General features: G+C 35.4%; 2 protein-coding genes across 3 annotated transcripts; one reads left to right on the plus strand and one right to left on the minus strand.

Annotated features, from left to right (window-relative positions):
• The first annotated feature begins 5,897 nt into the window (after window positions 1-5,897).
• LOC129001760 (very-long-chain 3-oxoacyl-CoA reductase) lies at window positions 5,898-60,187 on the plus strand. The gene is made up of 7 exons (XM_054429202.1): window positions 5,898-6,266; window positions 19,034-19,080; window positions 22,346-22,421; window positions 23,047-23,222; window positions 47,683-47,844; window positions 57,345-57,560; window positions 59,714-60,187. The coding sequence occupies exons 1-7, from the start codon at window positions 6,116-6,118 to the stop codon at window positions 59,831-59,833; spliced, it is 948 nt and encodes a 315-aa protein (XP_054285177.1). The 5' UTR covers window positions 5,898-6,115; the 3' UTR covers window positions 59,834-60,187.
• A 6,320-nt stretch (window positions 60,188-66,507) lies between these two features.
• Window positions 66,508-233,663, minus strand: LOC129001749 (probable E3 ubiquitin-protein ligase HERC4). 2 transcript variants are annotated; one of them, XM_054429189.1, is made up of 23 exons: window positions 233,436-233,663; window positions 230,699-230,882; window positions 219,805-219,915; window positions 218,172-218,294; window positions 217,154-217,264; window positions 205,344-205,505; window positions 204,635-204,786; window positions 199,631-199,761; window positions 198,117-198,354; window positions 159,411-159,538; window positions 152,688-152,856; window positions 144,176-144,368; window positions 132,732-132,832; window positions 132,290-132,481; window positions 127,557-127,646; window positions 127,090-127,272; window positions 114,746-114,923; window positions 113,448-113,730; window positions 112,006-112,154; window positions 107,052-107,225; window positions 93,184-93,277; window positions 71,884-71,959; window positions 66,508-68,975 (listed from the first exon to the last, which is right to left on the minus strand). In XM_054429189.1, exons 2-22 carry the CDS (start codon window positions 230,880-230,882, stop codon window positions 71,884-71,886), a joined length of 3,222 nt encoding a protein of 1,073 aa, XP_054285164.1. In that variant the 5' UTR covers window positions 233,436-233,663; the 3' UTR covers window positions 66,508-68,975. The 2 variants fall into 2 exon arrangements, with proteins under 2 accessions (XP_054285164.1, XP_054285156.1); XM_054429181.1 differs by lacking the exons at window positions 205,344-205,505; window positions 217,154-217,264; window positions 218,172-218,294; ... (1 more) ...; window positions 230,699-230,882; window positions 233,436-233,663 and adding an exon at window positions 181,964-182,038 and having other exon boundaries at window positions 204,635-204,762.
• Between the last annotated feature and the right edge of the window lie 6,205 nt (window positions 233,664-239,868).

Consider the following 239,868-nt stretch of genomic DNA (forward strand, 5'->3'; position numbering starts at 1 on the left):
GAAACTATAAAAAAACTTGCCATGCAATGGAGAATCCATTTAAAATCATAAATAATAATGTAAACATTTAATTTTGACAGTTTCAGTAGACCTTTGAATACAAATTTAATATTAACAGCTGGTTCATTAAAAGTAGTGTAAAATTATCCATATGGTCGAAATGTAAACAAAATTGCAGAGTGAACTTTAAAGGCCTCTGGGGCAGAGCCCCAAGGAAATTTACATCGTTTCTCTTTTGAGGGCTCACCTACAGACCAATACCTTTCTTTAGACACCCCTACCAAGTTTCTACGCCCAGCCGTTCTCTCAAATTAGCTGTGACAAAAACCCGTTTTTCCTCCATAAGAATAACATGGGAGGGGAATTTAAAGGCCACTGGGGCAGAGCCCCAAGGGAATTTACAACGTTTCTCTTTTGATGGCTCATCTACAGACCAAGACCTTTCTTTAGAGACCCCTACCGAGTTTCTACGCCCAGCCGTTCTCACAAATTAGCTGTCACAAAGAAAAACAGTTTCAAATTAATATATAGAAAAAAAACTTGCCATGCAATGGAGAATCCATTTAAAATCATAAATAATAATGTAAACATTTAATTTTGACAGTTTCAGTAGACCTTTGAATACAAATTTAATATTAACAGCTGGTTCATTAAAAGTAGTGTAAAATTATCCATATGGTCGAAATGTAAACAAAATTGCAGAGTGAACTTTAAAGGCCTCTGGGGCAGAGCCCCAAGGAAATTTACATCGTTTCTCTTTTGAGGGCTCACCTACAGACCAATACCTTTCTTTAGACACCCCTACCAAGTTTCTACGCCCAGCCGTTCTCTCAAATTAGCTGTGACAAAAACCCGTTTTTCCTCCATAAGAATAACATGGGATGGGAATTTAAAGGCCACTGGGGCAGAGCCCCAAGGGAATTTACAACGTTTCTCTTTTGATGGCTCATCTACAGACCAAGACCTTTCTTTAGAGACCCCTACCGAGTTTCTACGCCCAGCCGTTCTCACAAATTAGCTGTCACAAAGAAAAACAGTTTCAAATTAATATATAGATTAAGACAGAGACATTTGGAAAATCTAAGGTTTATTTGAGTTTCTTTTCGTATAATCTCAGAGTAATAAAACAAAATTTTGTTTTATTACTCTGTGGTATAATTATGTATTAGATTGAATGTGTGGCCTACCCCCACCTACTAACTATAAATATATCAATCTATTTAATTTATTATTTACTTTATAGAATACTAAATAAAAAACAAATGCATTTATTAACAAACACCTTTATATCTGCAATCAGATTGTTTATATATATTTTTAATGTTTGTTTGTATAAAGAATCTCTTGGGAGCATAACCTGTACCTCTTAACCTCTGCTCTTCGAACTGTCAAATTTAAGTATTTACAGCTGACTTAAATTAATTGATTTATTTACATTCTTTCAAAATGTAAACATGGAAAATTTGGAAGCCTATGGGGCGTAGCCCAAGGGAAATATGAAAATTAAATGATATAATATTGCATTGTCATCCATTTGTGAGTTATGTTTCAAATTTCAAGTCTCTAGCTCATCGGGAACTTAGTTTAAAATTGATATCAAAATTTGTAGGAGAGCGACTAGCGAGCTAATAAAAACAAGCCCATGGGGCGTAGCCCAAGGGAAATATGAAAATTAAATGATATAATACTGCATTGTCATCCATTTGTGCTCTATGTTTCAAGTTTCAAGTCTCTTTGTTCAGTGGCGTCATTAAATGTTTTTGTATTATTTTTATATGGTAGCCCTTTTGGTTACAAATTTGAACTGATTGACATCAGTTTGGATTATGATTTAAAATAGACTAGCTGTTTTAATTCTTTCTCCATAAGAATAACATAGGAATTTTAAATTTACAGTTTTTTGAATTTTCTCCGTTACCATTAGGCGCATAATAACGCTACAATGTACAAAATTATTTGTTTTTTACGCTCTACAAAATGTTTCAGAAAGAAAATGCTAAGTTTTAGGGTCAAAAAGCAGTCCGATCATGCTGGTTCGCGAACTCAATCGAATAAACGTAGGTTTACACGTTTGTACCGAATTTCATCAAAATCGGATGATTCTTGCTCGAGTTATCGTGCTAATGGACACATATATAAATCTATATATATATATATATATATATATATATATATATATATGAATTTGAACGGATTGTATTTTTGGCCTCTAGGGACCTCAAAACGAAAAAGTAAATCGGTCCCGGGTCCAGGTCTTACCATGAGTACTACGGTAATAGCTTATTCCCTATAGGGGAAATTCGCTAAAAGTAAACACGCTAGTAAGCTAGTGACGTAATTTTTCTATGTGTATTATCTATACCGTTATCCGTTCTTGTATCTGTGATAATTACCCCCACTCTCATTGAATCCATGTACATCCTTATTTCCCATATTCATTTAATCAAATTAAAAGATATTTAGTTGAAATATAAAAGTGACATTTTGTCTACATCAGCGCGCCCGAACGTAACCACACATGAACACATGTTAAACAACGTTTTAGATTTTACAAAAGGATTAAGTCTACTTGCAGTATCCTAGGTCAATGATGAAATCGTGTTTAATCTATGTCATCCATCTGTTTACCACTGAATAAAACCACAGATAATAGACCACCAATGGTAGGCTAATAACTAATGGTCTACTCTCTGTGATGAAACACGTAAAATAATTTGCATAGGCTTTTTGAATTGAAGACTCGGGGGCAGAGCTTCAATTTGTATACGGCAATGGTCTCACTTATAGTATTTATTGTCTATATCTTCTTATCTCTACTAATCCTTATATATAATCTCACTTATTTCCTATAATCTATGACTAAATTAAATAACCTCATAGTTCTATAGAATATTTTTATATCCATCCAGCTGTTAGTTCTAACAATTGCACTAAAACAAACCCAAGATTTTAAAGACTGCTCTAAAAATAAATTAGAATTTTACTAATATTATAAATCTGAAAGTTTGTGAGTTTGTGTGTGTGTTGCTCAATCACGCATTAACTACTGGACGGATTGGGTTGAAATTTGGCATGATGATAGCTCACATTCCAGATTAACATATAGGCATATTCTTATCTCAAAAGTCCTTCAGGGCTCCGCCCCAGTGGCTCTGTAGTTCCCCATGTTAACCTTATGAGTATTCATATTTAAAGAGAATTAAAGAATTTAGTCAGCTGCTTAAAAAGTTAAAAAGTTAGAAAACAGCTAATTTGAACCAAGCAGCAACAAAAAACTGTGATACGCAATGAGAACTGTCAAATTTGGATTGTTTACATTTATGTTTATGTTTTTAATTTCATGAATAATTTGTGATGTTTTGCGAATTTAATAATTTATTTTTCTCTATTATTTAGGTGAAGTAGCAGAACATTATGGATATGGTAGATGTGTAACACTGGGTAGCGTAAATTTAAAGAAGGAAATTTGATCAAACTGTGCCTCCCTCCATTGCAAACACAAAGCTTGAGTATAACTGCAATAAGCATTTATATTTATATACCAATCCCGTACGAAGGACGGGTACTCTGCTAGTTGTATATACGAGTATATGTGTCCGTAAGCACGATAGCTCGAGCAAAAATGATCCTATTTTGATGAAATTTGCTATAAACGCCGAACCAGCATGATCGGACTATGGGAACAGGGGTTTATGGGGGGTTTTATGTGGTAAAAATGGGGTTTTCTCATTTTTCACCGTGAAAACATAAAATTGTGCAACCATTTTGTAGAGCTCAAAAATATAAATATTTTGTAATTATTTAGTATATTGACGCGTTGTTTTATGCCCTACGGTTACGGAGATAATTAAAATAAATATAAAATTAAATTTTCCAATGTTATTCTTATGGAGAATAAATAAACTGTTGTAGCTTGCTTGTCTATGGACATATATTAATGAAATTTTGTTTACTTCATACTAAGCTATTAATATTTCAATAAAAACCCCTATTTTCTTCCCTGTAGCAGCAAACCTAAGTACTCATTAAAATTAATGATATTTAAATAGGAAATAAATCTGACAATTTTAAGGGAAGAATTTAGTGGAATCCCAGCCAGGTAGATGAAAACGCTTAGTCTACAGGTTTGCTGCGGCGGGGGCATTATTAATGTATATATGATGATGGATGTTTTAACAACTAAGAGATCAATTTAAATATTTTAACATTTAAGTGACTCAACGTTTACTTTATTTTTTGCGTATTTATTCAATTTAGTAACTAATTGTCTTCAATTACTACCACTATTTTTCTGTCCTGAGGTAGCTACTAATTATATTATCTTCTATCATTGACTTAGGATACTAAAACTACTTGCAGTCTATATATATATACATACATATGTATTTATATATGTCCGTTAGCACGATAACTCGAGCAAAAATGATCCGATTTTGATGAAATTTGGTAAAAACGTGTAAACCTACATTTATTCGAACGAGTTCGCGAACCAGCATAATCGGGCTATGGGAACGGAGGTTTATGGGGGGTTTTATGGGGTAAAAATAGGGTTTTCCCATTTTTGACCCTAAAAACACAAAATTTCACAATTTCTTTTCAAACCATTTTGTAGAGCGTTAAAAAACAAATAACTTAGTATATTGAAGCGTTATTGTGCGCCTAATGGTTACGGAGAAAATTCTAAAAAATTGTAATTTAAAAGTCCCATGTTATTCTTATGGAGAATATGTCAGCTGTTGTAGTTTGCTTGTTTATGAGCCTATGTTGATCGAATTTGTAAAATACATTCATTTTTTACTAAACTGTTTACATGTTTTGCAACGAAATAGTATATTTCGTACCTCGGGCCGAAAATGAGGTTTTGCCGGCTCGAGATAGTTTTTAAGTTCGAGACAAAGTCGAGAACTTAAATCGATCGAGAGCTGAAAAACCATTTCGGCCCGTGGTACGAACGCTATTTTTCACCACACTATACCCTATTACCACTATTCACCACTATAATAATGCACACTGATAGTCAACACAACTACAACTTTAAGGTTATGTAAAGAAATAATTTGAGGAATCAGCAAAAATAAAAATAAAATAGTTGCTAGGCAACGGCGACAATAACACAATTCTATTGCAATGCTATGGATTTTGATTGTGTATTTAAAATGCATACATGTTTTAAGTAAGCAAGCGGACAGCTGATTTTGCGGCCCCGGCCTGTAAAAACCTGCTCGGTCCCCAAATTTCGATGACAGCTGGCATGGCCAGCAAAACGTAACTTTCAGCCACCAATTAACGCATGTAATACAGCCAAAAACATCATAGTGTGGTGAAAAACAATTTTTTACTCTCCCTGTTGCAGCAAACCTAAGTACTCGTTAAACTAATTCTATTTAAATAGGGAATAAATGTGTTATTTTTAAGGAGGCATTTTAGTTTAAATCCAATCAGGCAGATGGAAATTTGCTTAGTCTACAGGTTTGCTGTGGCGGGGGTATTTTTTGTTTTATACAGTATTGTGTTTTTGCTTACTGTGATATTTATAATGAGTTGCAGGTTAAGATTCCTGGCAAAATTTAAATTGTGAAAGCAAAACATATAAATTTTATACGAATCTAATATAAACTATTGTTTGCATCATTGTATTGGTATAGTACGGTATTTTCATACACCCATCAGTGCCTCATATAATTCATACTTGACAGCCTTATAAGTTAGTTTATATTTAAAGAAAGATATTTTTCAAACTAAGAGGTCCAATTAAATTTTGTTTCTGAAACCAAATGCGAATGTCTTAACTTCAACAGATTTACTATAAAAAAACTCGCTGAAAGCCCAATACATGTTTACAGTGATACAGTGAGTGTTTCAGGGCCACAAAAAGCGAGACCGGCTGATCCGACTTGAAATCGTAATCGCAAACACAAGAGGAGGGAAAGGCTAGAAAGTGGAGAGTTGTCCTGGATATCGGCTGGAAGATACAGTGGCGCTAGTGTAGAGCCTTGACAGTGACTTTGCGCGCAACGGCACCGCGCACACAACGTCAGCTGATAACAGCGGTATCAGTCAGTGCTGCCAACATAGCGGCGACACACGCTACCAACCAACCACCACACACTCAGTCATGTTCACACCCTTAGAGAAGGTCGGCGTCGTCTGCCTCTCCATCCTCGGCTTCCAGATAGCCCGAGCAGTCATCAAGAGGGTGTACAACGCCTTTCTCGCTCCAGCATTCAGCCTAAATGTCAACTTCAAGGAGATGGGGCAGTGGGCAGGTAAGCTGTTAGGGGTATTGATTTTCTCCACGCTACTTCATGCTGATGATAGGCCTACTCTGTTGGTTGTGCATTAAAACCTGTTGTTGCAATTATGTTGTAAAGGTAGGGAACAAGTTTCATGCAAGCAATGTTCTGTTTATTAAGCACATAATTCGAGATAATTTCTAAAAAAAAAATGTTTTTGTGATGGTTACTCTCCAAACAAGTAACAGGTTAGGTTAGTTAGCAATGCTAACTTGTTTATCAGCATTATCTTGTATAATGGTTAAAAATTGAACTCGTCTAACAAAATGACAGGGCAAATTATAATGCATTTGATGTTTTCTATTATTTCATTATTACAACGCAAGTCATCATGTTCACAAGTTTAGTTGGCGAGTCAATACAATGAATAAGTAACCTGCCCTAGGTATAATATAATATTATAATATATATTTATATATATTAATTTAGGTGTTCAGGTGATATAGGGCTGCTGAAATATTAAATTATAGTAGTAAATGAAGTACAACTGAGCACCCTGAATATTATATATTTTTTAGTAGAAGTTAATAATATACCTTTAATATCAATAGACAAATAAACCATAGTAGGTACTATTTCTTAAAAAAAAATAAAAAAAAGTTTTCTATTTGCAGTATATTAATTAACCTACATATAAACAATGTCCAATATATATAATATAAATCCCCCTAGAACCTGCCCGTTACGTTGGGTAGCATTTTGAAAGTTCACAATCTTTTACTAGTTACATGAATACTGCCGCCGCATGCAAGTTAGACAAGAAGACAGTCAAATTAAAATTCATAAACATTAATATTTATCATGATGAAGTTTACATCAAAATGATCAGCATGATTATATTCATTGAGTCTTTATATGAAAAACATGAAGAATTATAGCGTTTAAAACACAGGTTTATGTAGGTATGCTTTAAAAAGCTTTTAATAAATATTTCGCAATTATAAATACACCATAAATAGTTCCAGTCAAAAAAAAAAAAAAAAAAAATATTATGTATTTTTTAAATTTTATGATTTAAATTAGGTGTGATCCCAAAATAATTTTTAATGCCCAAAATAATCTTGTATGTTCAAATATTGATTCAAATAAATGGCTTACAGTATTATGTTGAAGGTTGATTCATCTCCGATTAAAATAAATCATTCTACATTACGATACATCTGCCTAAAAACAGCAACGCAAAATCGAGCCTCTACAGCACTTATTGCAGTTTTATGCTAAACTGAAATTACAAGTACAGTATGTTCGTTTATATTTTAAACGTAACCAGCGTTATGAGCATTTATTTTTATTGTTTGTGCTAAATGAATTCCCATCTCTCGCTGTGTAGGTAGTAACCAAGTGTGTTGTACTATAATTGCAGCAATATTGTTGAACAGATGTGCACCGATGGCGAGAAATCCGTTAGAAATGTGCTAGCAATGTGTTCTATTTATAAAATTGCTGACCGAAGACAGCCAAAATGGAACGTGCTTTCTGTGCCGTGTACGCCAGCCGTCGTACCTCGAACTCTCTCCATGGAATGAAGGATAACCCGACAAGGAAACCTACTAAACACCTTATTTCATTAATTTTTATGTTGTTAATCGTGAATTTGTTTAATAAAATATATGGATCCTCTTTATGCGGCATAAAACAATTTTATGTTTACGCGTATCACTGTAAATAGACTTGGCGCTTGGCGCAAAACATTAGTGGGGATTGTGCTTAAATTATTGAAGGCTATATTTATACATAAATGATATTGTCCTTAAGTGAGTCAATCTGACTAGAGAAGTATGTGTGAACGCAAATATATTGTGGTTAGCGAATTATATATTACGTGATTTTTCTAGCTTAGTATGTTTTTGTGCTTTTGAACATACAATTTAACAAAGTAAATATTCCTATAAAAGATTCACATTGTAAGCAGTATGTTCAGTTTTCTTTATGAAAGCCTCTGAATGAATCAATCTTCAAACTAAATAACAATACAACGGGCCTAAGCTATGATTATAGGAGTGATGTTGACGTAATAGATACCGCGCAGACAATCATCACGCACGAGTTGCGGATTAGGACAACAGTTACTCCAGCTGCTCGCTGAGTTACTCGTATAGAACATTTATTTATGTTTATTTATGTCAATCATTCCACCTCTTTTTTTAGGTCAATTAATTTTGTAATTGTTAAAATATTTTTAATTATTTCAAACTATTAATCTAGCATAGAAACCCGCGTTGCCCGGGTCAAAATATAAATTAGCTCTTGCATAGAGAGTAGAAATTTCAGTCTGTAGAAAGTAAAAATCAGCTGTAGTAAACACTAACACAGTTGTAAGTTATTGTAAGCAATCCCTTGTAACTAAATTATGTACCGTATCGATTGTTTTAATCGGTTGTTGCTCATTGTTGCCGTATTGCCTTCTTATCAATAGTTCGAAATATAGATAGTATAATATCACTAACACAATTGAAACTAAAATGATCACTAAACATCAGCTGCTTATTTGCATTAGACAAATTAAAAAAAAAAAATAAGTTAGAGTCAATTTGATAGGTTATCTTGACATGAAAAGTATTTTCGTTTTGTAACTTATACCTCGGCTTCGCCTCGATCGTAAAACTTGACCTCGGGTCGAAAAGAGTCATTTTACACCCTAGGGATTTATACACTATTAAACAACATATACAGTAGATCCACACTAATCGACCTCTGCTAGTCCGACTCCTCGCTTAATCCGACCGTATCATCGCCTATCGGCGACAATGTCATCGCGGGTGCATAATACTGTATCGCGGGTGACTATTTGCCATAATCGTGTGGAGATTATCAATGTCTCCCTCAATCGTAGCAAACCACTTGTTTAGCGACCGGAAGTATATGCTCCCAGCGAGCAGGCACTTCCCCCAGGCTAGTCGCCACAATCATATACACTTGGACTTGGACTTGTTTATCTCTAGCGGTCACGGGAACATCATCATCGGTTTCTACGATCATGGAAACATTAATCGTCATTCTCCACGATCGTGGCAAGAAAATTGAACGTCTCCCACTTTCATGGAAACAAACATCATCGTCTTCGTGGATAGTGGTAGAATCCTCCGCGGCACGTAGACATCATTACAGTATAGTCTTCCACGATCGCGGCAAAATATTAGACACCTCCCTATAGAGGACATCACCGGCGTCTCCACCATCACTGAAACAACGTCATATCCGATACGCGAGTATTATAATTCGCATATTTGGTACAGGAGTATCCATTCGAAATAGATCTTTTGATATGTATTTACCGTCTAGTGGGTTAACGGTATAAGTGAAAGTATATGTTACAAGTGTTATTAGATGTAGTTTTATTTCATTTCCGTACGCATATTTGAGCTATTCGGCACAAACTCGAACATTTAAATTATTTTATCACAACATATTAACATTGTTAATTGTGATACAAATTCAATAAATTTAAATAAAACACTAAAAAACAACATACGGAACACCTGGTTAGTATTATTTTTAACCGACTTCCCCACTACCAACAAAAGGAGGAGGTTCTCAATTTGTTTGTGGCGATGTTTTTTTTTCTATGTATGTTCACCAATTTCTCTGTGATTCTTTTACCGATCAGTGTGGTTCCACCACCAAAATAACCAGGAGAGTTTCTATTTGGTACCTTATATATTATGTTTAAGTATAATATTTGTTTCGGTGAAAAATTCTGAAAACCTTAAATATTCAACATTTATTTTGTTTACATTTGTGCAGATTGTTTACATTTAAGCAGAGAAGGCAATAAATAATAATAACATTCCTACAGCTGTTAGTTGAAACCATTTAAATGAAGCTACAGACAATTCTTCATGAAACAGTTGCTTCATATTGATCAATAAACTATTTCTTGCCATGGAGCCTAAATGAATTACATTTAGAAAAATGCATTTCGTTTTGGTTACTATAAAAAAATTATTTTAACGTTTGACCTGATTTGTGTATCCAGTAATTCTGTTTTTAGTATTGAATATTCTGACTTACAAAAACATATATGTTTCAGTGAATAGCTGTATGATATTGACAAATAAAGGTGTATTGTGAAAACCAAAGCATTCGTAAAACAGGTCTAAATATAAATTAAATGCAATTATTCCTTACACGACTTAAGAAGTGTGACAGTGCATAATCGTCAATTGTCTTAAAAGTGTTAAATATTTTAATTACTAAACATGCATTTGCAGATGTGGAATGTTTATTGATATTCTCTATCCAGTTACTATATCATATCAATACTATTATGCCTGCTTCGGAAAGTCCTAGCGGAAGATGATTTGCAATTTCGACTAGGCTTTATCTTGATCAAACAAAACCACCTACATGGCTTGCACCACTTTTAGCTGAACCAATTTTTCATATACATATTTCATTTGCAGATGTTGAATGTTTATTAATATTCTCTACCCAGTTACTATAACATATCAATACTATTATGCCTGCTTCGGAAAGTCCTAGAGGAAGATGATTTGCAATTTCGACTAGGCTATATCTTGAGCAAACAAAACCCCCTGTATGGCTTACACCACTTTTAGCTGAACCAATCTTTCATATAATAGTTTCCAAAGGTACTATCCGTGTTAACGACCAATTTTCCACTTTTGAGAGATTTTTTAGCGCTGGTGGCTGAGGAATAACTTTCATATTGTTCCAAAAGGCTTGAGATGTTACTGTATTTCTTTTTATAATGTAGAAGTACACCGATTGTAGGAAACGATGATGTCTGACATTTCAATGTATCTAGAAAAGACAATTAGTTTTTCATTAGGCCTAATGTAATGAACAACTCTTTCTTTCTTAAGGAATATCTAAAAATGTTTATTTTCATACCCATTGATTAAACCTATGTAACCTGTACAGGTGACTCAAGCAGTTTTAAAATAATGATTGTTCTGTGGAACTTTTGATTGTTTCAAAGAGTTTTGCTTATCAAAAAACCTCAAGTAATTAATATATAAAAAATTATACAGTCACTAAAAATCATGAAATAATTTATTTTTGTAAAAAATACAACCGACTTCAAAACGCTCTAAAAAGAATGAAATAATTTTAATAAAGTAAACTTTTGTATTAGGCAAGCTCACGTATTTCAAGTCGGCGCGGCTCAAACTGCAAATATGATTGAAATTAAATATTGTGTGTGTATTTTGAAAATCAATAAAATGTAGCTGGATAACATAAATATATAAAAAACATACTGAACTGTTTTATTTATATATTAAAGGAAATATTTTCTTGTATTTTATGTTTACTTCAGAATAAATGCATTATGAAAATAACACACACAAATGTTCTATGAATAGGAAAATAATTTAGTTTGATATTATGATAGGGAAAAGAAGCTAGTTTAGTATTAAAACATTACTTTTCCAAGTTAGAAACATTTAAATGCGTTATAATCTTTTTAAAGATACTCGTTAATACCACTATAATGCCGATCTCTGATTACGGTAATAAAATAACACTTATCGCATAACTATGAAAAAGACATGCAGATTAACACCTTTAGTTATAGATAGTCACCTGCAATATGGACACCCTCTTTCAATTTTGTATCAAAAATCATCATAGAGCCGCGCCGACTTAAAATACGTGAGCTTGCCTAATACAAAAGTTTACTTTATTAAAATTATTTCATTCTTTTTAGAGCGTTTTGAAGTCGGTTGTATTTTTTACAAAAATAAATTATATCAGTGAAACATATTAACATTGTTAATTGTGATACAAATTCAATAAATTTAAATAAAACACTAAAAAACAACATACGGAACACCTGGTTAGTACCAATATGTTATTTCAAATATTAAGAGTTCATTTTTTCTACTATAGGCCTAGTACTGGATATTGGTATCCTTACGAGAAGGCGATTTCTACGAAACACTACTCCTCCGTTAATAATGGACGTATTTTTACAAACGACGTGTCAACATTAAGTATTTTTTGTGCAGTCGCCCCCTTTCACCAATTCCTGTAATAAAAGACATCGGGCTTGACTCCCACCCCAGGCCATCAAAATCCCAATGTATTTCATATGAAGAACAGATTTTGTTTCCTTAAACAGATAGAGAAAGAGCCCATGACTGCCACACCTTCGTTATTTTATAAAAGCTGAAAGTTTCTCAGCCCATGCTTCCAATTCAGTTAAGAATGATCAGTAACTAAGAGATTTGGATCTTGGTTACTTTGGCAACACCAGTTAACAAAGGTCTGAAATTTGCAAATAACCATCGTTATAGTATAAAGCTTGGTTCTTTCATATTTTCTTCGGGGGAGGTCAAATTTTAGAAATCATTTCCTCGATTGCCAGACACTTTGTGCGGTTTAAACCCTCTGCCAGACACCCTTAAAACTTAGGTTTGACAAAGATTAATTTTCGTCATTTTATAAAAGCTGAAATTGATATATGTTACTTGGGGAGCTATCAAAAGACGTTTTCTCAAAAGCCAGACACTTTCGTTGGTTTATTCATCTTGTCAGACACTTTAAAGTCTAAACAGTTGCACAACTTAGTTGTGTCATGCAGCGTTCTCTCTGATTAAAAATTTTTATGTCAAAAAGCTTATGTCAAGTGCAAGATAAGTTAATGTTAAGTTACGTTGTGGACCGATTTCACTTAGAAGCGTTTAAATTGACTTAATTATAAAAATTCCACTGGCGTAGACACGAACATAAAAATATCCCTCAAGATTAACTTTTAAAACTTGAAGCACAGCTTGGGTTGTACGTACAGCAATGGTTAATTGCTTTCCATAATTCAGAGGAATGACTCCTCGAATATTCATTATTTGAAGGTCCATGACAGCGACTCAGGTGATTGGTGAACGAAGCTTACTTAGGCTAAGTAATATTTGCTTCACCAATAAACCAACATACTTTTTGTTTATTTGCGACGTCATATCACATGTTCAAAATCATCTCACTAATGCCTTGAAGGTAAACGCATACAGTATAGGCCTAGTGGTGCATACTATAATAGCATAGATAAAAGGAGTATAGATAGCTCTTTAAGGAGTAAATGTTTTGTCTACTCCTTTTATCTATGAGAATATTATGCGGCGCGCGCTAAATAGAACACACAGGCATCGGCAACTTTATCTACAAAAATGCTTTATGCTACAAATTGTAGCATGAGTGTGTGAATCAGTTAGGTAAAAACACACGTTTTCCTACAGTTACCTAACAATGTTCATGTTTTTTTACTGATTTGAGAAAGCAAAGTGGCCAATTCGCTCATCAGTGAGACAATGTTAACATTACCTCACTCTAATTACTTTGTCTCACTCCAGATTTGCAACGTGAAGGCACGAAATAGTGAGCGCGTGCAGGCAACATCGTATGCGCGCGAAATACGTTGGCAGCACTGGCTGTAAATCAGCTGGTCAGCTGTTGTACTGTTGTATTAGTCACTTCACATTAAATGTTATATTAAAAGTTCACTTCTGTGTAAAAATAGGTTATGTTTCTTCACCAATTTATTTGTTTTATGGTAACTGTAGGAAAAGTATAATGTGCAACTCGAGTTCAAAGTACAATTGCCTCACTCGAGAAAACATTCCTCACTCGCCCACGGCTCGTGAGTAAGGATTTCTCTCGAGTGAGTCAATTGCTCACTTTTCTCACTAGTTGCACAAATAACTATTTCCAACCAAAACTTTTTAGATAAATTGACCTGACTGTACGTTAAGTATAACAATTTGTACAATCTTAAACATATATCTCCAGGGTCCAGACCCTTGTATAGGGAGTCACGTTTTTCAACACTATCTTTAGTATATTTTGGTTCCAGAAGTGAAAATAATATACGTTTGTGGTTCATAATACTGTATTACTTTTACTTCAGAAATGTAAGATTTATTAGCAAAACAACTGTTGCGACTGTCCATCGGATTGAAATTGGAAACTCAGTACGAGGAAGTTGTGGACGAGTTGTAGTTTTTGTTGTGTTGGTTTGTCGGTTTTTTGGGAACGGTACAACAAGTTGTATACAGGAAGGCTAGGTTGGCTGGTTACTGTGCTGGTTACCCCACCATGACCTTGGTAGATCTAGTACCGTTCTTATCAAGGTCATTATCAACACCAGATAACATTAGACCTTTTAGCCGAGTTTCGAAATGTCTTCAATTGTGTCTGTGTTTGTCTCTTTGGCTTGAATGTATCTAGTTGCTATTTATAGTTCATTGTGTGTTCCATAAAGCTGGTAGATGATTGAAATAAACAACTTTCGATTTTGACGTTAAATGAAAAGTATTGACTCCTCGTCAAATACACGCCTTACTTGTAGACACCCATATTTAAATGTATCTTGTAATCAATCTAATATGATCTAATCCTATTGTACAGAGTGTTTTCATACCGATTATTTGTATACTAAAATACTTCAGTAATATGCATAGCGATTAGGGACTAATCTATACTGTACATGTTATTAGTAAAATAAAATAAATGGTTCAAGTGTTAATTGTATTTTAATTGTTTCTTCTGTATCTAAACTGTAGGTACAAAATAAAATACAGTAATTTAATCGTTTCAATACGCGATATCGGTATATTTAGAAAATTATATATCTTTTCAGTCAATGTTATTGGGATTTTCAGCTGGTCGCTGGCCTTTTACCAAGGAAATCGACATAACGAGTCTGAGCCTGCCTACCGACTTACGTCAGGGATGATTCGACCAATATGTTTCATCAACCTTCTAATTTTGTTTACGATAACAACAGGCAGGAGATTTCCCTCTATTTCGGTGGTAAACAACAGCCGGGTTTCACAAGCCGAGGTGGCACGACGAAGACACGGCAGTGGTAGACTGACACTGAGTCGCTGGAGAAAGTATTCATCACTATCTCGCGACCTACACACACGTGGCCTTGGTGTCACCGCTGGAAATCGCAAATCCACACTTAATAAACAATCAGTAGCCGATACTATACTATCTGTAGCCCTGTGAACTTTGCAGGAATGGCAATTCATCACTGATGGTGAAATGGAACCAACGTAGTAAAATAAGACCAAGCCCGCATGCATAAAGAGATAAAATAAGACTACCTACATTTATTTTGCAACTTCAACAGATGAAATCAGTTTTACACATTCCTACAAGCACTACACACCTTAATACATTTTACATAGGTAGTCAACTGATTGGATGAGTTTTGTTTACTCATATTATAAGTTTATTAAAACCGGCGCAGTATATGGGTTCTTTACATTCGAAATCATTTGTTTGTCGTCATACTGCAACAAAAACAGCCGTTTTTAGTGCATGCGTTGAGGGTATAGTAGCATATTTACTCTCGCAAGGGAGTAACAATCAGCTGTTGTCAACTCAGTTGTTAATTTCGATTGTAAACAAAATTTCATGACTGTATCGAAAGTATTCATCTATAGTTTAACCGATTGTAGTTAATTGTTTCCGTATTATAAATAGTTCGACATATCGATAGTATAATCGTTGTATAATGTACACTACACAATCGTAATAGACTAAACAATTGAATTACTTGCTAAACAGCTGCTTGTTTCCATTAGCGAATTAAATTGAAAATAAGTTAGAAGTAGGCTAGTTTTGAGAGGTTATCTTTAAATAAAAACTAGTTTAGTTTTGTAACGTAGATTGTTCAAATAATTTTGCAATATGACGAAAAATATATTTCGATCGCACGGGCAAAAAGTGTCTTTCCAACCCTCGCTCATTTTCTGACCTCGGCTTTGATTCGAAAAAAAAAACTTGAGCTCGGGCCGAAAAAGGTCACTTAAGGCCCTAAAGATGAAATACAACATTTCTTCATTCATTTTTGACAAAGTTTCTAAATGATTATACTATTTTGCAAATTTTGGGGAGACACTATATGTGCAATAAATGTATGCATTCGTTAAGTATTATATTCCGATTCTGACCTAATAACAGCTGGATTGGCAAAATTTTCGAATTGAATCATTTTGGTATAAAGTAACTTAGTCTTAAGATATTTAGACCAACAAATTATTATTCATGAAAATATACTACTAAGCCTATCACAATTGGCTTTCCAAACAATATTACAATAGTTTCTAGGCCAATTTATCCTCGCAATTAAAATGTTTTAAATTACAAGCTAAACTGAAAACACCGCGGTTTAAAATTACGGGAAAGAAAGTACAGACATTTATCCGACCAAACATTTCTCTGGTCCAAAACCGCATGAGATAGAAATCGTTTGAGAAGAATCAAGCGAGAATACTTCTACTAGTAAATAAAGTCAAGTGTCGTTTAGTGGCAAGTGGAAGCGTGAGGAAACGTATTCGGCCAGTTAACATATAATAACCGGAAGTCGACTTTGCTGGGGTGGGAGAGGGAGGGAGCCTCAGCCTCAGTCTGTCAATGTGTCAATAATATGCTAACAAAGCGACCCGCATTGCTACCAACTGATAAAAAGGGATAACTTAACACTCTTTATTACCCGTAGGCTTTAATATGTTTTCCCCGTTGATACAATGCAAAAGTTATCAAATCGGTTGATATGTTTACACAATAGAACTTTTACAAGATAAATATGTAAAGTCATAGTACCGGTACTTAATATTTAAAAACGTTAATACATTATTTTTTGATAATTATAACTGTTTGGCCTCTGAAAAATAATAATACCGTGAATCCGTTATAGAAAATTCCAATGGAAATGTAGAACTGTAACTCATAGCATTGAAAAAGTGGTTGTAAATAGATGTTTTGAAACTCATTTAAACAAAAATGAATCATGCTTTTTTGTAGTTTAAAACTATAAGAATAAATGCCATGTTTCAGTTTCTTTTCTTGATCGTGTTTTTCCAATGTCAGTAAAACAAGCTTAAAAGGTTCCTTGAATTAAACTATTTGTTACTTTGCCTACCGACCTTGTGAACCAGTTTCTTTCTAGTCTCTTTATTTTACAACAAAGAACACAGCACACACTCAAGTGGAATGTTTCCCTAATCTTGACCTTCCAGAAGGCCGATCTTGTATAGCAAGTTCTGGTTTGGTTTACATAACAACACACGACACACTAAGCACTTTTTTGGAATCTTCATTGAAGTAGGTATACAGTCAGTGCTGGCCAAACAATTAGCCCAAATGATATATTTTTGTGCAAAACATTTTGTGATTTGCCATACTTGAACAATACTAAACATGTTCACAGGATTTTATAAATAGCCAAATGGGTAATAAAAATTTCGCCGGAATAAGGCTGATAGTTGTTTATATCGTTGGGCTGATGCACCGTTGACTTTAAATAGGTAATACAAATAGCCATTCCAGTTATGTGAACCAAATATAGGCATACAATTGAGTTTGGATAATGCAAATAGACTTTCCATTGACGTGAACCAGACGTAACATATTGACTTTGGATAGTGCAAATAGGCACTCCATTTATGTGAATCAAATGGACGATTGCATTGGATCCTGCAAGTAGACAATTCATTTACGTTAACCAAATGTACCATTGAGTTTGGATACTGCAAGTAAACAATTCATTTACTTGAACACGACTATATTGACTTTGAAATACTGCCAGAACTTTAAGTAAGCCCACCATTGGATTGGACTTTGGATACTTTATTTATGTGAACCAAATGGACCAGGACCATTGACTTTGGATGCTGCAAGTAGGTTTCTCATTTATGTAAAGTAGGTGTACCATTGATTTAGGATACTGCAATTAGACAATTCATTTGCGTGAACCAGATGTACCATTCGCTTTAGAACATTGGACCATTCACTTTAGCCATTCCATTTATGTGAACCAAATATAGGCCTACAACTGAGTTTGGATGTCCGCAAGTAGACATTCCATTGACGTGAATCAGATGTACCATTGACTTTGGATACTGCAAACAAGCACTCCATCTATGTGAATCAAATGGACCATTGACTTAGGATTCTCAGATACTGCCAGTGCCAGTAGACAATTACGGTAATTTACGTGAACCAAATGTACCATTGAGTTTGGATACTGCAAGTAAACAATTCATTTACTTTAACCAAATGTGCCATTGAGTTTGGATACTGCAAGTAAACAATTTGTTTACGTGAACCAGGCGTTGACTTTAGAACCTGTAAATAGACATTGCATTTACGTGAACCAATAATTGACTTTGGATAATGCAAATAGAGATTCCATTTATGTAACCAAATATACCAACCATTGACATTGGATACCGCAAGTAATATATCTCATTTACGAGAAACAGGTGTAGCATTGACTTTAGAAAATAGCATTGGATTAATCTAGCTCCGCTCAATGTTGCAAGCAGACAACTGTATTGATGTATTGAACACCTAGTGGATAAAAAACTACACTAAGACATTCCTCACGTTAAGCCTTATTGTAAAATTTAGTTGAATTATTTTACAACACCACTCTGACAAAATAAATAAATTCTTGAAGCTATTAGCATTTTTCTATTTTATTTTATGAAGATCATGACCTTCACATGATGATACCTAATGGATTAACATAAGTATTATAGAAAGTAGATATGAGAGGACAGGGATTATTTACTGAAAATACATAATGTAAATATTGGAGTATTCGAACAATATATTGCTCTTTTGTAACCATATGCATATTATTATGCGTATAATAATAATTATTATTTAAAACTGTGTCATATAATGACTAATTGATGTTGTATAATAACTGTAATAACTCTATGTTGTAACACACATTACAGTGCTTATAATACCTTTTGTTTCAGTTGTTACTGGGGCAACAGATGGACTTGGAAAAGCATTTGCTGAAGCGGTAAGTACTGTATTACCTGTATTACAATAAAACAAATAATTACCCACAAATTAAATAGATTTTTATACCACACAGAGAAGGAGCAAGGAGCTTATGGCATTAGGTAAGTGACACATGCTCTCTCCCATCAACTTGACATTAAATTTGAGCCCCTGAAATTCCATAGTGGTACAAGTCACACCAAGCTAATTTTGAGAAACCGAAGGGTTTAGTGGATATCTTTCCATAAATCATAAAATTAATTTAAAGTTTGTTAGTATTCATAACTGCATTATTTAATAGTAAACAACTTTTTATTTCAGATTAAGACGATATTTTCTATATGGGGTAGTTCTGTAGAGGTTGAAATGTTTTGGATATCCTACCATAAATCATAAAATTAATTAAATATTTGTTAGTATTCATGAATGTATTATTTAATAGTGTATATAGCTTTTTATTTCAGATTAGAGGATTTTTTTGTATGGGGTGGTTCTGTAGGTTAAATGACTTATACCACACTGCCTTGACAATATTTTCATGCAATTACTAAGCAAATTAGTAAAATATTTTTATAAATTGATACAAAATTTACGATATTGGACCTCCCATTCAGATTCGGCTAAGTGTTTATCAAAATTCTCTTTCTTAGCTAGTGTTGACGGTGGTCAATCACTAAAACGGTGGTTCAGATTGTAAATTAAATAAAGTTAAAAAATCCATTGGTACCAAATACTTGAGTTTAATAAATTACTTATACCACTATGGATCTCAAGGGCTTATTTTATCCATGTGTATACAAAATGAAAATAAACGGTATCAGCAATCTGACACATACTTTCTCCCGTTAGCTTGTAAACAACCTTTATCATGGGTATGGGGGGTGGGAGTAACTATGATATTTTATAAGGAAAATCACTAGAGTTGCAATAACTTTTGAACCTAATTTTTACACAATGGGGTATTGTATTATTTTGTTTAGAATGATAAGGACCATAACATACTAATTTTAATCAAAACCGGCTTGTTATTTTATAGATTTTATAAAAAATCACCATTAATCATTCCATTGGGGAAGGAATTAATCCGCTACCTGCAGCACCCTCTGGCGGCAATTAATTTTACCGAATTTGTACACTTTTACTCTAACTGCTATAGAAAGAAAACCTTAGGTAATAAATTAATAATTCTTTCACCATTTTGTTCACAGTAAAATTGTCTACAGAAAAGTGTTAATTGGATAGTCAAAGTTGTAAACTAAAAAAAAATATATATATATAAAGATTATAAAAATAAAAATTTTAAAAACAATATTTTGAAAGTAAACTTGATATACAAATTCCAATATTAATCCAGACACCAAATAACACTACTATTATAAAGGTCGATCGATTCCCTACGTAGAAAAATCAAAAGTTGTGTACTTTTATAAGTAACTAGCTGTACCCGCGGGCTTTGCCCCGTTTAACTTCTTAATTTTCAAGATGAGCTCGTTCGCATGGCTCAATCACGTCCTGGTTGAAGTGCGTTCGCTATGCTCACTCACCTTTAGGTTGGAGCTTGTTCGCTGCGCTCACTTGCCTTCAGGTTAGCTCGTTCGCTACGCTAACTCGCCTCCAGGTTGAAGTTCGTTCGCTACGCTCACTCACCTTTTGGTTGCAAATTAGCTGTTGTCATAAATAAAAAAAATAATAATAGTGCTGCACCCTGTTGGCAATCCTTGTAACTTTAAAGCTATTGAACATCATAGAACAGAACCAACTTGTTTAATTGAAACAGCTGATAAGATTCATTAATTCCTTTTAAATATGAAAAATCATAAGGTTAACATGGGAAACTCCAGAGCCACTGGGGCAGAGCCCGAGAGTCCGATCAGAATAAAAACAACTTAGTTTTCCTATTTAATGCCTAAGGAATCGGTGTACCAAATTTCAGCCTCCTAGGTAAATGGGAAGTGGGAGAATTAGTGATGAGTGAGTGAGTGAGTGTGTCAGTGAGGGCTTTGCCTTTTATATATTTAGATAACATTTTAAAGAAATTGTTTGTTTACCTTACCGCAGCTGATTTTTGGTGATATGTGGTTTCCATGGCAACACAAAATTGTTTGTTATTCGCTAAAATAAATGAGTAAATACGCAAATCAAGAAGCACGATATTTATAAACATTATAATAGTAAGAAGAAACAAAAAGGGCGAAAAATAATAATAACTAAATAAAAAATGGCGCTGCCTAGCGGTGACACGAGCGGCTCTCGTAAGTCGGCCTCCGGGCCTGCAGCGGCCGTACGAGTAACGCTCGTAAGTGGGCGCCAATGGGTTAAAAAAATCAAATAAAAAAAAACCTCTTGGAGATACCATGAATTAGTATAGATATACTAAATTTCATTAAAATCAGTCCACAGTTGTAGTCTGTTGCTCTGCACACACACACAATCATGACTTCAAAAAGCTTTTTTTAGTTCAGGGGTATCCAAATGGATATTTCCACCCAAAACTCAAAAAGTATACTTTATCCGAGGGGCGTAATTTCGGGGGGGGGGGAGGGGGGTTGGCAGAAGGGGGCATTTGCCACACACTGGTTCCTGGGTTGGAGAAAAAAATACTGTGCTAGTTGGTTCTTTGCCGTGGGGATTATAAACTGTCAAAACCGTCAGATAGGCCCGAGTGCCGTTTGATTCCCCAGAGCATAAGAGTGATTCAGGGGAGGGATTCAGAGGGGTGTAAGTGGAATGGGGTGTTGTAGGCAGGATGTAACGGAGACCGGGTACAGTTACTTAACTGGTCTTCCCTAATATTGATTGAAAATTAATATCAGTTTGATTAGTAAACCTTCATTCAATTTTTCATAATCAGCAAGTTTGGTTAGGTTATAACAGTTTCATTTTATCCCTAAAAATATTTTTGCTCACCCCACCTGGTCGATCTTTCCACCCCTATACCCGCCGCACCGTGGAACCTGATACCGTAGTCACTGATACCTGGCCAGCACTCGCCCCGCCAAGCCTCAGGCTGTAAAATGACCCTCGTCAAAGTACAAACGGCACTCGGCCCTGCACTCGATATTCCATACCCCCTATCCTATCCCCTGGTGTTTGCCCACCTCCCCTCCGAGGATGTGGTGAAATTACTCACTATGGGAGAAGAAAGTAAGACACACTATAGAAAATCGTTTACTACTTTGGGACTGAAATATCAAAGAAGCAAGGAACAATGAAGGGTTTATTTTCAATTTTTATCAAGTTGTTGAGACAGTTTTGCCTAATGTTGATAAATATTTGATTTTCAGTTGGCGAAGAAAGGACTGGATGTGGTTCTCATTAGTAGGACAAAATCAAAATTGGATGCCGTATCACAGGAAATACGTGAGTTGTATTTCACTTAGGTAACATGTAACAGTACTATTTATATTCCATTTTCTCTCGAGAGATTGAAGAAGGTGATGTGTTACTCAATTTGTCTTGGTAGATTATGCTACATCAATTTGTATATACACGTTGTTAATAGTTTGTTTATATAGGTTCACTTTTGTGATGTGCATTTTTGCTTGATATCCTATAATTTAATAGGCAAGCATGTTTCTTAAAAATTATTTTTCTCAACTTGTTTGCATTGGAGGGAAAATATTTTCAAGAAAGATATTTCCCTGTTGATGTGCAGAATCCCTTTATAAATTAAAATAGGCCTAAGCTCAAAAATAAGCACAAAACATTAATATTAAAATAAAGAAAATAACATGCGCTCTTATGGGTTCCTATGCTGGTAACGAAATAACGACAATATATAAACAGAAAATCAAAACAAATGGAAGACATTCCAATCACATGTTTTATTTACAGTGTAGGGTGAAAATAGAGAAGTTTGTAAAATAACATATATTTGGTCAAGATTTCGACCAAGGGGCGACCTCTAGCACATTTAAATAAATAAGTACATGTAGACTTGTTCAACTTTTTACTGAAAAAGATGTAAATATAGATTGTTGATCAGGTGACAACTATAAAGTGAACGTGAAGGTGATCGAGGCTGATTTCACTGAGGGGAACACTGTCTACCACCACATAGAGAAGGAACTATATGGCATGGACATCGGGGTGTTGGTGAACAATGTGGGTCTTAGCTACCCCCACCCTGACTACTTCCTTTCCCTCAACGAAGGCAGCAAGGTAAACACTAACATAGTCCAACTAAGAGTCCATAATAATATAAGCAGAACCACATTTACATTTATGACTATTCAGATTTTTCTGTTAGTCTCAATTCTCTTTACAGTGACATCCACATTTGGTTTGGACAGCCACCTGCAATGAGACACGTGACTTTGTCCATAGCCACACGAATAAACAAAGATCCATTCAACTAGTGCTTGTTACGTATAAATGTTATTGCCGTTTTCCTTTATTACCTAGAATAGAGTTTAATCTTATTCCGGTAAACTTCAGCGTTTAGCTTCTTCTGGTAGATAAAGACTTTTTCTCTTGTTTGAAGTGTCTCATTCAAAGTTGTCTGAATGAGGGTGAGTTGACTGTGTTGCATTACTGAAGGAAGAAATTATACTGTCAAAGACATAACAACCTCATAATTTTAGCAAATTTCCCTATAGGGAAGCAGCTACTACCGTAGGTGGCATGGTAAGACCTAGGCCCGGGACCGATTTACTTTTTCATTTTGATGTCCCCAGAGGCCAAAAACACCATTCGTTCAAATTTTTATATTTTTATACACGGCCGCGCCCGGGAAGCCAGTCACATAAAATATACACTGGAAGTCAGTCAGTTGCACCCCCCAATATATTTCAAGACTATGATATATATATAATATATATTGGTAAATATCTTAAGCCTAGACATATCTGAACGTATATATCTATTTTTTTCTTAAAAATACTAAAATATAATTACGTAAAAAATGCTATGCTAATGCAGTCACCACCGCATTTGCATGGGAAAGCCAGTCACGTAAAATTTGTGCTGCTAAGCCAGTCACTATATATTTTACCGCATACCACTGGAATCCAGTCACTGAAAATCCACCGGGTATCCTGTCACTTCAGTCACTTTCACCCCTGCCCTTCTACTTTGTGATATTTATTTGTTCTACAAGCTTAAAAATTCGCACCTCAAACAAACGGATCATGCTTCAGGCATTGAGCACTCTCATAACCCATCTTTCGCACTTCATTTTAATTAGTTGTCTTCCAGATTACTTAACAATTACTATTCTACAGATTAAATACCTAAATGTCAATGTAATCTTTGGTCGTCTTAATAGTCGTCCTGGCAACTGTGGATACAAATATGTACCGAACTAATTCGCAAGCGCAAGGTGGGAAGTTATTGCTTTATAGTCGCACAATTAGGCCTATTGTTGAGTCCTTGGAGGCAAGCGGCCATCTTGGATGATTTCAAATAGCTGCAAAATTTATCGTCCAAAAATATTTTTCAAACACCAAAGTGTTCATAATTTAAATAGCTAGTATACTGTGGGATTAGAAATGTTCTTTGTAGTTTTTAATTATTCTCCAAGGGAGTCCATAAAATAAGTTAACGGTCACGGTCATCTTGGAAAAAGGCCAACTAATACGAAAACAATATCCTGTGTTGCGCGGACCGTAGCACACAAATAGTTTTCCTGCCTCAAACAATCAAAGGCGCGTGGAACAAGGCAAAATTCTTGTCTCTCTTGCGGCGAGAGGTAGGGGCGAGCCTAACGGGTTCCATTGATGGGCTACCCGGCTACCGACCGACCTGGGGTAGCGACTAGCGAGCCAGTGGATGGTTAAAGGTTCTGCCGGTTATTTCCATCTTATTGCTGGTTCTCGAGCTTTTTGAGCTCGTTGTACAGTGAAATCTTACTTCCCTATTTTATATAGCCACAATCAAAGCGATTTTTACAAGAAAGAATGAAGATATAGATTCAGTGATGTGTGGTTACTTAATTAAATCATGTTCCTTGATTGTTTACCCTTTTGTAAGAGCCAATAATCAATCAACTTATATTTCTTTATTTTTCGATTTATTATCTATATCAATTCAAGAGGTAGCCCTGTACCTGGTTAACAAATATACCGATTACATTTAACGTGTTTTCTTTGAGTTACGCCCCATGGGATTCCAAAGTTTCACAATGTTTACATTTTTGAAGAATGTAGATACAGAATGTTTAACGAAGTCAGCTGTAAATGCTGTCAATGCAGTGCTTTGATTTTGCGGTCCAAAAGGTAGAAACGATTCGATTTGTGAAACTTTTAACTTTGCTACGGGCCTGTTAATTGGAGATTGTGACTTTCTTAATTTAAGGAAGTAAACGTATTAACATGACGTGTTTGGAGTGGGATTTGAAATATGTGACGTGTATCAAACTTTTTCTCTTCAAAATCCTCTCCGATGTAAAACACAGGTACGGCAGCTAGGTTTATTAGAATTCAAAAGTTTTTTAATTGTCCTCCAATGTTTAGAAATTATTTTTCGATCAAGTTGTTTAATGAATAAATAATTGTTTTGCCAAATTATGTTTCGAAACCAGGAACTAAAAATAGATCAGGAAATAGATATTTTAGTTCAGAAAACAAAGCCAATCAAATAGGCCTACGTACTTTTTAAATAAAAACACTGGTTGGATGGTTTTTAACTTTGCTGTTTATTTACTTCAATAAATTTCTAATAAAAATCACCACAGGTACTAATCTATATAAATAAAATTAGAGTTTTGTCTGTACATTGCTCAGAATCATAAATTTTTAGATTATTTTTACGTTTTAAACATTCAAGAATCCGAAAAAAGTTTCATCTCAATTCCGTTATTATCTCAATCATCAATTATCTCAATTCCGTTGTTGTCTATCTTCCGTCTGTCACGGTCCAAAGGCCATTTTCGCGGCCTTCTCCTGAAAAACAAGAGTACCTATCAAGATCCTCGAATTATTTTAATGTATTCACTGGATTGGCGAAAGTGTCTTTAGCTATCAAAATATGGCCTCACTACTTTGTAAAAAAACTTACGGACGTTTAAAACCCAATTTTGTGCGATTTTTGTCAAGTTTTCTCACAATGTTTATCACATAATCATCATATGAAATAGTGAACAGCTGTTCGGATCAAGATTATTTTCCTCTAGCTGTCACTGATATGTTTACATTGAATATTGTTTACAAATACCGCAATCATTTCAGATCAAGTTTCAAAAGCAAATCCAAACCAAGTTGGATTAAAACCGTTTTTCCTTACATAACGGATTTAATTAATCGCAAGTGCAATAATGTGTAGGGTAACCGTAAATGAAAATAGAGCTTCTTTGTGTATACAATTTCTATTGAGTTTTGGGTTGATAACCGGGGAAAAGACATTGACTCAGTGTTCTATATGCCTGGGAAACTTACATTTTTTACATAAGCGTTACCAATAGCTTACATATAAGTTTTCAACTCGTTGACGGCACTTCAATGGTGGTTGTGTAAAGTGTTTAGAGACAACTGCAGTGGGTGATTGTAACAGAGGTTTACGGATTATGCTCAAATCATATTTCTAATGTGTCTTCTAAACGCTATGTGCTGCTCGCTGGACCATACGTCCAACAGACCAATAATCCATCTCTTGGGTTCGTAGGCGTAAACAATTATTCATAAGTTGGTAGCGCATATTACTCAGTGTTCCGTACGGACAGGACAAGAGCATCTTTGATAGTGAAATTTCCTACCTGAATGTTTAATGGCGAGGTTGAGGAATAGTATTTTAACTATATATCGTTTGGTTAGTTAGGTAAGGTTAACCTAACCTAACTAACCAAACGATATATCGAATTAAACAATCGAATAATCAATATTACTCATTTAGTTGTTTGTGCCAACAGATATGGAAGTGTACCCCTCATAGATCTATTACGCATGTTTTTTTTTTTTTTTTACTTGAAACTGTCAGATACTGTATTTGTTTGTATATAATAGTTTGGCCAGCATATCTGAAAATATGCAAACCAATAGTTTTTCTTTATTTAGGAAGGTTTCAACTGACCACTAGAGGATCCCCGTGTGTAGAACGGACACACAGCTAGTAATTAATATTTAATTAATACATCTTATCTTACTAATATTATAAATGTGAAAGTTTGTGTGTTTGTTTGTTTATTGAAGTTCAATCACGCATTAACTACTGGCACAGAAAATATACTGTTTTTGATTTATAAATAATTTGTCATATTGTGCGAATCTTTGGTGATTTGCTTTTTTCTGCTGTTTAGGTGCAGTGGTAGAACATTATTATGGATATGGTAGATGTTTTATACTATATTATACCGCAAATTAAAGAAAAACCAAATGTTCTCAATACGTTTCCTCCAGCGTTGAATTGTTTTTTTACGATTTGAGGCCGTTTGCTGGTTACAATATTTAATTGTTTTGTCCAATGTCCGAAATGTAAAAACATGACATTGCTATCCCACACGTCAACTTTCCGTGCCCTTTTTTGGACAAATACAAGATATAGAGGGTTAACCATATAAAATTAAGTGTGGTTTGAGATTTAAACAAAACTAGCGGACTCGTGCTGCTACGCAGCTTTAAAATAACATAGCATATCTTAGAAATAATCAAATTTATGATACAACAGGACTGACGATAACATTTTGACGTAGAAACCTAGGTCTCCATTAAAAGATATGCCTTCGATTTATGTCAAATTTAAGATTTTTTATCGAGTAATACAGTATCTTGGACTTAACTGTTTCAAAAGATTAGTAGCTCAAATTGATATAATTCACGGATTATTTTAAATCTAAAACATAAATAATAGTAGAACTAGTGGTTTTTAACCATAGAAAACCCTTATGAAAAATAAGTTTTATTTTAGTTATTCATCTTGCGTTTGCTTGAAACTCGCTTGATTTCAATAACTAATAGCTTAAATTAAAGCCGGTATTTCACTGAAGGTTCTTAGACCAAAATATATAGGATTAGATAAAATTGTAACTGGTGAAATGCATCTTAAATCGAAGTAGAAATTTAAAAAAATCAAATATATATTTTTGGTGGGGTAATACATTAGATAAATATTGCCGATACTGTATGTGAAATCTGTGCGAGCATTCCTTAAACATAAGACCTCAATCATGGAAATCGGTCGGGTAGAAGAGCCAAACGAACTCGGAAAATAAAAACAAATTTTTTAAAATACATATATATATAAGACTAGAGGACCTATGCTGCCCCGCAGTATTGAAATAAATACCATTATTAAATAAATAAATATCAATATGCCGATGCTTGATGTGAAATCTCTGCGTGCATACCTTCAATTTGAGGCTTCAATCATGAAAATCGGTCAGGTGGAAGAGCCAAACGAACTCGGAAAGGAAAAACCAAAACTCCCATAGGCACATGGGAGTAAATTTAGTTTACGTATAAACTGAGTGATACAATTCGCTAAAACATCCTGTAGGCCAAACATATCTTGAAAAATCCTATTTTTGATTATCTACCAACTATAGCAGGCAAGATAAGTTTTAAAATGTGATACTTTTTTATATTAATCACTACCCTACTAACAGTGAAATACCACCGCCGAAGCAAACCAGCTGAATTTGATGATTCGTTATTTTACTTCCAAAGTAGCGAGGCCATATTTTAATAGCCAAACTCACTATAACCAATCCAGTGAATGCAGGAAAAAGATTTGAATCATAATCGGTAATATAGTTTTCTCGGAGTAGGCAGCGTAAATTTACATTTTGTCGGTACAGACAGAATGACAGAAAGACAGACAGACAGAAATTGAGATGAGACTCGTTTGAGCCTTCATAGCCTAGAAACGTAAAAATAACCAAAAACTGCATGATTCTACGCAATGGACAGACAAAACTGTAATTTTATTTCTATAGAAGAAGACTACATTTGCACAGTTTCAAGCACTCGACAGAGTTGCTCGACAAGCTGGTCTGAATCTGACACCATTGAATCACTGCAAGGGATGCGCGCAGAGGTAGAGGAACATTCAGATGACTTCTGAGAATTTCAACTTTCTCGTTTTGCAATGTGCCGTTATAGCCTTACTTGGAAGAGGGGGTTTTTGGACCACGAATGAGTTTGTTATGTTTAGTTTTTAATAAATCCGACCTGAATATAAAATAGCAAATGCAAGTCCGCAGTAACAAAAACGTTTATTTTTACGGAATAATTCTGAGTCAAAAATAAGTTCTAGACCAGTGGTATAGCCAGGAAAATTTTATTTTCGCCATAATTTGAGTACAAACTTTCGAAAATTTAACATGGGTCTTATGAGAAAACATTCCGCCATTATTGCCATTTGTTTACATTTTAAGACATAACTCGGCGTTCTGTACCCACGGGCACCTCAGCTTGCGCATGCGCAGAAAGCTCTTGAAGCACTTTCCGAGGTAACTGTTGTACTTCTGATGTGTATAAGCTTCTGACATACAATTTTGTCAACTAGAGACAGAGAGAAAGAGGACGACTCGACTTTGCTCCACTTCATTAAATAGTTTGATGTATAAGAATTTGTATTACATTATAAAACTTTCCAGAGTAATGAGTTTCTAATCCATTAAAAGACTATTCTTACATTATCCTCAGCTGTATTACTGTTTATTTAATACTTTTGCCAATATAAACGAGCGATACATTTTATTTTTTATTTTTAACGCTTTTTATAATAATTATTATTACTAAATCACTCTTTTCGTCAGTTATCGAGTCGTGTCGTTGTCAATAATGTCGTCTGATTCTGACTGATGTCAGATTTTACACTGAATCGGTCACAGGGATAATAATTAGTTGTAACCTACCAACGCTTTTTATAATAATTATTATCACTAAATTACTCTTTTCGTCAGTTATCGAGTCGTGTCGTTGTAAATAATGTCGTCTGATTCTGACTGATGTCAGATGTTACACTGAATCGGTCACAGGGATAATAATTAGTTGTAACCTACCACTAGCTTACCTAACTAAGTTTGAGTGTTGCTATTTGCAGTGTGGGATGATTGCACTGGACAGTTTAGCTATCTATTTCAGAAAAATCAAGTTTAAAATAAATCAAATTCTAGGATCTGTTCTTAAGTTGTGGCCGTTTTGAGATGGATGCTTTCAGAGCTCAGTTTAGCCTAGCCTGAACAACTGGATTAGTAGCTTGACTTAGTGGTTCATCCATGTTTAGTTTATAAACACTAATCAATGCCTAATCTAGATTATACGTGCCTTATTCTACTCCGTTTCAAAACTAATATACATAGGCATAAGTTTTAATTTTTGTATTAAATACTGGGTGCATCATTAAGGTAACTCCGTTAGGTTGCTTTTTTAAGGCAGATAAGTCCGATTCAAGCTTATATTGCTTACTATAAAGATTGTTGTATTACAATTAACTTTAACTAGTGGTCGTCCAGTGGTCGAAAACTCGACCAAAAATATCTAATGTACAGGTTTCAAATAATTTAGACCTAAAATCTTTTTTTCAGGAACAATGCCGTTCCGGGACACTATATTATATAAATGGACATTAACGTGATTATAAATTTGCATTTTACATAGTCAAAATACAATAGGTATTGCGCAACCGTGATATGTTAAGTCATTAACCTTGGTTAACTAATAAAAACTACACCGTATGCTTACTCAAACAAAACAAAACTTGCTTACTGTACAGCAATAAATCACGTAAAGAACAAAACAAAATAAAATGTAGACTAGAAGACTACTGATACCGTAGTCATCCTAGGCTACTATTACATGATGTTTCAGAACAGAAGTATGGGGATAAAAATATTAAATAACTCATAAAACACCATAAAATCATAGTACTGTACTTGAGTCTTTCTGGTAATAATAACAATGATAAAAATAAGATAAAGATAACAATGATGTAAAACACCTCTTATTATTTCTCTTTGTTCTAGTCTTTCTTTGGTTTCTCTCCATCCACAAGTTGTCATGGTTACTAATCACCCAACGACCCAACCACAAAATATTGTAGTGTTGTGACAGCAGACAGGAGCAGACGATTGTCAGTATGTCAGTGTCAGTGGAAGATTGTCAGTCTGTAGGTGCGAGCGTATAGGTTGACCTTGACGCTACTGATCGATATTTCTCCGTTTTGCTTCCATCTTATTTTTGTCAAATGAACTGTAATATTTCAATAATTGGGAACCTACTGCACATAAAAATTACCGTAAATAGTTAAATATATCGTTCATATCGAAATATTAGACTGAAAAACACAGTTCATAAAACATTTTCTTGGGATTTGTGAGGGTATATAATATATAGGCATCATGATGATGCGACTCCAGTTAAGCGAGGTTCTACTGTATTTGCAAGTTAAAGTTACAAATAGAAAACCCATTATGGTTTGTATTCAATGACCGATGTATTATACAAAATAAATTATAACTTATTTTAATATTAATCAGAAGCATTTATTACAGCTTGCAGCACTTATTGGTATATATAAATATCACAGTTACTATTACTTAAAAAAAAAATAAAACACGAAATTGTGTCCATTCAATTTTTATAAACACAGTGTTAAACATTTGACTCTGCAGAATACCGGATGGTAAAGAGTGTTTGGTTTCAAGAAAATAAAAAAAATAGTTTAACCAGCTTTACTATTTATTTTGAAAAATAATAGATAGGAAACCATAAGGATAGGTATGGGATTGAACTGAAATAATTGCAGGAAAACTTAAATCGTAAAGTCCACAATCTGTACATCGTTAGAGAGCGAGAGAGAGAGAGAGAGAGAGAGAGAGAGAGAGAGAGAGAGAGAGAGAGAGAGAGAGAGAGATATTTGATAAGGAATCTGAAAAGTAAACAAATAATCGTTTCTGGCGTTTGTTATATTGTACCCCCCTCCCCCCCCCCCCCGCATTTGCACTCGTGACCACTTTTTGTTGCTTCCTTATCATACATCCGTCCCAAAATAGAATTCCTGTAATAGTTTGTTTGTAAAATTAAAATTATTATAAAAATCTTTTATCTTTCGAGTGTAGTTTCATGGTTATTCTTATCAGATAGAATAATATCGTTGTCATATGTAATAGTTACTCCTTCACGTTACGCAATTGCGTAAAAAACAGTTCCCGTATCTCGGACAAGATTCACGTATATTTCTCGAGATAAAGAAAATCCGTATAGTTCACGGTCCGTGGAAACACTGTAAATATTGTACTAGGATATAAAATATTGTATAAAGGAGAAGTTGACTAAAATTTTAACTGAAGGTAAAAAAAAATTAAAATAACTTAAAATATGAGATGATGAACGGGTAGGATCAAGATTCAACCAATTATAATTAATTAATATTCGACGATCCTTATTAGAGGTGCATCATATTTATTTGGAGTATGAACATGTTTAAACATTAACACGTAGTTAATCACTATTTCAACACAAATAGTAACAAGGAGTAAACGAAGGTTACAGACCGCTGGGTGTTACCGCTACAAAGTAGGGTAGGGTGCCGTACTTGGCTACACTACTCCACGATAGAACACACGATGAGACAGTCTCCGCATTGGTATTGCAGTTACGCTTATCGACACAGGCAGCAGCACCGGTTTGCTGTTTTCATACGTATAAAGTGCACGGGAAGCCATACCTGACTGGCTTATGGGAGAGCTGACTGGCTTTCGGGCGGGTGACTGCCACACCGAGTAAATTACCAGCGCACTGACTGCCAAACCGGGTGGGCGCAAAAGTATATATATACAGTATATAGATTTATATATATATATATACTAGCTGTACCCGCGGGCTTTGCCCCATTTAACTTCATAAGTGAGCTCGTTCACATGGCTCAATCACGTCCTGGTTGAAGTTCGTTCGCTACGCTCACTCACCTTTTGGTTGCAAATTAGCTGTTGTCATAAATGTAAAAGAAATAATAGTGCTGCACCCTGTTGGTAATCCTTGTAACTTTAAGGCGGTTTCACACTGGCATCCGCGGACGATTAAATCGCTGCCCATGTTATCAGATGGGACCGTTCACACCACCCATTGAAACGTAGTGTCCATCCGCGGATGCAGAAATTCGTCCGTGGACGATTTGGCGGAATCGCTCTGGGAGCGATTTTTCTAAAACGTCCGCGGACGATCACGCCCTCGCGCATGCGCAGACAGAGCACCAAACCACGTGTAGCTCTCAGCGAGGCATGTGTCACTCGCATCACAGTGTTGAGTGTTTAGTAGTTTGTGTTTACAGTCATAGTGTTCATCTAGTTGTTGTTTTGTGTCCACCCTTGTTGTTTGTTATGGCTGAATTAATTGAGGCTGTCCGTGCCTACCCAGTTATCTGGGATACAACTATAGAAATTTATAGAGATCAACAAGAGAAAGATAAAATTTGGTTGGAAATTGCGACTACACTCCAAAGAGATTACAAAGAGAATAAAGTATCCTACCAATAACCATGTATATTTATACGAATTACTGTACAGTAAATCATTATTACAATGATTTGTATTACTATGATTATTTGCATTATTACAATGATTCACCAAATCGCTGCCGCTTACTGTTAATCGGATGAACCCACTTTCTCCTTTTTGATAATGAGTACAAAAGTACAACATCCTCGTCACTATCATCACTACTTGAATCAAGCCACAGAACAGAAAATCCGGGTTGACACCATGGGACAGAAGGCTCAGACATTTTGCACACCTTCACTGAGTTGTAAGAGGAAGTATGTTTAATCTATGATTGTAGTAGGAATTGCCAACTTCCCTATGCGCATGCGCAAATGAGTGGACGATTGAAACGTAGCTCGCAATGTGAAGGGGGCGCGTAGCATCCATCCGAATCATTTCATCCGTCCGCGGACGAAATTATCGTCCGCGGACGCCAGTGTGAAACCGCCTTTAATGCTATTGACCGTCATAGAACAGAACCAACTTGTTTAATTGAAACAGCTGTTAAGATTCATTAATTCCATTTAAATATGAGTACTCATAAGGTTAATATGGGAAACTCCAGAGCCACTGGGGCGGAGCCCGAGAGTCCGATCAGAATAAAAACAGCTTAGTTTTCCTATTTAATGCCTAAAGAATCAGTGTACCAAATTTCAGCCTCCTAGGTAAATGGGAAGTAAGAGAATTATTGATGAGTGAGTGAGTCAGTCAGTGAGGGCTTTGCCTTTTATATATATAGATTTATATATATATATATATACTAGCTGTTGTACCCGTGCTTTGCAACGGGAAGAGGACACAAAATAGAAACATTTCAATATTTACATCTGTTGCATATAATCTGTTGAATTTTTAATCTGGTAAGTAGTGGATACCACCATTTTTGTTTTGATTAATTCTAAATCTTGTGTATGCTGATATATTATAAACTGACCAAATCTTTGAATAAAACTTTTACATATATGATTTATCTTCATCTCCCTTGGTTACATATATTTTTTCTTTACATAGATTGGTTAATACAATTAAAGAAGACCTTGAGAAAAAGAACTATTGTACAGCTGTCTTTATGGATGTAAGTCAAGCCTTTGACAAAGTGTGGCACATAGGCCTACTTTATAAACTCAAACTAAATCTTCCTCATACATTTTATATGACAATCAAATCATACCTAACCGACAGATATTTCAGAGTTAAATTTGGAGATAGCATTACAAAATTGTACCCAATTCAAGCTGGCGTTCCCCAAGGAAGTGTTCTCGGACCTGTACTCTATACGCTGTTTACAGCCGATCTACCTGAAAATGTGAATACTTCTGTGGCCACTTTTGCTGACGATACTGCTATTTTAGCGTCCCATCCTGATCCAGTGGTAGCTTCACTTAATCTTCAAAATTCCCTAGATGACTTAGAAGAATGGTTGCAAACATGGAAAATAAAAGTGAATGAGAGCAAATCTACTCATGTGACCTTCACTACCAGATTAGGTACTTGTCCTCCTGTAACCTTAAATAATGTCCAAATTCCTCAATCCCATGAAGTGAAATATCTCGGCATGACGATTGACAAAAGATTAACATGGAAAATCCACATCTGGAACAAAAGAATCTACCTAAATTTAAAATTTAAAAATCTTTCCTGGCTCCTAAATAGTAAATCAAAATTGACCATTGCAAATAAATTATTACTATACAAAATAATCCTGAAGCCAATTTGGACTTATGGAATCCAACTGTGGGGAACATCTAGTATGTCGAACATAAACATCATCCAACGATTTCAGTCAAAAGTTTTAAGGTTCATCCTGCAAGCCCCGTGGTATGTTAATAACAATATCCTTCACAAGGACAGTGGAATTCCGACGGTTGAAGAGGAAATAACCAAATTTAGTACAAAATATCTAAAGAAGCTTGAAAATCCCCCCAATCACCTGGCTCTAAACCTTTTAGACAACAGTACCAGTATATACAGGCTGAAAAGGATTCATGTCTTGGACCTAAGCTCACGTTTTGTTTGAACAATTTAATTTTCTCCTGTTTATTTACTTATTTATTTTTTCATTGAAATATTTTTAAGTTAGATCTGCCAATGGACAGAGACTAACTAACGTTTTATTAATAATTGTTATTGTATTTGCTGAATGTTAAAAAAATGAACAGATTGTAAATAAAATTGTGAAAAAAATAAAAAAAATTTGACATTTTAAATTTCAATTTTGTAGTTGCAAAAATACTTATTATTAAATTTAAATTAACATCTGTTAAATTTCACTCTTCTTCATATTAAACTAGCTTATGTACCCGTTCATTACACGGGTTGGAAAAGAAGTATTGTAGGGGCAAGCAAAGCAGTAAACTTTCGGGTCTAGTTGACTTTACAAAAACTTGCGAGCTTTGAGCATTTTCTGGCCGAATATTTTATATTGAAGCTGCATGGGTGATTACTTCAAAATATCAAAACAAATTTGAAATAGTTACTTGACTTGGTATGTAAAAACATTTAAAACGATTATAGTAGGCCTATACGCTACTTTGAAATACAAATACTTAATACTTACCATGTACTTTCATATATTGCAAGAATAATACTGCATACCAGGATGTGCTCTTCAGTAGTTGCTGGTATTGCTTTTATTTTTTGTATTTCTGGATAAACTTATTTAGTAACTGTAGATATAACTTAATTTTGTGAATGGGTAATTAAGTAGTATGAAGAAATTAAAGTGATGATATTTCAAAACAGGTAACAACGTTTTTTAATTCATTTCTGTAAAACACTTTTATATACAATATTGACAACTTGGTATCCTTTGGGGGAATATATACAAAGGGTTTTTCCTACAGTCACCCGACAAAGTTGGCTTCCTTGTACTGTTTATAGTACAGAAAGCTGCTAATTGCTGCATATTTATACTTTGCCGTACGGTTTATACTTTGTCGTACCGTTTATACTTTGCCGCACATCAGGATTCCAACGAAACAACACAAAACAGCGTGGTTCTATTATGCACGTAATCCGTGTACGCTTGGAAATAGGTTGGCAACACTTAAAGATAATAATACTATGAGCAGCTAATTGACTATTATAACTACGATTAACCTTTCATTTCGTGTTTATAGTTTCGGTATTTCTGAACTTTCTGGACTTTTCTTTTAATTAAACGTTTTTAAAACATTCCTACGATCTTAATAAACAAGAATATACCTTTAAAGCATTTTTTTAGGCGCGGAAACCGTTTCAAATTACAAAAACATACGGAACTATATTCTCAAAACGCGGAGCACATTTCTTGCTGAGGAAAAATAGCGGAGTGATACGGACCGGGTACTACTTTCTCTTGGGCACCTGTGTTGCCAGCTGAACCTAAAAACGTGTTGTATAGTGTTTGAAAGACTAATTATTTATATGCTTGATAGTGACTGTAGGAAAAATATAATGTGTAACACGAGTGCAATAGGCCTTTGCTGCACTCGAGATCATTCCGCACGAGCCGCACTCGTGTGCAGCAAAGTGCCACTTTGCCCACTTGTTACACAAATAACTATTTCCATTCGAGACTCTTGAACATGTGACATAAAGTTGTCCATGACTGAAACAATCCTTCTACATGTTTATCCCTACAAATTTCATAGTTTGCCCTTGGGCTTTGTTGATAGTGATGGCAAATGCCAGTTTCAAGAGAAACTGAATTCTTTTGAAATTAAACGGAAGATCTGTTGGGATTATTGGTATTCGTGGGATTACAATGTGTTCCCCTTTAGCTCGATTATTTGCTGCTCATTTGTTGGAATCTTACTTTAACCTATTTTCAGCAAGCTTAATGCAAATTCGCCGGCATTGCTGTCATTGTTTAAGATAACCTGCATGTTTTCGGTGAGGTAGAGTTTTGAAACATGATCCCATAGGCGTGAGGACTTTAAACAGACACTTATTTCATCAGCAGGTGTGCCACGCTGGATTACAGGCAGTGTCTGTCTGAAGTCCCCAGCCATCAAAACAACTAAGACTCCCATCAATGTGTTGCTACCCCAAATGTCACGAAGGGATCGATCCAAAGCCTCTAAAGCTCCTTTGTGGGCCATGGTGCACTCATCCCAAACTATTAAATTGCATTGACGCAACAAAGCAGCTCTTTCTGAATCTTTGGGAATATTGCATGTTGGCATTTCAACATTGGTTAAATTTAGTGGTAATACAGAGTGGGCTGTTCTTCCTCCAGGCAAAAGGGTAGCTGCTATACCAGACGATGCTACTGCAATTGCAATTTTATTTTATTGTCTAATTGCAGCAAGTAAAACGTTGATGAGAAAAGTTTTGCCAGTGCCCCCAGGAGCATCCAGGAAGAATACTGCATCCTCTGCGTTTTCTATTTTGTTAGTTATAGTGTCATACATTTTTCTTTGTTGATTTGTAAGCTTTGGTAAGTTTTCTCTAACATATTGTTGAAGATCATTGGTGTTGTATGACAATTCTCTGAATATTTCTGAGTTTGCTTCAACATTAGTTTGAGGATTTGGGAGTCCAAAAAAACTCAGTTTCTTTCCACACATTTCAAAAACCTTCTTTTCAATATCACGAAGTGCCTCATTGTACACAATATCATTCGCCTCTTCCAGTTGAAACCTGTGCACAATATCTTCAGACATTTGCATTATGAATGTTTCCCAGAGTTCTGTTGGATTATACATTCCACATGAACTTATCATTATGGAGAAAAGGTAGCGGACGTGCGAGGATGATCTTGATTGTACTGCTTCTTCCAGTGTGTTCTTCCACATTTGGTCATCTTCTAAAAGACCCAAAGCTTGGCAGGTCTCTTTGTACGTATTAAAGACAGTATTTCCAACAGTTCTCAAATCAATGAAATTTTGGACCACGGATCTTGTGTAAAAGAATACGTAGACAAAAACATTCCACATTATTCGGATGAACAGTGTATAGACGTCCTATAGCAGCTGAGTACTTGACATCAGGAAATTCTTCAACAGGTTGTCCCAAATGTCTTCGTTTGAATTCTCTTGTATATGCATTCCAGGTGTAGTAGTGAGGTACATCTGGGTAAAGGAGACCTTGTGCAAATGGATCTGTTTCACATAGTTTAAAAAAATCAGTCAACGTGGTGTTACGTGGATTTAATAGCTTTTCTTGCATGTTGTCTTCATTGAAATATATCCGCTGACCATTTTCAAGATGAACACTTAAATGTGTGACAGTAGGATATCTTTCATGCACAGGAAAGGAGAATATTCTCCAAAAAGCTCCATTTGTGCTAATGTAGCGGCCGTTCTGGTAAATTTCAATTTCATTTCTTTCTACATTTGCTTGCACATCTTTGTTTTGTAAGTTGAAAACTGCTTGGTCGCTACCCTTGTGAATATACTTACAAACATACTTGATTGACTTTACCGAACTGCAATACTCGACATTTATGTGAACATTAAACATTTTGGAAAGGACAGGGTTGAATGGTACAATCCAAGAATTATCTATAATGATAGGATTGTTTCTATTAGCTGCTATGGTGATCTCTGCTGAATTTCCTCCGTCTTCAGGACCGCGTCTTCTGTAAAGTGGGTAGCCATTCTCACTGGTTTGGGTATGGCTTATTAACGTCCTTGGGTAGCTTTTGGAACATTTCCCATTTTTCATACATTTTGAGTTAATGTTTGTGACACCACATGGGCCATGGACCATGTTTTTGTTAACAATTTCATGCAATAGTGGGTCTACATTACTATCTGGTATCTCTGCACTGATGATTAGATCAATTTGGTTTGGCTGGATTTTTTCTGTACACCATATTAATGCATGGATGTGTGGCAATCCACGTTTTTGCCACTCCACTGTATACAACCAACACTTCACGGATCCAAATATCTCCCCTTTAGTAATAATGGCAACAAACTTTGTAATTTTCAGACGGAATACTCTTGCAACTATGTCATGTCGATCAATGGCTCGTTGTCCAGGTAGTAGTTCTGATATTACTTCATCCCATTTTGGGTTACATGTCATAGTTACAAACAGATCTGGTCTACCATACTTCCGTACATAAGCTAGTGTGTCTTGTGCATGCTCGTGTATATACCTAGGACTGCCAGTGAATGATGAGGGTAGAATCACAAGTTGACCAACATTATTGGGATCAACGTTTCCATCATTAGCTACCGCATCCTGTAAGTGAACGTAGTGGTCCGATCTCAGCTTACTTTGGTTCCTTTTTAAAAAAAGAAGCCTCTCAGATTCAATTTTCACAAACATGTCAACGACAAACTGGTTTAAAAGCTGTCTGAACCGTAGAATTGTATTAAAGTCATTATTACGAACCATAAAATAAAAAGCATAGAACTCCATAGCAGAAATATTTTTGTTTTGTAAAGGTTGATTAGTGACTGGATTGTGTTTTAGGATACAGAAATGGTATCCTTCCTGACCTTGCCAAAAGATCAAAGGATACTGTAAGGCATCGTAAAATCTGTGTGTCTCAGAAACCCTAACCAGTGTTTCGTCTCGTTTACGCAAAACAATGTCTCTAGGTACTTTCAATTTCATCATTGACAACTACAGCAGCTACTTCGTTTGTTGTTGGGGCATTGAACCGCCTCTTGTGTTCACCTGGAGGACGCCTATCAGCTCGAATTACTACCTTGAGGTCCTCCTCTGGCCACTGTTCCATAGCTACTTTAAAGGTGTTGATGAGTTGATTGTGAGTGTGAAGTAAATTTTGTATATCATGTACAATATCATAATTATGATAAACCTGAAATTACTTCTTGACGTCTGGCAGATTCTAAGGTTTCATCTTCTATGAAATAAACTTGTAAAAATGTGTGTTGCTGGTCAGGAGCGAGCTGGCAATAAAGATCCAAAGTTATGGTAAATTTGGCCATGAGCAGTAAAGGTAGTAGGAAAGTTGTGTGAAATTGTCGGACCAGAAGTTCCAAATGACGTAATTTGGAAACAGGAATTATATTGCCGCGTCTTCTTTAAAAATGAAATTGATGGTGTAGTTTCTCCTATCAAAAGGGTTCTTAATGGAGTAGAAGCCACCTAAGCCAAATGGAGCCACCAGAAGGTGGCTCGTCAATAGTTGGAAGTCTTACTTTACCTGAAGCACAGCAGAGTCCAGCACTTTCCCCTTTCCACTTTAAGGCATCACAATGTCTACAACATATATTCATACTCCCAAGTTGAAGCAGACCATGACTTTGATAGGGAATAGGGTCTATCTGTATTATATGAAAAACATATACCTCTAAAGGGATCCCAGTTCATGCGCTTTCTTCCCTTCTGTGTTTCATTTTCATGTTCCACTGGTGTCTGGTTCGCTCTTCGGTTCAAATGTCTTTCATTATCATTAGAAAGACGAACTTCACGCTGAGCAGGCGTTTCGTCAGCACGTGAAGCAGTCATCCTATATGAATTTGCCGCTTGTCGGGCCTCACGCTGAGCAGGCGTTTCGTCAGCACAAAAGTAGTCATCCTATATGCATTTGCCACTTGTCGGGCCTCACGCTGAGCAGGCGTTTCTTCAGCACGCGAAGCAGCTGTCTTATCTGCATCTGCTGTTTGTCGGGCCTCACGCTGAGCAGGCGTTTCAGCAGCACGTGAAGCAGCCGTCCTATATGCATTTGCTGTTTGTCGGGCCTCACGCTGAGCAGGCGTTTCAGCAGCTCGCCGTGAAGCAGTTGTTATTGTGCTCGTCAGCAAGCGTGCTTCTCGTTCTTCTATTGTTTCATTTCGTCGATACTCTGCAACTCTTCTGGCATTTCTAGATTTTTGAGATAAGTTACTTTTTCTCTTTGGCATTATTAGGCATATTTAAGTGTTAAATGCTCCTAATTTTCACCTATTCGAAACTGTACTAATAAATATTTCAATTTAACAGTTAGTTACAATAAAAATAGTAAATGTTAACTCAAAATACAATTTTAAAGCAGAAACACAAACATTCACCATAACAACACTGCAGGATCATAACAACTAAGCTAACAATAATCACATCTAACAGCTGTGATTATTAAAGACAGTTGAAGAGGACAAAATCAACCAAATAAGTCAAATGTATGTATACAATAGTTTTATAAGTTTTATAAAATCCTCTTTAGCTTAGGTTAAATAGGTAGCAAAACACGTCTAAATAAAAACAAATCTTAGTTGTCTAAATGAAAACAAAGTTAATAGCAAGTGCAAGTTAATTAAGTAAGATTAAAATGGGGAAAATAATATGTTCAGGCACTGTAATCAAACATGGATCACCTGCCACACTCACAGATGGTCATCATAAAACGTTCAGATATTACAACAGGATTCTAACTACTTGCAGTATCCAAACTCAACTCAATGGGAAAAGAGAGGTTACCATTGATTATAGAAAATAAAATTAACCCTTTTTCCAATGATTTAAAAGTCAACTGCAGACAGCTTATTTTAAAAATATTGCCGTTGATTTATTTGAAGCAGCTGTGTAGCTAAACGCCACTAAATTAACTACAATGTATAATAAAATATGCCATGATTTAGTAAGAGTAAGTATAAGATAACTTCTTGATCAGCATTGTACGTGTTATTAAATTTACGGAAAGTAAATAAAAGAAACGTCTTATAACACTTAAAACATATATTTACGCTTATACTCCTACTCACAAGACGGTAAATATACAAAAAAGATGGTAAGTGGTGATCGATTTCGATTGGACACTCCAATCATCATCAGACCCAATAGGCGAATGACAAGACGTTTCTTTTATTTACTTTAAGTATAAGAATACATTTTTTAACACAAAAGCATGCATGAAGCAGCACGGAATGGATCATAAACATAAAAAACTACAGTACTGAACGAATCCTATAGGCCTGCTAATAACATTAACATTGTGGTTTAACAGCTCCATGTAATCAATGTTAAATAATGTTTACATTTGGGCTAGTGACATCATTTATTTATGTTTATGATCCATACTGTTTCTGTTCTAATATTCATGCAGTATTTAATATGTTGGAACCAGCTGTGTGGAATTGTGAAATTTGACAGTTAGTTGTGCTTGTTTACATTTGTAAACTTTGCAGGTTTGTTCTTTGTTACCATGGATACCATTAAACAATATTTACTTTTAAATCTCTCACCTCAAATTTTTGAAAGCCCACGGGGCAGAGCCCTAGGACAATATCGAATCGGGAATAGTTCTATATGTATCCTCGGAGCTGTAGCTTCATTTGTGTGCAATTTGAGCCCAGTCGGTTCAGTGGTTTTTGAGATTATCTCATACAAACACACAGACACACACACACACACACAGACACCACCTCTTCTATATAATAGTATAGATACCCCCGTCGCAGCAAACCTGCATACTAAGCGAATTTCCATTTACCCGGCTTGATTTCTTCTAAAATATTCCCTATAAATTTTCAGATTTATTTCCTATTTAAATAACATTAATTTTAGTAAGTAGTTAGGTTTGCTGCTACGGGGAAGATGTTGAGGTGTGTTTTTTTTAATTGAAATATTGATAGCTTAGTATGAAATAAACCAAATTGCCAAATTTGATTAAAATATTTCCATAAACAAGCAAACTAAAACAGTTTATTTATTCTCCATAAGAATAACATGGGAATTTTAAATTTACAATTTTTTAATTTTCTCCGTAGTCAATGAACATTCAAAAACACTTCAATATACTAAATTATTTGTTTTTTTAAGCTCCTCAAAATGGTCTAGAGAGAAATTTAGAAATTTAAAGTTTTTAGGGTCAAAAATGAGAAAAACCCATTTTTACCCCATAAAACCCCCCATAAACCCCTGATCCCATGGTCCGATTATGCTGGTTCGCGAACTCGTTCAAATAAATGTAGGTTTACACGTTTGTACCAAATTTCATCAAAATCGGATCAATTTTGCTCGAGTTATCGCGCTAACGGACACATATATAAATATATATATATATATATATATAAAAATATATATATATATATAAATATATATATATATATATATGAATTTGAACGGATGGTGTTTTTGGCCTCTGGGGACCTCAAAACGAAAAAGTAAATCGGTCCCGGGTCTAGGTCTTACCATGAGACCTACGGTAATAGCTTATTCCCTATATGGGAAATTCGCTAATACAGTAGAACCTCAATTACTCGAACCTCAATATCTCGAATTCCTCAATATCTCGATTTTTTTTAAATCCCCTTGAAATCCACATTAATCATAATGTTAAAAGTACCTTTATAAGTCGAAGTTTCTAAATATTTAACCTCAATAAGTCGAATTTTAACAACTTTTGAACAGTAACATTCTACCTCTATAACTCGAATTTTCCCGTCATCGAGCCTCAGTAACTCGAAGTTTACCTTTATAAGTCGAAGTTCGCATGAATGTGCCTCAATAATTCGAAGTTTTGCCATAACAGTGCAAGTCAGTTGTGATTCCTGTCGAGACGTGAAAATCAAACTTCCTGTGTTTGCTTCCCGTGTCTGTTTGGCTAGGCACTGTAGTCAGTGTAGTTTACCCGTTTTGCCAAAGTAGATTCAGTACTTAACTACATTACGATGCATTTTGTTTATTATTTTAATCACACTAGAATTTTCCCTTTAAATATTACTCTCTACAGTCTACATACTTTTTGTATGTACAGTATTGTACCTATTCAGTATTTTTGTTGTTACAGTACCTAGCTTGTTTTTACAGTACATATAAAGAGGTTGACTAACGTTTGCTTTAATCAAACATTATACACAGTAAATGTAGTTCCGTGTATGGATGATATATACTGTATTATTGTTTTGTACAGTATTTAAACTATTTTTTTTGTCATTTAACATGTTTTTTATGTACTTTATCAAACTTATTGCCAAATAATAAATACAGTACTTTATGTGCATTCAAATTGTTTTATTTTGCTTCCAAAGTTACTCTTCAGTAAGTTACGTATAAATACAGTTTGAGTTTGATTATTAAGGTTTAACATGTATAAGTCGAGTTATAAAGGCCATGACGTAACATCACTGTCAGACCCCAACACCTCAGTATCTCGAACTTTTTCATATGGAACCTTCATAACTCGAACCTCACTAACTTGAAAAACTTGATAACTCGAATTTTTATCATAACCCCTTCAGATTCGAGATATTGAGGTCCTACTGTAGATCACAAATCCTTCCATCTTCAGTTTCTTCACTCACAATAAATCATTAGCTAAACTAAGTCAGTTGTTATAAACTTTAAAAATATATTTGTGCCTTATCAATAATCTTTTGGAATATTAAAGAAACTATATCTATACTATAAAAATTTTTCAAACAAATAATTTTGCATTAAATACAGCAGACAAAACTTATGTGATTATCAAAGCATCAAGGACTAAAAAATTAAATAGCAATTACATTATATGTTTCATTACATCTCTGATTCTACTCTACAATACCCCCGCTGCAGCAAACCTGCCGACTAAGCGAATTTCCATTTGTCTGAATTGATTTTCAGTTAAATATATTTTAATAACATTAGGTTTAACGAGTACCTAGGTTTGCTGCTACAAGGAAACTAATAAAGTGTGTTTTTGAGTAAAATATTGATAGCTTAGTACAAAATAAATAAATTTGCCAAGTTTGATCAAAATATATCCATAAACAAGCAAACTACAACATTTTACAATATTCTCCATAAGAATAACATGGGAATTTTAAATTTACAATTTTTTAAATTTTCTCCGTTACTAATAATCGAACAAAAATACTTTTGTATACTAAATTATTTCTTTTTTTAAGCTCTTTAAAAGGGTCTAAAGAGAAATCGGAAAATTTTGTGTTTTGAGGGTCAAAAGTGAGAAAAACCAATTTTTACCCCATAAAACCCCCCGTAAAGCTCCGTTCCCATGGTCCGATCGTGCTGGTTCGCGAACTCATTCAAGTTTATCCCGCTTTACACCTTTAAACCAAATTTAATCAAAATCGGACAAAAATTACTCAAGTTATCGCGTTCACGGACGTATATATATATAAGTCTATATATATATATATATATACATATATAAAAATTTGAACGAATGGTGTTTTTGGCCTCTGGGGACATCAAAATGAAAAAGTAAATTAGTCCCGGGTCTAGGTCTTACCGTGCCACCTACGGTAATAGCTACTTCCCTATAGGGAAATTCGCTAAAAATATCAACAAACACCTTAATATACAAACCAGTTCTTTTAATCAGTTCCATCGTCCACTGCCTTTACATTTTCACACTTACCATTAAGTAAACGTAGTAATATTTAATTGATTTTAGAAAAAAAGGAACACTGTGTAAGCCTACTACTTATTAGTTTTATGATATTTTCCTTGGTTTAATTTAATCAGTGGTGTGGCAAAACACAAATAATTAATTCATCAAATAAAGTAAATGTGAACTGAAAGCTATGTTAAGATAAAATTAGAGCATTTTGTATTACCATTTGATAGTTAAATATAGTTACACATATACAACAGATTTTATAACACAAAAATCAACGACATACAATTTAGTTATTGATGATATTCTTTAGTTTAATTTAAGCATAGGTATAGGTTTAGCAAAACACAATAACTAAATTCACCTAAATACACATCTAAAAAAAAACAATATGATGTGCAAGTTATGTTAAGTTAATCTAACACATATTAAGCAGTTCGAATTTATTTAAAGTAGCCTCCAAATGCATACAAAACATCTATACTAAATATATCAATTACATTATTTTCATAACACTTAAGACACTTTACAAATCGAAAGCAGATCCTGAGTTGATACAGCATTGCTTTTAGAATATTTTTTTTATTTCTATAATCATTGGCATAGTTTTTGAATAAATTATCTTTGATAAATTTTTATCTATATATATAAAATCCAATGTATGTTTGTTTGTATGTATGTTTGTTTGTTTGTCCTTTATGGACTCCGAAACCTCGACAGATTGTAATGAAACCTTCAGGCATTATTAAGCATTATTCAAGGATGGTTTGTGTGAAGTTTGGTGCAGATCCGTCAAAAGGGCTCCGCCCCAGTGGCTCTGGAGTTTCCCATGTTAACCTTATGAGTACTCATATTTAAATGGAATTAATGAATCTTAACAGCTGTTTCAATTAAACAAGTTGGTTTTGTTCTATGATGTTCAATAGCATTAAAGTTACAAGGATTACCAACAGGGTGCAGCACTATTATTTTTTTTAAATTTATCATAACAGCTAATTTGCAACCAAAAGGTGAGTGAGCGTAGCGAACAAACTTCAACCTGGAGGCGAGTTAGCGTAGCGAACGAGCTAACCTGAAGGCAACCTAAAGGTGAGTGAGCGTAGCGAACGAACTTCAACCAGGACGTGATTGAGCCATGCGAACGAGCTCACTTATGAAGTTAAACGGGGCAAAGCCCGTGGGTACAGCTATTATTAAATAAACCAACCACATAATTGTGTGAAATATTATATTTTAATTTCATTGGATCAGCTGACTTAAATGGTGAAATATGCAATTTGGCAGTTCTTCTGGTTCACATTGAAATGTCAAAGCAAATGTAAACATTGTGAGTATTCTTATTGCAGCCATGGAGACCAATCAATATTTACTTTTAAAATCCTCACATCAGAACTTTTAAAACCAAAGGGGTAAAGCCCACGGTCAGTATCGAATTGTGAATAGTCCTATAATGGTCCTTGGTATGGTAGCTATATTTTTGTAAAGTTTAAGCCCAGTTGGTTCAGTAGTTTTTGTAACTATTAGTAATACACATACAGACAGACACCATTAGATTTTGATATAATAGTATAGATAGATATAGATTTATGGCTTTTTAAACTGGTAAGTAGGGGAAACCGCCATTTTGTTTATGATAACTTTAAATCTTGTGTAGGTTTACATGTGAAATCTTAGCAAATTTTCAAATAACATTTTCACATGCATGATTTACCTTCAACTCACTTATTTACATATCTTTTTCTTTATTTTGACATTTTAAATTTCAATCTTCAAGTTGCAAAACTACTAATTAATTATTAAATTTACATGAACATTTTTTTTAGGTCTATCATCTTTACATTAAATCACAAATCCTTTCATCTTCACTCACAATAAATCATTAGCAACACTAACATCAACTGTTATAAACTTTAGAAAGTTTAGCCTTATAAATAAACCATCAGCAATCTGATGCAGTACATGTCAAACATAAAACTGTTGTCTAGGTGTATCATGACATCATCCAGTGCAACATTGCTGCCATGTTGTCCATGTGTCAGATCGTCATGCCACATATGTGTGAGCAGAAGCGAGGTGTAGTCATCAACATCGGCTCTACTGCCGGGGACATCCCTAGCCCTATGTTGGCTGTGTATGGTGCATCCAAGGTATAACCTTCTATTGTTTATTATTTTTTTAGAATGGTCACTTATTAAATACTTAGGTATCTCTGGAAAGGTCAATTTGTTAGTGAATTTTCTTTAGGCATTTCAACAAGCCCACACAGACAGACTTGTGTTTGGGCCTATCAGGTGCAAGTTTTTAAGATTTTTTGCCCGAGACAATGTTGTTCAGTGTGCACACTTACAATTGTGTGCAACTCCCCTTACTCAAATATCTTGGGAGGGCTTATTAGTAGAAAATGTTATAAAACTCTAAATTCTTTTCGGAAGCTTCTCAATTCAAAATCTGAATTTTTTGTTTAAAAGGTAGGACAACCTACTCTAATAGAAATTGAAGTGTTTAAAATTGTCAGCAAACAGGTTTTACGATTTGCAACAGTGTTTTGCAACATTTTACCAACACCCACTGAGTGAGGTGAAGCATCACTGCCCTTACTGTCTGTTCTCCACAGCCCTTTATAATACACTTGACTTTACATAACACATACTTTAAGGTGACACAGTACTCCCTATCCCGCCCATGTTAAAATGACAGTTTTTAGGTACACATAACTTTTACAAATATTAACCTATCAACTTGAAATTTTTGTTTCCAGTTTAATACATTACTACCAACAATAATATGAAGAAAAAAAGTTTTTGAGCAAAATTAAATTGTTTGTATGATTTTGAAAATTTTATAAAATATTTTGTAATTTTTTAACATAAAATATTTTTTTATTTCAAAGGTTTTTGGTTGTCATGGAAACTGATTCGTATTATTGTTCCTTATCATATGAGGAACACACACACCAATTTTTATTGAAATTGGATTATAATTGAGGAAGAAAAGTGTACCTGACTAAAAACCACTTGACTTTCGGAAAACGACACAAGTACCCCCTGTCACGGGTATTAGTAGGACCCTTGGGCATGCTAAAGTAAGAGTGTATAAAAGTCGCTGTATAGCTTAAAATAATTTTTTCTTCCATAATTTTGGTATGTACGTGTTCAGGAAAATGTGTTATACAAAACTAAATAATAAAAAATGTTTTAAAAAAATTAATATTTGACAGCGTACCCTCTGCGTCTTGATTAGTAGTAGGACCTTGGACATGCTAAATTAGGCTGCAATAGTTTATAAAAGTAGCTGAAATTTTTAAAAATAATTTTTTTCTTCCTTAATTTTTATTATCTACGTGTTCAGAAAAGTCTGTTCTACAAAACTAAATAATAAAAAAAAAAATTAAAAAAAAACTATATTTGAGTACTGAGTTACCTTAATACTTTTTCATTGAAATGGCAACCATACAAAGTAGGTATTTTAAGCCAAGTATGAATGGAGATGAGTGTAGGATGAGTGACGCGATCTTGTAGTCTTGTTAGTGACTAAGGCTGACATATTCCATATATAACAGGTTACGTACCTTGACGTCCACAATTCCTTAGTCGGTATCTGTTGACTATAGTTTCGACTACTACGTAGTCATTATCAAAAACGGAACGTTAAAATATTACATTCGTTGAATGTCGTCAAATCTTAAATACATCGAACACACAAACATAACACGAACACGGTGGACATTTAACATAATTGGCCGGCCGGCACACGTCACTGAACCTTCCTAGACAATATTCCTTAGACATATCTGTTAATTAATAGCCATACAGCTAGTGGCAACTAAGGGACCTACACCTTAAAGTGGAATCCGAACCACATTTTTGCCTTGGTATTAATGAATTGGTCTAATTATCAGGACAGTACTGCATAACATGTAGGCTACCTATTTAACACGTTGAATGCCACAACCGGGCGGGCATAGGTAGGTACTAGGTAGGGAGGAAAAGCAACATGCTGACTTGATCGGGCCGGTGCCCAGGGTTGTGCAGTGTTTCACCAAATCACAGATAGAGGTCAGTGATGGACTACTAGCGACCAATCTAAGAACTAAAGCTAATTACCCTCGAAAACCGAAAAATTACCTGAGGAGCAATGGGGTTGGCCCTACTTTTTTCTAGCAACTTTTTTAATCAGTGCCGACCCGATTGGTCCAATTTTTTATTGGGTTCCAAATACAGTAGACTCTTGATAATTCAAAATTGGTGGGCCAAGCATATCAATTTGAATTATCAAGAGTTTTGAATTATCAAGAGTTTGATTTATCGGGAGAAAAATAAACCATTGGAATTACAGAGAGTTCGTTTGTTTAATACATACAAAGGTACAGCACGTTACAATAAAACATCATACCGTATTTTAGTACACTTTTAGCACAATCAACGGCTTATTTTTCAGTTAATGTACATAGTTGCAACTGTTATTTAGCGCTATATATTTCGCCAATAGCTGAACTATCAGTTGTCGACAACTACGTTTGTGCTCAAGGAGATGTCGCGCAATCTAGAGATCGGATTGCCAACTTAGAAAAACAAGTCAGCGAACTAACTCAGTACTGCTCTAACTAAACAAACATCATAACGTCCAACACTAGCCTACCATGGGAACAGGACAGGATGTACTGTACTGTATAGTTTCCTGTTATAACAGGAAGAGATCACTTCAAATTATAGAGTGTTTTGCAGACTAAACTTCGAATTACTGCGTGACTTTGATTTAGAGAGTGTTTTTTTGACGAAACTTCGAATTACAGCATGACTTCGAATTATAGAGTGCCAACCGACGAAACTTCGAATTACTGAGTTACTTCGAATTATAGAGTGTTTTTCCGACGAAACTTTGAATTACTGCGTGTTACAAATTGACCTGCCCTCTATTTGGACTTTGAAATACCGAGTGTATCAAAATGCATGGTAAAAATTTGAAATATTGAGAGATTCTCTAGGGACTGAGCCTTCATTTTGAATTATCGAAAGTTTTGAATTATCAAGTGTTTGAATTACCAAGAGTGGACTGTATTAACTTTTGTATGGAACATTTATAACTAAGATAAACAAGTATAAAAACATCATGTAGCTGAGAACAGGACTACAATTAATTCTGTTTGGCACTGCGGCAATCAAACCAAAAACTGGCTAAACACCAACGTGTTTAAAGTTAGTTTAAAAAAGACCTAAAGTTATCAATAGATGGGAATGAAATTGCAGCTCGGATGTTTAAACCATAATTATTTCTCAAGATACATTGAAATTAAACTCAATTCTAAAGATACATTGTACTAGCATCAAGTCAGGGCCAGACTTAGTGCTTCAGGGGCCCTGGGCAAATCTGCCAATATGGGGCCCCCAGCATGAATATACGATTATATACACAATGTAATGTGTCTTACATGCACACTGATTTTAACTATTACAGTATAAGCAATGTAATGGTGAAATAATATTTAAACATGTTAGAATATCAGTATGTTTAATTTTGTATAAAGTAATTTTATATAATATTTTAACTGTTAAAATATTTTCAATGTACGATTTTTTGGTTTGTTCTAACTGTATCTATATATTAATACGCAAGCAGTTTTCTTTTCACAGTCATAGCTCGATAACCGCTTGATGGATTTTAACGTTTGAGGTGTCAAATTAAAGGTATTTTCATGTAGATGTGCAAATACGTCTCAGAATATTATGAAAGGGCATCACTTAAGTACAGTTAAGGGCTAAAGTTTGGAAGGCGGCGCCATCTGTTGACATTTGATTAAACTCATTTCCCTTTGTTTACAAATAACATATGGACGTAGTTTGAAATAGTTTTTAAGGTTAACCACAGACTGCAGGACTTAAAACTTCCAGAGCAAAGCTGGAATTTATATTTCATTTCAATCTGTTAACTAAGTCTGGTTCATGATGAAGAGCATCCTATCAATACTAGACAACAAAGTGTTTAGAATAAATATTTAATTATTTTTAGTTTTTAAGTTTGACCTTAGACTGCGGAACTTATTAATTCCAGAGCAAAGCCAGAGTTCTATATTTTTATTTTAACATCTGTTAACTATATCTGTTTCTTAAATAAAGAGTTTCCTATCAAGACTTGACAACAAATTGTTTGTAAATAGTTGAATGTATTTACCTTACATCATATTTTACTGAATGATCGTGTTGTTTTGGTTACAGTTTGGTGTGATGAAATGAATGTTTGAAAGTGATTATTTCCAGTGCAGTTACATCACAATATCATGTAATTTACAATGTGTACAACAATTCCGTTGTAGTGTTTTTGGTTGTTTTGTTAACTTTTGTAATTCATATAAATTTAAAATAATATGCTACCAGTAAGACGAAGACTGTGAGTGGTTGGAGGAAACGCGAACGTGGCCGCTTGCATCAATCTCCCAATGTATCATTTGAAGATTACAGAGTGGCAACCATCGTGTGGGATACATATTCTAACCTTGACAAATGAACGTTAAATGTTTGCATTGTGGTGGCTTACATTTTAAGCAAAAAAAAAAGTCTGGCCGATACAGTTCAATTGTTACTCTTTTTTGCTATAAATGAGAGAACCATTTACCTCATCTGCGGAATTCACCATACTTTAAGGAACTTATTGGAAACTCCCAATCTGAAATCAGGGCTGTGAGGCTTGGATCTAGAAATTATTAGAATAAAATTCGTCAATTCAATTCCGCCTTTGCCATGGCCAGCTCTGAAGCTCATTTAGATGAGAGGATCATACAGGGATCTACAATTTCAAGATCCAAGACACTTGAACTTGAAAGGAAAGTTTCAATGATAAAATATGTAGGAAATAGGGTCACATTGCCAACCCATTTGCCTAATCTTTTAAAACTGTGGCCGAAATTTGTAGGGACGAGAGCTCCGAGGGGTTAAGGCAGATTCTTATGTACATAATAAGAGACAAAATAATTGGCTTTCCTCGCTACAATGATGCGACCAGGGACATATTTCCGAATAGGCGGACTAGGCGCCCGCCTAGGGCGGCAAATTTTAGGGGCGGCAAAATTTTGAGGGTAAAAAAATAAAATAAAAAAGGTTTTAATCTAAAAAAAATGTAGCAAAAAATTCTGGGAACGGCAAAACAGCCATTTTAAATATTTTGATTAAGTATAGAACTATTTCAGAACGCATTAAAGTCAAACAAACGTCAATAGTTTATTACACAGCTGTGTAGAGTTGTCCGTGCTGCCCCCTATTGGTCTGGCGGACACGCTCGCCGGGGGAGCGGGTCGCCGTGCCGGCCGCTATGTAGTGACAAACGAAGAAAACACTCCCCTTTGTTTACTTCATACTGACCACTACGCAGCGGCAGCGCTAGCTGCAAGTTCTTTTTTGCTAGGTTGAAATCAAGAAGGAAAGTGTGAACAAAATACTTACTACTGTACCAAACTTAACTAGTTTAAAACTGTATATTCTTTCTGTAAAAGTACGTAATTTTTTCTTTGCGATTCATGTGTTTTTGTAAATTAAAAAATAATATAAGTAAACATATTTATTTCATTTCAAATCAAAGCCAATAGCACGTCTCTCAAGTGGATCTGACTAAAAGTGTTCAATGAAACGCGTTATAAGAACCATTGCATACAGACAATTTATGTGCCGTTTCAAGCCGCAAAATATAGGAGTGTAAAAATGCTGTTTGGATAAAAAAAAGTTGCATTCCGTGTAGGCCTATCCCAGTCAGAATGTTTTGCATAAGAACGGCACAAAAAACGTCCGTTTAAAGGGGTCGAAATGAAATAGTATATTTCGTACCTAGGGCCGAAAATGAGGTTTCGCTGGCTTGAGATAGTTTTTAAGTTCGAGACGAAGTCGACTTAAAACGATCAAGAGCTGTAAAACCATTTCGGTCCGTGGTACAAACGCTATTTTCACCACACTATACCTTATTAGCACTATTCAGTATTCACCACAATAATGATGCACACTGATAGGCAACACAACTACAACTTTAAGGTTATGTGAAGAAATAATTTGAGGAATCAGCAAAAATTAAAATAAATAGTTGCTAGGCAGCGGTGACAATAAAACAATTCTATTGCAATGCTATGGATACTGATTGTGTATTTAATATGCATTCATGTTTTAAGAAAGTAAGCGATCAGCTGATTTTGCGGCCCTAGTAATAATTTAGCGTAAGAACCCACTCGGTCCCCAAATGACGATGACAGCTAGCATGGCCGGCAAAACGCAACTTTCAGCCACCAATTAAGGCATGTAAAACAGCTAAAAACATCATAGTGTGGTGAAAAAGTTATTAAATTTGTTGAAGCAGCATGCAATATTACCGATTATTTTTCTACAAAATCAGCTGCAAGGGCATGTATTGGCCATTGGGGAGGTCGGGGTGTGCGCTGAAATTTTAAAAGTGGGTTGTGGAGCGGGGAGGGGGGGCGGCAAACTTTGTTGCCTAGAGGCGGCACATACCTAAATACGTCCCTGGATGCAACCTGTATAAATGTCGCCACTATTTTTAAAGCTGAAAACAGAGGACCACCAGACCAAATAAATCTTAGTTTCTTTTTTTTTTCAAAAACTAATAATGTTAAACGCGAATCTAGATCCGTCGTTAGATCCACTTGCTTGCCCTCCAATGTTCCCAACTGGAGACTTTGGTTGGGGCCCCTAATTTAAACACGCCTAAAACAGAAGCTATCGTAGAAATAATTTAACAGTGCTATATTACGGGTCGTACTGGTTTGCGTCAAGAGAGGGATTTGGCTTGCAACATTAGGTCGGAAAAGCTCACTTTACAGTGTGTTGATTGACCTTACATCGTACTTTACTGATTATCATGTAGTTACAGTTCGATTATTCACAGGGCAGTTATCCGTTGCATTACCATATTATCATCTAATTTACAATGTGTATCAAAATTCCAATTCCTTTATAGCGTTTTCTGTTGTTTCATATTTCATTTCAATTTAAAATCAAATGCCGCGAGTACGACGAAGAACTTAAAGAGTGGCTGGAGGGAACGTGGACATGACCGCTTGCATAAACCTCTCAATTGAACATTTGACGGGTACATAGTGGTAGAACCACCGTTGTGATATATACAATCTCGGACAAATGAACGTTAAATGTTTACATTGTAGTGGCTTACATTTTAAGCAAGAAAAGACTGACCGAGACGGTTAAGTTTTTACTCTTTGTTGCCATAAATGAAAGGTTCGTTTACCTCATTTGTACAATTCACCATACCTTCAGGATCTTATTGGAAACTCCCAATCCAAAAAAAAGACTGTGAGACTTATATCCAGAAATTATTTGGATAAAATTCGTCAATTCAGTTCTGTCATGATCAGCTCCAAATCTCATTAAAAATGAGAAAATTCCACAGGGGATCGACAATTTCAAGGTTCATGACACGTTTTACCACCGATTAGGCCCTCTAATTCCTCAAGAAGGTGATGATCCTGAATACTCATTGATATATAAGTAAGTACAACAATGTCACTAGAACCCAAAGGAGAATTAAGCACAATTCAAACAAAAAATGCAATGAAAGAATATGCGGGAATTAGGGTCACAATGCTTATTTGCAAATTTTTGAAAACAGTGGCAGACATTCTGCAGGGACGAGGGCTCCGAGGAGTCAAGTGAGATTCTACATACATAATAAGAGACATAAGAAGTGTCTTCCCTCGCTACAATGGTGTTACCTGTATAGATGTCACAGCAATTTTTAAAGCTGAAAACAAAGCACCACCTGGCCAAATAAATCGTATAGTTTTTTTCAATACTAATAATGTTAAACGCGTATCCATTCTAGATCTGTCGTTAGATCCATTTGCTTACCCTCTTATGTTCCCAACCAGAGATTTGGGTTGGGGCCCTTAATTTAAACACGCCTAAAACAGAACATATCGTAGAAATAATTTAACAATGCTAGAATAAGAGTAGCAATGGTTGGCGTCAAGAGAGGAATTGAGCTACATTAGGTCAAAAGCTCACTTTACAGTGTGTGGTTGACATCTGTGTGTTCATAGAGTGTGTGCCTACTATAAGTAAGAGATAACAAAAGCAGCATGAGAGTGAATGTGAATTTAAATATTGTAGATTACTTTTATATTTTTACATCATAATATTTTTTATATTCTATAATCAGTCATATAAATTATTTTAGAGTGACTCTTTGATTAAGGTCTTGCTGTTTATGTTTTTTGTTTATTCTTTTAATACAAGTTTCAGTTTTGCTCGATTTCGGCCTATTGAAACAGTCCAATTGTTTCAATAGGCCTAAGTCAAAGATTAAAGTGTAATATCCTTTTCAACAAATAATTAAAAAATCCAGTCAAAATAAAATAACTAGCACGAAGAAGGCCTATAAGGATTATTTAAAATTTATTTTTCACTGTAATACCATAGATTAAAGAACTTTTTAAATCTGGTGCAATACATACTTCATTTGTGACTTGAATAAAAACACATGAACAAATAGCCTAACTAAAATTAATTAATTATAATTAATTAAGGTAAATAAAAGAAAATGCAAAAACTTTGAAAGCTTTACTTCATTCTATAACACTTTTGCGGCAACAACCGTGGTGCTTTCCCTGATCGCAGCAACATCCGCAATGATTTCTCGCGATTTTGGATATCTGTACTGGTGCTCTTATATGAAAATCACCCCAAAATATGTGGGGATTTCCTACAATCGTGTCAACATCCCTGATGATTCCCCACGATCACAGCAGTTCCGTAATCATTACTAGATCATGGCCAAATCCGTGAAAATTCCTCTTGATCATGGCAGCAAATGTGATAATGTCTTCTGATAGCAGGAACATTCGTTTATCTTCTAAGCGACCATGTGAACCCCTTTATTTTACTCAACCACGGCAATCGGGACAACACCTGTGATGATTTCACACGATCGTGGCAAAACCTGCAATCGGGTTTTGCCGCAATCGTCTCTGTTTTTCGTGATAAACAGTATACTTTTTAGTTGGTATGTTCAAATCCTGTGACTATTTTTTATAGGATCTCGACGTAGTTTGGGATGATTCCCGTGATCACGGCATTATCCACCATTATCTCAATACTCGTGACAATTAGTTGCGATCCCGACCATTATCTAGGATCATATTTCAACTGCTGCAGAACTCGTTATGATTTCCCGCGATCACGGCTACGGCTGTCATGATTTCTTGCAATCGCGGCAATTTACAGTATTCGTATAAATTTCCCAAGATCATAATTTTCAACTACCCATAACGGCCATTCATTCGGTAAGGGCCTAATTAATTTTTGAACTTATTAAGAAGGGGCCCCCTGGGTCTGGGAGCCTCGGGCGCTCGTCCCGTCCGCCCCTAGGTAAATTCGGCCCTGCATCAAGTGGAAAAAATCATGAATTATTATATATTTGTAGAACAATTGATTTTATAAGTGTATGTAAAATATCTACCTTCATAGCTCAGTCCAACAAGGTAAGCTATTTAAGGCCCTTACATTCTGCAGGGAAAGAACTTAGACAACAGACTGACTTTCATACTTTGTTCCAATAGACTGTGACCATTAAAAATGCCAATCATCTCAAAACATAATTACAACCATATAAATACTTAACTGCTTGTGTGATTGTGCAGGTGTTTGTGTCCAAATTCAGCAGGGATCTGTCGTCGGAGTACAAGCGCTACGGCATCACAGTGCAGTGTCTGACCCCGGGCTACGTAGCCACTAAGATGTCCAAGATCAAGAAGCCCACATGGATGGCCCCTTCCCCTGGCAAGTACGTCAGCTCTGCTCTGCGCACCGTTGGCATTGAGGAACACACTACTGGCTACTTCCCCCACTCCCTGCTGGTTAGTAGTTTATACATTGTTTATATTTCAATAAACAAATTAGATTAGATTTCTACCACACCGACACATTATTGAGTGAAGAATGAGATTTGAATAAACCAGGTGACAGCTTTGTTACTGTGTAAGATCAGATGGTTCTTTAGAGAGGATCATTTGCCAAAAGCTAACTGATCATGGACAGCATAACCATACAAAGTGTAGGCTACAGAGCTAAAACCAAATGTTTCAAAGAATGCATGGTTTAGATTTTTAATACAGTAGAATCTCGCTGATTCAAAAGCCTCTATAGTTAGTTATGTTTTTCTGTTCCCCTCAGAAAACCTCTAAAATTTAAAAAAAATATACCGGTAATTCAAAGTGTTTTTTAACGCTTAATCAACGCTTAAGACTCTACAAGTCGAATTTGCACCTACTTGAGCCTCTACAATTCAAATTTTCTTGCTGTAATTTGAACTGTTTCTTCCAAAATTTGAAGTCAATCTCTACAATTCGAACTGTGTTACCGTAAGCCTCTGCAATTCGAATTAAGGGCAAAATACCCCCGCCGCAGCAAACCTGCAGACTAAGCGAATTTCCATTAACCTGATTGGATTTACACTAAAATGCCTCCATAAAAATAGCACATTTATTTCCTATTTAAACAGAATTAGTTTTACGAGTACTTAGGTTTGCTGCAACAGGGAGGGTAAAAAAGATTTTTTTTATAAAATAGTTTAGTAAGAAATAAAAGTATTTTCCAAAATCGATCAAAATATGTTCATAAACAAGCAAACTACAACAGTTGACTTATTCTCCATAAGAATAACATGGGAATTTTAAAATTACAATTTTTTTGAATTTTCTCTATAATAGGCGCATAATGACGCTTCAATATACTAAATTATTTGTTTTTTTAAGCTCTACAAAATGGTTTAAAGAGAAATTGTGAAATTTTGTGTTTTTAGGGTCAAAAATGGGAAAAACCTATTTTTACCCCATAAAACCCCCTATAAACCCCCGTTCCCATAGTCCGATCATGCTGTTTCGCGAACTCATTCAAGTTTATCCCGCCTTACACCTTCAAACCAAATTTTATCAAAATCGGACAAAAATTACTCAAGTTATCGTGCGGATGGACACACATATATATATAGATATATAAAAATTTGAACGAATGGTGTTTTTGGTCTCTGGGGACATCAAAATGAAAAAGTAAATCGGTCCCGGGCTTAGGTCTTACCATGAGACCCACGGTAATAGCTACTTCCCTATAGGGAAATTCGCTAAAATACGCCTGTTGAAATATGAACGTTGACAGATGACGAGATAGTGGTGGCAGTGATAACATATTTTCAGCCATTTTAACTATTGAGAACACTATTGATATTCAATTCAAAACGAACTACAGACTTTTTTAATACTGAATGAACAATGTTTGTAAAATAAGTACTGGTGAAATCTACATACTGTATAACACAGTAAATACATTTTGTCATTAATTTGTTTTTGCTTCAATGTCATTTTATCTGGTTTAATATGTTATTTTGTTTGTATTCAATATGTCCTGTACCGTAATACATATTTACAGTATTTTGTCCAAGAGATGTGTTTGAACTATGCACAGTATTCTGTTTAGCTTTTTAAAAATAAACTTGGACCTATATTGTTCGAACTTTATTTCTTGACCTCTATAACTCAAACTCGACACTTTAAACTGGGATCTCCATAATTCAAAATTTATTGACTCTGACCTCTATAATTCTAACTCTCTATATTTCAAACATCCAATAGTTCAAAATATATTGTCTTCCCTCTGAAATTCGATTAGCGAGGTTTTACTGTACTATTTGGTTTGAGTTAGACAAAAGTAGTTAACACTCTTTTGTGGTTTTGGGATTGTGCATTTAGGTTCATGGAGTATTATCCATTTTTACAGTAGGAACAACTTAAAAACTAAGAAATATTGTGTAAAAAATATTTTTTTTAATAGATCTAATACCGCAAACTCAGACAGGGCCTTATTTGTAAGGGAAGTGATTGTTTATAGAATCTGGCAGCTACACTAATCAGTTGGGAATAGCATTCTTCTCAAGCAGCTTCCACAATTGTCTTAACTCTTTCATGCAAAATCATTGCCAACCGTTTGAAGTATTTACTATTTGTGTCTACAACAGGTGGGTGTTATCAAAACAATGGAATCTCTCTCTCCCGCCTTCGCCTACTGGATGATAACCAGAACTATGGAAAACATCAAGTCTAGAGCTGTCAGGAAGAGTAATGCTGCTGTGTCCTAAAGAAACTGGATTCAGCATAAACTGTTCACTGGAAGGTTCACACCACCCTCACAAGAACCATTGTATTGATGAGATATTCAGTGAACCTATTATTTATTCATGTTAAACAAACTAACTATAAAAGCCATTCCAAAAGGGCATAATATAGTGCCATAGACATACGCCCACCTTAAATAATTTTTATTTAAAAATTGAAAGTGTTATTTGTTTGTTTGCTAATTTTTGTTCTATAATATAAAAACTGTTTTTTGTAGCTATTTGGTTGGTTGTGTATTGCAAGTTAACTGTAACTTATTATGTACCTATGATTGATTTTGTATATTTTGTATAAATAAATACTTTGGTATTTTAAAACTTTTGTTTGAAACATCATTTCTGATTAACGAAAAGCTCTTTGTCCTCATGTGAAATAACCAATCTACAAGCTTCTCATGTATTTGTGTATGTTATTAAATAATGACAATCCATTCAATCTATCGCATGCAAACCGTCACACCGGAGTCGAGCATAGTGCTACTATCCTCCAACTATAGGTTTGAGGGGGGGGGGGGTTCAAGGTGTTATTTCCCTGGCCAGAAGACAGCACCACAGACCGAGGGTTTAAAACTCGTCTTGGTCAGGTCTGGTGTGCAACTCATGAGAATTTCACCTTTATGAAACAAAAAAAACTTCTAGAACACTTTTATTTAGCCTTATTAATTCCCTATCAAACGACTTTAAGTTCAAAAAGATTGAATAAGAAATAGCTGAAATATTACGATTTTTAGTTGTAAAATGGGTCAAACCTGACAAGCTTCTGTCTTTTTCTACCCCATTTTACAACTAAAAATCTTAATATTTCAGCTATTTCTTATTTGATTTTTCTGAACTTGGTACTGTTTGATAGGGAATTAAAAATGCTAAATAAAAGTGTTGTTGACATGTTTTCATAAAATCAGCTGTTTTTGAGTAATTTAAGTTTAAAAAATTAAAATGACCGCCATTTTGAAATTTTAAATTGATTCAAGATGATTTTTTTATGACATAGGTCTCTTCTACCTTAACATACATGCCAAATTTTATTAACACTTTGCAATCGGAATGAATATTTGCCATCATTCCTCAGCGGTCGTGCGGCCAGCTCTACTGGCCGCCGCCATTAGCACACGGAAGTCGGATTTATTTCCACAGCAGTTGTCCTTTGCGATCGGGCGGCCAGCGGTGCTGCTCAACATGAAATCCAACGAACACTCGAGCGTCCAGGAGGACTGGCCAACAACATTGTTTTCATTTGTAATATTCCAAACTGTGTTATGATGCCTGTATAGTGCTGCAACCTAGTGAGGAATTAATAAACTAACCGATCAGCAGGCTTGCAACATTATATCGCAACATTTGTGGTGGCGACAACAAAAATAAACACCTGTTGTTTTGGCACAAGTGCTGTCATAACAACCGTTGCTTTGGTTCAGTTTTACAATTGAGTTTTTGGTGATTTCCTCGACAGATTTATGTTTATTTGTAGTTTTAATCTAGTTTAAAGTTTTTGTGTAAATATAAGTTGATTAAAAGAACATTTGTACATATACTACGTAAACGCGCTACACTTTTATAATAGTTAGGCCTACAACAAAACTGTTTTATCTCTTATAAACATTTAGAAGTGAGAATTGGGTTATGTTTGTTATTATTCCAAGCCTCTATTTGGTAATTATTATGTTGGTGTGAAGTAAAAAAATTTGGTACAAAAGTTGTATACTAAATACTGTGAATTTTTTTTCTCGCGAAATCGCTAAAATATAAAAACATTATTTTATATATGTATGTTAATAGGTAAAAAATTATTTTTACCATAAACTTTATGACTTGTTTTGATTCCTTACTTCATTAGCTTTACAAACATGTATATATCATTATTAGTATACACATATATTATGTAACTTTTTACAACATAAACTAACACTGTACGGTTTTCAATTTTTTCGGTTCTCCGTTTGTCATTATATTTCGCCCCAAAAACTTATAAAAAAAATATTTTCCTAACATGTTATATATTTCTGTGTAGGGAATTAGATTGTCTACAAAATGTATATAATGAATCTCCCATAAAAAATCCGTCAAAAAAAAAAAAAAATACCGAGGCCGCTTTTGAAATTTCAAAAAAAAAATTCAAATTTTTTTATTTTTTTCACTTTACCGATCAAATACACTGTCTAAATCATTATGATATTACTATTTCTAGATTCTCCTGTTCTTTCCGAACAAAATGAATATGAGGTTGGCTAGGTTTACTTGTACGGTTGAATGTTTACGAATTTTCAAAAAAATGTCTGCAAAATCGCCAAAATGGGTTGGCCGTCCCCACTTCTAGCATTGGCCACTGCTAGGGTTAAGTTAGGTTGGGTTAGGTAAGGTTAGACAACCTAATCTAACCTAATTTAACTTAACCTAACCTAACCTAACCCAACCTAACCTAATATAATCAAGGGTATAAAGAATATATATTCACCAAATAACCTCTAAATCGCTCCCACAGACAGCAGCACCTACGGATCCTCCTGATGTCCGTTGTTCCTGTGACTAATGAACTTTTCGGGCCGCGCTTTTTCGGCCGTATCTCCATTAATATTAATCGGATCTTGAAATTTTTTACATATTCTTGTTCAGCTCGCTTTACCGGTTGATTTGAGTATACACATGACCCATATCTTTTTTTGTTTTTTACGTTTTAGCGAATTTCCCTATAGGGAAGTAGCTATTACCGTAGGTCTCATGGTAAGACCTAAGCCCGGGACCGATTTACTTTTTCATTTTGATGTCCCCAGAGGCCAAAAACACCATTCGTTCAAATTTTTATATATCTATATATAGAGATATATATATATATATATATATATATATATATGTCCATCCGCACGATAACTTGAGTAATTTTTGTCCGATTTTGATAAAATTTGGTTTGAAGGTGTAAGGCGGGATAAACTTGAATGAGTTCGCGAACCAGCATGATCGGACTATGGGAACGGGGGTTTATGGGGGGTTTTATGGGGTAAAAATAGGGTTTTCCCATTTTTGACCCTAAAAACACAAAATTTCACAATTTCTTTTTAAACCATTTAGTAGAGCTTAAAAAAACAAATAATTTAGTATATTGAAGTGTTATTATGCGCCTAATTGTTACGGAGAAAATTTAAAAAATTGTAATTTTAAAATTCCCATGTTATTCTTATGGAGAATAAGTCAACTGTTGTAGTTTGCTTGTTTATGAACATATTTTGATTGATTTTGGAAAATACTTTTATTTCTTACTAAACTATTATCATTTTATAAAAAATTCTTTTTTTACCCCCCCCCCCCCCTGTTGCAGCAAACCTAAGTACTCGTTAAACTAATTCTATTTAAATAGGAAATAAATGTGCTATTTTTATGGAGGCATTTTAGTGTAAATCCAATCAGGTTATTGGAAATTCGCTTAGTCTGCAGGTTTGCTGCGGCGGGGGTATTTCCACTTTTCCGGGAAAACGGTGCTTTTCCGAAAAATGACAAAAAAAAATGACAATCATTTTTGAATCCAGGACGTAATTTAGCATAAGAATAGTGAGAAAAAATATTTTTTAGCGACACGTCCGTGATTGATATAATTACCCTATATTTAAATAAGAAATTATGGACGACCGTTTAAGATCAGGCGAATTGAGAGATCTACTGTTTGCCGACGAAGAAGATGCTGACGATCCCGATATTTATTATGGATCAGACCACGAAAGTGACATTAATTCAACTTATTTAGCTGCAGAGTATGAGGACTTGGTTTTTGAAGAAGTTGATGATGGATATGAAGCTCAAGAAAATTTTGAAGAGGACTGTGGAAGTGATGGAGTTCAAGCAGCCTATGTGGAATTTAATGGACATTTAAGCACGGAAGCAGTTCATGAAAGTGGAAATAATGATGGCATGGAAGTTGAAGAGAACAATGGTGAAGGTGCCCAAGGGACAGATAATGAAGAAGGTATGGGTGTGTCGGGACAGTGGAAGGTATGGTCTGAAGGGGATAATAATTTTAATAAGTTTTTGTGGAAACATGATGGTGGTTATGAGCCACCAAATGACCAAACGCCAACAACACCTTTGGACTTTTTTCAGCTTTTTTTCACAAATGATTTAATGTTAGAGATAGTGAAAGAAACAAACCGGTATGCTGCAGAAAAGATACACCACTTCAGAAGAAATCCATCTGGCTTTTGTGGAAAGACCTTACACTGGAAGAGTTGAAAGCTTTTTTTGGACTCATAATTAACATGGGGATGAATGAGAAACCAGAGATAGGTGACTACTTTTCAAACAATTGGGTTGACTACCAACCATTCTTCAAAGATGTGTTCAGTAAGGAAAGATTTTTACAAATCTTCTGGAATCTGCATGTCTCCCCATCCCCATCTGGCCTAGCTGGGACATTAACTCGATCAGGAAAGGTAAGAAATGTTGCTGCATACCTCGATAAGAAATTTAGAGAGTATTTTATCCCACAGCATGAAGTAAGTGTAGACCAAAGTATGATTGGGTTCAAAGGAAGGATCCTATTTAAATCCTACAACAAGGACAAACCCATTAAATGAGGAATCAAGGTTTTCGTCTTGTCAGATTCGACTACGGGCTATATTTGTGCCATTGAACCATATTTTGGTAAAACAACCACAGAGCGCTTGATTAGGCCTGATTTAGGAGCTACAAGTCGTGTTGTTTTACACCTAGTGGACAAACTTAAGCAAACACTGGGAGATGTTGAAGGGCTTCACGTCTTCACTGACAGATTTTACTCCAATCTTGATTTGGCAGAGGCACTATTAGCATGGAAAGCCCATACAACCGGCACTATCACGCTACACAGGAAAGGATTGCCGGAAGAAGTGAGACCAGCTAGGCCTAAAAAGGACAAAGCAAAAAAACAAACAAACAAGAACCTGCCTAAACCTAAGTTGAAATTAAAAACTGGGGAAACAAAAATCTACAGAAAAAAATATGAAGTGTCTCTTCTGTTGTGGAAAGACAAAAAATTGGTGGCTATTTTAAGTACACTGTTCGGTGATAACTCTACCCAAACGGTTAGGCGCTACAGGAAAGGGGGAGTAGGGGAGTTGGTAAAAAAACCTACTGCAGTTTGTGAATATAATAAGCATATGGGTGGTGTAGACATCGCAGACCAGTACATTTCCTCGTAATCATTTACTAGAAAATCTCTGAAATGGTGGAGGAAAATGTTCTTTTGTCTTTTAGAAACAGCGAATGTAAATTCCTTCATTCTATACAATACCAATCAAGAAAGGAAAAATGTAGTTCGCCAGAGACGTTACAGAAAAATGTTGATTAAAGAACTGGTTGGAGAAGTAAGAAATGTCCGAAAACGAGGAAGACCATCATCTTTAGTCGAGGACGAGCGACTTAATGGAAAACTTCATCTGCCCTATCCGCTTGAGGGAGGTAAAACAAAGGACTGTGCGGTGTGTAGCGATAGAAGACCAGGAAAAGAAAGAAAAAAGTCAAAGTTTTTTTGTAAAACTTGTTCTAACAATCCCGGACTTCACATGGGTTAATGTTTCGAAAAATATCATTCAGTGAAAAAAATCCGAGACGATTAAAGAGAACTTTCAACTCATTGTTTGTATGAGTAGCCTACATACGTTCATTTTACACTTTGAGTAAATACGTAATGTCAAAGAATTTTCATTTTCAAACAAATGTATGTATATATTCAATATCTCTTCTGTTTTTTTTACTTAATAAATCAGTTGTCATTATAACATTACGATTGTTTTATTACAATTTATATCCCCTATGCTAACATTGCAGGTTTTCAGTAAAAACAATTCCGAGCTGCTGGGAGCGAGCCGCCATGATGAATGCCGAGGGGGCGTGTACTAGGACTTGTCCAGTACAGCTGGCCACCCGACCGTTGGAACCAAGTCAGTACGGATTGAATTCCGATTGGCTGCAGACTGCGTTGTGGCCACTCCTGCTGGCCTTCCGATCGCAAAGGGTTAAGATTGGTTGAAAAAGTCTAAAGATAAAAATGTTTATGTAAAAAATAGAAAATGGCGGATATCTGGTTAGCGAAGCGATTTTGGAAAAAATGTTATATGTGATTTTCTTTTTATTTTGGCCCAAGGGATCACTAGGTAAAATATATCCCCACCTTTTTTGAACACCCTGTATATATATATCTGAATAAAAACCATATATGTCTAATAACACTTGTAATAATATATTTACACTTATACTGTTGACTCACAAGACGGTAAATACATATAAAAGTTGGTAAGTGGTGATCGATTTCGATTGGATACTCCAATCATCATCAGACCCAATAGGCGAGTGTTAGGTTCGATAGTGAAAAGCCCTGTGGTCAGATTTGTACCATTTCAGATTTATACCTTCCCATGGTTTTTTACTATGACTGTGCTAAATTTCGTGCAAATCGCTTCTGCCGTTCAGGAGGAGTATTTGTAAAACAAAAGCAGGGGTGTAGTATAAGAGCTTCGCTCCGCTCAATCAATGATCTATAATTTACAGCTGTTGGGGACCTAATATGTTTTTGTCACACATTTAATTAATTTATACTATCTGGACATTACTATTACTATCTCGAGTTAATCACTTAAATTTCATAAAAGCCATTGGGAGGATAAATAATCTTGCAATTACAGCAAAATAAAACAAATGTATTCAACCATTGCAATATTAACAGTAGTTTTCATGAACAATCACTAGTATTTAGATACAAGTCATGTTATTGTCACTAACAGAACTATCGATGTAACATAGCTTAACCGGTAACCACGAGTAGTGAGCGTCAGGTGCTTAAGGCTTAGCTCGGTAGTAGATGAACAACTCAAGAGCAACATACACAAACCTTCTGAGAAAACAAGTTTGTTTTGTAATCCTAAGCCTAAAATATAAGTCATGGAGTTGAATAATCAAAGAACTAAGGCACATATATGGAACATGAACTGTGGGTTGGACAGAAGTGGAGTACATTAGAAAACAAATTTAGTTTTTCAAATGTAGTCAAGGAGGTAGTAATAGTGTTTAACAATCTCCTTGCTCTACAGGCTCAGAAGAAATGTATATTGTTTAGTAAAAAAAAAATAATTAAACATAGGTTTAAAATAGAATATTTTTTAATATGTTAAATTTGTAGCACCGCAAAATATTTGAAATTACCATAACCACATCCAGGGAAAGCAAGAAATGAATGATATAATCTACAATCTACATATATACATGTGGTGAGACCTTCCGTTACAGTAAAAAAATAATATGTAATAAAAGAGAAAAAGAGAAACAGGAAAGTTATACATTATTTCCCATTATTGGGATTACTGCTCAAATGCATGATAAAATGCAAGTAATGTCTTCTTTTATTATAATATCACACTCGATTAATCTAGTGAGCTGTCAACCCTGCTGAATTTTATTTTTGCTTAAACTGCTTAATATCTAAGCTTTATTGCTATATACAAGGGTTATGTACATTAACAGTTCTAGTTACATTGTATTTTTTGCAAGGCTTTTGACAATAAATAATGGAACTGCACCTAGTAGTTATACAAATAAATAAATATTTGAGTGAATTTGTCTTTTTTTATTTGTTTTTTTGCTAGAAAATATTTTAAAGTACTCCAAAATATAGATTCAAATCACCTTTAAACTTGTTTATGGTGTAATAATACAACATGTCTAGAAATTTATGGTTGATTATCCTTATTTTCACAAGGTTCTACAAAGACCAAATTTAACTCAATACATTTTGGTTACAAGATCATTGCTCAGATAATACTACTACAATCTACCACACCATTATAATTTTGATACTTTAAATCAATTAACATTAGTGATGAGTAATGACAAAGATATATTATTGAAATTATTAGACATTTTTTGGGAATATAGCTGCAAAATCATTTCGGTCTTTGGTACGAACGCTATTTTTCACCACACTATACCCTATTAACACTATTCACCAAAATAATAATGCACACTGATAGTCAACACAACTACAACTTTAAGGTTATGTAAAGAAATAATTTGAGGAATCAGCAAAAATAATAATAAATAGTTGTTAGGCAGCAGTGACAAAAGAAATTCTATTGCAATGCTATGGATACTGATTTTGTATGTGTGGTGAAAAACATATTACACATTATGCCACCATAGAATTAAAATATTACTTACTAGCATTAAATTAAATATTATAATAACTATAAAAAACTTTAAAGAAGACAATAGAGACGAAAACTTGGGTATAAATACAAAATAACATTTTAACACTCCTGAAATCTTTGACGGGTTCACAATTCAACACCTTATAACTAAAACCACCACTTACCACATACATGACATTATCTATCAAATACGTTAAATAATACTACAATACAGATATCTTGTAAGTAACATCTATGATGTATTTCTATGAGGTTACGAGGTTTTGAGCTCAGCTAGCTTAAGTGAGAAAATCAATAGTCTCGAGTTTTATAGATGCAAAAAAAGTCACACAACATGTCACTGATATTTTACTCTCTGAAGAAGTTCTCAATGGGACAAAATATTGTTTTACCTCTGCAGGCCTGAAACCCCTTCAACTATTCCTTACCCAAGGTTGAAGAACTGAAATCCAGTCTGTGAATTTGTAGTTCAGTGAGAAGTTTGTAGCTCAAGAAAGTAAATTATTGTCAGGAATCATAAAAATATCATTTTATATTTCTCATTCGACTTTGAAGATGGAAACTCTGATTGGAAGTTTTAAGTACTTAGTAGTCTATATTAACCAAAATAAACCAAAGTGTTGTCAGTAGACTAATAATACATAATTTCAAGTCAATTTTCAGTATCGTGTTTAATCAAAGTCCTATCCTTGGAAAATATGCTCCTAATTCTAAGATAAGTAGTTATGCAAAAATAGTGCAGAATGTCTAGGAGCTGCAAGTCAAGAAATAATGCACACAATATCTTGGACTTGTTAGTTATTACAATAAAATCACAATATTATTTAAAACTGTAGCTTATAATAAAACTGGTCACTAAAACTGTAATTTGTCCTTGTTTAACAAATATACTATTTTCCACAATGGGTTAACCATATTTTCCATGTGTGAGAATGAACAACAGCCTGCAAAAACAAGAGGGGTTGAAAAAACATTTTAAAATTAAAATTGAAGAATTTGTGTGTTTTTGAGTGTAGATAACAAGGTTGATACCGCCAAACATTTAAAGAATAGCAAATAAAACAACAGTTGAGAACACCCAAGAATACTATAGAACTAATGGTAAGCAGTATGTACGGGCTAGCCTCTAATACAAGGCCGCGGCATTGGTGTGTGCTACGTCACAACAGCATGCCTATTGCCTATAATAATAACAGGAATAACTAACCATTAAACCTAAATATTTCACAGACGATTCATTATACAGTATAACCTCTTAAGCGACCTCGCATTAACCGATAATCGGATTATTCGCCCTTGCTCGTAAAATATTACAGTTGTTTGTTTTAACCGACCTTGTTTTGAGAGCAGTTTGGTATAACCAACGCTTTCTAGGAATCTGGGCATCCGCTCCCACACTTGGCCATGGGAACAATACGCATAAGTCCACAGGATGTTATAGGCTCTAAATAAACATCCTGTATCGTAACAAAATGGTTGCTTGCATCTTTAAAAAGTTCTGTACTCTAATGCGATGGACTTGGAAAGCATCAATTAGTATTACTAAAGGTATTAAAATAAAGAATTTTTATTGACTCTTGCTGAACTGCTTTTATTGAACCTCGCTAATACGACCTCGGATGGTCCGACCGTGCCACCAACATAATAGGCTTCCTCTAACCTAACCTCATTGTCCAAGAAAAAAACCTAGAAAGTTTTATAAATTGTGTTTTTTTAGTATAACATGTTGAAATTTGTTGTGTATCTACTTCTGTTTTATATGCAGTAGGCTCATACTTTATTGTTTTTAAAAAATCACAGTTTATTTGAAAAAATAAAATGGAAGAAAAACAAAGAAATGTCGAACAAAGCTATCCGTTTGCACTGACAATCGTCTGCTCCTTAGGCCTACACATCTGTCTGCCGTGCGCTTGCTATGTCACAACATTTTGTGATTGGGTAACCATGAAAATTTTAGTAGCCTGTGATTGGGTGATTAGTAACCATGGTAACTTGTTGACTGGGTGGATGGAGAGAAACTCAAGGAAGTATGGAAGAACAAAGAGAAAGAATAAGCAAAGAAGAATTTTTTTATGTCATTGTTATCTTTATCAGTGTATTTTACGACTGTTATCATCTATAAGTAGGCTACTATTATTTTATACTTTTTATGCGTTTTTAATGTTTTGATCAACATTCTTCTGTCCTGGAACAGTGTAAAAGTATCCTATTACTAACAGTAGCTTACTAGACTTTCTGTTGTTCTGCTCTTTATTTTGCTGTACAGTTTTTAGCAATTTTTTTGTTTGAGTAAATGTTTGAGAAAGTTGTGATTTTAAACGTTACAGTTTTTATTACTGAACCAAGGTTAATGACTTCACATAATTATCATGATTGCGCAATAGCCCAGTAATTGTATTTTGATTATATGCAAATTATCACATTTAAGTCCATTAACACAGTATTAGGCTTGATTATGAGTTAGTAATGACTGTTTTATGTCATGGTGGATTAAGTGGTCTGTTCAAAATACAGTTTTACAATGTTTTTATGTCAATTAACGGGTTCCTCTGATAATCCGACCTTTTTGTTGTTCCAACCATGCTCCTGGTCCTGTAGGTGACAGATTAGCGAGGTTCTACTATACCATAATTTATTCCACTGAAAGTATTTGACATCATCGTGTTTTGAGTTAAATTTGTGACTTTTCCATCATGAATACTTAAGAAAAAAGGAAATTATTTTGTAAATAATACACGTACAACTTCAGAATAAAGATGATATAATTCCAAATTAATATCACTTCATTTTTTAAGTTTTTAGGGATTGCTCTTTAATTTACTGTAAATTAGAGTAATAGCTATTTCAGTATGGAAGGTCTGCGGCGTTGCCACTTTTATCTCTCCACAGCCTTGCTTTAGAGGAGGCTTTAGTAGTTAAGAGTTTGAATCTCTTGTTCTGAATACAAATACCACATATCACCAAAAGCTTTGATTTTGTGATAGTGATTATGATGGTGGTTCTGAACTCACCTTAAGTGTTGGCATTAAGGATAGAAACTAGAGGTGTGCGCAAGCTTTTAAGATTGCCTATCTCCTATAGTCCATCCAACCTTCCTCCTCCTTCCTTAGTCCTTGTTCTCCTCTATCCTAATCTATTGTCTTTTATTAGTTGTCTATGAAGATCACGTGATCAAATTATTCACACTTTTGCGGCGATTGCAGATGATGATGATAATTTCGGGAGACAATGATGATGTTTAAATAGCTACAGTAGATGTATAGGATTTTTCCCCGGTTGCAAAAAATAATGGTGATGTCTACACAACCACAGAGCATGTAGAAGATGATGATGGTGTTTAAACAACCGCAGGAGATGTTCAGCATTTAACCACGATCATGGAAGACAATGATGATGAGTCCGTGATCACGGTGGATGTCATGATTGTGGGAGACGATGTTGATGATGTCTATATAATCGCGAGAGATATTCAAGATTTTACTGCGATTGTGAAAGACGATGATGTTTACACAACCACAGTAGATGCCCACAATTTTGCCGCAACCGCACAAGACTATGATGATGATGTTTAGTAGACTGTGCTAGAAATCCAAGAATTAGCCCCGATCGTGGAGGAGGACAAGGATGATATGCCTGTGACTGAGGGAGATATCTAATATTTGGCTGTGATCGCGGAAGCCAATGATGATGTCCACACGGTTTCACATGGTTCTCTAACTGCAGTGGCGGATCAAGATGACCCTCCCCTTTGGTGTTTTGATAGTTCTACCGGCCGCCCGTTTAAGCCAGATTATCAAGGTACTAATAAGCCTTCCACCAATATGCTACAATAAAGTACATTGTGCATCTCACCTATACAAGGGAGAAGCCCTGTGTTTGCTGGATGGCTTGAAGCAGCTTGTAACGGAGACGCTCCTTGGTTCCATACCTGACAACATTGTCATTTCAAATAGCATCAAATGTAAACTCACCTTCTATAAAAACATATTTTATGCTTTACGCTATTATATGATTAAAACTTCTACTTGTGTAATTTTGAAAGAAGTGTAATTATATGTAAAAAATACCCTTTAGTTTAAATCTGGTGAAAATTTGTCCTTATAGGTGCCTATTACACAACTGAAAACCTCCTTAATAATGTAAGTTCAGTCCTTATATGTACCTTAGGACGTAACAGTACAAGATCAGCATAAGTTTATCATTCTCCTGAACTCACACTTCAACAACAGTTTAGATGGCTACTAGGGGTCTCAATCCCAGGCCTTCAATCCAATCCTGGGATTTCAGGATTCGTCTCAGCCAATCCCGGGATCAATCCCAGAATTATATTATTTTATGATTTTAACTTTTAAGCCAATTTAAATGAGCGTGAAGTCTCCTTGTTTATTTACTTATTTATAAACACTTTACAATAGCTACAGGTATAAACCAAAAACAGCTATAATTAAAAGTAATACAATATTAATAATACAATAAAGTGAAGAACAAAAAGAAAAAAAATTGTGCACATAAATAGGCAATATAAAAACCAGTGATGTTAATAGTAAAAAGGAGTGAATACAAGTTAATAAAACGTTTTAAAAAATGGACATCGTTGTTGAAAATTTTACTTATTTTGGCTGCAAATCTAAAGGGATGGATTACATTACGTAATCAATGCATCAAGTTTAAACTGCTTAATAGTGTCAGAAAAAACATCTATTTTATTATTGTGGACATTTAATAAACGTAAGCATGTAAAAAGTGAAAAACTGTAAAATTGAACAAAGTGTTACGAGAGATACAAAATAAAAAGGTTTTGGAAATCAAACAACTCTCTCAATAAAACAGTTGATGTTGATATATGCCAGTTACATCTCTGATTATACCTTTTTTTAAACAAGAATCGTAGACATTTATTTTGGACAATTTCTATTGCATTTTTGTGGTGTGAGTTGAAAGGAAACCAAAGTAAAACACAATATTCCAGCTTACTTCTAACAAATGAGTAAAACTATCTAATAACGGGGTCAATAGATCTGAAATTCTTGGTATTTCTAATTATAAGACCTAACATTCTATATGACTGATTAATAATCAATTCAACGTGTTTATGAAATACTCCTATTTAAATTCCAAACTCAATCTTGTTATATTTTCAATATTTATTCATGTTCATTGTTAATATTATTAAAACCATATTGTCTCAACATATATATAATTTATAATCAAAATTTATTCATTGGCTTATCCAAAATTATTATTCAAAACAATTCCTCCATTTAAAATACAGTGCATCTGGGTTCAAGATTACAAGTAAATTTCAACCATGTTTTTATTTATGTGAACCCCATAACTTGAAATGATTTACAACAATGAATAGTGACAGTGCACTTAAGGCATCCAAGAAGAACATACAGTTTTTGTCAAAGATGAAAATGACAAAGATAAAGCTGTTAGTTAAAACAAATTATATTGCACTAAAACAAACCGAAGATTACAAAGATTACTTAAAAGAATAATGTGAACATCCTAGTATTTTACCATGTATATTAGTCCAGGACCTGACTAGGGTTCTGTGTGCATGTCGTGTATAGAGAATTTTGCTTTTGCATTTCAATATAGGTGTCTTAGGAAGTGTTTTCCACTCGGGTGTCAAGTTCGCACCTGGTACGTTTTCGAGCGGTGTCGCGAAGTTTGCGTACAGCGAAATTTGCGTACAGCTGGAATTTAGCAAAGATTGCGTACAACTCGCCAGGTTGATGTTTGACGAGGGTGAGACAAGGCCTGACCTATGTGTCAGTTGAATTTGACAGGCGAAGTTTGCGTACACCACCAAGAACCACGGCTAGGTGTTGACTATTAACATTTGACTTAAGCAACAAATTAGTTCTCACTGATTACATAAAACTTACTAACTATATTAAGTGGTGAAACTGACTAACAACTAATAATAACTATATTTATAATACTTAAATAACATATCCCAAATATGTTGTTAAAATAAAATATCGAGCTTTGTTTGAAATTACTATGTTGATAAATGAATTTAGAGGTAACTTGGTCTTATGGGATTTTCGGATGTAACAGCCGCTCATACATTACTAGACGGGTTTGTCTTAGGCCACAAATATAGTCTGGAAATGTATAAAGTGGTCTTTTGGCCTTGTCAGTTTTATCATTTTTATTCCTATTTACAGTTCTGATTATGTAAATACTTAGCGGCTACTATGACAATCAAAGTTGTTACTAATCTATTCTATACTGTATATAATTCAGTTTTTAAAAATATTTGTACAACTAAATCTAGAGTTCTACTGGACCGATTTGATTAATTAATGGGTCGTTGGAAAGCTTAATTCGTGTACATCTATATCTATAAAAGAGGAACTATGTATGTATATATATGTGTATATACGTTATGGACTCCAAAACCGCTCGACAGATTGTAATGAAACTTTCAGGCATTATTAAGCATCTTTCAAGGATGGTTCGAGTGAAGTTTGGTGCAGATCCGTCAAAAGGGCTCTGCCCCAGAGGGTTTTAAGTGGGCCAATGTCAGACTTTTTGATCTAGAATGTTTACAAATAAATATAATTTAAAAGCAGATGTTTACTTTCACCAACTGTTTTGTACGTTTGAATAACTACAACATTCTGTATTAGCATTAGTCATGATTTGAAATAGTGCCACAGTGTTTCTACAGATTGCAGCACAGAAAACTATTTTACTTTTAAATAAGTCCACATGTATTAAACCCCAATCGCAGCACACCTGTGCACTTAACAACGTTTAAATTCTCCAATGTTAAATATTAAAACATAAAAACCTTTATAAAAGTACTGTATTATAAACAATAAAAGGGATGACTTTTTAAAATGTATGACAGCATGTTATGAACAGCTAATTTGCAACCAAAAGGTGAGTGAGCGTAGCGAACGAACATCAACCTGGAGGCGAGTAAGCGTTGCGAACGAGCTAACCTGAAAACAAGTTAGCGCAGCGAACGATTTCCAACCTGAAGGTGAAAGAGCGTAGCGAACGAACTTCAACCGGGACGTGATTGAGCCATGCGAATACTTATGAAGTTAAACGGGGCAAAGCCCGTGGGTACAGCTAGTTTGCAAATAATTATGAACGTTTTGTTTTGTTATAATTTGTGGTGAAAATAAAAAAAATCATGTTTTCCATCAGAAATACATTGAAAACGGTGTTTTTCACACTTTTTATTTGGGTGAGACTTTTTGCGGCCTTTTTTTTAGTGTTTCCAAGAAGTTTATGGTAATTTTTTTTATAGATGGCAATAATTGGTTTACCAGTATGCATAATCTAAACATACAAAACATGTGTTAATAATTTAACAGCTTATTGTTATATTGTTATTTAATTGATACTTCTTTGATTAAATGTTGTTGTTCACAATTTGCATTTGTGTTTAAAGTGAGTTCCTTATGTTAAGTATGCCATTCTAATGGTACGTGCTTAATCTGTACCATTAATATTAGTGAGTAAAGTGGTGTATGTATTTCACAACCATTATTTTACTAGAGACCGTTGTATTTAACCACAACAGGCTGTGTTGCTAGTCTACAATAATACAGTTTCTCAATTAAAACTATTTACATTAGTCAGTTCTACTAGGCTTAACAAACTTGCACATAGTTAAATATAGTTACTACCCAAGTTTGTGGAGGTATAATATCACTTTCAAACATGAAGCTATGTCTCTAGTGTCTTGATATTTTTGCGTATTCTTTCGATCATTTTGTCCAGCATTTAGATAGCGACCACAAATAATAACGTGTACCCAAAATAAAGTGTCTCTTAACTAATAATGTTTAATAGTAGCTCAACGTTGTTATCTGAAGTAACATTGATTGAAACTAAGATTTTTTTATGTTAAAAATAGTATTTATATGTAACTATAACTTTTACAGTTAAAGCACAGTGAATAAAGATATTTAACGGGGGATTGCGACGTTGTATTCATCAGTGGAAGGTTACTATATATTTAGCCATGTACAACAGGTTAGTTAAACCTACAAACCAAACAGAACTCAGCAAAAAATACTTTTAATTAAGAAACTGTAAATATTGTAAATTAAAAATAACTTTGATGTAAATAGTGACCGCTAAGAATGTACATGATAAGAACAGCAAAATAGGATTACAACTGAAAAGACCGAAAGGCCACTTTATACATTTCCAGACTTAAATTTGGCTTGTCAAATTTGTCTAGTACTGTATGAGTGGCTGTTACATCTACACATATTTATTTATTTACATAGTAATTTCAAAACTAGATACTTTTCTTTGTATCGGTTTTATATAATCTGTAATAAGTGATTTTTACTTTGGTCAAATGTTCCATTGTCAATACCTAGCCGTTTCTTGGTGGTGTACGCAAACTTCGCCTGTCAAATTCCATTGCTTCAAGGGTCAGGCCTTGTCTCACCTTCGTCAAACATCAACTTGGCGAGTGTACGCAGTCTTCACTAAATTCCAGCTGTACGCAAATTTCGCTGTACGCAAACTTCGCGTATTCTTTCGAGCTATGACGTCATCAAAATGGCGGCCATTGATTTTTTTAAATCGTATATTTCGCAAACTATTTGTCGGATCAGAATGAACTTTTTTTTATTTGAAAGATAATTTTAAATGCTACCTGTTTTAAATTTACACATTTGTTGTATGTTTAGTACATTCTTCGTAATTTTGCAAAAACCTGTATTTTTAAATATTTTTGTGTTATTTTTGTTTGTAACGTTTTATTGATACAATTTATCAAAAACCACCAATGAAAAAAGTTGTAGAACGTTTAAAAATATTTACAAAAATACCAAATTCGATATGTTTTACTCAAAAGATTACGTCAAGAAACTAGATAAATCTCATAAAAACACAAATTTTGGCGCAAAAACGCCTATTAGTCCGGCATCTAGGGCAGTTCGCAAGTCTTATAAAGACAGTTTTACCATTCAATGTTGATGTATGTGTCTAAATAAGTGTTTTCAACTCGGGTGTCACGTCTGCACCCACTACAGTTTCCGGTTATGACGTCATTAAAATGGCAGAAAGGGCTATATTAAAAATAACTATATTTTACATACCATGTATCGGATCGGAATGAACTTTTGTTTGTTTAAAAGATAAGTTTACATGCTATCTTTCTTACATTTACACTTTTCATGTATGTTTAGTAAATTTTTCATAATTTTGCAAAAACCTATATTTTTAAACATTTTTGTGTTATTTTTGTTGATAACGTTTTATTGATACAATATATCAGAAATAACTTAAAGACAAAGTTGTAGCACGTTAAACGAGCTTTACAAAAATACCAAATTCGATATGCTTTACTCAAAGGATCACGACAAGAAACTAGAAAATCGTACAAAACAACCTAATTTGGCGCAAAAACCCATATAAATAAATCCGACATCGATGGCTGTGTACGAGTCATATATAGACAGTTTTACCATTTAATGTTGATGTATGTGTCTAAAGAAGTGTTTTTAAGTGCCTGGATTGATTTTCAATTAATCTATTAAATTACATTGTTTTGGCCACACGGGCGTTTTTTCACGCAAGAACGCAGCGTGAAAAAACGCAAGAAATATGAGCAGCATTAAATGAAATGAGGTATGCCACACGCAGTGTGTTTTCCCGCAGTAGCGGGCGCCTTTTTGTTTCATTCAATGCTACTCTAATTTTTCGCGTGTTTTCACGCTGCGTTTGTGCATGAAAAAAATGCCCGTGTGGCCGTAGCCTAAGAGTACCTATGTTTTTTGAACGGTAAAAGTGCTTTTAAACGGTTATTGGTTACTGAGAAAATAAAAACATTTTTCATTTAAAACTCCAATGTTATTCTTATGGACAATATTGTAACTGTAGTAGTTGGCTTGTTTATGGATATATTTTGATCAAACTTGGCAGATTTATTTATCCAGTACTAAGCTATTAATATTTTAATAAAAAATCCACTTTATTAGTTTCCCTTAAGCAGCAAACCTAGGTATTCTTAAACTAGGGTTGCTTTCAGAGAGGTGAAAGCTAGTTGAGCGGAACAAACGTGATTTGATATTTGTATAAGTAACTAAATGTAAAAAGGTTAATAGATTTATTTACTAATGCTGGTTTTAAAGATTAAAATTATAATAATTCAAATTTACCTCTTCGAGAAGTGCATTATGGTAGTTTTGACCAGGAAAATATTACAGTAGTTGGAATCTGATATTAACATCCAAAAAGGGCATTAAAGTATAAAAAAGAGAAAGGAAATTTAACATTCAAATTCAACTGTAGCCTACAACAAAACCATTGGACTTCATTTTTCACCCTTACAATTGGTTAAAGTATTTAAGTATAAAAAAACAGTACCTATTAAAAAACGAGTATTGTATAACAACAGGAGAGGAAATGTGACATTTTCAACTGTGCAGCATAAACATCGGTTAAACTCAGCTTTCTTTGCTGGAAATAATTTATGATTGTTAATACCAAGTTTTCTTGATGGAGGATATGATTGTAATGTAACTGGAATGTAGGTCTTCTGCCATTATTGGGACGATTTAGCGACGGCATTTTAATACTGGCCTTAATAATACCATTGGCCATTGAATACAGTAGATTTTGATGAAAATGCTGGCTACAAATTCAAGATGGGGATGGAATGTCTAGTTGTATTGATAGTCAAAGATAAAACATAGGCCTACGAAAAATGTAGGGATATTTTAATGTAAGACTCAAATGTAAAACACCTTTAAAAGACTAAAATAAACTGAATTATCAGTCATGTATTTCAATGTGTAAAAACGTAAAAACTGCAAAAAGACTTATTTATTGAACAATAAAATAAGATGGCTGAAATGTAGGCATAAACATAAGTAATAAGTAAACATCGCATTCAGCTGATTTAAGTAAAAACAGAATAATATAATAAGTAGGGAAGACATGCCTTAAATATACAATGTAGATAATATACATAATTAGAAATTAGTAGCCTACTTCTGGACAGGCCTAGACAATTATCCATACCGTGGTTAAAAGTGTACTTCTATAAGCCCAGGTTTACTTATTACGGTTGTAACTGGACGTATGTATAGTCCGTGGCTTGGCAATCAAATAACAGTATTTATATAGGATAGGCTACTGTTATCAACATTTGAAATGACTGAATTGTTACCAAATTACCGTTTCACAAAATGCAGATTCCATTTTCAGCCGAGCCATTAAAATGAGGATTTGTCGAACAATTATTAATATTACAGAATATTATATAATGATATACAACTTTTCACATTCCATAAGTTATATGTTAGTTTTGCTATGGTCAAAGGTCCAAATCCAAATGTTCTCTTTTCTTTTGGTCAGTATGTAATAATTTGCTAGAATCATTGACTTTATATAAAGTCAAAGCTAGAATACTGCAGATGGTTTGTTAAGTTAAGACCATATGCAAGCATTTTTGAAATCGTTTCCCCGTTTAACCTTAACCAACTATTCCATTCCAAAAGATAAAAATTATGATGGTGCAACACAAATAAACAACCCGATCACCTACCTATAACCTACACTTTACCTTCCTAATCTAACCTTACTTCAAAACACTTAATGCAGTCAGGAATACTCATAAACCCCGACCTACCTCCCCACATGCCTAAATTAGATCAGTGTTCAATCTGCGTTTTTTTGTGTTGGTTAGTCTATGGTTTTATCAATAAGTGTAATAACTTACTGTACCGTCGATGTAATTCAACATAATATAACCTATAACCTATGAGGTATTATCGGACTAAATACCAATTTCGATGCGGTACGATATATCGCTTATTAAATCCTGATTTCTAACATTGGCTGTTTCTAATCAGCTGGCAACACAAATAGGTTCCCAAGAAAGTAGTCACCGGTCCGTATCCCTCCGCTCCTTGTTTATGCTCCGCGCATTGAGAAATAGTTCCGTATATTTTCTCGATTTTCAGTGAATTCCGCGCCTTAAAAAAATGTTTTAACAGCATTTTCTTGTTTATTAAAATCATAGGAATGGTTTAAAAACGTTTAAGAGAAAAGTATAGAAAGTTCAGAAATACCTTATGATTCTCTTGTTTACATTTTTCTTGTAAAGAAAAAAAATGTCATAGCTACTTTAGTCCCATAAGCCTAATGTTAAAAATTTGAAATTTTGAGTTCGTTTTAAATTGCATTAGCATTATCTAATTGAAATTTGTTTGTTTACAAACCACCTCATTATTAGTCTAAGTAGTCTTCTTAAGTTTGGCTGAAATGTGTTCAGCCGTTATTGAGTGATGGTGTTATATTGTTTGCATTGAAGTTGATCCCAAAGAGATTCGCTCGCTTCGCTCCCTCCGCTCAACAATGTTAATTTAATATATTAATTGAAAATCAATCCAGGCAAATGGAAATTCGCTTAGTCGACAGGATTGCTGCACCGGGGGTATTTATATAGTGGAAACATTCTTATGGACTAATTACATTGATTTGTTGTGCTTTTATTTGCATAAAAGAAGGTAATGGTCTTATTTTAAGTAAAATAGTTGGTGAAATTGTAACATGTAGCAATTTTAAAGACATCATAACCGGAAACTGCAGTGGGTCCAGACGTGACACCCGAGTTAAAAACACTTCTTTAGACACATACATCAACATTGAATGGTAAAACTGTCTATATATGACTCGAACACAGCCATCGATGTCGGATTTATATGCGTTTTTGCGCCGAATTAGGTTGTTTTGTACGATTTTTCTAGTTTCTTGACGTGATCCTTTGAGTAAAGCATATCGAATTTGGTATTTTTGTAAAGCTCTTTTAACGTGCTACAACTTTGTCTTTAAGTTATTTCTGATATATTGTATCAATAAAACGTTATCGACAAAAATAACACAAAAATGTTTAAAAATATAGGTTTTTGCAAAATTACAAAAAATGTACTAAACATACAACAAAAGTGTAAATGTAAGAAAGATAGCATGTAAACTTATCTTTCAAACAAAAAAATGTTCATTCCGATCCGATACATGGTATGTAAAATATAGTTATTTTTAATATAGCCCTTTCCGCCATTTTAATGACGTCATAACCGGAAACTGCAGTGGGTGCAGACGTGACACCCGAGTTGAAAACACTTATTTAGACACATACATCAACATTGAATGGTAAAACTGTCTTTATAAGACTTGCGAACTGCCCTAGATGCCGGACTAATAGGCGTTTTTGCGCCAAAATTTGTGTTTTTATGAGATTTATCTAGTTTCTTGACGTAATCTTTTGAGTAAAACATATCAAATTTGGTATTTTTGTAAAGATTTTTAAACGTTCTACAACTTTTTTCATTAATGGTTTTTGATCAATTGTATCAATAAAATGTTACAAACAAAAATAACACAAAAATATTTAAAAATACAGGTTTTTGCAAAATTACGAAGAATGTACTAAACATACAACAAATGTGTAAATTTTAAACAGGTAGCATTTAAAATTATCTTTCAAACAAAAAAAAGTTCATTCCGATCCGACAAATAGTTTGTGAAATATACGATTTAAAAAAATCAATGGCCGCCATTTTGATGACGTCATAGCTCGAAAACGTACCAGGTGCGAACTTGACACCCGAGTGGAAAACACTTCCTAAGACACCTATATTGAAATGCAAAAGCAAAATTCTCTATACACGACATGCACACAGAACCCTAGTCAGGTCCAGGACTATATTTAAATAATCTGTCATCCTCTTATCAAAGGATTGAACGTATCAATGATTAGCATTACACATAGTATAAATAAGTCAACCCTTAGTATGTCTTTTAATCTTATCCAAATGCTGAACTTGTGTTACAAACGCTGAATGTTTTAATGTTTACAGCTGTTATGTTAAGCAAATTATATTATACCAAAAGCTAGTTTAGAATCTTAGCCTCGGCTGCTAGACTTTTCAAAAATTAAAACTTAATTTCTAAATATCTGGGACCCTAAACTAAAATTATGGCTTCGACATTCCCTAGTTCTCAAAATTATCTTTCTTTCAACTCAAAAATCATGAATATCCGTCAAGTGGTTGATTCAGAATCGTGAAATAAAAAAACCCTGTTACGTTTTAATATTATAGATTGGGGATATTAACTGTATTTAACTAAAAACAGTTTTAAAAATAAAAATAATTTAATTTAAAATAAAGGTCCATGACTAATTTTAAATTTGTCAGATTTTATTCAGTGATTAATAAAAATTAAAGTGATTAATAACATTAAAATTTGTCCAATATTGGGAAAATTTACATTTCAAAATTTACATTTTTAAGGGTTTTCTCTTTGACCAATTTTTAACAACTTTTAGTATGTCACACTACACACCCAACAATAAATGTAAAACCATAAAACGTTTCATTGAAATTTTATTTTAGAGGTCATACCCTATGTTTCTCTGACTACTAGTGTAATTGACTATTATGAAAAATTGAATTTTGGAATTTTTCAAAACCCCTAGTTTTTCAGTGTTCCCATGCTCGTGTTTTGTCAGATTTGTTTATACTTTGCCCTATATGTATGAATGTATGATTCCAAAATATGGCTTAAATGTTCTCAAAGCAATTTTTCCCACCTCAAAGTGTATTTTAATCGGACTAGATGTAGTAGTGCAGCACGCGTCATGGCTAGCGTTCCAAGTTGAAGACTAATAACAAATATATCCCATAATATATCTTCAAAGCAATATACAAACTGATTTGATGATGATAATTGTTCAAAATTTAATGCAGATTATTTTAAGAGCCACAAAATGAATGTTCTTATCACCTGAGTTTGTATTTGCAAACATTTAAAGGTTTAAAAAAAATCTTCGAAATTTGGTATTGTTTCTATTTAAAGCTGTCTCTTTTAAAAAAATTATTATTTAAATGGTATAAAAGTTATTATTATCTTAATGTAAACTTGATGAGGAAGCTATTAAGACAAACCGCAGATTTTTAAGACGATTAGTTGTCAAACTATTGAAGTTTTACTAAAAGCTTACATAAATCCAATATGGCGGCTTTTCGCCACTTGGATTTTTCTCGATTTTTAGTATACTATTCTTGACATTTTTGTTGACAAAATACCATATATTTTATTTCTTTTACCTTAAGTTTGATGTTGGACCGTATTTTGACTAGCCTAAAGAACAGTATTTTTTTCCTTATTCAAGAAAACTATAATTTAAAAAGCAGTTGATAAAGTCATTCACAGTTCCTGAAGAAGGATAATGCACTTTTAGTGGAAGAATATTAGGAAAATCGACCTAACAAATTCGGACTAACTGGAAACTTTGCACAGTTGTTTAGTAAGCCTAAATAAATAAAATATCAAAAGTCCACATAAATCCCGGCTGTGCTTCAGCCGCCATCTTGGAAAATGGCGGCCAATTTGCACTTTTTTGACAATATTTCACAAACTGTTGGTATTAGAGAATTTTTGTAAATACAAAAGTTAAAGAACGTCTAAAAATACATCTTTTTTATATTACAAGGTTTGCTCTATCTCTAACGATTATTGAGATAAATAATAAAAGTTAATATTAAATTTAAAATTCCCATGTTATTCTTATGGAGGAAAATAAAATTTTTGCAGTTTGCTTATTTATGGATATATTTTGATCAAACTTGGCAAATATATTTATTTCATACTAAGCTTATGATATTTAACATAAATACATGCTTTATTACTCTCCCCATAGCAGTAAACCTAGTACTCGTTAAATTTAACCGTTTTAAAATAGGGAATCTATCTTACATTTTTAGGAAGTATTTTAGTAATGATCCAGTCAGGCAAATGGAAATTTATTTTTTGACATATTAACAATAGTTTTCCCCTATTAGTATTAAAGTTTAATGTCCACTCACTATCTTTTCACTATGTAACTACTTACATTGTAGGCCTACTTATTACTCCCGGTATAATTATTTTGTCAGTGAATATTAGGAAATTCAACCTTAAAATCCGGACTCAGCCAGAATTTGTAGGGACTTTTGCCATTTTCATCAACTAGGCTTACTGTGCTTAACTGTGCAAAATTTCAATTAGTCCTGATTTTAAGATTAAATTTCCTAATATTTACCGACAAAATAACTATACCGGGAGTAATACCCCCGCCGCAGCAAACCTGCCGACTAAGCGAATTTCCATTTGTCTGAATTGATTTTCAGTTAAATATATTTTAATAACATTAGGTTTAACGAGTACCTAGGTTTGCTGCTACAAGGAAACTAATAAAGTGTGTTTTTGAGTAAAATATTGATAGCTTAGTAAAAAATAAATAAATTTGCCAAGTTTGATCAAAATATATTCATAAACAAGCAAACTACAACATTTGACAATATTCTCCATAAGAATAACATGGGAATTTTAAATTTACAATTTTTTAAATTTTCTCCGTTACTAATAATCGAACAAAAATACTTTTACATACCGTACTAAGTTATTTGTTTTTTTAAGCTCTTTAAAAAGGTCTAAAGAGAAATTGGGAAATTTTGTGTTTTGAGGGTCAAAAGTGAGAAAAACCAATTTTTACCCCATAAAACCCCCCGTAAAGCCCCGTTCCCATGGTCCGATCGTGCTGGTTCGCGAACTCATTCAAGTTTATCCCGCTTTTCACCTTTAAACCAAATTTCATCAATCGCGTTCACGGACGTATATATATATATATATATGTCTATATATATATATATACATATATAAAAATTTGAACGAATAGTGTTTTTGGCCTCTGGGGACATCATAATGAAAAAGTAAATCGGTCCCGGGTCTAGGTCTTACCGTGCCACCTACGGTAATAGCTACTTCCCTATAGGGAAATTCGCTAATACTTCCCTATAGGGAAATTCGCTAATACTTCCCTATAGGGAAATTCGCTAATAACGTACCAAATAAGTTTTGAGTAGTTACATAGTAGTGACAAGATAGTAATTGGGCTTTAAATCATAATACTAATAAGAAAAATCATTGTTAATATGATTAACAAATGAATATCCATTTGCCTGACTGGATTTTTACTAAAAATATATCCTAAAAATGTAAGATATATTCCCTATTTAAATAACTTTAATTTTAACGAGTACTAGGTTTACTGCTATGGGGAGGGTAATAAAGCATGTATTTATGTTAAAAGCTTGGTATGAAATAAATAAATGTTCCAAGTTTGATCAAAATATCCATAAATAAGCAAACTGCAAAAATTTTATTTTCCTCCATAAGAATAACATGGGAATTTTAAATTTATTACTAACTTTTATTATTTATCTCAATAACCGTTAGAGATAGAGCAAACCTTGTAGTATGAAAACAAGGGAAGGGAGGCTATACCATGTATCAATATTTGTTTAATGTCTGGTAATTTTCCAGAATCCCTTAAATTATCTAAAGTTGTGCCTATTTTCAAAAAAGGTGATTTTTTATGTCCTGAGAGCTATCGACCGATCTCTGTTGTACCGATCTTCTCAAAAATTTTGGAAAAGGCTGTGATACACCAGGTAACTAAATTTTTTGAATCCAACAATTTGTTTTCTAAATCCCAATTCGGCTTTCGAGGGGGACTGTCAACTGTGGACGCAGTTGGTAGCCTTGTTGTTGCTGCTTTAAATGGTTTTGAAAAGCATGAAAGCACATTCACCACCACGTGTGACCTTTCAAAGGCTTTCGACTGTGTTCCGCACGACATCCTTCTCACAAAACTTGAACAATACGGCATAAGAGGTGTTGAGCTAAACTTTTTTCGGACCTATTTGGCCAACCGCACACAGAAAGTCTTGTATAACAATAAGCCCCTCTGAGGTGTCGGTAGTGAAGAGTGGCGTGCCCCAGGGATCGGTCCTTGGCCCATTTCTATTCTTAGTTGTAATTAATGACTTGCCTGTTAATGTAAATTGTAATTCTATAATTTTTGCTGATGATTCAACTTTTTTCTGCAGTAGACCTAATCACAGTTTAGATAATCTTAATGTTTATATGTCCAACTGTCTCATTGAATGTAACGATTGGTTCTAAAGTAGCGGTTTTCTATTGAATAATAGTAAGACTCAATCTATTTTATTTAGTTTAAGTAACCATGATTTAAACTTTCCTCAACTCTGTGATAATGTTAAATTATTGGGTATATACCTGGATTCTAAATTAGGCTGGAGTGTGCACATTGACCATGTGTGTAGTAGGCTCTCAAGAGTTATTTACTTACTCCGCAAGCTTAAAAAATTAATCCCTAGACACTACCTACGGATGGCCTACTTTGCCTTCTTTAATAGTATTTTAAGCTACGGTATTTTGCTGTGGGGCTGTGGTCATGATGTTAGCAGAATCTTGCTCCTACAAAAGAAGGCTTTAAGAATCATTACTTTTTTTAAGTACAGAGCCCATTGTAAACCCTTGTTTATTCAGGAAAAAATACTCACTGTTTTTAATTTATTTATTTATGTGTGTCTTGTTTATGTAAAAGTTAATATTAATGCTGTAGCCTTGAGATCACATTCACATAGTTATTTTACTAGACATAGGAATAATTTAGAGTTACCTTTAGTCAGGCTAACAAAGTCACAAGAATCTTTTTCTTATATAGGGTTAAAGATGTTTAATCGTTTGCCAGCTGAGGCACACTGTGTTGATCTTAAGTTATTTAAAAGTAAACTTTTTTGCTGGTTATTAAATCACCCTTTTTATAGTTTAAGTGAATTTTTCATGTCTGACATTGATATTAGTTTTTAGTTTCTGACTGATGTAGGCCTTAAATCTGTGTAACTTACTTTGTTGTTTAAATTATTAAAGTAGCCTAGTTATTGAATGTTATAGGCCCTAATGCTAACCACTGGACATTTTATCCTTGCAGATTACTGAGACTTCTTAGCCTAAGTTACTCTCATATTGACCTTAACTATACAAAATGTTCTTTTTGTAATTTGTTGTAATAAATTCTTGATTCTTGAAAAAGATGTATTTTTAGACGTTCTTTAACTTTTGTATTTACAAAAATTCTCTAATACCAATAGTTTGTGAAATATTGTCAAAAAAGTGCAAATTGGCCGCCATTTTCCAAGATGGCGGCTGAAGCACAGCCGGGATTTATGGGAACTTTTGATATTTTATTTATTTAGGCTTACTAAACAACTGTGCAAAGTTTCAACTTAGTCCGAATTTGTTAGGTCGAATGGCAGTTTTATCCCTAAAATTCTTGGACTATTTCCACAGTACAGCACAAGCATCAATTAGGAGAACTGCTTGTAAGTTAACTAATTTGATGACTGTGTTCTGTTTGAATGTTGCACTCCTCCTCAGAGACCCAGGGCCGCGTTAAGGGTCAGTGGCGCCCTGGGCAAAAACCCAAAAGCAGCGCCCCCCCCTTATATATATATATATATATATATATAAAAAACTATAAAGTTTTGACCGCAGCAGAGTTGGGAAGGGGCGTTGACTCATCAGTTCGCCGAAATTCACAGCAGGTGGGTTGGGGGTTGGGGTGAGTGCAATGAACTTGTGACAGTACTGTAGTTGCTATGCGAATGCCTCTTGCCCTGCGCCAGTAGCTTAATTATATGCACAACGCAGTGATTTCATTATTGTTCAGTATACAGTACAGTGTGCAGTACATTGCATTACACACGTATTGAACGAGACTCTACGAAGGGAGTATGTTTTTTCCATGGTTCTACTATAGGCCTATGCATATATATTTATTAGCATGTTTTTTTACCAGTTTTGTCTCGAGAGTCGAGAGGGAGATTTCAATTCCGTATCAGTGGAAATACTGGTTAATACATTTAACTTACTTCAAAACTGCTTCTTGAGTTTTGTTTTCTTTTAGCCAACCGCTTGTGGCGCTCGGCTCCACTAGGTTTTTTATGCATTTTTTACTGTTTATAGGCCTACTTACTTGTATCAAGACTTCTCTATTTATTTATTACTGGTTCACTAACTGCAGTGTGAGTGTCAACACTGACTAGTGACTGTCACAGTCTAGGTTGTGTTGTGACTGATTTGACGACTGCTGGGCCCTGTTTCATAAAAATTCTAGTCTAGTATTTATGGACTAGTAATACTAGTGTATATTACAAGTCTACGTTTCAAAAACCTACTAGTGTAAAATACTAGTTACTAGTGTAGGGACTAGTATTACTAGTGGTTTTTACTAGTGTAGACAGCAATGTGTTTCATAAAGTTTTACTCTTGTAAATTACACTAGTAAATACTTGCTATTTTCTACCAACCTCTCTTCACCCGTATTATTTGAAGTAGACTAGTATTTTTGGAAAGAGAGCTATTTCATTACTCACATCATTAAAAAAAACGAATTATTAAGTTCTTTTTGCAAGTGCGAATTGGCTCACGAATAGATCTGTGAGTGCTAAAATGATAATTATTATAGATATAAATTACAATCAATAAATGTGGCGTGGTACAAAATGAGTGAAATTCAATTTTATAATGTATGTACAATCGCCCTATTAGAATAATTATGATTAAGTTATCAATTTCTGTGAATTTTTAGTCTAATTTTACTTGAGTTAAATTTCATGGTTATATCAACTATTTAGCTATCACAGAGAAAAAATTTTTAAGCTTTGATAGGAACCAAATTAAAACCGCATATCGTTTTGAATACAAAGATGTACAAAAATGTATTAATCAGATTATTTTACACCCAATTAAGGCTCTCGGTTTTATTTAAAGACATTTTAACAGGAAATAATAGTAAGGCAATTTTAAAAAGGAGTTGCATTGTATTTTTTGAGGTGCTTATTATTTGCTTCCGTAAATAGCTAAAACCCTGTGATGTACTAACAATTTTGTAGACCTATATTTGATTTTTGGGCGTTGAACTTAACTGCTTATCATAAAAACATTACTTTCAATCCATTTTGGTATTCTGGATTTGTTATTCAAAGTAATAAAAAAAATAGATGTTGATTAGAGCTGTTATTTTAATGTAAAAACATGTAAAAGTTTAATTAATGCAATAAAAAGTAGAGTGGCGCAGATTTGGACCAGGGACCGACCACATGACAAGCGAGAACTCTGTCTCTGAGCTAAGCCCTGCCGTAGCGCCTATGCCATGTTTTACTATACTTGAAAACCTACTTCTCTATTGCTTGTAACGGCGTTGCAATTATTTGTTACATCAATAAACGTTTAGGCTTATTATTCATGGTTTGTAGACTCAAAATTAGAATATCACCAAATGGTTTTCAACCCAAATATTCTTATGCATTCGAATATTTGAAAACATAGGTTAGGGTACTTGAAAACGTTCCAAACAAAATGTCCTTAGACGATTTAATTACATTCAAAATTTAAGCCTTCTTTTCTTTAATCATAGCAAGCTAAATTTTATATGTCAGAATAAAACAAAAACCATACAAATTGTGTGAATGCGACAGCAACAGATCAACTTTTTTACCCAACTCTGTTGAGCGCCGCAACTAGGCCTACAACCGGCTACTACAATCACCGTGTTGATTGCAGCGCCGCGACGCCGCGCCGCGCTGTCGGCGGGCTCATTGACGAACATAAATAATAGCGTTTTGATAAATAATATGTGATTGTTTTACTTATGTGTCTATATAGTTATTAATTTAAAGAAAACACTGCGTTTCTACAACTATTTACTTTTTGTATCAAATGAAAACCAAATTAAATCCCTTTATGAATGGTTTGAAAACCCGTGATTGAGGTTAGAAATTTGTTTTGAGAATTTACCTTGTAAAGTTGGTCACGTGACTAGTAGTTTTGGTCACGTGACTAGTAAAATACACTAGTATTTACTAGCGGTATAAAAACGTTTATGAAACACAAATTAGTAGGACGGGTAAATACGGGACTAGTATTTACTAGACTAGTAATTACTAGACTAGTGTTTTTATGAAACAGGGCCCTGCAGGCACAACACGAAGACAACCTACTGACTACTAAGGGAGGAGTACTGTAGTACTACTGTAGGCTACTAATGTACTGGACTGGCGCAGCGCGGTAGTTGGTAGTAGTTAGTTGTGACTTGTGGGGATGGGGGTGGGACTGGGAGAGAGAGGAGGGGCAAGTCAACCGTAGGCCTGTAGACTACAGCTGGCCTACGTGCTATTCCCGTAATTGGCTGACGTCGCGTAAATTGCAAAAAAAATCATCTGATGTATTGCCACATCAGTATATATTTGTTTTGATTTGATTGTTATCGTTTTGATAATTTTTCTCAATGGTAAAATGGTGTTTGCAATCTGAGTGACGTCAGCATATGACGGGAATAGCACACCTATGTATTTTCCTTCCACCATGCAGGCCTCTCTGCCTCTGATAGTATAGTGAGTGCGCCCGGTTCACACTGCTGCCTCCCTTTCCCTGACTACACGAGGTATAACCTGAAGTTCAAGTATTTTAAATTTTGTTGTATTTATTTACTTTTGCAATAAGGCAAAATCACTTAACTACAAGTTGAAATCACCCATTTGATTTTTGAAATCCCGGCTGGTAAAACCCTGTTTAAACCCTAGTGCGGGCGGTGGTCCAGGGCGCCCCTCGGGCGCCCCCCAACCACCGGCGCCCCTGGGCATATGCCCAGTCTGCCCGTTTATAAAAGTGGGCCTGCAGAAACCATGGATTTATAATGTTTTTAGTCAAGTAAATACTTGAAAACATTGTTGATAAGGTAACTTCGCAACAAATTAATGTGGAAATTATTAAAAACTTATATTGATTGATTAGTTTGGGTAATTTTCCAATTAAAACATAAAATTAGGCACAAAATGATTATCCTGTCTCTTCTATAGGGAAAGATACAGCAGATACTGTATACAGCTTTTAAGCCATCTTGAATATTTCAATTTGCTCAAGGGTGACAAAGTGGCACCCTGCAGATTTTAATTATGTATGTCTTGAAGAAACAGAAACCACTAAAAACATTGGGTGGACCTTACTTCCAGGTTTTTTGACCTGCAACCAGACTATTTAAAAAATGTGATTCTTTTGCTTTACTTTAACAGTATTTATCTTTTGAATTTCTGGCTATATTAATGAGTTCAATCAAGTCTTTTTTTGTTTCTTTAAGGTTTAAACATGTGCTATGATTCTTGGTTTTGTTTACATTTACGTAGTCATTTCTCATTTTGTAACCATCATGGCAACCCATAAGGTCAATGTTAACATTTAAAGGATCAACCATTGATTATATTCTCATGAAGAGTGTTTATAGTCAATGATTATACACTAAGATTAGCAAGTTATCAAGCTCTTAAGCTGCTAATGAAAATGTAAAAAAACCCTAACATGAGTTAGAAAACGCAAGTTATACTAGTGCCATTGACTATACAGGGATAGTAAAAAGTGTGGAGACCCCCTGTTATTTTTTTAACGGCCGATACTAGAAAAACTAAACTCGGCACACCTTTATGACATGTTATGAAGTACTTTTTGGGCATAACCGTCACTTGGTGTACATCCCCAAAATGGGGGATTTTGGGGGAAACTAAAAGATTTCAAATACAAAGACTCATTGAGTGACCCCTCATTTTAAAGGTCCTTGGAAAAGAAAACCAACAACGCTAACTAGAGGTCTCTATCTCAGTTCAGTAAAAAATGGCAGCCAATTGAAATTCTCAGAAGTTCAATTTAACTTACAGCTTTCCAAGTCTGGAGACCTGCTGTAAATTTTGTGGCGGCTCACACTAGGAAAATTAAACTCTACACACCTTTTTGGCATGTTATGAAGTACTTTTTAAGCCTAATAGCCACTTGCTTACCAAACCCAACATTTTTAAATGATAAGCCCCATTGAGTGACCCCTCATTTTGAAGGTCCTTGTAAACAAAAACTAACAACGCAAATTAGAGGTTTCTATCTCAATCCAGTAAAAAATGGAAGCTGATTGAAATCTTTAGAAATTGGAAATAACTTGCAATTTTATATTCAATTAGCTGCCATATTTTACTGTGTTAAGATAGAGACCTATAGTTTGCATTGTTACTTTTCTTTTATTATGGCCTTCAAAATGAGGGGTCACTCGATGGGGCTTATCATATAAAATTTTTGAGTTTCCCCCAAAATCCCCCATTTTGGATTTGGGAACTTGTGAGAATTTCAATTGGCTGCCATTTTTTACTGAACTGAGATAGAGACCTCTAGTTAGCGTTGTTGGTTTTCTTTTCCAAGGACCTTTAAAATGAGGGGTCACTCAATGAGTCTTTGTATTTGAAATCATTTAGTTTCCCCCAAAATCCCCCATTTTGGGGTTGAACGCCAAGTGGCGGTTATGCCCAAAAAGTACTTCATAACATGCCATAATGGTGTGCCGAGTTTAGTTTTTCTAGTATGGGCCGTTAAAAAAATAACAGGGGGTCTCCACACTTTTTACTAACCCTGTATACACTATATGTGTATTACATTTATATATTCAATGCTTGTACCATCTAAAAACATTGCCCTCGATCTGACAACATGGCGGCAACTAGAGTTCTGTTCTGTCCAACTAGTTGTCACTGTTGTCATCAGTCAGGTGGACACAACAAGTCGTGAAATGCAAAGGCAAGCTATTTTTGATTATAAAACTATTACGAATGTGAGATAATGAACTTTGAATTATTTATATTGGCTGACTTCAGAGTATGTCAAATAAACTATGATGTGCCACTCTTTACAACCTTCAATGTCAGTTGAGTTTTGCATCATAATTAACCTCACTTTTCAGAATCGGTATAGAGTACAATGAAGCAAAGTATCGAGTATTGCAGTGTATTGAAGGTATTGAGGTATCGAGAATTGGAATCGGCCCATCCCTACTTATCTAACTAATGTAGGAATAACAACATTTACAGAAAGTAGGCCTAAATAAAAATATGTATATTACACTTGAAATATATATGTACACTACGTTCGCCTATTGAGTTTAATGATGAATAATTGTCCAATAATGATGATCACAACTTATACCATATTTTTCACATTAAAATTTTTTGTCCTATAAGTAAAGAGTATATATATTTCAAGAGTTATTGGACATATCTTTATTTATTTTTCGCAAGTAAAACTCCTCAAATTCACAAAAAATAAATACAAACATAGGTTTTGCAATCCTGTTAATCCTGGGATAAAAGATGCCAATCCCGGGATTTCTAGGTATAAAAACTGGCGGGATTGAGACCCCTAATAGCTAAATACCTTGGTAGATCCAGCAGGTTGAAACAGGTATGTGCTACAGGCAGGTATTTGTCATCAGTGGTTGGTTGGATTGTTAAGTGTACTGCTTTCATACCTGCAATATACATACACATGACACATGAAACAAATATGAGCAAAAACTTATCTTATTCTCTAATATGAGCAATGTCTGTTTGTCTGTCTGTCTGTAATATATCTCGAAATCCAGTGGAAGGATTTTGACTAAATTTTGGATTTAGGGACCCACAGCCCTAAATACATGATTGGTGACAGCGACTACCTCGGGAAAATTTGTATTTCGCTACACAACTCATTTGAAAATTTAAAAATGTAACATTGACCTTATGGATTGCTAAGTAACTATGTTGGTTGAACAAAATAACAAGGAAAAAGTAAACAAAATACTTGGCACATGTGTTTATAACAAGCCATCCACAGTATACTAGCAAATTACAAAATACATTACAAAGGGAAACACATCAGTTGTAACTAATAAGCAAAGATTATACTAACTAAGGATTACTTGATATTGTGGAAAATAGTTCCGATCTTATACTGATTATTTTACTTAGCCCTCTCCCACCAAGAACAAATGCTTGAAGTACTGAGGCATTTCAAGGAAACTAATTCCATCTAGGGGTTTTAATTGGGATAAAACTATTGCCGTATGCTAAATCCCTGTGAAAAAAGTCAGAATATAAATTTCTTTAGAAGTAGTAGCGAAAAAGCAAAAAATCTTTGTCACCAGCCATTTTGAAACTAATATAATTTTGTTCATATCAAATATTTATCTGATGTTATTTGTGAGCGCCAAAGTCGAACAACTGGTTTGTTTATAAGTAATAATTGAAAATCTATATAATTAATACGCTACATGAAACTTTGTCGGTTGAACTCCTCCGCCATTTCTTAACCGATTTTATCCATTGACGTCTCATTGGACAGAGCGTGTCGCGTAGATTTGCAAACCAGTGGCGGTTCCAGAGAGGGGGCCATGGGGGCCATGGCCCCCCCGAGATTTTTTTTTTTTTTTTATTTAAACATTTATTTTATTTACATGAATAGACTATTACACGCACATAAGCATGTTGGACTATAAGTGTCACTGAAGAGTTGAAAGACTTGGACAAACTGTGTGTCTGGAAAATCGTGGGAAACCCCGCTCTGCACTCTGTAGCAATGCAGTCTGGGCAGTGGGCGTGGCACCGCGTCCGCGCGCATCCGCGTTTCCTGCCATCCGGTACGTCACCGTGTCGATCATACCTCCACATTACGTTACACCTACACTTGTGGCTCAGCTCAGTATTCGTTTTGTTAATTTGTTACGTTTTTTGTTGTGTTTGTTATTAAAACACAGTTTTACAAGATATAACCAATGTTCATCTCCATTTGAGCGTCTTGAGCTCAAGCACCGGACAAGATTATAATGGTAAGTACTGATCATGAAAGTTTTTAAATCCTAGGCTTAGTTGTTTTCTAAGTTAGGTTAGCCTAGACTCGAAATTGAGCAACCGCCATTAAACTTACTACCACTCATGTGTAGACATTAACAAAGTCGCAGTGGCACAAACAGTAAGCGATTGTAAAATATCGATGTTATAATATTCATTGCGTTTGTGTTTTTTTCATTGCGACAATGCCACGGCAGTCGGCAGCGGACAGATCCGCAGAACAGAACGCCGTTTTTGAAAAACTATAATAGTTTTGACGAAATCGTCGACAACTAGTTTATGTACCGACAATCTAGATACGGTAGTTAGTTGTTGTGTGGAAGTGGGTCTTGAAATAACCGAATTATTAAACTCGTCACCGCAACTTCCACATGTTAATGTTATGTTAAGTTACGGCAATATAGACAAATAGTAATAAACTAAGCGCTGTGTATGTTGCGCTGTGGAGTGTGGGAATGGTACGTAGGTCGGAAGTCTCACAGGAAGTATACGTATTGTTTGCTATCAAACCTGAGTTATTTTATGCGTTTTCACATTTTAGTTCTCCACTGATTCCCAGGTACTATAATTCTCCATTATTTTTGTAAAATAATGAGCAAATGTATTGTAGCAGTACACTTATGACTTGTTTTGATTTTATATATAAAAAATTCTTAAAGTGATGTATTTTATTTTAGTAACCTATAAACATTCAGTTAATTAAGAGTGAAATCATAGATTAATGTTAAACTATGAATAACGTAAGTTTCAAAACGGTAGGTAATGCTTTGAGAAATAAAAATAAGTGGATACTGGGAATTATATTAATATATTTACATATTGTAAATTATCGTCATTACTTTTACTTAAATGGCTTTTTCCAATTATTATTATGATAATAATAATTGGAAAAAGCCATTTAAGTAAAAGTAATGACGATAAATTATGATGTTAGAAACTAGGACAATAATTCTATAAATTGCTAAAATACCTACTAAAATTAAGTTGCGTTGCTGGGAAACAACGATAACTTACATCTCTAGTATGATATCGGCCAGTTTTCAGTATAATGTAAAATAGTCCTCTTGCCGTTTTGAAAAAAATTTCACAATTTATGCCTTGTAATTTGTTAATTTGATTTATTTACAGATTTTAACTTAAAATTCCATGAACATCGTATCAAACTTTTGGAATAAATTTCCCAATTTATGCCTTGTAATTTGTTAATTTGATTTATTTACAGATTTTAACTTAAATTGCCTATGGTTTGTATGTATACCTGTATATTGTATTCCGTTCGTTGTTCTAGGCATTCCAAAATGATCGGAAACGCTTGAATCCAAATCCAATAAGTTCGTACTTTAAAAAAGTAGACAAGAAAGATTACGTAACTCAGGATGCGTCCATAAAACTCGGTGACACACTGACACTCAGTCTTGATCAAGGGATATCTGATGCAGGCACCTCACAAAATGATGTCAATTCCATTCAGATTCATAACATTGGATCTAAAGAAACCCAAAACGTGAAGGCAAATGAAGCTTCGTCCACGATTGAGTCATCCAGCAATGACAGTATTTTCTCCAATGATATAGGATTGTTCATAAATAAAAGTGTCGACGAATATACAAAGTGTAAATTGTTGGAAAACCCATGGGTACCACCGAAATCGTACCAACTGCCTCATTCGGTGCACACAAAGGGAGGCAAGGAATTAAAACGTTATTTGGGACACCATCACCTAGAACAAAGGAGTTGGCTAGTTTATTCTCACGAAAAAAGGGGAATATTTTGTAAGTTTTGTGTGCTTTTTGCCGGCGAAAGGTGTGGCCACAACAAAGGTATGATAGCACAAAACCTCGTCACTCAGCCTTTGACCACTTACGCTAAGCTTTTAGGTAAGCAGGGACATTTACAGTCCCATGAAGATACTTTGTATCACAAGTCATGTGTTCAAGCCGGCATTGATTTTCTTAAAAGTTATCACAATCCTCAGAAATCTGTTGAAAATCAGGTAGATACCCAACGATTACTCCAGGTAAAAGAAAATAGGGAACGACTTCGACCTATAGTGGAATCAATAGTATTTTTGGGCCGGCAGAACATCCCCTTAAGAGGTCATCGAGACGACGGCTGTTTGGAAGAGACAGCTGGGCCTAGCAATGAGGGTAATTTTAGGGCATTGCTACGTTTCAAGGTGGCGTCAGGAGACGAGCATTTAAAACGTCACTTGTCAACTGCTTCTTCAAGAGCCACCTACATTAGCAATACGACACAAAATGACCTTATTACCTGTTGTGGAGAAGAAATTACTGACACTATCCTGAGTCAAGTAAAAAATGCTAAATATTATTCAGTTATATTTGACGAAACGACAGATATTTCTCACACAGAACAACTTTCATTGAATCTAAGATACTTATACAAAAATGAAATACGAGAAGATTTCGTCAAATTCATTGACGCATATGAAAGAATTCCGTCTATAAGTCTAGATCAAGATACAGACAGTGAACAACGCCTAACTGGAGAGGCCTTAGGAAAAATTGTTGTCAAATTGCTGCAAGAATTGTCATTAGATTTAAACGATTGTGTAGGCATCGGCACCGACAGTTGTAGTGTCATGTCATCCGAATCAGTAGGTGCTGTTACTGAAATGCAAAAGGTTTTGAAGAATGCATGTAGATGTCCCTGCCTGAACCATGTATTGAATAACTCAATTTCAACATCAGTTAATGTGGCTTGCATTAGAAACGCCGTGGGTGTGATGAAGACAGTTGTGGCTTTTTTTAATATGTCAGCCAAAAGGAATCAGGTTTTGAAGGCAACTTTAGGATATCAACTATCAAGCCTGTGTGAAACTCGTTGGGTGGAGCGCCACGAAAGCGTCATCAAATTTAGAGCTGCACTAACCAATATTGTTGACGCATTGACTTTAATAACTACATGGAAAGATTCAAAGTCATCATCTACTGCATCAACGTTGCTAAACTCGTTATGCACACCTGAGTTTTTGATATCAATGCTTGTATTGATTGATATCCTGAAAATCACGCTATCCCTTAGTAGACTGCTCCAAACACCATCCCTGGACTCCAATATGGCATCACAAGCTGTAACCAACACACTGACCACAATACAAGTAAAACGAACTCAGGTTGAAACAAACTTCAGCAAAGTGTTTGTTGAATTTACAGAGCTAGCCAAAGTAGTAGACGTTGAAGTGAGGTTGCCACGACTTGCCAGCAAACAAACAAAAAGATCAAACCACCCAGGAACTCCGGAAGAGTATTATAGGAGGTCCATTTACATACCTCTACTGGACAATGTATCAAATGATCTATCAACAAGACTAAGTCAGAGTTCCCTAGAATGTTTTGGTCTAAGAGGGATCATCCCAACAATTCTAGTTGGAGCAAAAAAAGAACAACGCATAAATCTACTAAGTCAGTTGAAAACGGCATTTGATAAATTTTCTTCTATCATTGGCAGTGGAGACAGTAAAATGAACACGATTTACTTCGAAGGTGAACTGGAACTGTGGAAAACACATTGGATGTCACAGCAAGAGAAAAATGTTAAGCTGCCTGAAGACGTAATGGAAGTATTGGATGCCTGTGACAGTAATATATTTCCTACAATATCAAATCTTGTCAGAATCCTGGCTACTCTTCCAGGTATGTGGTATTTAATATTACGGTCTACTATGCATACAGTAAACAAGCTATTAAAACAGTTTTTATTTTATTTCACTTTTAGTAATATTTTGATTCTCCGATCTAATAAAAATAATACCGTAAGGGAGTAGACAAGTAGAGTTAACAATAAAATTGTGGATTTACTGGATTTAAATACCCAAATTTGAACAAATATAAGAGGCATATTACTCTTATTAATAAATAGCCGAACAAAACGTAAACATAATTATTTATTTGTTCCACAACTGCTTGGGTAGTTTTACTTCAGTTAATAATTTATGTTCAAATTTGTAGACGCTTGTGGTGTATTTTCAATTATTAGTTTATATATATATATATATATATTATATATACAGTTAATAAAATTCAGACGTAATGTTTTTCAGTCAGTGTGGCAACAGCGGAAAGGTCGTTCTCCACATTGAGGAGAGTGAAAACATGGCTACGGGCGAGAATGGGGGAGTACCGTCTTACGGGTCTTTGTCTACTTCACGTTCACCGGGATATTGAAGTAGATACTGAAAAAGTGATCGAACGTTTTGCCAAAAAGAGTGAAAGACGACTTGATTTTGTTTTGTAAATAGCCTAAGATCTAACAAGGATAACTATCATAGAATTCACTGTTGAATTTCCATTTTGTTTTATATGTAACTTAAATTAAAAAAAAAAACTGGTACTATAGCCTAATTATTGTCCAAAAATTCATGTTCCTCAAATCCCTTGATTGTTAAAATCTCACAATTTGCTTTTAAACTGTGTAAAAATGTTAGGTTAGGTTAGGCAACGTCAATAATGTAGTAAGCGAGAAACTTTTTTATTTTCTGAAACAATAATTGTTGAAGGAATACAATGCGCGTCAGCATTATGAAACAAAATATTTAAAAATAGATAATGTGAAATTACAGGGACAGTAGAGCAGACAAAGTTGTATCACTGAACAAAGTAGGTAAGTTTTGCACTAAAACTCTCCTTTTCAGATTACAAGAGATTAAACTTTTTCTTCGTCAGAGTGCTTAAAATGTCGACTTTGTAAGTATAATTTTCCAAAAATTTCCGACCCCCCTTGCGCAATGGGGGGTATTCCATACCCCCCACACCCCCCGGTGGTCGAGATAGAATGGCCCCCCCCGAAAATTAGCCCTGGAACCGCCCTTGTTGCAAACTGGCCCTACATTTTTGAAAAAGTCTCTTGGACTCTGCCCCAGTGGCTTTGAAAGTTCCCATGTTATCCTTATGAAGAACATAATTGTTTACATTTTGATCAGCTGTATAATTTAATTGCTGTTATTTATTTATCAATTCAATGAAACGCATTGCGTACATTTATTTACTATTTCAGTTTGTGTAAACATAAACCCCAAGACGGATCGTGTTAGTATGGTTGTATCTTAAATTCGTGTATTTATTTATTATTTTTTGTGTCGCTATGACGGATCGTGTTAGCATGATTGTAACTTAAATTTGTGCATTTATCGTTGTTTTGTGTAGCTATAATTTGTTTAACCCTTTCAGTGCTATGAAACGATATATCGTTGTTTTAAAAAATCTCTAAGGGATATAGAGAGGAAGGTTATTTTAACAAAAAGTAGCAAAACGGCCATTCATGAGCCTGCATGTTCATAGGATACACTAACAACCACTTAGCTAAAAGATTCGCCCAATCCGATGATTTCGAGGTTTATATCTAAACCAAGGATTATGAACACCTCACTATGCCCCAAAGGTTGTAGTATATCGCTACAAACACACAGGTCACCAATTATTTGCCACACAGGACGGGAATCGAACCTGAGCAGACGAATGCCACTGGCCAAGTGACACACGCCCTAGCCTTCTCGGCTATCTGTGCTTGAAGACTGAGGAGTCAAAAACCGGTATTTAAGCTGACGCCACCGATTGCAAACAGATAGCGCTACAGATGGTTGTTCAATGCGTTACTAGGTAGCAGCACTAGTTAGTCACGGACTACTTAGATGATATTTTTCAGTTGAAACACAACAGCGATCATAAATGTGTTCCTGAGACTTTGCTGCAAAACATTATTTTCCCTAAAATGACTATATTACGACATAGACAAAAAGAATGAAATATAGACTGTCAGCCGTGCTGCGGTTGCCATGGTTACCATAGGTTCCGGCGCACACCGCTGTAGTTTACGTAGCGCGTACGCCGTAACTACCGTGGTGCTCCAAGCGGTGTGCGCCAGAACCTATGGTAACCGCAGCACAGCTGACGGTCTATATTTAATTCTTTTTGTCTATGAGTACGATAACCTCGTCCAACTAAATCAAAGTTAAATTCAATATTACATTGTAAACTACATGTCTTTTGATTTTATGAGATTTTGGTTTCAAACAATGCTATCAGAACATGAAAATTTATAGGAAAACCAGGAAAATAACAACAAAATCTAAGTTTTATTTAATGTTTACTACAAATATCGGGATTTATCTTTGTTATATATTTTCTTATTGTCTTATTATTCAAAATTAGCCTAATTAATAAAATAGTGACAACATTACAGTTAAAATTCAACAACAGGTAATGGAATTGAAAGGCAAACAAAAAAGTCTTACGAAATACGAATTATTGGCCTAGCACTGAAAGGGTTAATTGTTGTTTTTTCTTTTAAATGCCTCCGACGCGACGACAACGAAACATAGAGAGGAGGCGTAATCGTGATAATGACTGCAGCTACAGAACAGTGGCGAGTCAGCACCTGACCCTGGACAATCTCAACTATTAGGTAACAAATGCGCTCTAACACTACCCCAAAACGACTTTTCGTTCTCAATTGGCCCTGTGTTGCCTGTACAGTGAGGCATTTTGAGAAGGAGAAAACCGGCCGGAATGCTTTAGATTTATCAATAACAAAGATAAACTTGGACAACCTTATATGGCTATAAGCCAGGAAATGTTTGTAGAAAACATTAAAAAGCAATACCAGGTTATGAAATATGATACAATATTTACAGGAAATGTTGATTACTGTTATATACATCGTGAATATCCCCATGAGTTACACACCGGTAATCTTTGAGTTGACTCTTTTAAACTCATTGTAAATATGACTGTTATTCGTTTTGAAATAACTCCTGTAATACTTTGCAATTGCTCGAATTCTAGCAACATGTACATTAGTAACTTAAACAATTCACTCACTTCATTTCAGTTCTTTATTTTTCTATCGTAATTCATGTAGTAGTTGTTTTGGTTCTTGATAACATATGTTTCCAATTTCTTCTTTGTTTTTGTACTAGGGGTCTGCGGTACAGAAAATTTAAGGTCGGTACGGTTTGGTACGGTACAATACGGTATCGGTTCTCGGTACAAAATCGGTACGGTGCGCGGCTACCCATATTTTTGCGGTTTTCTGCTCAGAACTGTATTTAAACCATTATTTTTAACTTCAATACATTGACATATAGTGATGTAAAATTCCCGGGAATTTAATATGGAGGAAATATTCCCAGGGAATATTGCCGGCAATATTCCCAAAATTCATAAATTCCCAGGAATTTATTTTTAATTAGCAAGGTAGGTTTAAAAACTGTTACTTAATAGTTAAAAGTCATAATTATAAGGTTAAATCAACCACAAAAACTGAAATATATTATAATACAAAGTTTTAATTGAAATAAATAACTGGGAATTTATAATTTTATAAGCTAAATTGCTCAAATCGGTCACTGTGGTAGTTTGTTTTAAATAAAACACAAACAATATATTTTCAAAAAATGTTGATTTAATACAACTAGTGTACCTGTTGCTTGAATTCAAGCTATTGCTAAGTATTACAGGTGTTATTTTTAAACGAATAAAAGTCATAATTTCTGATGACTTTAAAAGATTCGCCTCAAGAATTATGGAAATACTCAAGATCTATATAACAGATCGATATAATCAACATTTCTTGTAAATATCTTATCATTTTTCAAAAGCTGATCTTGTTTTTGAGTGTTTTCTACAAATAGCCTTACACATAGCCGCATTAGGCTGTCCATAATAATGATTATAAATTCTTAAAAAACATTATTTCTATTTCTTCTCCTTGGTGGTGTTCTATGACTTTCCTACGTTTCCATAGTTTGCAAATCGGCTCTTTCAATTATTACTAAGAAATGAAGCACAGTATTAATTCAGTTTTCTTTTAGCGTATGTCCCTATAGGGAAGTAGCTTTTACCGTACCGGTAGTTGGCAAGGTAAGACCAACGAGCACATAATATGATAATACCCTGAGCCGGGACCGATATACTTTTTCGTTTTGATGTCCTTAGAGGCCAAAAGCACTGTTTGTTAAAATTTTTATGTCCGTAAATGGCATGTATATACACGGACATATGTAGCCTGTCAGTGAACGTGATAACTTGAGTAATTTTTCTCCGATTTTGATTCAATTTGGTTTGAGGATGTATGCCGGGATAAACTTAATGAGTTAGCAAACCAGCATGATCGGACCATGGGAACAGGGTTTTATGGGGTAAAAAATGGTTTTTCTTATTTTTTACCCTCAAAACACAAAATTTACCAATTTATCTCTAGACTATTTTAAAGGACTAAAAAACAAATAATTTAGTATACCAAAATGTTTTTGTACGGTTATTGTTTATTAAAAAAATTTAAAAAATAGCATATTTAAAATTCCTATGCTATCCTTATGGGGAATATTGTAAAATGTTGTAGTTTGCTTGTTTATAGAAATATTTTAATCAAACATGGCACATTTATTTTTTTTAGGCTGACCTTCTTCCGCATCGCAGGTCATGACTTTCCATTTTAATCTTTTGGAGGAATAAGAAACTTTAAAGGGCCCCAGGGCCTCACTTTCTAATTATTTCCCTAAAAAAATTTCCTGTACAACTTCACGTTACACTCTTTCCAATGACACCAAAAACACATCTATTGGTTCAGTAGTTTTGGAGGAGTAGGCCTAAATGTCACAAAAAACCTGCTTGCGTATCAAATAAGTATATATAGATAACCAGAAACAAACATAACCTAGTAATTATACAGGAAATAAAAATAATATTTGAAAAAAAAATAATTTAGTGTATTAAATCAAGACTACACATTAAAAACGTAAAGGTTAGATGGGAAATACTGAAATGACATATTTGCTTTCCTTATTAATTTTTATGTTTCCTAGTCACTGTCACTTTCTATGTCAATTATATTTCCTTTGTCCTTCTCGTCATCTACATCTCTAAATCCACAAAAATCGTCTTCATTGTTACTTGTCAAGTCAATCTCATCCTCAACCCCTTCTTCCATTGTGAGAAGGGACAGGATGTCTTCATTTTCTTCCTGTTCTGTTTCCTCTGGGTTGCCTTCTGCTTGCTTACTCTCTCTTAGAGGTTGAGCATTCATGAGTTTCCAGTTGTAAGAAAGAACTGACAGTTTTGCTGCTCACTCAGATAAAAGTCTGTTTCTTTTCTTGGAATGCAATATTTAAAATCCATTCAGTTTCATAAATTCAAAAAAATTTTACAGAAATGTACATGGCATGACAACTCTTAGATTTAAATGTAAGAATTTACTATAGGTAACGTAGTTTTAAGGTTCTTTAACCGTTAATATGTGTTAAAACGTTCAGAATTTTAAAATTTTCATAAATTCCCAATTTTTGGGAATATTTCCAGTTTTGGGCCAAAGAAATATTCCCGGCAATATTCCCATTTTATAAGTTCCCTCCCACTGGGAATATTCCCGGCCCACATCACTATTGACATAACTATGAAAATGGATAGTGTCCTACATTCATGGTTTTGCAACAACAATTACTGTACTACACATTATTAAAACAAAACCTTTTACTACTACGAAGATTGTGTCAAGAAAAATCACAGTTAAGATAAAGGCTTTACCTATTTTACTCTGAGATACTTTCAATACCCATGATAAAAGTGGTTTTAAAAATATGATAAAGTTTTTAGGAATAAACATGTTTGAAACATTTATTGACAATATAATTTTACACAACTGGTAAATTATTTCCAACCAACACAATGTCTAGTTGTTTAAAAAAGATTTTAAAACATATAAAAGCACTCAGTACACGATGACAGTGTAGTTGCCAGCTGTTCACTGGAGGTTATGATGAAGTAATGGCAAAGAGCATCTTTTTTTATCAGCATCAAAACTAGTTATAAGATGGATACAACTCTTGCAAAGTTTTTTTTCTGAAACTAAAATTTGGATTATCACAGAGTAAGATTATTGTTTTTTCATTTACAAAGTTAACATCCACAATATCAATCATATCAATCATTAGTTTATCTCAGGCTCAATCAAATTTTCTTAGTATATTTTAAAGCTCTTCCAAAGAATCAAAAGACCCAGGCCTAAACCTAATTATTTAGGAGGACTTATATATAATTGATTAGGTTACAATGAGGGTAGCAAAATAACTACCTAGTTCAAAAGATTTAGATTGCATAAAGTACCTTCAACAAAAAAAAAAAAAAAAAAAAAAAAAACAGGAAACTAAAAAACATTTAAGCCTTATCAGTATAAGGCCACATAACAGCCACATCTAACTATAAGACAAGGTACAGAACATGCAATGACATAATTTGAGACCGAGTAGGCTTGAATAATGAAAAAAATTATGCAAACAACAACAACTATGCTTGTGGTTGTCAATAGAAAGATAAAATATCTATAACAAATATTTTAACTTATAAAATAAGATTGTAGATTAGTTACAAGTTTAATATGTAGCCATAAACAGTTTTATGGCAGTAGGCAATGGCCAGCGGCAAGTTGAATACCCACAAAAATACTGACCTAGTTAGAGATAACATTTAACAGTATCATAAAACTATTATTTTTATGATAAAATAGAATTGGAGAAAGTCATGAAGAAATAAAAGTGATAAAACTCAACAGTTCCTGGAAGTACTTGAATACAACAATTATTGTCACGATAAAATGTTAATGGATTTGGGATTGCTTTATATGGGGTTTTTATTGCATCATCACCCTAGTAATAAATTATGAAGATCGTAAACAAACATCTGATAAGACTTTTATGTGCTCGGAACCAACTGTAGTTGACTACGATAGTAAACTGAAAGTAATTTATTATTATAATAGGCTGTACCGAACCGAATTTGTACCGTGTAGACAATTTTACAAAATGATGTTACAATTTTTATTTTCTACAGGCCCATCTACTTCTGGAGCTGACGGTACCCAGTGGATCGAATGAACAGTGGAGCGAACGAACAGCCAAAGAATTTGTATAAATTATTGGGTGGAGTGAACGAACGTGGAGTGAATGCAATAGACCCCCATGCAGGCTATTATCAATGACGAAGATAAACATGGACAACCTAATGCGGCTATAAGTGGGAAAAGTTTTTAGAAAACATTAATAAATGACATCAGCTTTGGAAAATTATAAGATATTTACAAGAAATGTTGATTATATTGAACTGTTATGAACATCGTATTTCCATTAGTTACATAATCTTTGAGTTGACTCTTTTAAACTCATTGGAAATTATGACTGTTATTTGTTTCCAAGCAACTCCTGAAATACTTTGCAATTGCTTGATTTCGTGCAACATATACACTAGTAAGGTATAATTTGAGCAGCTATGTTGTTACACCTAATATCAGCTGTTCCAGTCGTCCACCTACTCTTGCAGTGATAAAGCTTGATCAGTCGGTCGTCAGTTTTTTAGCCGTGCTCGTGCTTTAATGTTTTTTATGTACTATTAAACTTTGATGCAATGAATGCAATGAATGAACTGTATTTTTACAGTGTAATAACATATTATTTTCATAAGAATTTTCCTGTTGTAAATACTCGAAGAAAATTTAAAAAAACTGAGTTGGATGGATGATGAGATAAAGAGTGAACGTAAAAATCTTATTGATGCTACTAAAGAAAAGAGAAAAAATAAAGAGTCAAAAACAGAGTTAAAACTTCTTTAAAAAAAGTATAAGAAATGTATTATAAATAAGAAAAGGAAATACTTTATTAATAAAATTGGCAAATCAACTAATGTTACCAAAACTGTCAGGCGGTTGGTCAATGAGGAATTATCAAGGGGCAAGGACTACTCTCATCAAAAAATTAAATTGTGGAGAGAGGGAGCTGTTGAAGGAGATCCTTATTTTATTGTTAATGCTTTAAATGACTATTTTACAGATGTTGACAATTCAATTTAATTAATTTCAATTTAAGGTCATTTAAATAAATATTTATTTTATATATATGTATAATGTATAACTTTTCTATCTAGTTACTAGGCGATATAATGTATTATGTATTGTTCAGAACACCATTCATGTATACTTCTGTATATATGTGAATAAAGTATCTTTGAATTGAATTGAATTAAATATGAAGTAATGCCGTAAAATATTTCAATATGTAAATAGGATTTTTTGAGATTTTTTTTAAATCTAGGCCCTTGTGCTCTATGCTACACCCTTAACCTTAAATATGTAAATAGTGATTTAGTTTAGTGGACTATGACTACGCACCCGACAATGGAGTGATCTCCGAAACGGCCATAGTGCTATAATTTTTCAGGATTGCAAAGACTGTAAGTAGCCTATATATATTTATAAACAGTACAGTATTATTAAGATATCTCTGATCAACATTTAAATTTTAACTTGATGAAAGCAACTACCCTCTCATAAACATGAGATGAGTTGACCTATTGACCTACAGCATTTGATTACCACTACTACCTAATTTAAAGTATTGCCCGGATTACAAACCTTGAATGGGAATGCGATCAGTGCCAGTCAAGAAGAGCAGGAACTTCTTCTTCTCTTCCAGAGGCAACTCATGGAACACCTCCCAGAACATGCGGATGGTTGTATCTGAGCTGGAGTAGCCACCCTTGTAGTTGGTATTGTTCTCTAACACTTCCCAGTCATAATTCTCATTTCCTGAAAAAAATCAATAGGTGGTCTAATTTATTGATTTTTTATGGAGTGCGGGGAGGAACACCATTAATGCATCGGCCAAGAATGAGATGAAAACATTTCAGTCTGCAGGATCCACACAAATTAAAACATTGCTTCAGTCTGTTTTCCACTATGGAAAGATTTAAAAACCCTTCCTTGGATGGGAGATAAATATATCCACATAGTGGCTGCAGATGTTGCGGATGGGAAGTGGATATTTCCGCCGATTCAGTAGACCCACCGGTTAAGTTTGTACAGTAACCAGCTGGTGTGTAACCCAGTTTGTATGGGGTTATTTTCCGCACTCTGCAGAAGGGCTGTAACCTTGAACGTGCAAGCTACCCGCACTTAACACTTCAACTTTTTAATGTCAAAATATTTTTAAAAATTAAATACTGTTGAAATTGTTCATATACATTTATTTTTTAATATGTTCATTATTTATTTATTATATTGATTAGTTCAAATTTTATTCATTATTTAAAACCTGTTGTATATTTGGTAAGGAAAGGTATGGATAAATGTGCAATCTTTCTAGATATTCAAAGACAGGTAGACCTACCAAATATATCTGCACCATTTATTTTGAACTTTTGAGTAAAAAAATATTTATTCTTTAAGAAAAAGTTATTTGTTGTAAGTTAAAATGTATAAAAAAGTGCCAAAATTAGATTTTTATTTTTATTCATTTGAACAAATTTGCCTGTTCAGGAAGGTTATGACATGAGCATAAAAGAGAAGTATTGTATGATTGATGTTTAATGGGTAACTTATGCTTAGTGGCTCTTAAAGTTTTTCCTCCATTATTAGACATTAGTTTTAACTCCATATTTGAACCATATACTGAACCATGGCCAGGGTGTCCACCAGGCCAACCAGAAAAATGCATGAGTAATTCATGAGTAAAAAAAATTCCAGGTAGTTCAGGTCGTACTTTTCATACTAAAATTTCCAACGTGTTTTGCGCCAACTCCCGCAATGCTGTTTTAGCGCTAACACAGCTCGCTATTTTAGTTATCGGAAAGAGCATTCTCAGTTAAGGGGAAAAAATTATGATTGCTGTAATATTGCCTGACACACGTATTCAATTTTTATAATATTACTGATTAAATAATCAAAAAATTAAAAACTAATCCTTAAACCTGCAATTTATTAATAACTTCCTAAAAATAGTGATATGTCGATACAAAAATTTATCAAATCTCTAAACAGACACCTAAAAATAGATTCTTAATACTGATAATTTCAATTTTACCAAATTTTCTGGAGGATTACTACACCAACCCCTGGCTTTATGTACTCTCATATCGTATAATTTTGGAGTTAATGGGTTGTTTTCCAAGTGGACTACCGAAATAATAATGCAGAAATTACAAAAATAGCACGTAGCCAATTTATGTTTTAAACCCTCCTAAACACATTAAATAAATACAACGTTAAAGGTAAATGAAGATTTACAAAAAAAAATATAAAAAAATTTTCTAGAAGTGTGCCATTTTGAAATTTTTGGTCAAGCCAAACTCGAGGTAATATGAATGAATGAATGAATGAATGAATGAATAAAGTGCTTTATTTTAACATAAACATTCCTCTCATAAAATAAGCATACACTTAATTAAACAATGGTCTACGACCGTCTGTTTGGTTGGCACACCTGGAAAACACATTTATGAAAATTAAGTTGAAACAAAATACACTTACTAACATACACAAATTTACATACAATTTTACATCCATTTTCAACAAAACTAAAAAAAATACCTTTTTCATAATATTGTTTACATAACTTTTATTATTTTATTTTTTAAATTATTAGAATTTAAAAGGTTTACGCATAATGAAAACTATAACAATTACAATGAATATTTAAGAAGACAGGCTGACAAGTTGTTTGACATAATTATTGTTTTGATTTAATTTATAAATTAGAAAGATAATAAAACAATTTTGAATTTTAAAAAGAATCATTTAATTTATTCGTAATTAAATTCTCTAATTAACTCCCACCTCCTTCTCCACGCCTCCCTCATAAAGTTTGCTAATTTACGCCAATCCCTACCATTTATGTATTCTATGTGTTCTTCCCAATGCATGCTTCGTTTTCCAAACCAATACTCCCTGATATCACCTAAAATTGGGCAAATAGAAACAAAATGAAAAACTGTTTCAAATTCACGCAAATTGCACAAACTACAGAAATGATTTTTATTCGTTATCCATGGTTTGTGATTCAAATCAACCAGCTCTGCTCGGGCCTTAATGACCCATGAGATAAGACTTATATTGATGCTATCAGTGAGAAAACTCCTGGGCCCTAGGTCAAGGTCAACGGCAAGCAGTTGTTGGTGATATTGCGATGTACGCGCTCTGCCAACCATATCAATTCTCCAGCTATCTCTTTCCGCCTCAATTATCTTCACTAATCCCTCAAAAACATCTGCTGACTCGAAATTGATATCCAAACCGTGTTTTCGCCCTAGACATTTCCACTCTTTGGCCCAAAAAATACCTTTTCCAATTACAGATTTAGCAATAATTTTTGGTAGGCGTGATTCTGGCATATTAAAAACCTTAAAAATGTATGTTGCGTTAATTTGTAGATTAAAGAAATACAACTTTTCAAAACATGTTTCTAAGTAAACAATATAGTTGGGAGTGTTATGTGGCAATCTAAACATCCTTTTAATAAACGTTTTCTGAGCATTTTCTAACTGAGAAATTTCTGAAAACCCCCAAACTTGCGCGCCGTAACACAAAATAGCTCTGAGAATAGATTCGAAGCATAATATTTTAATCTGCAGCGGGACTTTGTTGCTGTCTACTAGCCTTTGCCATACTGAATTAATTGCATAATTAGTTAGCCTCCTCTTCTCTATGAAATGTTTTTCCCATGACAATGTCGTTGTAAATAACATTCCCAAATATTTATAACTATCTACCACTTCCACCTGTTTGCCCTTATACCACCATCTATCATGTCCTGATAATCTACCACCTTTCCTGAAAACCATTATTTTGGATTTGAATATATTTACTGTAAGGTTCCAAATTGAACTGTAACACTCCAAGTTTTTAATCATCATTTGTAACACTGTTGCTGTGGGGGCCAACAATACGATGTCGTCTGCATACATCAAAACATTTACTCTCTTTCCACCGAAATTACAGCCACCTTCCAGCACCTCTGGCAAATCATTTACGAATAAGCTGAACAGGAGAGGACTTCCTATACATCCTTGTCTTAAACCTGTCTTTGTCTCAAACTCATCTGAAATGCCGCCCTTACACCAAACCGCTGCAGATGTGTTACAATAATAACTCCTCAAAACATCTAAAACGTGCGTTGATACGCCGATTGATGAAAGTTTTAACATAAGCGATCGTCTATCAATAGTGTCAAACGCACTTGAAAAATCCACAAAAAATGCATACAATTTGCCACCTTTCTCCGCTAAACGTAGTTTAATCATCGATGCCAAATTAAAAATATTATCTATAGTGGAATAGTTTTGTCTGAAACCCGCCTGGAACTCCGATAAGATGTGGTTTTCATTGACCCAATTTGTAAGTCTATTATTTAGCATTCCTATAAATATTTTACCAATACAATTTATAAAAGACAATCCTCTATAATTTTGAACTGAATTAATATCTCCCTTTTTAAACAATGGAAAAACAATCGATTTCTTAAAGCTTTCAGGTATGACCTTACACACACACAAACTCGAGGTAATATTGTAATAATCTAACACAGTCGTAGAGACACCATCATCGTTTTCAGCGATAACTGAAAAATCCTGAATATCTCACTCAGTAACAGAAACATCACCACTGTCTTCTGTGGATGTGAAAAATTTCCTGATATTGTTCAGCGGTAACGGAAACATTATTATAATCGTCTCCCACGATCACAGTAAAGTTATCATAATCTTCCTCGATCGTAGCTTAATTCAAATAATTTCCCGCGGTCGTCATCCTCAAGCAATATTTTTGGAGATGATCATCGTTTCCCGCAGTCACGGAAACGTCATCGTTCGCATGCGCGATCACGTAAACGCCATCGTCGTCTCCCACGGTCACGGAAATGCCATCGTCGTCATGCACGATCGCGGCGAAAAATTCCCGGTTGAATACAAAATTCAAGCATAATTCCCGGTTTTTTCCGGTTCAAAAAAATCACGCATAATTCCCGGTCGATGGATACCCTGTTGGCCTATGTCAAACATTCGCTTCCTGTTCTCAATGAACTTAGAACTCTACGTCATCAATGAAATTACAACCAATGTCGTAAAACCTCTACAGTATACAGTCGAACCTCGTTAGTACGAACTTCAGTAAAACAAATTCCTCTATAAGACAAATTTTTTTTGTGACATGGGCTGATTAACCTCCATACAATATACAATTATATATTAGAATATTCTTAGCACAAAACCTCTAAAAGACGAAAGCGACCTCTGTAAGATGAATTTATCATGATCCTAACCTCTATAGTACGTAGTTTTCAAAACAAACAGAAGCTTGTCTCTACATTAAACCCCCACCCATCCCATTGTCTCAGAGCGAGGAGAAACCTCTATAAGACGAATAACGGCAGTATTAAACCTCTTTATTAAAAATACCTCAATAATACAATTTTTTTCCCCTACTCTTTGAAATTAGTCTTATAAAAGTTCGACTGTACTATTCAAAAGTCATGAAACATTTATTTAGTGCTTTCAGTTAAATCCAAGGGCAAACCAATATTTAGAATGAAACTTACCTATTACAACAGCCATGAGTTCGTGTGCATGGAAGAGTTTCAACACCCTCCCTCCACACACTTTATGGAATGCATCCCTGAAGGCTCGAAAGTGACGTTCGACTGACTTGTTGAGGATGAAGTCTACGTACAGTTCCACATACTCCTTTCTGGTATCGTAATTTCAAATCAAATTACTACTCAATACACATTGATCATGCTGAGGCCGTTAAGGATTTGAAAGAAGTAAGAATGTTCCATAGGTAGCAGCACATACAACAATAGTGCAAAAATTATAAAATGTAAGACTAACTAGTTGCGGTTTTGTATTTTGTTTAAAGAACTGTTGCAGGATATTTATTACTGATTAATGATTAGTAAAATATGAGATTTCCATGAGGTTTTAGATCAGTGCCACAAACGGTAAAAATTTATTTTGTTTGCCTTTTTTGGTCACTGCAATACTCATGACTTTACCGTCCCGAACAAAAAATTCAATCCCGTCCATCCCTAATTGTTTTTGTCAAAATTTTCGAGTTAGAGTTTTTTTTTTTTGAGTTTTGGGTCTCCTTATACCCAAAAATGTGGTTTTTGAGGTGATGTCTGATTGACCTTTAAACTGGTTCATTACAGTAAAACACCAACAAAATGAAATTAAGGGGCAAAGTCCGATCAGATAATATATTTTTTCAGTTAATTAACGGAAGGAATTTAAAGTCTATATCTATTCAAAGAGATCTACAAAAGTAGTTTTTTTTTTTATGTAATTTTAATTGCTGTCATCTCAAAACCTACAACTGCATTCACAAAATATATTCTTTAAGATAATGGATAATTGTTTCCTGAACTTTATCTCAGGGTATGAGAACCATGTCCTCATATGTTCCATTACAATCTGTTAGCCAAGCCGGACTAACTACTAGAACAGAAAACTCCTGTTGCCTAGCTCATTTTGCAATTAATTTGAACTTTTTATTATGGTTTCGGTAATAATATATTTTTTCAGTTAATTAACGGAAGGAATTTAAAGTCTATATCTATTCAAAGAGATCTACAAAAGTAGTTTTTTATGTAATTTTAATTGCTGTCATCTCAAAACCTACAACTGCATTCACAAAATATATTCTTTAAGATAATGGATAATTGTTTCCTGAACTTTATCTCAGGGTATGAGAACCATGTCCTCATATGTTCCATTACAATCTGTTAGCCAAGCCGGACTAACTACTAGAACAGAAAACTCCTGTTGCCTAGCTCATTTTGCAATTAATTTGAACTTTTTATTATGGTTTCGGTTAACCAGGGTTTTGGTTTAACGGTTGCAGTATAAAAGGGTTTTACTACACTCAAAATTGTTTCAAAACATTAAGACCCTTGTGTTTGTTTTGAAAAATGCATAAAGATTTCATAACACCTATTAAAGATTTTCCTGAGAAAAAAAAAGATTGATAATGGTGGCTCACTTGTTCTCATGAGTGACTGGTATCTTCTCTCCACCTTGTTTGAGAGGGTAGTGTTTGGTCTCCCCAAAGACCTCCCTGACCAGTTCAAAATTGAGACAGAAGACGTCCTCCACATCAGACTCCTGGTAGTCAAGCAGCTGTTGCAGACTACGAGCCATGGTGGGAGACAGACCAGCCAGGTCTTGTAATGACACTGGCTCTCCTAGCAGCTTCTTGTACAGAGCCAGAGGGAACGGCAGTGCGATGATGGTGAAGTTATAGATGGCCAGGCCACATAGCAGCCCTAAAACACGTACAGGTTAGGTTATGTTTAGCAAAAATACGAGATAAGAACGCTTTTTGGTACATTTGATCAAATAATTCTGCAAAATCAACTACAGTAGAACGTAGATAATTCGGACATCAAAAATCCAGACTGTCAATAATCCGGATTTGCCTCTAGCAAGAAATAACTATATAATATTTACTCATATTGGATGGACTATACAAGTTTTCATGTTTGTTATTTTTCCTATTTGGCTTTTTACTTTACCATAACCTTCAGTCTTTCATTGTCATCTATTGAATGTGATTTGTTTAACAGCTGACACCTACGACTGTCTTAGTACTGAATGCATTGATAAGCATTACACTGTTTATAAAGTTTAAATTAACCCTAGGACTGCCTTCCACCGTTTGGACGGCGGTTTCATGTGTGCGCTCGGTGCCCAAACGCCGTTAAACGATGGTTCGGACATTTTTGTTCAAACGCTTACCAGGCAATGAAAATTATCCAGAAGTGTAATAGTTTTGATACTATTGGAAAGAGGAGATTCTAAACTTTTATTTTCATATATAAACGAACCTTGTAGCACTAACAGATCAATATAACTGCTATTATAATTTGAACAATATTTTGCGTGCGTAACATTTTCGAGTCACGATTGGCAAAATCTCGTAAAATAAATCTCGTATCTTTAAAAAAAATCTAAAAGTCTTAAATTTTTGCCCAAACTTAAATACTTCAACCTCCTTCCAGAACAACTTAAACAACAGAATAATTCAGCCGCTTTCACAAAAAATCTTACAGACTGGCTGCTAGTGAGACCATTCTACACCGAAAAAGAATTCATCGCATGACCTTAAAAAATGAAATGTTTCTGTTACCCACCTGTAAATATGACGCTGTACTATTCTCAACGAATATGTTAATAAAGAATATTGTCTATTGTTTAAAACAAAACTCCATGACTGTATAAAATATGTTTAAAAACTATTCATTTGGGCTTCTTGCTTGTTTTAGTGAGATTGCCACTTACCGATTAGGAAGTACATAATTTCATCTTCAAATGAGCTCTCAGAGAACCAAATAGCATTAGTCTCCTCATAAGAACGAAACATTCCATACTTGGGATCAAGTATTTCCCTCAGTAGTAAAAGAAAGAACTCCTTTCTAACCCCTCCTGCATCTTCTGCTTCTTCCCCCAGAAATGTGACCTTTAAAAAGACTCTTACAATCAATGTTAGGGTAAATAAATGAGGTGAAATAGTATAGTATGGAAGACTACACAGAATCAAGAGAAATTTTAGTACACAAGTAATTTGAACTCTAAAACTATATTTTTTGCATATCTGACAATAAAAAGTTCAGACTCTTTACTTCACAAAGCACAAATGTTAACATTGGGGCAGTAGAGAGCAGCTCGCAAAAGGGAAAACATCTTCCTTAATCTCCTACGGGATAAAGATTTACGCACACTTCACTTTATAAACATATGATAAGTTAGCCCCTGGATTGAAAAATGCAATATAAAATTGTTTACGTTAACTTTTGCGTCACACGATCCTTGAGGTAGTTACAATCAACTACAGCTGTTTCATGCCACTGGGGCACATCTCCAGGTTGTCAAACGTAAATTATCAAATATAAATAATTACTGTTACATACAAAATACACAAATGCAAAATCATTTAAAAGACACGATTTTTGAAATTTTGAGTTTTTGAGTTTCGAATTCCTCTATTTACAATTAATACTACCATTCAATTAGACCAAAACAAAACAGATCCTAATAAAGGAGTAGGGGGGAAGGGGTAACAGCTGATGCTTGGACACACACCAGCAGTCATGACGCAACATCTACCGGCGCCTACCTTATGTGTTCGTTACTTGGCCAAGTTAAATTTTGTTGTTTAAACGTTTTGTATTCTTGTATTTTGTGTGTAACAGTAATTATTCATATTGACAAACTCATCCACGGATGAAAGCTCTTTTATTTGAACGTTCAACAACCTGAAGATGTGCCCCAGTGGCATGAAACAGCTGTAGTTGATTTTAACTAAATCAAGGATCGTTTGACGCAAAAGGTAACATAAACCATTTTATATTATAAATATACCCTTTGTTTCGGGTCGATTATATCGGTAAACAAATAAATAATAGATTTGTATACTAAACTAAATAAATAGGTAAACATTATTGAATAAATTCGGTGGTTGGAAAACTTCATATACCGTCGGGATTCGTAAAATCAATACCCGTGGGCACTTAGCTTTGGAACCAATCAGAGCAGATGCTCGGGGTTTGAGACTAGATCCAGAGGGCGTGGTTAGAGGATAGCGAGGGCAGAGGAGTCAGCGAGCAGACGCCATAATGAACTGACTCGTTATCTTGTGCGAGAGTTAATTATAAATTGCCTTTAGTCGTTGGACTGATCCGATTATAATACAAATATCCTCTAACATCGCATTTTATCGTATGAAGTTGCGTCGGAATTCTAATAAGCAAAGAGGATAACTTAGTACATTGGTGACTGTGAACACAAATCTTCGTGCGTAAGAAAATGGCCGGTGGTTCCTCCTGTCAACGAAGTATGACTGCGCGATGGCTTTAAGGCTTTATGGCTTTAGGTAGCGGAATGATCTTTAACGATTAGAGGAAATATAATAATTGGACTTTGCATTATGTGTTACCAAGACAAAAGTGATACAAATATAATAAAGGTAATTAGCTATAAAACAAGTGAAAGTTTATTATTTGTTGAATAACCCACAAGATGTCATGCTATAAGAAATTATTAAATATAAATTTAAAGTAAATATTGTCACTTAAATTTCAAATAGACAATATTAAACAAAGAAACAACACAAAATGGCAGCCAACGGTTGGGCTGTTAATTTAATTAATTGAACTAATAAAAAGAACATACACCCTGGGATAGGCTGTGTAGGTAATTTATTTAGGCCTAATTGTACAATATAGTTTTAAAATATTTATTTGTTAAGGATTCTGTGATTAAAATGAGTGGTTCAGAATCAGATGATAGTGTTCCTTTGAGTCAAATAGTGACTAGGCCTATATCTATTAAAAATATGATTAACAATAGTTAGGAAAGGTTGAATTCCTTTAAGGGTGCGCTCTACCCGTCTGGCTCGCGCAAATGTAAGGGTTTTAGTTCTTCCTGATTGTAGCCCCAATTGTGAACCGATTTAAAAGATCTTGGTGTCATATTTTTCGTTAAATGTTATTGTAGGTTTCCCGTTTTTTTTAAATTTTGATAATTAAAAAAATTTTGGGCTCAAAGGTTGGTGAAAAATGTAAAAATAGGCGTTTTTTATCATGAGTTTTAATACATTAAAATAATTTTTAGAGAAAAAATAAAAAACGGGAAACCTGCAATAGATTCTTAAAAACGAGAACCTGGAATTAGTTTACTAAAAAGTTGAATTATAACTATGTAAACACGCAGACTCGAAAGGCTTGCAAGCGCTCTTCAAGGCGCTGTGCAGTGGCGCGGCCATGCGGCCAACGGCTCAACCTGTCGTCGGCTCTCCCACCACAGCCATCGATCGATATTTCCCCTCCTCTCGGTTGATTCTGTTCTATCTTTGCGTCATCACCGTTTTTACACGTATGAGTATACTGTCCTCTTTGTAAACAGTTATACTCAGCCAACGCAACTTGCTTGCACAGATACAGCTTTAAAACTTTACCAAAATATAAGTTTGTTTATAAACGTCGGGTATGAGATTGTTGTAATAACAACCATAATAAAAGTAGTTTAAGAAAACCAGTACTCAATAGTACTGTATTAAAACAGCATTCTTAAATTTTTGTAATTAACCCCTCCAAGTTGGGGACTTGAATCTGATACCTCAAATGTTCTAGCTAGACTATTGACCACTCAGCCATTCAACTTCAAGTTCAAATCCAGTACAAGTCATAACACGGGCTACAAATAAAATACCCTGTCGCAGCAAAACTATTCACTAAGCGAATTTCAACTTGTGTGATTACAGTATTTTTTACTAAAATATTTCCATAAGTAAGACAAACTTATTCCTATTTAATTAAATAACATTAGATTTAACGAGTGCTTAGGTTTGCTGCTACGGGGAAGGTAAAAAGTGTTTCTTGACCATACGTCAGTAGAATGAAATTAATGAATTTGCCAAATGTTATCAACATACAGTATATCCATAAACAAGTAAATTAAAACGGTTTAAATTTTCTCCATAAGAATAACATGGTAATTTTTAACAACACTTTTTTTATTTTCTTCCTGACCGTAGGCATACAACAGCGCTTCAATATACTAAATTACTCTGCACCGATGACCTCTTGCCAAGATCAAGTTTTCGGTCAAATAGTATATTTATTTATTTAGTATTTAGTATAGAGAGGGGTTATAAGTGGCTAAGAGGCCTTATACTGCTCTACTAGGCTACAGTCTCAAAATCCCATCCCCATCCCCAAAACCATGGCGCCGAGCCGTCTGCGCATGCGCGCGCGCGGGAAGATGACAACTGAATACTGAATACTCATCTCCATTCTTACTTGGCTTAAAATACCTACTTTGTATGGTAGCGTTTCATCGAAAAGTATTAAAAGAATACAGTATGGTACGTATTTTCAAAGACAAATAGTTTATTTGAAAACGAAATCATTCACGAAAATAATATTGCTAGTAACACGCAAAGAAACAGCACCGCAACCACAGTTCGTGTCCTGAACCAATGATTACGAGTAGAATGAAGCTAGTATTAGTGAAATGAAGTATTTTTATTTATTTATTTATTACATACACGGCAAACGCCATTTTCAAGAAAGTTTAGTTGACATTGATTGTCAACTGACATTGAGTATCAATCAATCAATCAATAAAATCTTTATTCAATATTAGTACTCTGTACATAGAATGGTGTCAATATTAATGAATACTAAGATACATTATAACTAAGATTGGTTAATACTAAGGCTGTCAAAACAAAAGATATAGTTATGTGCATGAAAAGAAAAACAGAACTAAAAACTTTCTTTACACATCATTTTTACATGGGAATTCGGAGAAAGAATATAATGTTAAATCAATAAGATATTTTTTTAGTTGATTTTTGAATTTATTAATATTTTTCTCAGATTTAATGGCTTTTGGTAACATATTATAAAATTTTGACCCCATATACATTGGCTTTTTTTCATAAAATCCAAGTTTATGTTTGTCAATGCCAATTCTATTCCTGAATCTTGTATTATAATTATGAGTATCTCCAACAAAATGAAGTTGGTCCTGACGGTTTTTCACAGAAATTATAGTTTCATAAATGTACATTGCATATACAGTCATGATACCAATTTTAGAAAAAAAGAGTTTTACCGATTCATTATAATTTAATTTTAATATAATCTGAATTGATTGTTCCTGAATTTTTAGTATTTTGTTCAAATTTTGAATGGAAGTTGCCCCATATAATGAAAGACCAAAGGCGATATTTGAATGAATATAGGCGAAATACACTATTTTCAGAGTCTCTGTTGAACAAATTTTTGAGAGCCTCCTTAGTGCATATACCCCAGAGTTTAATTTAGAAACTAGATTATTGACATGGCTGTTCCAAGACAAGTTGCTGTCTATAGTTAATCCTAAAAATTTAGATTCATACACCTTCTCTAATTCAGTTTCATTTAGAATGATGGTAGGTGACAGCATATTTTTATTATTTTGATAAGTTTTGAATTCAATGAAATTTGTTTTAGCAGAGTTTAGTACTAAACTATTATTTTGGAAAAACTGATTTAAAAGAGCCAGGTTTGAAAATGATGACAACTCAACCTCCTCAATAGAGTGCCCATTTATTTGAAGATTGGCGTCATCAGCATAAAGACATAAGCTATAATTATTATGTAATTTTGGCATGTCTTTTATGTAGCATGTGAATAACAAAGGTCCCAATATGGACCCTTGAGGAACACCTCTTATTACCTGTTTAAGAGTGGATTTGTATTTGAGCAATCTATTGTTATTTAAATTTAAAATTTCTACAAACTGTTGTACAAACTGTTGTTCTATGAACTGTTAGTTGTCAACTACACTAGTGCACAACGTACGCATTTAGTCAAGGTCAGACCATGGTATAATACTCTACTGGATAGCGCGCTGTGTGGTGGAAAAGCGGTCCGTGCCCACCAGTCGAATTGGTGGTATACCGAGGCGGACGGGCCGAATGAACCTCTGTCTTTTACACAAACATACTTTCACTCAACCTGCCCTGCTTCACTTATTTGCCAACGTAAAAATTTGAAATTTTTATTTTTATTTTCTGGAAAAGACAGTGCTTCTTACTGTATAGTTTGTTTTAACCTAAACATATTTTTTATAATTTATTTAGGCAAATTAAAACTGATGATAGTTTTTTAACACAACTAAAAACATGAAAAATGTAGTAAACGAGGAACTTTTTTATTTTTTGGTCAGGAAAAAATTCCTGCGGCAAAGTTTTAGATTAAAGTATGAATTTTATTTTTTATATGAAGCTTTTTTTGATACGGAGTTTGCTTGTATCATTTTTAAGCGATTAAAAATGGGCATAAAATCGCTTGGCGCGGCATTGGCGCTAGGAGCTCGGCCGGCTACTGTCGGGGAAATAAATATGTGCACTCGAGTTTGAGCCTAAATATCTCTTAGATGAATTATCCGAGTTTGTTGAAACAAAAATAAAATATAAGCTGGTTTAAATAAATTTTACGTGGTAACAACGAAAAAAAAATCCGTTTACCAGAACCAAAGACAAAACAAAAAAAAACTACACCAATTAAAATTAATTATGGATATTCATAAATGTACATTGCATATACAGTCATGATACCAATTTTAGAAAAAAAGAGTTTTACCGATTCATTATAATTTAATTTTAATATAATCTGAATTGATTGTTCCTGAATTTTTAGTATTTTGTTCAAATTTTGAATGGAAGTTGCCCCATATAATGAATGAACCCCAACGATGTTTTGGCGTTATGGTAATTATAGGATAGCCTAAGGTGACGTTATTATTATTGTATAGTTGTTTTGTATAAATGGGCACTGGTCAGATGGTAGTTGAAAGATCCTAAAAAGCACCGGTTTTTAAGAAACTCTGCACTAACACTGAAGTTTAAAATTTAATTGTAAACAAATCACTGAGCCAATCTTTCTGAAATTTTTATGGCTTACTGGAAGGTTTATTGTTAACATTTCCATGTATTGTAAAATTTTTACCCGCAATAGTTTTTATGCTGCTGTTAATTTTTAAAACGTATGCTAACATCGTTAATAAGACACTAAAAATTCCATTCAAAATACCATCGTGTTTGTCGTGACACAAGAAATAACACCAATATTACGGATTTATAACGCGAACAAAAGTGTTTTTAAAACAGATTTATATTTGTAAACAAAAATGTCTTCCGCGACTGGCAGCGGGCCGCCTGGTGTTTGTACGATATTTATTCATCAGTTTACGGGATTTATATACTCAGTTTCTGGCATTTAATTATCATAATACACATTAAATACGTCATTACATTACGAAGGATGGGTAACTAAATTTACAAGCGTATGTTGTAGCGTATGCATGTAACAAGTTGCTATGACGTTATTTGCGAAATAACATTAAAAAGGTAAACAAGACTCGCCACGTATGTTAGTCAACGAATCGTCTAAAAAGTACATTACCGTATAGGACACAGAAAGAGGGAAGAACAATCATATTTATATTATTGAGCATAATTTACTACAAAATGAATACGGTAACCAATAATTATGGTCGCCGGAATAAGGCAGAAGCAACTCTGACTTTAGAACCCGACGTAACATTGACTTTGAATACTGCAAATAGGCATCTTATTTATGTGAACCAAATGGACCATTGTCATATAGATTGCTTTATTTGTTAACCACACAACCTTACTTAAATTATTGGTTTTAATAATGAACGATGAAAAATAAATTAGTGGATTCTTTCTTTATGTGATAAAAGATACTTTAAAAATGAAATTTTCATATCACCATTGCCTTTTTTGTAAACATTAATTACATAATTATAATCCCCAAGAATGTGTGAGATACCGACTGATTCTGTGCCCATTACGGTGTAGCTACAGTTGGAATAGAGTTAAATAATAATGAAAATCTTAAACATCAACAAAAGAAAATAAATAAATATAACAGTTGATTAAAAAAACCTTAAGATTACTATAATTTAATCTATATAAATAAAATTAGAGTTTTGTCTGTACATTGCTCAGAATTATATACTTTTAGGTTATTTTTACGTTTTATACATTAAAGAAGCAGAAACGAGTCTTATCTCAATTTCTGTCTGTCTGTCTGTCTGTCTGTCTGTCCCTTTGTCTGTAACACTCAAGATGGCATTTTACGCAATCTTCTCCGTGAAAACCAGAGTACATATCAAGATCCAAGTCATTTTAATGTATTCACTGGATTGGCGAGAGTGTCTTTAGTGATTTAAATATAGCCTCACTACTTTGTAAATAAAATTACGGACGTTCAAAATTGCAGTTTTGTGCGATTTTTTGTCAAATTTTCGTTCAATTTTTATCACATAATCGTCTATGAAATAACGAACAGCTGTTCGGATCAAGATTATCTTTCATACGCCTTGATTTTTTCTAGCTGTCAATGACATGTTTACAAATGTTGTTTACAAATACCGCAACTATTTCGAATCACGTTTTGAAAGCAAATCCCAACCAAGTGAGATTAAAAACGTTTTTCTTACATAACGGATTTAATTAATCGCAAGTGCAATAATATAGTCTAATAGTGTAACCGTAAATGAAGTTAAATAACTAGACATCGTCCAAATCGGAACCAGAAATTCTTTGAGTATAAAATGTTTCTTGAGTTTTGACAACCAGAAAGAAGAAGACCTTGAATCAGTGTTGTATAGGGCTGTGACACTGAAATGATCGTCGCCAATAGCTTACAAAAAAGGTTTCCACTCATTGACGGCGCTTCAATGGCGATTGTGTAAAGTGTAAAGTAAAAAATCACAACTGCAGTGGGTGATTGTAACAGAGGTTTAACAGAGGAAGTGCTAAACTCGCTTTTCCAATGTGTCACTTTCTGTTTCTACTCACCGTGTGATGCAATCGCTGGACCATACAGCCAATAGGCCCATAGCTCATATCTTGGGTACGTAAGCCTACATATTTATTCATAACAACCTTTTTGACGACGATCCTTGATACCGGTACTTTTCCATAGAATACATGGCCTACCTACTTAAAAAATAAAATTACAAATGACCAAACCCCCAACATTGTGTGATTTTCGTCACATTTCCTTCTAATGTTAATAGATATACTAATCATTGTTTAGAGAATGCGTAATCTAAATAACAAAAAGTTGTTTGGGTAAGGTTGCTTCTTTTTCAAACTGACACCGATAAGTTTACGCTATAACTTTTTACGAGAAAATCCAAAAGCAAGAGATCAATAACCTCGGGACTAGATATTAATGTATTTAATTGGTCCGATTTACTGTAATTCTTAGGTAGGTTCTTACGTAGGTACTGGTTCTTTTCCTTAGAACCGGTAGTTTACAAATTAGATATCGTTGGTGTTGCACCTTATTTATTAGAGCCGTCCGTATTCAATTTAAGTGATGTCTTAACTCTGTATAAGTTTTGCTTTTTCTGCCTGGATTCCAAATCTTAGCTTACCCGGTATGCTAAGAAAATGATAACCTATTTGAGTAAAACATTTGTTGGGCAAACCATCATGAATTGTTTACGCCTTTATATTGTTTATGTATCAATAGTTCGTGGCCTTTGTTGGATTGTTGTATTGTGTTGTTTTGTTGTATGTTGGTAACGCATTAATGTCCTTATTTCTCAGTGTTTCACGGAATGGACAAGAGCACCTTTGATACTGAAAATGTCAACCGGAATAAAGTGTTAAATGGTGAGGTTGAGGTAGTACTTTAAATACGTTTAAGTTAACCGATGTGGAAAGTAACTTTCAATTATAGGCCTACTTTAGGGCTACGCTTCATGGATCTATAAAACATTTTTAAGTTTAATCATTGGACATATGGACCAACACGATCCGGGTGACATTTAATTGCGAAGCATTTATTTTGGCTTGAACTGTCAGATACTGTATTTGCGAAGGTTTATATATAATAGTTTTGCCAGCATATCTGCAAATATGCAAACTAATTGCTGTTCTTAATCTTAATATAAGAAGGTTTCAACTGACTACTATAAGATCCCCGTGCGTAGAACGGGCACACAGCTAGTGTAGTAATACTTTACAAAGTATAACTAAAGTATTTTTTTTTTAATTCAATACCGGTAATGACAAACAAGACTCAATATTTAGGAATGTTTTACTTTTTACTGTATAAGCTTATGGGAGCGATAGCGAACGTCACGTTGCTGCCAGTGAGTGTCGGTAACAGGGCATGATGGAGGTTTGAGCAGAAGCAAAAGATACGCGGACGCGCGAATAACAACCCGGTTGCACTTGCGTGTGTGTGCGTCGGGAGCTCCGCAGGGCACTGCCTAGCATAGCGCAGTCAACTCACGAACCTCCTAGCTCCTCCCACCACTTCCCCTCCAACTGGGTTGCACCGACACGGCGCAGTCTGGCGGACACTTCGAACATCGTTCTGAGATTTCCGAGCTGAGGTAGAGCGCACTCTTAATGTAAGCAAAGAGGTAAATATTTCTAAGATAGAACTTTGTGATCAATTAGACAATATGGATAGCTTGTTAAAAGTAAATAAAGACCATAACACTGATACATGTCAATCAGAATTAGTACCATTGAACAGGAATTTTGGAGGGGGTGGCGTTAATATATTATAGAACAAACCGGTAGAGAGTAGAGACGATAATACAGATGCTTTAGTTAAGTTGATTACACAAATGTTTATAGACCTTAAGTCTGACAATCAAGCATTCAAAGATGAAATCAGATCTGAATTTTGTACACTTAGGGAAATGTTTGATTCACACAAGGCGGAAATGAGGGCAGTAGCAGATGGTTTGACTAATAAGGTTAAGTTAGTAGCTGAAGAAGTTAATCAAGTACAACAATCAGTTGTAGAAATAGATAAGAAATGTAAAAAAACTGCTATCGTCTGTGAGGTAAATAAAATTGAAATTATAAATGCGATGAGTAAATTGTCTACAGATGTGTCCAATAAATTTGAGTTAGTAAATGGTGTAACTGCTAGGCAAGGTGAATCACTCAATACACTAAAAGACAAATACGGTAAATTCACCTCGGATTATATTTTAAAATGGCAGGATAGTTAAATTGGTAAGGATGGTTGAATTTTAAAGTCAGTTAACTAAGGAAATCTTTCAATGTCAGGATAATTTTATTGTTAAAATATATGAGGCTAGAGAATAGTTAAATAAGGAAATACAGTTACTAAGAATCAATAATAAAGCTGAGGTACCTAAGGTAACTAGCACTAAGCCGGGAGCAATAGATATTCAACAACGGGAAAAAGCGACAATTAGTCAAACTGAGCTATGTCTGATTGAATTTCATGGTGAAAATGACAAATTAACACACCCAATTTATTTTTTTGAATTCTGCGAACAAATTCTGTGACCATGGGTTAGCGGATGGGAAATAAACATGCTTACGTTGTTGAAGTATCTGAAAAGCGAAGCCAATAATTGGTTTAGAGAAATTGTTGTGGATTACATTCGAGGAGTTTGAGAACGCGTTCAAAGCTAGGTACTGGTCAGAACACGTTCAATATAAGTTTGAAGACGAGTTGCATGGTTGATGTAATATTGTGTATGGTAAAACTGATTTGGTAACGTACGTAGGAAAATATTTGGATAAAAATCAGTAGGGATGGTCAAGTCTCGAAATTTCGGGAAATTTTACATCTTGTTACACGAGACGAGATTTCTTTTTGGCCGAGATTTTTATTGAGACGAGAATAAAAAAAAAAAAAAAAAATTAAAAACGCCTGCAGAAAGTCAATGCAATACCCGCAATACAGGAGCGTGTTGTAGTTAAGTTTCCTTTGCGAAGGCATTCTTATTTAATTAAATCTTTAAATGTAAATATTACTTTAATTATTTTAATGATATTACTTTAATAACATTTGAGAAGTTTTGTTAAGTGTAAGCAGTGTGAGGAATGTTTTATTACTATAAAAAGTCAAAACAAGTAACTATTTTATAAAAATAATATTGCTTTTATTTTATGATTTATTTTATTTTAGGATAAGTTGAACTCTATCCTAACTGATATCACTACGTTTCCTAATCGTAGGCATTTTTAATAAGTTAGGCAAGATTAATAAAAAAATGTTATGCTGATGTTTTTTAATAAAAGATTGTAAATATTCTAGCCTATTATCATTATTTTTGTATTTAAACAGTCATCTAACAATGTTACAAAATCAGGTAAAAATTTTGAACGTGCATTTCCCGTTGTGTATGAGAAGGGAAATCCCGTCTCGATCTCGTCTCAAAATTTTATGAGAAATAAAAAATCTCGTCTCGTCTCGTCTCGAACTAAAAATCCAATCTCGTCCATCCCTAAAAATCAGTAGAGTTATTTACAGTGTACATTCAATTTGCACAGGATTAATAAATAATACACATAGTACTTTTTATAGGTTTTTAATATTTTCTTACATTAATTGTATGGATTTGTTGACTAACATCAATTAAAAAAGACTGTCATAAAACATTTAAGTAATTTAATCCCTGATTCGTGACTAGTATTTTTGTAAGGTAGTTATATCCTTTAGGTGTCTGTTGTTGGGAATTAAAACGCAGATAGAGACACAACATGACATGCAACTTTGTATAACATCATCAATCATTCATTATGTGTTTGGGGGGGGGGGAGGGGCGCCTGACAACATCCCGCCCCGGGCGCCAATAAACCACACGACGGCCCTGACCGGCGGACAGTAACAGTAGGCGAAGAGAGGTAGGACCTACAGAAAGATATGGACCGAAATTCCAAGATCGGCACAAACAGTATAATAGATACTCTAATGATAATTCTAGGAGGCTAGGCCCCCAGAATAACCTATGAAAATTTAAGGCGAGCGCTTCGGATAACACGAGAAAAGTTAATACTGGTATGATCCTTAACGATTAGAGTAAATGTAAATAATTGGACTTTGCATTATGTGTTACCAAGACAAAAGTGATACAAATAAATAAAAATAAAAATAATAACACGTAATTAGCTGTAAAACAAGAGAAAGTTTATTACTTGTTGAATAACCCCACAAGATCTCATGCTCTACCAAGTGCACATTTCCCCTAACTACACCAATTAGTACAAACTGAATTAATGATAAATTTAAGATAAAAAATGTTAAACCAACCTTAAGAGGTTTTTTAAAGTCCCTTTCATTGTAGTTAGAAAGTTCTCTGATGGTATCTTGAACGATATTCTCTCTTGTCACATGAAGTTCCAGGAACTGGCTCATAGCAGCAGGGTCAGCCATGTTGAACATGAACATTTGAGTCAGCAGCCGTGTTGAGGCTTCGTTCATTGCTGAATGCATCTGCCAGCAAATAATACAACCATTTACTGTAGATATTGTGGTTGTTGAACATAAACATCAGTGTCATCAGCTGTGTTGAAGATTCGTTCATGGCTTAATGCATCAGCAAACATATATAATACTCGTACAAACAAAATGAAAATACAATAGTTGTGATGATGTAAACAGTCAAACAGTTTAGACGTTGAATCCAAAGTTTTTTATGAGAACTTAAATGTCTTTTAGTAAAGAAATGTTGTTAATAGTGTCCTGATTTGTCATCATGATCTTAAAGCAAATCTTACCTGAAGTGCTTGGTCTGTTTGGAGCAAAGATGTTTTTGCTGAAGGATCAAAAAGGAATGGGTAGTCACAGAAATACTTTCTTCCAGTACTCTGAAAGTAGTAAAAAACATATCATAACATGTAGGTAGTGGTTTACAAAAACTAACGATAGGTAAGAGTTTGCAGAGTAATGTTTGGAGGGATGTAAAAGGAGGTGGTTGGAGAGCTATGTACTTATCAAACTTGTGTAGAACTTGGGTAGAATTAAGCCCGTTTAGCATAAATAAAAATACATACATTTACATTAGAAAATAATTAATAGCGTAATACAGGGTGTCCCATGAGAGGTGTCTCAAATTGATTACGGAAAAACGGCTTAACCAACAAGGATGAAATAAAATTATTTCCCGCTATATCGACCCCCCAAGGAATAACGTAAAAATATTTTCACGTTACAGAATTTCTTTTTTCCGGTACAGAGTTTGCCAAAAACTGAGGGTCACCAGTTTGAATCTCTGAATTTTCAAATGTAAACATATGTTATGTTATACACCATTTTTAAGGTATTTAATAGAAAAACATTTTGCCAAAAACAGAAATTACTTATTTTTTTCCGTTTCAAAATTTCAAAAAATCTTTACTTGTAGCATATCAGAGTAAAGCTAATTTCATAACAAGTACCGGGGTAAGAAAATTAAACCGGAGAAGTGCTAAGTGCATTGGTATATGAAACACAGAGTATTAAAAACGTTTCAATTTTTCCCAAAAAAACTGCCACCATTTTGAAACAGAATAATATAATTAGTTTCTTCTGTTTTTGCCAAAATTTTTGTCTAATAAGTACCTTTAAAATGATGTATAACATGACATATGTTTACATTTGAAAATTCCGAGATTCGAACTAGTGATCCTCAGTTTTTGGCACACTCTGTATCGGAATAAAGTTGAAGATATTTTTACGTTATTCCTTGGGGTCGATTTAGCAGGAAATAATTTTTGTTGTCCTTGTAGTTCAAGCCGTTGTTCCGTAATTTATTTGAGACACCTCTCGTGGGACACCCTGCATACACTATATACACACAGTACTACGTACAGTTCATGACAACATATCTTCACGAGCATGGGCGCGTGACGGATACTTGTAGGGGTTTGCACTCGTCGCACTGTCTTTTTTTACTAACTTATTGCTAGGAAGGGTTGGTTTTGCAGAGTCTAGCTTCTGATGGGGAGGGGGACTTTCACTATTGCGGTGTTGCCAAATCTTTTGGATGTTTACACTGTTGTTGGTTGATGCTGTGTTTTCTATACCTATCGTAAATGGTTTTGAAAATGACCGAACTGTTGTAATACTCTTTTTTGTTTATTAAGTTGTCAGGCCATTGTTGTGGTGAAATATATTGGAGGAAATTCTAAAAAAAAACTGCAAGAACAAAGGCTATTAAACAGGTAACAAATAACTTTATTTTCTAGTTCCATCCTCTGGGAAAACAAATAAAATAACAAAATAATTAACTTTTTGTTTTGCATTGTACGTGTTATTAAATTAACAGGAAGTAAATAAAAATATGTCTAATAACACTTTAAATGGCGTCCCTAACTTATATTAGGGGTGGGCGAGTACTCGAATGTCGAGTAATTACTCGAGTAGTTGGCAATACTCGACAGTCGAGTCGAGTAGTTAAAGATACTCGTGACTCGAGTTGAGTAGTTGACGTTAAGCCGATTTCATTATTTTCATTGATATTTGACAAATACATAGTAAGAAAGGAAAATGTTTGAGTTTTATTTAATCCCTTAACCCCTTTAAATATTGACATACTAGGCCTACTAATAATCGGCAACCTAGACATCGCTTGCGTCATCCATTTCACTGACAGCGACAGCGCCGACAACTGAGCTGACACTGGGTGATAGGCAGTGGTGTAGGTGTGCGAGTGCGATGCATCGAATCCCAATTTGATCCAGCATGCATCAAAATCCCGATGCATCGATTACGTCACGATACAGCTCCACTAGTAAAAAGGGATGATTCGATTATCGTCATCAATACCACCGATACTTGGACATTGGTATCGGTACCAAGACTCGATTGTCAAAAGTCGATTCCGGTGATACCGACATCCGACAGGGATAAATATTTGATTTTAACATTTATTTACTGTATAGCTACAGTATTAGTTTTGTCATCACGGTTAACAATTTTCATAGCCAACTTAGAAACTATCTAGTTCAAAACAGCGAAGGTGCCGGTGACATTGTTTAGCTTCAGCATTGCACAACACAATCTACGAATCTACATTTCAAGATGTCAGACTCAACTCAAGAGACAACCAGCGCGCGAATGTCCTGCCAACAAGAAATTAATTATACTAAACAATGTCTGTATCAATAAGTCAGACATTTAGATGCATTATTTTTATTTTTAGTACAAAATAAATAACCTAAACACGTCGAAATTTTCAGTTTAATAATCCCTGCGCATCTATACGCATCATTAAAAATTATATTCAACCATTAAACTTTAACATCGTCGTATGGTTAGGCTTGCTTTATATTGCGCCAAAAAGTAGATCCATATTTTGATCTGTACTATCTACCTGATTAAAGAGTTTAGTGAAGTTTTAAGTGCTACAATAACATAATGTATTTATTGAAAAATATTATAAGCCTTAGTCCGTGTCGATTTTGTAATGTTAAAACGATTGGTGAATGTTGACAATAAAAGTATGTAACAACAGTTCTCATTGGTCAGGAGGCGTCAGTGCACTACCATGTCAGCCAATCGACTTTTGTGTTTCAATGGAGCAAATGACGATTGCTTTGACATCGTTTAATGTTTTATTGTGGGTGGAAAGGGTATCGATAAATATCGTGATTCGAGATCCGATATGTAGGACGTGTTTGTTTATAAATAATGAGTATTTAAGTATAAAAAACTAGGTTACAGACAGGTTCAAAACTTCGATTGTTCCGATCCATTGTTGACACCCGTACACGGAGGTTATAGTGACGTCGTGCATAAGGGCCAGGCAGGCCGGTTCACAGTGAATCCACTCTGCCGAACCTTGTTCTTGGTATAATCGGGAACATAGTCAAACACTTTTGTTACTAAATAAAACTATGAAATGTTTGTTAAAAGCACTCTTTTGGTCTTTTGGAGATTTTAGTCCCAAAACATAATCTTTATTGTAGGCTAAAAGTAAAACCTATCTATTGCCATACTTTTCTCCACAGACGTCGACATAGGCTATTATGCAATGTCTTTAAAAAATACCAGGGTTTCAGTCAAAATACTTTTGTAAACATTGACAATGTGATGTTTTAGCACAGTTCATTCCTTGACCACGATCGTTTTTACTCACTAGAGAAAAGACTCTCCTCACAAAATGTATTTGTAGGCCAAGATGTTTGTAATTTTTTTAATGTATAACTGCAATTGCTTTTAAAAAGAAATACAAAAACTGACAAATGACTTAGATTAATACTTAAAAAGTTAATAAATTAGAGGAAACTTTATTAGATCTCATCATAGTCAAATTCAAACATTTACAGTATTTCAAAATAATTAACACTCTTGTGTAATGGAAATCTGCAAGCGACTGAGGCCGAGGGTGAGGGAGGGCATGTGAACCAGGCTTTAGAAAAAGGGCAAATTCTGCTAAACTTTCTCTTTTCCTCCCCCATGTCCCGTTAGACGGTGGGTGGGGCTTTACACAATAAACAGTTCATTCATTCACAGTAGAGAAGAGTTTTTGTGGCAGTGACGTATGTCTCTTGTCTGCTCTTCAAGTTCACACATCTGGACTTCTTTAAAACAATTATAAGTGATAATCTTTATTAAAAATAAGTGAAAAACTGTTGACATTTTCAAGGGAAAAAAGTTGAGAAATAAAAGTGTTAAAAATTTTGTTTGATTAGTTATTCTGTATTTCAAAAATATCTTCATTTATGATTATGTTTTCAGCTAGACTTGGTGACTTTTTCATAGTTAAACAAATTTTGAAGATATATAATTAGTGAGAAAATGTCGTTATATAGGAAGTTAGTGTTTACTCACTTGGGCGAAAAAACTTACCTTACAAAGAGTATTTGTAGACCAAGATGTAGGCTAGGTACTTAATTAAAAAAATTATAAACTAATGAGTTAACTAAGACAATTTCATGGAATTTCAAATAAATAGAAAAACTGAGAAATGACTTAGATAAATACTAATAAGCCTATTTATAAATTAGAGGAAACTTTATTAGATCTCATGCTTTAGTCAGATTCAAACATTTACAGTAGGCCTATTTTAAAATAAACACTTAGTTCCATATTTTTGCAAAATTTTTTTGCAATTAATAATAAACCTTTAACACCAAAATATAAGTTTGATACATACACATTGTGTTTTTATATGGTATAAAAGTTTTTAACCAGGTCTATTTTGGTGAATTGAGAAATGCTTTGTTCGTAAAAATGAAGATGGAATATATGTAAAATAAAATTGTTGATTTTCTCGTGAACTACTCGACTCGACTCGACTCGATACTCGAGTATTAGGGCTAATTACTCGACTCGACTCGACTCAAAAAAACACTACTCGCCCATCCCTAACTTATATACTATTCGCTACCGGAACATCCGGCATGCCATGAGGTTTTTGTCATTAGTAATTATGTCTGATGATGATTGGAGTGTCGAATCAACTTTATCCCCATGTATTTACCATCTTGTAAGTGGACAGTGTAAGCATAAATATCACCTTACTTACCCTCTGTGAGTCGTCCACCACCCACTTAATGTAGTCCAGGGAGATATCTATATGATCTGTCAGCTCTGCCAAGTGGAAGGCATCATAAGGCACTTTGAGTCCACCAGCCTGGCCCAGGTCAGTCTGGTTTAGCTTGTTTAACTTTGCTAGAAGCTCCAAAGCTATCCGCATTCCCTCATACCAATATAAGTTCTGTAAATTCAACATACTGTTTGTTAGACATATACTAGCTCAAGTAAGGAAAATATAACAATATGTACTTTCACATTTACATTAGATTAAATGTTAGGATTTTAAATTAAATGAAGGTTAGAGAATTTTATTTGATCAAATACTATACTATATACTACTATATATATATAGTATATACTATACTATCAAAGGGTATTTCAATCTACAAACACTATTCCTAATACTAGGAGTGAACTTTAAAAACACTTACCGGGGTCTTAACATGGTTTTGGATAAATCTCAGGATTATACTTTTATACACAATGATAAGGCGTTCAAAATATTCTGAAGACATCATGACATACCACAGACCTGTAAAAGGAAGTCAAAAGTGATAGTTTGCACTGATTGTTTATTTTATAAAAATTTAATATCACAACGTGACTAATTCTTACTTCTATAATTCAAAATCTTCTTTAATTCAAACGAGGTGTTAGCCCGTCCTACGTACGGGAATTCAGTAGTCAGTTAAAACCATGTACAATTCAGATCAGCTAGTTTACACATATAGACAAAGTTTCTTGCAGTTTTAATGTGAAAAATCATCAAGTAAACAAATGTTGTGTGACCAAATATGTTTTTATTCCATCATAGGCCTATACGATATGCATTTTAAATCCGATAATTTTACAATAAAACAGCAATTCTGCAATTTTTACGATGTGAAAACGTTGAAGTGAGATTTGCAGCCGATTCGCACAGACGAACGCTGATTATAAGTAGCCTACAGTAGAGAGAGTAATAGTCAATTGAGAAGTGACTTAGTCACCGATACCACCTTCCATAGCATACCTGCCTCTTCCATAATTATTATCACCACAATACAACTACTATACACAATTTCCAGTAGGTCTAAATAGAAACGACCTAAAATAAAACGATAATATCCAATAAAATTCAAAGTACACATAAATCGTCACACTTATCCTTTATATCAATTTCACTGCATTAATTGCTAAATAAATAAGTGTAAACAAAGAAAAGTAAAAACAATAACAGTTTGTTTTGAAACAACTGTTTGGTCAAATAACATTCATTTGAAAAAAAAATAACTCAGGATTACTAAAAGAACTGGTCACATGTAGCAGGAATATAAAAAGTAAACACGCTAGTAAAGCTAATGACGTAATTGTCAATGTTTATTATCCATACCGTTATCAGTTCTATCCTTAATAATTACCCACTCTCATTGAATAAGTGTGCATCGTAATTTCCCATATTAGTTAATTTAAACTACAATATATTCATAGTTGAAATAAAAGTGATATTTTCACGTTTGGGGGCGCTGATAGGCACCCCCAAACGTTACCACACTGAACACGATTTCATAAAAGGATGGTTTGTCTAATTGCAGTATCCTAGGTCAATGTTGGCGTTGTGTTCAATCTTTGTATAAAACTCGGCTGAGGTTGTGGTGGTAATTGAAAATCGTGATTCCTGATTATTCTTGATCTTCTTTTTATGACATCAATATTTCCGGGCCTAATCCAAACAAAGTTAAAGCAGACAAACATTAATTGTAAACAAAAAGCTACCATGAAGAATTAAAGCATGTAAAAATTGTTATTTTTCTATTCTTTCCTCGAAAAGTGGAATAGTAAAATAATTTGCATTTATCCTTTTTTATTAAGACTCGTGTACAGAGCCTCGATTTGTACTGTGGTTTAATTAATTTTGGTTAAAACTGTGGTTTAAACTGTGGCCTAATTATCTCTACTAATCTTACTTATTTCCTATAATCAATGACAAAATAAGAGTAAATAAAATAACCTCATAGTTCCATAGTTTATATTTAACCAGCTGTTAGTTAAAACAAATTATATTGCTCTAAAACAAATCGAAGATTACAAAGATTGCTTTAAAAAAATAATTTGAACATCCTAGTATTTTACTATGAATAATTTAATTAATCTATCATCATCTTACAGAAGAATTGAACGTATCAATGATTTGCATTACACATAGTATAAATAAGTCAACCCTAAGTATGTCTTTACATTTTTATCCAAATGCTGAATTTGTGACACAAAAGCTGAATGTTTACAGCTGTTATGTTAAGGAAATTATTTTATGCCAAAAGCTAGTTTAGAATCTTAGCGTCGGCTGCTAGACTTTTTAAAAATTAAAACTCAATTTCTAAGAAACTGGGACCCTAAACTAAAATTATGGCTTCGACATTCCCTAGTTCTCAAAATTATCTTTCTTTCAACACAAAAATCATGAAAATCCGTCGAGTGGTTGATTCAGGATCGTGAAATAAAAAAACACTGTTTCGTTTTAATATTATAGATGTTTCTCCTGGTCCCTAGCATTTCATAATACAATCAATGCTAAATAATCTTGGTCGATTATGATTATATTTTGGATATTTCTAAGTTTCTATGGGAAAAAAGACAATCGCAGGCAAGAAATTCCCAAAAAACAACTTAGTATCATTGGCCTGCGGTTGAAATCCCCCTCGCCAGCCCTTTAGGGAAGTGGTGTGAGTCTAAATATAGCTTAAAGGTCACACCTACCCCTTCCCATCGCCCTACTCGAATGTTTGGACCTGACTCACCTGTGGCCCCGTGCTCTTTTCGAGGTCATTGACCATTGACCAACCCATCCCACCATTCTATTATTTTGACTCTTTTTTGTTTATATTCTGAATTTTTAAATCTATTGCTTGCGTAACAGTACAGTAGTATATTTTTCTAATGTAAAACAGTACAATCATTTACTGTAGGCTACTTTATTGAATGTACTGTTCTATAAAATGAAAATTAAAGTTATCTATATATATAAAATTCAATGTATGTTTGTTTGTACTTTATGGACTCTGAAACCGCTCTACAGATTGCAATGAAACTTTCAGGCATTATTAAGCATTTGAACCATGCCCTCGCGCCTGCACCCAGACTAACGAAAAGGAAGCGTGATCCATGCGCAGGCCCGAGGAGCGGCTCACAAAACTTTACTTAACAAAATGAGAACCATGGATCATGAGTCGTGACATTCGCCCGGTGGAAATAGTCACGGCTCAACCTCCCTCCCCAAAAGAGGACACTCCTCTCCAAAAGGGACAAACAAACAAGCCTCTCCCCCACTTCCTGAAAAGAGATTGACCTGAAAGACAACTCAAGTGTCTGTGGTGGGGAACGCCAAGGGACTTCCAAACTGAGGGGAAAACTCACCCCCAGGGTTTGCTCTGGCCAGAGCTGGAAAATTTTGTGAGGGAAATTCCTTCGCAGAACACAGGGGACAGGAGAAGTGATCAGGTTCTCTGGCCCAGTGCACTTCCCACCCAGACACAAGAGGAAAGAAAATTGCCTACGGAAGAGTTCCGCGGAAGGGCTTGAGATGAGAAATGTGCGCCCTCCGGAACACTTTTCCAGTCCGCGGATCTCCAAGCTCCGCCGTGACAGGCGTCAAAAACCTCAGGATGCGGTGGGGACCTGACCACCGATGACACAACTTTGCAGCTCTCTTGTCCACAGCCGAACTGGCTGGATGAGCTTTACAAAACACCAAATCCCCCACCTGGAAAGGGTTGTCTACTCTACCACGATTGTGCTTCCTCCGGACCAATTCCCTAGCTCTGATCAAGTTTCTCCTGGCAGCTTGCCAAGTTGCCTTGATATCAGCCGCACCAGGAGGTGGCAGAAGGTCGCCAATTCCCCACACATTCGCTAACGGGTTGTTAGGCGGATAGCCTAGAAACAGCTCGAAAGGGACCGCCTTGTGACTCTCATGGTGAGCAGTATTGAAAGCAAACTGAAGCCAAGGGAGTTCCTGATCCCAGGTGGTCTGCTTGTCAGCATGGAAAGCTATGAGAGCGGAACGAAGATTGCGATTGAACCTTTCAGCATGAGAAGGCTGTGGATAGTAAGGGGAAGTAGTCACATGGCGGATTCCGTGCCCAAAGCACATTCTTTTGAACAGATGGGAAACAAACTGTGTTCCGTTGTCGGAAACAATGGTGGCGGGTATTCCAAAATGTTGGAAGAGGTGTGTTCGAAGTACCTGCACGGTGAGCTGTGCAGTGGCATTCCTTAAGGGAAAAAGCCAACAAAACTTGGAGAAGGCATCCACACAAACAAGTAGGAACTTATTTCCTGACTTGCTACGCGGAAGAGGCCCTACATAGTCAATGAAAACCTTCTCCAAAGGTCTTTCCGCCACCTCAGATGACAACAAACCAAACTTAGAGTTTTGAGCGGGCTTGCTCAGTGAGCACGTTTGACAAGAACGCACCCTAGCAGCAAGATCCCGATCCATACCCTTCCAGATGAACATTTCCCTAACCTTCGCAATGGTCTTGTGGATACCTAGATGCCCACCCACAGGAGAAGAATGAAAATACTCAAAGACCATAGGGATTAGAAGACTAGGCAGCACAACTTTAGGTTTACCTCGCTGCCGAGCGCGACAGCAAAGGGCACCCTGGGACAGAAAATATGGGGGGTGGGCTCCCCCATTTTGAAGCTCACCAATGATCTTTGCCAGCTCAGGATCCTTCAGCTGATGGGGAATGAAATCAGAAAAGGCGAGTGGAAACTCCAAGAGCACGGCACAACCCGGTTGCTCTTGGTCAGAAGGAGGATCGTCGGGTGAATGGTACATCCTAGATAGTGTGTCCGCAATCACATTCTGAGTGCCTCGAACGTGTTGCACTTGGAACTTAAGGGACGATATTTGGACAACCCAACGACCAATTTTCCCAAGCTGGCGTGGATGTGCAAGAAGCCACGAGAGTGCCTGGTTGTCGGTTTCCAATAAAAACTCCTTGTGCTCCAAAAAGCGTCTGAATTTATTGACTCCAAACACGACAGCCAAACACTCGAGTTCATACACAGAAGAGCTTTTCTTTTCGCAGGGACTCAAAGTGCGTGAGGCGTACGCAATTGGCTGCCTAACACCATCCACCTCTTGTGACAACACAGCCGCAATTGCGACGGAGGAAGCATCTGTTTGCAAGACAAAGTTTTGATTGAAATCCGGCATCGCCAAAACAGGGGGCTGCATGATAGCCTCCTTGAGAAGGTCAAAAGACGTCTGCTGCGCTTCACCCCAGACAAACTTGGCGCCCTTCTTCCGAAGCTCATTGAGAGGAGCCGCCAATTCAGCAACATTGGGTATGAAGCGTCGGTAAAAACCTACCATGCCGATGAACCTAGCAATACCCTTGACATCTCTGGGAGGAGGAAACTCCCTGATAGCCTGGGTTCTAGCGGGGTCGATGCAGACGCCTCTATGAGAGATAAGATGACCAAGGAACGAAATTTCCGGCTTTGCAAAACTAACCTTGTCAGGATTCACGGTAAGGCCAGCCCCATTCAATCTACTCATGACTTCTTCAAGATGAATCAGGTGATCTTCGAAGCTCTCACTGTACACCAAGAGATCGTCGAGGTAATTGAACACAAACTTGAACTTGACATCATGAAAGATGGAATCAAGGAGTCTGGTGAGAGTCTGGGCCCCCACAGCAAGACCCATCGGAACTCTTGTGAACTGATACAAATTCCACGGAACGCAGAAAGCAGTGAGAGGTCGAGACTCAGGTTTCAAAGGAATCTGATGATAGGCCTGATTCAGATCAAAAACAGAAAAATACTTGGCCTTACCGAACCAATCAAACGCAGAATGCAAATCGGGGAGAGGCACAGAGTCGATTTCAATTTGCGCATTCAATTTGCGATAGTCCAAAACCATTCGGGACTTGCCATTGGGTTTTGGGACGAGAAAAGCTGGACTAGCGTAGCTCGAACGGGAAGGTTCAATGACACCATTTTCCAGAAGTTCGTCAATGATTTTTCTGAGAGTTTCCATTTTGGGTGGAGCTAATTTGTATGGGTGAGAGCGAACGGGGCGGGTATCTGTTAGACGAATCTCGTACTCTAACAGGTTAGTGACTCCAAGCTTTGGCGTCAGCACATCTGGGAAACGAGAACACAAGGTTCTGATGGCTTCAGCCTCGCAAGTAGTCAGATGCCCTAACGGATCAATTGTTGGCTTGCTGGGTATCTCAGGCTCGACTACCGCAGCACCACCACCAATTTCATCAGCAAAAGATATTAATACCCGCCTCGCAAATCGGAAAAAACACTGACCTCTGCCTAAATCCAAAATTAGGCCAGTGTGCTTGATAAAATCCGCTCCCAAAATGACAGGGAAACAAAGGTCCTTAGCCACCCAAAAACTCCAAACCCAAGAAAAATGTTCAATTTTGAACTTGAAACGGGCTTCATAGATGATGGGAAGGGGTGAATTTGACGCAGTCCAGCAGATAGGGGTTTTTCGCTCAACTTGCTTGATAAGCCCAGACGATTCAAGTTTTTCAAAAAGGGACAAGGAAATGAGGCAACGGGCTGACCCAGAATCCACTAGGGCCTTCTGCACCGTGGAACCTATGAAGATGTTGAGACGTGGGCAAGTTGAGCGCGCCGCTTTCACGCCCATGGTAGCAAGGCCCGCAATCCCCCGCAGCAGAGGCTCGGTCACAGGCACAACACTCCCAGAAGGGGAGGCAACAGAAACATTAACTGACTTTAACTTAGACTTTGACTTACTTGAAAAAACATTCAAATTATTGCCCTTTACATTATCACCAACAACCTCACAGGAAGGATTGGGCAATTTTTCCTCCTGTGAGCAAACTAGTTTTTTGGACCACGTCCAAAATTTCCACCTTGACGGCAATGCCGCCGAATGTGACCTGGTTGCCCACAACCAAAACAAACGACAGGTTGCCTCTGCCACTGCGGCGGTTCAGGACCCAACCCCACGGGTGCTACGACAGCATGATGACCAGCTAGGGGAAGATGCCCCGCCGCTTGGTCTCTCTGAAAATCAGCGTCCTGGACAGATCTCGAAAGGATGGAAAGTCTGTCCAGATCCGCAAAAGATGAAGGCCGTGGTGCAAAAACCAGACGGGAGCGTTCCTCAGGCTTCAACCCCTGAAGCACAATGTCAATGAGCTCAAGCTCACTGATCCCCAAACGCAAGACCCTTTCCACCGTGCGAATGTCCCCCACGTACTGGCTGAGAGACTCGGCTGGCTGCTGAGGACGAAAAACTCTCTCAACTTTCAGCTTCTCCATGACCCGACGGGGCATGAAAAGCTCCAAAACTTCTTTATGAAAAACATCAAAGGTGACGCCTCTGCGCAAACAATCAAGCAATCTGTCCCCCAACGGTTTCAGACAGTATGGAGCAATGAGTTCCATCAAAGTTGCGTCTGACATGCCAGGGTATTCACGCATGCGCAAAACACTCTCCAGAAAAAAACAAAGACCATTCACATCTAACCCGTCCACCGGCCGGAAACCACTCAGGACAGAGGCAAGGGGATGGGGAAGTTTGCCAAAGGAGTTAGAGATGGAAGGGGAACTATGAACTTGAGAAGGAAAGGGAGATGGAGACTGGACATTCAGCGTAGCCGCAGCCAAGGTGGACGTGTGAGAGGGGGACGGTGTGACATTTGCATTTGACATTTGAACATTTGCAGGCAACTGGAGCAGTGTACTTGGCGTAGGCGGAGCCTGGGGGGTACCCACTGGAGCCACAACTTCAACAACAGACTTTGGCACTTCGTTTGAAATTTCCAAAGAACGGTTGTCTTCAAAAATTTCGACTTTCTCTTTGACAGACTTTCCTGCCTTAATACTCTCCAAAATTCCTTCCAGCTCAAGAATTCTGGCTTCCACCCAGCTCTTGTCCTCATCTTGGATTTCAGGTTGCCCTGAAACCAAGAGCAGACGCTTACGCCAGTGCGTCAGCTGTGTGATAGCCGAACCCCTAGCTGAGCCCATAGGCAAACTACTCCAACTATCAATTTCCCCACTTAGCTCTTCCATCCTCTCTTTACATGCCTCCAGTTCCTCATCCAAACTGAGCGACTCAACCCAAGCTTGAGGCATGCTAGCAATTTGTCTGAACTGTGTACGCAAAGTGCGTACATCAGTTCCAGGAGTCTCCCCCCGGGACCGCACCTCGTACACCAGCTCCGGCTTCCTCAAATATTCCGGCACAATTGACGCCATACCGAGTCTCAACCAGTACTTGACTCAAAACAGACAACAAAAATTTTTTCACAAAACAAACACAGAAATTTAATTCCTAAGGCTTCTGGACGTTGATGCCTACGCACCTGATGGGGCCCAAAAGAAGAACCTGCCCATTCATACCGCAAGTACCGCAAGAAAAAACAACAACAAATGACCCACGAACGTACACACACACAAACATACACCGATACATACACTAGACAACACCTAACACTTGTGTGATGGGGTGTACACACAAACTTTTTTTTTTTTTTTTTTTTTTTTGACACATGACCATGCTTTTGACACTCTTGCTCCCGAAGGATGCAAGTCATTACCACCGATTCCACTCGGTGCCTCGGCCAAAGGGCGAGCTCCTAATAAAATGTGTTTACGCCCCACCACAACAACAACAAGACCTTTTTCCAAAACTGCCAGGCCAGAACATTTCCAAGAAACCAATCCATCCACGGCTCTTCAAAACAAAACAAAAAACAGAACGCGGACAGCGATCGCATCTCTAAGTATCCGAGTCGTGAAACCAAGTTTCACGACAAGGCACCCAGGACGCAACCCACTAACCACGCTCTGCTACCAGATGAACCATGCCCTCGCGCCTGCACCCAGACTAACGAAAAGGAAGCGTGATCCATGCGCAGGCCCGAGGAGCGGCTCACAAAACTTTACTTAACAAAATGAGAACCATGGATCATGAGTCGTGACATTCGCCCGGTGGAAATAGTCACGGCTCACATTATTCAAGGATGGTTTGTGTGAAGTTTGGTGCAGATCCGTCAAAAGGGCTCCGCCCCAGTGGCTCTGGAGTTTCCCATGTTAACCTTATGAGTACTCATATTTAAATGGAATTAAAGATTAATTTTATATCAGCCTTGACACACCTTTAATATTTTTTACTATAGGTAAGATTCACTTACTTTTGCCTGAAGGTGTCAGATGTTAACATATCCTGTACATGTTTCGAGCTACTTACAGCTCATCTTCAGCAGCATTCTTGAATTTAAAAAAATCACATCAAACGATGTTTGTCGACTATTTACAGTTTATATATACACACACGAACACACGGAAATATATACAAAGAACATACACGCGTTTTGCAGTTGTAGGTACCGTAAACATGTTTGCGTACGCACGGTTAAATGAAGATAACCTCGACCGGGCGACATTTGTAGGCCTACTGAGGAACTTGAACTTGAACACGGGAGAGTGACGTCACGGTATCAGCTGACTGGCGGTTCTTATTTCCAGTTTTGTTATCTACATCACAGAACAGCTGATAGGTTATTTTGTCTGAATATTCCTCTCTTTTATTTAACATAGTTTCATTGCCGTGTCCTCTCATATGTTGGAAAATAAATAACTCCTCCCATACTTTTGCTTTGTTTTTTTGGCTACAACTTTTTAAAACACTTAATGATTTTTCAAAATCAATTTTGTGATCCTTATTACTCTGAAGATGTTGAGCAACAATCGACGTTGGATTAACTTGCTTGGTGGCATTGTGTTCCTTGAACCTTTGATAAAATTACCTATTAGTGTATCCAACATATTTTTTGTCACATTTGTCGCCATTGTTGCATTGAATCAGATATACCCCTTTATCCTGTTTTTTATCTATTGATTGTTTCTGCCCTTGTATAGGTTTTCTGTTGAGTTTGTAACCAGGCTGGAAACCATTATTTTTAAAAATATTGCCGATTGTTTCAGAAAATTTGTTTACATAACAGAAAGGGATATATTTTTTATTTATGGAATGATCTTGTGGTTTATGTAGGTTGTGCTTTGCTTTCCTAATTAAATTGTCAATTAATTGAATATCGTAGCCATTGTTGAAAGCAATTTGTTTGATTATATTCTTTTCTTTTTCGAATTCACGGGAACAAAGGTTATATGTGAGAAGTCGGTAGACCATAGATCGGAATGCTGATAACTTATACTGATATGGATGATTGGAGTTTTTAGGTATCACTAGGTCAGTTTGTGTTGGTTTTCTGTAGATGCCAAATTCATAGTTACTATTGTTTACTTTGGTTATTTAGACGTCTAGGAAGTTTAAATAGTTGTTGTCTTCCAATTCCATTTTAAATTTGATGGAGTTATGAATGTTGTTCAGATACTTTAAGAAAACATTTGCCTGTCGTTTAGTTCCTTTAAACACGATAAACGAATCATCAACATACCTCCTGTAGAATAGAATTTTACGGTGGTGGGGGTTAGTTGGCGTTAAAATGTTATTTTTCTCAAACTGTTGTAAATAGATTTCAGCTAGGTGAGCCGACAAGGGGCCACCCATAGGCAGTCCTTTGGGTTGCAGTATGTTTTACCGTTCCATTCGAAATAATTCTGTTTGGTTATTTCTTCTACCATTGTCTTAATGTCCTGTATTTCATGTTCAGAGAATTGTTCAGACTGTTGTAATTTTATAACTAATGCGTCAATAGCTTCGTTGGGAGGTATGTTTACGTACATATTATCAACATCAATTGATAATAAGATACTGTTTGGGTCATGTTTGTTTGGTTTTAATGATTCAATAAATTCTATGGAGTTTTGACAAGTGTTATCGGAAGTCATATCTAGTTTAGACTTAAGCATGTTAGCTAGGTATTTACTTAAATTGTACGATGGAGCTGGGATGCAATTAATGACAGGTCTGATAGGCAATCCGTCTTTATGGGTTTTAACTATAGGCTTGAATAGTGGTGGAGTGGCTTTTAAATTAAAGAACTTAATTTAAAGAATTAATTCATAGAATATCATATTTTTTAAACAGTTTAATTAAGTTATGTGGTTACATAATTATGTTTAACTTCAATTTTGGTGAGCGAAGCCACGACGGAGTAAGCTAGTATATACATATTTTTATAACAAATTTTAAATAATCTAGGAATTTATAAGTATGTGAATCTTAGAATATTATCACAATTGAAGAGAAAAGCAACAGAGTAGGGATGGACGGGTCCCAAAATTTCGGAAAATTTTTGGGAAAAAAATATTCCCGATTTTGGGACGCGATTACATTTGATTCGGGAAGGGATTTGATCCGATCGTCGGCGATTTTGCCGCTTCGCGAGTCATACCGACAATCGTGCCGTGACCGGGGAGTCATACCGACAATCTTGCCGTGACCGAGGAGTCATTTCAACGATCTTGAGGTGACTGCGGAGTCATACCGACAATCCCGCCGTGACCGCGAGTCATTTTGACGATCGCACCATGACCGCAAGTCACAAGTTTCTATACCTGTAAATTTTTACCCACTTTTTTGTTTTAATCGATCAGTGCCACAAATGGTAAGAATAAATTTTTTCTTTTTTCTTTTTTGTAACTGTAATATTTAAAGACTTTCTTTTTATGCACAGGAAAAATCCCGTCCCGTCCCGTCTCGTAAATTGGGAAGGAAATAAAAATCCCGTCCCGTCCCGTCTTGAACTAAGAATTTAATCTTGTCCATCCCTACAACATAGTTTCAAATCAAAACCTTTTAAGGGCAGTGCCACTCCTCTACCTAAGGATGGCATGAAGGCATGAACCAGAACACAAAGAAAAAATAGTTAGACAATGAAGCAGTTTTTGGCTAAAATCAAATTTATCCATACTAACACACCTACTACCCTGGCAGCCTCAGGTCTGAGTGCGAGCACTGCTGATGCGAATGGTGTCTGTAACTTGTCACAGTTCTTAGCGTTGTTGAACTCATGGTACAGCGGAACAGTAATGAACACTCTCAATGTCTCTACGTCCGGGGGCGACGGAACAGCCATCTGCGGGATTATGTTGCCCAGGAATGAGTCTTTGATCTAAACAAAAAGAAACCTATTTTTGACACTTAATAAAATATATTAAACTTAAAATTTTTTGATCTGATAAACCGTTAACCGTTTTTGTTTGGTTATAACTCACGTCTATATATCAATACGCAAGCAGTTTTCTTTTCAGTCATAACTCGATAACGGCTTGACAGATTTTAACGTTTGAGGTGTCAAACGTTAAACTTTTACTTTTACTAAACTTGGAAGCCAAGTTTAGTAAAAGCCAAGAGTTTATATCCAATGTCAAACAATATAAAAAAATAAAAAATATTTAATAAAGTTATAAAAAATTCAAAAATTCTCTCAAATAATATAATAACCTAATTATAAAATCTGAAAACAAATCTAAGGCAGCTTGGCAAATTGTTAACAATGAACTGGGCTTGAACCGTACTCAAAGAGACAAAATTATTTTAAAAGATGATACAAACCAAACCACTGTTGATAATCCAGATAATGTAGCTTAACTTTTTAACAGTTTTTTTCAGTAATACAGTTATTAATCTGAATGTAAAAAAGGCTTCCGTCAATGGTGTTCATTCGTCTGTAAAATCATACTGCAGTGATGGTGGGGTTACAACATTGTGCAATCTTAGTCTCACTAATAAAGATGAAATAAAAAAGGTCATCCTTTGTCTAAAGAACAAAATTTCAGTAGGCTGGGACGAAATCCCAATTAAACTGATCAAATCTGCTGCTGACATTATCTCCGAACCCTTATCTCTTATTATAAATCAGTGTTTAAAGAAAGGTTCAAAATCAGATATTACTGTAATAACTACCGTCCAGTATCAGTATTAAGTAATTTTTCTAAAATATTTGAAAAAGTAATAAGCTGTAGACTAGTTAATTATTTTGAAAATAATAATTTATTTTACAATAAACAATTTGGTTTCCGAAAAAACTTAAGCACAGTTTCTGCTCTCACTCAGTTTGTTAAATGAGATTGCAGAGGCCTTGGACAGGTCTCAGGCCACAGCAGGTGTTTTCTGTGACCTGTCTAAGGCTTTTGACTGTGTGGATCACTCACTCCTGTTGCTGAAACTTAATGATTATGGGATTGGGGGAAGTTGCTTTTCTTTAATACAATCATACCTTTCTGAAAGAAAAACAAAGAACTTTAATTTTAGAAGATAACAATAAACATTATTCACCATGGGAAATTATATCCATGGTTTTTATTTTATAAAATGGGTTAAAACTTAATGTTGAAAAAACAAATATTATTAAATTTTCTACTAGACACAAAAATATGGAAAACGGTTCTTTTAGTTTAGTTGAAGCTCATAAATTCTTAGGGGTTTATGTAGATGACATAGTCTCATAGTTCTCTTAGCCATCTTATAGTTAAATGGTATTCACATTTGAATTATTTACATACCAAAATTAGGTCGATATCATCTTTATTCATACATTTAAGGGACTGTGTTTCTATTGAGACACTTAAAGTCGTTTATCATGCTTATGTGGAGTCGTTATTAAGATATGGCATAATTTTATGGGGTCAAGCTACTGGTATTAAAACTATATTCAGGTTTCAAAAACGTATTATTCGCATTATCACCAACTCTCATCCACGCAGTTCTTGTAAGAAACATTTTCAAAATTTAAAAATTCAGACATTAACGGGGTTGTATATTCTAGAATTATTAAACTACATACATTCAGTTAAAAATGAGCTACCAGAAACAATACATTTTAATCACAGGTATGAAACCCAAAATGAAAATATATTTAGACCTCCCCAAACACCGTTTGACCCTATATGAAAAATCTTCATTGTATGCTGGGCTGAGATTGTACAATGTGCTATAAGTCACTAAGCAAAAACAAATTTAAAGAGACAATAGATAATTTACTTATTGACAAGGCTTTTTAGTTTTTACTTAACTGAAGATTTTTACAAAACTTCAATTTAGAACATTTTTCATTTTAAGTGTTTAATTTTAAGTTAAGTTTAAATGTTAAATATTTTATGTATGGATATAATTTTGACAATGCGCCTATTCTAAATGCTTTTACATGTATGGAATGTTTTGTGCAAATAAAGTATGTCTATGTCTATGTCTATCTAAAGTAGGGATGGTCAAGTCTCGAAATTTCGGGAAATTTTCGGGAAATTTTCAATCTCGTTACACGAGACGAGATTACTTTTTGGCCGAGATTTTTATCAAGACGAGAATAAAAAAAAAAAAAAAAAAAAAAAAAATTAAAAACGCCTGCAGAAAGTCAATGCAATACCCGCAATACAGGAGCGTGTTGTAGTTGCGTTTCCTTTTCGTAGGCGTTCTTATTTAATTAATTCTTTTAATGTAAATATTACTTTAATTCTTTTAATGTAAATATTACTTTCATTATTTTAATAATATTACTTTAATAACATTTGAGAAGTTTTGTTAAGTGTAAGCAGTGTGAGGAATGTTTTATTACTATAAAAAAATTCAAAACAAGTAACTATTTTATAAAAATTAATATTGCTTTTATTTTATGATTTATTTTATTTTAGGATAAGTTGAACTCTATCCTAACTGATATCACCATGTTTCCTAATCGTAGGCATTTTTAATAAGTTAGGCGTGATTAATAAAAAAATGTTATGCTGATGTTATTTAATGAAAGATTGTAAATATTCTTGCCTATTATCATTATTTTAGTATTTAAACAGTCATCTAACAATGTTACAAAATCAGGTAAAAATTTCGAACGTGCATTTCCCGTTGTGTATGAGAAGAGAAATCTCGTCTCGATCTCGTCTCGAAATTTTATGAGAAATAAAAAATCTTGTCTCGTCTTGTCTCGAACTAAAAATCCAATCTCGTCCATCCCTAATCTAAAGGTATTTTTATGTAGATGTGCAACTACGTCTCAGAATATTAAGAAAGGGCATACCTTAAGTACAGTTTAGGGCTAAAGTTTGGGAACGGCGGCGCTATCTGTTGACATTATAGACCAAACTTAATTCCCTTTGTTTACAACTAAACATATGGACGTAGTTTGAAGTTGTTTTAAGGTTAACCGGCTGCAGGACGTATTACTTCCAGAGCAAAGACAGAATTTTTATTTTTATTTTAACATCTGTTAACTGAGTCCGGTTGACAAATAAAGAGATTCCTAGCAAGACTTGACAACAAAGTTTTTTACCTTATATAGTATTTTACTGAAATATCATGTGGTTTTGGTTACGGTTCGATGTGATGAAGTGAATGTTTAAAAGTGATTATTCACAGTGCGGTCACCCGTTATTTACTAAGCGTATCAACATTCCTTTGTAGTTGTTTCTTTTAGTAAATTGAAACATAATTAACAAAACTGAATTTATTGAACTCACAAATCAGACTAAACTAAAAAGTAAACAAAACATAATAATATTAACAGTCATCTGACATATGTTATAAATAAAACATATGGACTTATTTCTTGATACATAACACGTCCTCCCCCCGTTAGGTAGTCCTTCAGATATGCCGGTGGTCGACGGATACGAACAGGTCGAGGACTCATGCTCATTGAAGTGTTTTGGAAGTTTGATCTAAAGACACGTGTCCGAACAGGTTGTGGACTCGTGCTCATGCTAGTGGAGTCTTGAATCAAACCAGAAACGTTGAAACCAGCATCATCTTGATGAGGGTTAATTGAACCTTCTATACCACTAAAGGAATTGCGAGATTGTTGCATCACTGATGGTCGCATTAGTTGTACGTCTGGTGTTCTCATCATAATAGGATTGCGAACCATAGATGGTGGTTGCACTGGAGTGATATGATGTGCTTCTGATGTTCTCATTTGAATAGGATTCTGGAGTAGTGGGTGGAACGGTGGGTTTACTGGAGATTCAGGATTATCCAAGTGTGAGTTAGTAGATGCTTTTGATGTTTCTGAGCGAGGTCTCAATTGGTCGATATGACGTCGGATTTCAATGCCTTCTTTTGTTATCAAATGGTAGCTCAGCGGCCCGGTTATTCTAGTCACTTTAGCAGGAATCCACTTTGGTCCTCGCTGATTATAGTTTCTTGCAAATACGGAGTCATTTTCTTTAAATTTCCTCTGAGGTGACTGTTGGTAATCGTGAAGCGCTTTATCCAAGATTTTCTCTTCTTTGTCACTTGAAGAATAATCTGGGTGAACTCTGTCTAAGATGGCCTGAGAGTGGATGGAATGATCACCTTAGTTCCCCAAAGTAAACATTGTTTGTATTGAGAAATTGAATTTTGACGAGAAATGAAAGGCGTAAGGTTGAGATCTGAGTTATGAGTTGGCCAACCACGTTGAGTCCATAATAGTACTTTAGATAGAAGTGGATCCTTTTCTGTTTCTTTTGCTATTATATTAGCGGTGATTGGTTTAACCTCATCGGATTCAATGTATAGCACGTCATTCAAGACTTCATTTATCTCTTGATCAACAACATTGGAGGAACATGGAAGACGACTCAAACCATCAGCATTCGGAATAGAAATCCCCGGTTTGTATACAAGATCAAAGTCATATCCATTTAAAAGGATACTCCAGCGAATCATTCGAGGTGACAGTGTGTTTGGTGTTTGTTTATCCACAGTGAAAAGACCCAGAAGTGGCTTATGATCTGTTCTAATTTCAAAATGCCTCCCATATAAGTAAATTCTGGTCAATTTTCAGTTCGATTGGAGGTCCTTTATACCCTAAAGAATTTGAAAATACATCGGAAAATTCAATTTTCAGATGTTGAACATCCAGCTGGGCTTTACTAAGAACTTCAGATTCATGACAGTTGATTGAAAGTACTCCGTTTACTTCAATGTTATGTTAAGACTTTTTAGCCAATTACGCCCCAATAAACTATTTCTATTACCTTCAGTTATGACTAACGGAACGAAACCATTGAACTTACCGTATTTCACATAAACATTAGTCTGACCTAAAACACTTACAGGTTTACCACTGTAATCCTTGAGTTTCCAAGGAGAAGGTTGCAGTTTACAGTTTTTATGAGAAATTGTATTCCATAGTTCTCCTCCTATGATAGAAACACCTGCACCAGTATCAACTTCCATTAGAACTTTTTGATTATTTATGTTGACAGTTGTACACAGTTCCGGTACTTTAGTGCAGTTAACTTCCTGGACGTATTGAGTTGTTTCGTTATTTGATTGAGGTGGAAACCTTTCTTCTTGTTCACAATTGGTTTCCTCTGACAAAACTTCATGAGCCCGCTGTCCCTTTGATCCGTGTTTTTGGCTAAAATATTCTTTGGGGCGTGGTTTCCCTCCTTTACAAACTCGTGCTAGATGCCCAATTTTCTTACAAATATTACAAGTAGTCTGAAGATGGGGACAATCCCTTCTAAAATGTCTTAGTCCACAACCAAGACAAACATTAGGTGTAACAGAGTGAGCTGGATTGTTGTTAAATGCAACAAATTTCCTGTTTGAATGGTCAATTTTATGTGCATTAGCAAAACTTGAGCTACTGAAAGAAAGTTCCTTACTTTGAGTTTGAAATAATTAATTTGACTTAGCTGCAATAACAACATCCTGAAGTTTAATAGTAGGTTCTTTCAAAATTTTATTTTGAGAATAGAAAGAGTTAAACGACTCTGATTCTGCTTGATGACACTTCCTAAAATTAAATATTTCAAAAAGGACATTTTTGGTAGGAGCGAAATAGTCAGTTAATAGTTTTATAACATTTTTGTACGTTATTTCATTAGGTTGTGGTAAACTGTCAAAAATGTAAGCCACATTCTCACCAGCTAGATTAAGTAGTAGTGCAGTTTTCCTTACATCATTGGTAATGACTGCAGCTAAGGGCCATGTCATACGAGCGCTATTGCCGTCGCGCAGATGCCGTTGAGATAGCGCCGGAAAAGGTACATGTCATACGTGACGGCAAATGCGTCGCGTTGATGCCGTCCCGCCAACGTCAGGTGCCTGTCATACGTAGCGTCTTTCGGGCGCATTTGCCGTCGCGGCAATTATGTTCAAGATGGACACTATCCAGTTAGGTTGTATCAGTGTTATGCACATTTTAGATACATATGAAGAGTATTATAGGAAGAATCCAAGACGATGGGGAACCCATCCTGTGCTTTCTTATCGTTTGTCGACAAGACAGTTCCATCTGATGTTCCAGCAACACAGGAAGTATGAAGATACATTTTTTAGTTACTATCGAATGTCAATTGCTTCTTTTGACGACTAAATAAATAATTTTTTCCGTATCAAACATCGTATCAAATATCGTAATAATCACTCCAAAGGTGTTCCAATTGATCTGACAGTGCTCACGCGGCAAATGCGTCCCACTGGCGCTAGCGCTTCGTATGACAGGGTCCCGCGTCACGTGCGCCGCGTCGCTAGCGCGACCGTCCGCGTTGGCTGCGCTCAGCGTCCGGCTAACACGGACTCGCCGACGGCATTAGCGTCCATTTGACATGCTCCATAAGAACCCCATTGCCAAGTTGGAGCGACTTTAACGCGACGGCAATAGCGCTCGTATGACATGGCCCTAAAGCATACCTCTCAAATTGCTTAATCCACGTACCCCAACGCTGTGCGACACTTGCAGGATTCGTATGGGGGTCAAAACGATCAGGCTTATTGAGATCCATTATCCAATTATCCTCGTCGCCAGTTTAGTAAATTGAAACATAATTAACAAAACTGAATTTATTGAACTCACAAATCAGACTAAACCAAAAAGTAAACAAAACATAATAATATTAACAGTCATCTGACAGATGTTATAAATAAAACATATGGACTTATTTCTTGATACATAACATTTGTGTTGTTTGGTTCTTTCATATTTTATTTAAATTTAAAATTAAATGCCACCAGTAAGACGAAGAACTGTAAGTCGCTGGAGGGAACGAGTACGTGACCGCTTGCATCAACCTCCCAAAGGAACAATTGACGGATACAGAGTGTCAGTAGGCCTCCTGCCGCGTGCCGTGGTGCTACATCCAACCTCGGACAAATGAACGTTAAATGTTTACATTGGGGTGGCGTACATTTTAAGCAAGAAAAAACTGGCAGAGACAGTTCCATTTTTAATCTTTGTTGCCATAAATGAAAGGTTTGTTTAGCCTACCTCTTTTGTGGAATCCACCATACTTTCAGGAACTCTGAAGTTCATTTAGATGAGAGGATCACACAAGGGATCTACAATTTCAAGATTCGACACGTTTTACCACCGAGTAGGTCCTCTAATTCTTCAAGAACGACATGATCCTGAATACGCACAGATGTATAAGTACGACGGTGGCACTAGAACCCAACAGCGCATGAAACAAAATTCAAATAATAAATGCAATAAAAAACGTGCGGGAAATAGTGGTCACAATGTCAACCCATTTGCCCTATCTTGGAAAGACTGTGGCAGAAATTTGTAGGGATGAGAGCTCCGAGGAGTCAAGTGAGATTCTTATGTACCTATACATAATAAGGGACAAAATAAGTGACTTCTCTGCTACCTGTAAAGATGTTGCAGCTACTTTTAAGCTGAAAACCGATCACCATCAGGCCAAATCTTAGCTTTTTTCTGTTTCAAAAACGAATAATGTTAAACGTGTATCCGTTCTATATCTGTCGTTGGATCCACTTGCTTACCCTCTTATGTTCCCAACCAAAGACTTTGGTTGGGGCCCCAAATTTAAACACGCCTAAAATAGAACAATAGAACATATCGAAGAAAAATTTAGTTTGCTACATTAGGTCGGAAAAGTTTATTTTACAGTTTGTGGATGACATCTACGTGCTCATAGAGTGCACCGGCCTACAGTACAAAAGAGATAACCGAAGCAGTTTGAGAGCGGATCAATATTTAAATATTGTAAATTACTTTTAGAATTTTTACAACATAATATATTTCATATTTCTATAAATAGTCATGGAAATTACTTTAGTACTCCTTGTTTGAGGTCTTGCTGTTTATGTTTTAGTTCTTTATTCTTTTATTACAAGTTACAGTTTTGTTCCATTTCGAGCAACGGGTTATCTAGTATATATTATAGTGATAAGTGAGGATTTGGTCACTCGCAATAACTGTTGTATTGGCTTTTGGAGCTCAAAAAGGTTAAATAGTGTACTTTTACTGATAAAGTCACAAACCTATTTGAGCTTAACTACTTTTTTATGCAAATAATTTTAAACCTAAGGCACTTACATTCAAATATCAGACACTTTTTAAACATTTCTTAGGTTTTCTCATGTTATCTACCACAGGAAGGTAGTTGATACAATTTAATTTTTAATTATATGAAAGAACAAAAATTTAAAAAGCTTGGATACAGTTGTATGTTGTAAACAGTTTAATTGATGTGCTACTCACAAGGTCCTTGAGTGTTTCATTTTCTATCCGGCTGATTGTGTGGAAACATTCATCGGCCTCATTTAAGTTGACACCATGATGCCTGGATGTGCAACAATAGTGGTCGTCGTTCTTCAGCAGGAAAGATCCATTCAGACAAGCCCAGTTGCTGAGAACTGTCTCAAGGTACCTGCAACCGGTAGCATTAGTGATAAACAAACAGTCAGTTCCATCATAAAAGGTAGTAAATAAGTTAAAGGTCTGCGACCTTAAAACAATGGTGAGAAATCAAATACCCCCGCCGCAGCAAACCTACAGACTTAGCGAATTTCCATCTGCCTGATTGGATTTAAACTAAAATGTCTCCTTAAAAATATCACATTTATTCCCTATTTAAACAGAATTAGTTTAAGTACTTAGGTTTGCTGCAACAGGGAGGGTAAAAAAGTTTTTTTTATGTAAAATATTAAAAGGTACTGTGGTTTAGTAAAAAATTAATGTATTTTCCAAATTTGATCAAAATATGTTCATAAACAAGCAAACTACAACAGTTGACTTATTCTCCATAAGAATAACATGGGAATTTTAAAATTACAATTTTTTTGAATTTTCTCCGTAACAATTAGGCGCATAATAACGTTTCAATATACTAAATTATTTGTTTTTTTAAGCTCTACAAAATGGTTTAAAAAGAAATTGTGAAATTTTGTGTTTTTAGGGTCAAAAATGGGAAAACCTATTTTTACCCCATAAAACCCCCCATAAACCCCCGTTCCCATAGTCCGATCATGCTGGTTCGCGAACTCATTCAAGTTTATCCCGCCTTACACCTTTAAACCAAATTTTATCAAAATCGGACAAAAATTACTCAAGTTATCGTGCGGATGGACACATATATATATATATGTTACACTCAATCTCCGAATTCGGACAATGTCCGAAATTTCTACCCACTCCGCGATGTGGATAGTGTGAAATACCCACGTCGCGGAGTGAGCATTTTATTCGGACATTGGCCGAAGTGAAATGCCCAGACCGCGTTGTGGGTAAATTGATTTACTCAAATGCCGAAGTCATAACGTTCTTCGGCGATTGAGCAAATCTAAAATACCCACAACGCGATGTGAGCAAGAGGGATTGCCCACGTCGGGTTGTGGGTATTTCTAGTTTTTGAAAACGCCGAATTTACGTTTAGACATGTCACCACCACCATTTGCACTATCTGCGATTAGGATGGACGGACCTGTACCTGCATTGTGTTTTCTTTACTGTTGCTGTCCTGTAATGATACGCACGTGGTAAAGTTAATATATGTTCAGTGATTACCTCTTGTGAGATATTGTTTTGGTCTGTCAAACGAGCCAATCAAGACGTCAGAGGTCAATGTGGATGGGCAAATCAGAGGTTAAAAGAGGTCGCCAACCTCTTAAAAAAAAAACAAGGTTTTATAAGATGTGTTTGCAAGAAGAACTGTTTGAGTAAATCATGTAAATGTATTAAATCAAACGTAAAATGCAATTCTCAATGCCATGGCAGCACCTCTTGTGCCAATAAGTAAAAGAAAGATGTAACAAGAACTGTGTGATAATTGGCGTTTTAAGGTTACTCCTATTTTTGTAAAGCGGGAAATAGTTATTTGTGCAACTAGTGAGAAAAGTCAGCAATTGACTCACTCGAGAGAAATTCTTACTCACGAGCCGTAGGCGAGTGAGGAATGGTTTCTCGAGTGAGGCAATTGTACTTTGAACTCGAGTTGCACATTATACTTTTCCTACAGTTACCATAAAACAAATAAATTGGTGAAGAAACATAACCTATGTTTACACAGAAGTGAACTTTTAATATAACATTTAACGTGAAGTGACAAATACAACAGTACAACAGCTGACCAGCTGATTTACAGCCAGTGCTACCAACGTATTTCGCGCGCATACGACGTTGCCTGCATGTTACGCGCTCACTATTTCGTGCCTTCACGTTGCAAATCTGGAGTGAGACAAAGTAATTAGAGTGAGACAATGTTAAAATTGTCTCACTGATGAGCGAATTGGCCACTTTGCTTTCTCAAATCAGTGAGAGAACATGTACATTGTTAGGTAACTGTAGGAAAACATAATTTCAATGTATGTGTAATGGACTTTTTTATATTTGTTCCTATTCGGTTTTTACTGTTTTCTTGTATTTTCTAAAATGCTATTTATACATTAAATAATTATAGTCGAAAACATAAATTTTATTTATTTTACCTATTGATTGTGGATTTCATGTAGATTTATGGGTATACGGTAGTTTATAAACTACTAGTCGGCGTTTGAGCAAACTAGAAATACCCACTACCCGACATGGACAATCACTTTTGCTCGCATCGCGTTGTGGGTATTTTGAATTAGCTCAATCGCCGAAGAAGGTTTTGACTTCGGCGTTTGAGTAAATCAGTTTACCCACAACGCGGTCTGGGCATTTCGTTTCGGACAATGTCCGAAATAAAATGCTCACTCCGCGACGTGGGTATTTTACTCTATCCACATCGCGGAGTGGGTAGAAATTTCGGACATTGTCCGAATTCGGAGATTGAGTGTAACATATATACATCTCTATATATAGATATATAAAAATTTGAACGAATGGTGTTTTTGGCCTCTGGGGACATCAAAATGAAAAAGTAAATCGGTCCCGGGCTTAGGTCTTACCATGAGACCTACGGTAATAGCTACTTCCCTATAGGGAAATTCGCTAAAAGAAATCCCATATAAAATTAAGAGAAATTAGGGGTTGGCCATCAATTGCAGATTGCTTATGTTGAGCTACAGGGGAAAAAAGAGTCAGAAACACTCTAATCTGTTACTATTAACAAAATACAAAGCCAAAACTATTAAAAATAAATAAAAAAAGTGGGATGGTAAAGAGATTAAAAAACAGAAGCCAGAACTAATAGACCGATACAATATGTACATGGGAGGAATCGACACAAACGATATGATGTTGTATTGTTATTTAGACGAGCAGAGGACTTTTAAATATCAGTGAATGGTAGTTTTTATTAGCGAATTTCCCATATAGGGAATAAGCTATTACCGTAGTACTCATGGTAAGACCTGGACGCGGGACAGATTTTTTTTTTCGTTTTGAGGTCCCTAGAGGCCAAAAACACCATCCGTTCAAATTCATATATATATATATTTATATATTTATATATATATATAAATAAAGATTAAACATTAAAAAACTTAGTACCCAAGTAAAATTATTTATTAAAATATTTACTGACTATAGTTTCGGCTCTAAGGCCATTTTCAAAGTAAACAAAAATCAAAATAAGATATGTAAATAAATAAATAACATATGATATTATAAAACTTTTCTAACTTGTAACATAATTTGAAAAATATAACAGAAATTGAGAAAATATTAATGAAAATAAGTACAACACATCATATAGTATATAAATTAATCAATGAAGACAAAATTATGTTACAAGTTAGAAAAGTTTTATAATATCATATGTTATTTATTTATTTACATATCTTATTTTGATTTTTGTTTACTTTGAAAATGGCCTTAGAGCCGAAACTATAGTCAGTAAATATTTTAATAAATAATTTTACTTAAGTTTTAAGTTTTTTAATGTTTAATCTTTATTTATATATAGTAGCCCTATTTTTCTATTTTTCACACATATATATATACAGGGTGACAAAAAAGTCTGGAAACGGTTTAATATCTTTTTAACTAAATTCGTTAGAAATTTCAAACCTTCCACATCAACTTACATGTATAAAAACTACTTTTTCCAAGTTTTATCATTTTTTTACCTCTACCAGGGGACGACCCATGAGGAGTAGGTACATAATCTTTAATGTAAGCATAGGTTGATATGCACATCATTTTAAAGGTCTGGTCAAGTCGAGTTCATTGCCGGAAACCGCGCCAAAAAAGGTTGATCCGTTACAAAATGGCGGCTGTCCAAAGTTCTTGTTGAATATACCTGCACAGGCCTTACTATTGGTAAATACTCGTATTAAACATTAGCTTGAGAGCTGAAACTGTATTTTAAAGTCAACTAGCTCATAGACTAATATTATTCAATCTTCAAAACAAATTTAAACGGGTTTCAGATTTCCCGGCTAATGTTGAATATGAGTATTTACCAAATCCAAGGCCTCTGCAGGTATATTCCGCAAGAACTTTGGACTGCCGCCATTTTGTAACGGATGAACCTTTTTTGACGCGGTTTCCGGCAATGAACTCCACTTGACCAGATTTTTAAAATGACGTGCATATCAATCTATGCTTACATTAAAGATTATGTACCTACTCCTCATTGGCCGTCCCCTGGTGAAGGTCAAAAAATGGCAATGCTTGCAAAAAGTGGTTTTCATACATATAAGATGATGTGAAAAGTTTTAATTTTCTAACAAATTTAGTTAAAAAGATATCAAGCCGTTTCCAGACTTTTTGTCACCCTGTATATACAGGGTGTCCCGGAACTCTCTACCAATATTTTAGGGCATTGCTCCTGGGTAAGAAACATACCTAAATATCATATTTAAACTGTCCGGAAGTCCTTAGTTACTCACACAGCCGCCATTTTGTTTTTTTCAGTTATTAATTTCTTTCTAAAGAATGGTTAAACATACGAAATGGAAACTTTGCAGAAACATTAATGACAACTAGACAAAGCTACAAAAAAATTATGACGATTTTTCAAATTCATAAAACAAAATGGCGGCCATTTAAAATTTTTATAAAATCAACGGTTTTTGAGCTATTTAAGAAACAACCAGCTATTTAAATGGTCGCCATTTAGTTTTATGAATTTGAAAAATCTTCATAATTTTTTTGTAGCTTTGTCTAGTTGTCATTAATGTTTGTGCAAAGTTTCCATTTCGTATGTTTAACCATTCTTTAGAAAAAAATTAATAACTGGAAAAAACAAAATGGCGGCTGTGTGAGTAACTAAGGACTTCCGGACAGTTTAAATATGATATTTAGGTATGTTTCTTACCCAGGAGCAACGTCCTAAAATATTGGTAGGGAGTTCTGGGACACCCTGTATATATATATATGTGTGTGTGTCTGTTAGCACGATAACTCGAGCAAAAATGATCCGATTTTGATGGAATTTGGTACAAACGTGTAAACATACGTTTATTCGAACGAGTTTGCGATCCAGCATGATCGGACCATGGGAACGGGGGTTTACGGTTGGTTTTATGGGGTAAAAATAGGTTTTTCCCATTTTTGACCCAAATAACATAAAGTTTAGCAATTTCTTTCCAAACCATTTTGTAGAGCTTAAAAAAACAAATAATTTAGTATATTGAAGCGTTATTATGCGCCTAATGGTTACGGAGAGAATTCCAAAAAATTTTAAATTTAAAATTCCCATGTTATTCTTATGGAGAATAAGTAAACTGTTGTAGTTTGCTTGTTTATGAACATATTTTGATCAAATTTGGAAATTGTTTTTATTTCTTACTAACTATTAACATTTTACAAAAAAAAAAACTGTTTTACCCTCCCTGATGCAGCAAACCTAAGTACTTGTTAAACTAATTCTATTTAAATAGGGAATAAATGTTATATTTTTAAGTAGACATTTCAGTGTAAATCCAATCAGTCAAATGAAAATTCGCTTAGTCTGCAGGTTTGCTGCGGCGGGGGGTATTTAATATATAACAAGGATGGTATTGAACAGCTACTTATTGTACAAAGAAAACAATGCTGGAAAATACTATCTAGATATGACTATACAGCTAAGATCATTGATAGCTTGGTAGAGGAATGGCTTGCAATTTGTCAAAAACCTACACACTCGGGAGGTTTTGATGCCAACCCAAAACAATATAGGATTCAAATGTTGCCAAGTAAACTTGAAACAAACTGTGCAGTTTGCAGTATAATCAGTACATCTCAAAGAGGTCCAAGAAAAAGGTCAAGGTACTGGTGGGAGATGCAGAGGGTTCCATCCATTATATTTTGGGAATCACCAATGTTAGCGTAAAAAGTTCATCATTTGTTTGTATATATTGTAAATTTGTTGACTATTTGTGTTTTTCTCAGACAGGTGCTCATTTTTTTAAAAATATTTAATAGTAAATATATTCTTATATGCTGAGTGAAGTTGGATTATCTGGGTGTAAAGAATCTGGGATGATCATAGTCAAACTTAAGTGCATCTGGGATATTTTGCAGTTTGAAGTTAGCGATAAGATTTTTTATTATTTTGAAAAATATCCTTTCAAGTTGAATTGAAATTACTAGATTGGTATCAAATTGTTTTATAAATACATGTAGTTATGAAAATATATGCTATCTATAAGGAACTAAGGCAAACTTAAATATTTTTTATCTCAGTCAAAACAAGAAATTTAAAATAGAAAAAAAATTTAAGTTTATAAATTTGTTGATACATTCTTCCATAAATTTTGTATATCTCAAAAAAACTTATATAATAAGCAAAAAAATATTATATGTTTAAGATGAAAAATACAAATTTTTATAGAGTTTTAAGTAAATTTATACAGAGCGGGTAAAAAACATATTGTCCCTTAAGGGTATATCTCAGCAATGTCCGCCAAATGATGGTTGGCCTTAAAAGGGTTAAACTCTCTAGAAATAAAATAATAATATCACATGTTGATATTTGTAATAATACGGTTTTGCAAAGTTGTAGCTGCTCTGATACAGAAGGAATTGTTGTGTCATTAACGTAATGTGTTGAGATACGGTACGCTGGCTTACGTCAGTAGGTCTTGGTCAACTGGTGAGTCAGTGGGTTGTTTCTGACAAGCTGTCAACTTGTCCTGAGACAAGGTGAGTATCTGTGATGACTCGTCTAGGATACGCAGGTCTTCTGGGGCCACTTTGTCCTGCAGCACCAAACATCCAACTTAGCACAATCATCAAACTAAAAACATCTATTATGATTTAGTCTGTATCGCTCATTTAATTTTTGAAAAGTGTAAAAATATTACAGTTAATTAAAAAAGGCCACATCACTTTCACAAACAACTATAATTACATCAGGGATCTGAATAACGTTTTCGGAATAACAAGCTTATCTGCATGAGAAAAAAGTCTACTCTGGCACAAGAAATGTAACACTTTATACAAACATTAAAAGAGACAGTATTTCATTGACAGCAGTATTAGAGTGACAGCATTTCCAACCAAGGACGGTCTGAATTGGAGAGAGAACTTGAAACATATTGGATTCTTTTCCATTCAGGCGAGAATACCATCCTCACAAGGATCCTTGGTACTTGTTCTCTTTGTTACAGCATTGGTTATTAAATCTACTTTTTTACTTTTACGAGTCAATTATATATTTCCTTTATTTAAATAAATAGGTAGAATTATATAAATTCTTTTACAGGTAACTTAGAAACTACAAATACAAAATGAGTCTGTTATGATGTCAGAACAAGATAGTAATAATTTAGAAACTTGGCATAAAAAATTGGGTCATCTAAATCGTAAGCAACTGCAAGAACTTCCTGAAATGTGTGAAGGTATACATTTTGGAAAACAGGAGAATAAAACTATTTTGGACTGTTCAGTGTGTGCTAAGGCTAAACAGGTAAGATTACCTTTCAAAAATGTGAGACAAAGAGCTGAAAGACCACTACAAATAATACATAGTGATCTTTGTGGTCCCATTGATCCTCCTACATACGATGGTAAGAATTATTTTTTGACATTGCTTGATGATTATACACATTTTTGTAAAGTGTATCTGTTGAGTACAAAATCAGCAGGTGAAGTGTCAATGTACATTAAACAGTATATCGCTGAAGCTGAGGCTCATTTCAATCTGAAAGTCAGTAAACTAAGATGTGACAATGGCGGGGAATACAAAAATGTAGAATTCATTGATTGGTGTAAAAAGAAAGGTATCCAAATTGATTTTACAATTCCATATACTCCACAACTGAATGGGAAATCTGAAAGACTAAATCTTACTTTAATGAAAAAAGCCAGATCTATATTATTTGAAGCCCACTGTGACAAAGAGATGTGGGGAGAAGCTGTGTTAACAGCCGCTTATCTTGCTAATAGAAGTCCTTCAACTGGATCAAGTAATACTCCCGCTGAAAAGTGGTATGGAAAGAAGCCAAATTTAAGTAATCTTCAGATTTTTGGCAAGAAAGTATATGCCAAAGTTATAAAGCCTTCAAGAAAACTTGACTCAAGGAGTAAAGAAGCCATGTTTGTTGGATACGCCACGAATGGATACAGGCTATGGGATCCAGAAAGAAGAGAGACATTTGTAAGTAGAGATGTGATCTTCACATCTAAATTTTTCTGTGAAAACAAAGAAAATAAATTACAAAATGAACAAATATTTGAACAATTTGAAGAAGCAAATGAAGAACACAGTAATTGGGAAGGTGAAGTAGAAGAACCTCATGAAATAAATGAAAGGGAAAATGAAATAATAGAACAACAAGAAGTACGTGATGAAAGTGAAGAAAGAGTAATAAATGAAGATATACCAAGAGAACACCAAAGAGTAATATATGAAGATAGACCTAGAGAAAGCCAAGAAGTACATGATGAAAGACAAAGCGGAGTTATAAATGAAGATAGAAACCTGGATCAAAATATGGAAGAAGAAGGATACAACCTTAGGCCAAGAGGAGTGATAAAAAAGCCCAAAAGATATGAAGACTACTGTTTTGAGGAAGACCAAGTGCTAATGACATATAGTGAAACGATGAAAAGTTCAGATCGAGATAAGTGGATGCAAGCAATAGAAGAGGAAAAACAATCTCTTAAAATAAACAACACTTGGGAATTGGTTGATGAAAAAGAAGCTGAGAGAGAAAAATTACTTACAGCTAAATGGATTTTTAAAATTAAGGAAGATGGTCGGTATAAAGCACGTCTTGTGGTCAGAGGATGCCAACAAAACCCAGATGATATTGATTATAAAGACTTATTCAGTCCTGTCGTTGATTCAAGTGCACTGAGATTGCTTTTTGCAATTGCTGCTAAAGAAGACATGGAAATGCAAACGTTTGATATAAAAACAGCATTCTTACATGGTGAATTAAATGAAACAATGTACATGAAACTACCAGAAGGTTACACTGAAAAAGGGAAGGTCTGTAAACTGAAAAAGGCCCTTTATGGTCTAAAACAAGCACCATGCCGATGGAATAAAAAACTTACAACCTTTCTGAAACAACAAGGCCTTGATCAACTAAAATCTGATCAATGTATTTTTAAAGACAACCAAGGAAAAATTATAATTGCAATTCATGTAGATGATGGTATCGTTTTTGGAAAGGACAAACAACGAATAGAGCATTTAATAACAATGTTAAACATGGAGTTTGGCATCACAAGAAATGAAAATCCTAAAACATACTTGGGAATGGAACTAAAAAAGGGAAATGATGGTTTGTACATATCCCAAGAGAAGTATGCTAAACAAGTGCTCAAAAAATATAACATGGCAGATTGCAAGTCAGTTAAAACCCCAATATCACCACAAAATCAGGAAGAACAAAATTTAAAATCTGATGATGATAATTCTAACTACAGAGAAATTATTGGAAGCTTACTATATCTCACAAGTAAAACTAGACCTGATTTGTCATATGCAGTTAGTTACGAAAGTAGATTCATGGAGAGACCTAAGAAAGAAGATGTACAGAATGTTAAAAGAACTCTAAGATATCTTAAAGGTACCCAAGACAGAAGAATAAAGTTCTCTAAGTCACAAGAACGAGAAAAAGAAGTACTTGAACTTATTGCATACAGCGATGCTGATTATGCTGGTGATAAGAATCAAAGAAAAAGTATCACTGGTTATGTTATAATTTATGCTGGGGGGCCAATAACATGGCGATCACGAAAACAGAACACTGTTGCAAAATCTACAACAGAGGCTGAGTACATTGCCGCTGCAGATTGCTGTACGGAATTCACATATCTGAGAACTTTGATTGAAGAGATAACGGGAAAACAAGTAAAAGTGACTTTGTATGTGGACAACCAAAGTTCTATCAAACTAATTAAATCTGGTCAGTTAAGTTTAACAGGAAGAAGACATATTGAGGTGAAATTTCATTATCTGAGTGAAAAATATCAGAATCAATAATTTGAAATTAAATACTGCCCGACTGATGATCAGATAGCTGATTTGTTCACAAAACCTCTCACGTATCCAAACTTCAACAAATTCAGAGACATGTTGACAGTTTAAAGATAAAGAGAACATTTTACCATTAAGGGGGTATGTTGAAATTACTTATAGTACTTTGTGTAATGGCAAAATGTTCTGCCTCCTAAAAACTGTCAAATAGTTAATAGTTTAATACCATATGTTTTTGGTTTTGTGTTATGTAAATAAAATCAATAATTAAGAATGGTTTGAATAGAAATAAAGTTTGTTACAAGTTCATCTATGTCCTTATTTAAATGTTAAAAGCTATAATTAAAAGTAATAAAAATAAAAGTAAAACTACAAAAATAACAGAAGGACTTGATTTGAGACAGATGACGAGAAACTAATACTGAGACTAGCATACTATTTACTGCTATTTAGTGTTGGAGAAGTAACTGTTTTATATCATCACCTGATTGAATGTTAATTGACTTGGTTACTTGTTGTATGTTTTAGGTTTGATGTAATTGTCAAAGGATGTATTAATTATTTTTCCTTGATAAAATATAAAACGTTTCTATATATATTTCTGGGGTATTACATTCACTAATTATTTAGTTTTATGGCACAATTTATTGTCTATTGAGGTATGAGTGAATGCGAATAAAGGTTGAGGATTAAGAGTTTTATTATATTTGTTTATTATATAATAGTTTTCTATTTAAAAAAACACTGTATAATAGTAGGATTTTTTTTAGAAGATAGCAGGCTTACCTGAATGGTAAAGAGTCCAAACTGGCACAAGAAACACAAAGTGCCATCTTACAGTGTATATGAGATAAACTTAAACTGTGTTTTTTCAATTCATACAACTGTATTGGCAACACTATCACAACAAATCACTGGACACCATTTTGGACATAAAGAAAACTACTTCCTTAGTTGAAAATGCTGTCAGTAACAATGAAATATTTTAATGTTTTGTGTAAATAGTGTAAAGTTGTGTTTCTTGTACCAGTTTGGACTCTTTCCCAATTAGGTAAGCTTGCTATCTTCTCAAAAAATCTTAAAACCTAGGCTCTTGCGCTCTATGTTACACCCTTAACTATAAAAAAGTATATTTACATCATCTCCAAGATCCTCTTCAGAAAGCTGAGAGAAAAAGTAATATTCTGTGAGAATTCTCTTTACTAAACAGATTACGCTTGAATTATCATGTTAAACATTTAATCAAACCATAAATAAAAACTAATCCTTGTTAAGAGTGTTTTCAAAGTATTTATTGTTAAAAGTTTTTCAGTAAAAAAATTGAACTTTAAATCTTATATACCCTAAAAAACTTTTGCAAAACTTATGACAGCTAGATTGACCATAATACTGGACCGAATTACATGCGGTTGGTACCAAACGAAAGATATTTTTCTGTATATGTGCAGAATCTCTTTATAAATTAAAATAGGCTCAAAAATAAGCACAAAAATGAATTTTAATTTTTTTTTATTAACTTGGGGCTTATGTGTTGCCATGTTGGTGACGAAATAACAACAAAATATAAACAGAAAATCAAAACAAGTTAAAGAAATTCCAATCACAAGTTTTATTTACAGCGTGGGTTTAAAATAAAGAAGTTTGCACAATACATACTTTAGGTTGAGTTTTAAACCACGGGGCGAGCTCTAGTTTAAAACTAAATACTTTTTTTTAAGTAGGCAATTAGAAAAATGTATTTAATTTACAACAAAACTAATACAGTGGTATATTTCATCACTAGGGCGTAAAGTAACTCTTTTAGACCAGAGTTCAATTTTGATGACGGAGGCGAAGATGAGGTCAAAAAATGAGCAAGGGTTGAAAAGACACTTTTTGCCAGTGTGATGAACTATATTTTTTTGTCATACTGCAAGAAGATTATTATTTAACAAACTAATAAGCCAAAATACATTTCATGTAAAGATAACCTCTCTCGACTACCAACTTGTTTTTAATTTTGCTAATGCAAACAAGCAGCTGTTTAGTAATTGATTTAGTCTTTCGTCTATTTAGGTTTGTGTAAATCTAGGCTATATTATACTATCAATATGTCAAACTATTGACAAGAATGCAAAAATAAGCTACAACCGATAAAATCAATCGATACATAATTTCAAAACATGGGATTACTTACAATCAAAGTTAACAACTGAGTTTACAACAGCTGACTTTAACTCCCTTGAAACTAAAAAGGCTTTTTAGTAGGGATGGACAAGACTGGATATTTAATTTCGATATGAGATCGAGACTCTTTTTTTCTCATCATAATTTAAGATGAGATCAAGGGGGGGCCACCAGTTGACCGACAAGATACTTGGTCGTCTTGCCACTAGACCGTCTTTTTTAATTAAATAGATAAATACTGAAAACCAGTACGTCGACAAGTTATTTCATCGTCAGTCCAGTTGACCGGCCTGTAAATCTAAATTATTATATACGAGAAACCAACTTGTCGTCAATCCTCCCGACCGACTTACCACTTGCTCGTCTTTTAGGTGGGGATGTGTTGAGCGGCAGTGCCAGCGGCGCGCGCAGCTGTGGAGGGCACTGCAGGCGTACCAACTTCTGTATCTTGTAGCGGCGGTTTTCATTCCGACGATTTTCAGCTATCACAATGCAGCGGACTAGCGAGGTTCTTATTACGTGTAATTGTTTGTTTCTCAATCGATATTTTGTTATACACAGTACAGTGAATATAAATAGGCCTATATTAGTTTACTTCAATGAAATAAATGTTTTATTTAGCTAAATAAATAAAAATACGCCGATTGAACAAATAAAATTGTTACAGACAACAGGAAGTCCTTAATATGATCAAAAAAGTGTTTATCTTTATTAAAAAATTACTGAAATTTGTAAACTTACTGCTGGCGACAAGGGTGGTGCCATACATAGGTTTATCAATAAATAAGATAAACATGGACAACCTTATGCAGCTATAAGTCAGGAAACATTTGTAGAAACATTAAAAAGCAATACCAATTTATGAAATATGATAAAATATTTACAGGAAATGTTGATTACTGTATATACATCGTGAGTATCTCCAGCAGTTACACACTGGTGATCTTTGAGTTGACTCTTTTAAACTCATTGATTATTACTTTTTTTCGTTTTGAAATAAATTCTGTATTACTTTGAAATTGCTCGAATTCGAGCAACATGTACACGAGTTTGAATATTAAATTAACTAACATATTTATGTAATAGGAGGGTCAAATATTGTTAACAGTGGTGAGGTAACTACCGTTACATTTATTCAATTGAGAGATAAATACAAATTGATAATACCGGTTATTTAAAGCTTTGTTGTCTATTTTTCCCTCTCTTAAAAAAATAAAATAAAGAATGAATTTAGACTTTTGGTGACATTAGTTTGTACTATTTCTCCTTAAATGACACTGCTGTCTTGGTAAGCAATAGTTATCTCGGTAAACTATTTATTTGCTGAAGTGCACAGTGTGCTACTTAGCCTGAGAAACATCTTTTGTTTTATGATTTTGTTGTAGGCCTATTGAAAACCTTGTCTAGAAGGAATTCCCATTGCCTGTGTTACCGGGGAGAAGTTTTTCTTAGTAAAGTCTGTAGACGTCTTCGGTTTTACACAGAAACATGTAATTATAATTGAAGAAGTACATGTTTTATCCTCTCACGTTGTTGCGTGGACAATACTATGGTGATTCAATTCTGTGTACTTCAATTGTCTAACTGGCCCTAACTGATGCATCCTTGTTTTTTTTTTACTAAATAATGTAGTCTTTACTTCCGTGGATCTTTGCGTTTTATTGTTTAACTGTCCTCAAGTAAGTCTGTGTTCTGAGTAAGTACTTCAAATGCACGGCACTACTGTATATTCAGATTTTCTAATGAACTATCATAGATAAAAGGAGTATAGACATGTATGTATGACAGAGTATGTCTACTCCTTTTATCTATGGTACTATTTCCAAGTTCATCTGGACAACCCTGCAAATCGTTTCTATTAAAAAAAATTGTATTTGGTTTATGTTTATGAACTTGTATGAGTGTTGTTAACTAAAGCTAAATTCACATCAAATTAATTAATTTAATTTATTTTAATAGTATTTCTAATTAATTTCAGTTTTAAGAACATATAGTAAATAAATCCTTGTTGAAACGGCTGTACTATCCATGCAATTATTGTCAAACTATATGTTCAAAGATTCCTGGACGGCAATGTTATAATACTAGTTGGAGCAGAGGTACTGGATCTAGGGTTAATACAGTTTTGTGACGTGTAAGGTATATCACTGCAGAAGTAGTTAGCTGAAGAATTATGACGCGGATGACAAAGATTGGTAGCTTTTGCTATAATTATAAAAAAAACCAAGTACATAAAATCATTCACAGTTTTTTTTCACAGTCTATTGAATAGCCTGCAGTTAAGTTCACTCTAATGAAGAATATAGACGTGGCCAGAGTTCCAAACGATTTAAGCAACAACTGTTTACATGAACTATCCTATATGTAAGTTTTTTTTTTATAGTGTGCAATGTACTTATTGAATTTTCATTAGTAATATATCATGGCTATATCGTTTATGTAAAAGTATCAAAAGATAGTAAAACGAAAACGAAACAATCAACCAAGACCAGTGACCGAAACAAGTGTCGAGCTGGCGGCGCCGCGCCTACCTCGGGATTCCCCGAGGGCAATAATTCATCTTTGAAGTAACACCGGTAACACTGACTCACTGGCCGACACGGATACCCGCCTACCACCCCCTATGTGTCGTCACCCTATGACCACCGGTCGGTCGGCCACCCATCCAAGGAAACTCTAGACATCGGCGGCTCTTTGTCGTTCGTTGACCAGCGTATTTTCTAGAGTTGAATGTATACCCTCACTCACACCAGGGAATAAGTAAACTGTAGTAGTTTTCTTGTTTATGAAAATATTTGCATTAAATTAGAAAAAAATCATTTATTTATTTATAAAATGTTATTATTTTACAAAAAAAAAACACTTTTACCCTCCCTGTTGCAGCAAACCTAAGTACTTGTTAAACTTATTCTATTTAAATATGGAATAACTGTGATATTTTCAAAAAGTCATTTTAGTGTAAATCCAATCAGGCAAATAGAAATTTGCTTAGTCTGCAGGTTTGTTGCGGTGGGGGTATATTTCGTCATAAACTCTTTTGCCACTTAAGAATCTTCAATAGTAAAGTGGCAACTAAAACGCGACTCCAGCGACCCAATTCTGGCGGCGCTCTAGAACTACCCGAAGGCCTTTTCCGGTATTACGCGTGCCGCATCACACAAGTAGTTTTCCCGCGCCCCTATTCAAACGCTTGTAGGCGAAGAAAAAGAAAGCGAGTTGACGACCGAGGCTAGGTCGACCCGATCGACTTCGACAGCTGTTTTACTGTCTCTCTCCCTCTCTCTCTCTGTCTTTGGATGTGTAGGGTTGGCGAGGGTTGTAAAATTGCTGAAAGTGAAAGGGACGTGGCTGGCGCTACGTTCCTAGTTTTTGGCCTCTTGATGCTAACACTGGGTCGGCTACTCGAGATCAAACAACAGCGTGTGTTTAGTACAAAATTGGGTCCACAGTCACATCTATACTTATTTAATACGCAAGTCTATACTTATTTAATACGCAAGCAGGATTTTTGTGACAATTATTCCTCCGAAACTACTGAACCGATTGACATGTTTTTGGTGTCATTGGAAAGAGCGTAACGTGAAGTTGTGCAGGAAACTTTCTTTTTAGGTAAATAATTAGAGAGTGAGGCCCTGGGACCCTTTAAAGTTTCGTATTTCTCCATAAGATTAACACGGGAAACAAACATTGTTTTGAAACTCCAGCTGTTGTCAGGAATTAAATATTAATAATTAGTTGCTCCCCATGGAAGCATGAGAGTTCTGTAGAGTTTGTAGCCTACACCTTATTGTCTACAAATTGGCTAAATAACTTAGGTACAGTACATTATAAAAGCTGACAAACTTTTTATTTTGACTTAAATTGTAAGCTTACCATTTCCCGTCCATGGGCAGTTTGATAGTTAAAAAATAACCCTTTAAACTGGAATAGGACTGTTATGTAAATTGTGAGTATTTCCATTAGTTAATAATCTTTTAGTTGACTCTTTTAAAATCATCGGAAATTATGACTGTTATTAGTTTTTTAACAAGTCATTTGTTTATATGTAACTCCTGTACTTCTTTGCAATTGCTCAATTTCGAGCAACATGTACACTAGTTAAGCTATAATTTTATACAATAGCTAAGATATTCCACATTCCAACCAAATATCTGGCCGAAAGTAGTTTTTGATTGCATTTTAATTGAATAATTTGTAACGAATCGAATTAAACCACGAATCGGACATACCATGATCCGTATGTCAAAATGTATGTTTTAATAGGTGAGGAATCCGATTATGGTATTTTTAAACTTTCGAAAATGTATGGTTTAGGCTGTAGAGATAAAATTACGGTGAAAATCAAATATATAATTTAAACGATTTTTTGTGTTGAAATTCTAAAATAAAATTCTTAACTCCTACCCCAAAATATACCGATTCATAATGTTTATTACAACTATGATCGATGATGTAGCCATAAGGTCGATACAAATTCTTATATTTCGCGCGACGAATATGAAAATATATAGATTTTTATTAAGGAACGGATTGTACAAATATATTGATCCGTATGTCGAAATGTATGTTTTAGTAGGTGAGGAATACGATTTTGGTATTTTCAAAGTTTCGAAAATGTATGGTTTAAGCTGTAGAGAGAAAATTACGGAGAAAATCAAATATTGATTTTAAAAGATTTTTTTGTGTTGAAATTCAAATATAAAATTCTTAACTCCTACCCCAAAGTATGCCGATTCATAATGTTTATTACAACTATGATCGAAAATGTAGCCATAAGGTCAATACAAATTCTTATATTTCGCGCGACGATTATGAAAATATATAGGTTTTTATTAAGGAACGGATTGTACAAATATATTGATCCGTATGTCGAAATGTATGTTTTAGTAGGTGAGGAATACGATTTTGGTATTTTCAAAGTTTCGAAAATGTATGGTTTAAGCTGTAGAGAGAAAATTACGGAGAAAATCAAATATTGATTTTAAAAGATTTTTTGCGTTGAAATTCAAATATAAAATTCTTAACTCCTACCCCAAAATATGCCGATTCATAATGTTTATTACAACTAACTATGATCGAAATTTAAACTGTGTCTATTTAAACTGTGCGTGACACAATGATGATAATATCTTACTTTTGTCATTTTTGGCTAGATAAGCTAATACGATAAAAATCGATGGCAGCGTTATTAAGAAATGTAAGCATTTCAAGTTGATCGAATAGTGGAACTAATTATGTGGAATGTTTGCTGAATAGCATTAGACACTGTGACGTTTGACTTATTTCCAAAGTCAACGAACACTGATAACCAGTGCAAATTTTAATCCAATATACCATGTGGTCCTATTGTGGTTTAATGTCAAATGCTCTTTCATTTTCAAGATGAGCTCGTTTGCATCAATCAAACACGTCCTGGTTGATGTTCGTTTACTACGCTCAATCCGGATATTGTGGCTACACAAATACCAATAAAAATAATCAATTATAATCAGCTATTCGCTTAGTTGATTTTGAAATATTTAAATTGTTCAGATCAGACAAATTGACAACAAAAATTGCGTTGTAAAAAGTCACTATGAGATATTGCTGATGAAGGTATGCGAAGGGGTGGCGAGGTCATCCAACGCGGCTTCTCTTTCATCTACGCAGTTCTAGGCTTCCCTGGACTTCCCCAATACTTTCGTTCTCACGCCGATGAAGGACAGGTCAGGTTGATTGGAAATGGAAAGAAGTTGTAAAAGGTGCTTGTCATATTTATGATAGTCTCTATTCATTTAGGGCTTATAAGGGTGTTCTTAAGTTAGGGAAAGCAGACGCGGTGGCGTTCTTTTGAAGATATTGACCGCCCTAGTGGCAAGTCCCGCACCAGTGGACTTTCCCCGAGGCTTCGGTTCTCACAGTGATGTACGTCCAGAGAATTGTAAATTAAAACTGATTTATATAAGTTCCTCGTGATTTTTACGATAGTACCTTACCTATTCGGTGAAGGTTTTTAGGGGTGTTCTTAAGTAATAGAATAGGGATGACAGACACGGTGGCGTTCTTTAGAAGTGGTAGGTCCCGCTCCCGTCAACTTAAATATTTGAAGGGTTTGGTATTTTTTTTGTTTGGAGCAAATATAAGCATTTGTCAATTATATAAGGCAAGGACTATACAGATCTTAGCATACACAGCATATACAGACATTATTTTCTTCCGCGTTCTCTTCCCATTGCGATTACTTATATAGTTAAGTCTTTTTTGTTTTACTTGCGATATCAGTAATGCTCCATATTTATTATGTTGCCAATTTATTGTTAATTTGTATTTTTCAAGTTTCTATGTTAGTTTTACCTGATATTCTCACAGCAATGGCCTTTTCGAACAGAAACAAGTAATATTGGCACGGGCTGGGAAATATGTTTCAAATCAGGCGAAAGTACTTGGAATCACACGATTAGCCGACATTTATGTTATAGAAAGGATTTCATGTGTTCTAAATAACAATCTCTCTAGACATCGCCAGAAGTTATTTTACCATCCATGCGATTCGGGCAACTTTGTCTAGCGATCCTTTAAGCTCGTGATACCCAACATCTGTTGACCGTTATTAAGTCACTGGTATCGCGGTTGGTTAGTAAGTATTCCTTTGGTTAGTAATACATCATAAAACCCAAATACATTAAATAATCAATGCTCAATAGCATTCATAGGAATGCCCTTTTCCTTTGTATTGTATTTTGTAATTTGTTACTCTAGTATAGACTAGTTGTTTCCAGTTAATATTAACTATACAGTACCTATTTAAAAATCATTAAAAAAATTTAATTACCTTTTAACTTCTCAATACAAAAAAAGGAAGAATTTTAAGCGCTTAACTTTTAACTAACCGTAAATAAAAATCTTAAGCTCAATACTGTTTTAATAAAGGTTTTAACAGAGTAGGCTTAGAATACTGACTGACAGACCAGTTAAAATGTTTATCTTACTTTTAAAATGTTAAATAAGAAACTCTTCACATACCATGTCTTTTTGTAAACACTCTAACGTCTTCAGCCAAATGACCTTGGTTTCGTTGTTCTTTAACCATTATTTTTAGATCATCAAAAGCGCGGCATCTTGAAATTGTTACGTACAATTCCCCATGCTGTAAGCAGGGGATGCAGCTCTAGCAGATAAAGACCAACTTTTCGAGGACGAATTTTAGAGGAACACTCGTTTTCCAGCTGAACTTCAAGTAATAATTTCAAGACTTCATCATTCATAACTTACGCCATTAATCTGGTTCTATTAACCAGTCCTTTTTTTGGATTTAATTTTCTTAGTAAAATTACAATTACACCTTTTTTGACATAACTTGCGAGGAGGTAAACCCTTATCGAGGAGGAAAATATGTCATTCTGAACAGTGTAAAGACAAAACTCTAATTTTATTTGCAGATATTTTATATACAGCACCATTTGATTAACTGTATTTTTTCACTTCTATAATAGATTTCGTTTCTCATGACGCTTGATGAACGACTTATACACCTAATAACAACTTACTTAAATAGGCAATCCTAACGAACTACTGTTGCAGTAAACTTAACTGTTACACATGTTTGAAATTTACAACATCTTGCATAATTACAATACTTTGTGCCTGTTGGCTACTATGAATCGTTTGGATTAATTTAAGATATTAAACTTTTTTGATATAGGCCTACACAAGGTAAATTGACCTCCATGTTACCCAAAATTATACACAGGTCCTATATATATACTAGTGTACATGTTGCTCAAATTCAAGCAATTGCAAAGTATTACAGGGGTTATTTCAAAACCAATAACAGTCATATTTAAAAAAGTTTAACTCAAAGTTTAAAAAGAGTTTAAAAAGAGTCAACTCAAATATTACCATTGTGTAACTCAGACCCTGATTACCTAAATCCCTGATCTTCGTTATTGATAAACCTTAAGCATTCCGGCTGGTTTTCTCCTTCTCAAAATGCCTCGCTGTACAGGCAACACATGTCATTGATAGAGGGTCAAATTGAGAACGAAAAGTCTTTTAGGGGTAGTGTTAGCTCGCATTCGTAACCTAATAGTTGAGATTGTCCAGGGTCAGGTGCTGACGTGTACGCCTCCTTTCTATGTTTCGTTGTTGTCGCGTCGGAGGCATTTAAAAGAAAAAAACAACAAATAAACAAATTATAGCTACACAAAACAACGATAAATGCACAAATTTAAGTTACAATCATGCTAACACGATCTGTCATAGCGACACAAAGCAACGATAAATATATAAATTCAAGATACAACCATACTAACACGGTCCGTTTTCGTTTTGGGGGTTATGTTTACACAAACTCAAATAGTAAATAAATTTACTCAATGCGTTTCATTGAATCGAAAAATAAATAACAGTAATTAAATTATACAGCTGATCAAAATGTAAACAATTATGTTCTTCATAAGGATAACATGGGAACTTTCAAAGCCACTGGGGCAGAACCCAAGGGACTTTGTAAAAAATGTAAGGCCAGTTGGCAAATCTACGCGACACGCTCTTTCCAATGAGATGTCAATGGATAAAATCGGTTAAGAAATGGCGGAGGAGTTCAACTGACAAAGTTTCATGTAGCGTATTAATTATATATATATATATACACCATATTACCACACTACAAATGTAATTCTACAATATACGGTACGTAGTTTTATCCAAACAAACGATCAAAACCCCCTAATGATATTGTTATTTGATTCAATAGTCAATGCACATAAGCGAGTCTTATCTTTCAAAGCAGATTAAATAATACAAAGGCAGAGGAATGGGCGAGAACGAGGTCACTTCACGGTTGCTATAGAAACGACGAAACTATCCATTAGAATTGCGCGCCAACGTCAACTAAACTCCAGACTGTATAAACACGCCGAGTGTGTAGTGTTCGACGGAGCTAGGCTACTTTCAGTTGGCAAGACTGGCTTCTAGCCTCGAGCGACGTGGTTCAACCACGAGAAGCGCCTCAAACTCCTGGGTAATCCCCGGTTAGCTCCTCCCACTCTGCCCCCTATCCCCACCTAAAAGACGAGCAAGTGGTAAGTCGGTCGGGTCGATTGACGACAAGTAGGTTTCTCGTATATAATAATTTAGTTTTACAGGCCGGTCAACTGGAATGACGATGAAATAACTTGTCGACGTACTGGTTTTCAGTATTTATCTATTTAATGAAAAAAGACGGTCTAGTGGCCAGACGACCAAGTATCTTGTCGGTCTACTGGTAGGCTCCCGAGATCAAGACGCGATTATGGATCTCATTACTATCGGGCATTATTTGTTTGCACAGTTTCTCAATGGTTATTAAATAACAATAAAGCACTATTAAATAACAACTTAAGTATAATAACTATTTATTAAAAGGTTGATACAAAAAGAGTATACAAAATAACAAAAGCTTCCAGAAACTTAAATTAGTTTTGAAGATCTTAAATAAGAAAAAAATAAAATAAAATAAGACATCTTTAATGCAAAACTGTAACATACACAGACACACCATAACTAACTGTATCGCAACAAAAACAGTCTATAGGAGACAAAAGAAAATTGTAGTAGCTTGTACGGTGTTACTACTGATCTCAGTGATAATGATATCGTATACAGTAAAACCTATTATATACGGGACCAGGGTCATAACAGATAAACGAATTGCCAGATAAACCGATTTAACCTATTTTTGAGATGTATACAGTTATAAAACACCTTCAGAGAGTTTCTGCAATACAGTAGCCTGTTGATGTTGTGTTTCATTTGCGAAGACGTTATTATTTTTTTATAATCTTGTCTTGAAAAAGTCTTGGAGCGAAGTCAATCTTGCTCAAACTAACAAGATTTTTGTATCTACAAATTTCTCAAAAAAATTAAGACCCGTCCATCCCTACTTTTAGTTTTTACTCCCTGGGGAGTCAAAGAACTACTTTATACTTTCTTATTAAATGGCGACCATACAAAGTAGGTATTTTAAGCCAAGTATGAATGGAGATGAGTGGCGCGATCTTGTAGTCTTGTTAGTGACTAAGGCCGACATTGCTTAGACACAGCTGTTAATTAATAGCCCATACAGCTAATGGCAACTAAGGGACCTACAGATTATAGTGGAATCCGAGGTCCGTGAAGTTAGCCCCCCCCATAAAAGCACTAACAATAAAACTAGTATTAATGGTTAGTGCTTCGTTAGTGCTGGTTAGTGCTTCAACTCCCATCGTTAGTGCTCTTACGGTTCAGGAGCTATAACCGAAAAACTGGAGTTGAAGCACTAACCAGCACTAACGAAGCACTAACCGTTGTTACAGTTTTGAAAGTTAGTGCTCACATATTAGTACCCATAGTTTTTTTGTTATAGCTCCTGAACCGTAAGAGCACTAAAGATGGGAGTTGAAGCACTAACCAGCACTAACGAAGCACTAACCGTTGGTACAGTTTTGAAAGTTAGTGCTCACATATTACTTCTGGGGGGGCTAACCATTAAATACTAGTTTTATTGTTAGTGCTTTTATGGGGGGGGGGGCTAACTTCACGGACCTTGGAATCCGAACCACATTTTTGCCTTGGTATATACGAATTGGTCTAATTATCAGGATAGTACTGCGGATAGTTGTAGTACTCACTTGTGCGGATGTTAATCCACACCAGGGAGTATCACATCCACAGTGCATGCCTATAAATATCCTTTAGACCCGCAAACACATGTATTAAAAACGGCTGTTTTTGCTGCAGTATGACGAAAAATCCTAAATTACATTGATCACATGTTGCAGTGATCTATTCATAAACAGAAAGAGTTTCATTCAAATGTCTTTGTTCAAAGAGGAGAGTTGTATCATGTATAAAATACTGTAATACAGGGGTTTACCAACAAAATATGTAGGTAACAAGGACCCGTCCCAGACTGTAACGAGTATTGTTATCCAATCTTCTTTGTGTCTGACAGAGGTGAAGTTCCACACTAGTGATGGACAAGACCCAAAACTACGAGCTTCGGGCGGGATTGAAATAATAAAGGGATATTTTCAAGACAAGATTTAAAAAAAAATAATAATTTTTTTATGTCAGATTTTTAAAAATTAAAAAAAAGCTTTGCCAAGTTTTTTTGCGAAACGTATATTGCAAACTTTTAATTTAGAATTTAATAAACTATAAAATTTAAAAAATTTTTAATAAAATTTAAAAAAACTTAACGGTGTTTAAATTTGATTATTTATTCTTTACATGGAAATATTGCTTCAATCGTTTTATAATTTTTTTTTGACATAGCAAATGATGAGAAGTTTTGTTAGTGTAAGCAGTGTGAGACATGTTTTACTACTGTAAACATAGCCAAAATAAGTCACTCCAAAATCATTCAAAAAATAACACAAGACTTAAAAATTGTTACTTGATACTTAACTAGTAATACTGTTGTTTTTGATATTTTTCGGAGTTGAACTATATACTAACTGATATCTCCATGTTTACTATGCAGAAGAGTTATTCTTAATAAGTTAGGCCTTTTTAATATTTGTTTTAGTTAAAGTCAAAGTCAAAACATTCTTTATTCATTAAAGTTTCACATTACATGAATTATGCTTACTGCTAATTAAATACATAAATAGAGTACTAAAATTACTTTACTTTTACTTTTAACAAAACCATGACAACAAAACCTTTAAGGATTACAGTATTAGGAATTCAAATTAAGTTAGGCCTAACTGTTTTTTACTAATGCTAAAGAATTCTAGTTACTGAGTAGCAGGGAGTTCTTAAAAAATATTCTTTTTAGAGCTGCTTGAATTTATTAAATTTTGTTTCTTTTCGGATGTGAGCTGGTATAGACTGGAGAAATTTTAGCCCTATGTAAGATGTCTTTTTAGATGTAAAATTCTAGATTATGCCGAGGTAGGTTAATCTTAAATCTGGTGTTATATACTAATTGTTCTGTTGAGATGGATGATAGTTGGATCTGTTTTGCATAAATTATTGTTTCATAAATATAAAGACAAAGACTATAAACTGTTAATATTTGTAATTCACGAAAGATGCTCTTGACTGGCTCTTTCTTTTTAAGATTTTTCATCACCCTGATAGCTTTTTTCTGCTTAATTAGTACTTCATCTAAATTAGTTTTTGTTGTTGCCCCGTATAGAACAATTCCATATGAAATATGTGAATGTATTAATGAGAAATAAACAACTCTTAGAGTGTTAAACTGCATATTCTGAACATCTGTCGCAGAGCATGGATACCGGAAGATACCTTTTTAACCACATAATTTACATGGCCCTCCCAAGATAGATGTTTATCGATAATTATGTTATAAAATACTATTGTTACAAGTTAAATAGAATGAAATGAAAAGAATACTTTACTGGAAGAAATTTTTATAATGTACTATGTTGGTCAAACTTATTTACAGAATCATTAATGAACAACAGAAATCCATATGTAAAACAAAAATATTTGAATTCTCATAAGGAAGTCAAAGATTACCAAATATAATAAACATAGTCCAATAGTTATTATATGCAACACTCCCCCTACTCAAGGCTTCCTTAGAGACTTCATAGGAACGTTAAGCCAGTCCAATTTTCTGTCTTAAAACCTTCAACCCTGCTAGTTGTTCACTTGTGTCAATTTTCTTCACTTCAAGGTTTCCTGCTGTCACTTGTTCTTGAATGAAAAAGTGTTTGGTTCATAATGTGCGTTCCCCATAACGGCACTCATCACAAAATCTTCAAAACGAATGGGCTGCCTTACCATAGCTCTATCTCGGAGTTGGCGAGTTTGCACAACGTTTTCTTCATGTTGTTCTGCTTCCTCGTCTATCAATTTATCATCTTCCGATTCATCTTCAGGAAAAAGAATGGGAACATTTTCTACTACAGGGGCTGAACAGTTCTCATCTTTTTGCTTCATCGGGGACTTTTTCTTCTGAAGATATAGGCCTATTTACTATGGATTCACTAATAGGCTCTTTCAAAAATTTTACATCCCTGGACCGAATGACAGTACATTTCCATGAATTCCAGAGACGATATCCATCATTACCATCATATCCAATAAGTTTGCATTTCATCGCTTTCTTGTCAAACTTACGTCTTCTTTGCTTTGGAATATGGACAAAACAATCTGTCCCGATAACCCGTAAATGTTTTATCGTAGGTCTTTTTCCAAACCATGATTCATATGGAGTCTTTCCGGCAACTGATGACTTAGCAGTTCTGTTCAAAATTTAGGCTGCGGTGTTTATCAATTCAGCCGACAAGCCTTGAGGCAGATCACCGTGAGCATGCATCATTGACCTTGCACATTCAACTATGGTCCGATTTTCTCTCTCTGCAGATCCATTCTGTTGTGGTGTGTATGGCATTGTAATCAACTGTTGTATTCCATTCACTTTAAGAACTTGTCTAATTCTTAGATTTAGTTTTTTATTTTTGTTAGCTAAGAAATGACAATGTCATCTGTTTCACCAGCTTTGCTGGAAATGTGAAATGTTTTATGGCAATAAAGTGATATTATTATTATTATTATTAATACTTTTTTTGTCGAATTCACCTCCTCCATCACATCTCAACTTACATATTACATGGCCTGTGACTTTGCAAGAAACTGTTTCAGCTTCTCTACAACTTGAGATTTTGTCTTCATAAAATAAACAGTGCGGTAGCGAGTAAAGTCATCCTTGAACAATACAAAGTACTTTGAACCTCCAATCGACTCAAAGAAAGGTCCACAAACATCAGAGTGAATGATTTCACCAGGTACTGAAGCTCTGTGTTCATCTCTGCTTCTGAATTGTGTTCTGTGCATTTTTCCGTAACACAACCTCCACATACCTCATTGTCAAGCTCGAGATTAAGGTTTAGTTCTCTCCTTGCAATTTCTTGTACATGAGTTTTGCTTTGATGTCCTAGTCGTTCATGAAGTAACTGCAACTGATTAACAATTGGAACTCCTTCCATAACAGCCATGAGGTCTACTGATTTTCTTACTGCTAATTTAAACAAGCCTCCGCCTTGACTTCTATGTCCTTTGATGAGTGGTTTACCATTTCTATCAAACAAAGTGCAATCCTTGGATGTCGATACAAATTTACTATTTACATTTAAATCTTGAGCAGCGGTTACTGAAAATAGGTTTGCAAAGATACCAGGTACATACCATACACTGGTTAGTTTTACTGAATTCCAAATACCATTCAAATTTGCTTCCATGCAAATTGTTCCTCTACCAATAGCACTTGTCTGTTGTCCATTTGCCATTGTAACTGCATGAGGTAACTCAAATTGTTCAAAGTCAGTAAACATTTGCCTACAATGTGTAACATGGTTGGTAGCACCACTGTCCACGTACGAATCATGTGATACGGTAGTATTCTGGGTTTGAAAAACACAATTGCTTAATATGGTTAGTGCTGCTTGTTTGGATTCTTTTTTCAAGCTTTTCTTTTCATGTTTTCTTTCAGGTTTTCCATCCGCTATCCATTTCTGACACTCTTGCAACCAATGTCCTTTCTTGTGACAATAGTGACATGGAAACTTTTTCTTTTCATCATTGTGCTTGCTGTTTTTCTGTAGACCTACTTGCCTTCTGTTACCTTTGCCTTCTTTAGATCTATTGACCGCCATTAAAGCTGTATCTTCTTTCTCTTTTTCCTTTGAGGTCAACTTTCTTGCTTCTGTACACAGCCAATTTGTAAGATTGTCAAGGTTTCTTGCTTTATCCTTGTGAATCATTAACCATGTTGTCTGAAAGTTGGAATATTCTGCTGGTAGGATTTCAAAAATCTTGCAAATCAACAATATCTGAGGTAAACTATCTTCTTTCTTGTCTTGAATTTTCTTAATTTCTTCTTGAAGCTTTACCCATAACGACTTGATTGCAGATAGGTTCCCGGTCATATCCAAGTGTTGATCCCATTTGTAGGTGAAGAACAGAGAGCATATATCATAGGCTTTATTTTCCTCTATTTCTGCAAATAGATTATGCAGCTCCTTCCAAACCTCATCTAGTTTTTCTAGGTTTCTTACCTGAGCTCTTACTTCCTTACTTAATGAAGATGCTAACATAAACATTACTTCTGACTGTGTTTTGTTATACTTATCCATCTTCATTTTGTATTCTTTCATTTCTACAGCTTGTGTTTCATCTTTAGGTTTCTCTGGCAATTCCATTTTACCAGAAATGGCTTTGTGTGCATCTGGGATTCCCTTAAGCCTAATTTGCATGAGATATTTCCAATCATCCCAGTTGTCCTTTCCATGCAGCAATTCCATTTTCTGCATAACGAATTCCATACTAAAGATTTTATCTCAAGCAATAAATTATTCTATTTAAAACCTGTAACACAGACACAATATAAGGGTGTCTGGGCCCATAACCTGTTATAAAATACTATTGTTACAAGTTAAATAGAATGAAATGAAAAGAATACTTTACTGGAAGAAACTTTTATAATGTACTATGTTGGTCAAACTTATTTAAAGAATCATTAATGAACAACAGAAAACCATATGTAAAACAAAAATATTTGAATTCTCATAAGAAAGTCAAAGAGTACCAAATATAATAAACACAGTCCAATAGTTATTATATGCAACAAATTAGACTAAGAAATTTTGTTTGCATTACTTGGTTTATTCTTTCTGATTTTATGCAAATGTTTGGTTCAAAATTTTGTCTACGTTGTTTAGTGGAAAATGATATAAAATTGGATTTTTCTGTGTTAATAAGCAGATTTTTTCGGTCAAGGAATTCTTTAGTGGATAAAAGATTCTCCTGAGAAAACGTTTCAATCTGTTGTTTTGATCTTCCCGGAATTAGCACATTACAATCATCAGCAAACAGACACATAGACCCACCGTTTTCAGGAATCGCTCCCGGCATACCTCTAATATAGCAGAGAAAAAGTAGAGGCCCCAGGATCGATCCCTGCAGCACCCCATATTTCAGCGTCTGATGCTGAGATCTACATTTTTCAACGTACATTGTGTTTGCATGCTCCACAACATAATCCAATTCAACAAATTGTTTTCTATTTTCTAGATATGATATAAACCATGCAAGCTCTTTTCCATAGATTCCCATTTCTTTAAGTGAAGTTGTCAAATGCCCTACTAATATCCAAAAAGATTCCTACAACATTTTCTCCTCTATCAACAGCATTTATTATAGATTCTATGAATTCAATACCAGCTGTTATTGTTGATTTGCCCTGCCGAAAGCCATGTTGTTCTTTATCAAATAGTTGATTATTTTCCAGATATTTATAGACCTGAATGTAAACAATATTTAATAAGTAATCAGTAATTTATATACTGATGTTTTTATTAATGTTTTTTAATCAAAGATTTTTAATATTTTTGTCTTTTTTTACAACTTTTTAAAATTTGTAAATATTTCTGAACTTAAAAAGTAGATATTATTTTTTTAATTTTTTGTATGACTTTTCATTAAATCTTGTCCCAAAAAAAATCCCTTCCCGCCGGAGTTAAAAAAATCTCGTCTAGTCTCGTTCATCACTATTCCACACCATTAGAACATGATGAGTTCCACTATATTTACTTGTCCAGAAGTCTGTTGATTAACTTTTAGGCAAAGAAAAGTTCTCTTGCTGAACATTAGACAAGTAAATTTATCTAGTGGTGTAAGACATGAAGACTTTTAAGTCAGTCAAATTCTAATTGTGCTTTCTCTCTCCTAAAACTTGAATCATAAAATACAGTGGAAATAGAAGATATCTAAGATTTTTTTTATGATCTATATCATACATATAACTGAGTACCGGTATTAAAAAAAAAATATCAGTAAGACATATAAAGGCCGGTTGCTCCTTCTACACACAATCCAACAGGTATAATGGAATATAAATAATGAGCATTTAACCAAATGAAAATCTGTATGCAACCTAAGAGCAGAAGGAAAGAAGAGTTAAAGTTGTGACACTCATTAAAAAGTAAAAGAGCGACGATGATGAAGTAAATGGTGTGGCATATTTCAAAGTTTAAAAATATTATTTTTTCTATACCTTTTCTAATTTTGCACGTTTTGGACTGGGAGTTAATAACTTGACACAGAACTTTTTATGGGACAAAACTTGTTCCTGAAAAAAATATAAATACATTAATAGAATTTATTTTAATAGTTTGTAATATTTTAAGATTTACACAGAGTCTCCAATAAAAAGTAAATTTTAGACAAATATGTGGTAAACATTTATTTTTAATTAGCTTAGCAACAAAATATGTAACACAAGAATTTGCATGGTTAAAAGCAAAACCACAATGGAAAATATGTTTTCTTAAAATGATAGAATGGGAGATTCATTTGATTTATTTTCATTTGTTTGTCAAACAACAAACAGTATCAAACAAGCTGGTGTTTTTTCAAATTAATCCCATTGTAACATAACATTTACGAGGGCTATCCAGAAAGTAAAGAACGTTTCGTTATGACGCCACTAGGCGCGCGCCGATCTCGTACATTTTGGTGCGTGCACACTCGACAACTCAGTTGGCATCCAGCCGTGACAGCTGGAGCATTCTCGCGCTGCCCGTTTTTTCACAATTTCAACTTAAGATGCGCGCTGCGATTAAAAATATTGCCAGTTATGAGGTGCAGTCAGTGAATGATTGAAAGTTCTGAAAAAATGTTGCATTCAGATTAAAATAGCCGATATGACGCTCATGAGTCATGATGAAGCGAAGGGCGAACGCCCGAGCATTGTGACTAAAGGAACTGGTCGCTAAAGTTGATGAAAAGTTTTGCGAAATGCGCCGATTCCCGATAACGGAGCTTTTGCTTTGTTGTGAGACAATTTCAACAACAAAGTCCATGAAACTTGAGGAGAAGTTTCGGTTTTATGTGTTCTCTAACAAAAACCGTATCACTGACCGCACCCCTTAACTGGCGGGATTTTTTATCGCAGCGCTCATCTTAAGTTGAAATTGTAAAAAAACAGGCAGCACAAGAATGCTCCAGTTGTCACGGCTGGATGCCAACTGGGTTACCGAGTGCGCACGCACCAAAATGTACGAGATCAGCACACGCCTGACGGCATCAGAACGAAGCGTTCTTTACTTTCTGTATAGCCTTGGTAAGACCCCAAAAAACGAGGCAATGTTAATTTCCATTTATATAAACTGTAGATCTGTGGGACACAAAAAAAAGAAAAACTATACTACTGAAGCAGTACATGTTTTAGAGAAGAATATAAACATTAGATTAAAACAGCCAGCCTTGAAGTTTAAACAAAACACTTGACATAAGCCCACCAAACTATGTACATATTACACATATGTACATATGTACGATATTACATTATTTATAGTTGCCCACATGGATTTTACTGGCCTATCATAGAGCTTGTTTCCATTTCATTTCTGAAGCTTAGCCTATTTACTTCATCGGCCATGAACTAAGAGAATTTGGTGCCTCATTTTCACTTAACAATCATCATCATACGTCAGTTCCAAGTTGCAACTGAAATATCCAACTATGGTTATTACAATGTTCTTTTCTATAAACTGCTATCCTTGGAAAAAATCTGATTCTTAAAGTTTGGCAAACTCAAAAAAATTGTATGACAGCAGTTTAGCTTAGGTTGAAAAATCCCTAGTCCTTCTAGAAATATTTATTGGGTAAATATCACAATATTAATATCAAACTACTGATTGAAAATAAATAACAAATTACATTTTTCTAAATCTTATACTGTAAACATAAATTACTTATCATATTGTAGCCGAATTTGAAGTAAAAAAAGCATCAATTTCAAATCGCGCGCTAAACGTAGGATCAGCTGACTGACAGACGAAAATACACACAATCCACTACTGTAACGCTCGTTTCTGGCCACTTGACAGATGTTTAGACTGATCACCTAAACCATAGATTATTTGTTTGTTTGGTGCGCGCCCCGACAATCCTGTCCACTACCAGAGGGCTTGAGCGTACAAGTATTGCCTGCCAAGGAGTGAGTAAAAACTTCAATCCAAATCGTAGTAGAAAGGACTGGAGCGGTTGACCTATTTTCAAGCCGTTAACCGGCAACAGACAAGCTGGCTCTTGAAAGCTGACATGAGGATGAGTCATCGGAAAGATACATAATTTGGACAATGATTAGGCCTTTTTGGTGTTGAGTTCCTAAGAAACAAGACGTGCCTACGTGATGACCCTCTTCTGCTCAGTTGGAGGATTCTAATTGGAAGTGTGTTTAATACAAAGAGGTAAGGCAGACAAAATATTTCCTAAAAAAAATATCAATTTGTAGTCGTATTAAATCGAGTCTGATGTTTCTAGTGAATTAAAGTAAAGTCAGGCAACGGATAGATAAGTCGAAATCACTTCTTTTAGTTGTATGGCCATACTAGGGACCAATGATTAGCGCTTCACAGACTCTTAATTGAGACAGCTTTTGCGGATCTCCATACCGGTTTGTGGATCTTCAACCCGGTCTTTGTGAACTTTATGTGCCCTGGCATAGTGATGTGATACTAAAACTTAACCGATTAGCCCTTTCCACACGGACACCACCACGTCTGGACCTCTCATCTTGGACTGGTACAACTCCACCGAGAAATCATCATTGTATTTAGGCCTATTTAGTTATAAGTTGTCTCAGTGGTTCATTGCTCGTTTTGTATGTTTCATGTTCTGTAAATTGTCTAACACTGTTATTTTCAGGATGGTGGCCACCAAATCCAAACCAAACTAGATTTAGACCATTTATGATTTAGGTTAAGAGTGTTACCTTGCTGAATTATTATTGTTGTTCTTCATATGTGTGTTGATATTAACTAGGTATTACTATTGATCCATTTCATTGCGGAAAAGTTGGCCTAAGTAGTATGGTAATCCAAAACTTGAGTTCAAGTTTAATTTTTGAACTAGCCTACATTTTGTTTTGCCTAAATTTCTGTTTTGCCTTTGGCCTATTTTGGAAGGAATACTTTGTAATAAATTTCTTGTTATTCCGCAAATACTCTTTGATTTTATTAGCCTGTGAAACTAGATAGTTGAGTTAAGATTGAGGTAATTCTGTTTTCACCTTGTTTCCGCAGAAGCTAGGTCCTTAGAGTACTTAAATTGATGGTTTATTGCTTTTAGCTTTTAAGTGAATTAATTAAAGGTAGGCCTACGGATACACCAACAAGTGATCCATAGGCCATGCACGAACGGTCGCTCTTTCAATTCTTAACTTGTCTGCCTTACTAGGAGGGGGTAGTTACCATTGGGAAGGGACAAGTTCCCCGTTTGTGTCTCCTGCAGTTCTCTCCCAGTAAACGGGGTGGCGCCCTTAAAAAAAAGGAAAATCCAGAAGTAACGCCGAGGTGTACCCCACTAGAGACCATCCAGGCGACAGCAGAAGGAGTTAGGCTGTGATGGACCGACTCCCTTGTATTGCCAACCCCACCCTTCTCTACTGAGTGTGAGCCGGGGCATTACACTACAGGGTCGAGACGAATCCAAGCAGGAGGGGAGACGAGTTGCCGTTCTGTTCCCTTCAGTCTACCTTTCCCGCAGGGTGAGCTTTTAATCGGGTCGAGCAAATTATTCAAAGTTCGCGGTGTTAGTTGGCAAAAAAGTTTTATTTTGATAAACGTTTAGAATACGTAGGGGTGTAACTGCAGCGCGTTCAAATTAAATTTGGTGTCAGAAAATTTTTTTTTCATCTATCGCCAACTAGCACAAACCGCCACTTGAAATTTCACTTTATCGTTGCGTCATAAAATTCCATTTTTTCGCGTGGTAAAAAAGCTCACCCTCATTTGTGTTTCCCGTGTTTCCCCCAAGTGCTACTAGGTACGTTTTTTAAGGGCCGTTTTTAAATTTCTTCGTTCCAGCACTGCGATTGGCATTTTCGACATTTGCGCTGTGTATGTGCATCTATTGGTAAGACATAGCCGGAAATTCGAGAAAAATCGGCCCTGTTTACATCCGGTTTCAAGCATTCAAAATGGTGCCGCCAATTGAGACTGCCGCCGACTGTGAAGTGAGCGCTGTAATTAGATTTTTAAGAGCTAAAGGTGTGAAAGCTATTGAATATCATCGACAGATTAGTGAAGTGTATGGCGAGAACATTATGAGTGACGGAATGGTACGCAAGTAGGTAAGGGCATTTTAAGACAGCCCCACCAACCTTTATGATGAGCGTTCATGATGAGCAACGCACTGGTTGTCATCATGGGTACGGGGACAGTAATGACGCCGCCCAGTGCGTTACTCATCATGAACGTTCGTGGTACCGTATTTCAATTCCCATATCCACTTGCATACAATTATGATACTCATAATGTTCTCGCCATACACTTCACTAATCTGTCAATGATTTTTAATGGCTTTCACACCTTAAGCTCTTAAAAATCTAATTACAGCGCGCACTTCACAGTCGGCGGCAGTCTCAATTGGCGGCACCATTTTGAATGCTTGAAACCAGATGTAAACAGGGCCGATTTTTCTCGAATTTCCGGCTATGTCTTACCAATAGATGCACATACACAGCGCAAATGTCGAAAATGCCAATCGCAGTGCTGGAACGAAGAAATTTAAAAACGGCCCTTACTTAAAAAACGTACCTAGTATATGTGTGGACGTCCATGTAAGTAATTGTATTTATTTATTGTATTATTTTAAGAAGCATTTTTATAGTGGGTCGTACAGACCGTTGAACCATTAATGTGAACCATTCTTGTTCTTTCCTGTTTTCTAGCACACGTTGTAAAGGATTAAATATTTCAAAGTTCAGTTTGTATCCAAAGTAATCTTATAAATTGGTAAGATTAATATTGGCAGTATTCATAACATTCTTGAAAAATAGTAAGGTTTATTGTTTTGTAGTAAAAGTGAAATAATTTTAGCTGCCACGTTGAAAAATATCTCTCAAATCAATCACACTGATTTTATGTCTTAATCATTTACAATATTCAAACATTTCAAGCTATACAATTTTGGGGGAAGTTCAATATATTTAGGAGTGAGAACTGGGCTGCTGGTGCGATTTAGGCTGTTGCGGCAGTTGAGAGTCGGAACGTGTTCATATATAGACAGGTCCACCATAACACCTTTTAGAGATAAATAATAATACTTTTAAACAAAATACAATCCTCTTGAGTTACATACAGTTAATATGTCGTAACCAACTGCACAACGAGATTTGCACTTCAGTTTTATAGTAGTTGGCCAGTGAAAAGGATTTGCAGGTGTTGGACTGTCTCAAACAATTTTCATTCACACCTAACTGTCACTGTCGCAACTGTTTGTTCGGCCCGATCAATTCTGCTGCCTAAATTATTCAAATAAATTTCAGAGAACAGTCTCTCAATGGCAAACTTACCTGGATCACAACCAAACCCACTTTTATACACCACAAATAATCATTGTAATATTGATTTTGTAAATATACAGTGTGCGGCAAAAAAAACTATCTATTTTCTGCAGCGCACTGTTCAGCGACAGGTCGTCTGAGGGTGATGGGAGTACGCTCGTTGGAAAGAGTATTCGATGCCATTTTCTGTTGGTAGTCAGAGCAGTGGCCACCTGAACAATGTGTGTTCGTTATAGAGTCAAATTAAAAAAGTAATGATTCAGTCATTGCAGTTCAGCGGCATTTCAATGCATTCTTTAAATTAGGTCGACATGGAGAGGTTCCGTCACGATTAGAAGAACATTAGAATGTATGGAAGAGCGTGTAGTAGTGTTCGATGTGTGCACATAATAGAGAATGCAATCACTACAATTTAAGACCAATATTTTCTGTTGTAGGACTTCAAAAACAAATTGTAAAACCCAGTAGGCCTTCTAAACTTTGTGTAGATGATGTCTGGTCTGATGATGAAAATAATCTTGATGAAATGAACCTTGCTGATGCTTCCGGGCCTTCTAGTAGTGGTGTAAATCAGATTACAGTAAATTTAGAAGTACATGAATCAACTATTGAAATTGGAAATTTCTTATTAGTTGGATTTGAAAAAGGATCTAAATCAAGTAATACACACCAGTTTAATGGTGTCTACCACCTACTGCCACCTAGTAGTAAAGGACCAACGAGAAGGACCACCGAGTGTAGTGTGTCCATATGGATACCTAGTAAGATCCCGCTAAACTTCTCATGACTTGGCAGTTAGTCCTTTGGATACATTAACCTTTTTATAGTTTTTTACAATTATAAAATGTGTTAGAATTTTTTTTAAATTTTTTTGTAAATCTAGGAACATAATTGAGACTAAAAACATATAATATACAGTATAACCTTGATATAACGAACCTCGATATAACGAATTTCTTGATTTAACAAATTTTTTTAAATCCCCTAGAACTCTCCATAAGACACAATGTATATTTTACCTCTACATAACGAACAAACCATATAAACGACCTTGATTTAACGAATTTTTCATGATCCCGGCTAAAATAAGACACCTCAATATAACGAATTTATCATTGTCAGAACCTCTACTTAACGAATTGTCTGCGTCTGTCCCTCGATACAATGAAACCCCCACCCCCATTATTGTTTTTGAAAAATCAGTTTCTTCATCAAATGAAATGGAAAGGTGACGTCAACGCTTGAGCTAACATTCGTCTGCTCCGTTTTATCCCTGTCTGCTGTCGTCGCTGCATGCGCGCTATGTTACAACTGAGAACTGATTTCAGTCACTGAGGACTGATGACGACGTAATGTGTAGTAAGCTGTGATTGGGTGATACTTGTACAATTTTTGGATGAAGATAAACCTAAGAAAGAAAAATAATAGAAGAACAAAGCAAAGAGAATAGCAACATTGTTATCTTAACATTCCTTTTACGAGTGTTTTTATTAATCTTTAAGTTGGTTATGATTATACACTTTTATAACGACTTATCTAATATTTTTATTATTTTCAATACGATTTGTTTAAACTAAGGCAACACCAATGCTATAGTTGATGATTATTACAGTATTGACATTCCTCTCTTGTGATTTAAAGCAGCACTGTAAGCCTACCGGCCTATCACGCAGTAGCTTACAAAACTCCCTACTGTTTTGTTTTGTTCATTACAAGGTTTATTGCTATACAATACAGTGTTTAGCTAGGTTTTAGTGAATTACATTAGAGTAAGCTGTGATTTTAAACTTACATTTTGTAACCTGTACCAAGGTCAACGACTAGAAATGTCATGATTGCGCAATATTAAAGATCCCTCCCCTTTAGTAGGCCTACCCCGGATAATCGAGGTTCTACTTTACAATGTAAACAGTGTACTGTAAAGTATTGTAGCCTAGGCTACTTTAATTGTGTTTTAATGAGGTCAAATCCCGACCTATATTGCCTGACGCTGGTTCTGAACCTCGACTTAGCGAAATTCCTGCAAACCTAACCTCAATATAACGAACCTCGTTTTAACGAAATCCTTGATATAACGAATATTCAGTTCGGTCCCTTCAGATTCGTTATACCAAGGTTGGACTGTAATACACTAGTAAAGATTTTTTTTACCCGCCAAGTAAAGGGTTTTAAGTAGAGGTGTGCGGATAGTAAAATTTCATTTCGGATCGGATTCGGATCGGATAGTTGAGGCTCGGTTCGGATCGGATTGGATATTGGGAGGTTCGGATTCGGATATTTTCGGATTCGGATAGTTCGGCGCGGTTAATAATAAGCTGCATATGCATTTTTAACCTATAAAACACTGTAAAGCTGTGTAAATAAACTTAAATGACGATTTAGAATTTCAAATTAGCCACGTCCACAGTTTTTTCTCTCTTGAAAATCACAATTCACAACATCTATTTTCAAAAGTTGGTTGCTTGAATTAAGTACACTAGCAGCCGAAATCTTCACACAACACTTTAGCTCAGCAGGACTGATCTCAAACGTTTGGGCTTGTTTACTTGAGGTTATGTTTTATGTTGTTTCCTGGTTCTCACAAGACAAGGAGTTCTATCTCAAGTTTATTTTTACATTGTATTTTCTTACGTTTTTGGAACGGATTATTGGCCTTAAGTGGCATTCTGCGGGTTTGCCAAGTTTAGAAAACATCACTAATGCACTAAGCTGGGCTCTAGATTTGATGTTGTGGCAAGTTAATTAGGCCAATTAGGCTTTATAACTCTGTAAAAGGTGTGTATCCCTGAATTTATAAATTTCATTCTACAATTATTCACTGCCAAACATAATTCAATAGAACCTTGATGAACCGAGAATTACACTAGCCTACATAACTTCATTACCCCAAGTAAAATACCAAGATAATTTTTAAAATTGTATTTGAATAGTACAATCTTAGTTTGTCAAAAATGGAATGTATATTCAACAATTATTGCAGTCCATTATTGTTATGCAGTATGGTCCCAAATTATTATTTTTGATTTTGAAACATCACAGTTCACTTGAAAAAATTAAAGTTGAAGCAGCCCAATGTCAAGTCACGCTTGAACAATAGTTTTTTACAAGCTTTCTCCAGACCACTGGGGAGGGCCGGGTCTGATAAGCCGTCTATATTGTCCACCCCCAAGGCGGTTCAACCCTCATTAGTGCCACTCGACTGCAATCAGTGGGAACCCAATACCACAAATCGATCTTTTAAATGAATAAAAATATTTGGTAATAATTGTTTTATTGATATTCACCTTGAAATTTCAATAAATTTGGTGTAAAATTTGACAAAAATCGGCCAATTTATTAATACAGTACCAATAAAGTACATTGGTAATTAAATAATAGGTAAAAATTAACCGATTTTCATCAAGTTTTACCCCCTGATGTGCGCTATGTCACAAAAGCTGATAACGACATGGGTGATTAGTAACCATGGCAACTAGGCAACTTGTTGAATGCGTGATGAAGGGAAACCCAAGAAATAGAAGAACAAAGAGAAAGTATAATGACGTTGTTATCTTTATACCCTTTTTACAATTGCTGTTATTATTATTATCTTTATGTAAGATTTTATGATTTTGTTTTATAGGTTTATAAAATAATTCTTTTTAACCACGGGAATATCAATTTATAATTTATCAACGTGCTTCTCTTCTGAAACAGCAGTACCGGATGCATAATAAAGGTCAATGACCTAAAATATCATGCATCGTTGTGCAATATTGTATTTTGATGTTGAAATTCAAATCATGACAAAAGATTGTATATTTCCCCTGGTCCCTATTATTTAATCATTTAATATACACAATTAATGCTAAATAATCATGGTTAGTTCTAATTTTATTTTTGATTATTCAAACTTTCTACACAATAAGACAATCCAAAGTGAAACCGGGCAATGAATACCTGAAAAACAACGCATCTTGTCCTGTGCCTGTGATTGGAATACCACTCGCCAGTCCTTTAGATTTAGGGAAGTAGTGCAAGTCTATCTATATATAGCTTCAAGGTCGTACCAACCCCTTCCCCCCTCACGCCTACTCGACTCACTGTTGCTACCCGTTACCCGGGCTCCTTTCGAGGTCATTGCCCAACCCCTCCCACCCTTCTATTGTGTTGTCTTTCTATTGTTTCTATTCTGACTTTTTTTGGGAAACATTAAATCTATTGTTTATGAAATGAAATGAAATGAGTAGCCTAAGTGCTTTATTAAACGATAAGGTAATATGTACATCCAAAAATATAACACTTTTAAACAATGGTTGATAACAACCGTCTGTTTGGTTGACACAATCTTTGCCTTCTAAAATAGTCTTTAAACAACATTTAGCACAAAAGAAATGAACATTTGTATACAATAAATAAAATAATAATAAAACACAATTAGAGTACTCAATAGATAACAAAACATAATACAGAATTAAACGTAATCAGATAAAAATAAACAAGTTTCAAGGTTTTTTGTTTTGTTTGTTTACCTAAAATTTAGAAATTAAACTCGCTTATAAGATCCCATCTATACTTCCAAGCTTCTCTAATGTATTTTGTGAAGATACGCCAATCCTTCCCATTTAGATATTGATAATATTCTACTTCACTCAAAGTGTTGCTTCCTAACCAAGACCTTCTAATATTACCCAAAATTGGACAGACGGCAATGAAGTGAAAGGTAGTTTCGTACTCTTCAAGATTGCATAATGAGCAAATAAAATTCTGTTCGGTCCAGGGTTTATAATTTAAATTTACCAGCTCTATCCTAGCTTTAATCGCCCAAGAAATTAGTTCAACATCTCTGAAGGCAAGGGGACTCTTATCTCCTAGTTCAAGGTCGACTCGCAATAGCTGTTTGTGTTAAACAGATGTCCTAGCTCGGCCTACACATTCATCCTTCCATTTGATTTTAATTGCTTCTGCCAGCGATCCTAACTGTATCGCCAATACGCTGACATCCTGAGTTTTAAAATTTATTTCTAAGCCATGAGTTTTCCCAACGGTTTCCCAATGTCTGCACCAAAATATATGTTTTTCAATAACCTGTTTTGCTAATATTCTAGGTAGGGATGGTCACGTCTCGAAATTTCGGGAAATTTTCGGGAAATTTTAAATCTCGTTACACGAGACGAGATTTCTTTTTGGCCGAGATTTTAATCGAGACGAGGATAAAAAAAAAAAAAAAAATTAAAAACGCCTGCAGAAAGTCAATGCAATACCCGCAATACAGGAGCATGTTGTAGTTGCGTTTCCTTTGCGAAGGCGTTCTTATTTAATTAATTCTTTAAATGTAAATATTACTTTAATAACATTTGAGAAGTTTTGTTAAGTGTAAGCAGTGTGAGGAATGTTTAATTACTATAAAAAGTTAAAACAAGTAAATATTTTATAAAAACTAATATTGCTTTTATTTTATGATTTATTTTATTTTAGGATAAGTTGAACTCTATCCTAACTGATATCACTATGTTTCCTAATCGTAGGCATTTTTAATAAGTTAGGCTTGATTAATAAAAAAATGTTATGCTGATGTTTTTTAATAAAAGATTGTAAATATTCTTGCCTATTATCATTATTTTTGTATTTAAACAGTCATCTAACAATGTTACAAAATCAGGTAAAAATTTTGAACGTGCATTTCCCGTTGTGTATGAGAAGGGAAATCCCGTCTCGAAATTTTATGAGAAATAAAAAATCTCGTCTCGTCTTGTCTCGAACTAAAAATCCAATCTCGTCCATCCCTAAAATCTACTATTAGGCAAAGATAACACTCTAACTATATAATTTATATTTGTTCTTAAAGTTTGGAAAAAAATTTTATCAGCACCCGTCTCTATATATAGTATGTAATTAGGAGTGTTAGAAGGCAATCTGAACAATCTTTTTATAAACAGTTTTTGGACTGACTCGACAATTTCACTATCTATAAAACCCCACACTTGTGCCCCGTAACAAATTATAGCCTTAACTATCGACTCAAAGCAACCTTTTTTGGAAGTAATTGGTACATTTCTATTAGAAATCAACCTGTCCCAAATTGAATTTAGAGCAAATTTACCCATTTTACACTTTTCTTTGAAGTGTAAGGTCCATGATAGTGTGATACCTAAATATTTGTACTGATTTACTACTTCAATCGTTTTACCCTTGTACCACCACTTGTCCTCTTTTTTTAACTTTCCACCATTCCTAAATATCATAATTTTAGATTTTTTTAAATTAACGTTTAGGTTCCATGTATTACAAGCCTCTAATTTGTTTATCATATGTTGAAGGACAGTTCCCGTCGGCGAGAGGAGTATAATGTCGTCGGCATACATTAATAAATTTACTTTTTCCCCGCTAAAGCTACACCCTCCTCCTAACGCTTCTGGCAAATCATTTAAAAATAGGCTAAAAAGGGTAGGTGAGAGATTACATCCTTGCCTCAGACCTGTCCTTGTAATAAAACTGTTTGTAACTCCCTCCTTGCACCACACACTAGCAAAAGTCTCGTCATAGTAACTCCTAATATTATTAATCACGCGCGTAGATACTCCAAGCGTTGACAGTTTGTAGAACAATGCCTTGCGGTCAATTGTATCAAACGCAGAACTAAAATCAACAAAAAAACAGTAAAGTTTACCCTGTTTCTGCGCAAGCCTTAGCTTGACCATACAACTTAGGTTAAATATATTATCAATTGTCGAGTAACCCTTCCGAAAACCTGCTTGAAACTCTGTTAGAATATTGTTATCATTGATCCAATTTTGTAATCGATTCGTTAACATACTGGTAAATAATTTAGCTACACAATTTATAAAAGATAAACCTCTGTAGTTCTCCACTAAATCTATATTGCCTTTTTTGTGTAATGGATAAATTATGGACTCCTTAAAACTTTTAGGGATTTTATTGCTTTTGAAAATGTTATTATAGACTGATAATAATGTGTTTAGAAAATGATCAGGTGCGTTTTTGTAAAACTCGTAAGGAATTCTATCAACTCCTGGGGCCTTATCTGCCTTGACCACGGCCAATACATCCTTTATCTCTACCAAGGTGAAATCGCTGTCTAATCGGTCGTTATCTATGAAAGGTTCTGCATAGCTCATCTCACCTGCCACAAGCGGGGGGTTAAGCAAGGCGCTATAATGCTCTATCCATTTGTTCGTCGTTATATTTCCTACTGCGTTACTGCACTTTCTCTTAAAATTTAAAATTGCTTGCCACATAGCTTTACTATCTGTATTATTATTGTTCAAATCTGAAATAATTTTGTCGTTATATAACTTCTTTTTTAACTTACACAATTTTTTGTATATATTTACTTGAGTAAGATAGTTACTTTTAACCAAGTTCGAATCAGTTTTTCTAAAAAGACTAAGCAATCTAAACATCTTTTTCCTCTCGGCTAAACACTCAAAATCAAACCACTTTTGCTTGTTTACAAACCTGTTTTTTACCGCTGTATGAGTTTTATGTTTTGCCGATCTAACAATGCACTTGGTCAAATTGTCTATATTATCCTGATTATCATTTCCTATCTGAACGTTGGTCAAATTAAGTAATACCCGACTTTTGTATTTCGATTGGTCCTCATCCGACCACTTTAATTTTGGTAACAAAGTTGACGTATTAACCTCTCTCCTCTCCCCTATGTTACTATTTATTTCATCAACTGACAGAATAATTTCGATCGGTAGGTGATCGGACCCTGGATATGGCACTACTCTAAAGTCCTTCACTAAATGCAAGGAATCCAATGACACAGTTGCCAAATCTATAACAGACGAGCCCATCGCCCCTATAAAAGTAAACTCACCCTCCTTATCACTAGCTGACCTTCCATTTACAACGATTAATCCTCTATTGTCAAACAATTCTAATAGCTTATTCCCCCTTCTGTTTATGGTTTTGTCTTTTGACTTCCTACCACTATCTAAATAACTATTTACATTTTTTATTTCACCCTTTTCAAAACCCTGTTCATCACCTATTCGTCCATTCAGATCTCCAAAAAATATTAAATTCCCAATTTCATTACTATTTCAAATATTCAACAATATCACTAAAACTCTGTTCCCACTTATTGTAATTCAAATATAAAGGTATGAAATTTAGGGATTTTTGAACACCATTGAAACTCGCCTTTACATAACTTAGTTCATGTTCATTAACAAAAGTAAAACTTTTCTGGAAAGGTGAATTCAAGTTTAACCCAATAATATCACCTCCGCTATATCTGCCAACATTACCTATCCTTTCAGCAAATTTAATACACAACTTAAAGATTTTAATTTGTCTCTAATAAAAAATTCGTCTGATTTAACTAAAAATGTTTCTGTTAGGAAAAATAAATCATATTTACATAAAAAATCAACTAAACTGTCATCAATAATTCTATTTTTCAGCCCACATATATTATATGAAAGTACCTTAAAGGTTCCTATACCATGTCCCATTACTTGCACAGCGCTGTCTCCGTCCTGCTGTTGGTTCTCAGAAGGTTTGGCGTAGTCCCCTCACACGACGACCTGCTGAGGAGTCGTGGTCTGCGCCGCCTCAGGTGCCCCCGGCAATGTCTCTCTAGGTCCCGCGCCCGTGTCCATGGCTGCAGCCTCCGCATATGTTTGAGACGTCATCCGTTGTGGCTCCTCTTCGTCGTCGTCCTTCTCCGTGCCCCGTCGAGACAGTTTGGTGAGGAAGTCCGAGAAGTCATGTCGGAATAGTTTCATCAGTTCTCGGGCTCCTTCAACTCGTCCAGCTTTCAGTGTGTTGTCTTCCCAGGTAAAACGCGTGCCCTTCACGTACAGGTGATCATGGACAAGTGGCATCTTAAGTCCTCCAACTAACTTGTCTATTTCTGCTCGTACTGCCACTAAACGCGACCGTTTAACCCTTATTTCTTGCGGAAAGTCTTTATGTATGATATAGTTAGTTCCTTTCAAAGTCCTAGCCTGGGTCAATATGTAGTCTATATCCGCGTCCTCCGGAATGTGAGCAATAATAGAGTTTCCCTCTCTCCCAATTGTATGAGCCCTATTAACCCACAATTTATCGATGCCCAACACTTCTCGGCAAAAGTTTTTTATAATTTGTTTACAATCTGGACGTTTCCCACTAAACTTAAGGCCTTTGAATATTAAATTATTCCTTCTAGACCTCCCTTCTAAGTCAATAAGTTTGTCATGCACAAATTTTCCCTGACGCCTAAGCTCACAGATTTGATCCCTTAGCGATTCATTCTCAATTACCAGTTCCTGCACCTTATTGTTTATACTACACAGGTCATCTTTAGTAGCTAAATTCCCTAGTTTTTGGTCCAATTTTCTATCCAACAGATCACTCAAACCTTTCATTAGCTGCTCGAGCGGCATGTCCCCGACCTTCTCCGCACCCATGTTGAGGTTATCCACGCTGCCGACCGGGCTTTCAGGTGACGTGTATTTTTGGTGACGTTTACTTCCCCTCGGCGCTGCAGGTGTGAAATAGTCTTCAATTTTTGAACAGCTCATTAAGAACACTTTCACAATTTTAACGTCTTGTAATAAAAACACAAAACATCGGTCGCTGTTCGATCACCGTTATACACTATTGCACTAGACTAACCCGTTTGCTCCGGCACGACACGACCACGTTGACTCGGCCTCGAAACTGTTGTTCGGATAATAATGTTTATAACTAGTTCCTTGCTGGAAATATAACTTAAACTGATAATACTTGTTCTGAACTATGGTTATCACTACTGATAAGAAAATGTTTAACCATTAACTCGGATAAAAGCATATTAAAACTGGAGACAGTGTGAAACCACTTCTATCGTCTACGGCAACAGTAGTGCCAACCTAAATCTATTGTTTACGTAACAGCACAGAAGTAGGCTAGATTTGTATACTTTAAAACAGTACTGTAAAAAAAAAAACTATTACGCATAGCGCCCCTCGCATCAGGAGACAACCACGAGTTGACCCTGGTAGTTCATTTCTGCTTTATGTCTGTTCGTTCCAGACTAATCTATTCGTAAAGCAAAACAGCCGATAACGACTAAACTAGACATCGGTATTGCATCATACGGCTCCTTTGTCCTTTGCTGTTACGTCGTCGTTGGAAACCTATTGCTGTAATTTTTGTACTGGGAAACTAATGATGGTTATGATTTAGTTTTCTGTCCAAAACGTCAAAATATGTTGTCTATCCGAAAAAGTCGGATATATAACGGATAGTGTCGGATATCAAATTTAGGCTCGGTTCGGATACGGATATCCGAACCGAACCGAATCCGACCCGATTTTTCGGATATCTGCACACCTCTAGTTTTAAGTGATATTGATGATGACAATATTGAAGATGACTTTGGTTTATAACTCAAGCAATATGGAACATTCGTTGCATGCCTAGATGTACGAATTCTTATGCAAACAAGAAACTCAGTGAACATTTTAGGCCTACCTAAACCGGTAATTGTTGTCTAGATTTAATTTAATAAAATATGTTAAAAAGCATGTCTTCTTGAAGTAGCCTATCTTATTTTCCTTATAGGCTAACCTAATAACCTTAATCAATAGAAATGCAGTTATCTTACTGTATAAAGATTAAATAAAAATAATAATAAGCTCCTTTATTCATAAAGATAGCGAGAAGCACACACAAGTTATATGTGTCAGGTATCGGTATCGAGTGTGCGGAATCGAGAATTGAAACCCAAGTTTTAGAATTGGAATCGGTATCGGAATCGACCAATTCAGGAATCGGCCCATCACTAGTAAATAAAGATAATTTGAAACTCTCAAAAACCTTGTGAGCATGTCACCACAGAGAATATAATTTATGTATACAAAAAGAAGGCTACCTTTTGCCGAGTGACGGTGACAAAACACTGGTCACCACCGGCGTATATTCGCTTGACTACATAGTCAGAGATGTTGTTGTTCTCCACTATGGAGATGCCGGAGGGAGAGAGCCATGGACCGACCACCACCTGTGGTGTGGTAGAGCTGAGTTGGGCTTTGGTGCCGAGCTGTCCGGCACAACCGAGGCCAAACGCATAGATGCGCCCTCGTGATGGTACTAGCGCCAGTGTGTGTCTCCTGCAACAATTATTTTTGTTAATTCTACCGTGATACAAAGTGACAGTAGATATTTAAAACAAAGATGAAATGAGGGGTGAAAATGAATTATGAGAAAGCTAATCACCAAAGCCTTCTGAAACTCGGTGGTATGGGTCCATGATCAGGAAGAGTCGGGCTCAATTTCAAACAATCAAAAGGTGCTTGAATTTTTTTCTCAGGATCAAACTAGCAACCTCGGACTATAAGGTAATGTATGCTCAGTTACCCTACTATTTCAATTCAACTTAAGAAGATTTTTTCCTTAATGCATATGGCCTACTCACACAATATTCTCTTGAATTACTTACAATTAACTAGGGGTGTGCGAAGCAGCAAAAAAATTCTGATTTTAAGCAATACGGCATTTTTTAGATTCATACTTGTGAATGGAGTAAAATAACAATAATTAAAATTTACCACATTTGTGTAATGCAAATTTTTACTGATGTGTTATTAGGCCTATTCATGCATATGACATATGAATTTTTGTAAGTGAAAAAATATTTATTTTCAATCATATATTAGAAGCTGGAAATATCAGTGAGCTGCTTTTCTTGCCTACGGTATTTCATAATTTTTACTTGCAGAATCGTATTGTTAAGCATGTTACCTATTGCATAATATTGATTTCACAAATAAATATATGTTTTGGTGTAAACAAATAAAAACATTTGTAAGATTTTTAGATTTATACTGAAACTTTCAATTGATAAAATGAGAGGATAGAATCAGACGTACAAACTACAAGGTATAGGCTACATAGCTTCAGACCTACAAAAATACCAAATTTAGTTAATTAAGTATAAAGTAACAATTTTTCAGACTTATTTTTAGGATGATATGGAGTGACTTGTTTTGGCTACATGTTTACAGTAGTAAAACATGTCCCACACTGCTTACACTAACAAAACTTCTCATCATTTGCAATGTCAAAACAAAAAATTATAAAACAATTAAAGCAACATTTACATGCAAAGAATAAATTAAATAAGAACGTCTTCACAAAGGAAACGCAACAACAACGCGCTCCTGTATTACAGGTATTGCATTGACTTTCTGCAGGTGTTTTTTGTATGGATACTATACTATTTCCCCCATGAACCAAATTGTTTTATGACCACCACTGAATCGAATCGTAATTTCGATGCATAGCACACCCCTACAATTTACTTTTTCCAAGCTGAGATAAAAAAGCAGCATTCAACAATTATCAACAAGACTAGAGTGAAATAGCAATTACAGGAAGCCTACTGACCTGCCACAGCTGATTTGTGTGACTGTAGTACCCATAAGCTCCAATACCTTACGAGGTAGGATCTCATTGCTGGTGGAGCCATGGCCAAGTTGGCCATACTGCCCTGCACCACAGGTAAACACTCCTCCATCCTGTACAACAACATCTACTATTGCTCACTAATCAAAACCTAAAATATTATTAATACAGTAGAACCTCGCTTATTCAAAGTTCAGAGGAAAGACAATATATTTCAAACTATAGGAAGTTTGAAATATAGAGAGTTCGAATTATAGAGGTCAGAATAAATAAAATTTGAATTATGGAGGTCCCAGTTTTAAGTGTAGAAAGTTTGAGAGAATGGTGACTAATGAACACATCGTGGAACATCAATAAGAGCATCAGTTCATGTTTCAACAGGCATATTTTTTGTTCTAAATTCCAATTACGGAGGCTTACGGTGACACAGTTTGAATTTTAGAGGTTGACTTTGAATTTTGGAGGTAACAATTCAAATCATGGCAACATAATTTGAATTGTAGAGGCTCAAGTATGTACAAATTCAAATTGTAGAGGCTGCAATAATAGAAAAAATCACTATGAAACATCGGTATATTATTTTTGAAATTCTAGAGGTTTTCTGAGAGTAACGAGAAACATTACTAATTATAGAGGTTTTCGAATTATCGAGGTTCAAATTAGTGAGATTCTACTGTATTCAGGACTACTTAAAACACAACAAAATATTCACCTAAGAAGGTTATGAATATACTAGCTGTTGCCCTTCGGCTTCGCCTGATATAATTTTGTGTTTTATTACTATACTATGAACACGCTAAAGGCTGAAATTGCCTTTTGCGTCTAACTGTCCGTTTACGAGGAGCTTCAAATTACTCCCTCCGGACAACATACATAATTAGGGATGGACGGGTCCCGAAATTTCGGGAATTTTTCGGGAAAAAAATATTCCCGATTATCGGGACGGGATTACATTTGATTCGGGAATTTTTCGGGACGGGATTTGGTTTGATCGCCGGCGATTTTGCCGCTTCGCGAGTGCCGGTGACGCCACTATTACGAGCGATCGTGCCGTGACCGCAGAGTCATACCGACAATCACGCCGTGACCGCGGAGTCATTACGACGATCACGCCGTGACTGCGGAGCCATACCGACAATCACGCCGTGACCGCGGAGTCATAACCACGATCGCGCCGTGACCGCAATTATTGGACGGACGATCGCGCCACGACCGCGAAGCCATACCGACAATCACACCGTGACCGCCGAGTCATAACGACGATCGCGCCATGACCGTGATTATTGGACCGACGATTGCGCCGTGACCGCGGAGTCATAACGACAATCACGCCGTGACCACGGAGTCATGCCGACGATCGCGCAGTGACCGCGAGTCATACCGACGATCACCCCGTGACCGCGAGTCATACCGATGATCACCCCGTGACCACGGAGTCATACCGACGATTACGATGTGACCGTGAGTCATACCGACGATCATGGCATGGCCGTGAGTCATACCGACGATCATGGCATGACCGTGAGTCATACCGACAATCACGCCGTGACCGCGGAGTCATTACGACGATCACGCCGTGACTGCGGAGCCATACCGACAATCACGCCGTGACCGCGGAGTCATAACCACGATCGCGCCGTGACCGCGGAGTCATAACCACGATCGCGCCGTGACCGCAATTATTGGACGGACGATCGCGCCACGACCGCGAAGCCATACCGACAATCACGCCGTGACCGCCGTGTCATAACGACGATCGCGCCATGACCGCGATTATTGGACCGAAGATTGCGCCGTGACCGCGGAGTCATAACGACAATCACGCCGTGACCACGGAGTCATGCCGACGATCGCGCAGTGACCGCGAGTCATAACGACGATCACCCCGTGACCACGGAGTCATACCGACGATTACGATGTGACCGTGAGTCATACCGACGATCATGGCATGGCCGTGAGTCATACCGACGATCATGGCATGACCGTGAGTCATACTGACGATCGCGCCGTGACTGCGAGTCATACCGACGATCACCCCGTGACCGCGGAGTCATAACAACAATCACGCCGTGACCACTGAGTCATACCGACGATCGCGCAGTGACCGCGAGTCATACCGACGATCACCCCGTGACCGCGGAGTCATACCGACGTGACCACGGAGTCATACCGACGATCGCGCCGTGACCGTGAGTCATACCGATGATCATGCCGTGACCGCGAGTCATACCGACGATCACCCCGTGACCGCGGAGTCATACCGACGTGACCACAAACGGTAAAGATTGATTTTGTATGCCTTTTTTGGTAACTGCAATACTCAAGACTTTCTTTTTATGCACAGAAAAAATCCCGTCCCGTCCCGTCCCGAACTAAAAATTCAATCCCGTCCATCCCTAATATATATATATATATATATAAATTTGAATTAATGGTGTTTTAGGCCTCTGGGGACATCAAAATGAAAAAGTAAATCGGTCCCGGGCCTAGGTCTTACCATGTGACCTACGGAAATAGCTACTTCCCTATTGGGAAATTCACTAAAACAACAGGTTTGCGAAATAAAACATAAAATATATATTTAATAGGCTTATCTCTAGAGGTGGGGGGTCTAAAAGCACTTTTAACCTAAACCCACAATACCGGTACATGCACTAGGCCTACAAAAAAACCATCACAGTCACAGAACTAAGCCTTTGACAAATCTTTTTTTCAACAAGCCTGCATCTTAAACTGTAACCTAAAATGAACATGTACTTAGGCCTATTTTCTAAAAAGTTTTGTTCAAAACGTCCTTTCCATAAATACTATTGTTCTAAATTTCCCTTAATAATGGAGCCTAAAATTAACTTGATGCAGGTTATAGGTACAAAATGACTCAAAATTACTACCTTCTAAATATTTAGCTAGAATTTAACAGACAGTTAACTTAGTTTAACAAATTTCCAGAGCCCTTTTCTTTCCAAGGTTAGTAGCCTATGTTAAATTTATTGGTTTAACAGTGAATCATTTCAACAAATAGGCCTATATTTAACACTTCTGGTATGGCAAATATTGTTTTGATTTGAATGTGTTTGGTTTTCAAATAGTTGTTTGTACAAATAGGCCTAACTTAAGTTTTATTTCCTTAATCCCTTCATACAGGGTGATTACTGGGAAACGCATGTTTTTGACTTGCATAGTATACAAGGAATATCGTTCGGCTACGGCCAGAAGTTGTTTCGCTGTGGAGAGGTAAGTGTGCAGTTTCAGTTCTAGCCGAGATGTGGAACCTTGGGCATCTGTAGCGGATCGCTACAATAGCGCAAGTCACGTGACGACGATGCGCGCGCAGTCGGCCCGGGAAGGCACGCGCAGCGAGCCAGGAGAGTAGTCGTAGTGTCTCCGTCTCCGCCATCAACACGTCTTAGTCCGGATAAGTACCTTAAATTAGAATATGTCTAGATAGTTTCGTAGGGGTTGGGGAAGGGTGTAGGCTAGGGTAGGTAGTAATTAAATTATGTAATTTATTGGGTTCTAGAATGGTCGTGGTCTGGCAATTAATATCACAAATTAGAATTCACATTTGCTAAATCTAGTTACCTTTTTCACAAATTAGAATAAGTCCATATATATATATTTCTCTGATCATTATATTATAATTAGATACATTAAGAACATAAAAGCTGGCTGTGATAGGCAGCTAAGGTAATATTGTGCACTTTGACGAGTTAAATCAATTCCTTGCAATAGAGTTGGGTTACGACAGGAAATGTGCGTGATTTGGCAGTGGTTAGAGGAAGATATATAGGGCCCAGGTATCTTCGTTTACACTCATACTACACCACATCATCACACATCGTACGTTTGTCATGCGACAGTATTATGCAAATGGTGAATCAGTCACTCAGACTCAGCGAGACTTTCGTGCACATTGCACGGCATGGTGCTATCCCTGATTGTAACATGATATTGTGTTGGATACGTAATGTTAACACAATTGGATCTTTGATTAAGAAGAAACGTCCTGAACCGGCAAAGACAGTTAGTACTCCTGAGCCAGTTGAAAGAGTGCGCCTTGCAACAGTTCAGAGTCCTAGCCGCTCAATTCGGAAGCGGACATCTGCTCTTGGACTTCGCCCATCCACTGTGAGAAAGATCTTAAATTTCATTCTTTCAAGCTGGCAGTATGTCATCAATTTAGTCAAGCAGATATGAGACAACGTGTAAATTTTGTTACACAGGGAAATTTTAGAAGAAAATGATCCTTATGAGTGATGAAGCCCATTTTCACTTGGACGAAGCAGTCAACAAACAGAATTTACGATTTTCGTGGGCAAAAAATCCTCAATACGTAGCTGAGAGACCTCTTTATAGCTTACGTGTGACTGTGGTGTGCGGTTAGTGAAAAGAGGTTCATTGGTCCTTATTTTTTTTTTTTTTAGACAACGACGGCAGAGCAGTGACAGTGAATGCACAACGGTACCTGGAAATGTTGGAAGAATATTTTTTTTTGTCAGAACTGTGCCGTCAACGTATAGATACGTAATGTATGGTTCCAACAAGATGGATAACAGCCCATACATTAGTATGGAATTCTTTCGGTGAATATTCCCTACAAGAGTGATCTAACATTTGGTGATTTCACTTGGCCTCCTCGCTCACTGGATCTTACAATTCTAGATTTCTTTCTATGGATATTTTTTAAATCTAGAGTTTTCATGAACAAACCACAAACAATACAGGAACTTAAAAGAAGCAATTCACCATGAAATCAACGCTATTCCTAGAGATAATAATTTTAGCAAAATCCGTAGCAAGTTTTAGGGAATGCCTTCAACACTGTATCCAAGCAGAAGGCGACCACCTTAAGAGATGTAATTTTTTAACGCTAAATTGTAAGTCAATTTATTCTGAAATTGCATAAATGTCAACCTTTATAAATATGTTGAAAATACAACAACTGTCAATTCTGATCATTTATCAAATGTAAATTGAACCAGATACCTGTGTGAGAAAAACTGAGAAGTCTTCCCCACACGCTATGTACTTGACTCTAATTGAGCGAAGTGTTTTCAGTTGAGCAGGGAAAAACGAGTCAACTTCATTATTGAGCCCCAACTGTCCACTGTTGTTCTTACCCCACCCAAAGACAGCACCTACACAAACACAAAGTGTGAAAATAAGCGATAAAATGTTGGAAAACATTTAATATATTTAAAGTAGTATTTTAACAACGACAAAATTTACAATATTGAAATCATTGATTATATTGATTTTGGTAGTAGCCTAGATATAAATAACAACTTTTCCAATCAAATTTTCATCAGAATTTTTTAGGTGGTTTGGACAACTGATAATTTACCCGCAATAGTTTACATTGCATATCATAGGTGTATTTTACATGAGTAGAGATGAGCACTTGACTACTTTATTTTGCCTCACAACTCATGGTTTTGTATCATGTTCAAGGCATTTTACATGAACATCTTATATTTATTCAAATAAAGTTTAGTTTGGAAAAATATACTGTACGGAGGTGTATGGATGAGAAAGAATCTTCTGCGATTCTAATGATTATGGTATCAATAAATTTTGATCCTCTAACAGCTAGCAAACTCTAATATGTCAAAATCCAACCTTAAATCTAAAACTCAGAGTCAAGATGTTGTAAACATACTGGTCTTTTAATATAATACTGTCCACATAGATCAACCTGATTTGGAGACAGCAAAACTGTGACTGCCACCAGAGGAGATGAATGCTAGAGGTACTCCTCCCAGAGATTTGACTAGGGTGGGTTGTGATACTGACTCACACTTGTTGCCTAGGCCCAGCTGTCCACTGTCATTACATCCCCATGCAAACAGCTGACCATCTGCAAACAAAGAGTCTCAGACTTGGCAAAGCTGTGACTGCTACCAGAGGGAATTAATGCTAGAGGTACTCCTCCCAGAGATTTGACTAGGGTGGGTTGTGATACTGACTCACACTTGTTGCCTAGGCCCAGCTGTCCACTGTCATTACATCCCCATGCAAACAGCTGACCATCTGCAAACAAAGAGTCTCAGACTTGGCAAAGCTGTGACTGCTACCAGAGGGGATTAATGCTAGAGGTACTCCTCCCAGAGATTTTACTAGGGTGGGTTGTGATACTGACTCACACTTGTTGCCTAGGCCAATGAATACAAACCACTATAAGAAGCGAAACCTTATGGGTCAAAAGGGGACGGCGCCGAGATTAGTTTACCGAGATTCCGCTTGGAGCGCCACAAGTTGTTTTGCAGCGCTAACAGCCGAATCCAGCGTAGCGGCCTCCCGCCAACTCGAACCATGATTAAATAAATTTCAGGCTCAGGCTTTTACTTGAGATATTGATAGTTTTAATCAGTAAAGCTCAAGATACTGTATCGCTCAATCAGAAAATATAAATTTGATTATATCTTGGATATGAAATTTAGTTTTAGATATATTTACTTAATTCTAATTACGTTATTCTATTTGTTTTGACCTAAGAACCTTCAGTGAAATACCAGCTACCATTTGATTAATTGATTGCTAAGATCGGACGTACCTAAAGCACACAGCTAAATCACGAACAACACAAATTGTTCAAAAAATGGAGTTATTTATCATCGATTTATAGTCAAACGATCCTTGCTTGCAACCTCAACAGTAACTGTCGACTTTGACGGGTTTCACCTAGTAAATCTTTAAAAAAAATCAAACTTTTATAATTATTTGCAAATATACACAAATTAGGCTTTCAAATGACCTATTAATTAATAAATTCGGTTCAGTAAAACTGTAGATTAAATTGTACAAAGTTTAACAACAACATCTTTATTTCATTATTTTCTCACCACCATAAATTGGGAGGTTGCTTAACGTTTTTGCAAATAACTTTGAAACCGTCAGGAAATCGACCAAAGTGGAAGGTGATATTCTGAAAGAGAATAAAATTTCCTACAAATTACTACTAAGCATTTCTTGAAAATACTCAATAAAGGCAGCCTAAAGTTGGCTACAAATTTAAACTTGGAATTATAAACTTAAGGAAAAAATTGTAAATGTATTAACCTATTGTTTATTTTTATTTTTTCACCTCAAATATCAAATAAAATCAAACTTTCATAATTATTTTCAAATCTACACAAATTAGGCTTTCCAACCACCCATTAAGTAACAAAATCGGTTCGGTAGAAGTCTAGATTTAGTTGTACAAAGTTTAACAAATATATCCCAAACTCAGTATTTTCTCATTACTATAAATTTGGAGGTCGCTTAGCTTTTTGCAAATAACTTTAAAATGGTGAGGAAATCTACTAAAGTGGAAGGTGATATTCTGAAAGAGAATAAAATTTCCTACAAATTGATACCATACACTTCTTGGAAACACAAAAAAGGCCGCAAAAAGTCTCACTTAAATAAAAAGTGTGAAAAACACCGTTTTCAATGTATTTCTTATGGAAAACATGTTTTTTTTAAATTTTTCACCATAAATCATATTAAACACAAACTTTTATCATTATTTGCAAATCTACACGAATTAAGCTTTCCAACGACCCATTAATTAATAAAATCGGTCCAGTAGAACTCTAGATTTAGTTGTTCAAAGATTTTTAAAACTGAATTATATACAGGGTGACAAAAAAGTCTGGAAACGGCTAGATATCTTTTTAACTAAATTCGTTAGAAAATTCAAACCTTTCACATCAACTTATATGTATGAAAACTACTTTTTGCAAGTATTACCATTTTTTTACCTTCACCAGGGGACGGCCCACGAGGAGTAGGTACATAATCTTTAATGTAAGCATAGGTTGATATGCACATCATTTTAAAGTTCTGGTCAAGTGGAGTTTATTGCCGGAAACCGCGTCAAAAAAGGTTCATTCGTTACAAAATGGCGGCATTTCAAAGTTCTTGCGGAATATACCTGCACAGGCCTTAGTAATGGTAAATACTCATAGTCAAAATTAGCCGGGAAATCTGAAACCCGTTTAAATTTGTTTTGAAGATTGAATAAACTTAGTCTATGGGCTAGTTGACTTTAAAATACAATTTCAGCTCTCAAGATAATGTTTAATACGAGTATTTACCAATATTAAGGCCTGTAAAGGTATATTCCACAAGAACTTTGAAATGCCGCCATTTTGTAACGAATGAACCTTTTGAGATGTGGTTTCTGGCAATGAACTCCACTTGACCAGACCTTTAAAATGGTGTGCATATCAACCTATGCTTACATTAAAGATTTTGTACCTACTCCTTACGGGTCGTTCCCTGGTGGAGGTAAAAACATGAAAATGCTTGGAAAAAGTAGTTTTTATACATGTAAGTTGATGTTAAAAGTTTGACTTTTCTAACGGATTTAGTTAAAAAGATATTAAGCCGTTTCCAGACTTTTTTGTCACCCTGTATAGAATAGAAGATATAGAATAGATTAAAATCTGGTGTGATTATTTGTTTGTAATGCTGCATTCCGTTTTTTTTTTTTTATTTAGGGATGGTCGAGATTGGATTTTTAGTTCGAGACGAGACGAGACGAGATTTTTTATTTCTCATAAAATTTCGAGACGAGATCGAGATGGGATTTCCCTTCTCATACACAACGGGAAATGCACGCTCAAAATTTTTACCTGATTTTGTAACATTGTTAGATGACTGTTTAAATACAAAAATAATGATAATAGGCAAGAATATTTACAATCTTTTATTAAAAAACATCAGAATAACATTTTTTTATTAATCACGCCTAACTTATTAAAAATGCCTACGATTAGGAAACATAGTGATATCAGTTAGGATAGAGTTCAACTTGTCTTAAAATAAAATAAATCATAAAATAAAAGCAATATTAATTTTTATAAAATAGTTACTTGTTTTGACTTTTTATAGTAATAAAACATTCCTCACACTGCTTACACTTAACAAAACTTCTCAAATGTTATTAAAGTAATATTTACATTTAAAGAATTAATTAAATAAGAACGCCTTCGCAAAGGAAACGCAACTACAACACGCTCCTGTATTGCGGGTATTGCATTGACTTTCTGCAGGCGTTTTTAATTTTTTTTTTTTTTATTCTCGTCTTGATAAAAATCTCGGCCAAAAAGAAATCTCGTCTCGTGTAACAAGATTTAAAATTTCCCGAAAATTTCCCGAAATTTTGAGACTTGACCATCCCTATTTTTATTTCAGCTTAACTTAACCAATCAATAGTTTTATTAATACTTATGAAGTCAAACGGGTTGAAGCCCATTGGTAACAGCTATTTTTTTAATATGTAACGAGCTATTTTCCCTAGGGGGGTATATTTTTGCTATTTGGTGAGCTAGCGGCGGCGGCGAAGCTAGCGAGCGCCCTTTGACCCGGCTTATCAGTGCCGATAAAAAAAAAAAAAAAAAAAAAAAAAAAATTAAGTAGGTACTTACTACTCTAAAATGATTGGATGTGGTCCGGAGTTGATATCTGCTGTTTCATTTTTACGAGTTAATGAAAAAGTACATTGATTAAATTTAAATACCATTCTGAATTTATTTAATTAGTATTCATTTTCATTGATATTTTAAAACCATATTTGCGACGCTACTTTCTGCACTGGAAAAAAAATATTAAAAGTGCAGTCGCAACCGTTTGCCGGGGATAGCTCAGCCTACAATGGCTGGGTAAAGTTCCAGGGTCTGCGATAAGGTCAGGGAAACCACTAGGCCAATAGCCGGGTCTAACCGGTATAGGACTGGCTCATACACGGGCACTGTGAACAAGTCAAAAACAAGTTACCAAAACAAACGTGCAATAATCACTACCAGGCCTACGCCGATTCTCCACACTCCTAGGGGGTCGTTGCTGACTACGCAACTCGGGCTTCGTCCTAACTATCCAATAGTTAAGCCCAGAGTGCCTAAAACACGGTGAGTTACACGATGACTTGCCAATAAAAACCACAACGCGTGTTATCACCAGGCGGGGTCTACTAGGCCACTATAATCCAATACACAACTCTAATGCCCAAGCTAAGAATCAAACAGTTCACTCAATAATCGTACCATATAATAATATACAAGTACACTATAAGTAGAGTGACTACACCACTAGTAGCTGGTCTCAATAAATACCAAGCCAAACAAGCAAAACTAAATGGCAATTGCACTATTAAAATATTGAGCTACTTAGTAGCAGTTAAATAAATATTAAATACGTTCCAAACACTAGATAAATATATTATCTGATAGCCGGTACTCCGCTATCCAAGCTACCAAGCTAACGTGTTGGATTACTAAGCAAGCTGTTCAGGTTAAATTAAAATAATTAAATGATTAATCAATACCAACCCTACTGCTACTACCACTACTGCTACTATATCAACGTTATATTGCTTAGCCGGGCTTCTGTTACCGATGGTGTTTGAAAACCGACTCATGGTGTTTGAAAATAAAGTACTTAAAAAAATATTTGGTCCAGTACAGGAGGGACAGATGTGGAGAATAAGGAAAAATAGAGAGTTAAGATCACTATACACCGACCCAGATATTGTTGCAATAGTTAAAGGAAGAAGGTTAAGTTGGATAGGGCATGTGCTAAGAAGAGAGAAAGGAACAAGACTGTATGAAGTTTGGAGAGCCACACCTGGAGGTAAACGTCCATTGGGAAGGCCGAAATTGAGATGGACTGACCAAGTATTGAACGACATCAGGACAGTGGGTGCAAGTGTCAACTTGGCAGAAGACAGAGAAGGGTGGAAGAGGCTGGTACACGAGGCGAAGAATCAACCGAGATTTGTGGAGCCACGGCAGTAAGTAAGTAAGTACTTCATTTTGACTGGGTATACATTTTTGGCCGCCATCTTGGATCCGCCATATTGGATACAAAGTTTTTTTTCAAATGCAAAGGTAGGGTTGTGACCCATCGTTCAAAACTAGATTTTAATGCTGAATACGATGCTGCAATCCGTTTTTGAAAATCTTGATCCGTTCTAAAGTTATGAGTACTGTTTAAAACTTTATTTTTAGCCAATTTTAACATTGTGCAGTTACAAACTAAGACCATAATCGTATCCAAGTGATCATAACCAAGTGAAAATAGGTTGACAATGACTGGTGGTGTATAATTATCTTTATCTAGCTCTATTTTACGATTATAGTCTGAGTTTGTAACTGCACAATGTTGAAATGCGCTAAAAATAAGTTATAAAATGTTTTCATAACTTTAGAATGGATCAAGATTTTTTAAAACGGATTGCATCATATTCAGCGTAAAAATCTAGTTTGAAACGATGGGTCACAATCCTACCTTTATATTTGAAAAAAACTTTTTATCCAATATGGCAGATCCAAGATGGCGGCCTAAATTTTGTACCCAGTCAAAATGAAGTACTTACTACTCTACAATGATCTGACGTGGTCCGGAGTTGATATCTTAATAAATGTAGAAAAAAGTAGGGGGGAACTCATTTAAAACTCACGATGTATATACATTGAGATAAGAGGTTGACTTTTAAGTTACGCTAAGCAAGAAAACAATGTCATTCAATTATTAAAAAAAAATATCATATTGAAATGTTCGAATATTTGAATGTTGACTTGTACAATGTCAAAATGGCTACGAAATTGTCATTCTAAAAAATTTAAAGGCATAGTTAAGTATTTTGAATAAAATTTTATAACTTTTAATCATAGCTTTGATACTATTCATGTATGTGAAGAATAATTGTATAAAGTGAATAAAGATAATTGATTATATTAGAATGTATGAATTGAGTTTTGTAATTAAACACTTTGAATCTTCATGAGTTTAGAGTTTGGTTTGTCATTTTCTTTGAAATTCTGCCTTCGTTTTTGAGAAAGTAAGGCTGTATCACGTAGGTCTTGTGACAACCACTTTAGGTTGTAGAATATTTTTGTTTTTACTAAATGTTTAAGCATAAAAATACGATGATCTTGACATTCATTGGAGAACCATTCAGGAAAGCAGGCTTCAACATCTTTTTTCAAAGCAATATTAATTTGCTTTCTAACATTTCTTTTTGTTTTAAGCTCATTGAAATGGATAGTAAACGATCGTGCGGTGGCTTTTACTACTTGATAAAATGAAGTGGTAGGTATTTTTAGCCCGTTGACATAGTCTGTGTCTGTGATGAACTGTTTGAATTTAATCAAGATTTCTTCATCTAAAATAATTTCATCTCTAGATTTAGTTAAAGTGGAAATGCAATTGCTGCAAGCATATTTATCAATGGATTTTTTTGGCAAGCCAGCCTGCTATTGGCACACCCTAAATAGTGACACTTACCATAACTACTCATGTTTTACTAGTTAGTTAAAACACACGGTCAAAACTATCACATGACACAGGTACCATGCTTGCAAACATTGCAAATTGGGATACATCGAAGATTGGGACGTTGAAGTAGTTGACAGGTAGTTGCCACGTGGGCGCTGGTACACTCCCAACCAAGAGTCAAAATGTACAGTCTAGCGCAACCGCAACACCAGCGCCTGCGGAGCCTAGCGGAATATCGGTGAAACAGGAATTCTCGCTGGCTCAGCCCCGTCCCTACCAAAAGCATTACGGTTTCGCTTCTTATAGTGGTTTGTATTCATTGCCTAGGCCCAGCTGTCCACTGTCATTACATCCCCATGCAAACAGCTGACCATCTGCAAACAAAGAGTGTCAGACTTGGCAAAGCTGTGACTGCTACCAGAGGGGATTAATGCTAGAGGTACTCCTCCCAGAGATTTGACTAGGGTGGGTTGTGATACTGACTCACACTTGTTGCCTAGGCCCAGCTGTCCACTGTCATTACATCCCCATGCAAACAGCTGACCATCTAGAAACAAAGAGTCTCATCTCCTAAGGGTCTTTAGGGAGGGGCGCCGAGGTCCGACTGTCACCGCTCACCGCAATCGTGGAAAAAGGTGACGAAGACCAGCTCGCCCCCATAATAATTTTCTACCATAGAGAAGGAATATTTCACCTTTTCCTAGATTTAACTGTACCAAGATTTGTGAACATCTATGAAACAGGAAAAACAAAACTAAACCAATAATCTATACCGTTAATTTTATTAACCATTAATGTAAGAAAGTGCATACTTTTTTTACCAGCAACCAAACTGTACTATTTTACTAAGAATTAAGTGAATGCACTGTTTTATGTCATAACTCAAACTCAACTCACTTTATTTACCTTTTTACAAACATAGAATAACAAATAAACATATGATAATAATTAATAGAAATTAACAGGTGTTATGAAATAAACTGTTCTCACAACATCCTCCCTTTTAAGTTTGAAAGTTCTTCAACCAGCTTGGTTTGTGTATATTTCTCTTTGGACGGTTGTATGGTTCTGTTTGATGTGTATTTGCTGACAAATTTTGTTCACCGTTTTTCTCTCTTAAATAAGGGGCAAGTTTGAGGTGGAATCGATTTCTTCTCACATTCCTCTTATCAGTTTCAACAATATATGAACGAGGGCTGTCCAGGATTTTCACAATTTTGCCATGTCTTCTAAGGTCCACAATCCAAACTGGGTCTCCTATATGAAGAGGATTGAGAGTTTGCACTTTGTGCCTTCTATCATAGTTGTGTTTGTACTTCTCACGATATGTTTCTTCTCTCCCTTTTAGATCCTTTAGATCTGGTTTTCCACTAAGCAAATGTCCTGTCTGAGGCAATGTGCTCCGTAATCGCCTGTTCATAAGAAGCTGAGAGGGACTGAACCCATTCCAGAGGGGTGTCGTTCGATAGGCTAGAAGCGCTAAATAAGGGTCTTCCACATTTTTCTTTAGAATCATTTTGGCGATTTTCACTGCCGCTTCAGCCTCTCCATTGCTTTGGGAAAATTTTGGGCTACTTGTTACATGCTTGAAGCCATAAACTTTGGAAAATGTCTTGAAATCTGAATGTTCAAGGACTTGAAATTGAGACCCACAGTCAGACCTAATTTCTTCTGGAATGCCGTGTCGACAGAAAAAGGCTTTGCATCTCATTATTACTTCTCGTGATGTTAATGACTCTAATTCAGCTATCTCAAAATATCTGGAGTAATAATCTGTCACAGTCAAAAACCAAACGCCTTCAAGTTTGAACAAATCCATCGCAAGTGTTTTCCATGGCCTGTCAGGGAACTGTGTGGGAAGCAATGGTTCATGACTGTTCCTTGAATGTTTAATACAAGTAGGGCATGATTTCACCATACTTTCAATGGCTGAAGAAATTCCTGGCCACCAGACTGACTCTTTTGCACGTAAACGACACTTAGTGATTCCAAAATGACCTTCATGTACTCTTTGAAGTGCCCAAGACTGCAGAGCTGGCGGAATTACAAGTCTTGAACCTCGTAGTATCATCTCATTATCAACACTTAGCTCATCCTTAACTGAATTATACGGTTTTAGGTCATCTCGTAATGATGTCTTAGAAGGCCAACCTTGGATGATTATTTTTTTCAGTTCACATAAAGTCGGATCTTTATTTTGTTCCTCCAATACTTTAGCAACTATGCAGTCGTTTATATCAATGGACGACAAAACCATTTGAACAAACGCTTGAGTTTCTTCTTCTAACTCACGGTCATCAGTACCTGAAAATGGGAGAGGTGCTCTTGAAAGAGCATCAGGAACTAGAAGCTGCTTTCCAGGAATATAAGTAATTGAAAAATCATATCTCATGAGACGCAATCGAATTCTTTGAATTCTTGGAGACAATTCATCAAGATGTTTGGATTTCAAAATTTGAAGTAGTGGTTTGTGATCTGTTTGTATTGTTATTCTCTTGCCAATAATAAATTCTTGAAACTTTTCACATGCCCAGGCAACAGCTGTAGCCTCCCTCTCGATGTTTGCATAGTTTTTTTTCAGAAGGAAGAAGGCTTCGGGATGCAAATGATACTGGTCGTATAGAACCATCATCTTGAACTTGAGAAAAAGTTGATCCTAGTCCTTGAAGCGAGGCATCACAGGAGATAATTGTTTCCCGATTTACATCGTAAATGGCTAGGCAAGGAGAGTTAGTCAAAATGAGTTTTATTTCATCAAATGCCTTCACCTGCTCTGGACCCCATATCCATGGAACGTTAGCTTGAAGTAGTGAATTCATTGGGGCCAAAATCTTAGCTTTGTCAGGAATAAACTTACCAAGAAAGTTTACCATCCCATTGAACCTTTGAAGTTCTTTTACGTTTTTTGGGCAGTCCATTTTGAGAATGGCGGAAACCTTTTCCTTATCAATAGAAATTCCATCGGATGAGAGGAAATGCCCGAGGAATTTAATACTTGACTTCCCAAACTCAGTTTTGTCTTTGTTAAGTGTCATTCCTACATTTTTAAGCTTTTTAAGTACTTGCCGAACAACTGTATCATGTTCTTCTTTCGTTTTGCCCCAAATCAGAATATCGTCCATATGGACTGCGACATTTGACTGGTTGTCTAAGATTTTGTTCATGCATTTCTGAAAATGTTCAGGTGCTGATGTGATTCCAAATGGAAGTTTGAGAAATTTAAAACGTCCAAAAGGGGTAAGGAAAGTAGTTAGATCCTGGGAATTTACATTTAAGGGGACTTGCCAAAAACCACTGTTTGCATCAAGTTTTGAAAACCATTTTGCTCCTGAGATTGAGCTGAGAGACGTTTCAATTTTGGGAATCGGATGATAAGACCGCTGGATGGATTCATTCAACTTTGTTAAGTCAACACATATGCGGACATCTCCATTAGATTTAGGCACTACTACCATTGCTGAGCACCATTCAGTAGCATGCTCAACTGGTGTGATTACATTATTTTGTACCATACTTTCTAGTTCTTTTTTCACTTGACACATTAGGGGTAAAGGTACTGTCCTAGGAGTGGTTATTGCATATGGCTTTGCGCCATCCTTAAGTGCTATTGTGTAGGGATCAGGAATGACGCCTAGACCACTAAACATTTCATGGTATTCGGTAAAAAAGTCACTGTCTACCTCTGCAACTGAATTAACAAAAGTTAAAATTTTCAAGTCCTGTATTGCTGGACGACCAAGCAAGGGTGTTATGAGTCCCTTCACTACGTATACCATGTGATTTATTTTAACATCTCTGTATTGGATATTAGCTTTAACACAACCTACAGTTTCTAATTTTGTTCTACCAGCCCCAAACAACTCAACTAGAGTCGGCTGGATCCTACTTGGATCAACTATGCCAGGGGGAATTACTGCTACATCTGCCCCTGAATCAATTTTAAATGTTTGTGGTTTTCCCTCAAATACTAATTCTAGTTTCCAGGGCTTACATTTTGACCCATCCCCAAGTGTACCTATGAATACTTTATTATTTGAAGGTCCAAGTTCACTTACTTCATTTTCGTCAGTTACTTCCTGTGCTTTAGATCTGCATACCTTCGAAAAGTGACCAATCTTTTTGCATAAGTTACATGTTGCGCTTTTTGCTGGACACGTGCTTCTTGGATGGGACGGTTTATAACCACACCAGATACATTGCGCTGGGTATTCTTGTTTCTTTTGACGAAACCTATATCCTTGATTTTGGTTTGAACTCGATGACGTAGTTGCTTCAATTTGAACTCTTTTCTCATCACATAAATCTGCCTTCTCTTTCTTTACGTTATCTGCATGTCTTATTACTGTAATGGCCTTCGCCTTCATCTCTAAATTCATCTCGGGATCTAGCAACAAGCGATCACTAAGTTCCTCATCATTTAAACCCAGTATTAGCACCATCAACACCATTTCATCATTAAGTGAACCCCAGTCACAGGTTCTAGCCAAGGAAAGGAGACTAACTATAAACTCTTCAACTGTTTCATTAATTTTTTGTTGTCTCTTCAAAAACTTTGCTCTTTCAAAAATTAAGTTCCTCCGTGGAATAAAATGTTTGTCAAATAAATCTAAGACTTCTTCAAATGTTAGCGTTGATTCCGTTGCTAAATTAAAAGATGCAAAAATCTCATCAGCTTTCTCACCTAATGTGTATATAAGAGTGTTGATTTGTTTGTTCTCAGACTCTTCAGATAGCCCAGATGCTGACCGATATCTTTGAAATCGTGTTTTCCATCTTGGCCAATCTGCTGGTACAAAGGAGAAACTAGCTGGAGGTTGAATAACTGAATGAGTGTTTGATACAATGATTGACTTCTTAGTTGAATTGTTGTATTCATTTTCTCTGCTTCTTTCATTTTCATTATCTTCATAGTCAGATTGTTTCCTTCTTGGATTTCTCTTCTGAGGCATAGCTCTAAACCGCTGCCACCATGTACTATTTTACTAAGAATTAAGTGAATGCACTGTTTTATGTCATAACTCAAACTCAACTCACTTTATTTACCTTTTTTACAAACATAGAATAACAAATAAACATATGATAATAATTAATAGAAATTAACAGGTGTTATGAAATAAACTGTTCTCACAACACAAACGAAACATTATTTAGCAGTTAACACCTGAATGGATGTGTGTATTTTAATTTAATCTTTTTATATCTTAAATAAATCAAATCAGAGGCAACAGGCAACATACTTACTGTTGGTGAGGGCCATACAATGTCTGTAGCCACATGAAACTTGAACAACAAAACTTGTGGCTAGCGATCGGATGATCTTTGGTCTTCTGAACTCGTCTAGGTCACCATGACCTGAAATGTAGATATTTATACTCAGCCGTCAGGATATGGTTAGATACTTTTTATTAATAATTTTGTATATTTGTAAAAAATACAACTCACAATATAGGCTATTACATGTATGGCTGTTTTAAAATTGCCTCACTCTTGTTCCAACATTTCAGGACGGACCCTTGTCTCAACTAAAGAAAAGTGAAATACAAAAATGAATGGATTTGATACATGTCAAAACTACATATTGTGTTTTATTCATTTTGTAGCCTCCAGAATTATGAATTATAAAATAAAGGTTACGTAGGCCTACGTCAGTCCATGCAATTTTTCTACAAATACATAATAAACTATGTATATATTTCAGGTTTACTAACCCCAAGATCAGGTTTCTTTGCAGATTCGTCAGTTTATAACATACAACACATATAGTTAAACATTTATTTGAGCTTTTAAAATCTTTGGGTTATGGAGCCGGCTGGTGATAGACTCCAACTCTATTGGAGGACAATTCTATTGCCTACAATTTTTAAGTTTATATAACTTTAGATAATTTTTAAATGTATGTGTTGGTACGGTGTTTCCAAATTTATGAATCTGTGAAGAGAATGCTTCATGTTTTTGAAGACTTGATGATGGGTTAATAAACATGAAATGTACATAGTCGGCATACTTGTAGAATTGCAGAAGAATTGCATGGACTGGTACATAACCTTGATTTATTTTACATGTCAAGTGTGAAAAATTAATAAACTAGGCCTCCAATAAACATTAAGGCAATACCGCAATAACATCAGTATGTACTAAACAACGCTAGACAAACAGGTTGTAACTTGTTCGTTTACAAAGCACCATGTCTCAACCATCTGAAGTTTGATCCAGAGTTAAATGCACTTAATCATTTATGATGAGTTTACAGATGACTCACCCAGCTGGCCATATTTGGAACAGCCCCAGCTGAACACTTGGCCCCACTCATTGACTGCTAAGGTGTGAAACTCTCCACAAGCTACAGTATGTACCTTGTAAGCATCAAGTCCATCTACTTTCTCTGTAACATAGCGAGACAGATCACTGTCAAAACAATTACAAGACCAATTGAGCGGAACAGTAATCCTGGTGAATAATGCCATTGAAGAAACAAAACTTAAATACTGTTAACAGTATACTGTATTAGTTTTATCTAGAGATGGTCGGATCCGGATATCGGACTACCAGATCCGAGCTAGAACCGGCACCCGATCGGATCCAAAAAATTCCGGATCTTGGGCTAGATCCGGTTTTGATGGATCCGATTTTTCCCGATTTTTTACTAAAAAAAGCTGTCTGTATCCATGTACAAGACCGGTTTTTTGCCGATTTTTTTACTAACACAAAGCTGTCTGTATCAATATACAAGACCGATTTTGTCCCGATTTTTTTAGGTGGTTCGCGTGAAGTTTGGTGCAGATCTATCCAAATGGCTCTACCCCAGTGGCTCTGGAGTTTCCCATGTTAACCTTATGAGTAATCATATTTAAATGGAATTAAAGAAGCTTAACAGTTGTTTCAACTTAATAATTTGGTTCTGTGATGTTCAATAGCATTAAAAAATTACAAGGTTTACCAACAGGGTGAGCAGCACTATTAATCAAATTTATGACAACAGCTAATTTGAACCAAGCAGCAACAAAAAGCTGTGATACGAAATGAGAACTGTCAAAGTAGAATTTTTATAGTTATTTGTTTTTAATTTAATAAATCATTGTTGATACTGTGCGAATAAAACGTTTTCTTTTTTAAGGGCAAAATTTGTTAACTTAAAAACTCTTTTTTCGTATTTGTTTATAAAAATCTATTGTTTTTAGAAATAATGTTTGGAAAACAAAGTAGACAGTTAATACTTTAGGGGAATTACTATACTAAAAGTTTATCTACATATAGCAGATCTACGGAACATAATAATAGCTACTTCCCTATAGAAAAATTTGCTAAAAACAATAATTAACAGAAAGCCTTAACGCTTTTAGGTGAACAATAGAACAAGATTAAAATATAATTTGCTTCCTTTTCTGGATAAAAATATTAGCCCCATAAACTCATCAGTATAATTTTAAAATTTAGTAGGCTACAAGTCTAACACCAATTATCCAATTAATTGGGACTGTATTACATATAATCAAAACATCAGTTGGTTTGTTTACCCAAATTAGGGGTAGCCCTATTTTATGGACAATGGAGCCGAGCTTTTACTATCACAATCACAACGATTTTGCGATAGAAAAATTCACACTTTCCTCTCGATTGTAGATTACCACGATGATTTTGTATGACAGTAAGAGACAATGGTTATGTCCACACGACCGCTGGAGAAGTTGATATCTACACAAATGCAGGAGATGATCAGGATTTCAGTGTGATCATGGCTTTTGGTTTTTTTTTAATAATGGCTCTTATAACTGTTGTTCTAGGTTTTTAAAATTCTCTCTATAAGTGATTCAGATTATTGACGATTCATATAGTTGGAGTTTGAATAATTGGAGTTCATTTCATACAGTTTAAATTCATTCATCAACACTCACCTAAACGTTTTTGCTGCTTATCGTGCCCGAGTTGACCAAAGTCATTACTGCCGCAAGAAAACACAGATCCAGAGTTGGTGACCAGAACAGTGTGATACTTTCCACAGGCAACTAAATGAAAATACAAGAAATTATGTAGACCAACAAAATATAGTGTAAGTTTATCTAATAATGTAAATACAGTTAACTATATAACCTTAATCTACAGGAAAAATGATTGCTACAACAGTAGCCTATATTTAAAAATATATATATTTTATTACTATATTCAATAATAAAATAGCCTAGCAATATTTTTTTGATCTCGTAAAATAAAAATCATGAATTCACTATGCTTTCCCTCCATAACATGAAATATGGTTCCCCATTGCTTATGGGGAAATAGCGCTGATGCAAAAAGAGTATTCATATGGCAAAAGAAAGTCATTCGTTGCATAGTATGCTTAGAAAACAATCAAGAACATTGTACAGATAGTTTTATTTGTCTTAAAATAATGACGTTACCATGTATGTATATTTTTTGTAATCTGGTTTATGTTAAGGAAAATATAGTTAATTTTAGTGAACAATGTAATCAACATGAACACAGCACGAGAAACAAACATAATCTTGTAACACCTTACATTCGCCTTCACAAATCATTTAGAAGTCACAGTTACCAGCAATTTTTGTTATTTAACAAGTTACCATTAGTTGTAAGAAATCTACCTCTTGTAAAATTCAAAGAAACTATCTCAAACTGGCTAAAACAAAAAGCATTTTATAGCATTGAAGAATACCTTAAATGTACATTTCAGACTTAGACTAGAAACTTAAGATTTTTTGTACTAAAACTATTTGACGAAGCCTATTGTACGCTAATGTATTCCTGTACATTGTATTTAATGGCCAATAAACTTCTTGATTCTTGATTCTTGAAATAACACTCTAGAATTATTCTCAAAGTGGAAGTGTTTAGGGAAAATCTAATGTATTGCGACGAAATTTTCTGCACTGTGAAAAAAAATATTAAAAGTGCAGTGCAGTGTAGGAAAATAACTCGTTACAGTATAACTGCGATGAAAAACTAATGTAAACGGTATAACAAGCAACTGTATTTCTGATTAATATTTTACAAGACATGAAACAAAAATTGGACTAACAAAAAACAGACAGCTGATAGTAAAAAAACATTTATATCATCTGTAGTATGACTATTACAAATAACAATACCCCCGCCGCAGCAAACCTGCAGACTAAGCGAATTTCCATTTGCCTGATTGGATTTACACTAAAAATGAATGAATGAATATTTGAATGAATATATAGTTTATTCCAAAAAAACATTGGCTACAAACAGTGATTATAAAATCAAATATACTTAACAGAGACTAATGACACTAAAAATAGTAAAATACATACAAGTTTTAATGAGCCAAAATATTCAACAATAAACAAATGGAACTAGCAGACATAGGCAGTGCTACCTGTGCGTCTGCTAAGTTGCTGTCAAATAGAAAAAAGTAAATTATTGAATTTGTGGAATGGCAATTAAAAATAAAAGGGTTGTTATTATTAATGATGTATGTAAACGTATTTTCATGAACACAGCGCTGGTGAGTCTGCGCATTAGATTTTGTGGTGGCCAGGAGAGAGAGAGAGAGAGAGACAGACTGTGTGTGTGTGTGTGTTTGTGTGAGTTCCGTGTGTAATGGTGGTAGTGAGGAGAGTGGAGAGTGGAGAGTGATGAGTGGATTGTTGAGTATGAGTGGTGTAGAGAGTAATAATTCGACTGCGGACAGTCCTAACAAAGTGCCAAGGTCAGTCAGTGCAAAGGTCGGATCAGGTGCGCCGGTAGTCCGCCGTGATAATAGAATCGGCCTCGTCAATATTTAAACTGAATAGGAAATCATTGACGCGGAATTTAAATACCTTTAAAGAGTCACATTCAAAAAATTTGAAATCCTTAAAAATGTTACATATGTTACGATAGACTAAGTGTGAAACATAGTATGAATTAGTCGTAGAAAAAGTATAATTCACTTGAATTGTGGTGATTCCAACTCTAGAAGAATATCTTGTATTATATAAATGTGAAATATTTTGAAAAATGTTATTGTAATTTTTATAGATGTTTATTAATATTGATTTTACATACAACTGGCGAATAGAGAGGACTCCTATTTCTTTGAATAAAGCGTCAGTCGGGTAACGTTTGCATTTCCCAAATCCTATTTTTAAAATTGATTTTTGAGCAATATTTAATGGCTCCAAGGTACTCCTATAACAGCCACCCCAAGCTATAATACCAAACGAAAGTAATGATTGAACAAAAGCAAAGTAAGCCATTTTTAATTCCTTAACCGTCAAAACTTCTCTCATGTGTTTGAAAGCAAAAATTAATTTCCTAATTTTATTTCTAACATAATTAACATGATCTATCCATTTTAATCGTTCATCAAACAATACACCTAGGTATTTATAAGAGTTGACCTTTTCTATACTTTCACATCTGCAAGAATTACTTTGATAATTGTCACATTCGTGGATTGTTAAATTGGCTAAATTGAAGTCTGTACTCTTGCTAATAGAAATAGGCATGAATTTTGTCTTTAGAAACATTTAATGAAAGAACATTTTGATTTAACCACTTCTTAATTATCATGAGATCGTGTGTGGCTTTGTCATACACCTCGGGCCAGGTTTTTCCTTGCAGGAAAATTAGGCTGTCATCGGCAAATAAAAAGATTTGACCAAAAATGTTTAGTCTGGAAATATTATTTATATAAATTAAGAATAAAACTGGACCAAGGTTGCTGCCTTGGACCACACCATAGTCTACTGGCAATACATTACTAGTAATGTCATTAATGGAAACAAGTTGTGATCTGTTACAAAGGTAGCTTTGGAACCATGCAAGTGAGTTGCCGTGAATACCAATGTCTTCCATTTTTCTCAATAATTTTGTCTAATACTAATGTCTAACTTGTCTAATAATAATGTCTAATTAAAAATATAACATTTATTTCCTATTTAAATAGAATTAGTTTAACAAGTAGGCCTAGGTACTTAGGTTTGCTGCATCAGGGAGGGTAAAACTGTTTTTTTTTTTGTAAAATTTTAATAGTTAGTAAGAAATAAAAGCATTTTCCAAATTTGATCAAAATATGTCCACAAACAAGCAAACTACAACAGTTTACTTGATCTCCATAAGAATAACACTGTAATTTTAAATATACATTTTTTTAATTTTCTCCGTAACCATTAGGCGCATAATAACGCTTCAATATAAAAAACTTTTTGTTTTTTAAGCTCTACGAAATAGTTTGGAAAGAAATTGCTAAATTTTATGTTTTTTTGGGTCAAAAATGGGAAAAACCTATTTTTACATCATAAAACCCCCCCGTAAACCCCTCGTTCCCATAGTCCAATCATGCTGGTTCGCGAACTCGTTCGAATAAATGTAGGTTTACACGTGTGGCGTCAACTTAGCCACAGCTGTGTTGCCTTTGGTCTATGCTTTGTTTTCATATTTGTTGTGTAACAGCTGTTGCTTGTTTTTGTAAAAAATGTTCAGTTTTGATTATGTTATGATTCAACACACAACTTAATTCATTTGTAAATAAATCATTATTAAATACTCGTTCATATAGTGGTGAATTTAATTCATACAGATTATCCACACTATATATTGGTGACCCCGAATAACGACAACAAGAAGCACGACATTCCTACATCAATATTACCAATGTCGCTAGAAGAAATCGAAGCTCAATTGGCAAATCTACGGGAGCAACAAAATGAACTTTCCACCAACGTTCAGCAACGCAACGACCCTGGTAATGTATCAGTAAATGGAGTTGCAGTAAAGCTTCCACCATTCTGGGCCGATCGACCTAGTCTATGGTTTGCTCAGGTAGATTCCCAGTTCACCATCTCAGGCATCACAAGCGATGACACTCGGTTCCACTACGTCGTTTCTCAGCTTGAAACACGTTACGCAGTGGAAGTAGAGGACATAATCACTAATCCGCCTGCAACAAATCGTTACGCGGTACTTCGTTCGAAGCTAATTGAAAGGCTCTCTAATAGTGAAGAAGAATGAGTTCGCCAGTTGATAAGCGACAAAGATATCCGAGATCGCAAGCCATCGCAGTTCTTACGCCACCTACGTTCTCTGCTCGGTCCAGCCCAACTACAGGACAGCATCCTTCGAGCACTCTGGCTACGTTGTCTCCCTGTTAACATTCAAGCGATTCTCACTGCTCAAAATGAACTTCCACTCGATAAACTTGCAGATATAGCCGATAAAATCATTGAAGTTTCTACAAGAACACCACAAGTATCGGTAAATGCTACTACATCTCGTGAACACACAAGGTCTAATGACGACCTCGCTGCTGTTATTACGAGACTGACACAAAGGATTGACGCACTCGAAGTATCCCTCCGGCGCGATCGTTCGACCAATCATGACAAGAAAACATCAAAGAACCCGAATCAAGATCAGAACAAATCTACAAGCCAGATTTGCTGGTATCATGCCAAATTTGGTGAACAAGCTTCAAAATGTACTTCTCCTTGCTCTAACGTGGGAAACTCCAAAGACGGCCAGTAACAGCGGCGGCTGACTGTCAAGCACCCAGCCGCAGATTTTTTTTTTTCGGATCAAAAGTCAGGACTCTGGTTCTTGATCGACACCGGCTCTGACGTATCATGTTATCCAAAAGGTCTTCTACGAGACCGTCGCACATCTACAGACTTTGAACTTAGTGCCGCCAACGGTAGTACAATCAAGACTTACGGAACCTGTTCTATGACATTGGACCTAGGCCTTCGCCGTAGTTTTGCATGGCAGTTCACAGTTGCAGATGTCAGTGTTCCAATCATTGGCTCGGACTTCCTCAGTTACTACCATTTGCTTCCAGACTGTCGTTTGTTGCGACTTCACGATGCCAAAACTGGACTTATTACAGGAGGACAACTTTCCGTTACGACTCAAAGTAGCGTAAAATCCGTAGTCACTACTTCTCCCCTCTCTAAAATCTTACATGAATTCCCTGAAATTACTTGCCCTCCAGGATTGCCTCGAGAAGTGAAGCACCAGACAGTACATCACATACACACGACTCCAGGACCCCCTGTATTCTGCCGACCACGGCGACTGGCCCCTGAAAAGCTCAGCATTGCAAAGAGTGAATTTGCCGAGATGGTAAAATGTGGTACAGCACGTCCATCAGACAGTCCGTGGGCTTCACCCCTGCATCTGGCGCCGAAAGGAGAAAATGGATGGAGACCGTGTGGAGACTACCGTGCATTGAATGCACGCACCACTCCTGACAGGTATCCTGTTCGACACATTCATGATTTTTCAAATAATCTTTCAGGCTGTAACGTATTTTCTGTCATAGATCTAGTAAAAGCATACCAACAAATCCCTGTACACCCAGATGACATATGCAAAACCGCTATCACAACTCCATTCGGCCTTTTCGAGTTTCCATTCATGACTTTTGGGTTACGTAATGCTGGCCAAACATTCCAGCGTTTCATAGATGAAGTAACACAAAACCTAGATTTTACGTTCAGCTACATTGATGATATTTTAGTGTTTTCCCGATCAATTGAAGAACATGAGCAACATCTTAGGACTTTGTTCAAAAGACTCCATTCCTATGGCGTTATTGTAAACTCGTCCAAGTGTGTTTTTGCAATGCCTGAAGTGACGTTTTTAGGGTACAAAGTTTCAGCATCAGGTGTCTACCCTCCACAAGACCGAATATCTGCTCTTCAGGAGTACCAACTACCTAAGACAATGCGTGGTCTTCGACGGTTCCTAGGTATGATCAATTTCTATCGTAGATTCTTACCTAAAGCCGCAGAACTCCAAGCACCTTTACACTCTCTGCTTGGTGGTGCAAATAGCAAAGGATCACTTCCTGTGCCTTGGACCCCGGAAACTGAGGAAGCGTTTCAAGCTTGCAAGTCTGGTTTGTCGTCGGTGACACTCCTATTTCATCCGAAACACGACGCCCCTCTTGGACTGTTTACAGACGCCTCTGACGTTAGCGTAGGAGCTTGCCTTCAACAATTTGTTGAAAATTCCTGGCAGCCTCTTGGATTCTTCTCTAAGAAACTTTCACCAAAGCAAAGCTCTTGGCCGGCGTACTACCGTGAACTTCTTGCTGTGTACGAAGCAGTACAGCATTTTCGTCATTTTTTGGAAACCACGGCATTTACCATTTTTACGGATCATAAGCCACTCATCTTTGCTTTTCATCAACGTCGTGAGAAACTTCCACCTGTTCAACTACGCCAGCTTTCATTCATATCCGAGTTTTCTACTGACATAAAACACATCGGAGGTTCAGAAAACATTGTTGCCGATGCGTTATCACGTGTAGAGGCTATTTCATGTTCATTGGATCCTGAGTCAATTGCCAAAGCACAAAGCTCAGATGACAAACTCATCAACCTCATAAACAACAACAATTCGTCTCTCAAAATACAGAAGATCCAAATCCCTGGAACAAACTCATTCATCTTTTGTGACACTTCCACAGGGACCCAAAGACCTTATATTCCAATTGAACTACGGAAGAGGGTATTTCATTCGCTACATGACCTCAGCCACCCAGGCATTAAAGCTACTGCAAAACTTGTAGCAGATCGATTTGTCTGGCCAAGTAGGTATTCAAAAAGATTGTTGTAACTGGGCTCGTACTTGTGAGCGATGCCAACGTCGCAAGGTAACACGACACGTTCATACTCCTCTAGGAACATTTTCTTTGCCATCATCGCGTTTTGAGCACATCCATGTTGACATAATTGGACCTTTACCACCAGCAGGACCATACAAATACTGTCTTACAGTCATAGATCGTTACACTAGGTGGCCTGAGGTTCATCCTTTAAAGGGGATTACTGCAGAAGAAGTCGCTGAAGGTCTAGTCTCGTGCTGGTTTTCTCGTTATGGTGCTCCTTCAAGAATAACTACTGATCAAGGCCGCCAATTTGAATCATCCCTCTTCAAGTCCCTTGGAAGAACTTTCGGCTCTGAAAGAATCAGGACTTGCAGTTACCATCCCTGTGCAAATGGATTGGTGGAGAGATTCCATCGTCAGCTCAAAGCTTCACTGATGTGTCATCACGATTCATCCTGGCTGGAAGCTCTTCCGATTGTCCTCCTAGGTATAAGAAGTGCGTACCGCGAGGATATTCAAGCATCAACGGCAGAAATTGTTTTCGGACAACAGTTGAGACTTCCAGGAGAATTGTTTGATCTCCCTGTTGACGGACCCAGGCATGAAGATCCTACTGATTATGTTGTACGACTCCGTCAACACATGTCTTCAATCAAACCTGTCCAAGCTTCACGCCACGTCAAACCCAAAACTTTTATATTTCAGGATCTTAGAAAGTGCACCGATATTTTCCTAAGAGACGACTATGTGAAACGTGCTCTACAGCCTCCCTACAACGGACCATATCCTGTAATTTCTCGTGATGAAAAATCCGTGGTAATATCACAGAATGGCAAACAAGTGCGAGTGAGCTTAGACAGGGTGAAGCCTGCATATATGTTACCCGAAAAGTGTAATCTCCCAACAATCAAAGAGCCTCAAAATATACAACCTCCAAACACATCCCTCAACCCTCTAAACCCGGCATCATTCAGAAGCTATACAACTCGGTATGGACGAAATGTTAAGCTCAAGCTTCCTGGACTTCCAGTCTCTGCGGGGGGCTGATGTGGCGTCAACTTAGCCACAGCTGTGTGCCTTTGGTCTATGCTTTGTTTTCATATTTGTTGTGTAACAGCTGTTGCTTGTTTTTGTAAAAAATGTTCAGTTTTGATTATGTTATGATTCAACACACAACTTAATTCATTTGTAAATAAATCATTATTAAATACTCGTTCATAGTGGTGAATTTAATTCATACAGATTATCCACACTATACACGTTTATACCAAATTTCATCAAAATCGGATAATCTTTGCTCGAGTTATCGTGCTAACGGACACACATGTGTATATATATATAAGTATATAAATATATATATATATGAATTTGAACGGATGGTGTTTTTGGCTTCTAGGGACCTCAAAACAAAAAAAGAAATCGGTCCAGGTCTTACCATGAGTACTACGGTAATAGCATAGATAAATCATACTCCCTTAGTAGATTTGTCATCCTTATGGAACAGCTGAAGCCAATTTTATTGTTTGTTCTGTACGTCCAACTGTAGAGGTTATGTTTTGTTTACAATTTGTTTCTTGTTATTTCAGTCATTTAAACCCTCATTTAATCATATAAAACGATTTAATCATAAAGAATAACTAGTCCACTAGTTATATAACCGACTAGTAAAGCACAAATCATGAAAATAACCCTAAAATAATAGAAACAAAATGTGGTCTACCCCAGCGATCGGTGTGGACGTACATGAACTAGACATGAAAAACAAGCTTCACAATTTACAATGGGATGAGGAGTCTACTTGTGTTGCTTAGTCTATGGTAATAGCTTATTCCCTATATGGGAAATTCGCTAAAAGGCAGGCTTTTTTTTAGAAGTATGATGATTCTGTAGCAAAGATTTCAAAATGTGAATGAAGTTGCCCGATAAGTAAGTCCATTTTAGTCTGACTAGTCACTGTTACTAATCAGTCATTGACAATTTGAGTGCAACAATGATTTTTCTGGCAGGGGTAGGACAAATGTAGACGCAGGGATCTTCTTTTAGAGGCAACCATGTTTCACTAAAAACTCAGCATGAACACCAGTTTCACTTCTTATACATATTGTGTGGGACCTTCGCTTCTTTCCTTCTGGATGATTTACAACAGAACAAGCTCTACAAAGCTTTTTCTGTCTCCCAGGAAGTTTTCTAGGACCTAGCGCAGGTTGTGGACCATCACCATTTGGGCAAAAACATTGAATATAACTTTCTTGGCGTGTTTCATGGTGCGTCTTTCATCGAAAAACATATACTAAAGCAGCTGATCAGTGGAGTCAATGCCACCCATCCCCATGTTGTATTGATGAGCTATTCCAGACTTTTTTTATTACTACTCTACCAACCCTTCTTTTTGTATAACGTACATTTTCAGTTTGACAATTATTCAAAAAAATTAAAAATTGTTTAGGGTTTGTTTTATTTTTTCTAGGTGTCATAGTTAAAACTGGGCCTTTTCTAACGTAAGTTTGTTAACCAATGGAATCCTCTTTTGGTCAATCCTTTAAGTTCCAGAAGTAAAAAGTGAGTTTTTCATTCAACGTCTGAGTTAATGAAATCGTTGTAGAAAAATTTGCCAAGTACTTGTAATGTCCCTTATTTAAATAATTGCCCATTTCAACCAAATATAAAACTATTGTCGTGGCCAATCCTGTCTCTGTAACACTTGCATTATCTTCCTTGTTCCTCTTTGCCAAAAACACAAAATGAAGGAAGCGGTAGTTAAGTTCGAAGCCCATGACGGTCAGCTAGACGTCATGCTAGTGAGCTACGAATTAATCGTGAATCGGTTAGACAAATTTTGAATCCCGTATGTTTCCAGTCAATCTGAAGTTTTTCACCCGTCTGAGGATTGTGTTAGTGGTAAACCTATCCTGGTAAGGGAATTAGTTGTAGGCTGTCTGAAGCCTATTCTAGGGTTGAAGTAGGGACATGTTCAAGTCCGGGTTAGCGTATGCTAGAGCTTGCTTGGTTTGGCGATAAAGATTTATAGCCTTCAGATAAATAAGGATTATGTTTACATTATTTAGGATTATGTTTATAGTTTATATCGGGGGTGACGTGGCTTTATCAAATATATTGACTAGATTATATCAGGTGTTAAACCACTGAGGGCAGAGATGAACCCATTGGAGCAGGTCGTGCAAACGCGTGGTCGGATGAGCACGCCAGCATAAAGATAGCGATTTTAAACTGTGAAATTGATAAAAATGCAAATATAGTTTATTTAAGAATTTTATTTGTTATAGGAATTTTTATTATTTCAAAATTAAATTCAGTTAGATATTCCCAGGTGTAAACAATGATGAAGGTACAGTAGCGCTGTTTTTATCGGTACTGAGTTCACACTTGATTTACACTACATATTTGTTGTGTAGACAAATCTATACCCGTGATAAGTTATTTACTTATTTTTTGCAGAACCCTGGAAACTTCCCAGCACGCCGACTTCAGCGATACGCTGGCGAGAGATGATGACGTCTTTCCCGCTATAACTACAGAATAGCGTATATTTTCCTAGCGATAAAAACGTCACACTACAATTTGTTTGCTGAGAAATTGGACGATGTAAAGATTTTAGAAATGGTGTGTGAATCCAGGGAAGAAGTGTGTTAATGTTTTCAAATAGACCTAAAGAGGGATATTATAAATTATTAATAATAGAAAATCACCACAGTTCTAGAGTTAAATGGGGTCCCACGCTGAAATGGATTCAATAAATTTATCATCTTCTTCGCTATTAAATCCCCACGTTGATTGCCACATGTCACTAAACTTACAAACTGGGTTAAAAACACAACTTAAAAAAAATAAAGAACAGTCAACAACAACAAGTTAATTCTTCTAATAGACGCTAGCGACTGCGTCTCCGTCTGCTCCAGGAGCAGCGGTCGGCGATAGACGCTAGCGGCTCAGTTACAGACGCTGGCGACTGTAGCGATAGAAGCTTTTGGCAAAATACTTTTTTAACCAGAAAAAATTTAAAGCAGTGGGCAGCGATTGACACGGAGCGATCATCGCTGAGCGTTAGACGCACTAGCCGCTTCCGGCAAACAGGCTTTAACAAGGAGATTGCTGAGTCCAGGAATGTTGCTTAGTCATCTGAGGATTTTTTATCGGGTATGCCTAATTAATACTTTCTTATAGCAAACTAATCTTCAAAAATAAGAAATTACCATATTTTACTTGATTAACATCTGTAAATGTAAGTTCCCTTGGAGCTAGAACTTGATGATCTTCAATTCCACCAAGTCCTAACTCTCCATTGGCAGTGTTTCCCCAGCAAAACATTTCTAAAGGAACAGGTATTAAACTGCCTGAGTTTTCTTCTAAGTCACTTTCTTCTTTGGTACAGTTCATCTGAAAAAAATTACAACTTTATGAGTTTAAATTTTCTTACGAGATACTTGCAATCAATAACTTGCTCAAGCATGTGTCACATATTATGCATTCCCATCACAGGACAACTAACTTTGCTGAATCCAGCATTCTACCATTAACAAATTCTTGCCTACGATCCTAATCCCATAAAACCAGAATAAAGGCATTCAACTGAAGGTAAAATAATCTATAGATATAAATAGGCCAAAATGAGTTTTGTTTGCAAATTACATAGAAGCGTAAAACTATTGGTTATTTTACGTTTTATGGCCTATGAAATCCGAAACAGGACTTATCTAAATTTCTGTCAGTTTGTAATTGAGTCTGTGATGCCTACATACCAATTCGCGCGGCCTACTCTGAGAAAACTAGTGTAGGCCTACCATTCAAGATTCAAACAGTTAGAAATGAAGAAATTTTTGTCACATTTTCTAATATTTCCTTATTATTTATAAAAAACCTTAACCTACCAATCAACTTCTTAGAGAAAACGTACCTAATAAAACAACTTAAACAGGTGTTTGTATGAAAATTAGCCTATTTCTTCGAACTGTGAACCAATTGAGATGTTTGGATATTAAAGTAGCCTAGGTACTGTGACCATCCTGGCCGGGAAATGGATAGCCAATTCTGTGTGTTTCAATTTGTACCATACTTAACTTACTGTTACTGTAAAACTTACTTGAGTTTTGATAACCGTGGAAAAGACTGTAAATCAGTTTTGTATAATTTAACTTAGGACTGGAACACTGAGCCAACATTTTTAAATATTCGTCGCCAATAGCTAAAATCGAGGCGTCCGTCCATTCATTACCGGTGTTTGATCTGTGATCGATATGGACTTAACTTAGGCCTACCCAAATAAATAAGATTATATTTCCTTTGTCTTTTATGAATAAAGCACATTCTCAAGAACATTCATCTTGATGTGCCTCAATATGAGAATTGAATATGTAGAGATAGGGATATTGCGATATTATCGATATCAATGCATATCGATATTTTTGTTTCGATATTTCCGATATTGTATCGGTATTGGGGTTTCGATAATAGCGTGATATCAGAAGAATTTTGTCGATATCGGTTCTCGATATTGAATTTTCAAAGTTTAGATAAAGTTTTAGTGATATGGACATAGGTACCTCACGGCCGCCTTTAACTCCAGGACGCAGCCTTCGAAGTGGCAACGTCGCAAGTAGTGTTGTAACAGCTGTTTTGTTTGGAAGCAGCTAATGGTATTTGTGTTTTTGTGAAAGATTGGTTACTGGACTAACTTGTGACAATATTAACTCCGCTTAAAATGTACGGATCTAGATTTTTAATTCATATTGTTTCGGTTTTCCATTCTGTAGGTTTTATTTTCAATATTTTAATAAATTTATGTTCATAAATTTAAATTTAAATCAATAGAGTGCGAATTAATGAGCTGATGTCACCTGTCTGCCATGTTATCTTATGGGACGTCTGTCAGGTGGCCGTGCATACCTTCTTATCGAGTTAAGTTATGTACAATATAAAATCCACACTAGTATGGGAATAGCTGGTTATATTTTTTGTGGTAGCCTAGAAGGAACTAAGTTAGTAGCAACTGATTTTTATTGCTGGAGTGTTGGTTGCGCTGTCAGCTGTCACTTGTTAGTTGTCAGAGCTCAAGAGCCGTTGATTATAGCCTACACTAAAGTCCACCAGTGCTAACCTTGTTTAAATTGTTGTAAATACGATAATTATTGTTTTCATTGTAACTCCAAAAAATTAGGCTAATTTTGAAATGCACTGTGTTTAAAGCTGTTTATCGCTTAGATTTGTATTATTAATTTCAAATTTCAATTTCTCTTTGGTCCTTATAAATAAAAAGTAATGACAATCAACAGGTACTAAAGTGAAAGTAACATAGGCCTATTTGCCAAAAAAGATTTCCTGACAGAACGCGTTATCAAAAATCCTAAACAAGCTCAAGCAATTCATTAAAAGGAGATTCCTCCAAAGTAATACCGATATATACGATATTGAAGTTATCGATATTAGGACCCGATATTATCGTGATATTGATATTAGAGGCTGGAATCGTTATCGATATCTAATATCGATAGATTGCTGATATCGCAACAACCCTATGTATAGAAGGCTGTTAGTAAGCGCAGCCTGTTTGTAACTGACAGGGAGTGCCGTCCTGTCCATGGAATATTTGGAGGAAAATTTCATTTATGTAAGCCCATCCATAAACTCGATGACCAGTATCGAGTAAGTGAACTTGTTATCATGAATCAGTTATGCAGGCCTACAAGTTGGCTAGAAGTAGCTAAGTTTAGGTCTTCTAGGAGAATAAAACACCTTAAATCAATGTCCAAGTGTACAATGAGTTGGTCATCAATGATTTTGATGAATTGGATGATTATTGTTAAAACTAAAGTAGGCCTATCTTGCAAGTAATATGAACTTTCCCAACCACTGATGCAACAATTATTAAAAACAGAGTAGCCTAGTTTAGATTATTAGCATTAGCTAGCTATGTAACTTAATTAGTTATCTCACCCTATGAGGTATGTGTATCACTCATAATATTGAAACACAAAAAATAATTTGCTACTTATCATCACACTCAATTTTAAAAACGAGATATCAAATCGCGATTGAGTTGAAAGAACAATCTAGAATCTAGATCTAAACAATTTTCACTTTGAGGTTAGTAAATATTCTCTCAACTCAACCCAAACATCGGTTTGGTGGTTGGTGATTCGGTGAAAACCGTGGTGTGGTGTGGTGATTGTCGATTGTGTCAGTGTTTCCACACGACCAAAATAATAATCCCGCTTACTGGGTCGAGAAATCCCGTTTAATCCCGCTTTTAAATTGTAAAAAATCCCGTTTCATTCCGCATGATTTTTTTGTTCATTCAATCCCGAGTATGGATTAGAGAGGTCGCTTGCTCGAGGACTGTTCATTCTACGTAGGATGAGGCGATGAGGTCATACGGCAGCGATGCTCTGTCCAGGCTCGTCTATCACGGACTGTTCGAGCGTTCGAGCAGTACATTTCTTATTCTATCATTTTGTGGGGTTCTTCCACCAAAAAGAATTTGGATACAGTTTTTGTCTGAACAAAAAACAATAAGGACCATCCTAGGCATGCCACCAGATGCCAGCTGCAGAGATGCATTCATCCAGCTTGGACTCTTGACTGTCCCTTGCATATTCATCTACGAAGCAGTAGTTTACATAAAATCACAAAACATCCCAAGTAGCACACATTGTTGGCCCAACGTTGGGAAATGGTCGGCACGGTTGGGAAATGGTTGGCAGAAATTTTAACGATTTGCCAACGTTGGCCCAACGGAAACTGGTATTCGTTGGGGTGCCGTGTTTCCCCCGGACGTGCGTGAGGCGGACAGTGCGCGAGCCGGACAAAACTGGTTCGGGTGGGTAATTGATCGGACGTCTCCCTGCATCTACCCGGCTCGCGGGGAATATCCCCGTTACCGAATCGTCCGAGGAATTATCATCGCGTTTTGCCTCCCAGAGCCCAGTTCTTTCAACCACACCTAAACTACCGAAGCAATATAACTTAGCTCTGATTTTGTAGGTTAATAGCTAAGAGACTATGTTTTATTTATAACTAGCAGAGTACCCGTCCTTCGTACGGGGTTTGCATATAAGTATAAATGTTTATTGCAGTTATGGGAGAATACACGGTTTAAGACAATTTGGTATTTTCATTTATACGGTATCCTATAGTGTAACACACATCTACCATAGCCCTAATGTTCTACCACTGCACCTAAACCATGGAAAAAAGTAAAGTTCTCATTGTGTACCACAACTTTTTGTTGCTAGTGGGTTCAAATTAGCTTTGGTCATAAATGCAAAAAACATAATAGTGCTGCACCCTATTGGCAAACCTTATAATTAATGCTATTTAATATCATAGAACCAACTTGTGCAGTTGAAAAGGCCGACAAAATTCTTTAATTTCTTTAAATATGAATACTCATAAGGTTAACATGAGACACTCCATGGCCAGAGCCACTGGGGCGGAGCCTGAAAGGATTTTTGAGGTAAGAATATGTCTATATGTTAATCGGGAATGTCAGCTATCGTCATACCAATTTCAACCTTGTCGGCTTAGTATTCTTCGCGTTTACTTGTCACAAACATCCATCCATCCATCCATCCATCCATCCATCCATCCATCCATCCATCCATCCATACATCCATACATCCAAACTTTCTTACTTATAATATTTAGTCGGATAAGGAAACTGTTGTAATATTGCACGTTTGTGAATAGATTTTCTTTAAACTTGGCAAATTTATCTATTTCATGCAAACCTAATAATATTTTTCTAATCTAATATATAAAATTCTCGTGTCACAGTGTTTGTCTGCAAACTCCTCCGGAACGACTTCACCGATCGTTATGAAATTTGGTGTGTAAATTCTGTAGGTATGCGAATCGGACGTAAACTATTTCCCATTTCGAAATTCTTAAAAGGGCTCCGCCCCAGTGGCTCTGGAGTTTCCCATGTTAACCTTATGAGAAATGGAATTAATGAATCTTAACAGCTGTTTCAATTAAACAAGTTGGTTCTGTTCTATGATGTTCAATAGCATTAAAGTTACAAGGATTACCAACAGGGTGCAGCACTATTATTTCTTTTACATTTATGACAACAGCTAATTTGCAACCAAAAGGTGAGTGAGCGTAGCGAACGAACTTCAACCTGGAGGCGAGTTAGCGTAGCGAACGAGCTAACCTGAAGGCAAGTGAGCGCAGCGAACGAGCTCCAACCTAAAGGTGAGTGAGCGTAGCGAACGAGCTCCAACCCAAAGGTGAGTGAGCGTAGCGAACGAACTTCAACCAGGACGTGATATAGCGATGCGAACGAGATCATCTTGAAAATTAAACGTAACGGTACTTTCTTTCCATATCGGTCTGTCTTAGGGGAAACCTATAACTTAGGCGATACGAAGTTCGCCGGGTCAGCTAGTATTTTTCTAAAAATCACACTTCGTTACCCTCCCTGTAGGCAGCAAACCTAGGTACTCGTTAAACCTAACGTTATTGAATTAGATTTAATTGAAAATAAAGCCAAACAAATGGAAATTTGCTATGGCTGCAGGTTTGCTGCGGTGGGGGCATTATGAAATTGTAAATCAATGTAGAAAGAAGACTTTGTGGTAGTACATGATTTCTAATGCATATAAGATACTAAATAAATCAATCCCGTTGGTCACAATTAGTTGTGCCGGTCAGCCGGTCGCTTGTTATTTTATTTTTATTGAACTACTACTGCAAATCAGCGCTACTATTCGTATTTCAGGCTAAGGCACTGAGAAGAATTATTGGCGCACCCTGGTTTGTATCCAACACTACAATTAGGAATGACTTCAAAATTAAATCAGTGAAAGAAGAAATTACAGACCTTAGCAAAAATTATTAAAAAAAAAAGAATACCATCCGAACAGTCTTGCTGTTAATCTGCTGGACAATAGCCAGTGCATTAACAGGTTAAAAAGTGTTGTGCATGTGCTGGACCTAAGCTACAGACTTTTTTAAATATTTAAATGACTGATCCAATTTTTGGCAAGACTGTTGATGAACAGGTGCTTGCTTCCTGACATTGTTTTTTTAGATATATGTTTTACCTATTGTTCTCATATTTGAACAGATTGTAAAATAAATTCTGATAAAAAAAAAATTTGTATTTGCTAGCTCCATTTAAGTAATGTTAAATAATGTTTACAATAGGGCTAGTGACATCATTATTTTAAATTTATAATCCTTACCCTCTCTGTTCTAACATTCGTGCAGTATTTAATTTGTTTGAACCAGCTGTGTGGCATTTTTTTTTTTTTTTTTTTACTTTATTTAATTTACAATCTGTTCAAGTTGAACAGTAAGCAAATGATATAAATAGAAATACAAATACCCCCGCCGCAGCAAACCTGCAGACTAAGCGAATTTTTATTTTACTGATTGGATTTGCACTGAAATGTCTACTTAAAAATATAACATTTATTCTCTATTTAAATAGAATTAGTTTAACTAGTACTTAGGTTTGCTGCATCAGGGAGGGTAAAAGTGTTTTTTTTAAACGTTAATAGTTAGTAAGAAATAAAAACATTTTCCAAATTTGATCAAAATATGTTCATAAACAAGCAAACTACAACAATTTACTTATTCTCCATAAGAATAACATGGGAATTTTAAATTTACAATTTTTTGGAATTTTCTCCGTAACCATTAGGCGCATGATAACGCTTCAATATACTAATTTTTTTGTTTTTTTAAGCTCTACAAAATGGTTTGGAAAGAAATTGCTAAATTTTATGTTTTTTGGGTCAAAAATGGGAAAAACCTATTTTTACCCCATAAAACCCCCCGTAAACCCCCGTTCCCATTGTCCGATCATGCTGGATCGCGAACTCGTTCGAATAAACGTAGGTTTACACGTTTGTACCAAATTTCATCAAAATCGGATCATTTTTGCTCGAGTTATCGTGCTAACGGACACATAGGCTATATATATACATTTATATATAATCTCTATATACATATTCTCTATATATATAATCTCGCAGATTATATATATAGAATTATCTATATAATTCTCTATATATAGAATATATATAATATATATATTCTCTATATATACATAATCTCTATATACATTTATATATAATCTCTTTATATATAAACACTCTTGTGTTTTTAATATATATGAATTTGAACGGATGGTGTTTTTGGCCTCTAGGGACCTCAAAATGAAAAAAAATCGGTCCCGCGTCCAGGTCTTACCATGAGTACTACGGTAATAGCTTATTCCCTATATGGGAAATTCGCTAAAATAACTTGAAGAACATGAGCTAGTGATTGACCACTGTCAACACTAGCACAAAGAGAATTTTACCATAAGTCCAAATTGGTTTTATAACTGTTTTGTACAGCAACAATTTATTTTGTGTACTGAGTTTTGATTTAGATCCAAGAAGCCAATTGCCCAATTGAGTTTAGTTGTTTTTAAATTTAGATGTTGTCGTTTTGTTCAGATATGTGCCTTCCAATTAAGCTTTGCATCTAAGTGCATGCCCAAGTACTTTATTTCTGTTACTTGAGGGAGGTGAATATTGTTCATGGATACTGGAGGACATGTAGCCTGATTTAAGGTAAAAGTAATGTGTGCTGATTTATTTTCATTAATTTTGAACCTCCATGTTTTAAACCAATGTGAAATTTCATCCAAGTTTAGCAGTTCATCTTACCCGCGCAGACGTCTCAGGGTTGCCAACTGCCCACTGGTCGGGGAAACTAACCCTTAAATTTACCTGTTCAACTCCGCCTGCCGTCCCGCTACTCCTGGCCGCAGAGCGCCTTCAAAGACTGTGACACTATGCGCCAACCAGTACCACCACACGGATTGCGTGGCACTGTTTGAAGGAATTCATAATATCCAACTGCTGAGGGATCGCTTGCTAGTCTCCCTTCTTATCACTGCGGATCGACGCGCTACAATGGGGATGAAGTTTTCCTGACATTTATCAATCTTTTTTAAATATATTGTGTTTATTGTAAAATACATACTATCATTCTACTAACCTTTGTGTATGATATTTTAATTATTTTTATTCTAGTCACTGAGCATTATGGTTAAACTTATTGAAGAACTGTTTGAGACTGTCAATTTAGACGAAATATCTGAAAATTGCTCATCACAGCTCTGTCTAGATTTTAAACAATTAAATATAAATCATCCTGAAATCAACTTTGGTAACGTCGAGTCTGGAATTGTATATTTAATTAAGACGTTGGACAGATCCTTCTCAATTAATAAGGAATTACAGGTCCAAAATGAGAAACTGATAACTGAATTATCTTATCTTGATAATCGCTTGAGCCGGGAAATTTCCCAGCGTAAACACGATCTCAACAATGTTCAAGATGAGCTTGTATCTGAACAGCACAAATTATCTATTGATCATATGATTTGTTAAAAAAAAGAGTTTGTTAAGGCTCAGGGTACGATTAAAACTTTGTTGGTAGAGAAGGAGTGTTTAGAGCAAAACATTGTAAGTGGAAACAATGAAATAAACAACCTAAATGGTTTACTCAAAAAATGTGAATGTAATATTACTCTTCTTGAACAATCTATTTACCAATTAAAAATTGAGCTTAGTTCAACTAAATCTGATAACTGGTCGAAAAGTAGGTGGCTAGACGACAGTACCATTGAGTCTTATTTTAAAGGCCTCAATTCAAAACAGTGTTCAGAACACTCATGTCTGTATATTGGCTCCTCTGTCACCATAGTTTTTAGACATGGTAGCTCTCTAGACATAAGTAATACTAGGAATGGTGTTTCTTTTGATAAACATGACTTTGTTTTCTGCTGTATTAGTGACTGTAATGATCCGAATGTTTCTGACAAAGGGTCCCATTGGAGCCTTTTGTTGTATTTAAAAGTACTTGGAGTTATGAAAACTTGGAGTTATGAACCTCACCCTTAATTTACACACTATAATTCACAAGTTAGCTATTTAATAATCCTACTAATATTATAAATGAGAAAGTTTGGATGTATGGATGTATGGATGTATGTTTGTGACAAGTGAACGCGAAAAATACTGGTCGGATTGGGCTGAAATTTGGCATGATGATAGCTCACATTCCCGATTAACATATAGGCATATTCTTATTTCAAAAATCCTTTCGGGCTCCGCCCCAGTGGCTCTGGAGTTTCCCATGTTAACCTTATGAGAAATGGAATTATTGAATCTTAACAGCTGTTTCAATTAAACAAGTTGGTTCTGTTCTATGATGTTCAATAGCATTAAAGTTACAAGGATTACCAACAGGATGCAACACTATTATTTCTTTTACATTTATGACAACAGCTAATTTGCAACCAAAAGGTGAGTGAGCGTAGCGAACGAACTTCAACCTGGAGGCGAGTTAGCGTAGCGAACGAGCT

Source organism: Macrosteles quadrilineatus, unplaced genomic scaffold (genome assembly GCF_028750875.1).
Source record: "Macrosteles quadrilineatus isolate MER2022 unplaced genomic scaffold, UCM_ALF_1.0 Scaffold_1__1_contigs__length_201487025, whole genome shotgun sequence".
Lineage (NCBI taxonomy): Eukaryota > Metazoa > Arthropoda > Insecta > Hemiptera > Cicadellidae > Macrosteles > Macrosteles quadrilineatus.

Excerpts from the sequence above, each read along its gene's own strand:
- LOC129001760 (XM_054429202.1), top strand. The coding sequence starts at position 6,116 with ATGTTCACACCCTTAGAGAAGGTCGGCGTCGTCTGCCTCTCCATCCTC. Across the intron at positions 19,081-22,345 it reads GAAAAGCATTTGCTGAAGCG|TTGGCGAAGAAAGGACTGGA; the intron begins GTAAGTACTGTA and ends TTTGATTTTCAG. Across the intron at positions 57,561-59,713 it reads ACTTCCCCCACTCCCTGCTG|GTGGGTGTTATCAAAACAAT; the intron begins GTTAGTAGTTTA and ends TGTCTACAACAG.
- LOC129001749 (XM_054429189.1), bottom strand. The coding sequence starts at position 230,882 with ATGAACTGTACCAAAGAAGAAAGTGACTTAGAAGAAAACTCAGGCAGT. Across the intron at positions 159,539-198,116 it reads TCACCGTCACTCGGCAAAAG|GACAAAGTGGCCCCAGAAGA; the intron begins GTAGCCTTCTTT and ends TTGGTGCTGCAG. Across the intron at positions 107,226-112,005 it reads ACTCATGGCTGTTGTAATAG|GAAATGAGAATTATGACTGG; the intron begins GTAAGTTTCATT and ends GATTTTTTTCAG.